This window comes from Capra hircus, chromosome 11 (genome assembly GCF_001704415.2).
Source record: "Capra hircus breed San Clemente chromosome 11, ASM170441v1, whole genome shotgun sequence".
NCBI lineage: Eukaryota > Metazoa > Chordata > Mammalia > Artiodactyla > Bovidae > Capra > Capra hircus.
In genome coordinates this window covers 98,541,455-98,820,727 of record NC_030818.1, presented here as the reverse complement: position 1 = coordinate 98,820,727, position 279,273 = coordinate 98,541,455, and the positions used below count along the sequence as shown (strand labels likewise).

The 279,273-nt window shown below is 49.9% G+C and overlaps 10 protein-coding genes and 1 long non-coding RNA gene across 47 annotated transcripts in view; 3 read left to right on the top strand and 8 right to left on the bottom strand.

Moving 5' to 3' along the window:
- TBC1D13 (TBC1 domain family member 13) lies at positions 358-16,202 on the bottom strand. 3 transcript variants are annotated; one of them, XM_018055918.1, is made up of 12 exons: positions 15,977-16,202; positions 14,905-14,978; positions 13,134-13,174; positions 12,474-12,535; positions 12,246-12,345; positions 11,290-11,372; positions 9,409-9,568; positions 6,229-6,436; positions 5,191-5,354; positions 3,940-4,037; positions 3,690-3,747; positions 358-2,833 (listed from the first exon to the last, which is right to left on the bottom strand). In XM_018055918.1, exons 1-12 carry the CDS (start codon positions 15,997-15,999, stop codon positions 2,768-2,770), a joined length of 1,137 nt encoding a protein of 378 aa, XP_017911407.1. In that variant the 5' UTR covers positions 16,000-16,202; the 3' UTR covers positions 358-2,767. The 3 variants fall into 3 exon arrangements, with proteins under 3 accessions (XP_017911407.1, XP_017911406.1, XP_017911408.1); XM_018055917.1 differs by having other exon boundaries at positions 3,940-4,100; positions 15,977-16,199; XM_018055919.1 differs by lacking the exon at positions 13,134-13,174 and having other exon boundaries at positions 3,940-4,100; positions 15,977-15,999.
- ZER1 (zyg-11 related cell cycle regulator) lies at positions 26,731-56,424 on the top strand. Of its 4 annotated transcripts, none has more exons than XM_018055916.1 (16): positions 26,731-26,979; positions 37,936-38,187; positions 39,473-39,623; positions 40,043-40,479; positions 40,734-40,910; positions 42,172-42,286; positions 42,432-42,578; positions 42,919-43,086; positions 46,374-46,589; positions 47,497-47,538; positions 47,693-47,812; positions 48,705-48,820; positions 49,451-49,639; positions 50,642-50,739; positions 52,875-52,977; positions 54,748-56,424. In XM_018055916.1, exons 2-16 carry the CDS (start codon positions 38,030-38,032, stop codon positions 54,803-54,805), a joined length of 2,295 nt encoding a protein of 764 aa, XP_017911405.1. In that variant the 5' UTR covers positions 26,731-26,979; positions 37,936-38,029; the 3' UTR covers positions 54,806-56,424. The 4 variants fall into 4 exon arrangements, with proteins under 4 accessions (XP_017911405.1, XP_017911403.1, XP_005687262.1 ...); XM_018055914.1 differs by having other exon boundaries at positions 26,732-26,979; positions 42,919-43,092; XM_005687205.3 differs by lacking the exon at positions 26,731-26,979 and adding an exon at positions 27,023-27,310 and having other exon boundaries at positions 42,919-43,092.
- On the bottom strand, positions 55,000-61,214 carry LOC106502663. The gene is made up of 2 exons (XR_001296309.2): positions 60,346-61,214; positions 55,000-57,079 (listed from the first exon to the last, which is right to left on the bottom strand). It is a non-coding gene; the product is annotated as an uncharacterized LOC106502663 (long non-coding RNA).
- ZDHHC12 (zinc finger DHHC-type containing 12) lies at positions 60,835-64,331 on the top strand. Of its 2 annotated transcripts, none has more exons than XM_005687209.3 (5): positions 60,835-60,977; positions 62,721-62,749; positions 63,104-63,181; positions 63,349-63,515; positions 63,675-64,331. In XM_005687209.3, the coding sequence occupies exons 1-5, from the start codon at positions 60,878-60,880 to the stop codon at positions 63,997-63,999; spliced, it is 699 nt and encodes a 232-aa protein (XP_005687266.1). In that variant the 5' UTR covers positions 60,835-60,877; the 3' UTR covers positions 64,000-64,331. The 2 variants fall into 2 exon arrangements, with proteins under 2 accessions (XP_005687266.1, XP_005687265.1); XM_005687208.3 differs by having other exon boundaries at positions 62,613-62,749; positions 63,675-64,330.
- On the bottom strand, positions 64,274-77,789 carry PKN3 (protein kinase N3). 6 transcript variants are annotated; one of them, XM_018055910.1, is made up of 22 exons: positions 77,391-77,789; positions 74,883-75,123; positions 74,533-74,678; positions 73,243-73,354; positions 73,042-73,169; positions 71,841-72,024; positions 70,027-70,173; positions 69,831-69,940; positions 69,576-69,719; positions 69,075-69,150; positions 68,830-68,998; positions 68,530-68,632; positions 68,354-68,421; positions 67,972-68,035; positions 67,750-67,841; positions 67,192-67,368; positions 66,094-66,156; positions 65,875-65,951; positions 65,303-65,445; positions 65,107-65,214; positions 64,892-64,972; positions 64,274-64,785 (listed from the first exon to the last, which is right to left on the bottom strand). In XM_018055910.1, exons 1-22 carry the CDS (start codon positions 77,412-77,414, stop codon positions 64,573-64,575), a joined length of 2,670 nt encoding a protein of 889 aa, XP_017911399.1. In that variant the 5' UTR covers positions 77,415-77,789; the 3' UTR covers positions 64,274-64,572. The 6 variants fall into 6 exon arrangements, with proteins under 6 accessions (XP_017911399.1, XP_017911401.1, XP_017911397.1 ...); XM_018055912.1 differs by lacking the exon at positions 77,391-77,789 and adding an exon at positions 77,048-77,240; XM_018055908.1 differs by lacking the exon at positions 77,391-77,789 and adding an exon at positions 76,610-76,696.
- Positions 81,117-88,447, bottom strand: SET (SET nuclear proto-oncogene). The gene is made up of 8 exons (XM_018055907.1): positions 87,960-88,447; positions 86,486-86,543; positions 85,706-85,848; positions 85,270-85,373; positions 85,056-85,169; positions 84,331-84,501; positions 84,089-84,235; positions 81,117-82,906 (listed from the first exon to the last, which is right to left on the bottom strand). The coding sequence occupies exons 1-8, from the start codon at positions 88,030-88,032 to the stop codon at positions 82,883-82,885; spliced, it is 834 nt and encodes a 277-aa protein (XP_017911396.1). The 5' UTR covers positions 88,033-88,447; the 3' UTR covers positions 81,117-82,882.
- On the top strand, positions 110,870-127,768 carry WDR34 (WD repeat domain 34). Of its 4 annotated transcripts, none has more exons than XM_018055906.1 (9): positions 110,870-111,107; positions 118,314-118,562; positions 124,383-124,492; positions 124,996-125,153; positions 125,652-125,761; positions 126,234-126,401; positions 126,655-126,837; positions 127,102-127,259; positions 127,461-127,768. In XM_018055906.1, exons 1-9 carry the CDS (start codon positions 110,910-110,912, stop codon positions 127,462-127,464), a joined length of 1,338 nt encoding a protein of 445 aa, XP_017911395.1. In that variant the 5' UTR covers positions 110,870-110,909; the 3' UTR covers positions 127,465-127,768. The 4 variants fall into 4 exon arrangements, with proteins under 4 accessions (XP_017911395.1, XP_017911392.1, XP_017911393.1 ...); XM_018055903.1 differs by having other exon boundaries at positions 110,875-111,107; positions 126,605-126,837; XM_018055904.1 differs by having other exon boundaries at positions 110,910-111,095; positions 126,605-126,837.
- On the bottom strand, positions 127,766-186,022 carry SPTAN1 (spectrin alpha, non-erythrocytic 1). Of its 10 annotated transcripts, none has more exons than XM_018055893.1 (58): positions 185,884-186,007; positions 175,083-175,322; positions 173,960-174,085; positions 170,111-170,251; positions 169,777-169,923; positions 168,327-168,460; positions 168,016-168,160; positions 167,779-167,933; positions 166,945-167,080; positions 165,477-165,578; positions 164,488-164,625; positions 163,883-163,993; positions 163,124-163,201; positions 162,860-163,015; positions 162,440-162,644; positions 161,750-161,931; positions 161,161-161,404; positions 160,846-160,968; positions 160,100-160,317; positions 159,276-159,368; positions 158,557-158,691; positions 157,339-157,487; positions 156,194-156,253; positions 154,887-155,085; positions 153,412-153,516; positions 152,960-152,983; positions 152,388-152,423; positions 150,291-150,338; positions 149,476-149,567; positions 148,995-149,139; positions 148,718-148,899; positions 148,086-148,185; positions 147,764-147,961; positions 147,514-147,660; positions 146,054-146,157; positions 145,786-145,948; positions 145,389-145,403; positions 143,654-143,785; positions 143,262-143,399; positions 142,204-142,308; positions 140,643-140,851; positions 139,470-139,590; positions 139,163-139,284; positions 138,687-138,819; positions 136,995-137,093; positions 135,250-135,409; positions 134,567-134,643; positions 133,775-133,984; positions 133,119-133,415; positions 132,490-132,602; positions 132,175-132,192; positions 131,021-131,083; positions 129,767-129,821; positions 129,165-129,361; positions 129,026-129,079; positions 128,795-128,941; positions 128,560-128,707; positions 127,766-128,243 (listed from the first exon to the last, which is right to left on the bottom strand). In XM_018055893.1, exons 2-58 carry the CDS (start codon positions 175,317-175,319, stop codon positions 128,118-128,120), a joined length of 7,497 nt encoding a protein of 2,498 aa, XP_017911382.1. In that variant the 5' UTR covers positions 175,320-175,322; positions 185,884-186,007; the 3' UTR covers positions 127,766-128,117. The 10 variants fall into 10 exon arrangements, with proteins under 10 accessions (XP_017911382.1, XP_017911383.1, XP_017911387.1 ...); XM_018055894.1 differs by having other exon boundaries at positions 185,773-186,003; XM_018055898.1 differs by lacking the exon at positions 131,021-131,083 and having other exon boundaries at positions 185,884-186,022.
- On the bottom strand, positions 194,934-222,125 carry GLE1 (GLE1, RNA export mediator). 2 transcript variants are annotated; one of them, XM_013967945.2, is made up of 16 exons: positions 221,918-222,125; positions 218,817-219,038; positions 212,408-212,518; positions 210,086-210,234; positions 209,777-209,837; positions 209,338-209,592; positions 206,262-206,493; positions 205,530-205,642; positions 205,293-205,362; positions 201,927-202,069; positions 201,635-201,825; positions 200,960-201,089; positions 200,072-200,176; positions 198,872-198,954; positions 197,830-197,893; positions 194,934-196,150 (listed from the first exon to the last, which is right to left on the bottom strand). In XM_013967945.2, the coding sequence occupies exons 1-16, from the start codon at positions 222,014-222,016 to the stop codon at positions 196,037-196,039; spliced, it is 2,142 nt and encodes a 713-aa protein (XP_013823399.1). In that variant the 5' UTR covers positions 222,017-222,125; the 3' UTR covers positions 194,934-196,036. The 2 variants fall into 2 exon arrangements, with proteins under 2 accessions (XP_013823399.1, XP_005687255.1); XM_005687198.3 differs by having other exon boundaries at positions 194,934-196,105.
- On the bottom strand, positions 224,122-253,943 carry ODF2 (outer dense fiber of sperm tails 2). 10 transcript variants are annotated; one of them, XM_018055881.1, is made up of 21 exons: positions 253,578-253,939; positions 250,751-250,841; positions 249,783-249,899; positions 249,446-249,571; positions 244,686-244,856; positions 243,641-243,801; positions 242,898-243,027; positions 242,208-242,339; positions 238,564-238,635; positions 237,456-237,527; positions 237,206-237,322; positions 236,398-236,583; positions 235,772-235,881; positions 233,970-234,105; positions 231,568-231,678; positions 231,306-231,410; positions 230,213-230,371; positions 228,773-228,873; positions 226,961-227,123; positions 226,412-226,537; positions 224,122-226,009 (listed from the first exon to the last, which is right to left on the bottom strand). In XM_018055881.1, exons 1-21 carry the CDS (start codon positions 253,739-253,741, stop codon positions 225,821-225,823), a joined length of 2,739 nt encoding a protein of 912 aa, XP_017911370.1. In that variant the 5' UTR covers positions 253,742-253,939; the 3' UTR covers positions 224,122-225,820. The 10 variants fall into 10 exon arrangements, with proteins under 10 accessions (XP_017911370.1, XP_017911371.1, XP_017911376.1 ...); XM_018055882.1 differs by having other exon boundaries at positions 249,503-249,571; positions 253,578-253,812; XM_018055887.1 differs by having other exon boundaries at positions 249,503-249,571; positions 249,783-249,936; positions 253,578-253,674.
- CERCAM (cerebral endothelial cell adhesion molecule) overlaps positions 271,204-279,273 on the bottom strand; it is a 12,546-nt gene continuing 4,476 nt past the window's right edge. For 3 of the 4 annotated variants that reach the window (XM_018055880.1, XM_018055878.1, XM_018055879.1), the window contains exons 6-13: positions 276,203-276,322; positions 275,817-275,893; positions 275,622-275,728; positions 274,413-274,545; positions 273,006-273,133; positions 272,620-272,823; positions 271,988-272,240; positions 271,204-271,721 (exon numbers count right to left, since the gene is read on the bottom strand). In XM_018055880.1, coding sequence (XP_017911369.1) covers positions 271,988-272,240; positions 272,620-272,823; positions 273,006-273,133; positions 274,413-274,545; positions 275,622-275,728; positions 275,817-275,893; positions 276,203-276,322 — 1,022 coding nt within the window. In that variant the 3' untranslated portion in view covers positions 271,204-271,721. The remainder of the gene's footprint in view (positions 271,722-271,987; positions 272,241-272,619; positions 272,824-273,005; positions 273,134-274,412; positions 274,546-275,621; positions 275,729-275,816; positions 275,894-276,202; positions 276,323-279,273) is intronic. The other variant, XR_001918866.1, reaches the window with a different exon arrangement.

Sequence of the window (279,273 nt, the reverse complement as noted above, 5' to 3'; positions counted from 1 at the left end):
ATCAAGAAAATGACTATCAATGTTATCAAGTATCTAATAAAAATTACATCTGCAAAGAAAACACCAACACGTTACAAGTGATTTTCTGCAGATAGTGGACTATAAATGACTTGTTGAAGTTCAACTTCTTTTTCAAAGAACTTACTATGAAATCACAATGTAATACCTCTGCCCCATTGCATACTCTCCTCCCATCAGCTGCAAACTGCAGGTGCTTAAGAGTTGAACAGGCTCTTTTGGACAAATTCCTAGCCTTTTCCTTTAATCACTCTAAGAACCTCCTGACTATCTGCCTTTTTTTTTTTTTTTCCCTGCTCTGAGGTCTCAATGGTTTCAGCCTATCACAGAACCAACACCTACTGCAAAGAACACATGATTTATTAAAGACAACTTGTCATCAACAGCATTGATTCAAAAGAACAAAACAGATGAAAAAACAAAAGCAGACTAACATTCTGACCCTTGGAGTGAGACCTGAATTCATTCAGCTCATTCTGTACATGTCCAAAGTCCTGGGGGAGCTTCCAAGTAGGAAGCCTGGGAGTCTCTGGCTCTTGGGGCCTCCCTGGAGAGTCTGGGGTGGGGTGAGGGGCGGCAGGGGGGGGATTGCCAAGGGCAGGTCCTCCCACTGGGGGAGCTCAGTCTAACCTGGGTATGGTCCCTGTGCTCTTTTGACCTTTCTCACAAGGCCAAGGAGAGGGCACTGGACCCAGGCCTGTCAATGAGGCGAATCAGATGCAGTGATTCAAGTAGTATGGTCCAGGAGGGAGGGCAGAGGGACAGGCAAGAGAGAATGCATCAGGGTCCTGGGCAGTGTCTGCTGGGTCCCAGGCTGTGGCCCAAGACTCAGGCTCTGAAGGGATCAAGCTGGGAGTGAACTACCAGCCAAAAAGTTCTGGGAAGAGGGTGACCAGCCTGCTGGCAAGCAGTGTGTTTCTGCCGCATGCCAGGGTCTTTACACACCAGGTCCCCTTACACCCAGCTCTATTACAGAGCTCAGAGCCCTCCCAGCCAGGATCTCCTGGAAAACCAGAAGGTCCCAGAGGCAGGTAGAAGAGGATGCTGGAGGACCTGAAAGGTCAGGAAGATCATATTTCCACTTTCCGAGCCCTACCCTTCCTCCCCAAAACAAGCAGTTGCCAATCTGCAATAAATAACCAGGAGTCTGAATAAATAGTAAAATCTCCCAAATATTGTTCTGGGAGAGGAGGAAAAAGGCAAGTGAAGCATCCACGGGACAGCCTGGCAGGAGCTGCCTGGGGGAAGCTGTTCCCGGCCCTCAGCCCCACGTTCTGGCTGTCAGACTCAGGGAGGCTTTGGGGGGTCCTGCTGGCCGGTCTCGGGAGATGAAGAGGACCTAATCACCCAGCCTTCCAGATGCAAACCCCCTGCCTCCTCACAAAAGGAGGGAGGCTCCCGGTCAGAACAGGCCCAGGGTGCAAGGAGCCAGCTCGTCTACTCCAGATGCCTCAGACCCCAGTCAGAGCACAACACCTGAGAAGGGCCAGCGCCGCCTTCAGCCCTCCTGAGCGGGGGAGACATGGCCCTCCAGGCCTGCACGGGACCCAAGCCTTTGAGCTCAGCCCCGCCTGCCCCCGAGAGGCTCCCCTTGCAGGGACTCGCCTGCCCTGGGCCGGCACCTGGAAGCCATGGGAACAACTACACCTCCAGAGCACCTGGATCCCAACCTTAATGCTTTTTTGCCTTTGGGAGAGGACCTTTGAGGAAACCTCTGGAAGACTCAGCTCTCCCTCTCCTCCCTCCCTGGGCAGGAGGGCGCTGGCTCTTCACGGGCCAACCGCTCTCAGCAGGTTGGGGTTTCCAAGAATTCCATGGTGAGGCACTGTGGGCTGGGAGCCCTGGGTGCCCAAGGCTGACCTTCAGGAGCTCTGCTGAGCCAGACTCTTCATTCTGTCTCCAGGGTTCTGAGCCAACGTTGAGGAGAGGGGAGGGGAGGGGCTGGGGATAAGGCAACCTAAGAAAAAAGGGCAAACGGACAGCAATGGAGAGAGCAGTGGACAGAGGAGAGCCATACACCCTCTGTGAAAGAGCCAGAGGGAGAGAAAGGGAGACGGAGGCAGAGAGGTGACAAGACAAAGAAACAGACTAGAGGAAGGTCACCTTCCTCCATACACATGGACACACACACACACACACACACACACACACACACACAGACTGGAGGAGAAGCTCACGCCAGGGGGAATAAGACATACACAGCAACCCACAAGTGCACACACACTCACACACACACACACACACACACACACACACTCAGTGGGAAAGGGACAGAAGGTGTGACCTGGGCCTGGCAGCCTCTTAGCTCCTTCACAGTGTCACCTTCCCCATGGAGAAGCCCAGGAAGCACCAACCACCAGAAAAAGCGGTTTCTGGCCCGTTTGCCGAGCACCTCCCCGACCAGAGCCCAGAAGATGGAGCAGGAGGGCAGGAAGGGAGGGGCAGAGCAGAGGCAGGGAGGGGCCCGCAGTCTGCCCCAGCCCCGGGAAACCACCTCGAGAGCCCCTGCCTTGCTCATGGCCTGGGCAGAAGGTCCAGGGCTGAAGGGTGGGGAGGAGCCCGGGCTCAGTGGTCAGGAAAGAGTGGGGCACAGCAGGCCCCTGACAGGAGGCCAGGGTGAGACCTAGAGCAGGCCGGTCCAGCATCGGCCCCTCTGGCTGGGACCCCACAGGCTTCTGCATGTCCCAGAAGCCAGGGCACCGGGGTCGGCAGGGGCTTCTCTTCCAAACGTGGGTCTTTTGCCGCCAGGCTACTGTGAGTCTTGGAGTTCCTTGGCTTTCTGAAGGACCTGGCAAACGTCTGTGATAGGGTAATCCTGTGTGGGGGAAAGGCCAACAGTAGTATGCCTCTGAAGTCAGCCTGCCCTGCACCACCACAGTGGACCTGGCACCCTGCTGGACCCTGGGCTAAAGGCTGGGGACTACAGGATACCAGACACCTGCCGTCTGTCCAAACCCTGCAGGGAGCTATTGCTGCACGCACTGCAGCACTGACTTAACCAACCCAACAGTCACTCCAAAGGTCTCAGCCCCTTCCCCAGGACCAAGACTACCTGCCTCACCACCCCCCACCTCCGGCCATCGAGCCCTGAGCTCCAAGCATGAGCCTGGACCAGGGCCGGACACTGTCCATGCGTTTGCTCACTGGGTCACCTCAACAGCCCCATGAAGGGTTTGCCTGTTTTACAGATCGAGTCAGTGAAGTTATTGAATACCAACCCCAGGCCAGGCGTTGGCAGAGTAATTAAGGCTCAGAGCGGTTGCCACTGGGCTTAGGTGACATGACTACCACAGGAGAACAAAGATGTGAGGCCAAAACTGACTCCTGAGCCCATGTTCTTAACCACTAAGGCCCCCATGTTTCTTCCCCAGGCCAACTGCCATTACCAATGGGCATTATTGCCACACACTGGGTAATAAGGCTGTGTCTCAGCTGTGAGTTACTTATGCAGAGTGCGTGGTTCAGAGAAGCCAAGTCCCTGGCCACACCACACTCAAGGTCAGTGGCAAAGCGGATTCAACCCAGATCTGCCTCGGGGATCTGGACTCTCAAGCCCTGCTACCATTTCCTGATCCTGAGGCAGCCTGTCACAGCGGCTGGCATGGGGTGGCCGCCGGCTAAGTGTCTGCCTCTTGGCTAAAGACCGAGCGCGTCCCCCTGAACTCCATTACCTGCAGGAGTCTCATGTTTACGGTAAAGTCCCCTTCCAGCAACTGCTCCCGAATCAGTCTAGGAAAAACAAGCAACAGAAAGCGCTGGGCCCCTCAACTACTCTGAGAGCAGGCCCATCGGGCCTCTTCCTGCTCCCGCCGCACCACCTGCAGCAAGTTTAGACTGATGCTCCCCTGAGAATCCCAGAGGCTCAGTCCAGCTTCTTGACTGCAGCCCCCCGGCCCAAAACCTTCCTACGGCCACACTCACATGAGCATGGCGCAGCAGACCAGGAGGAGGAAGTCAAAGCGGCTGCTGTCGGCGAAGAGGGAGTCCCAGATCCGGATGACATCAGGCAGCACGAACTCCTGGGACAGCAGCAGGGTCAGCCAGCGGAAGGCAAAGAACTGGGGCTTGATGTTCTGCTCTTGCTGGGGAGACAGAGGTGTGTGGTAGGTGCGAGAATGTGTGTTGGCTAGTGGCCACGGACCACCATGCAGCCCAGCAGGCGTGAATTCAGATTAAGCAGCAGGCTTAGTGTGAGCTCCAGGCACACCGAGGTGGGGATGGCACCAGAGAGCCTCACTCCGTGAAACGGGCAACTGCTGCTTACTGCCAGCCAACGCTACCAGATCATCTGATTTTTTTTTGAGGGAAGCCAAAAAACCCAGGCTTTTTTAGATAAGCATTTTAGATTTATAAATGATGGCTCAAATTCTTTTAATATACTACACAGATGGTCACTGTGGATTTATGGACAGAGAAACCATTATTGGGCACTTACTGTAAGCCTGGTCTTGTGCTTAATACGTTAAATATCTCACTTATTTACTCCATACAACAACTGCACAAGGCAATTATTCCCAATGGGGATGGGCCCTCTGGTTGGCCACAGTGGATACTACTGACTGAAAAGCCTGGTACAAAACAGCAAGCTATAATTCCACACTTGGTTAAAAAGATATGTTTAGGTACATTTTCTTGTTCACAAAACTGTTCCTGTTTATAAACAAATATTCTTTTTACTGAGGAGTTCCCTGAAATGAACATGAAATGTTACTCCCAATAATTTTTTTTGGGGGGGCCGCCTGGGTCTTAGGTGCAGGATGTGGGATCTAGTTCCTTGACCAGGGATTGAACCTGTGTCCCCTGCACTGGGAGCACAGTCTTAGCCACTGGACTACCAGGGAAATCCCTCCAATAATTTTCTAAATGAAGTTCACACTTCCTTTCTGGGAGGACTCCAACAGGCTGAACTCAAAGCATATGGTAAACTGTGTGCCAGGTAAACACCTAGCACTCAGAGCACCAACCCACCTCCTCTCATCCTCAGCCTGCCAGGCTCCAACCACCAGCTTCCCCACCTCCCCGCTGCACCTCAGCACCTGGGTCATGGCCCCCTGGCAGCAGCAGTCAGTTCTAATCCTCAGACTCAGGCCAGTCCCCACCCTGGGCTCAGGAGCCTGCTGTCCTCTCCCCCTTCCTATCTGCCCTACCCTGCGTGGCCCTGGGGGTCCTCACCAATTTCAGGTAGAGTTCCACGTCTTTATCCTTCAGGGTGGAGTACACCTTTTCCATCTTGTAGGTGATGCCACACTGTGAGTCGTCAAGGCTCTTGATGAAGTTGTCCCGGATCTCAGCCATGAGGTTGGTGAAGCAGAAAAAGGTATCTGCCTCAGCATGCTCTGGGAGAGACGGGCAGGGTCAGGGCAGCTGTGAGAGGACCAGCTGGCTTGCAACACACCCCACCTCTCAATTATGTGAGAGCTTACCCTCAGCTCTGAGCCTCCACCAAGTCAGCCCACCCTGGTCAGGCTGCGTCTCTCTGTACCTCCTCCGTCTGTGACCACTCTCCATATCCCACTCTCCAGCCCCAGACCAGACATAATTTTTTTATTTTTGGCCATGCCAAACAGCTTGCGGGATCTTAGCCAGAGCGCTCCACAGTGAAAGCAAGCAGTCCTAGCCACTGGACCAACAGGGAATCCCCACCTCTTTTTTCTCACAACTCTGACAACACTGTACACTGACTTTGCAGTTGATTACCTGTTCTGCTGCTGACATTTTAAAAATCATTATTTAAATCCATTCTTTCAACTTCCTTTCTATACAGGAAACAGAAATCTCCTCTACTCATCTCCTCTACCAGAAATTCAGTTACAAATATGAATAGATCAGTAACCGGGGGTGGGGGGGCAGTTTCCCTGGTGGTCCAGTGGCTAAGACTCCAGGCTCCCAATGCAGCGGGCCCAGGTCCAATTCCTGTTCGGGGAACTAGATCCACGCAACTAAGAGCTGTACAGCTGAATAAATATATATAAATATATATTTTGCAAGAGATCAGTAAACACCTAACATTCTAGAAAGTTCAAGCCAGGAAAGATCTCAGACATGATTCGGGCCAACCCCCTTATCCAACAGAGAGAATGGAGACCCCTGTTTTGGGGTGGGTGGAGTGGCACAAGAGCTTGATAGAGCCCATCAGTCCAGCGTCCCTTGGTCCGTTTCTCCAGGAGGCAGCAGCAACGAACGTGAGCGGCCGGGAGCCCACCTGTTTACCTCTCCACTCGCTGTTGGGGTCGGTGGCAAAGGTGTAGTAGAGGGGCCCCACGATCTCGTTCATGCCCTGCACGTAAGCAATGCCGGGGTTGAGCTTGGCATAGATGAACAGGATCCGCTCCACCACCTCCCAGTGGGCCTCACAGCCGTTGGGCAGCACCACGTACTCATTCATGGAGGGCGCTGAGTTCTTTTGTGGGGAGCTCATCTAGGGGACAAGGGCAGGGGCTCGGTAAGAAGGTGGGAGACATGACAGACAGCGAGCCGAAACTGACTTCCATCTCATGGGCAACCCAGGGACGTGTCCAACGCCACTGGGAAGGAGCAGATAAATCCACAATGGGCAACATTCCGCAAGCCAGAGGGACTGAAATCTAATAATTTAGTGATAAAAGTCAGAATGGTGCTTACCTCTGAGAAAAGGGGTACCGACTGGAGAAGGGCATGAAAGAACTTTCTGGATGATGGAAGTGTTCCATGTCCTGATCTGGCTGACAGTTAATGTAGGTTTATACATGAGAAAACGTTCATCTAATTGTATACCTAAGGTTTGTGCTTTTCTTGTATGTAAGTTATAGTTTAATTCAAAATATGTCAAAAAAATAGACAACAGGTAAAGATTCTTGAAGTCAAATGCTGTGGGGGGTTGGGGGAGTGGAGGCCTGCTCCAGCTGAAGTGACTAAAGAAACTCAACATTCCAGCGCAACGCATAAACCCTAACTTGGTGCTTTTAAGGATTCAAAATGACAAAAACATTCTTGGTACAGGGAATTCCCTGGCAGTCCACTGGACAAGACTCCTTACTTTCACTGCTGTGGGCTCAGGTTCAATTCCTGGTCAAGGAACTAAGATCCCACAAGCCATACAGGGTGGCCAAAAAAAAAAAGAAATTCTTGACACAACTAGAGGACACCCGAACCAGGACTGGATGTGAGCTGTTATTACGGATTATGGGTGACAGATGTGACAGTGGTGAGGAGGAGGATGTCCTGATTCTCAGGGGACGCCTGCTGAAGGACTGAGGGGTAAGGGGTCAGGACATCTGCAAATTTACTCTCTATGTAACACACACATAAACACGGCAAAAGGTTAACAACTGGTGAATTTAGGTGGAAAGTATGAGGGTGCATGCTGTACTCTTCTTTCAACTTTTCTGAATATTTCAAAATCTTCATAAGAAAAAGTTGGGAAATGAATGAAGAAATGATCTCGGTAAAAACTCACACAATAGAGCAGAAGACCCCAATGTCAGGATCCCTTGGGAGTTTTGTAGAAGTTCAAATGCCTGTGGTTACCTGTATGAAGGTCACAGGCACAGCCCCACAGGGTCAGAGTATAATGCTGTCCTGGAAGCCCAGGGTTTTGAGAACATTAAGCGTCCTTTTCCATTATATATACACATCTATACACATACACACGTGTGTACATGTGCACACACTAAGACGCATATATCACTAACATTTACCAAGAGGGTTTTATGGGCAAGACAAAGCCCTATAAGCCTTCCTGTTTAATGCCCAAAGCAGCCGAGAAGATTCTTTCCACATTAGTTTCAAGATGAGGAAACAGGTTCAGAAACGCTAGGCCACTCATCAGACGTCTCGCATTAAGTGGCGGCACTGGACTTGGACCCAGGCTGGCTCTAGAACCCGAGGCCCAGGCCTCAGAGAGTGCCCACTGCTTTCTAAGACTCTGCACAGCCACGACCTCAGTTCACCCTCTTGGAAATTTCAAAGCCAGACAGGGTGGAAATGATCATGCCCAGTATACAGAAGAAGAAACAAAGGCCCAGGAAGGCAAGTCTGGTGTTCCTTGCGCAGCGTCAGTCAGCTCTAACTCAAACCGCCCAGCCCCTGGACCTAGAGGCCTAGGGCCTGTGGTCTGGTTCTCCCACCAGGACTGGGTCCAAACCTAAACTCAATTCTCAGCCACCAATTACTGTAGTGAAAGGAATGACAGAAGCCAGGTCCTCATCTTTCCAGGAAGATGGAACATCAGCAGCCAAGCAGGACGACCACCAACTCAGGCAGCTACGGGGTCATTAAGCCAAGCGTTTGGCACCTCCTGAGGCACCTTGCTCTGTTGTGGGCAGGTGGAACCAGGGGATCAGCCAGAACTTCCCAGTCACTCCCGGGAGGAAAGATGGCTGGTCTCCAGGAAACAAAGCCCTGATTGGTCATTCCACTGAGTGGGGGCGGGGGGCGGGCAAGTGGAGCTGCTACAGTACCTGTCTCTAGCTTGCTGGGAGTTACAGAGGATTTTTCCACTGCTGGAGGACAGTGAAAAATTTTGAGGAATAAGTCAAAGCTCCAGGTATGAAAGCAGTAGGCGTTAAGGAATAAGACAATATACCTTTTGGAAATAAGCAGCTTCTCAGAATCACCTAAGCCTGCTCGAAGCCTGAGGTTCCAACACGCAGCATAACTTGGCCAGCACGAACCCTTCCTTTCTCTGAGGTCTCTCCCTTTCCACCCCAGGCCCCGCCCCTACCAACCACAGCACCAGAAGGCCTCTCCACCTCCATTCCCGCCTCTCCCATCAACATCCTCACAGTGTCCACAGCAATCTTTGGCAAAGACAGTATTATATCCTTGCTCCAGGAATGCTCCAGCGGTCCCCAGCCCTCAGGACAAAGGCCCGTGTGGCCTCACCATCACTCACTTCTCCAGCATCCTCTGGCCACCCTTCCCTTGCCCTTTCCCCTACCCAGCTCAGGTTGGACTCCTCCTTCCCTTGAACACACCCCGCTCCCTCCACACATGCCCTCCTCTCCCCCTGGAAGGCCCTTTCCTCTTCATCCTTTGAGCCTCAGGTTAAATGTCACTTCCTCAGCAAAGTCCTCCCTGATGCCCAGACCAGGTCAGGTCCCTGCCCATCACTGTATCCACGGCACTTCACCACACTTGCAGCTCCTTTCCTAAGTACTGTCTCCACCACAGACCAGAAGTGTGGCCCCTTCACTGCACAGCAGGGCACCCCCCACCCCCAGGCACTGTGACACCAGCCTCCGAATCTGATTTTCAGAAAGAGCCCAGAGGGGGATGGGGCAGGACCAAGGCTGCTCTGGGTAACGGTCAGGGAGGATGGTCAGGGGCCCAGTGGCCCGTGGCCACTATCCCAAGGAAGCAGGAAGGAAAAGGCTGTCACGGGGAGCCCGAGGCCCTCAGGTTGCCTCTTACATTTGTGACGCCGCTCCGGTTCCGAGCCACCGTCTGGGATTTCAGGGTCGTCTGCTCCACCCGCTTACGAAGGGTCTCGAATTCGTTCTGAGGATCCAGGATGAGGAGGCAGGGGTACTCAGTAGCCCTCTGGAAGAAGGATATGTCTGGACATAACCTCCTGCAAGGGGAAACAGGAGAGGACTGTTTCTCGGCCAGAGGGTTTGAGGTGCCTCCTCGGCCCTTTGCTGCCAGGTGTCCCAGCCTCTCCAAAGCCTTCTGTGTGAGTTTAAATTAGGAGCATTTTATTTCAAAAGCAATGTAGTCAGCATATGTGTGTACATACACAAATATCGTACGTATGCTTACAAACAGATACACACACACATATTTTTAAGTGTTCTTAGAATCTCACAGTCTAACTCTTCTCTTAAACCACGAACAGCTTTTCATGTCAAAAAGATAATATGTACAAGAGTATGAACTGTTTGTATTGTGGCTAAAGATGGTAACAGAGGTTTCATTAAGTTATAAATTGTACAATACCACACAGCTGGGGAGATTAACAATCAAGTGGGGAGACGGTCTCTAGAATGTGAAAGTTTTTAAAGTGTATGTATCGCAGCACGCACACAGACTTCTCAGCTGAAGCTCTCTGCAAACTCGCCCTCCAGGAACACTGAACAATGCGCTACAGTCACTACCAGGCTAAGAACCTGTCTGCCCAGATCTGGGTTCAAGACCCGGTTCCTTCTTAAAACAGGGCAATGAAACACCTCGTGGGTAGAGGCTCCCCAACACCAGCCTGAGAAGGAAGGAGGCAAGAGACCCACTGTCCCTCCTGGCTGAGCAACCTGGGCTGGGGTCCCACGGGGGCTGTCTGGTGGGGGGCGGGGGGGGCGGGCCTGGGCACAGTGAGCACAGGGGAGGAGCAGCCCTGGGTGGCGAAGGGCTGGTAACACAGCTGACAAGCAGCGGGGGCGGAGAGGGAGGTGGGCGGACAGATTCTAGAACCCAAGCTCTGACCACTGGGCCACTGCAGACAGGCCCTCAGCTCCTCACCCAGCCACGTGGCAGAGTCGCCTGCTGCTGTGCCCACCCCACAGGCCGGCACAGCCCGCTGCCCACACTTCCCCACCAAGAGGAACAGCGCGCGCACGGTATAGCTCACAATCGCTTTCTGACCCTGTCACTCCTCTGCTTAAACCCTTTGGGAGACTGCCCCATGTCCCTGGGATTGAGTCCAAGGTCTGACCCCGCCTGCCTCCGGTGGGGCCTCAGGCACACTGGCCTTCGCACCGCTCCTTGGATGGCCCAGCTCTGAAGGCGCTCAGGGCCTCCCCTGGGAGGCACCACAGCCCTCCCTTCCCCCAACCCCCCAGGCTCCTCAGAATCTCAGCTGCTTCCTCGGGCGAGACGTCCAGCTGCCCTGAAGCATCCTGAACTCTGCCTTCAGAGCAGTCACCACAAATGTGAGTGACACGGAGGACCCATTTTGTTGAACATCTCGTCTTCACATCTCCCCCCTCAGCTTCCAAGCTCCTCAAGGAGGGAGACCCTGTCTGTCTAGTCCATGCTCAACGCCCCAGCCTGGCACTGAGCCTTCACATAGGAGAGCCTCAGAATGTGCTGAAGGAAGGAGCAGATGAATCCACAGGTGCCTGAGCTACAAGGGACACCAAGGCAGGGAGAGAGGGGAGCTGGGCACTCAGGCCAGCACCTCGCACCCCTGCACCTTGCCAGGCTTGCTGTTCCTATGGCCTGGACTCAGCTACAGGGACGACTCCCCGGCAGTTCCTCAGACACCTCCCTGTGGGGCTGGGCTGGGCTGGGCAAGGGCAGAAGTGGCGGAAAACCCCCAGGAGCCCCAGGGCCGGCTCCCCACCCCAGCGCCCTGCTCACCGGACATCTTTGTCAATCTGCAGCAGCACCTCGTTGTCCCTGAAGTACGTGTTCCACCGGCTGTCAGGGTTGGGGTTCAGAGGCTGTGGGGGAAAATGAGCCACACTGTCCTCGGCCGGCTAGGACCCCAGAGGCAGACCCCAGTCTCAGGGGCCTGAGCAGTAGCCCCGAACCAGCATTCCCAGCAGAGACGCAGCTACGGCTGAGACGGCCTGCCAGACAGTCGAGCGGCAGCACAGGCCCTTCCGCGGCCTCCCAAACTTCCATCCTCATCCACGCCCCGCTGCCAAGCCCCGAGGTCAGCTCTGAGCACTTCCCTGCTGGGCAGGGACTCTGCCCTTCCCTGTCCACAGCTCCAGAACGCTGCACATAACAGGTGCTCACTAAATACTTGCTGAATAAATGAATACTGCATCGCTAGGTCTCTCTGAATCTAAGTCATCAATACTATGAGTTGCCAATTCCAATCTTTGGAGGATCAGGCTAGGTCCAATCCATCTCCATTTCCCGACTGTGAAGCACCAGGGAGGAGTTGGGTATTTGCAGATAGAACAAGGCTTCCTCTGGGCTGCAGAAACGCAGTTTACCCTCACCCCAGCCCTGCTCTGACTCCCTTCAACTACAGTATCACAGAAGCTTCCTGGAGGAAGGGGGCTGAGGAGCCAATGTGCGCAGGACTAGGCTCAGCGCTGCACACACAGCACTCCTGGATCTCAGTCATCGCTTGTGGTCCTGACTGGGCCTGGAGCCTGGGGAGACCATGGAGACTCAACAGCCTTTGGCAGCTGAGATGCCAAACGCAGAAACGAGGTGCTGGGGTCGGGGGTAGTGGGGGGCGGTAAAAGGAGTAGGATCAGCAGCACCTGGCCTCTGGGCTGAGGGACCTCGCCCACCCCAAAGCCCACACCTCTCCCCCCACTCTGTAGCCTCGGTCCTCACTGCAGCCCCCTACTCACATGGTCCTCAAAGGTCACATCCTCCCTGGACACACCCATGTTGGCCTTGGCGATGCCAGGCTGGATGATCATTTCCCTCAGGAACTGAGAATACAGCTCCCTGGAGGAGAGGAGGGGAGAGAGGGATGAGCCCGGAAGACTGCAGAAACAGGAAGTGGGTTGGACTCACACCACTTGCTCTGCCCAATACAAAGGCCCTCCCGCCATCCTCCTGTGTCAGGGTCTCACCTCTGCTTGGCCAGGATGGAGGTCCATGAGGCTCTCTCCAAGGGGAGGTAGTTCAAGAGAATCTGCACACACAGAGAGAAAAGCAAAGCTCTGGTGACTCCCCCAGCCCAACCCCGGAAGGAGATGGAGGCTGACAGGCCTCAAGGAAAACGCCTGATAAAGCCCAGAGAAGGCAGGACAGGCTAGGTAAAACCCAGGAACACAGGCACGGGCTGGGGGTAGCCTCCCCTCTTCTCCCCACTGGTTTCCTCGTCCTTTATCCTAAAGCAGCCCTTTCTACTGCGTTCCCTCCCACAGACTCTCCCAAATGATGATAAAACTTTGTGCTCAAAGGAGTTGGAAAGCAGGACACTGGGCTTCTGCTCCCACCTCAGCAAAAAGCTTTAAGCAAAGCATAGCCTTTTACTGTCCCAATCAGCATCGCTGAGCTGTCTGGACCAGGAAGCAGAGAGCTTTGCGGGCATTACACAGCATTCCATCCCCAGGGGGATCCCCGAGGGGATGCCAAGAGAAACAGAAAACCCAGAACCTCCCAGAAAAGCTTCCTGGGACAAGCAAGGAAAGGCAGAAAATAGAAAGAAGGGGCCAGGGGTGGGGACAGCCCATGCAGGAACCCAGGGACTCTCAGCAGAGCAGAAGCCCCACCCCCGGCACACCCACCTTCCAGCAGAGGCATCGCAGTCCGCCCTCACAGGGGATGCCTGTGGACACAGCAGGCAAAGGTCACGCCCCTGCAGAGTCCCAGAACCCCCCAGCCCTCCACCTCGGAGCTAGTCGGCAGGGAGTGGAGTGGCAAGAAGTACTTCTTCAAGAATCGTTCGCTGCCAGAAAGACTGCTAGACGATGCTAATCCTATGTCTACTCTCTCTCTGTGACCCCCGTCTGGAATGTTCTTTGGAGGATGACAGCTTCTGATCTTTGATATTTCTTCCTCAGAGCACCCTTGACCAACCACACCACCTCTTCCCAAATAAAGTCAGGGCCCTTGACATAAACAATAATGGCTCCATCACATCTCTTTCATGGCATCCCTCGCAAATGGGAATGTATAATTTGTATATTTATTTAACATCTGTAACCCCTAATACTGGGGAAAGCCCTAGAAAGATGCAGACCAAATCTCACTGTTTCACTACACAGCCCAGGGCAGGTATTCTGTAAGTATCTGTGGAATATAAACTAAGCTCTGAATGCTCAGTGTTTTGTGTTTTACAGACTTAAAATTTCACTTAATCCTAACTATAGCCCTAGTAAGTAACAAAGATCAGCATCATTGTCCCCATCTTACAGATAAAGAAACTTGTCTATAAAAACAGAGCAATCAAGGACTCCAACACAGGTCTGACTCTAGAACCCAGCTTGTAACCATTGCCATAGACTGCCTCCCCCGGGGCCTGACAGATGCTTTAGCTCAGCAAAGATCCCAGAAACCCCTCAAGATCTTCAGGGCCTAAATATCACTCCTGAATCGAAAGATGAGCTTCTCCTGAAATACTGTCAGGACGCTCGCTAAAGCAGCTGTTACTACAGTCTCCCTAGTACCGGGAACAGCAGCTAGAATCCTCACCTCAAAATCTGCATGGGGATGCAGGGGGCAACTCAAGCGTCCTTGCTGACAAAGTTACAAAGGCAGAGCAGTCACAAGAAGCTACCAGGACACCCTGGGGTATTTTTAAAGACATGCAAGAGTTTCTGTGCTGAAAAGTTACCCAGACTAGGGAGGGCAAAGTCAAAAACTGCTGGGGTTCAGCTCCTTAAAGTGAGTGACTCAAGGCTGGAATTTTACCATGAACCAAAGTTCACTGTTGCCTGAGTTGGCTTTGATCCTAAGCCACGGAGAGAACCAGGAACCACTCCGTAGCTAACCAAATTCTACAACACAGGAAGCCTGCTGAGGAATGAGAAAAGACCTTTCTTCTGTTCAAGAAGTCTCCCCTCTGCCCTCCAGTTACTCCCAGGAAGCAATCAGCATCGCTTATGGGCCAATGAGCACCAGGTCTGTGTGTGCATGTGTGCGCACTTAGACACTAAAGTCATGTCCAACTCTGCAACTCAATAGACTGCAGCCCGCCAGGCTCTTCTGTCCATGTGATTCTCCAGGCATGGATACTGGGTTGCTATTTCCTCCTCCAGGGCATCTTTCCAACCCACGGATCAAACTCGCGTCTCCTGCACTGCAGGCGAATTCTTTACCACTGAGCCACTAGGGAAGCCCAGTCTAAGGCCTACACGCATGGTAACCGAGGGCGCCACTGCTCTGAGATCCAAGCCGGGGGCATCCCTGGTTATTCAGCTCCACAAAATCTGAAGAAGTTCCCAAAAGGCAGGCCGGTCCCCAGAACTGGTCAGGTGTGGCCTTGGCTTGCTGCCCCTCCATCTTTGTCACAAGGCTGCTCCAGGAAAACCCTGAAAATGGAGAGTTGCCTCTTACCACTAAAACTGAGCTCCCGAAGCTTTTCCAAGGCAATCACGGGCTCCTTCAGGACATCCTGGAAATCTGCAATCCTAGAAGGAGGGAGACAGAGGCATGTGACCCACAAACCCCAAGATGACAGGCTTAGTGACCGCTCCTAAAGCCCACAGCTCCCTTACATCTCCAGTCTCCAACTTGTTCCTCCCTATCCCTCAGGACACAAAGATGCAAAACACAGGCAAAACCCTGACTAAAGGGCAGCTTTGAAGAACTACAGATCACTTTTTCCTCTTAAGTCCAGAAATCTATAGGATACTCTTGTCTGAAGGTTCTCAAATGAACACCATGAAATCAGACACATTCTAACACTTACTGAGCCGGCATTTACTGGCCACTTCCTGCTGGCCAGGTCCAAACCACACTGTCTCTATCTGAATTCCAAAAACCCTTAGAATCAGGAGTAATCTGATCTGTGGACAAGGACCTGTGTAATCTGCACCCAGCATCCCAAGCTCAAAAATAAAACCATTAGAAGACCTCTGGACCTGCGGGCAGGCAAGGACAAAAGGTTTAAAAACTGGAGGAAAACTGAAGAATGAGCAAAATTAGCCAACGCTGCAGGATTTGGCCCCGGGGATGGGGGTGGGGGGAACAGACTGGAGAATCTAGGTTTTCTAGCATTTCTAGTAAGAAAAGGGTACGTGGAAGGGGAAGATTTGGATAGAGGTTACTGGGGCCAAGGGTTATCAAGGGGGTAGAAAAAGGGTGAGGGGTGCATCGGGATCGGGCATCAAGGCCCTAGAAAAGGAAGACACCAGGGGGAAAGGATCCAGGGTGCGGGGGAGAGAGAGAGAAGCGGCAACACCGAGGGGCAGAAGAGATGTCCCCGTTCCGTGGTCCCCCTCAGGCCCACAGCAAAGAGGCTGGAAAGTGGGCGCCCAAAACCTTCAGCCCGCGGAGGGGTGGGGAGGGCGGCTGGGGGGGAAGTCCCGATTCCTAGCCACATTCGCTGCCACCCCCCACCCCCGCAGGTCAAAAGGGACAGCATGGCCAGCAGTGGCCTGGCTGGTCGGCCCTGGGGGCTCCTCACCGGCTCTTGTGCAGACTCGACATGGTGTTGACTTCCGGATCTCCCCCCCGCTGCCGCCGCCGCCTCCTCCTCCGCCTCCGCCGCCGCCGCCGCCGCCGCCCCTCAGGGACGCGGGGCTCTGGGCAAAGGCCTCCGACCGGAAACTCAGCCGCAGGCGCGCGCGTTCCGCACTGTCCCACCCCGCCCCGTTCACGTGCCGCTCCTGCTCCCTGCCACCATCAGACCGCCCGGCGGGGGGCGGGGCGAGAGGACGCCGGAAACGAGGCCCCGCCTCCGCCCCGCCCCCCCGCACCTCCCTCTACCTAGTGCGTCAAGTTTGAGGACGCGCAGGTGACCGGCGCAGACCGTGCGCACCGAGGCTTCTGTCTTGCCCTTGCCTGGAGGTTAGGAGGGGCAAGCTTGCGTACGCAAACCCGCCTTTCACCTGGTCCTCTTCCTTACGGGTTCCACACCTGCAGTGAGCTGCTAGGCTGTCGTTTTAAGAATGTCCTGGTGATGGTGTAGTCGAGAAGTCGCGTCCGACTCTTGTGATCCCATGGACCGTAGGTAGCCCACCCGGCCTCCTCTGTCTAGGATTTCCCAGGCAAGAGTACTGGTGTGGGTTGCCATCTCCTTCTCCATCGGGGATGTAGACCCCAACCGCCTCGCTAAACTATACAGGCCTCCCTGGCTGGTCTTTTCACTGCTGAGCCCCGGACGCCTATAGGAGTGATCACACTGAACAGATGGTTCAGTAAATACTGAACGGAAGAGCAGGACACAATTCAGTGATTCCTTGATTTTTGGATTTCATGAATATGATATTTACCATAATATCAGAACAGAAAAGGGAAAACAAAATTTCAGGATCCTTCCCAAGAAGAAACAGTTGGCAGCCATACATGTGTGTACTTATGCACTAATTGTCCTTATTTTTTAATGTCTCCACAGATCGGTGAAAACTTTGTCACTGGACTGTATAATCTTGAAATCTCCTCCAGCTCTCAGTTGGTGCCCACCAAGACTTCACTGCCCCATGGCCCAGGCACACAGACATCTGCTCCTTTACTCACTCATCACAGTTTCTGCTCCCACTGTGTGCTAGGTACTGTGCTAACGGGCTCCGCACAGAACAAAGGTTACATTCCTTTGCATGAAATATAAGAAGTGAATAAATGTTGACTTAATTGCTGGTGGCTCAGACGGTAAAAAAAGATCTGCCTGAGAGACCCAGGTTCAATCTCTAGGTTGGAAAGATCCCCTGGAGAAGGGAATGGTTACCAACTCCAGTATTCTTGCCTGGAGAATTCCACAGAGGAGCCTGGTGGGCTACAGTCCATGGGATCGAAAAGAATGGGACACAACTGAGCGACTAACATTTTCACTTTTTAAAAAATTACTTAGTTGCGTAACAAGAAAGAAATTTTTTTTTTTTCGCAGATAAAAAGAATACCAGACAGCTGTTTGAAAGTTTGATTAGGAAGACAGGGAAAAACACAAGCCATGTGTTAAGAAAAATAGACCATTGGCTATCATTTGGAAGAAAAAAAAAAAAGATCTATTCCTATCTAATATCTGACTGAAAAGTTAATTCTAAATGAATTGAAGCTCTATAAGGGCAAAAACCTATAGGATTGAAAGAAAAATATATAGAAAAAACATTTATAATCTTGGAGAAGGAAGACAGAAAGCCCAGAAGCTATGAAAGATAAGACAGATGTATAACTACATAAAATTTTTCAGTCTCTAACTTCCCTGGTGATCAGTGGTTGGGAATCTGCCAGCCAATGCAGGGGAGACGGGTTCAGTCCCTGGTCTGGAAGGATTCCATATTCTTCATGGCAACTAATCCCATGTGGGGCAACTACTGAAGCTCAAGTGTTTCAAGTCTGTTCTCTTCAGCAAGATAAGCCACCACAATGAGAAATCTGTGATTAGAGAGTAGCCCCCTTCTTGCTCCATGGGGTCACAAAGAGTTGACTTTCACTTTCACTTTCCCCTACTTGCTGCAACTAGAGAAAGTCCGTACACAGCAAGGAAGACCCAGCATAGCCAAATATAAAGGAATTAATGTCAGTCTCTTAATGAGTAAAAGACAAGCATCAATATGGAAAAATATGTGCAGCTTTTATGATAAAGGGTTAATCTTCATAACATAAACAGAGTTCTTAAATCAACAAGAAAAAGAAACACCCCAAAAGGGAAAAGCAATCATTCATTCAAGAAATGTACTCAGTGCCTCTGATGTGCCAGGTATATCCTAGGTATTGGGGATTTAGTAATGAATAAAAGACAAAATCCCTTCCTTCAAAGCACTGAGGTTTTAGTGAGGGGAGTTAGATGTTAAATAGGGTAAGTAAGTAAACTGAATGGTATGTCAGATGGTGATAAATTCCTACGGGGAAAATGAAGCAGGAGTAGGTTGTGGGATGGACACTGAGTTTGAGTAAGCTCCAGGAGTTGGTGATGGACAGAGAAACCTGGCGTGCTGCAGTCCATGGGGTCGCAAAGAGTCAGACACGCCTGAGCGACTGAACTGAACTGAGGTAGTGGGAGGGGGCTGCGATTTTACACAGAGGGATCAGGAAAACCGCTCTGAGGTGATGTCCAAGCAAACATCTGAAGGAGGCAAGGCAACAGAGCAGGCACTTCAAAGAAGAAAGAAAAATCCGATCCCTGAAATGACACTGACTTGGACTCACACTCGAACAACCATATCGCGCTTCTTGGACTCGAAAGAATCATCAGTATTTATTACACCCACCATCACCAGGGTGTGGAGAAACAGACCTCTCAAACAGCTTTCAAAAGACTTGATGTGGTACAGCTTTTTCGCAGTCGTTTGACACGCACTAATGCCATTTTTTAAACTTTTTATTATTGGGTGTGCTGGGTCTTCACTGCTGCACAGGGGCTTTCTCTAGTTTTGGAGAGCAGGGGCCCCTCTCCAGTTGCAGAGCGCAGGCTTCTTGTTGCAGCAGCTTCTCTTGTCACAGAGCACACTACCGCAGGTGGGCTGGGTCGTTGTGGCTCCGAGGCTCTAGAACACAGCCTTAGAAGTTGCGGCACACGGGCTTAGTTGCTCCACAGCATGTGGAATCGTCCTGGAGCAAAGATCAAACCAGTGTCCCTTGCACTGGAAGGCCGATTCTTCACCATTGGATCACCAGAGAAGCCCCAATTTTTTTTAACTTTTTATATTGAAGTATTGTAAATTTTCCCTCAGTGGTTTTTCTTTTTATTTTTCTTGGCCACACCACAAGGCTTGCAGAATTCCAGTTCCTTGAGCAGTGACGGAACCTGAGCCTCTTCACTGAAAGTGTGGGAGTCCTAACCCCTGGACCGCCAGGGAATTCATACAATTTTACCAGCTTCTGAATATGATCATCTGTAAATGACTCATATTTAAAGCATACACTTCTATGGGCTTAGACATATGTGAAACCACAATTAAAATAATACACCCATCACCCCCAATGGATTTCTCCTGCTCTTTTCTATCTCCTTCCTCCCCACCTCCATGCCCAGGCAACCACTGATCTGCTTGCTGTCACTATAGATTAGTTTGAGTTTTCTAGACTTAAGTTTTTTATCTGGCTCTTTTCACTCAGCATAATTACTTCAAGATTCGTGCATGTTGTAGCATGCATCAGCACTTTTCATTGCCATAGCTTCCATTACTAGATGAATCAACCATAGTTGACCCATTCATCTGGGCTGAACATTTGGGTTGTTTCCATTTTTTGTCTGTTACACTGAAAGCTGCTATGAACACTGATGTAAAAGTCTTTCTGTGTGCCTATACGTTCTCTTTCCTTAGACTGGAATGGCTGGGTGAATTTAAAATTTTTTTTGATCTGCTAAACCATTTTCCAAAATGGCTGTATCATTTTATAGCCACTCCAGAAGCATGTGACAGTTTCTCTTGTACCATCTCCTCACCACTGGTGGCTCAGATGGTAAACAATTTGCCTGCAATGCAGGAGACCTGGGTTCCATCCCTGGGTTGGCAAAATCCTCTGGAGGAGGGCATGGCAACCCATTCCAGTATTCTTGCCTGGAGAATCCCCATGGACAGAGGAGCCTGGTGGGCTACAGTCCCCAAGAGTCAGACACAACTAAGTGACTAAGCGTGCGTGCACACAAACACACACACACACCTCCTCACCAGCACTTAGTGTGGTCGGGTCTTTTTTATCTTAACACATTCTAGTAGGTACATAAAAAGTGAAGTGAAAGTGTTACTGACTCAGTCATATCCAACTCTTTTCTACCCCATAGACTGTAGACCAGCCCCAAACCCTCAGGCTCCTCTGTCCACGGAGTCCTCCAGGCAGGAATACTGGAGTGGGTAGCCATTCCCTTCTCCAAGGGATCTTCCCCACCCAAGGATGGAATCCAGGTGTCCCACATTGCAGGTAGATTCTTTACCATCTGAGGCAGCAGGGAAGCCCTGTGGTATCTTCCTGATGTTCTAATATGCACTTCAATAAGGATTAATCTTGTTGAACATCTTTTCATGTGTTTGCCATCCATGTATCTTCTTTGGGGAAGTTATCTGTTCAGATCTATTAAAATTTTCCCAATTTTTTCTACTGAATTGCTTGTTTCCTTGTTGAAATTGAGTTTGGGGAACTCTTTAAATATTCTGGATGAATGTATTTTATTTTTAATTGTGGCAAAATGAACGTAACATAAAATTTACCATCTTAATCATTTTTAAGTACAATTCAGTAGTATTAAGTACACTCAACATTGTTGTGGATCTAATCTCCAGAATTCTTTTCACCCTGAAAAACTGAAACTCCCACTAAACAACTCCCTATTCTTCCTCCCCCAGCCTCTAGCAACCTCCATTCTATTTTCTGTCTCTATGAATTTGACTACTCTAGGTACCTCACGTAAATGAGATAATAAGAGTATTTATCCTTTTTGTGACTGGCTTATTTTGCTTAGTATAATATCCAAAAGGCTCATCCATGTTTCAGCATGAGTCAGAATTTCCTTCCTTCTGAAGGCTGAATAATATTTCATGTTTTCTTGATCCACTCATCCATCAGTGGACACTTAGGTTACTTCTACTTCGGGGCTACTGAAAATAATGCTGCGGTGAACCTGGGTGCACAAATATTTCTTCAAGACCCTGTTTTCAATGCTTTAGGGTATATATCCGAAAGGTAAATTGCTGGGTCATATGGCACTCCTATTCTTAATTTTTTGAGAAACTACCATACTGTTTTCCATAATGTCGACACCCACTTACATTTTTACCAAAAGTGCACGTTTCAATTTCTCCACATCTTCACCAACACATTCTGTTCTATTTTTATGATCATAGTCATCTTAATGGGTACGACATGGTACGTCTTTTAATTTTTTCACTAAATTGTTTCCTATTTTTTGGTTGTGCTGGGAGACATTTGAGATCTGAGCTTCCCCACCAAAAATCAAATCCATGTGCCCTGTAAAAAGTGGTGTCTTAACCACTGAACCATCAGGGAAATCTCCATCTGTCTTTTTTAAATGTGTGATTCGTAGATATTTTCTTGTGGTTTGTGGCCTGCCTTTATAGGCTTTTTTTTTTTTTAAGAGCGTTAGTTCCTAATTTTGATAAAGTCTGAACAATCTGTGATGTCATATCCCTCAATCTTTTACCTACTCTGATATCACAAATATTTTTCTCCTACAGTTTATAGTTTTAGGTTCTATTGTTGGGGCCAGCGTGAAGCAAACAGGAAAGACTCCGACTTGAAGCCTGCCACCCATCTTAGAAACAAGCCGGGAACTGGGCCTGAACCCTGCCCAAGAGTGAGGAAACCGTTGCTAGTGAAAACCAGGTCTCCTGGAGACTCCCCTCCTTATGACGACAAAGGGAGATGGTAGTTGAGGTCAGGCTGCCCCTGTTAGATTAACCATGGAGACATCCCCCCCTTGATGTGTAATCATTGTTCCCCCGCTTTAACCTTAATTGTTTGTTCTCCTAGTGCTTACTTGTAAAGCTCAATCATCTACAACAAAAAGGTTGCTAACATGTAACCAGTCACATAGTCCAGGCTATAAAATTGTGCCTCTCAGAAACATCAGGGTCCTTGTTGGGAACTGATTCCCCTTGGACCCGCTGGCCTAATAAACTGTACTCCACTGTCCTGAGTGTCCTTGGAGGTCTGTTTTGTGACTCTGGATTCCACACTATATTTAGATCTGTGATTCATTTTAAAACGTTTGTGACCCACTTATAATTAATTTTTGTAAATAGTGTGCGGTATGTTATCAAAGTTCATTTATTTTCATATGAATATCTAATTGTCGAAGCACCGTTTGTTGAAAAGGTTATCCTTTTTCCAACTGAATCAAAATCAATCATGTACTTGCAGGACTTATTTCTGGACTTTCTGTTGCATTACACTGATCGCCTTGTCTACCCTTTTAGCCTCAAAACACTACTTAAGTATTTCTGTAAGCCTTAGAGCTCTACACTGTAGCCCTGTAATTCTGTAGCTCTATAAATTCTTAAAGTTAAGTAGTGTTAAGTACATCAACCCTGTTTCCTTTTTAAAGGTTATTCTGGTTTTTGACCTTGATAATTTGCATTGTATACGAACTTCAGAGTCTGATTGTCAATTTCTCAAAAACAAAATCTGCTGGGATTTTGGTTGGGACTTTTGAAACTACAGATCAATTTGGAAAGAAGTGATATCCTACTATTATTGAATCATCTGATCCATGAACATAATACATGGCTCAATTTATTTGGATTTCCCTGGTGGCTCATTTGTAAAGAATCTGTCTGCCAATACAGGAGACCGGGGTTCGATCCCTGGGTCAGGAAGATCCCTGGAGAAGGAAATGACAACCCATTCTAGTATTGCCTGGAGAATTCCATGGACAGGGGAGTCTGGTGGGCTACAGCCCATGGGGTTGCAAGAGTGGGACAGGCCTTAGTGACTAAACGACAGCCATTTATTTGGGTCTTTAGTTCCTCTTGGGATTTCTCTGATGGCTCAGACAGTAAAGCGTCTGCCTACAATGCGGGAGACCTGGGTTGGATCCCTGGGTTGGGAAGATCCCCTGGAGAAGGAAATAGCAACCCACTCCAGTACTCTTGCTTGGAAAATCCCATGGACAGAGTCTGGTAGGCTACAGTCCATGGGGTCGCAAAGAGTCGGACACGACTGAGCGACTTCACTTCGTTTCTCTCAGCCGTGTTTTGTAGTTTACAGTGTACAGGTCTTACACATAATTGAGGCCTTAAAAAGCATCACTACGAACAAAGCTAGTGGAGGTGATGGAATTCCAGTTGAGCTGTTTCAAATCCTGAAAGATGATGCTGTGAAAGTGCTTCACTTAATATGCAAGAAAATTTGGAAAACTCAGCAGTGGCCACAGGACTAGAAAAGGTCAGTTTTCATTCCAATCCCAAAGAAAGGCAATGCCAAAGAATGCTCAAACTATGGCACAATTGCACTCATCTCACTCTCTAGTAAAGTAATGCTTAAAATTCTCCAAGCCAGGCTTCAGCAATATGTGAACCGTGAACTTCCAGATGTTCAAGCTGGTTTTAGAAAAGGCAGAGGAACCAGAGATCAAATTGCCAACATCCGCTGCATCATCGAAAAAGCAAGAGAGTTCCAGAAAAACATCTATTTCTGCTTTATTGACTATGCCAAAGCCTTTGACTGTGTGGATCACAATAAACTGTGGAAAATTCTGAGAGTGATGGGCATACCAGACCACCTGACCTGCCTCTTGAGAAACCTGTATGCAGGTCAGGAAGCAACAGTTAGAACTGGACATGGAACAACAGACTGGCTCCAAATAGGAAAAGGAGTATGTCAAGGCTGTATATTGTCACCCTGCTTATTTAACTTCTGTGTAGAGTACATCATGAGAAACGCTGGGCTGGAAGAAGCACAAGCTGGAATCAAGACTGCTGGGAGAAATATCAATAACCTCAGATATGCAGATGATACCACCCTTATGGCAGAAAGTGAAGAGGAACTAAAAAGCCTCTTGATGAAAGTGAAAGAGGAGAGTGAAAAAGATGGCTTAAAGCTCAACATTCAGAAAACTAAAATAATGGCATCTGATCCCATCACTTCATGGCAAATAGATGGGGAAACAGTGGAAACAGTGTCAGACTTTATTTTTGGGGGCTTCAAAATCACTGCAGATGGTGATTGCAGTGATGAAATTAAAAGACGCTTACTCCTTGGAAGGAAAGTTATGACCAATCCAGCTGCTGCTGCTGCTGCTGCTGCTGCTGTTGCTAAGTCCTGTCAGTCGTGTCCGACTCTGTGCGACCCCATAGACAGCAGCCTACCGGGCTCCCCCGTCCCTGGGATTCTCCAGGCAAGAACACTGCAGTGGGTTGCCATTTCCTTCTCCAATGCATGAAAGTGAAAAGGGAAAGTGAAGTCGCTCAGTTGTGTCCAACTCTTAGTGACCTCATGGACTGCAGTCTACCAGGCTCCTCCGTCCACGGGATTTTCCAGACAAGAGTACTGGAGTGGGTTGTCATTGCCTTCTCTGGACCAACCTAGACAGCATATTAAAAAGCAGAGACATTACTTTGCCAACAAAGGTCTGTCTAGTGAAGGCTATGGTTTTTCCAGTGGTCATGTATGGATGTGAGAGTTGGACTATAAAGAAAGCTGAACGCTGAAGAATTGATGCTTTTGAATTGTGGTATTGGAGAAGACTCTTGAGAGTCCCCTGGACTGCAAGGAGATCCAACCAGTCCATCCTAAAGGAGATCAGTCCTGGGTGTTCATTGGAAGGACTGATGCTGAAGCTGAAACTCCAATATTTTGGCCACCTGATGGGAAGAGTTGACTCATTGGAAAAGACTGATGCTGGGAGGGATTGCGGGCAGGATGAGAAGGGGACGACAGAGGATGAAATGGCTGGATGGCATCACTGACTCGATGGACATGAGTCTGGATAAACTCCGGGAGTTGGTGATGGACAGGGAGGCCTGGCATGCTGCAATTAATTCATGGTGTCGCAAAGAGTCAGACATGAGTGAGTGACTGAACTGAACTGATTCCTGCAGGTGTGGTAAGTCGCCTTAGTCATGTCTGACTCTTGTGACCCTATGGACATAGCCCACCAGGCTCCTCTGCCCATGGGATTCTCCAGGCAAAAATACCGGGGTGTGTTGCCATACCTTAGTCGGCAAAGTAGTGTCCCTGCTTTTGAATATACTATCTAGGTTGGTCATAACTTTTCTTCCAAGGAGTAAGCGTCTTTCAATTTCATGGCTGCAGTCACCATCTGCAGTGATTTTGGAGCCCCCAAAAATAAAGTCTGACACTGTTTCCACTGTTTCCCCATCTATTTCCCATGAAGTGATGGGACCAGATGCCATGATCTTCGTTTTCTGAATGTTGAGCTTTAAGCCAACTTTTTCACTCTCCTCTTTCACTTTCATCAGAGGCTTTTTAGTTCCTCTTCACTTTCTGCCATAAGCGTGGTGTCATCTGCATATGTGAGGTTATTGATATTTCTCCCGGCAATCTTGATTCCAGCTTGTGTTTCTTCCAGTCCAGCGTTCCTCATGATGTACTCTGCATATGTTAAATAAACAGGGTGACAATATACAGCCTTGTCATCCACAAAATTAGTTATCAGAATTGCGAGGGGTATCATGTCAGAAAGGATTCCTCAAGAAAGTAGCATCTAAGCTGAGACAAGAAGGATAAGAGGTGTGTGTTGGATGTAGATGGGAGCAAGAAAAGTGATTAGTAGGGAACAAACGGCTCAGACGGTCAAGAATCCGCCTGCAATGCAGGAGACCTGGGTTGGATCCCTGGGTTGGGAAAATCCCCTGGAGAAGAGAATGGCAATCCACTCCAGTATTTTTGCCTGGAGAATCCCATGAACAGAGGAGCCTGGAGGGCTTCAGTCCATGAGGACGCAAAGAGTCGGACACGACTGAGCGACTAACACACACACACAGACACACACACGGGATAGAAGATCATTAAAAGAACCAAAAGTGCTTTAAACTGTCTGGATTGGAGAAATGAAAGGATGGGGGCGGAAATGGCAAGAAAGTGGAAAGAGTGGAGAGAGAGAGAGACGCGGGTGCCAATCATCCTTGTCTATGTTAAGGGTTATTAAGCAAGGAAGTGCCCTGATCAGATTTATTAGTTTTGGAAACATTCACTATGGAACTATGGAGAGCATGAGGGGAAGGAGCAGGGGGTTCCATCAAGAGGCTGTTGCAGAAATCCAGAAGCGAAACGATGGTGGACAGAGACTGGCCCTACTGGAGGAGGAGAGGGGCCGGTTTGAGAGATCCTTAGAGGATTTGACGACTTGGACAAGGAGCTGAGGAAAACGGCAGGGGCCAAAGCCGACTCCCCATTGCCCAAGGTGATAGCTGAGGCGCCTGGAGGGCTTAATTAACTAACTGGAGAAGTAGCACCGCGTTCGGGAAGAAGACGGTGAGTGCTTTTGGACGCGTGGGAGTGAGCTACCTGCGGAGAAGCTAGGGAGAGACGTCCAATAGGGCGCTGGATCGAGGGGCAGGCGCTGGAAGCGCCTCGTCGGTGCTGACGAGGAAGGTGGAGTCAGTCCGCCCTTAACCGTTCCCAGGCTCCGGGGAACCTCAGGTCAGAGCGCCGCCGGAAGCCGGTGTCACCGAGCCGGTTCCCCCCCCCCCAACCCCCATCAGCGCCCCACCCCGCGAGCGCCCGTGAGGAGCGCCCGGAGGACGAACTGGAGCACGGACCAACCACCGCTCTGCTCCTCTACTACCCACTTACCCGGCCGGTGTCCGGGAGATGAGGCGACACGGGGCCCCGGAACCTTCGGCCGCCGCCGCCCGCGTTCGCCGCGGGAACCGGTCCGGGGAACCCGTTCGCTGTTGCTAAGGGGCGGCCCCGGAAGTGACGCGCCTGGGGTTTGTTGACAGCGGAGGCGGCGGCGGCTGCAGGCTCCGAGCCGTAGGAGCCGGATCGGGGGTGGGGCCGGGCCCCGGAGTCAGCGCCCTCCGCCCCGCCCGCAGCCCTAAGGGCAAGGTAACGGCCACGGGGTCCCTCCCTCCCCGCGCCACGGCGCGACCCCCATCCCGCCCGGGGATCCGTTCCCTGGGATTCCCAAGCTCCGCCCCGCGGACCCCCGGTCTTCCCCAGACCCCGGCCCTAGCGTGGCGAGATCCCTTGCCTCCGCAGAAGCTCTGGCTCGGGATTCGCCCCGGGCCGCATCCTCTGCGCCTCCTCGCCGAGGAAAGCACACCCCGTTCGTTCCCGGGGCCAAGGGATGGATCTGCGTCCTACCCCTTTCTCCTCCTGCCTCCGGTGCCTCACCATCATCGCTGCAATCGTTTGCAAAGGTCCATCTGAGCCAGAGGTGTGGGAGAATTCCCTGGTCTACCCCTGCTGACAGGTCTGAGAAACGTGCCTTTAAAAACCTGAGCACCCTTCGTCCAGAAAGAAAATGACGCCCTGTCCATGGCCCCTACAAAATGGGGGATAGATGCAGGGATGGAAGAACCATCCTCTGCCCCTCCTACCTGTTAGATGAGCTTGAGTTTCTCCCAAAGCAGTGCTTGAAAACTCAGGGATGACACGAATGGGGTGGTGGGAATCCAACAGGGTGGGAAAGGGGTGGTGTAGTATTGTAAGCCTAAGGGCCAAGGGAGTCCGATAGGTAAGTTGAAAGTGAAACTGACTGCTGGCTTACAGCTCTGTGGGTGGAACTTGACTTGGCTGCGTTGGGGCCCAAGGTATCCAAGATAGCCAGTCTTTGTGCCAGTAAGCACAGTGTTTGATTTTTAAATTACAGAGGGAATGTCTGATGCCCCCGTGGAAAAATTTCCCCCCATGTGGTCTTCCTCAGAAACAGTGTTTCTCTTCAGGATTCAAGCTGGTTAGAATCAGTATTGAGGACAGCTTTGAAAAGGGTCATAGCAGGCTGTATTTGAGAGCAGGAGGTGGTTGTCAGTTGGTAAAGAAGTCTCTCTGTTCCAGTTCACTCGTTCATTCAGCAAATCAGAAAGTTATATAAGATGGAGAAAAATATATGTAGGGTGGAGAAAAATAGAGCAGGAAGGGCCATGGAAAGGGTCAGATACTGGGTTTGCCCTTTTTATAGAGGGTGATCCAGAGAAGGGCTCTAATAAGGTGATGTCTGAGCAGAAATATAAGGGAGGGAGGGAGCAAGTGCAAAGGTCCTGAGGTGGAAAATCTGATGGTTTTATGACATAGCAGGAGGACAGTAGGGCTGGAGCAGAGTGAAGGAGGGGAAGAGTGATTGACAAGAAAGTCAGAGAAGAGTATGGATGAGACATTGGTGGGGAGGGTGTCAGGGGCTGTTCATGTGATGGAGGGTCATAAGATATCTAATGGGACACCTTTCAGAACTGCACTAATTTGAAGTGTCTGGTGGTCAGAGAAAATACAGATTTGTTCTAGGTGACAAATGGCCGTTGTCTTCTGCCTGCCGTTTTAAGTACCCTTTCTCCGTCTTGCCAATGACCATTGATGGAATAAATTTTAAAAAGGATGGAAATAGAGCACTGTAGTTAAATCTGGTCATACCACTTGCTTGCTGGTTATGAGAACTGGACGGAGGACCTTTTCCCGCCTCTCTGTCCTCATCGATAGCATAGGATTGTTGGGCTAAATGAGAGGTCATGTCCTAAAGTGCTTGGTGCCCTGTTTGGTGCATGGTAAGTCCTCAGTAAGTCTTGCAGGTATGCTGATGGCAGTGGCGATGGTGAGGAAATGTTTGCCTGTGTCTGTCTCAAAGCCTTTCTTTTTAGCACCAGCTGATGATGTCACTAGCTCTTGGCTGCCTCTCTGAACTTGTAGAATTCTGGAGAACAGTAGGGGAGACAAAGCGGAAACTTGTTGTCACCCCTCAGTGGGAACAGTGGTTGCACATCACTGGCATAGTAGCTGGATCCTGGCTTTTCTGATGCCAGTGGGAGGTTATGGGGGCTCTTTTTTTTTTTTTTAAGGGCCCAGCAAGTCCCCATTTTTCCACATAATATAGGCCAAATGATGGTGTCGACATAGATATGACGTGGAGACGGGTCACAGGGAGCAGTGTATGTTGGCATGTGGTTGGGGTGTGTGTGGCTGATGGAGAGTGTTGATCCTAGATGTGCCCAGCAGAGGCTGAGATGTTTGCAGCCTGCCTGATAAGGTGTGGAACAGTAGTGGTTGCTCTCTCTCCTCAACCCCCAAGCCTGGAGTATGTCAACAAGCTTGGGTTCATAAGCTGAGCGGGCAGCTGGGCCAGAGGATTTGAAAATGAAAAGTCATAGCATGCTGACTCTGAGGGCTGGGGTGCTGGAGCCAGTTGCTGTGGGTAGAACCTTGGACCAGTCATCTAGGGAGCTGGGGTCAAGGCCAGCTCTGCAGCTGGTTCACTGCATGAACTTGAACAAGTTCTGTCCCCTGCCTGGGCCTCCATTTTTCCTGTGTCTATTCTAGCTCTATGCTGTTGGGAGAATGAAACAAGACACAGGTTTTAAAAGAATTCAGTGCACTCCAACGGGCTCCCCTTGTGGCTTGGGTGTTAAAGAATCCACCTGCAATGCGGGAGACCTGGGTTCAATCCCTGGGTTGGGAAGATCCCCTAGAGGAGGGAACGGCTACCCACTCCAGTCTTCTGGCCTGGAGAATCTCATGGACTGTGTAGTTCATGGGCTCACAAAGTATCAGACATGACTGAGCGACCTTCACGTGGTGCACTCTAATGTCCCCTGCAGAGGTAAGAACAGCTCTTGTCATTAGCACCACCACGATTCTGCAGGCTTCACTTTGGGGCAGAGGACTTCAGTACCTCAGCTGCTCTTGACTCTTGAAATGCAAGTTCAGAGACCCCTGTTGGAGCATTTACTTTGAGACCAATATCCTGTGACTGGTTCAATCACTGACGCTAATTTTTCCAGCTTCAGAAATGGGCATAACGATCTCTCCAAGCATTATTCTTGGGAAATCCCTCCATAATTATTGGTTACCACCTTCTGGCCATTATTTTATCACATCTCCTCAGCAAACCCATGTGGTAGGTGCTGTTGGCAACTCATGGACAGATAAGGACCCTGATGAATATTAAGGCTGGCGAACATTGCCTGGGAACCTCATGGAGCTGAGGCTCCTTTACCTGCAACCAACCAGTCATGTGGTTACTGTGTCATGGAGACCCCATGAGTTACACTGGGTCCTTTCTTCAGGAAGCTTTTAGTCCTGTGGTCAAAAAATAATACATCTGTAGGATAGTTACCAGTGATGCCTGATCATCTATGCTCAGTGCCCAAGGACAGTCCAGGTTGTAAGGAGGCGAAGGCTCATGCTACAGAAGGGGGAGCTGAGGCTTGCAGAAACGGTTCCTGCCCACAGCATAATGATGGAGAGAGCCGAGCTCCTCCTGGGGGACTTGGGCACATCATCACACATCTGTGAGCCATAGTTTCTTCATTTGGAAAACAAAATCGTAGGTCCTTGTAGGTTATTTGTGGCTTCAATGAACACATGCATGGAGAGCACAAAATTCTGGGTCTCGGAGTAGTGAATACACGTATGCACAACTGATATGTACACATGGACCTGGGTATATATACATAGTCTGTGGCCAGTTCACTGAGTCTCAGCTGCCTCATCTGTGAGTGGTTGATTATAACTCCTGCCTCGTGTGGTTGTTGGGAGAATTAAATGAGTTAACATACGCGGAGTACTTAGCAGGGTCCTCAGAATATGGTATTTAGTATGACTGATCGCCGTTTGATTGCAGCTGGTGCCCCCGTGTCCCCGAGGCCACTCTGCCTCTTTGTACACCAGTGAGGGGTGATGCGCTTTCCATTTCCACATCTTCCTAATGTCACCCATCCTGGAGATTAGTTTCTGGGATGCCCTCAGGTCCTCGCCTGTACCCCTGCCCCCAGCACCTGCCCTCACCCACTCCACAGCAGCCTCCCACACCCTCTGTCTGGCCTGTGATCTGCTCCCTCCTGGAAAGCTTCCAGCTTCTGTAAATAGGATATTTGTTTGGGTTTTCCCTGTAGCTCCTGGGTTAATATTTCACAGGGTGGGCACCGCTTAGAGCTTCTGGCTCCCGCAGCCTCTGTCGGCTGGGTGTCAGGACACTGACAGGGTCCCATGCACCCTCCTCTGGATCCCAGATTCCCTTCCCCTTCCATTGGATGGACAGGAGACTGGATGGCTTGGTGAGAAGCATGGGTTTGGTTTAGGTTTAGATTGCATCCCACTCTTGCTAGTTGTGTGACTTTAGACAAGCCTCAGTGTCTTCATAGGAATACAGAGTAACAATCTCTACCTCAGGGTGTTTTAATGTGGCAACTGGGGCAGAAGCAAACCTTTATTCTGTTATGTGCCAGGCACAGGCCAGGCCCGGAGGGTCCAGGAGGGTGGAAGCGGAGAGGATTCGTCTCCTGAATCCTTTCGGCCCAGCCGGGGCTGGGGGGGGGGTGGAGTCATTAGACAAATTATTATACAAGCGATGAATTAGCCACAAGCACAGGATCCTAGAGAATGTCGTTTGTTGGGTAAGTTAGAAACTATATTAAATAAAGCTGTACGGAGCTTAGACTGGAAGCAGCCGACTTGGAGGCGGCTGTTACTGTTCGCTCCCCACTGCCCCCCAACCCCAGGGTGTCAGCTCCTGTCAGATGCAGGCAAGAGATGGGATGGAGGAAGACACAGGGTTCTCCTTGCTGTGTGCTTGTTCTGTTATAATCAGAGTTCTCTCCATCTCCAGTTGTCAGAATCCCAAATGGCCAGGCGGGCCAGAATACAGAGCCCGAGGGGCTAGTCGTGGGGTGGGTAGAGATGCCCACCTCTGGCTGGAAAGGGTACAAGTAGGGGGCCCCCCAGGTGTCTCAGCCTCTGTGCCAAGATGGATGGCCCATTCTTCTTCCAGCTCATCCCCGCCCCCAGTAGCAGGGCTGGTGCTGCCAAAAGCTGGTTGCCAGATCCGTGCCATCTGGCCAGTTATCTTTTGAAGGCACTTGGTTCATCTTGGCGGCTGATAAACTGGTGTTTCTTCCAGCTGAGGAGCAAGGTTAGGGCCGAGCGGCTACCTGGGTGACTGGGCTTGTCTTGTGGTAAGGGCAGACCCCCTGCAGCTCAGAGTGGGGAGGGTTCTGCTCTGCCCCCTGGGTGCTGGCACTGTCCCGGGCACAGTGGGTGGGGAGCATCCGAGAGCATGCCTTGCCTCCCAGATTGCCCCACACCCTCTGCCCTTTCAGTCTGGGAGCATCTTATCCTTCTTCCTGGAATGCCTTTCCCTTCTCTCCCTGCCACCAGAGTGAACTATGACTCATCTTTTGGGTCGCTGTTGCTGAAATGTTACTTCCAAGGACGCCTGCCCTGACTCCCCAGCCCAGGGCAGGTCCCCTGGGGCTCGGGCACCCAGAGCCCCAGGTGCCACCCTCTCCTTCAGAGCATGGGGCCCAATGGCGTGTGTTTGTGTGCTTCCTAGGTGGGGGTGTCTGTCTCCCTCCAGAACCAATGTGCTCCGCGAGGACCAAGACCTGCCTGATTTCGCTCACCCTCAGGCCCACAGTGCTCCATAGACAGTAACCCTGGGCCAAGTACAGGGATAGGGCCAGAAGAGACAGCCTGGTTCCTGCCCTCATGCACCTGGCTGGCTGGCATGGAAGCTGGATCGTTAAACCAACATCAGTTCAAAATGTTAATTGTGGTAGGGCCCGTGGGGGCAGCCAGCGTGAGAACCCTGGGCAGGTCAGGGAAGGCTTCCCGGAGGAAGCAACACTAAGGCGTGAGGGTATGGAGACATCAGCTGAGTAAAGAGTTCAAAGGTAGCGTGGGCTGGAGCGGTTGGGAGATGCTTCCTGGAGGAGGGGCAGGAATGTGTTTTGGCGGTTGGGAACGGGGTTTAGGGGAGAAAGTGGATGACCGAAGGTCTGAAGGTGACCCTGTGCGTCTGGCCCATTGCCAGGAGGCCATTGAAGGGGGCCAATGTGGCTGGAGTAGGGAGTTGGAGGCAGCGAGCAGGCTGCAGAGCTAATTCCACTTCTGGAAGCCTTGAGTGACTACTTGAAGAGATTAACTCGGCAGTTTCCAGCAGGACGTGTGGCCCTGCCAGCGGTGTGCATGCTGGGCCCAGCTTCCCGGGCAAGAGGCTGCTGCCCTCTTGAAGATCTGAGAGTGAGCGCAAGCAAGGGAAGGCAGGGCCCAGGCTGTCTGTTTACTGTGCTTTTCCTCGAGGGTGTCACGGTACCGGTGGCACAGCTGGCACAGTGAGCCTGGGGGCAGGAGACCCAGGCCGGAGGAGCTGGGGCCTGGAGCTGGGGATGCAGATCCTGCACTAGGGACCAGGGCAGGTGAGGCAGGAGAAAGGGATGATGACGGTGATGGTGATGTGAAAGCTTTTAGTGAGCAGTTACTATGTGCTAGGTACCATGCTAAACCCTTTCTATATTGTTCCGTGTTATCTGTACATGGTGTTCTCTGTTATAGAGAAGAAACCGAGGCACAGAGAAGTGAAGACGCTTGCCCCAGTTCACCAGCCCTCAGTGGGGCTGAGACTGGAAGCTGGGTTGGCCTGGCTCCAGAGCTCTTAGAGCACAGTCCCCAGTGGTGCCAGAACTTAGAACTGGCCATTCCAAAGGGCACAGAGCTCTGTGGCCACCCACTCGGTTTCCCAAGCAGCCTAGAAGCCTCAGATGTGGGTGCAGAGGCTCCAAGAAGCCAGGGGTGCTGCCAGGGCCTCACCTCCTGCAGAGCTGTCCAAAAGACGAGGCTCCTGTCCCAGTTTGGACAGCCCCTCTCTCTGAGCCTGAGTCTCTCTTCTGTAAGGTTGGGTCATAACCACTTGGTGTTCACTGAGTTGTGTCACGCCTGAGATGAGGTGTTTTTCCCAACAGTCTTGTGAAGTGGGGATTGTTGTCCCCATTTTCCAGATGAGGAAACTGAGGACCAGCGAGGTTGGATAATTTACAAGTGAACTGTGGAACTGAATTGAAACGGCTCTGTCTAACCACAGAGCCTTCACTTGAAAAAAGTAGCAAAAAACTATTGAAGGGTACTATAGACCAGGACAGGCACACAGAGCCTGAGCAGACAGTCTGAATTTCCGCAAGTATACACACCTAGCCCAGCCCACCCAGAGACCCCTGTCACTTCCCGATTACTGCCTCCTGCAAAGGTAATCACTACCCTGACTTCTAACACCATAGATTCATTTTGCTTATTCCCCCGCTCCTACTTCTTTTTGATCTTTGTTTATTTGGCTGCTCTGAGTCTTAGTTGCGACACACAAAATCTTCCATGTTCCTTGCAGCATGTAGGATTTTTAGTTGCATCATATGGGATCTAGTTCCTTGCCCAGGGATTAAACCAGGGCCCCCTGCATTGGGATCTCAGAGTCCTAGGCATTGGACCACCAGGGAAGTTCCTTTCTCCCCTTTTCTGACGTAGGCTGTCATAGGAAAATGGTTTGCGACTAATTCCTGACTGTCCTTGGGTCTATAAGTGGTTGATTGTTTCTTGTCTTGTTCACTCCACTTGGAGTTGAAGGTTCAGTTTTCATTCTTTCTTAGCCACTTATGGTAGTTGAAGATGCATAGTCAGTTGGAATATCACTTATCCAGATCCCAAATCCCTTTTAAATGTGGACCTCTTTGGTGTCCAGGCCATTTTCTTTTTTGTTGAATTGCAATATACATTTTTAGAAGTGCACACGTCGTAATAGGCAGCTCTCTGAATATTGACAAAGTGCACATACCTGTACGCCCAGCACTCAGATAAGGGATAGAAGCCTCTCAGCAGCCAGTCAAACCCCCAAATAACCACAGTCCTGACTTTGGCTACCACAGATTAGATTTTCCTCCTTTAAAAAACTATTTTTTTTTTTCTTTTGGCCATGTCACATGGCATGCAGGACCTTAGTTCCCCAAATAGGGATGGAACCCGTGCCCCTGCAGTGGACGTGTGGGGTCCTAACCACCGGACCACCAGGGAGTTAATTCCCAGATTATCTTGTTTTTCAACATAAGGAAGTAAAACATAAGTGGATTCACTCAGCGAATGAGTATACACTCTTCTGCGTCTGGCTTCTTTCGCCCAGCATTGTGAGGCTCATCCAGGCCGCTGAGAGGTGGTGCGTTCTCATTGCTGTGCCGTGTTCCATTGGTGAGTCGACCGTAATCTTCATTCTCGTGTCTGGACGTTCAGCTTCTGTCCTGTTAGGAATAGTGCTGCTGTCGACATTCTGTCTATCTCTCCATGAACATGTCCATGCCTTGCTGGTGGGTGTATACCTGGGAGTGGAGCTGCTGAGCCCTGAACGTGTGTGCGTGTTCAGCTGTAACAGCGTCTCACAGTATTCTAGTTACACTCGCAGTTCACAGCAGTTCACACGCCCACCCGCAGCGTGGGTGGCCTCCTCTTGTTCCATAGCTTCACTCAGGCTCGGTGTTGCCTGTTTTGCTGTTTCCAATGGAGCTGCTCTGATGGCTGCAAAATGGCATCTCATTGTGGTTTTCCTATTCCTCATGTTTACTGTTTGTTTCCTTATCCTTTAGGAAATGCCCGTCCAAGTCCTTTGCCTGTTTTTTTAAATTGGATTCTGTGTCCTGATCTGCAGATGTTTCTATATATTCTGAATACAAGTCTTTTGTTGGATATATTATTGGAAACATCTTCTAGTTTGTGACTTGTCTTTTCTCTCTCTTAATGGTACCTTTGGATGAAAAGAGTCTTAATTTTGAGGCAGTTCAATTTGTCAGTTTCTCTTTATGGGTTTTTTGTGTGTGTGACCTATTTAAGAACCTACTCTAAAATCATAAAGATATACTTCTATGTTTTCTTCTAGAAGTCTACTTGTTTAACTATTCACATACAGGTCTGTGGTCCATCTCAAATTAATTTTTGTGTATGTATGAATGAAGGTTCTTCACTTCAGTGCATATCAGTTTATCATTTTTATCTTATGAGTCCTTTTAAGAAAACTTTACCAACCTCAAGATGATGAAGATTCTCGGAGACTTTGTTCCAATTTTTTTTTTAATTAAACTTTTTATGTTATTTTGGACTATAGTCAATTAACAATGTTGTGATAATTTCAGGTGGATAGCAAAGGGACTCAGCCGTACATATACATGTATCCATTGTCTCCCAAACTCCCCTCCCATCCAAGCTGCCACATAATATTGAGCAGAGTTCCCTGTGCTATGCAGTAGGTCCTTGGTTGATTATCCATCTTAAATATAACAGTGTGTACATGTCCATCCCAAACTCCCTAACTATGCCTCATTTTTATTTTATTTTATTTATTTTTTTGCCACACTACACAGCTTGTGGGATCTTAGTTCCCTGACCAGGGGTTGAACCTTGGGCCCTTAGCAGTGAAGGCATGGAGTCCTAACCACTGGACCTCCAGGGACGTCCCCACTTTTTTTTTTAATTGAGGTATAGTTAATGTATACTGTTGTATGTTCAGATGTATAACATACTCATTCACAGTTTTTAAAGGTTATACTCCATTTAGAGTTACTGTGAAATATTGGCCTACATTCCCTACGTTGGAACAATATATCCTTGTACACTATTTATTTTACACCTGATAGTTTGTGGCTGTTACACGCCTAACCCCATCTCATCCTTCCCCTTCCCTCTCGCCACTGGTAACCACTGGTGTGTTCTCTATGTCTGTGAGTCCGTTTCTCTTCTGTTATATTCACTAGTTCATTCTATTTTTTAAATTCCACATGTAAGTGATATCATATAGTTTTTGTGTTTCTCTGGCGCGACCTTGCTTTTTTAATCACAGTTTTATTGAGCGGTAATTCCCATACCGTCCACTTCATCCACTTAAAGTAAACCATTCAGTGGGTTTTGGGTCTATTCACAGAGTTGTGCAGCTGTCACCAGGGTCAATTCTAGAACATTTTTCTTCACCCCAAAGGAGAAATCCACAGCCCTTGGCAGTCACTCCCCGTTTCCCTGCACCACCCCCCAGCCTCAGGCAACCGCTGATCTACCCACAGTTTGGCCAAACGTTTCATGCAAATGAAATCATACAGTAGGTGGCCTTTGGGGATTGGTTTCTTTGACTTAGTGTGTCTTTTTCAAGGTGCAGGGTTGCGGCGTGCGTGCCTCACCTCATCCGTCACCACTGAGTGATTCCATGGCATGGTTATACCGTGTTTTTATCTATCCATTTGTCAGTTGATGGGCATTTGAGTTGTTTCCATTTTTGATGCTTCGGGATCGTACCACGCTGAACATTAATGTACAGCTTCTCTGTGGTCATGTATCTTCCTTTCCCCCCGGGAGGAGCCCTCATTCCGAATCGTATCCGGTGAGATGCGGTGATGCCCTGTCTGTTAAACCCTGGCACACAGTGAGTGTCCCCACCTCTAGACAGGGTGGGTGACACAGTAGCGGACACCCCAGTGTAGCAGGTAGCAAAAGCTGCTGTCAGCCCCACCCAAGCCCTGGGTCCCCAACACAGGCCTCGGCTCACAGACTTTGGGAAGTCATGGAGACGCTCCACCGAGGCCCCCTGCTCTTTGCACAGGTCAAATCACTCGTAGATGGTAGCGCATCAGAGTGGGGTGGGGCAGGGGGGCAGTGGAGGGAGGAGTCAGGAGTCCTGGGCCTGGCCCTGCTAAGCTGCTGAATTTGGGTTTTTGGTTTTAATTTTTGCTCATTTGTTTGGCTGCGTTGGGTCTTCACGTTAGCGTGCGGGCCTCTCTCTTGTTGTGACCTCTAGAGCATAGCCTCCGTAGTGTGGCATGTGGGCTCGGTTTGCTCCACAGCTTGTGGGATCTTCGTCCTCTGACCAGGGGTCAAACCCATGTCCCCTGCATTGGAGGACAAAGTCTCAGTCACTGAACCACCAGGGAAGTCCCTAAACTGCTCAATTGGTATGTGCCTTCCAGGCACCTTGGCTTTACTACTCAGAGAGCGGCCAGACCTAGGGCAGCTGGGGTCCTGGCCCTTGCCCGTGGCTCGCTTAACTTCTTTCCCCTTCCCCAGGCCACAGCTCTGCCAATGATCCTGTGAGTATCAGGGCATCACTGTTGCCCCTGGGGGCCCCTGTCCCAGTGTGGCCCACCTGCCGGCTCCCAGCATGGCGTCCGACACCCCCGAGTCCCTGATGGCCCTCTGCACCGACTTCTGCCTGCGCAACCTGGATGGCACCTTGGGCTACCTGCTGGACAAGGAGACCCTGCGGCTGCATCCAGACATCTTCCTGCCCAGCGAGATCTGTGACCGGCTCGTCAACGAGTAAGCAGGCGCAGGGCTGGGGCAGGGCCCAAGCCTCGGCATGGATGTGTGCAGAGAGGTTGGGAGTCCTGCGTGTGCCCCCTTGGGGGTGTGCACGCACGTGGCTATCCGTGGGTGCAGGAGAGCACTGGCCTGTCTGTATCCATTAAGTTGTCATTGCGCATGTTGGTATGTGTGTGGTAGGGTGTGCACGTAAAGGAATGTGTGTGCCCACACGTGGGTTGCTGGTGCACAGGGCAGGTCTGAGTGTGAAACTGCCAGTTTGCATTAAAAGGATGTAGAAACTTCTTATGTAAATGAAGGAGGTACTTGCTGTCCTCTGTGTGTGTGTGCACGTGTGTCCATGCATGTGTGTATGTGTATGTGCCTGTGCACACATGTCTCTGTGTGAACCTGAACTTGTATTACATGTTTACACACCAGTACCTGACTGCTTGACCGCTGAACAGGGATGAGATCATTCGGAAATGCTCTCTATGACTTCTCCAAGGGACTCCCCACTAGTAGAGACTCCTAGAAGAGTAATATCCATGCCTGACTTCTCGGGGTTTGGTCCAGGTTACCCAGAGGGAAATGGTTAGCCCAGAAGGTTGCCTGTAGAAGCGGGAACCTATGTGTGACCCAAGAGCCCAGCTCGTAAAAAGTGTTCTGAGTGTCTGATGTAGACTGGGCACTAGATTAGACACTGTGCAGACCAGAGTTGTGTCCATTTTACAGGTAAAGGCACTGAGGTCTGGGGAAGTTCAGTTACTTGTGTGAAGTTGCCCAGGTAGTGAACATCCAATCCAGGATTTAGATTCTAGAGTGACTCCACAGCTTTTCCCACCAGTCCAGGATTCTTGCCTCCACTGGTATCTCAGCAGAACTATTACTGAATGCTTGCCCTATACCCAGCTCAGAGCTCCAGACCACTCCTCTCAGTCTTGCTGTTGGGTGGGGTCCTGAGAGGGACTGATCAAGGAGTCAGAAGCTGGCTTAAAGAAGACAGGGAATGCAGATATGCATGTGTGTTACAGAAGTGTCTACAGTTTAGTGGGGAAGAGCTTGGGATTTGCCAGTGATAAGAGGCCCTTCATCACTAGTTAGTTTACTTTTGGACTCCTGGGTCCTGGGGCCACCCGTAAACTCACCGGTCAGGTGCTCAGGATCCAACCAGGTACTATGAGGAGGAGGAGATGGAGGTTGTTGCTGGGATGATCAGGGAAGTCTTGGCAGGGGAGGCTTGTGCTGGGCCTTGAAGGGAGGGCGAGGGGCCTTCCCTGAACCAGGCTTCCTTCCCTCCCAGATACGTGGAGCTGGTCAATGCCGCCTGCAACTTTGAACCGCATGAGAGCTTCTTCAGCCTCTTCTCCGACCCCCGCAGCACCCGCCTCACCCGCATCCACCTCCGCGAGGACCTGGTGCAAGACCAGGACCTGGAGGCCATTCGCAAGCAGGTGAGACCTGGTCGTTCAGGCCCCGGGCATGGCCATGGGAGGCCGCCCCGAGACAGGCAGTCAGGGAGTCGGAGCAGGAATCCCAAGGCCCTGCCAGCACCCTTCCTATTGTGCACGCATATGTCCTCACTAAGTCAGGTCTGACTCTTTGTGACCCCATGGACCGTAGCCCGCCAGACTTCTCTATCCATAGGATTCTCCAGGCAAGAAGACTGGAGTGGGTAGTTATGCCTTCCTCCAGGTGATTTCCCAACCCAGGGATCAAACCCTCATCTCCTGCAGCTCCTGCTCTGCAGGCATAGTACCACTGAGCCGCCAGGGAAGCCCCCTATTGTGCAGACTCCTCCCCAATCCCACCTGTGGCCCAGGGCCAGGGTAGGGGTAGGCGGAGGTGATGACGGGGCTATCTCCGCCACCAGGACCTGGTGGAGCTGTACCTGACCAACTGTGAGAAGCTGTCCGCCAAGAGCCTGCAGACTCTAAGGAGCTTCAGCCACACCCTGGTATCCCTGAGCCTCTTTGGCTGCGCGAACATCTTCTACGAGGAGGAGAACCCCGGGGGCTGCGAAGATGAGTGCCTTGTCAACCCCACCTGCCAGGTGCTGGTCAAGGACTTTACCTTCGAGGGCTTCAGCCGCCTGCGCTTCCTCAACCTGGGCCGCATGATCGACGGGGTCCCCGTGGAGTCCCTGCTGCGGCCCCTCAACTCGCTGGCTGCCTTGGACCTCTCAGGCATCCAGACGAGCGATGCAGCCTTCCTCACCCAGTGGAAAGACAGCCTGGTGTCCCTCGTGCTCTACAACATGGACCTGTCGGACGACCACATCCGTGTCATTGTGCAGCTGCACAAGCTGCGGTGAGCTCTGAGCTCGCGGGGTTGGCGCGGGTAGGTGGGGGTCGGCAGTCCCAGAAGGTTCCTGAGCCCCCAGCCAGGCAGCACATGGGGCTAGAAGAGACAGTCCCATGCTTTATGCCCCCTGTTCTGGCTGGATCAGGGCTGTTCAGGGCACCTGGGTCGGCTGTAGCAGGGGCCTTGGACTGAAGCAGCAGGAGCCTACAAGACAGCCCCAGTCTAGACCTGACCCATGACCCCCCTGCCCCAACCTCCAGACACCTGGACATCTCCCGAGACCGCCTCTCCAGCTACTACAAGTTCAAGCTGACTCGCAAGGTGCTGAGCCTCTTCGTGCAGAAGCTGGGGAACCTGATGTCCTTGGACATCTCCGGCCACATGATCCTGGAGAACTGCAGCATCTCCAGGACGGACGAGGAAGCAGGACAGACCAGGTGGGCCCCACCTGCCCTGCTCGCGAGTGGGTGGCATCCAACAAGCGTTGACCAGGCGCCCCTCTGCCACGCGCCGTGCTGATGAGGAAGAAACAAATCAGGCCCTCTCGCGAGGGTATGAGCTAGTGGGGACAGGCAGGTCATCACTGGGGCTGCGGTAGGGGCAACACGGGGCTCCGGAGTGGCCCCGAGGATCAGAAGGAAGGAGGAGGAGGCATGGCATCCAGGCTGTGCCGAAAGCTCAGTCTTGAGTTTGCCAAAGACATCTACCACAGCGCTCTAGCAGAGGGAACAGCATGTGCAGAGGCTGGAGGCACGAGCACGGGGAGTGACTGGGAGGCTGCAGCACTCAGACGGCCTGAGCCACGTGGCGGTGGTCACGGGAGGCCGCCGGCCCCACCACGGGTTAGGGGTTACCGCTGACAGGCTGGGCCCTGGGTTGGTCGGGTGAGAGAGCTGATTCAGAGCCCCCTCTAGCTGTCTTTGGTCTTTTTTTTTTTTTTAATTTTAATATTTATTTACTTATCTGGCTGTGTTGAGTCTTAGTTGTGGCATCTGGGCATATGGGATCTTAGTTCCCCAACCAGGCATCAAACCCATCTCCCCTACACTGCAAGGCAGATTCTTAACCACTGGATCACTAGGGAAGTCCCTGGTGTGTGTTTTTTTTTTAATTGTAGTATAACTGCTTTAAAATATTGGGTTAGTTTCTGCTATACAACAAAGTGAATTGCAATATGTATACATATGTCCCCCGTTACTGTCGTTGGTCTTAAGCCCTCCCCCCAGCCTGGACTGGAGTGGAGTTTGGAGTTTGGTTAATGGGCATAACATTCCTGGCTGTTGCGGGAGCCTAAAGGTGACATGCCCTCCCTGGAACGGCAAGCAGGATTGGCTGCAACAGTTAATCTCCCATCCCACATGTTCTCTACAATGTGACCTTGTCACCCTCCCATCAAGAGGTGGGGTCTATGTCTGTCTTCTGCCTTTTTTTTTGACCATACCACAAGACATGTGGGATCTTAGTTCCCCGACCAGGGATCAAACCTGTGCCCCCTGCAGTGGAAGCGCAGAATCTTAACCAGGAGACCACCAGGGAAGTCCTCTACTGCCTTTAAATAAAAAATAGACGCGGCTAGAGGGCCTAGCAGAGGGCCCCAAGGAAACGTGCTTCGCCACCCCCAGGGAGAGGCTCTCCTTGGGCTGGATCCAGGGCCGCCGCGGGCCCCACGCCGCTGATGCCAGCACCCTCTCCCCTCAGCACTGAGCCTTCCAAGAGCAGCATCATGCCTTTCCGGGCCCTGAAGAGGCCACTGCAGTTCCTTGGGCTCTTCGAGACCTCCCTGTGCCGCCTGACGCACATTCCGGCCTACAAAGTGAGAGGGGGGCCTGGGGAGGGGAGGACTGGGGCGCCCCAGGACAAGGGAGGGGGTGTCCGCCCTGGGGTTAGAGATGGAATTAGGGTCAGGCATCCTACCCCTTGGCCATTTCCGGGATGTTCTGAGCATGCTCCCTCTCCAGGTGAGTGGTGACAAAAACGAGGAGCAGGTGCTGAACGCCATCGAGGCCTACACGGAGCACCGGCCGGAGATCACCTCACGGGCCATCAACCTGCTTTTCGACATCGCACGCATCGAACGCTGCAACCAACTTCTGCGGGCCCTGAAGGTCAGCACCAACCCTGGAGGGCCCTCTGAGGGTCTCCAGTTCATTCTCCCCCATCCCCTCCTCAACCATCCCCGTCCTCCTTCCCAGGACACTGGCCATCCCACCCCTGAATCCCAACCCCGTCTCTCAGTGCCTCCCTTGGCCCAGCACTAACCCTGTCCCAGGACCATGGCCGACCCCAGTTTCTGCCTCCCAAACCCGACTCCTGCCCTCGGAGCAGGATCGGGCTGAGCCCTGCCCCAGAGGACCTGTCCAAGCCCCCGCACCCCGCCCCAGGCCTGTCCCTGCACACCTGCAGCAGGCCTGGCCAACCCCTGGCCCATGCTCTGTCTTGGTACAGCTGGTCATCACGGCCCTCAAGTGCCACAAGTATGACAAGAACATCCAGGTGACCGGCAGCGCCGCCCTTTTCTACCTGACCAATTCCGAGTACCGCTCAGAGCAGAGCGTCAAGCTGCGCCGGCAGGTCATCCAGGTGGTGCTGAATGGCATGGAATCCTACCAGGAGGTGACGGTGAGCCCCTGCCCGCTGCCCGCTCTGGCCCCTCTCCCTGTGTCCCAGCCTCGCCAGCAGGCTCGCCAATCCCCCGGGTGCCCTGCTTGCTCTCCGCCTTTCTCTCCTGGCTCTGTCCCGCCCCGCTGCCAACCCTCCCTTTCCTGGGGCATCACTCCCAGTCTCTGGGACCGGGCATTCAGGGCCCCCTGACCTGACCCCACCCGAGTCTGTCTCCCACCCTGCCCTCCCCCAGGGGCCCCGGGCCTTTGCTCCTGCTTGTTCCTTAGCCCTTCTTCCCAGTGATGCTCTGCTGGGGTGGGTGGTTTTTTTTTTTTTTTTTTTTTCCCAATAGCTGCTTTTGTTATAAAAGTAATCAAGTTTTTTACTGGAGAAAAATTACAATTATGGGTATAAAGGAGGGGAAAAAAAGCCATAATTTCGGCACACAGAGATAGCCACTGTTAACATCCTTCTGGCTTTTAGTCTATGCATAATTATTGAGTAAACAGGACCATCCTGTGTATCCTATAACATGGGTTTTCATTTCAACAGCATCTTGTGAATGTGAATATCTCCCATATCAACAAATGGTTTACAACAAAATTTGAAGAGTCATGTTTCTTTTCTGATGACAAAAAGTGAGCTCCCTAATGCTTAGAAAACAAATTTAAGTAACAGAAAATGTCTAAGACTAACTAAAAAGTGAAAGTGCCAATCCTAGCGCTCCTCCCCCGGGGCAGCTGGTTTTAACAGTTCAGCTTCCTAATTGTTGATGTCAGCACCGTGTGCAGCGCCTCCTCCAGGGAGAGGCTGCCCTGGTGCTGACTCTGCTGGGGACTAGAGGCCATGGCCAAACCCCATCCCCACGGAGTAGTCAGAGGGGCTCCCCCCAGTACGTGGGCTGCACTGACTGAGTCAGCCCCACGGTTGAACATTTTAGGTTGCTGTGAACGTTTTGCTATTTCTTCTTTTTTTTTTTTAATTCGAATGTGCCAGCTCTTAGTTGTGATTAAGCGGCATCTTATTTGCAGTTTGCGGGATTTAGTTTCCTGACCAGGGATTGAACCTGGGTCCCCTGCATTGGGAACTCAGAATCTTACCCACTGGACCACCAGGGAAACCCCCATGTTTTGCACTTTCAAATTAGACTTTGCTGAATACATGTAAGCCATGCTTGTTATGAGACTTGTTGGAAAGGAGAACTGCTGGAGCAGTGGGTCTGTGTATTTCTAAAGCATTTGGTATATATTCTTGCATCGTCCCCCAGAAAGCTCTGGTGGGGATGCAGCCTCTGCAGGAGTGAGGAGGCCCCCTTTCCCACTAATTCCCAACTCCAGACTTGAGAGCAACTTTTTCCTTTGTTGAGAAAGATTTTATCATCAGGTAAAAGGGTTGTCTTTTTTTTCCCCCCTTAGCCGTGCTGTGCAGCATGTGGAATCTCAGTTCCGCAAGCAGGGGCTGAACCTGTGTCCTCTGCATTGGAAGCACAGATTAACCACTGGATCACCGGGGAGGTCCCAGGGTGTCTTTATCTTTTTTTTTTTAAGAAAAAAGAATGCTAGTTGAAGACTTGCAAATTAATAAACTCATTCAAAGAAATAGAAATTAATAAAAACCACTTTTTGACTGGGGAGATTGATGATACCCGTTGACGAAGGCCCGGGGAAGAGCACATTCCCGCTTTCCACTGGTGAGGAAAGCCTCGGACAGCCTCTTCATGGGGCAGCTGGCAGAACCTGCCAGAACTGTAAGCACACTTACCTTTTGGCCTAGGTATTCCACAGTTAAAGAGATATGCATAAAGGGAATACATATATACATTCACCCTTTCTGATACATAGAAGTCAGAGGAAACCCACAGCGTTCAACAATAGGGGCCTGGCCCTGCAGAGCAGTGTGAGATCCACTCACATTGTGGGATATGATGGTCAATCTGTATGTCCTAACATGGATGACCCTGTGGGTGGACAAGTGAAGAAACGTTCTCGACCAATGTGGATAAAACCTCTTTCACCTTTCCTCTCCCCATATTTGTATTTCCATGGTAGAGAAATCTTGATGGTTGTGCACCAAACTTTTAATAGGGATTACTTCTGAAGAATAAAGTGAGGGACTTTTACTTTCTGCTCAGATAATGTTATTTGAATGTTTCACAGTGAGTAAGTATTGCTTCTATAATTTAAAATAATTTTTTCCCCAAATTACAAAATGTGTGTATATTATGGGGGGAAGGACAGAGTTAACAAGGGTTCGGCAGTGTTAGTTGCTCAGTCATGTCCGACTCTTTGCAACCCTGTGGACTATAGCCCACCAGGCTCCTCTGTCTATGGAATTCTCCAGGCAAGAATACTGGAGTGGGTCGCCATTCCCCTTCTCCAGGGGATCTTCCCGCCCCAGGGATCAAACCCAGGTTGGTAATATTCTCTAATCTACATAAGTAATGAGGTGTGGTGAACTTCCAGTATCTAATGAGAAAGGATGGTGGGAAGTTAAATTATGAGGAAAATGTGCCAAGAATACTATGAAAATAAAAATAAATAACCCACAGATAACACAAAAAGAAATCGAGGGGATGAAGCAACCGGAACCTTCCTGTGCTGCTGGTGGGAGTGTAAACTGGTACAGCCACTGTGAGAACATTCTGGAGTTACCTGGTAAAGCTGAAGACATGCACACCTTGTCGCCCAGAAGCTCCACCCCACCTGTGGGTCGCCCTGGAGGAGCCCACACACGTGGCTGCCATGAAGGAGCCAGACACCAAAGTCTACCCAGGTGTCCACCAGCAGTGTGTTGGATGAATCAATTGGAATTCTACACTGCAAATGAAAAAAAGAGACATGCATTTCACCTACTAACGACAACATGGTTGATCTCACAAAGCTGCAGTGGAACAAGAAGCTACAAGTCGCTAGAGAATCTTTCATACGGAAAGGCCGGGATAGGGCCATCTCGCAGGGAGGGCTTACGATCGGGAAGGGACACACGGGGGACTTCTGGCTGCCGGCAGTGTCCTTTTTCCTAACCGAGATGGTGGTTCCATGGTTGTTGAAAAGTTCATTTGCTTAATAATTATTTGCGAAACTATACCTTGGTATTTTACACCCCCTACTCTGTGTATTATAGTTCACTTTTTTTTTAATGTTAAAAAAAATAAACCGTCTCTTAGTCTCTCTCCTCTTCCAGAAAGCCTTCCTGGACTGCCACAGCTCTGGACGATCCCACACTTCTAGAGAGACTCTCGGGTCCAGTTTCCAGGGCCACCCCTGACTGTGCTCCGCTTGTCTCCTGGCCTCACCCAGGTCCAGCGGAACTGCTGCCTGACGCTCTGCAACTTCAGCATCCCGGAGGAGCTGGAGTTCCAGTACCGCCGTGTCAATGAGCTCCTGCTCAGCATCCTCAACCCCACGCGGCAGGACGAGTCGATCCAGCGCATCGCCGTGCACCTGTGCAACGCCCTGGTCTGCCAGGTGGACAATGACCACAAGGAGGCCGTGGGCAAGATGGGCTTTGTTGTGGTGCGTGCAGGGGGGCACTGCCCTTCCCTCCTCCCCTCCCTGTCTCTTCCAGAGCCCCTCTGCTGAAAGGGTGGATTTGGGATTCACATCCTAGCAGTGAACATTGTTTCTGACCTTAGATTTCCTCCACCTAGAACTCTGTCATTCTCTCCCAGCCTCTCCAGTGTCCCGGGAGGTCCCACTGTACTCCTGCCTGCTCAGACCAGGTGCCCCTGTTAAGTCTTCCCAGCTGGGATTAAAGAAGTATCTGAGGGACTAGCTGTTTAACGTCAGCCTCCTCCCTGGGTGTGAGCTCCATGGGGAAAGACACCATGCTACATCCTTCCATCATCCTGTCCCCAGCACTTCCTAGCACAGGGCCCAGCACACAATGGGGGAGATGATCAATATTTGCTGGAGAAGGGAAGGGGAGAATGAGGGAGGCACCTCCAGTCTCCTTCCAGTCATCGCTGGGGAGGCTGAAGTCCACAGGGTGGGAGGTGCCCAAAACTGGGCAGGTCAGGGTTGCGCCAGGTCTCCTAATGCTAAGTACCAGGTCTGTGGGTCGCACTTCTTTGAACAGCCTCCCAAATAGAGAGGCAGGATGTTTTTTTATTTTAATATTTGTGTATTCGGCTGTGTCGGTTCCTGGCTGTGGCAGGCTCAGTAGTTGTGGTGCTCAGGCTTAGTTGCCCCGCAGCATATGGGATCTTAGTTCCTTAACCAGGGATCAAACCCATGTCCCCTGCATTGGAAGGTGGATCCCCAGCCACCAGAGTAGCGCCTAGAGAGGCAGCTGTGTCAGGAGGTGCTGACAGGAATGGAGTAACTGACTCCTCTCCATCTTGGTTCTGGGAGGACACAGTAGCTCTTGAAGCCCTGGCCACCCCCACCCCGCCCCCCCTCAAGTTCTCTTCTCTGCCCACAGACCATGCTGAAGCTGATTCAGAAGAAGCTGCTGGACAAGATAGTAAGTCACATCTCTCTGGAGCCACCCGCCCCGTGCCCTCGGCTGAGAGGGGACGGGTTTGCCCTGGGGGTGTGCGCCTCTGTCCGGGGACCGCCCCGCTGGGTACCTGCGGGCCGTCCCGGCGCACCTGTGCTGAGCCCTCTCCCTGCTCCAGTGTGACCAGGTGATGGAGTTCTCCTGGAGCGCCCTGTGGAACATCACGGACGAGACGCCCGACAACTGCGAGATGTTCCTCAACTTCAACGGCATGAAGCTCTTCCTGGACTGCCTGAAGGTAGCGCCTCTCCAGCAGCAGCCGGACCCCCGCTTGGCCTCTCCTCTGTCCCCAGGTCACCCAGCTCCCCTCTCCCCGTGGTTCCCATGGAAGGGCAGCGGGGCCCGTTCAGACCCACCAGCCCAGGATGTGCTGTGGAGGTCTTCCCTGACCCGGATGGCCTGACTGGGCCTCTCTTAGAGCACCCCCCACCAAGGGCATCCCCAGGCGGCGCTGGTGGTAAAGGACCCGCCTGCCAGTGCAGGAAACAGAAGGAATGACAGAAGGAATGGGCTTGATCCCAAGTTGGGAAGACCTGCTGGAGGAGGAAATGGCAACCCATTCCAGCGTTGCCTGGAATTCCATGGACAGAGGAGCCTGGCGGGCTACAGTCCGTGGGGTTGCAGAGTCGGACATGACTGAAGTGACTTAACACACAACACACACTCCAAGGAAAAACCCAAACCGGTCTCTCAGCGTGGTCGCTCCAACTGCCTAGGTCTGACCGGAGTCCACTGGGGTGTCAGCTGGACAGAATTCTGTCCAGTAGGATGACCTCTTCATCCTAAAACTCATTCTTTATTTTCTTGCTTTAGTTTCCAAAAGGATTCCCTGAAGCTTAATGTTTCGAGTTTTTGTAAATAGAATCATGTTTGTCCCATTCATAATTTTATAGGTCACCTCTGCACACTCAGCCTTTGAGTTTGTGGCATGGAGCCCCACCATGTTAATTCCTTGTAGTGTATACGTAGCACTGTCCTAGGCATACTGAGAGGTAGGAGGGCAGCAAATTGCACCCTCTCTTTGTCCAGTAGAAGTGGCTGGACAGGTGCTCATAAAGCTTCCAGGTCACCAGCATCAGACACAAATCAGGTACTTGCTGCTCCAACCCGAATGGCTCTTCTCTTGCCAGGAGTTCCCGGAGAAGCAGGAGCTGCATCGGAATATGCTGGGACTCTTGGGGAATGTGGCAGAGGTGAAGGAGCTACGGCCCCAGCTAATGACTTCCCAGTTCATCAGTGTCTTCAGGTTGGTACTATGCTCCTTTCCCTTTTCTCCTTGGCTGCCAGGATGCTCAGAGCTCTAATCAGTGCTCAATTGTAGCAACTGCTATCAGTTTAGGTTTCTGTTAGGAATGTCACCTTCACTCTATGGTGCAGGTTCTTATCCTTTGAACCCTCCATAAATGGTCCCCTTGTAGCGATATCTTATCTTAAATGACCTCAGATTCCCTTTAGAAGTCATTTGGGGGAGGCTTCCTTAGGGTTCCAGTGGTTAGAACTCCACACTTCCAACGCAGGGGGTGTGGGTTTGATCCCTGGTTCAGGGAACTAAGATACTGCATGCCACACAGCGTGGCCAAAAAAAATTTTTTTTAATGAAAAAGAAGTCATGGGAAATTCCCTGTCGGTTGAGTGGTTAAGACTCAGCACTTTCACTGTCAAGGGCCCAGGTTCAAGCCCTGGACAGGAAACTAAGATCCCACAAGGTGAGCAGCACAGCCAAACAAACAAACAAAAAACTGGCATCTAGGTGTGGATAATAAGTGATAGAGAAATAAATAGTCTCTCCGGCATCTAATCTATTAGTTGAAGTCAGCAGCCTGTATCTGAAGTGGGCCTGGGGAATCAGGACTCCATTTTTCTCCATTCTTGGTAGCAACCTGCTGGAGAGCAAGGCAGATGGAATTGAGGTTTCCTACAACGCCTGCGGCGTCCTCTCCCACATCATGTTTGATGGGCCCAAGGCCTGGGGCATCTGTGAACCCCAGCGGGAGGAGGTGGAGGAGCGCATGTGGGCAGCCATCCAGAGCTGGGACATCAACTCACGGAGAAACATCAATTACAGGTGCGGGGGCTGTGGACACGGGGTCAGTGCTGGGACAGGCCGCTCCTTCCTGAGGAGGCCTGGTCGGCGCTACTTGCCCTTCTAGTTCTGAGTTGGGTCTTTCTAACTGAGCTGTGGTCCATGGAGAGCCCACATGTGGTCCATGAGGTGTGTGAGTAAAGGCGCATACCTCACCTCTTCAGCTTGGTGCCTTTTCCCTCACATCAGCACCTGTGTACGCTAAGCCTGCCATTCACAGATGCTCAGTCCATGTTCAGTTGTGAGAGAGGAAAAAAAAAGGAGAAAATACATAAACAATAGGAAACAAACAGAAACCATTCGTTCCTGAGAAGAGCATCCCCCTAACATTCTGGCGTCTCTCCTTCCAGCAGTTTTCTGTGCACAGATTTAACCACCTCCGTCCAGCTGGCATCAAGTCTTACTATCACATGATTGAATTTCCAGTCGCAGCTATGGGTCTCCTTCCCTGTTGTATAACTGAGTCACCTCTGTGTGCGCCTGGGCCATGGCATAGTGATTGACACTGAAGCTGAAAACCCAAATCGGGAGGAACAGGCTCATGCTCCAATTACCGTCCGTTCAGAGGAGAGAGGAAGTGGGATCACTGGCCCGGGGAGGGGGTTTGTGGGGGTCACACGTACATCTTGCAAGCTTTTGGACCATGACTCCAGATGGCACGTAGAAGGCCATGATGGGAAGTGCAGTCACAATCTCTTCTTCCCAGTGTCCTCCGCCCCTACGGCCCAGGTTGGGGCTCTCCTCCCTGCCGCCATCTCTGCAACACCTGATCCATGTTCCTCCTCCCTCATGCTCATGACCTCTCTCACAAGGGAGCTCTCTTTGTGGAGCCTGAAATGGGCTGAAGGACCATATGCCTGCCCCCCAGCGTGTCCCCTCCATCCTGCTGCCCTGCTTATTATAAGACCCTACAGCGAGGAGGAGCCCCCAGTGCACCCTGCCAATGCCCAGCATCAAAAGTGAACTTGATTTTTCTTCCTGCAGGTCATTTGAGCCAATTCTTCGCCTCCTTCCCCAGGGCATTTCACCTGTCAGCCAGCACTGGGCCACCTGGGCCCTCTACAACCTGGTGTCTGTCTACCGTGAGTACCCGCCAGCCCCTTGGCTCCCTCATCCACCATGATCCGGGGGGAGCGCTGTGAGAGCCGGTGTCAGTGTCTGCGCCCTCCCTCACCTCTTTCTGGCATCAGTGGGACACCCAGCAGCATGGCTCGCTCCTGCCTCATCGGCAGAAGCAGGCCTGGCAGACGAGCCGGCCCATCCAGAGACCCCACGCACGCCCCTTTCTCAGTATTTCCTGCTTCAGATGAGTGAATAGTCAGAAATCCTGTGCTGCGACTTCCCTGGTGGTCCTGTGGTTAAGACTCCATGCTTCCACTGCAGGGGGCATGGGTTCCATCCCTGGTCAGGAAACTGAGATCTTGCCTGCTGTACCACGCAACCAGAAAAATAGAAAATAAAAATCTCTATGCCTTCTGTAAGGCAGGATAAGACCAACCCAAACCAGAACGAACTCCTAAGGAAACAGACATCCTAGAGGCCAGGAGAGAACTTGAAAACAACTCTCACTTATTTTCTCCAAGAGAGTCCCGCCTCCCTGAGAAGAGCCTGGACCGAGTCCTCCGTGCAGTGCCTTTCGGGGAGAGGAGGAGGAGGGTGTAGCACTGAGAGACTCTGATGGCAGGCCAGGCTCGCCCCTAGTGCTCTGCTTTGCTAGCTATGTGATCTTGGGCAGGTAATTTAACCTCTCTGGGCCTTGATTTTTTCCTCTGTAAAATGGGGATAGTAATGCCTACTTCATAAGGTTGGTGGGAAAAGAGAACCAGTGGAAAGTGTTGAGCCCTAGTGCCTGGATACCGCTCAGTCCTGTTAACTGGCAGGCAGAGGGGATGAGAGTGTAGGCCCTCCGCAGAATTAGGTGGAAGTTGAAGGGGATGGACTTGAAACTTTGATGTGTCCAGACCAACTTGGTTTGTTCCTGCATATATGTGTATATGCACGGATAGCTTGCTTGGAGTGAACATTTTGGAGACCTTTTATATAAAGGTGTAAAGAGAAGGGTCGGCTTGCAAGGCATGGAACAAGGACTTTTTTTTAAGCAAAGGCAGATTCGTTGTTATTCTGAAGATTCCAAAAGCATTTATGACAGCAGCAGTCACATACCTTACCAGGTGACAGGCAGCTAGATGGATGCTCCTGGGAGAGACGAGCAAACAGCTTTCCGTTTTAATAAACATTTATAAACAAACCAGAGAAAAAAACAAAAAGAGGGCCGTCCCTGGGGGAAGGCTGCCTGCGCTGCTCTGAGCAGGCTTCTCAAGCTCTCTGGGCCTCATTTTCCCCATGTTTAAAATGGGCTAATAACAGTACTTAGCTCGTAGGATTGCTAGGGAATAAGACATGTAAAGTGCCGAGAAGAGCACGTGGCACATACCAGCTTAGCAAATCTTTTTATTATTCCTTGAGGTTAGTCTTACTAAAAAGTAGCACCTTACCTCAGAGAGGCAGCGTGGCGGCTGGGAAGAGCTCTGAGCCAGGACTCGCTCTGACAGGCCTCTCGAGTGACTTCGAGGGGGCTGCTTCATTTCTCTGCACCTCAGCTCTTTCACCATTAAATGGAGATGATAAAAAATAGCTCCAGTATACTATACTATACTGTACAGCTGCTAGAAGACCACTGAAATGCCCATGTTCTCTCTGGAGTGTCTATACAGCCCTGGATCCCGAGCCCTAGAATGTTCTTTGTGGGAGTGAACCATGAAGCCCAGCAGTGGGCAGGCCTGGTGGTTTCCTCCCGGTGGGTCCCAGAATCCCCCGGAGATATTTTGTTAAAAGTGCAGATAAATACATGTTCCTGGATCTGTTGAATCAAGACACCCCGGGGGGCGGTGCTTAGGAAGTCCTTGTTTTTACAAACACTTCTCAGAGAATAGAAGGGGCCGGAGTGGGTGACGTTTGGGGGGAGATGCCACCACGAAGCGAAGGGAAGAGCCTTTCCCAAGGGATTCACCCCTCGCTTCCTGCAGGTGGCCTCAGGAACTTGGCCTCGGGGCCGGGCCAACATGGCTCCAGCAGCCACGCCCTCACTCAGGCCCACGTCTTCATCCCCCGTCCTGGGAGGGCCGTTCTCAGAGCAGGGGAGGGTTTCGGGGCCACAGGCTGATAGAAGTCCCACCCTGATCACGTGCTGTCTGCCCTCACCCCCCCCCCCCCACAGCGGACAAGTACTGCCCTCTGCTGATCAAAGAAGGCGGGATGCCCCTCCTGAGGGACATGATCAAGATGGCGACCGCGCGGCAGGAGACCAAGGAAATGGCCCGGTGAGAGACTGGCAGTGTTTCTGCCTGGAGCCTGGACCTGGGAGAGCCAGGGACACACAGCCGGACCCTCTTGTGGGTGGGAATGGCTAACAATGCCAGGGGCAACTCAGAGCTGAGAGTGGAGGTGGACAGCATACTGATGTCCAGCTGGGGCCTCCCTGAGTGTCGTAATGGCCAGCGCGTGGCCAGAAACTAGATGATCAAGCTCTGAACAGAGCATCATTGCCCGCATTTGTAAGTTTTGTTTTCCTTTATTCCCAACAAATCCCATCTTCTCATCCCTGGGCATTAGCAAGTCAGGTCAGAATTTGTCCTTATTTTTGGCCAAAGACATTCCAATTAAAGAAAGGACAAGATTGGGCAGAATGCATGAGTTTCTGAACATGCAGGTCCTGGACACAGGCCTTCCGCTGCACTGTGGCTTTCACTTCCGGGTCTAAACTGTCATCTATGGAATCTCACACCCATCAGTGCACAAGAAAGACCCTTAGGGGCGCTGCGTTTCGCTATCATCAGTGACAACCGTGCTTCCTCCAGGATCCCTTCTAGAAGGGGATGTAGTTAAGTTTACCCCGGTTCTAAAGACAGTGTAGAATAGAAAGTGTCACAGTGGGGCGGAGTGAGGGGGGTGCGCTTGGAGTTCAGAGTCTCCCCAGAGGAGGACTCACTGGCTGTTTCTGCAGTTATATTTGGCAAAAGGCACTGCTTAAACATTTAATTGACAGATTTGTCTGAGTTTGAGAATGGTAGAATGAGTGGTTCTCCAACTTAACCTCCCCAGAGGATCACCTAAAAAGATTGTTAAAAATGTACAAGCCCTACCCTAGATTTTCTTTTCCAGTGAGCCTGGGCAGTGGGCCTGGGAATATGCATTGTCAACAGAGCTTCCAGGAGATTTGAGAAGCATTGGCTAAGACTGACCCGTAACCTACCCCAATCACTTTGAAATCTCTGTAGGACCTGAGCTGACCAGCCTGAGGGCAGGGTGCTTAGGAGAAGTCCATAAGTCCTGTCCCACCCCAGGCGTCCCTTAGCTCCTAGAAGGCAGTGTGGTGCCTCTTTGACACAAAGAGGCTGCAGTGAACATCACTCCCACCACCAACCCAGAGGCTTAGTGTGAGTGGGAAGGCTGTCCAGGGTTCAGGGTGACACCTGGCAGCAGTTCTCAAGGGCCAGATGGAGTTGGATAGAGACTGGAGGTCTGAGGACGAGGGGTGGTTCCCAGCACTGCACTGGGACCTGCCCCTGCAGGATGTGGAGCCCCTGTACTTGGGCAAAGCACAGCTACCCTCGCCCTGCCTAGCCCTGCCCAGATCCTGCTGGGTCAGGATCTCTGGGTGAACCTCACGTGCAACCAGTTTGGGGACCACCAGTAGACTCAGGGGAAGAAAAAGGCCTGGGTGGTCAGGGAAACAGTGAAGGACTATGTTGCTGAAAAAGAACAGAAGGTTCTGGGGGTCAGGCCTGAGCTGATTCAGGGAAGCTCCTAACCACAGATGCCCTGGTGCTGAGACGTAGGAAGGAGGCCTGGGGAGGTAGGAGGGGGAGGACAGGGGGCTGAAGGCATTCGTGGCCACAAGTACCATTTCCTGGGTACCCCAAACACGCCAGCCACTCTGCCAGCCACTTGGCACACATCATCTCATTCAGTGTCAGCAGGATGGTTAACATTTGCCAACAAATCCAGCAGCCTGATCAGCTGAAAGGAGCTGGCTGAGCCCACCCCAGTGCAAGCCCACCCTCCAATCCTCTTTCTCCCATTGTCTCCAGCAAGGTTATTGAGCACTGCAGTAACTTTAAAGAGGAGAACATGGACACGTCCAGATAAGGCCTCCGCCCCCAAGGCCCGCCACTGCTCTGGACCACAAGGTCGAGAGGAAGCGCGCTCAAGCCGCCCAGCTGGCAGATCCCTACGCCCCGGGGAGCCTCCCACTGGACGAAGGGACACAGGGGAACTTTTGCACAGCCGACGCTTTTCCTTAACATTAGTGAGATATATATATTATATATATATATATATTATTTTTTTTTGGTTAGGAAGTGTGAAGTTTTGTGTGTATGATTTCTGTACAAAAACAAAAGAAATAACCTCCTGAGTCCTTGCAGCTTCCCTGGCCATCCTCAAGCCCCTACTTTCAAAGCCTTCATCGCTGCCACACTCACTCCCACCCCTGCCAGACTAAACACCTCTAACATTGTGAGTGTCTGGCCGGTGCCCTGTAATCTCCGACCCTGGCCTCGCTTCCCATTCAGAGAGGCAGTGGGGCCCCCAAGAGCCCACTCCAGCCTCCTAATCCGCCCACTGAAGCCTGAGAACGCCATCTAGGTTCCTCAGTGCAGCTGATGGGGTTTGGGGATTAAAAACTAACCCCACTGGGTCTCCCCAATGCCTTGGTGCTCCTGGCTGTGGGCCTCTGGGGTAAGGAAGTGAGCCGTACCTGCCTCGGTCCAGGCAGTCCCAGCCCCAGAGGGCCTTCAAGGCACCCAGTGGCTCTGCTGCCCTCTGGCCAGGCCTGCCTGAGGCCACGCTGCTATGGAGGCTGCGTCCTAGTCTCCCACCAGGCCCCAGGTTGTGGAAGGCCCCAGCCCAGGGCTGGTCAGAACCCGGGCAGACACCACTGCCCCTTCCGCCAAACATACCCGGAACCTGCGCACCCCACCACCCGCCTCTCGCCCTGGAAGCCAATAGCTCCGGGGGCCAGGGGCTCGCTGTCTCCCCACCCCTCATCGGCCTGCAGCCCCCACGGTGCCCAGGCACCCCACCAGCAGAACTGAGCCTGCCTCACTGGCCCCTGCCTGCCCCGTGGCCCATAGGAGCCCACACCTTTTCTTTGGGCAGGGGGGCTCCCCACGCCAGCCTGGCGGCCACAGGCAGACACCTCCAAACCAGCATCCACCCCCTCCTGCCTTGCCCCAAGGCTTCCCCTTGGAAACCTCTGCGTTGGGTTTCAGAGAAGTGTGTGAGACACACAAATGTATCTCAAAAACACCTTGTGGTCCTCCCTTGACATCACTCCGAGTTGCTTCTCGGAGCACTGACAGCGGGGAGGAGGCCCCGTCTGGAACAAGGGGCCAGGGAGCAGAGCCAACTGCAGGTGGCCCTTAGGGGGTGGCTTTTCGTCCCTCCTTCCCTAGGCCTGTGCTTTCGATTCTCCTGGCGTTCTGCCTCCAGACAGAACAGGCAGGATGAGCAGCCCAGGGGAGAGAGAAGCACCCGGTCTTCTTCCCCTGGGGTCTTCCCCCCACACCCCAGCCCTGGGAAAGGCCAGCTGCCCTGTGGCCCCTCCGCTCAGCACACGGGCCCCATCTGCCCTCCCTTCCATGCTCACGTGGCCTGCGCCAGACCCCAGGCAGAGCTCACATCGCATCGCTTTACCAGCCGGGGCCCGGGTAAATGTCTGTACTTTGGGATGTCACAGAAATACATTTTTGTGCAAAGTGGAGAGAGCAGAGTGTCTTTTTTTTTTTTTTTTTTGTGGAAGGGATGGGGCCATGGGGAAGAGGCCTGGGCCGGCTTGGGCGGTGGGCCTGGAGTGCAAGAGCAGTGACGGGAGGGTGCATTGGGTCAGTTTGTGGGCCCAGCCCACGGGGACAGGTGGCAGTTTGGTCAGTTCAGTTGCTCAGTCATGTCCGACTCTGCGACCCCATGGACTGCAGCACGCCAGGCCTCCCTGTCCATCACCAACTCCCGGAGTTTACTCAAACTCATGTCCATTGAGTTGGTGATGGCCAAACAACCATCTCATCCTCTGTCATCCCCGTCTCCTCCTGCCTTCAATCTTTCCCAGCATCAGGGTCTTTTCAAATGAGTCAGTTCTTCGTATCAGGTGGCCAAAGTATTGGAGTTTCAGCTTCAGCATCAGTCCTCCCAATGAATATTCAGGACTGATTTCCTTTAGGATGGACTGGTTGGATCTCCTTGCAGTCCAAAGGGCTCTCAAGAGCTTCTCCCAACACCACAGTTCAAAACCATCCATTCTTCGACAGTGGCAGATGGGGCTGGAACACTTGCTTTTCCTCTGCAGTCTCTCCATACCCCGTGCCCAGACACTGAGGGTCCAGCTGGCCACAGACCAACAGGATCCCTGCCTCCAATGGCTGTCTGATGGTAGAGACAAATGTTAAATACAAGATGATGACGGTGTGTGAGGAGCGGGGAGAAGGGAACGCAGAGCAGGCCTCTCGGGCGGGCCAGCAGGACTACAGGCAAGGGACAGTGTCCCAGTGCGGGCAGGGGAGGCTTCTCACAAGGGGAGACCTTCAAGCTGAATCCAGCAAGAAGACAGGGCTGCCAGGCCTGGCTGTAGAGGGCCAGGAAAAGGGGGCTCCTAGACAGAGGGGCTCTGCCAGGAGAAGGGCCTTTCAGGGAGAACCGTGAAGCAGCCCCTGTGGCTGCAGCAGAGGGAAGGATCAGGGGCGCCAACGGAGGGAACGAAGGAGCCGGGGCCAAATCGTGAGGTGACTGGGCTTTGCCCAGCAGAGTCTGCGTTTACACCGGCTGTTTGTCCCAGAGTAACTCTCAGCAGTGCTCCCCATGCCCCCGAGGTAGTACTGAGGCCGCACCCAACGGTGGAGAGCTCTTCCCCAAGACTAGTCCAGGCGCTGGTCCCAGATCAGGTGGACCTGTTCCCACACGTGCCAGGTGGGTGTGTCCCCAGCGCCCAGTGAGAGATTCTCTGCTAGACCAGACTGGAGCCAGCTCCATTCCCTCTTCTCCACCAGGCCTCAACCTCGGCCTATGAAAACTACGAACTCTTCAGCTCCAGGAATTTCATCCACTCCCTCCTCTGACTTCACACCTAGTTTCTAACAGCCCTGGGTCACACCTGGAAGATGACCCTACCTGACACCCCCCCATTAAAGCGCCTGCCCAAGAAACCTCCAGGCTGCCAAAAGAATTTACCGTTTGGGGCTTCTCTTGTGATTCAGTGGTAAAGAATCCGCCTGCCAATGCAGGAGACACAGGATCGATCCCTGATCCAGGAAGATCCCACGTGCCGCAGAGCAACTAAGCCCGCACAACTATTGGGCCCACGTGCCACAATGACTGAAGTCCGTGCTCCAGAGCCTGTGCTCGGCAACAAGAGAAGCCACCACGATAAAAAGCCTGCACACCGCAACTAGAGAGAATAGCCTCTGCTTACCACAACTAGAGAAAAGTCCATGCAGCAACCAAGACCCAGCGTAGCCAAAAATTAAACAAAATTATATTAAAAAAAAGAATTTGTTGTTTAACAACTGGACAGCCTTTCTTAGAGCATTTACTAAAAACAGCTTAAAGTTGTGAATGCTTCCTCTGTCCCTCTGCGGTGTACCTGTACCTCCTATAACTCAGCAGCATCTTTCTCAAGGACCTGAAAGCCATCCCTTTAAAATGTAATCATCAGGAAGGATCAGGCCTCTGTCTCCCAGTCTCCGAGGGAGGACAGAAACCTAACTTCAGTTGCTGCCAGCTAGCAGACACAGTTGGCTTAATGAGCATTTACCCTGACCCACTCTTTGTAAGTCTTCACTTCCCTGAGTCTCATCAAGCCCCTGCCCTTCCCCATCTCTACTCCCTCATTCTCCCTTTAAAATACCCAATCACCTCTGTACAAATCAAAGTTACATTCAGTTCTTGTTGGATCCTCTTCCCTACCGCAATAGTATATTACTGAGTAAACTCTGTCCTTACAACTTTAACTAATGTCAAAACTTATTTTAATCTTTGACACCAGCATAGCAGCTGACTCGTGGAATCCTCAGGATTCTTTCTTTTTTAAAATGTATTTATTTTTGCTTGTGCTGGGTCTTCATGCTGTGTGTGTGCTTCCTCTTTCTCACTGCAGTTGCAACTCTTTGTTGCCACGCGTGGGCTGCGGAGCATGGCTCTGTGGCATGCAGGCTTCAGTAGTTGCAACGTGCGGGCTCAGTAGTTGTGGGTCTCGGGCTCTAGAGCACAGGCTTAGTAGTTATGTCTCACGGGCTCAGCTGCTTCAAGGCATGTGGGATCTTCTTGGACCAGGGATCAAACCAGTGTCCCCTGCATTGGCAGGCAGATTCTTTAGCACTGAGCCACCAGGGAAGTCTCATAATTAGTAGAAGTCCCCACTTGGCACACTAAGCCACGCAACCATTGCAGTAATTAAGACAGCTGCAAGTGACAGACACTCAAACACTTACCTAAGTTAGTCAAAGGTAGGAGGAATTTCATTCATTAATGCAACTGGGAATCTAGTGTTAAGATCAGCTTTAGTAACAGTTGGATCGAGGGGCTCAGACCATGTTTTTAAGACTGTCTCTCCAGACTTCCCTGGTGGTCAAGTGGCTAAGACTCTGCACTACCAGTGAAGGGGGCCTGAGCTCAATCCCATGCCAATGCAGGGAACACTGGGTTGAACCCCTGGTCTGAGAAGATCCCACATGGGGTCAGGGAACTAGACCCCACATGCCACAACCAAGAGTTCATATGCTGCAACTACAAATGCCTCATGTTGCAACTAAAGATCCTCCATGCCACAACTGAGACCCGGCACACCCAAATAAATAAATATCTTTAAAAAAAAAAAAAGACTGTTTCTCACTCCCTACTTCAGTGCTGGTTATCTCTACATCTCTTTATAGTTGGCCTCCTCTTCTGCCAGAGTCTCTCGCCACAGAGCATAAAACCGGCTGCCAATTGCCATTATATCCTATTTCTCATGCTTGAGATCCAAAAGAATGCCCCTTTCTCTCTCAGCATCTATAGAATACTCGCATGGAATGATTCTGATTGACCCTGCCAAGTCACATGCCCACCACTTAGGTCCAATCACTGGGAATAATGAGATGAGGACCATGTTTGCCTTCTAGTCACATGCCCACAGTCTCTCTCCCACCACCCTCTAAGTGAGGGACATAGTTCTTTCAGATCCACACAGAATGGAGTCAGTTCTCCAACAGAAAAGGGGATGCTGAGCTGACAAAAGCAACAAATGTCATGAGCGTATACTGCGGAGCCAGGAGGGCACTAATCTGATGGAGGGAGGTGGATGTTGGTATCAGTGGGAGGAAAAGAAGGAAAGGCAGGGCTGGATGGGAAAGGAATGTAAGCAGTGAATGACTAGGCTTTATGGTAGATTAGCCTGAAACCTTAGGTTGGGCAAGTCATTGGGTGTAGGTGCTGGTTTAGAGCTGAGGTGACAAGTCAGTCCTGTACTAGACACTATTTCCAATATTTAGTCCTCCAACCACCTGAGGAGGGGTACTATTACCATCTCCATAGACAGAGACAGAACTCCGCGTGGTTTTGTAACTTGCCCAAGGGCACACAGGTAGGAAGGGGCAGTGCTGGGATTTCCGGCTCTGACCCAGTCGGGCCCCTCATAGCCAGAATCTGCTACCACGTACCTCCACTCTGCTCTCATCCCGTCTGCAAAATCTGAAAATGAATAGACGGAGGTAAAGTTATCACCCCGGCGTCACTTTGGGCTAGTCCTGCCTCTCTTGAGGCTTCGAGCATCTCGTCTCCGAACCGAGCGCAATTCTGCCACCTGGAGTCACAACACTTGGATCTTCCTGGACGCATGCGTGAGGCTGTGGCCTGGGGGCGGGTGGTGGAACTCCAGCGGGACTGGATCGGGACTCGCAACGGGAGCTAGATTTTTGAAAGTTACCTGGATGCTCAGGTCTGGTGGGGTGGGGGATGGAGCTGGGGGAGTTACTGGCTGCGCGCGCGCCGGCCCCGCCCTCAGCTTCTTCAGGCACCTGTTGGCTCGAGGGCCTACTAAGCCGCAGCTGTCGCCCAATAGGCGGCCTCCCTGGCCCAATCCGGCCACGCCCACAACCCGTATCCGCCAATCCCCGGGTGGCCGCGAGCCCTGCTCCTCGGAGGGCCCGCCCCTCTGAGCGCTTCTTCCGGGTGGGGCCCGGGGCCGAGGCGATGGCGCCCTGGGCGCTCCTCACCCCTGGGGTCCTGGTGCGGACTGGGCATACTGTGCTGACCTGGGGGATCACGTTGGTACTCTTCCTGCATGATACTGGTGAGCCGGAACCCTCTCGACCCCGGACCCACCCGATCCCGCGTGATTCCTCAGATGTTTAGGTCTCACTGAGTCCCTTGGCGAACCCCCCGGACATCCTGGGATTTCCCCGACTCCTCCCGCGCCAGAGGCCCTCTCCCCACCTCTCATTCCAAGAGCCACCTGCTTTCCGCCTAATACCCAGTTGAGCCCTAATTAATCCCAGAAGCTTCCTGATCCCTGCCAGATACCCTTGTCTGTCCCAGGACCCACCCGGTGCCCACCTGATCCGACGACCAGCTCGAGCCCCCATCTTCCCTGATCCTGGGACCCGCACGACACTTTCCAGGAACTGACTCCCAAGATTCCGAGGATCAGCTAGATGAAGGGATGGCATCCCTCCCACCCCATCCCTGCGTGGCCCTAGCTGCCCCAAGTCCGGTCCCCCCACCTTCAGGCAAGAGGACACGGCATAGGGGAGCAGCCTGTCCCTCCTTTTCTCATCCCTGTGAGCGCTCATTCATTCCACCCATCCACTTCCATCCTTTCCCCTCTTTACCTGCCACAGGCTACCTCCAGCACAGGCTTTAGCCCTTCCTCACTACCACCACCACAAGCCCCACCCCTTCCTCCTCCCTGCAGCCTAACCTCCTGGACCAGGGGCATTCTCACTTTCTTCCCAAGACCTGAGTCTCCACTGGCTTCACCCCTTAGCCTAAAAACCTGCTCAGTCTCCCCATCGGAAAGAAATCCCCCACTGCAACCTCCTTTTCTTCTCCACTCCCTTTTACAGTCAAGGGGCACCTGAGTTGTCCACACTCTGGCTGGCTGGCTGTCTCTGCCTCTCCCTCCTCAGCCCTCCACCCCCTTCCCCCAAACCTTCAGTCACCTCCATGGGCTGGACCCTGGAGGTGGCCTGGGCTCCCCTACAGCATTCCAACCTGCCAGCCACACCCTTCTCTCTCTGTTTCTTGTGCATCTCTGACCTGGCCAGCCTCTTCCCTTCTCAGAGCCTTGTCCCCCATATCCAGCCAAGTCTGGTCCCATCACCCCTTACCTCCAATCTGGCCAACCCCCTGCCATTACCCTTGCCCAGACACACTCCTCTCTGTGTCCTGGATAGCCTCCCCTCTGATTCATCTTTACTTTAGCACTAAGAAGGCTTTCAGAAACATGCATGCTAAGTCGCTTCAGTCATGTCTGACTGTGCAACCCTATGGGCTGTAACCCACCAGGCTCCTCTGTCCATGGGATTCTCCAGGCAAGAATACTGGAGTGGATTGCCATTCCCTCCTCCAGGGGATCTTCCCCACCCAAGGATGGAACTTGAGTCTTTTATGTCTCCTGCATTGGCAGGAGGGTTCTTTATTGTTAGCGCCACCTGGGAAGCAGTTCAGAAATATATCTGACCCTGTAACCTTCCATGGTTCCCTACTGCCCTCCAGAGATAGTGTGGATTAATTGCTTTTTTTCTCTTCTCCCAAACCTGAACTTCTCCCTCCTACACCCTACGTAGTGGCCACACCCGACCATTCATCAAACCCCATTTCCAGGCCTTTGTTCAGCCAGGGACACATTTCCCACCTCCAGTTGCACCCTCCCCTGCCACGCCCCTTCCACAGTCCTGGCCTCACTCTCCCCCTCTGGCCTCTCCAGCACTTCGGCAGTGGGAAGAGCAGGGGGAGCTGCTCCTGCCCCTCACCTTCCTGCTGCTTGTGCTGGGCTCCCTGCTGCTTTACCTGACCGTATCACTCATGGACCCAGGCTACGTGAATGTCCTGCCTCAGCCCCAGGTAACTAGGAGGCCCAAAGCCCTCCTCCCTCCACAGGGAACTCAAGACTCCAGGGAGTCTCATGCTAGACTCAGCTGAGAGCTTTCCTAGGGAATCCCAGGGAATCATCTTGCCAGACCTAGGGCCCTTTCCTACAATGAGAAAATTGCCAAGGTCCAGAGGGGAAGTAACTGGCCAAAGTCACACAACCTTGCAGTCCAGGGCACCCTGCCCCACTCTACCACCTCGATGACGCATGGGATGGGCCCCCAAATGTGCACACCCAGAGCTAAGCTGGCCCCCAAGGGAGACAACCACAAATCTCATCTGCCTCCCACGGGACCCCCATCTCACCCTCTGTCCCCCGTTTTTCAGGAGGAGGCCAAGGAAGAGCAGACAGCCATGGTTCCTCAGGCCATCCCCCTTCGGCGCTGCAGATACTGCATGGTGCTGGTGGGTGATGCAGGGACCTCCATGGGAGGACTCGGGCAAGGCCGAGACTCCTCGGCCTCACCCCCCGCTCCAGGAAGCCCTCCCAGATGCCAGCCCTGACCTCCCGCTCTCATTACTGGGCCTAGAGGGGAGCCGGTGTTGAAGCCCAACTCCCTCTGTGCCCACAGCAACCCCTGCGGGCTCGGCACTGCCGTGAGTGCCGCCGCTGTGTCCGCCGCTACGACCACCACTGCCCCTGGATGGAGAACTGTGTGGGCGAGCGCAACCACCCTCTCTTCGTAGCCTACCTGGCGCTGCAACTGGCGGTGCTTCTGTGGGCCCTGTACCTGGCATGGTGGGTTTCCCTGGTGCCCTGGGTGTGGGGGAGGACCAGCACCCCCCAGGCTCCCTCTTCAGGGGCCTCGGACCCTCTCCCAAACTGCTGTCCCCTCGGGCGACCCCGTCCTTGTCAGAGAGACAGCTCTGGGTCCTTGTCGCTCTCCTTCCCTTGCAGGTCTGGCCTCCGCTTCTTCCAGCCCTGGGGGCTCTGGCTGCGTTCCAGCGGGCTCCTGTTCGCCACCTTCCTGCTGTTGTCGCTCTTCTCCCTGGTGGCCAGCCTGCTCCTGGCCTCGCACCTCTACCTGGTGGCCAGCAACACCACCACCTGGGAGTTCATCTCCTCCCACCGCATCGCCTACCTCCGCCAGCGCCCTGGCAACCCCTTCGACCGTGGCCTGACCCGCAACCTGGCCCACTTCTTCTGTGGATGGCCCTCGGGGTCCTGGGAGACCCTCTGGGCCGAGGACGAGGAGGAGGAAGGCAGTAGCCAAGCTGTTTAGGGTCGCTGGAAGCCGGGGCCACCATCTTGTGCCTGAAAACCAGAGAGGCTGAACCAAGAGGGGTCGACCCTCCAAGGGCCTGGGGCTCCTCACTCCTGCCCACTCCTTCCAGGGCTCAGAGTGGAGCCGAGGGACTGTACCCTGCCTCGGTGGGCAGCTCTGCCCTCCCCAGGCAGAAGAAAAGGAAGAGGACCCATGGCAGAGGCTCAGGCACAAATAGAGACCTGGGCTTCGGGAACCTCCATCCCACCCCCAAGCCAGGCTGCGTCCAGTGCACAGTTTTATAAATTTAATGAACCATAAAGCAAGTCAAGTATTAAAAAAAAAAAAAAACCATTCCTCACTGTGCCATGCTTTCTGGTCTAGGTCTCACAGCGGGCAGGGGAGAGGAGGTTGGGAGAAGGGGGCGGGCAGCACTCGCCTGGTGACTGAGCAGTGCCCACAACAGCAGCCCCATGTCCACCACCTCGAGCCCCAAGGGCCCATCAATCCCAGGGTGCCCAAGTGGGCGAAGCAGAGGCTCAAACCGTCTAGGGTGGGGGAGTGGGCAGGGGGTGGAGAGGCCGGGAGGCCTCAGGGCTCCAGGAATCTCTCAGACACGAAGTCGAAGTCCCGGAAGGCAGCCTGCTGGCGGGCGGTGAGGGGGCTGCGGGGGTCGGGTGGGGTCAGGGCAGGCGGCAGCCCCGTGAACTCCCCCTCGAAGTAGCGCAGGTCTGTGGGGCCGCAGAGGGTGGGCACAAAAGGGGGCTGGACGGCGCGGGCGAGCAGAGCCTGCCAGTCGGTGGTCTGGGGGCAAAGGCGTACCTCAGATGATGGAAACAGCAGCCCCCATGGGCCCTCGACCCCTCCCTCTGCACCAGGCACCGGGACCACCGTGGCCACAGCCGCTCACCCTGAAGAAAGGCTGGGTCTTGATTTCCTCAGCATCTCGCTCGCCCGCACCCAGGCGCTTCTCGGGGCACTTCTGGAGGAGCTAGGGGCGAGGACAGGGGTTCATTCAGGGCAGTCAGCCCCAGGCACTGCCCGCCTGCCCCCAGCATCTCGGGTAGGAAGCCCTGAGAGCCACGAGTAGCCCTCTGGCCCAGCCTGGGACCCTGCAGCAATTACCTTCTGAATAAGCTCGAGGCCTTGCACCGACAGAAAGCGGGGGTATGGGGCTTCCGCATTGACGATGCAGTCAAACACCTCCTCCTCGGTGTCCCCTGGAAACGGGCACTGCGGGGAGGGGGCTCAGCAGGGAGCACCGGCCCCCGACCTCCACCCGACCTGGGGACCCCAGCAGCTCTCCCCATCCAACACTCACCTCGCCCACCAGCATCTCATAGAGCAGCACGCCCAGCCCCCACCAGTCCACAGCCCGCGTGTAGGCCTCCTGAGTCAGCACCTCGGGGGCCAGGAACTCTGGGGTGCCACAGAAGGTGCTTGTCCGGTCCCCGAAGCCAATCCCTGCCAACCAACACCCACACTGATGCCAGCGTGCTGTGGCAGCCACAAGAACCTCTGATTGTAAGAATCAACTACCAACCCTTAGGACCCCATGCAAGGAACCTCATGCTGAGCCCAGCCCCAACATCTTTGGAGGTGGGAACAGTTTTTATGCCACCTGATAGATTAGTCTCAGCAAAGCCTGTGTGTCAGCCATGCAGAAAGCAGAACCCAGTGCCCTCTCCCAGCCTAGGCTCTCCCTCCGGCCGAGGGCAAGGGGGTCTTTCCAAGTTTTTAGGGCAGGGAAGGACAAGCCAATGCGTCTAGCTGGTCCCTGGAAGGAGAGCTGGGATGCACATTTCCTGGAAGATGCCACTTGCTCGCCACCCTGCTGGCCTCGGTGGAGCGAGCAAGGCGGAAGGACACAACTCTTAAATGGGAGGCACCCACCTTCCTTACAAAGCCCAAAGTCCGCAATCTTCAGGAAACCCTGGGCGTCCAGGAGAAGATTATCCAGCTTAAGGTCTCTGAGGGCAAGGCAGGGCAGACCCCGAAGGAGCTGAGAAGCGCTGAGGCCCAGGGAACAGCGGCCCCGCCTCATAGCAGCCCAGGAGGAGGGCAGCCCCTGACCCCCTGGCCTACTCCCCCAGAATCCCGGGGGCAAGTTACCTATAAATGATCTTCTGCTCATGTAAGAACTGCAGCCCCAGGACCACACAGGCCAGATAGAACCTGGAGGGTTGGTGCAGGGGGGAGTTCAGGCCCAGGACTGTTGGGGGCAGGGCAGGAAGGCACCAAGACGGCCATGGCCTGGAGACCCCTGATGTCCCTGCCAGAGTCAGATGTGGGCGAGAGGCTGGGAGGAGCCTCATGGGGCAGGGGTGGGGCTCCTCCTGATAACAGCCTACCCTTCCCAGGCCCTTAGCTTGTGCCAGGAGTGACACCAAGTGTCCATATGCCCATCCTGGCATCCTCCTGGCAGCCTCCGTTGGTGCCCTCATGCCTATTTTTTTTTATTTTTAAAAAATGTAATGTATATTTTTTTGACTGTGCTGGGTCTTCGTTGCTGTACATGGACTTCCTCTAGTTGCGGTGAGCAGGGGCTATTCTTCATTGTGGTGCATGGGTTTCTCATTGCAGTGAATTGGGGGTAATGATAACTGTTTCATAGGTTTAGCTACAGAGCATGGGCTCGAGGTGTGTGGGGTTCAGTAGTTGCAGCCCTTGGGCTCAGTAGTTACTCTGAGACATGTGAGATCTTCCTGGACCAGGAATCGAACCTGTGTCCCCTGCACTCGCAGGCGGGTTCTTAAGCAGTAGACCACCCAGGGAAGCCTCATCATGACTATTTTTTTAAAAGGATCTGAGACTCCTGGTAAACAACCCACCCTGGGTCACAGAGCTAGTGGTAGGGCTAACACGTGAATCTGGGCTCCAGAGTCCACACTCTGGTGGGCAAGACATAACAATGCCATCTGTCAGTCCCTTACTGCTCACCAGTCCCTAGGCTCTGCAATTTTAAATGTTATGTCCACCAATGCACCAAGCCTATGAAGCAGTTATCATTATCCCCAATTCACTGCCATATACACTAAGGTCTGAGGTCACAAAGGCTGAGAGGGTTTGATAACCAGGATGTGAACCCAGACCTCCCTGACTGCATGTGCTCTTTGGCTGATGAGCACCCTGGAGGAAGCAGGATGAAGGGGCCCCCAGGGACAGGGGGCCCAGGGAAGGCTGGCGGGAAGAGGTGAGAGGGGGACCCACCGGGCCTGGGGCTCAGGGAAGACATCCTCATGGATCTGCATCATGAGGTCACCGCCGGGTGCAAACTCGGTCACGAAGCAGGCATGGCTGGAGGTCTGGAAGCAGGCGAGGAGGGGAAGCAGGAACGGATGCCCTGTGCAGCCCACGGCCTCGAGGATTCGCTTCTCACAGTACAGGCTGCAAGAGGAGGGCGTGGGTTTTACAGGCAAAGAGGGAACCCAAAACGGAACTAAGACCTCCCCTGGCTGTGCCCTGTCACCCAAACAACTCCCCTGGGTCACTGGCTCTTAAAACTGCCAGGCAGGTAGACTGACGGTTCATATGTACCCGGGGCTGGCACAGGTCTCGAACTTGTACCCCCACCCCGTTCCCATTTCACAGATGAGGAACCTGAGGTGCACAGAGAGGAGACCTGCCCAAGGGCACACAGTTCACAACTGCAGTTGCTAATAAAAGAGCCCAGGCTTGGCTGGCCCCACAGGGTCACTTCTTCGAAGCCCCAGCAGCATTCAGCTGCCTTCTGGAGCCACCAGTGAGCCCCACAACCTCAACACACACCTCTCAATCTCGTCCCGGCTCAGCACCTCCTGCTTCTTCAGTGCTTTGATGGCATAGTACTGCCCCGTCCCCTTGAACTGGACCAAGAGGACCTGGGGACCAGAGAGAGGTTTGGGCTCCAGGAGGGCAGTACAGGAGTCTGCTTCCCCTGCCCACTGCCCCCCAGAGCCCAGAGCCCTCTAGCAAATGTTCTGGGGCCTGCCCACTCTCTTAGCCCCTTACCTTCCCAAAGTGGCCCCGGCCCAGCACGGCCAAGCAGCGGAAGTCCTGAAGCCGGGGGGGTTTCCTGCAAGAGAGAGGGTACAGGAAGCCCCCAGGACAACGAAGGGCTGGGCCTCCACCAGGAGTCGCTCCAAACCCCCTGTGTTCAATCCTGGGTGGTCCCCCTCTAGTGGGGAGCTGCAGAGCCCGGGGTGGGGCAGGGTTCCCGGGACTGCAGTTTCCTGGGGTCTGGCAGGCAGGCTGAGCTCAATAATGTGGGTTCAGCGAGTGAGAACCTGAGAGCAAGCCAAGGAGCCTGGGGTGAGATGTGAACATCTGACATGCAAATACCCAGATGAGTGGATAAAATGTCTCAAACACGGAGGTGAGCCCGCTGGGGTACCTGGTAGCCGGGGCTGGCAGAGGCGGCTCGCGTCGAATCCTGGGCTCCATGTGGGGGCGTTTGGTGCGCTGCGAGGGGAGAGGGTCTCAAGGCAGAGCAGGGCTTCCTTCCCTCGAGCCCTGCCACCCGACCTGGGCAGCACCCAGGGTGACCAACCCTGCCCTGCTGCCCCTCACCGGCATCTCTTCAGGGGTTGGCTCCTGGGCCAGGTAGAGGCGAGGGGGCTTGGGTGGGGGTTGGATCTCTTCTCGCAAGGGGGTCTTCTTGGGTGGGAAGTTACTGTGGGGTAGAAGCAGACATATACCGGGCACAGACAGCTGGAACAGTGGCGGGCAGGGAGGGCGGGGGTAGACACACAGCCCACGCGGGACAGAAAGACAGGTCAAAGGGTGAGCCATGGGGCAGGCACCATCTGCGTCTGGAGAGAGGTGACTCCGCAGAGAAGCAGGCAGCCTGGGGTGAGCAAGGCCCCTCACCTGGGCGAGTCGGGATCGGTGGCCCGCTGGGGTGTGGCTGGGGTCTGGGAGCATGTTTTCGGGGGGCTGATGGTGCTTGGGGAGCTGCAGGGCGGCAGCAGGCTCATGACCAAGCGCCCCCAGGCCGCCATGCTGAGGTTCATCTGGGAAGCCCTCAGGAAGTCCTGACCTGGGGCAAAAGCGGCCTCAGTCTCGAGGTCTCCGGAGGAGCCCAGCCCTGCTCCCTGCTCGCCAGCCTTCCATACCTCTGCGTTTTGAGAAAATGCGTTTCTGCCTCTGCAGTCGGGGCCTCCTCTCAATGACAGGGTCACAGAAGGTCACCTGTGGAGGCAGGGGGCAGGGGTGAAGACCAGTCCCCTCCCACCTGCCGACCTGTCCCGGGAACCTCCTCGGCCTCCAGGATCCCAGCCTAAGCCCGTTGTCAACAGATGCAAGAGCTACAGGGACTCAGAGAGAACGGATTCGGCATCCTCACTGGTACCGGGGGGAAACTGAGACCTGGAGAAAAAGGAGCTTGTCCAGGGTCATGCATGCGTTGGGGCAGTCAGGACAAGGAGAGGCCGTTCCTCTCCTGTGAAGTCCTCAGAGAGCGGCTGGGAATCTTTCATCCCTGGAGAGCTCCTCCTTCAGGGCCTCAATTTCCACTCCTAGCTGTAGGTTGGTTGGGGGGCACAGTCTCTAAGGCCTCTCTCTGCGCTAACAGAGCCAGGGGCCCGTGAGGTCAGAGGGCAGGGGCCGGGAGGCACCTGGGCGAAGAGCAGTCCCTGTGGTACCAGGCTGAGGGACAGCTGGTGACAGGCATTGTCCAGGAAGTCCTCCAGCCTCAGGAAGGCCACACCGCACAGCTGCCTCCAGTCCCGCCAGTGGACCCCAATCTCCAGCTCCCGGGCCTACACAGGGAGGCCAAATTGAGCCAGGGGGAGCCTGGCACCAGCTACTACCCATCCAGCTTTCCACCCCGCTGCCCACGATCACCCCAGTCCACACAAGGGCAGCCTTACCCGCTCCAGGGCGATGACAAAGGTCTGGTCCCAGGACTGCTTGGCCACAGGCCCCCAGCCCGTCTGGCCCACAACGCGATTGTCCACCTTCAGCACAGCCAGCACCTCACCTGCAAGGCCAGAGGTGAGGCTCAGGGCAGGCCAGCAGTGGTGGGGGGACCTTTGCGCTCCCCAGCTCCCCGGGGCCCCTACTCACTAGCCAGCTCGCCTCCACCACGCTGCTGCTTGGCTCTGCTCCGAAGCCAGCCTTGGGAGGGGCTCCCAGCCAGCGCGGCCGCGGGGGAACGTCCAGGCACCGCTATCAGCAGCTGCTCACAGCCCAGGAGGCGGACTTGCAGCGTCCCTGTCAGGGAGTGTGGTGAGGAGCCATTATCGGACACCATCCTCCAAGGGGTCACTGGGACCCCAGGAATGCTGCCTTCTCATGGAGGTAGCAAACCCAGAGCCTGCTCGCCTTAGGCCTCGGCAGCCACCTGGTGGCCACCCTGGGGGCCGACCAACTGGTCCTCCCCCTCCTGCCAGCCCTCTACACATGGGAAGAAGCAAGGACACAGAGGCAGAGAAGTCAGACTCAGACCTCAGTCCACATGCTGCCCAGGGCTCTGGACCTAGGGAGCACCATGCTAGGGACGAAAGCCCCAGAGGAGCAGGGTGCCTGGCCAGCCACCTCTTCCCAGGGCCTGCTTCCCCGTCCATACAGTGGGAAGGAGTGCCAACTCAGCCCCACTTCCTGCCGTGGGTACCACTGTGTTTTGCCAACCAAGTGGGTTCATTTTGAGGATCAGTAGAGATTTGTCCCTCCAAGGGTAGAGGAAGCAGTAGGACTTTAGCAGCTCTTGAAGCCATCATGCATGGGGCCAAAGAGCCCCATTTTGGGAGTCAGGGCCTGGAAGGTTATACTCCGATAGACTTTATAAAACGAGGCAGTGCTCAGGATGGGAAGGTCATCCCAGAAAGAATGACTGGAGGAATGTGGGTGTTTAGCTGGAAGACAGCTTATGAGGTGGCTTCAAGTACCTGAATTTTAGGCCTTTTAACAAGCCCTACAGATGGTTGGATAGCATCACCAATTCAACAGCCACGAACTTGGAGAAACTCCGGGAAATAGTGAGGGACAGGGAGGACTGGCGCGCTGCAGTCCATGCGGTTGCAAAGACTCAGACACGACTTGGCGAGGGAACAACAAACAAGACCTTGCCCTCACCTTTCCCAACTTGTTGACTTGGTCAACTCCCCTAAGCCCTTCAAGGACATGCCTCCCCCTCCAGGAAGCATTCCTTGGTTCCCTAAGGCCAGGTGAGGGGGCCCATGCAGTCCCTGTACTTTTCCCCTTCAGCTCTGCTCACAATGGGATGATTGTGTATCATCTATCTATCATCTATCTATTCTGTACCAGCTCTGTGCAGGCAGGGGCTGGGCCCTCTAGTTGGCACTGGGTCCCAGGTGGGAAGCTCAGGGCTTTCATAATGTCAGATCCACTTGGGATAAGGAAGAACTTTCTAATAGTGAAAACTGCCCAGAACTGGGTACGAAGGTCTCCAGGGCTATGAGCTCCCTAACACTGGCAAGTCCAGCCTAACACTCTCATGGTTCCTCATTGAAACACGCTGGGGAAGAATTTTGGAGAAGATTTTCAATCCCGGCTTCACCATCCCTTAGCTGTGTGACCTTGGGCGACTGACACGCCCTCTCCAGACCTCAGTTTATCACTCTGTCAAATGGAGGTGATAACATCACCTATTTCCTAGGGTTGGTGTGAAAACTCGAGCACTTCACATGCAACAACTCACTGAATTGTCACACCAGTCCTGTGAAGTAGGTGCTGTTATCATCCCCATTTGACAAAGTGATAAACTGAGGTCTGGAGAGGGGGTGTCAGTCGCCCAAGGTCAAACAGCTAAGGGATAGTGAAGCTGGGATTGGAAATCTTTTCCAAAATTCTTCCCCAGAGTTCCAGGCTCCTCCCTGGAAGGGAAGGAGAGCTCTGAAGTAGGATGGGCTCCCAGGTACCTGTCATGGCGGTGGGCTTCACGAGTGTCCCTGAAGCCTGTGGGTTCCCAGACGCAGCAGTCCTCAGCTCCCGGGCCACTCTGCCGCGCAGAGGGTGGGCAGGAGGCAGTCTCTCCAGCAGCTGCTCCAAGGCCAGCCGCAGGAGGTCCAGTTTCTGGCAGGACTCCTGGAGCTGGGCCTGAGCCTGCAGGAGGGAGACGGGCAGGGGATACAGGACCCTGGGGTAACGGCGGGGGCAGCGGCTCAGGCCACCCAGAGGCACCCTGGATGAGGTCTAGACTAGTGGTCCCCAATCTTTTTGACACCTGGGACTGGTTTTGTGGAAGACAATTTTTCCACGGACTGGAGGTGAGAGGGATGGTTTCAGGACAATTCAAGTGCATTACATTTTTGTGAAGCTGAAGCTCCAATACTTTGGCCACCTGATGCGAAGAGCCAAATCATTAGAAAAGACTCTGATGCTGGGAAAGATTGAGGGCAGGAGGAGAAGGGGACGACAGAGGACAAGATGGTTGGACGGCATCACTGACTTGATGGACATGAGTTTGAGCGAGCTCCGGGAGACGGTGAAGGATAGGGTAGCCTGACGTGCTGCAGTCCATGGGGTCGCCAAGAGTCGGACAGGACTGGGCAGCTAAACAACATTTTTGTGCACTTTACTTCTGATCTAATGCTGCCACTGAGCTGACAGGAGGTACTGGTCCGCGGCCTGGAAGTTGGAGACCCCTGATCTAGACAAGAATGTCTTCTGGGCTTCCCCGGCGGCTGAGTGGTAAAGAATCTGCCTGCCAGTGAAGGAGACATGGGTTTGATCTGTGGTCTGGGAAGATTCCACATGCCCTGGGGCAACTACGCCACGCACAATTATAGAGCCTGTGCTCCAGAGCCGGACAGCCACAACTACTGAGCCCTGAATCCCTGTGCCCTGCAGCCTGTGCGCTGCAACAAGAGAAGCCACCACGGTGAGAAGTCTACAAACCACAACTAGAGAGTAGCCCCTGCTCACCACTACAGAAGAGCCCAAGCAGCAACAAAGGCTCAGCAGAGCCAAAAAGAAAAAAGAAGGAAAATTATATACATATACATAAGGTGCCTCCTGTTTCCTCACGGCCATTGCTCATGGCCCGGCGAGCACTATCACGGCCACTACAGAGGGTGGTACCGGTCAGACACAAGCAATGGGAGGGGCCCACGGTCTGACCTCGGCCAGCACCTTGCGGTCCTGCGTTCGCCGGCTACCGAGCAGCTTCACCACATTCTTGGCACCCTCGGCCACAGCAGCCTCGATGCGTAGACGGTGCCGTAGCTCCTCTACCATCAGCTCAGGACCTGGGAGGAGGAGGGGTCAGCCTCAGGGCCCTGCCCTGCTCCGCCCTGCCCAGCCCCCTTGGTCTGGCCTCACCTGGCTCGGGTGACCCGCTGGCCTCCAGGCTACTGATCTTCATTCGCAGCAGGGCCACCTTCAGCTGGCTGTCCTGGAGCATCTGCTGGGCGGCCGCCAGCAGCTTCCTCTCCTATAGGGTTGCGACACATTCCCCATCAGGCCAGGACTAGGCCAGAGCCTTCCTGGTCAGACTGGGGACTGGACCAAGCCTCCTCCATCAGTCTGAGTTGAAGCTAAGCTTCCCTCAGTAGACCAGATAACTACAGCCAGTTCAGCTCGGTTCAGTCACTCAGTCCAGTCGCTCAGTCATGTCCAACTCTTTGTGACCCCACAGACTGCAACACTCCAGGCCTCCCTGTCCATCGCCAACTCCCGGAGTTTACACAAACTCCTGTCCATTGAATCGGTGATGCCATCCAACCATCTCATCCTCTGTTGTCCCCTTCTCCTCCCGCCGTCAATCTTTCCCAGCATCAGGGTCTTTTCCAATGAGTCAGTTCTTCACATCAGGTGGCCAAATTTTTTATTGGAGTTTCAGCTTCAGCATCAGTCCTTCCAATGAATATTCAGGCTTGGTTTCCTTTAAGATGGACTGGTTGGATCTCCTTGCAGTCCAAGGGACTCTCAAGAGTCTTCTCCAACACCACAGTTCAAAAGCATCAATTCTTCAGTGTTCAGCTTTCTTTATAGTCCAACTCTCTTATCCATACCTGACTACTGGAAAAACCATAGCCTTGACTAGACGGACCTTTGCTGGCAAAGTAAGGTCTCTGCTTTTTGATATTCTTTATATTTTATTTTTTTTAATTGTTTATTTATTATTATTTTGAGGGGCCCAGGCCACATGGCACGTGAACATCTTAGTTCCCTGACTAGGGATCAAACCCACCCCGTTTGCATTAGAAGCGCAGTCTTAACCAGGAAGCTTCCAAGCCTCCCTTTTTAGACCTACTCTGCAACAGAGCCTCCCCCATCGGACTAGACAAGGAAGGGCTCAGGTCAAGCCTCCGTTATGAGATCAGGGCGAGCTTCCACATCATGCTGGGAGTTGGGACAGGAGCTGGGACTTCCTACTAGACTTGGGGTTGGGCTGGGATTTCCCATCATCCTGGTGTTTTGCCTTCTTTGTTAGACAAGCGATTGGAGCCAAGATGAGATTTGGGGCCTGCCTCCCCCATCAGACTAAGGGTAGAGTGTCTCCCTTACAGGATCAATGGCTAGGCTGTATTTCCCTATCAGATTAGGGGCTGGATCACTACCTTCTGGAATAATCTGAGAACACAATCTCTTCCCCCCAGGGGGCCTTACCTTGGGAGTGCCGCTGGCGTAGGTGTGGGTCATGTTCTCAGCCCCCTGCTTGACCTTCAGCTCCACCTGCAGCTGCCTCTGTAGAGCTTCCAGGTGCCGGGCCCTTGCCTGCTCGGCCAGTGGCCGAGGTCCTGAGGCCGCAGGCTCTGTGTGCACAGAGTGTGGGGCACGTGAATGCCTCCCCTAGAGCCGACAGCCCCGCCTCCCTCAATGCCTCGCTCACTCCTCTCCAACCCTTTTGGGCGGGGTTCTCTCAGGAGAAGCTCTGAGAGTAGGTCAGGGCCAAGATCAAGGAGCTGGGTCAACCTGTCACTTCCCGTCCCGAGGGCCTCCTCACGCTCCTCACTCACCAGCCGGGCCCAGCCCAGGCCCGGGCAGCAGGATTCGGGCATGAAGCTCCCGCAGCTCCCCATGCAGCTGCTCCAGGCGGCGGTTGGAGGACCGCAGCAGCTGCTGCACGTGGCCCAGGTGGCGGCGGTCTGTGGCCACCCGCCGCAGGTTTTCCACACCCTCCTTGATCTTCAGTTCCTTCTGGATGGCCCGGCGGATCACCTCTTTCTCATCCTCCAGGGGCCGATGGCCTGCCCCAGGCTGTGGGAAGGCAGAGGGATCAGGCTTCTGGGACCCCACCTCCAAAGCCTCTGCTTATCACAGAAGGAGGGCGGGGAGAGAGGCAGGTGTGGATGGCACCCAGGACTGACTGACCCATAGGGTGCCTCTCTGACCTCAGAGCGGGTATCCCTAAGCCAGATGGATGCCCCAAGGCTATTTATCCAGCCTATGCCATCAGAGAGAAGAGGAAGAGGAAAAAAAAAAAACTGTTAACATTTATAGGGTGTTCTAAGACCTGTGCAGACATGAACCTGTCGAACCTGAGAGCAGCCCCATTTTACAGATGAGGAAACTGAGACACGGAGAGGTGACATAATTGCTCAAGGCCGCAACACAGCGACGGAGAGGCACTGTCTCTTGGGCCCCAGTCTTTCCCTGCCAGCCACACGTAATCAGGCTGCTCTCAAGCCTAGGATCCACACTAAGGTCTGACGGCCAGAAAAGAGACCCGGGGGACTTCCCTGGTAGTCCAGGTTAAGAATCCGCCTTCCAATGCAGGTGACTCAGGTTCGATCCCTGGTCACAGAACTGAGATCCCATATGCTGCAGGGCAAATAAGCCCGCACGCCATGACTAGAGAGCTCGCAACAAGAGAAAAACCTGTGTGCCACAACAAAGACCCAGAACAACCAACATTTTTAAAATAACTTTAAAAAAAGGGGGGGGGCTCAGCCCTGAGAAGGGACCCCTCGAGGTCAGACAGACAGGGCAGTCCATAGCCTGAGTAGAAGAAGCCAGGGCTGTTCCCTTGAGGGTCTGACCCCTCAGGTGGCAAAGCAGAGGCCCAGTGCGGCTGAGGAGGTCTCCAGGGGCCCACTCCCAGCACAGCTCAGCTCTTGGGAGGAGGTGGAAGGCTCTCTCACCACTTCACCCCAAGTGGGAGCAAGAAAAGGAAACCTCTTTCCCAGAGGCCATTTCAAACCAACCAGTGCCAAACCTGACTTCAGCCCAGAGTAACTCATGACACCCCCACCCCAAGGACTCCCTGAGATCTTCCACCTTACCTCTCCGCACTCCATCTCCCGCTCCCAGTGGAAGGGGTGGCCACCCCCGTCTCAAGGACCCCCACCCCAGGCCTCCTCTTGCCCGCTGGCCCGGCTGTCAGAGGGCAGGGGCGGGCCTCAGGAAATCCTTTGAGGGCCCTAGGCCAGAGGGCCAGAGCCAAAGGCCTGAGCAAACAAAGATCTCATGGAGCTGGGGGCCCGGCACCGGGGTCCTGAGTCACCCAGCTGCCGCTGCTGGGCGGAGATTAACAGGAAATCGGAAAATGTGTACAAGCCACGGCGGGAACAGGCCGAGGGACCTCCGGAGGAAGAGGGAGGGAGAGAGGGGGCAGACGCAGTCCTGAGTTGCCCAAGGAGTGGGAGCACTCAAGGAGTCTTCTGGAGAACACTTCACCCGTGAGCCGAGCGGAGCCCGCGGTCCTGCCGGCTCTGCGCTGGAATCCCGCCAAGTGCGCACACACCTCTCCTTTTCCGCTGGGCGTCTGGGGCCCGATCTTGTTGTACACAGACGTCCCCATCCCCGTTTACTGAGGGCTAGCACTTCTCCTCGCCACCTCCCCCCTAACCCCACTCCGCCGGCCCCAATAACGAGACACACAGCCTTAGTTCCAGGGCCCACGGGAACCTACTACTGGAACCCCGCCCCCTCGCCATTTGGGCTGCAAGCCTCCGTGCACCCGGAGGTTCCCGCCCGGGCCGCTGGATTATGCCCCTCCCCCGGGGGTCCCCCCAGCCCCGCCTGTGTGCTCCGGGAGGAACCCCACAAACTACGCGGGGTCGGCGTCCTCCGCCTGCTGATCTCATGCTTCTCTTCCCCTCTCCCCCAGAAGCGGTCCCCGTGTGCCTGCATCCGCCCCCTTTGAGGTCCCAGCGGGTGCTCATCGACCTTAGAGTCCTACCTGGAAGAACAGATTTTAAGGAAACTCTCGGGCCCACCCTTGGTGGCCCTGAATGCAGATTCAGATGTGCTCATGGGCTGGCCCGACGGAGGCTCTGAGTCACTGGGAGGTGATTTGGGGACATTTCCGGGGGGGCAGAAACCACTTACACCACCACCCCAAACCCCCCAGGGCTCAGATCTGCTCTGCGGAGGTGTAGGGGGCCCAGGGCAGGGGACTGGGAACGGACACGGGAAGGGGTCTAAGGGGCACGGCCGGAGCCGGGGCAGTTAACGGGCACCACCCCCGAATCTCCCCCACCCCGGCCCACGCCCGCAGCCCGTCCTTTCCGGGCGCCGTTCACCTGCCGCTGCGCCCCCTCCTCCATGGCGCCGCTCCCGCTGCTCGGCCCCTCCTCTCGACCACTCCGGTTCCGGAAGCCCTGGCCCCCACCGCCAGGGCTTTCCAACTTGAAACTTCCCGGGAAGTCGCGCCGGAGACGCGGGATCCGGCGCCCCCTCCCGAGCTCCGCTGGCCCTGGCGGGAGCCGGGAATCAGCGCCGCCCCTCGGCAGCGCGGGATCGAGCCCCACTGCAGACCCCGAGGCCCCGGATCCGACGTCCCCGCGGAATTTGGAACCCAGGGAGCCTCATCTGAGGCCGACGTTCCCGCTCCCGTGCGACACTGGGCCCCGCCCCGGGATACAAGGCCAGAAAGGTACATTTCCCGGGTCGGGGGTTCTCCAGTCGCCGCCGGGTCGCTGCAGCCAGAGGGGCAGGCCCAGGTGCGGACAGCGCCGCCTGCCGGCCTCGGGGCAAGGCCTGTGTGGCCGGTCCACTCTGGGCCGGGTCAGCCTCCTCTTCCTTGGAACCCCGCTACGACCTGGCTCCCTCCCGCCCGAAGAAATCTCTCCTCTCCCATGTCATTGGTGTAAAATGGGCTAATATACCTGTCGCCCCCTAATAAGTCTTGGCCCTGTCTGTAGACACTGTAAAAATGTATGTGTGGGAAAATAAAGCCTTACCCAAATGATACCAAATTAGGAATGAATCCAAAATCTCTCAGGACCTCCCCCCCACCCCCTCCATCATTTGACTAGACTGGAACTCTGGTTCAGCCAGTGCTGTTCATTCAGCCTTTGCTCCAAAGCACTCATCTAAACAGAATACATATTTAAACCTTGAGGAGAAAAAAAAAAAACAAACCATCTCAGGAAAATAGGCTGAGCTAGGTATTCGGGCAATGGCTTTCTAGGGGACCCTGGTTCTTTATTGCCCACTAGTCTAGGATTGTCTGGAGAAGGGAATGGCAACCCACTCCAGTATTCTTGCCTGGAAAAACCCCATGGACAGAGAAGCCTGACAGGCTACAGTCTGGAGGAGGTAGAGGCTTAATCACTAAGCCGGGCTACAGTCTATGGGGTCACAAAGAGGCAGACAGCCAGACTGCCAGACTGAGCAACACTAGGGTTGTAGCTCCAATACTTTGGCCACCTGACAGGAAGAGCTGACTCAATGGTAAAGACCCTGATGCTGGGAAAGATTGAAGGCAAAAGGAAAGGAGGGCAGCAGAGGATAAAATGGTTAGATAGCATTACTGACTCAATTTAAGCAAACTCCAGGAGATAGTGAAGGACAGGGAAGCGTGGAGTGCTACAGTCCACGGGGTCACAGGGAGTGGGACACGACTGAGGGACTGAGTAACACAGGGTTGTTCCACCAATCCCTGTCATCCTATGCTCACCAGCACCTTTTGCCATGACTTCACTGGAAGGAGCCTCCTCCACGGGGCCAGAAGTGAATAAGGGTCAAATATTGAAGGTGGCTTATTTGCTGACTTTGAAGAGGTACCCTCCAATGCTTTCATAGCAGAAACCATGTCAGTTCCTCTTTGACCAATTCCTTCAGTGAATGAAAAGTGAAATGTGGCATAATGTGGGCAATCCTGGGATAGTCCTGCAATGGGAAATCAATCAAATTACACCAACATATGCAAAGCCAACATGGTTCAGAAGGGGAAATGAAGACTTCATAATCAGAGACAAGTGACACTTTTACATATATACAAACCAGAATTGTTGAAGGCTAGACAAATATTTAACACCTAGTAAGCTAGAAAGCACATGGTACTCTTTCAGGTGGGGGTTTATTGAGGTGCCCTTAGCTGAATGTTGATGCTAACAAATAACAGAGGTTACGACAGCACCTGAATTATGTAGAACTCAATGATTTTTAAAGTTTGTGTTCAAGTGTTTCATTGCTTTGTGGCTACTAAGGGAAAAAAAGGTTCCAAAGTAGAATGCATCCACCTTTCCTCAAGAACCCCAGGCTGGACAAACCTACAGCCTTCAGCTGATGGCTAAGTATGAAAAGGTGCATCTTACGTAGATGTCTGATGGGTGATGGTGTTTCCTAAAATCGTTAATACTTAGGAAAACTGAAATTCACATTTTTAACATCCAGAGGACAGTGAACAGCCCAAACCAGCTCTGGCTAATGAACTATTAAAAGTTGTGTAACATCAACTTGAAAAGAACTGTCCCAGCAGGCTCCATGAGTGAACAGCTACCCCTCTCTGGATCTCTTTTTCCTTCTGGGTATGGCAGACATCACTCCATCTACATTTAGATTTGCCTCCCTTAGATTTGTATCTGAGTATGCAATGTCTCTAACTAACCAAGTTGGCACGCACCCTCCACTTCCTATTCTTCTCATCACAAAACTGTAGTTGCTTTCCCAAGATTCATTAAAAGTAGAACTGGTAAATCTCCATTAAATACAGCCATGCATATAAAAGGGAATAGACTTTTGCTATGGTGAGGGATAAGACTTTTCAAACTGAGCTGTTGTCCTTTAAACAACTGAAGTAATTTGTTATTTATTCACCTCCTCAAGAGTTTGTCTCAATCTTCAAGAAATCCTGAACCATCTTCATTTCCCCCCGGCCAAAGAATTCCATTCTTGCAATAACTACAAACGGTTTATAGCAAAATCTTAACAAAAAAGGCAGAAAAACCAAATGTTTATGAGCTCAAGTGAAACCATGAAACCAGATGTTATCAAACAGTAATGATAAAGATTACTAAATTAATTCACAAACACAATTATACATTCATCCAAAGCCTGCAAACAGCTAACAGTTGTGAAGCAGGCCAGATGTTAAAGCAAATTTGTCAGCCCAAGACATTTAGGTTAGGGTTACAAACTGCATTTCAGAGTCACTTGCTTGAAATCCTAAGTACCTGTTATGGCGGTCAGACCACCCTGACTGCAGAGAATCCTTGAAATTTTTAAATGTAAAACACATAAGCTACTGTCCTCTATGTCCCAATTCACGTAGTTACTCAGCTCTCCTCATAAGCAGAGTATGGCACAGCTTGGCAAGTAGATGCCCCAGAGAAACTACCACAACAGGCACTATTCCCTTTTTGTTTAGATGTCCTGGTACCGAAGGAGCTTTAAGCCACTCACCTGGTAGTTTTAGAAACATACCCAAGGGCCTGCCCAAAAACTCTTCTTGCAGTTGGGAACAATGCAGACTACTTTGTAGCCTTAGTTTTTCCAGTAAACTAAGTCTGCCCCTTCTGCCTTCTCACAGCCTAGTACTCCTTCATTGGGAATAAGGGAATCTAAAGGGTAGTCTCAGTATAATTGGGATGAAATTCCCTTTAAGGGGTCCTATCTTTTGAGCACATCCCCCAGAAACAGCACGAGCATACAAAAAACAAATGGTTGTCACTTTGTGAAACATAAATCAGTTACTACTTCATGAATATTGTTTCAAGTGACTATTTTCTTTTCTCTAGCAAAAAGCCCTTCAAATGTTGAGACCTCAAAATTGAAGACTGAATCCCCTCAGGAACTGACATTTCAAATAAGTTCATTTGTTCACAACTTCCAAACATACCTTTCCATGTAGTTGTATGGACCTATGCTATACCTACTGAACCACTTGAAGGGGCAGTTCTCCAAATTTCCCAGTCACAATGAACACAAATAAAAACAAAGCAGAAAAACTAGCTTATCATCTAAATCCAAAATTAAGTAGTAACATTTCTCTATGAAACAAGGAGAATGACCCCAGTCAAAAAAAATCTTTATGTTCCTTTATTGGAGCAAGATTCCTGACCGGTATACAGTGATGTATTTGCTACAGAAACCTGTGCAGAAATTACACGCTATCCATCTAGACAGGTTTTTGTTACACTTTGCCTACTGATGGAGTAGTTCCATTTATAAAGTTTTATACATCAAAAAGCTTTGAATTTGACCCGGCTGTCCATTAATTCATCTCTGAAAAAGCTAAGTGGCATTTAATTTTAGCTACTATATTTTACAGCATTAAAAAGCTTATGCATTAGGTAGCTTCTCAAAATGTGATTTATGCACAATGGCATTTAGCAGAGCAGTCCATCACCTCCTTCGGATTCAGACAGACAGGTCTCACTGGAGAGCTATATGCTAAAAAGCTGGTACTTTGAGATAAAAGTACTCCTAACCTGAGTTTCTTACCACCAACACGGACTTTTTACTCTGAAAGCCTGTCTTCTTGGCCACATCTTACAGTGCCAGTGAAGACATGCAAACAATTGCCCTGTGTTAACTCGGCAGAGGAGCACCAGATCTGTCTGATGGTGGTGGCAGGCACTATTAATATCTAAGTAAATAAAAGCCCGTATTTTGAAATGATGATTTGAGATACAAACCAAAGGTACAACACATTCAGAGTTTTCAGCAATCTGGTATCCCCAATGATGTGAAAAATTTCAGAAACTAATGGCAAATTGTACCCATGATGGGTTCCCAGCTATGGAGACATTAATACATTGATTCAAATCCCTTTACTCAATCAATATAGCCCTGAGGTCATCCTGCAAAGTGCGTTATCAAAAAATACGAAGATAGGGTGACAAAAAGTTTGACAATAACGTTACACAAGTCAAACTTGGAAAGTCATATTAAGTTTATCTGAGAGAAAAGCATCAAATCCTTTGTGTACACATTTAGTTTTATTGTAACAAAGCAACTTGTACACTTTTAACGTTTAAAACTGAGCATCATCTTTCCTTTCCAGTGAAACAAAAAGAAAAATTTAAAAATAAACAGGAACAAAATTACAATAGAGAATGTCAATTGCAAATAAGATCCTACAGGTTCTGCTGATTCTCCCATCGAGTGGCAGGGCTCAAGTCATCATTAGGAGAGAATTTTATTTTAAAAGTGTCATCTTAAACTGCAAGGATGTCCGTTAAACATCACAATTAAACATGCCAAAGGAGAAGCCATGTTGTCAAAATGCCCACTTAACCCACCCAAACATCTCAAACCCACCCTTTGCTGACCTTCTATAACCCCATTTTTTTAAGTTTTTTTTTTTTTTTAAACAAGAGAAAGTAGACAGATACATGTTGGTAAATGCTAACTGTCCATATTCACATAGAGACACAGTGTAATCTCTGAGCCCAATATACAGAGAAAGGAGGAAAAAAGCTAGAATTCTATGCACTACTACACAGGGGCCTAGCACCCTCCAGCTTCCAGCAGAGCTAAGGGAGCAGAAGGTTTTTCTTTTTTTCCCACAGAGCATGGTGGTGTTGATTCCATAGTTTTTGTTGAGACAGGAAGGGATAAAAATGAATTTGGAACAGAAAGGGGTAGAGATTCTTGTCCCACTGAATTCTGCTCAAGGTATTTCCCCCCCCCCAATAAGTTGTGAACCATGGTATAAAGGAGAAAAAAGACCTCAAAAACAGGGCGACTGAGCACAAGAGGAGGAAAAAAAAAAAAAAATAAAGACTGCAACTTGCTCCCAGGGACTGGAGAAAATTAAAAATGGTTGGAATCCATCAGTGTTCCATTAGTCATCTTCTCCTTCATCTTCCTGTAAGAAAAAAAAGCAGGCAGTTAGTTAATCTTTAGGATTAATTCTAAGGTCAGTCCCCAATATTCATATGGACCATGATGGACCCCACAGAACATAATGAAATGCCAGCAGAAATGAATTTTATGAACCCCCACAGTGGTCCCTTGGTATGCGTGAGGGATGGTTCAGAACCTCCTCCACAGACAAAAATCCTCAGGGATACTTCCCTGGTAGTTGGTTAAGACTCCATGCTTCCACTGCAAGAAGCAGAGGTTCAATCCCTAGTTGGGGAGCTCAGATCCCACATACAGCTCAGCACAGCCAATACAAATTTTCAAAACAAAACAGAACACAACCCTCTGAATGCTCAAGTCCCTTAAATAAAAAGAACATAGTACTTTCATGCAACCTACTCACATTCTCCCATTTACTTTAAATTATCCCAGATTAGTTATAACAGTACATTGTAAATAGTTGTGAATACAATGTAAATAGTTGCTAACACTCAGCAAATTCAAGTTCTGCTTTTGGGAACTTTTGAGAATTAAAAGAAAAGAGTCAGCTGTTGGTTCAATCTGAAGAACAGGAAGGGACAGATACAACTGATATGAAGGGCCAACTATACACCAGTCTGCAGCAACTACTTTTTCCCCCTCAGGCCACGTAGCTCACAGGATCTGTTTCTTGACCAGGGATCAAACCCGCACCCTAGCAGTGAGAGGGCTGAATCCTACCCACTGGCCCAGAGAATTCCCCAATCTGATTCTTGAAAGACCTGGTGATGTTTCAGATGTATTAACTTCCAGTACTAATCAAATCAGACATCTTTCAGACCAAGTAATCAAACCAAAACCTAATCTACCTCAATCTGACTCAAAGAATTTTATAACAGCTTGTCCAAAACATGCCTATTTTTGTTATTTGGGAGATTTGTCAGAATTTGGGCAGTTGCAATGTCCACAGTGCTTACACTGAGTACTGGCTAGGGAATGACATAACTGACTAGCCATAAAAACTAACCATAAAAGTAAAACTAATTAAATCAATGATATAATAAACTTATCAAAATTTCCTTAAATCCTGGACAAAACAGCCTATCCTTTCTACAAATCTTCCCACAACTAGTACAATATACGTAATCTCAAAAGTAACACGGTGAATTTTTTGATTATCTGTTTGGACTTAACCAAATCTTTTTACCTCTCCTTCCTCCCCCTCATCATCATCTTCATCTTCTTCACCTTCATCCTCATCCCCTTCTTCATCAATATCTTCCAATCCTTCTTCCTCTTCGTCATCGTCGTCATCCTCTTCTCCTTCCCCTTCCTCATCATCCATGTCAGGAACCTAGAGAAAAACCAAGACCGAAGGTTACCTTAAAAACTCACTTTCAAACAAATGGAACAAGTACAACCTTAAATAAAAGAACATTCTCAACTCACCAAGTAGTACTGTAATGGATTTGGCCAAATATCATCTTTGATGACCTCTCCTAACTCATCTGCACCTGCATCAGAATGATCAGTAAACCAGGTGAAGAAGCTTTCTGGTTCCTCATGCTGTCTCTTCCTGCTGGCTTTATTCTGTGTTTGACTTGATCGTTTCGTCAAATCCTAAATGAAGATGGAAGAAGTTATGATATATAGGCTCTCTACACCTCGTCTCTACATCTTAAATAAGGTTTTTAACCCAAAAGCAGAGCAAAATCTGGACATTCTATGATTCACACTATTATTCTTATCTGAAATTATAAAAAGTACAGTTAAAAAAGAGAAGAAACCTTAGGATTTTATGTCTGCAAAGAATGCTATCAAATTTGTATGCCACCTTTTCTTGAAAGTTACTGTCTAGATTTGGTTTTTTAATACATATAAAATTAGTTCTACTTCAACAACCAGTATCTCGAGACAGTATAATTTAAAATATTTATGTTTACTACTTAAATGCAGACAGAAATAGGTTTTCGGAAACAAAGCCACCAATGTAAAATTCAAAATGATTTAAGTCCATATCTACAAAAACTTGCTCCATAAACTATTGTATTTGGCTTTAACACAAATCTTTTTTAAGGATCTGTATTTAACACATCACCAAAACACCAAGAATTAGTTAAATGGTTCAACTAAATCAAACAATACAAAATATTAATGCACAAGTCCTCAAATACCTTTCCAGATTTCCATTTGATTTCAGTGGACTTTGAAGATGGATCACCACTCTCATTCAGATGAAATTCTTTGGAGAGAATTTTATTTTCGAAGTAAGGGTTTTCATCAAAATACTACAATAAACAATAAGAGAATCAGAAGTCAATACAAATAGCCCTTCTAAGCAAAGCTCAAGTTAATTTCCATAGTGACAAATGAGTTACAGATACTTACAAAATCTATTCTGTAACCTGATTTAATGTCTTCAAATTCTGTCACTTCAACTCTTGTCAAATAATGCAGCGCCTCTTCATCCTCCTCCCCAAGCAGTGCAGACACTAGACCCGCAAGGAGACCAAGTGATTATACAAACATACAACTCAGTGATCCCTTTTAAGACTTGACCAAATTTGGTTTCATAAATCCACTATTAACTGAATAACCAAATGGCTCAGAGTCAGAGCTACCATCATCTTTTATCAAGTAATTAAACACAACTGTACATTAGCATGTGCTCTCTTCTAAACAGAAGGCATTAACTGCAAGCCTCTCTCCTTGTTTGAACCTCTGGAGGTAACCAACATGCAGAATCAAGTCCTCAACCAAGATCCCTCCCCTTTACAACAAGTGGACATCCCATATCCTTCAATAATGCCCTGCTATCACATACCTTGTGGATGGTTAACAAATGTTGTTACCCAAAAATTTGGGATTTTGGCGATCAATTCTGACCTCTTCTGAAAAAATGGTTGGCGGAGTTTGTTATATTTCTGTTCTACTTTCAAAATCTCCTCACTGGCTTGTTCATTAAGTCTGAAGCAAATGAAGAGACACATTGACCAACGATGGTACTTAACAAATACAAAAACAGCTGAGATTAAAATTATTGACTCTTGGTTAGCCTTAGAACAATGCAAAGTACCTACTTGTAATAACCAAATCACCTAAATTTTTGCAGTCAGAGACTCAACTCAAAATTGAGATGGCAATCTAATCAGCTTTGCCAACAGGCACTCAATAACTGACAGTTCTTATTAAAGTGCCAAAACAGCATTTTGGTAACATTTTATACTTTATCTAACTCCATTACTAGGCTAACCTCAATTGTTTCTCTCAAGAAGAAAAAGCTGCCAATCACGTAACAAAGTTATTAGGCAAGTCAGAGCAACACTAACGCTGTAATACTACACTATCAGAAGTCCACACACTGCAACAATTCCTCACCCTATGAAAGGAATCCCAATCTTTATACAAGGTCAATGTACTTTCATTAGCAACTTTTTGGTGACCTACAAATATATCACAGAAAAAATAACACTGAATCCTAACATTTCCAAGTTATAGTCATCTCCACTTAGCCAGTAGATACAGATTTACTTGGCCATAGTTTCAATGATTACCAAAACATAATCAGGTCAGAAACTTCAAAGTAAACTGAGAAAAATTTTACCTGTCTATTTCATTTTGTACTTCATCAATATGTTCAATTGCTTCTTGCTGTTCTTTTTCTGCAAGAAAAAGGTGCATGAAGAAGACTCAATACTAAATTTGAAGATTAAATTTAACTAGTTTTCCTTCTTGATGTTAACAGTCTGTGACGTGAATTATATCAATAAAGCTCTTTAAAAAAAAACCTGCCTACTACTACAAGGCATGCTCTCCACGTGTTCATGCGTGCAGTTGACAAACTACTTTTCAATTAGAAGAGTGCTCACAAATCATGCTGTTAAGACTACGGAAGAGTAGCTAGAATACGGAAACCCACAACAATATCAAAAATTAGGACACCACCTATCTCCATGTTGGAAGCATCTTTTATAATATTGAAAATATTGCTCAACATCGACCACTGTTAAGACATCAGACATGCCTACAAGACGGGGAAGGCCTTAAAACTACCCCAACACTGTAAACACTCCAATTTACCTTCCAACCCAATTTTCAGGCGGGCTGATCTCAGAGGCAGCCCCACATGAACGAGCAAGCATGCAGTCAGAAACTGAGCCAAAGAACCGAGAGAAGCAAAGTAGGAGGTGGGGGGTGTGCTAAGGGAAAGGTGCCCTTTTGTCGGGTGAAGACCGCAAAACCTACAAAGCTAAGTGGGCGTGAAGGGGCCGGATCGCGCGGTTCATTTCCGGCAACCAGCACGGGTTGGTGTAGCCCCCCTGCCGAGAAAAGCCTTCACGGACAAGGCCAGGACGTTTTGCCAACGAGCCATTGTAAAGACCCTCCTCCGACACCCCAGGGCCGCCGCGCCGGGTTTCTCAGCGCGCTGCCGCCACGGGGTTGGCCACCCCACGTGGGGGACAGCCCGAGGCCGGCCAGAGCATCCTCCGAGCGGCCCCGGGTCCGCGATGCCGCCGGCCGCGTGCTTCCCCGCGCCCCTACCCCGCCCCAGCTCGAGGCCGAGGGCCGCGCCAGGGCCGGCCTCCGGGATGGGGGTGCGGGGGGCGCCGCCCGCGGGGCCGGGCGCGGAGGGGCCGGCCGGGTGGCGGGGGATAGCCGCGCGAAGGCCCGGGCGCGGGGCCGCGTCCGGCCGCACCATGTGGCGGCGGCGGCGGCGGCTGATGGGAGCGAGGCATCATGGCGGAGCACAATAAAGAGAGGCTTCTCGGGAGGGAGGGAGGGGGAGGAGAGCGAGGGAGGGGGGGGAGAGGAAGGGGGGGTCTCCTCCGCCCGCGCCGAGCAGGCCGCAGCGCCCCCGCCTCGCAGCGCCGTTCGCCGCCGCGGCGCCACCCGGCCCCGGGCCTCGCGCGCACAAAATAAAAAAAAAAAAAGGGCGCCGAGGCGCGCGCCGGCCCGTCCGCCCGGCTGGGCCCCCCCCACCCCCCGCCCCGCGCGCCCCGGGCCCCGCCGGCGGCCTGCGGCCGGGCGGACGGCGAAGATGGCGGCGCGGGCCGGCCCCCGCCTCGCCTGCTCCTCACCTGAGGTCTCGTCGGCCCCGTCGTGGTTGGAGTTGAGCTCCTTTTTACTGACTTTGGCCGCCGGCGCCGACATGGTGCTGCTCCGCGGTCGGGGGGGGAGCGGGGAGGGGGAAAGAAGGGAAGGCGAAGGGGGGGCGGGCAGCGGCTTCCCCTCACGCCACACGCGCGGGCGCTCGCTCGGTCCGGCCGCCTCCTCCCGGCGCTCTTTCGCTCGCTCGCTGTCCCTCCCCCTGGGCTCGCGCGCGCTGCCCTCGCGGCCTGACGACGAGGGAGGGGCTGTGGTGGGGGGCGGGCGGCGTGCCGGGCCCCGGCCCGGGCTCCTGCTTACGAAGGAGAGGCGGCGGCGGTGGCGGGCGGGCGGGCAGGCGGCTAGGCTCCCTCACTCACGCTCCGCGCTCCAGCTCGCTGCTCGATCTCCCCGAGCCGCCTCCTCCTCCACCTCCTCCTCCTCACGGCGAGGGGCGGGCGGCAGGGCGCAGGCGCGCCAGGCCTCGCGCGCACGCCCCGCCCCCGGCCGAAGAGGCTCGCGCCGCCTCGTCATTGGCTGAGGGCGCCGGGACCCAGAGGGGCGGAGCGGCGGCGAGGAGACACAGGGCTTGGCGAAGAGGCGGGAGGAAGGAACGCCGCGACGTACGGGGCCCGGCCCCCCTGCGCCGCGCTCCCCTCCCCCGCTTTCCCCTTCTCCAGCCCGACCCGGGACATTTGCGCGCTACGGGCGCGCGGCGGCCCGAGGGGCGGGGCCTCGCCAGGCTGCGCGCAGGCTCCCGGGCGGTTGCCGTCGCGTGGTGGCTGAAGCGTCTTTCCTCCTCCGCCGGGGGTACGCGGGGAGAGGAGTGTCCGCAGACGCCCCCACCAAAAAAGGGCAGGCCTCGGAGTACCCTTGCTTCAGAATATCTGGCCCAGAAATATATCAACCCCGGGTTCACTGGGGCGCCCCTTTTCCCGGGTGAAGCAAGGCGGCACCTCCATCCTAGTTACGAGACGGGGAAGCTGCCTTCAGACTCAGGCTTGCCATTGACAGAGCCTGAAGCTGCCCAGTCCACAGGGCACAGGGCCCTTTCCTTGTTCTTAGTCTCAGCTCTGCCTAGCAGGCTGTGTACACCTGAACAAGTCGTTTGCCCTCTATGAATAACCTATTTCTGCTAGGAAATTATAAACTTCACAGAAGACAAACAAAGTGGAAGTCCTCCGAAGGCATGGAGTGGCCACATTCATCTCTGGGTCCTTTTAGCCCAATTCAGTAGGCAATTCACAGAGCTTACGAGAAACCGGACAGCGCTAAGCGCAAATCCCAGCTAAATGCGCCCGCGTCTCATTGAGGCATAACAACTGGAAGATGGGGTCGAAAGTGTTGATTTTAAATTTAATTTCACTGTGTCAGAGAGGATCAATAAGGCCTGCTTTAGAGGTCAAGCCCTGAAACACGAAGGCCAAGGCACTTCTATTTCAACTATGTGCTTTCCAAGTAACATACATGAACTACTCAAGGCTTTACTCTGTCCAGCAGAGCCCCAAGACATGGACCGCAGAAGGCCTGAAATCTCTGGGTATTTGTAACCAAAACCAAGGGTTGGGTTATTTGCCTCCCAGGAGTCACATTTTACTATCAGCTCTTAAAGCTTGAGCAGTGTCTTTAATGTTCAAGCTCATCTATTGGTGGGTGACTGATAAATGTTAAATGGCGGACCATCCATGGGTAGAGAAAACAGATGTCTTCTTGGGACTTTCCCCAAAAACCCAGAAATTAGGAGAAATCTCTTTCCTCCAAACCCTATTATTCTGAATTAGCTCAATCCATACCTGTCCCAGCTGGACGCTTTTTAAGGGAAGAATTATTAACACCAATAAGAAGATGGGGAACTTTGACAGGCAGCTCCCAGAAGAGAAAAAAAACACACCAAAAAACTCTGATTGTAGCATTGGCTGACATCAGCAGTGTATAAATACTTTCACCAAGGCAAATTTCCTGCTACCACTTTGATGCCACTGAATAGAGCTGGAAAGAAATACCAGGCTCCAGTGCACTGCTGAAGCATGTAGCATGGACCAGAGACTGTAATAAGTATATGCATTTCCTTCTTTTTTAATCCTCACAAAATACAAGATAGGTATTAATATCCTCATTTCACGGGTGAACTCAGCTTTTTTGATACATGTGGCAGAACCAAGGCTAATGAACAAAACCCCTGCCCTAAGGACAGAGTTTTTGACACAAACTACAGTAAGAGGTGGGCTTTCCCAGGTGGCTCAGTGGTAAAGAATCCACCTGCCAAGCAGGAGACATGGGTTCAATCCCTGGGTCAGGAATATTCCCTGAAGAAGGAAATGGCAACCCACTCCAGTATTCTTGCCCGGGAAATGCAATGAACCGAGGAGCCTGGCAGGCTACAGTCTAAGGGGCTGCAAAGATTTGGACACAACTGAGCATGCATGTGTGCATGCGCACACGTGCACACACACAAACACACCTACAGACAAAACAATGCTTACCCTCACTGAGTGTGATGACTCTTTTAATCTATTTTATTTTCTTTAAATGCAGGTCACTATCAACTAAAATGATCTCATAACCCACAAGTGGGATGAAAAGATCTGAAAAACACCATGCTAAAGGCTACTGCTTCCATACATTAAGCCTGCTCTCACTGCTTGGTACCCGTGACCCAGAGCATCTCCTGAGTACCAGATCTACTGGTGTCTCTCCTGTGTGGGGAGTGGCTCCAGGGAGCCTTCCAAAGCTTTCTGATCGGCAATGGGCTTTCAAGGCTTCCATCTCAGCCCTTAGGACCATCCCGTTCTTCCTGACCTTTCCCACAGCACTCCTCAAGATGAATTCAAAGAGCACACACTAGGAAGTAGAAGAGAAAGAGAAAGCAAAAACGGGCAAGAGCTTCAGTAAACAAGGGAGTGGCATGGACGCACCGAGAGATAATTCACCCACTGTGAATTACTCTCCGTGGTCTCGGCCTCCACCATTAGGAGTTCTGCATTCTCTCCTTGGCCTCTCACCTCACCCTCAGAATTCTTCTCTCCTCTCCTTCCCAGCTTTCTTTGAAGGAGGAGAACCCCACAACTTAAAGATTGGAACAGAGCGATGTTGGCATGCCCTACAAGACAGCAGTGTCCCAGGAAGAACCACCATGGAGGGACTGTGGTTACACCTTGCTATCCCTTCTGGTCCTGTTAATTCTCCCAAGAAGCTAAACAGAAGGCGACCAGAAGGACTCATCCACATTTTGCTGCTCACAAGTGGGAAGGAATTTACTATCCGTCTCAAGAGCACTGATCATGAGCCAATTGCTGTTTTGTGTTTCACTTCCACTTCGGCCTCACAGCAAGCCTAACATAATGTTGAGTCCATTTTACAGAAGAGGAAAGAAGCACGGGTTATGTCGCTTGCCCAACAAGGTCACACACCTGGACACAGCCAGGCCGCAAACCCTGGCTGTCCAGCTTGACCACATTGGGGTATAATCAGCTGGGCAGGAGGTCTTTGCATCTCATTTTGAAGGGGATTAACAGACTCCTTAAATTTAAACTTGCCACATCACCCAGCAAACCTGCAGGAGTTCTGCAATGAGGACTCAATATCCAGTGCTCCTTCCACAAGCAAAGCTGGACCTCAATCAGGTCAGCAAATTAAGAAGATTCACTGGCTCCGAGTCCCTCCCCTCTGCACTGAGCCAGCCTGCTGTCACTTCCTGGGACAGTGCTTTCCTGCCTTCTAGGACCTATCCAAACCCACCCCCACTCCCCCCAACCCCGCCCCCAGAACGCTCCACCACACCCCTAACCTATCAGGGAGGCCTCCTCACCAGAACAATGCACTTTGTGCTCTACTCCAAGCTGTGTGTCTGCAAAACACAGCCCTCACCTCCAAGTTAAGGGTTAATGCGGGGGTGGGGCAGACCCTGAAACCAACAATTAGAATGTCAAGGCCAGACTGGGGTGACTCTGGGTGCTGCAGGGTCAGATAGGGGCTCCTGCTAGGGGCCACCTAGCAGCTGTGGCTCAAAGGTAACTTTTCAGTAGGAAACTGCAGAAGCAGAAGGAATGCACAGGTAGGGAGAGGGGAGTGACCCGAGCAGAGGACTGTGGGTTTTCCAGACCGCAAGGTGAGAGGAGCCCGAGGAGGTGAAAAGAGGGTAAAGGTGCTGAGAGAGCCTGAACCAGGAGAGGTCCTCAGAGACCAGGTGGGCAGAGCCCCGGAAGTCTTAGTCCATACCTCGAGGGCAATAGGAAGGCCTGGGAGTCACGTGATTGGCTTCGCAGTGGCTGGAAGGGAGGAGGAGGAAGCCAGAAGCAAGATGAGGAAGAGGTAGCAGTAATCCCGGCCAGAGTTTTGGGCTGGCGGCCACAGCAGGAAAAAGAGGTGGATGGATCTGATAACCGTGAAGGAGAGGAGAGGGGTCACCTACATTTCCACCAGCCTCAGGCGGGCTGCTGGTGCCTTTTAACTAAGAAACCAAAGGGAAGAGTTTGCGGGCTGGAACATAGGTGTGGGGTTAGTGCCAGGACTGCACTCACATGTGCTCCAGGCCTCCCACTTTTCACCCCTTCTGGTTCTTTCTAAACATAAACCTAACCCATGTGCCCCATGCTGAAAACCCTTCAGGGGAGTTTGCAGTCACAACTCAAAAGGTTTGAAGGGTGGGGGGAAATGACCTGAAACTCAATCCTTGCAAATCCCTTAAATCAGTAAAACGTGGCGCTGGGACATACCTTCCTTCGGCAAGTTTGAAGAAGCAGATGCCTCATCTGGCCTGGAGGCAGGAGTCGGCCTGGCTTTCTTCAGTTTCTTCGCTTGGGGTGGAAGGGAAGACTGGTGTTTGGGGGCCATGATGGGGAAAAAAGGCCAAGAATCCTCCCAGGAGAAGAGAGAGGAACTGCGAGCTCAGAGAACTGAAGCTGTCCCAGGTGACAGAGGTTTAAATATGCTGGGAATGTGCCTGGAGGGGATATTTACAAGACAGTAGGACACACCCCACTCCCCCGCCTCTACTGCCCACCCTCCAATCAAAATCAACTTCTTTTCCTTGCTCTTTACTCTGCAAGGGCTTTCTAGGCCCCGGGTGGGTGGGGAAGGTGTTTTCCTTGGGCAGGGAGCAATTCTCTTCTTTCTAGGACCCTCTTGGTCTCGACTTGAAACCCCGATGACACATCCCCCAGTCCTTTCTCAAATCTTCTCTGGAGGCAGCACTGCCCTCATTGAGAACTTGGACCTGTCCTCTTTTTTTCCTCTGGCCTCTGGAGGATTTCAACGTGCCCTCGCCTTACCTCAGCCTATAACATTCTTCCATCTCTCCACTCCCACCCCCATGTCTGGGTAACTACTTCCCAGGTAGTTAGATCTCAGCTTGGAGGAATAAATGAATGTTATAGGAATCCAGTCAAAAATTACAAAGGAAGAGCAAAAGCAGTTATCCTTGAGACAACTGGGCTCAGCCATCCATCCTTTCAGATACGATTGGAAGATTAAGAGTTTGAAGAACCTGTTGGGACTTCCCTGATGGTCCAGTGGCTAACACTCCATGCTCCCAAGGCAAGGGGGCCCCAGGTTCGATCCCTGGTCGGGGAACTAGCTCCCACAGGCCTCAAGTAAGGGTTGGCATGTCACAATTAATGATCCTAAGTGCCATAACTAAGACCCAGCACAGTCAAATCAATAGATTAACCGAGGGGGAGAGGGGGGCGTTAAAAGAACCTGTAGAAGGCATCTTGTCTGGGAATCCCCAAGCCCAATGCCTTTCAGAGCTTGTCAGGTAATAACTGAGTAAGGAAGCAACTGGAATTCACAGCAGTTGAAGAAAGATAGGTTGATAGAACCACTCTGGAAAACCATATGCAGCTCTACCCGTGCAGAGCGGTTGTACAGCTGGCTGCATGCCCAATAGAAGTGCAAACCTGTGTGCACCAATAGGAATGATAAATGTGGACAACAGCGAATGTACACAGCAGTGAGATTCATAACAGTCAAGGTCTGGAAAGGATACAGGTGTCTACCAACAGCCGAATAAATAGGTTGTGAGATAAGTACAATGGAATGTGTTAAAACTATGAAAGCAAATGAACTACAGCTACATCCATAATGAGACTGCAGCCTGCAGACAGAATGTTGAGTAAAGGCACGAGGCACAAAATAGGACAGGCTGTGAAAATAACGCAGAAAAATGGGCGAAATCGATCTATGCTGTTAGAAGTTTGAATGTGGTTACCTTCATCCTGGGGAGGGATATCATCTGAAGTAGGCATTTAGGGCCTTATAGAGTCCTTCCTGGAGATCCAGTTTCTGGATCCAGGGTTTGCTACACCAATGTGCTTGGTTTGTGAACCCCAAGCTGCCATATCTCTGATTCTTCTCAAGATCAGGCAGAGATACACATTTTTATATGACATCTCTATTCTTTTTGTTTTGTTTGTTCAATCTCTAAGTCATGTCTAGCTCTTCTTGACTCCGTGGACTGCAGCACACCAGGCTTCCCTGTCTTTCATTATCTCCTGGAGTTTAGTCAAACTCATGTCCCTTGAGTTGGTGATACCATCCAACCATCTTATCCTCTAATTAAACTGTTTTTTTAGTTAAGCTTTTTAAAACATATTTTGTGGCACTCCCTGGTGGTCCAGTGGCTAACACTCTGCCTTCCCAATGCAGGGGGCCCAGGTTCAATCCTTAGTCAGGGAGCTAGATCCTACTTGCTGCAACCAGGACTTGGCACAGCCAAATAAATAAGTATATATTAAAAAAAACCTTTGTGGACCAAATAAAGCCTGTTATCAGGCCACTTGCAGCCCACGAACCATGAGTTTCCAACCTCTGAGATAGTGCAATTTTTTTTCCTTTTTTTCACCAATTACCCTTTTAACAAATCAACATAAATCAACATAAATCAGTGATGTCAATACTGATAAAAAGCTGAGCTGTTTTCTGGTGGAAGACTGCACACCATCTCTTGCTCACCTTCTCTAACAGCTTCTGGGGAACTTTGGGCTTCTTCTAAGACATTTTGGAAGTCTCAAGTGTGTTGGTTTACAAGTGGGCAAACTGAGACCTGAGAGAAGGGATTTACTTAAGATCATGATGGTGGGAACCACTTCTGGGGTCACTTTCTCAGAGGGATGTAATTTCTAATCAGCCTAAGTGTCAGTGTCCACACCTGTAAAATGGGTGATAATAATACTAACGTCTTTGTTTTAGGATTTTCAATATAAGGACAGTCAGTTATTTTTTTCCCCTGTTTTTACCAACGAAATTGTCCTAAAAAAAACACAAAAACTGTGGAAAACAAAAACTCTCTTTTGATGAAACTGGGAGTCAGCTAACCCCCAAGCGACCGAATAGGCGGCTGGATGGTCAGAGCAGTGGAGAAGGAGCAGGATATGTGCAAGAAGAGAGGAGAGATGCTCTAGCTGCAGATTTCTGGAAGTATCAGCAAAGGACAGTTCTGAAAGTTGAGGAGCAAACCCTAAATCCCTTGCTTGTAGCAGCCAGAGGGTGTGTACTAACAGGATTCTGCACTGGCTCAGTTTTTAGAAACAAAGAAGAAAGGGATCAACTAGGAGTAGCAAAAGGAGCTTCTTGAGACCCATACGCTGCTGCTGCTGCTGCTAAGTCACTTCAGTTGTGTCCGACTCTGTGTGACCCCATAGATGGCAGCCTATCAGGCTCCGCCGTCCCTGGGATTCTCCAGGCAAGAACACTGCAGTGGGTTGCCATTGCCTTCTCTGTGAGACCCGTATAGATGCCAGCTATCTTGAGGTTCCTTTTTTCTTTTACCCCTCCAATCTGAGATCCAAAAGTTTAAAAACACCTTACCTGGAAGATGGCCCCTTAAATAGATACAGTCCCTTTGGAGGGCAATCCAACCATCAGAGTAACTATCAAAAGTGCAGATGTACATACCCTTGACCCAGAAATTCTCCTCCAAGGTATTTATCTTATAGGTAAATGAGGTTGCACCTGTGCCAGGCAATTCATTGGAACATCATAAAAGTGAGAGATTGGAAACAACCTGATAACTTCTTTTGGCTTCAGGAAACCAAAAGGGGTAACCCATATAGTGGAGTGAGCTGCAACTGTGGAACCAAATGGAGAATCAGAGCCAGGTGGTGAAGTGAAATAACAAAGTCCTACCAAGTAGGTAGAATGTTACCATTTGCATAAAAGGGAGGGTAGGAAAAAAATACACATTCACTTATTTGCCTGTATACCTGTAAGAGCTCTTAGAGGACTCCTGTGACCATGATAACTTGGTCATCCTTGGGGAGGGAACTGGGTGATAAGAAATGAAAGGACAGGGATGCAGGGAGATGTTTCACTCTTCACCCTGTTGTACATTTTGAACCTTCTGTATCTATGTTGTTTAGTCACTAAGTCGTGTCTGACTCTTTTGCCACCCCATAAACTATAGCCTGTCAGGCTCCTCTGTCCATGGGGTTTCCCAGGCAAGAATACTGGAGTGGGTTGCCGTTTCCTCCAGGAGAATCTTCCCAACCCAGGATGGAACCTGCATCTCATGAATTGGCAGGCGGATTTTTTACCACTGAGCCACCAGGGAAACCCCTCTGTATGTATCACATTAAGGCAAAACAAAAGATTACCTGAGCTCTGGTACTTGGAGGCACTTAAATCATCTAAGTACAGCACATACTTGATACTTGTCAGTTTAAATTCAAACACACAAGACCCCACCTTTCCTTTCCTCCACAGCTTCCAAAACTTGAACTTCCTGGATTCCCAGAGGTGTTACTAGGCAACGTATAACTCTGCTCCAGAACTGGCTGCAGAAAAGGTGTCAAGGCAAAGGCCTCCCTCCGCCCCACCCAAAAGTTGACAGGATCATGATGTTCCATAACCCTGAGGCTAGGCTGCCTCTGGGAACCAGAATTTTCCAAAACACCCCTAATACCCATAGCTGTATGAGAGGATTTCAATAGCATTATTCTTTTAAACCCTTCCTATCAACCTTTCTAGGACAGTATTATGTCCTTGCTTTTACAGATGGGAGAATCAAACCAAACGAAAAATTGATACTCAAAGAATCTTGTCCAAAAATCAAAGGAACAGGGTTAGAAGAGTCAGGATTCAAACAAGTATCTTTCTGGATTTCCTTGGTGTTTCAGTGGTTAAGACTCTGTGCTTGCAATGCAGGGTGTACAGGCTGGTCAGAAAACTAAGATCATGCCTTGTGGCATGGGAATAATAATAATAAACAAACAAATAAGTGTCTTGGGCTTCCCTGGTGGCTCAATGGTAAAGAATCCACCTGCCAATGGGGGAGATGAAGGTTTGATCCCTGGGTCAGGAAGATCCCCTGGAGAAGGAAACGGTAACCCATTCTAGTATTCTTGCCTGGGAAATCCCATAGACAGAGGAGCCTGGCAGGCTACAGTTCAGGGGGTCGAAAAGAGTTGGGCATGACTTAGCAAGTCAACAACAACATTGTTACACCATTGAAGGGTCTTGCCATCACTGTGAAAAAAAAGAAACAAAACAAAACAAAACACCAGTGTCTTTCTGATTCCTCTGCATCAATGCTGGCCTTAATATGATGCAAATGGGTTACCACCCAGAGCACGATTGCCAGGTGAGCCCAGAACACACCAAGCGTTGTCTATGAGATGGTAGATGGTCATTTCCTGCTAAATTTCCTGTCATACTACACAAAGGAGACACAGGGATTAAGGCAGTATTTTGTCTTAAATGAGTGCCAGGGCCTGAAGGTCATTTGATACCTCTTTCATTGCCTTCTCACTGTGCTCTGGCTCTTCGTACTTATTAAAAAGTTCATAGTAGGGAACTCCCTGGTGGCCCAATGGTTAGGACTCAGTGCTTTCACTCCCAGGGGCCAGGTGGGAGGCAGGGGTGGGGCTGGCTTTGATCCTGGCTCAGGGAACTATGGTGTGGCCAAAATACAAAAAGTTAACAATGGTATTTGTATTAAAACTTAGAAAATTAAGAGGCCTTCCCTGGTGGTCTGTGAGTCTGTTTTGTTAATAAGTTCATTTGTGTCGTATTTGATTTTATTTATATTTAATTAATTAATTGACCTCACTGCGTGACTTACAGGATCTTAGTTTCCCAACCAGGGAGTTTGTGCCACCCTCTCTGGGGCCCCCCAGCAGTGGAAGTGCTGAGTTCTAAGCACTGGGACCTCCAGGGAATTCCCTGTGTCATATTTTAGATTCCACATATAAGTGATTTCATGTGATATTTGTCTTTCTCTTTCTAACTCACTTCACTTTGGTATGGTAATTTCTAGGTCCATCCAGCTTGCTGCAAATGGCACTCTTTCACACTTTTTTTAAGTGGCTGGGTAGTATTTCATTGTATATACATACCACATCTTCTTTATCTTTTCATCTAATGATGGACATTTAGGTTGCTTCCATGCCTTGGCTATCATAAATAGTACTGCTGTGAACATAGGTGTACATATATCTTTTCGAATTACAATTTTAGTCAATGTATACTGACTTAGTCTTTTTATGAGAAAGCTCCAGTTAAGAGTGATGGCAAATATAAGAATGGATGGGACATAAGCCATCTCTCACTGAGTAACTGAGGTTCATAACGTTTAATTTTACCCAAATAACTGTTTACATATCACTTTTGTTTTCAACAGAACTGGTGCTACAATTCATAATGTCGACAAAAGAAATCCTGGGATTTACATATTTAAAAGAAATTTTGCTTACATGGTACCGTATTCATTCATTCAATCAGTCAGTATTTATTGAGTGTCTAATATATGCCAGGCAGCAATGATTATGAAAAGTTCTATGAACAAATACAGATAATAAGGTAAGGCCTTTCTAATGAGCTGGCATTTGGGGAAAGACCTCAAAGAAGTGAGTAGCAGCCTTTGTGACCTTCAGGGAAAGAGCATTCTAGACAAAGAAACGAAAAAGACTAAGGCAGGCACGTGTTCCAGGAGAAGCAAGGAGGTCGGGTCATTGAAATGGGGTACATGATGGCTGCTGAGCTCAGATAGTATTAGAGGCTCTGGTCTTGTAGGACTTGTGGGTAGTAATAGGGTCTCTGTTTTCTATATTGAGCATACAAAACTCACAGCTGATTAAGACATGCCTGTGTCCTGAATGAGATCTAGTTCATATCAAAAACTATAACAGATATGAACATAGTTCTATAGGACTAGAGAAAACAAAGCAAACAAATCTACTGGCAGAAATCAGAGAAGGTGAGACAGATGTAAGCCGGATCAGCAATAATTGAGTGGGTGGTATGGGATTTCTTTTCAGGATGATGAAATGTCTTAAAATTAGTTGTGTTGATTGCACAATTCTGTGAATATACTAAAAATCATTGAACCTTACATTTTAAACAACTGACATATGGTATGTGAAGGAAAGAAAGAAAAGTCGCTCAGTCGTGTCCGACTCTTTGTAACCCTATGGACTGTAACCTTCCAGGCTCCTCCGTCCATGGAATTTTCCAGGCAAGAGTACTGGAGTGGGTTGCCATTTCCTTCTCTAGGGAATCTTCCCGACCCAGGGATCGAACTGAGGTCTCCCACATTGCAGACAGACGCTTTACTGTCTGAGCCACCAGGGAAGCCTATGGTATGTGAAGTATATCTCAGTAAAATTGTTGGAGTTAAAGAAGAAGAGGAATGAGTTCCAAGCAGAATGGATGTACTTTCAGGTCTTCATTGCAGCGCAGAGGCTTTCTCTAGTTGTGAGTGGGGCTGCTCTCCAGCATCAGTGCACCAGCTTCTTTTTGGTGGCTTCTCTTGTTGTGGGGCATAAGCTTCAGTAGTAGCAGCTCGTCGGCTTTAGAGCATGGGCTCAGTAGTTGTGGCCCATGGGCTTTCTTGCCCCATGGCTTGTGGGATCATCCCAACCCAGGGATCAAACTCATATCCCTTGCATTGGCAGGAAGATTCTTAACCGCTGGAACACCAAGGAAGTCTGGATGTACATTTTAGATAGAGAGAAGCTTTGGTTTGGGGACAGTATTTGCAAGGAATCTTTTCTTTAAAAGATGAGAATTCCTTTGCCTGAGACTTTGAAAACTGCAAGGAATTTACAGCTCAGCCTTTTGAGGAATGGATATTATATGTGGTCGGGCACTAAGCTAGGCCTTATAGTTGCACAGATGAAAACGATATGGTTCCATCATTCAAATATCATAGACTAGGGACTTCCCCTGTGATCAAGTGGCTAAGACTCTGCGCTCCTAATGCAGGGGGCCCGGGTTTGATCCTTGCTCAGGAAGCTAGATCCCACATGTGGCAACTAAAGATTTCACTAAGACCTGGTGAAAGTAAAAGTGGCTCAGTCGTGTCCAACCCTTTGCGACCCCAAGGACTATGCAGTCCATGGAATTCTCCAGGCCAGAATACTGGAGTGGGTAGCAGTTCCCTCCTCCAGGGGATCTTCTCAATCCAGGGATTGAACGCAGGTCTCCCGCATTGCAGGCGGATTCTTTACTGGCTGAGCCACCAGGGAAGCCCAAGCATACTAGAGTGGGTACCCTATCCCTTCTCCAGTGGATCTTCCTGACCCAGGAATCAAACCAGGGTCTCCTGCATGCAACTAAGTAAAAAAATATTTTGAAAAAACAAAACTCAGAGACTAGTGGAGTGCATGTGTTCAAAAGGATTTGAGGGCACACTGTTTACTGAGCAATTTAAGTAGTCTACTCCGTTCTGAAATATTGCTTTTGACATGCATTAAACATATACTTAAGTCTGTTTCTGGACTTGCTGTTCAGTTAAATTGATACCTATCATTATCCCAGGGCTTCGCAGGTGGCACTAGTGGTAAAGAATCCACCTGCCAATGCAGGAGACATAAGAGACATGGACTTGATCCTTGTTTCGGAAAAATCCCCTGGAGCGGGGCATGGCAACCCACTCCAGCATTCTCGCCTGGAGAATCCCATGGACAGAGGAGCCTGGAAGGCTACAGTCCGTGGGGTCACAAAGAGTCTGACATGACTTAAGTGACTTAGCATGCATGCCTGCTGTGATTATCCCAGTATCAATTCCACATTCTGTGTTATTATTTTATTTTCTCTTTTTTTAATAGTTTCATTTAGGTGTAATTTATATGCCATATACTTCCCTCATTTTAAGCATACGATTCAATGATTGTTGGTAAATTCACAAAGCTGTGTAAACATTACCACAATCTGATTTTAGAACATTTCCATCACCCCCAAAAGAAACCTCATGCCATTCTCACCCCCAGCCCCAGGCAACCACTTTGTGTCTCTATAAATTTGCCTTTTCTGGGCATTTCATATAAATAAATATGTCTGGCTTTACTTTATTTCTTAATATGTGGTGAAACTGGCTTCTTTCATTTTGCTTCAATTTTCGGAAAATTTGAGGGCATTCTCATGGGTTTATTCTTTTAAATGAACTGGAACAAAAGTCGTGTTCACAACCCATTTTATAAATCAAAAAAAGATCAACCTTTTAAATCCTAATTTAATCATTTATTTTGTCTCTGAATAACTCTGGACTCTCAAAATCAAATCCGTCTTCAAGGGACAGAGGATATTTTTATTTTTGAGGGCCATCAAACTAAAAAGATTGTTCCAGAAGAAACTAAACTCTAGCCCCAGAATAAAGGCATACCTGATAACCTGACAAGATAACTGATTGAAGGGCACTTCATGTATTGAGTTCTGGTTTGCTTTCTAAAAACAAAACAAATCTATATACTGGGCTGCATGGCAAATCATTCTTTATTTCTAAACCGCAGCTGTTTGTTTGTAACCTGTATAATGCAGACTATAACATTCGGAATGGTGACTATCCACTTGCTTTACTCCCAGTCTCCCTCTGTCAGGTCACACCAGCCCCCAAACACAAAAAGCATGCTCAGAACCAGGTACTTTAATTACAGCTACCTTTAGGCCTTCAGATGCCCTGAAGCCTCACAGTAACCAGATGTGGCGCATATTTTAATCATCCCACGTTCTGTGTATGCAGTGAAGTGAAATGAAAGTCACTCAATCGAGTCCAACTCTTTCCGACCCCATGGACTGTACAGTCCATGGAATTCTCCAGACCATAATACTGGAGTGGGTAGCCTTTCCCTTCTCCAGGGGATCTTCCCAAACCCAGGCATCGAACCCAGGTCTCCCACATTGCAGGCAGATTCTTTACCAGTTGAGCCACTAGGGAAGCCCAACAATACTGAGGTTGGTAGCCTATCCCTTCTCCAGCAGATCTTCCTGTCCTAATAATCAAACCAGGGTCTCCCTCATTGCAGGCAGATTTTTTTTTATCAACTGAGCTATCAGGGAAGCCCCTTATGTGTATGCAAGGTGGGCACATACACTGATGACCTACCTTCCATGGCTGAGCACTGGTCTGGCACAGGTAAACTGAGGCCAAGGAGACAGTGGTCTCAGCGTGCAACAGAGTCGGCAGACATTGCGAAGGGTGGAGACGGCAGTGGCACCCCACTCCAATACTCTTGCCTGGAAAATCCCATGGACAGAGGAGACTGGTGGGCTGCAGTCCATAGGGTCGCTAAGAATCGGACACGACTGAGCAACTTCACTTTCACTTTTCATTTTCATACATTGGAGAAGAAAATGGCAACCCACTCCAGTGTTCTTGCCAGGAGAATCCCAGGGATGGTGGGAGCCTGGTGGGCTGCCGTCTACGGGGTCGCACAGAGTCGGACACGACTGAAGCGACGCAGCAGCAGCAGCAGCAGCAGCAGCAGCAGCAGCAAAGGAGGAAACAAACAGTGACTGTAATACCAAATTAAGAATGCTGCCAAGAAAGCAGTCAAACAAGATTGCAACGGAGAATAACAAGGAAAGACTCCTCCAATTAAGTCTTCAGGGAAGACTGGTCTAAGAAGAACCATCTTCAATCTCAGATTTAAAAAATTAAAAGAATTCCTTGGCAGTCCAGTGGTTAGGATTGGGTGTGGAGTTCAGTCTTTGGTTGGGGAGCTAAGATCCTGAAAGCCATGCAGTTTGGCCAAATTGAAAAAAAAAAAGAGCCAGCACTTTGCAGAGCTAGGAAACAAAAACATTTGCAGAGCATCAGAGAAGGTCAGGAAGCACACAAAATCACACAGCAACTGTACAATAAGCCAAGGTTTTAAACCCCAATGCCAGATGCCAAACTCTCCTCCATGACATTCTAATAATCATCATTAACTGGGCTAGCATAGGGGTTCCCACACAGCAGGTCCAAAGAGAAAGCAATGCCTTGTTTGGTCCTAAGGGGACGGATGGCTGCTCCAGGATGCGGCTGAACCTACAGCAATGCTTGTGAGTACCAGAAGGAGGATTTATCCTCCTGGGCCCCCAGCTGGGGAAGGGGCGGGAATTTTACCCTATTGTCCTTCCCTTCCTTCCAGCTCTCCAACTCCAGCTCTGACAAAGCTGTTTTAATGAGTTTATTAAGGCTCCTTTGTCTCAGTCCACCTTTGAGCCAGGCCTTTCCCGGTGGGGGTGGGATGGAGCCAGGGCTGGGAGGAAGCAAAGGCCAAGGGGCAGAAGGAGGGGCGGCCTGGGGGATTGAATTGACTTCTCAAATGTCACCTCCTCCTAAAGGCCTTCCCTGTCTGCCTTGGGTAAAATTCAGTTCAGTTCAGTAGCTCAGTGGTGTCTGACTCTTTGCAACCCCATGGACTACAGCAAACCAGGCTTCCCTGTCCATCAACAACTCCCAGAGCTTGCTCAAACTCATGTCCATCAAGTCGGTGATGTCATCCAACCATTTCATCTTCTGTTGTCCCCTTCTCCTCCTGCCCTCAATCTTTCCCAGCATCAGGGTCTTTTCCAGTGAGTCAGTCCTTTGCATCAGGTGGCCAAAGGATTGGCACTTCAGCGTAAGCATCAGTCCTTGATGAATATTCAAGACTGATTTCCTTCAGGATGGACTGGTTTAATCCCCTTGCAGTCCGAGGGATGCACCCTTACCCTTCTCTGTTTCCCTCTCTTGCTTTTTTCCTTCTGGTCCTTGGCTTATGGTAGTCATGCAGTTAATATTTGTTGGATAAACTGGTTATTTGTGCTCTTCCATGTGAGAGGCCTGGGGTTGGGCCTTTTATCACCACTTCCTTCCCACCCCACTCTCCATCACCCCAGTGGTATGACCTTAGGCTTCTTCCAAGCTTTCTGCCCTGTAATCACTTCTTAGAGTGCAAATTCCAAGAGAGCTGGAATTGGTGGTGTTGGCCACTCTGGAGCACAGTGTCTGACTCAGGGGGTGTAGGATAATCATTTGATGAATGAATGAGTGGAGAAAGTAATGAAGCCCTTACCTGGGCTGGTAAAGGCCTCCCAGGACTAAGCTGGGAAGCCTGCCATGTAACTTTGAGGTAATGTCTACTGCCTAGAACTGCACCGGATTTTCCTATTCCAAGCTATTCTTTCTCTGGTACCGCTTTTACTCTAAATAGTTCTAGAATTCTTCTTGAATAAGTGACTCTTAAGTTTCAGAGCACAAAAGAATGACCTGGGAAATCCCAGAGCCCAGCTTAGAGATAAAGAATTAGTAGGGCTGTCCTGGTCTAAGGGAATCTAGTTGTTCACAATCCATTCTGCAGCCAAAGATCTTATTAAAATATATAAATCCAATTAAGTCACTCCCTTGATAAAAATCCATCACTGGTTTCCTGGTGATCTAGTGAGAAAGTCCAAACCTCATGTCCCTTGAGCATCCTCATGACCTGGCTCCTGTCCACCTGCAGCATCAAGCCCTGGAGACTTATGTACCGAGTTCTTCCTTCCGCTTGGAAGACTCCCTCCCTCTTTCTCCACCCCCCCCCACCCCCCGCCTCCCTCTTTCTACTCCTATTTTCACCTTCAAGTTGTCGTTGCCACACTGACTTCTTTTTCTTCAGACCTTGGCCTAGAAGCCCTCTCCTCCCAAAGGTTCTTTCTGATCCCAAACTGCAGAGGCCCTCTGCTGGTCACACGTCCCTGGCCATCACCCCGAGTGGATGCAAGGTTTTATTATATGATCGTCTCTCTCGTGCTGTAAGCTTGTAGAGGGCAGAAACCATCGCAGACCTCAGAACTAGCATGGTGCCTAGCACATAATTGGTGTCACCTTGGGGACAGATGGCGCTTATTTAGATGACCAGTTGTGTTATGTGTGTGTGTGTGTGTGTGTGTGTGTGTACACCGAGAACCTACACTGTAACACAGGACTGATCTCTCCCGTCTTTTAAGGCCCAGTCTCCCTCTGTGTGGTCTCTTTGATCCCTTACGGCTTGGTGGGTGATACTAATGGTAATAACTGAAGAGTACTGATAAATACTGATAGCATACTAGGCGCTGCTTTGTGTGCTTCCTTTCCAAGTGTTAACTCATCCAGTCCTATTTCAACCCAATGGGATAGGCCAGGCATCTCAATTTTATATAAGAAAATTGAGGCATGGGGTGGTTTAAAGAAAGGAGCATAGGCCTGCCTAAAGAAAGGATCAGGCAGTTCTGGGGTTTAGTCCAACCTCCACTTCACCAGCTATGCACGACCGTGGGTAAGTCACAAAGGTCTCTGAGCCTTCATTCTTCCCTGTATCTGTGAAATGTGGATTGTAACAATACCTGGTCTATGAGGACGTTGTGAGAATTCATGCAAAGTGCTTGCAGTGCATGTTGAGAAGTCCATACTCCAGGAGGTGTTATTATTATATAATTAGTTGTTTCATCCTTGGAGCACGGTATCAGTTCAGTTCAGTTCAGTCGCTCAGTCGTGTCTGACTCTTTGCAACCCCATGAATCGCAGCACGCCAGGCCTCCCTGTCCATCACCAACTCCTGGAGTTCACTCAGACTCATGTCCATCGAGTCAGTGATGCCATCCAGCCATCTCATCCTCTGTCATCCTCTTCTCCTCTAGACACTCAAAATTTGAGTTGTGAAACGAAAAAGAACTGAAAGTTCCTAGAATAATTGCCACCAGGGTTTTAAAGTGGGGATGGTTTCTTTTTTGAGTTTTTTCCTCCTTGAATGTATTTAAATATTCTCTGAACACACAAGGACTTCCCTGGTGGCTCAGACAGTAAAGCATCTGCTACAATGCGGGTGACCTGGGGTTCAATCCCTGCGTTGGGAAGATCCCCTGGAGAAGGAAATGGCAATCCGCTCCAGTATTCTTGCCTGGAAAATCCCATGGATGGAGGAGCATGGTAGGCTACAGTCCACAGGGTTGCAAAGAGTCAGACACGACTGAGCGACTTCACTTTCTGGACACACCGTTACTGAACATTTTTTTGACACCAAGAAGTAGAGGTAGGAAGCAGGAGGCTTCCTTAACAACCGGGTAGGCAGGGTGAAGCCTAGTGGAGATTTAGAAGGGTCTCTGGCCTCAGGCTTCCCAGATGGCGCTAGTGGTCAAGAATCTGCCTGCCAATGCAGGATACAGTAAGAGACGTGGGGTTCAATTCGTGGGTGGGGAAGATCCCATGGAGGAGGGCGTGGCAACCCACTTTCTTTTCAAGAATACTTTCTTGCCTGGAGAATCCCATGGGCAGAGGAGCCTAGCGGGCTACAGTCCATAGGGTCTCAAAGAATCGGACTCGACTGAAGCGACTGTGTTCAGGAATTCCCTGGCGGTCCAGTGGGTAGGACACCATGTTTCCACTGCTGATCCCTGTTTGGGGAACAAAGATCCCAAAAGCTGCATGGTTCTGTCCGAAAAAAAAACAGCGGGAGGCTCTGTCCTATGTATAAGGCTGGAAACTGTTCTTACTGATGGTTAGACATTCATTCAGTTCCATTTCACTGTGTGTTCCAGGCACTGTGCTGGGCTCTGGGGACAGCTATGGTCCCTGTGATGGGGGAGCTGACCTACTGGGGCAAAGCCATGCATTACTACCTTATTACTAAATTACAGTTTTGAGGAGCGCTCCAGAGTGGAGAAGCTCAGTCCCCTGAGAGTCAGCAATGGCTTGGCATCTGGTCCTGAGCTAAACAGGAGAGCAGGGAGGAGTGCTCCAGGTAAAGGGAAGGGACAGGGAGGCGGAGGTCGGTGGAGGAGTTTGAATGGCTGTCAGGGTAACAGGGAGTGTGGCCAGAGAGCCTGTGGCTTCAGGATGGGGGAATGGGAGCCGAGAAATAATGCAGGTATCCCTACTGCCCCCCAGCTCCTTCTTCTCCCTTCCTCCTCCAGTGAGTCCTGGTCTTCATTTGAGTACCCTCATTTCTAGCACATAAGCCTGCTCAAGACTCTCTCATCTTGGAAATGTTCCCCCAACTTGACACAGGAGGGAAGGGGGCAGGGCACAACTTTTGAAAGAATGACATCACCCCAGGACAAAACATAAACCGATTAGAATCAAATGGGTCCAAGATGGCAGACCTAGATCCTCAGTGAGCAAGCGAAATGACACACCCAGAGGTGCCATGACAGTTTCAAGGCACTGTCACAAGACCAAAAAGTGGGCGGTAGCCCAATTCCTGGAAATCTCCACCCCTTCCCCCAAATATGTTGGAATATTCCTCCCACTCATTAGCCTATGAAATTACGAGGCCCATAAACATTAACCATGCCACATTTCGGGGCCTCTGTACTCAGCCTCTGCGGAGGCCCATACTCTTATCTGCTCAGCGTGTTTCTCTGTGAATAGATCCACTTCTTACCTATCACTCTTTCTCTCATTGAATTCTTTCTGAGATGAGACATCAAGAACCTGAGCTTCACTAGGTCCCGAAACCAGGTCTGTGATCTCAGTTGGAAGACTATGAGATTTGGGCTTAGTTTGAGTTTCAGCACATGGGTTCAAGTCCCAGTCTGAGGTAAACGGTTTCAAACTGTCCTGCTCATTCAAGGTATAATTCTTTCACAAGCACAGCTAAGCGTTTGTCTGTTCATTCATTCTCTCTTTTCTTTTCACAAATAAACCACATAAAACTTTAACCCTACAAAGAGAGAAAAACTTTAATTACCCAGAGGCAACTGTTATCAACATTTGAATCTATAGCTCTGAGGTTTTTTTAGAAACATATTGTTATAAAACCAGGATGCCTGCTAAGTCACTTCAGTCGGGTCAAACTCTGTGTGACCCTACGACCCACCACAATCCTCTGTCCATGGGATTCTCCAGGCAAGAATACTGGAGCAGGTTGCCATTTCCTTCTCCAGGGGATCTTCCCAACCCAGGGATCAAACCTGTTTCTTTTATGTTTAATACATTGGCTGGCTGTTCTTTACCACTTCCACCACCTGGAAACAATGTATATAAATTGCATTTTCAGTCAGTTCAGTTCAGTCACTCAGTCTTGTCCAACTCTTTGCCACCCCATGAACTGCAGCACGCCAGGCCTCCCTGTCTATCACCAGCTCCCGGAGTTCACTCAAACTCTCATCCATCGAGTTGGTGATGCCATCCAGCCATCTCATCCTCTGTCGTCCCCTTCTCCTCCTGCCCCCAATCCCTCCCAGCATCAGAGTCTTTTCCAATGAGTCAACTCTTCGCATGAGGTGGCCAAAGTACTGGAGTTTCAGCTTCAGCATCGTTCCCTCCAAAGAAATCCCAGGGCTGATCTCCTTCAGAATGGACTGGTTGGATCTCCTTGCAGTCCAAGGGACTCTCAAGAGTCTTCTCCAACACCACACTTCAAAAGCATCAATTCTTCGGCGCTCAGCTTTCTTCACAGTCCAACTCTCACATCCATACATGACCACAGGAAAAACCATAGCCTTGACTACACGGACATTTGTTGGCAAAGCAATGTCTCTGCTTTTTAATATGGTATCTAGGTTAGTCATAACTTTCCTTCCAAGGAGTAAGCGTCTTTTAATTTCATGGCTGCAATTACCATCTGCAGTGATTTTGGAGCCCCCCAAAATAAAGTCTGACACTGTTTCCACTGTTTCCCCATCTATTTCCCATGAAGTGATGGGACCAGATGCCATGATCTTCGTTTTCTGAATGTTGAGCTTTAAGCCATCTTTTTCACTCTCCTCTTTCACTTTCAAGAGGCTTAAAAAAAAAAAAAAAAGAGGCTTTTTAGTTCCTCCTCACTTTCTGCCATTTTATAAGAACCTTATTATGTTGCAAACATTTTGCCACATTTAAACAGCAGTAACAATCTTAATGGCCACCTGAGACCCTGTTCCACCTAGCACACTTAACTAAAGCTTCACTGTCCATTCTTTCTCAATATTTAGTGAATACCTGTTGTGTGCCATGACTTTGCCTGGAAATTTAGGCTGGCTGCAGGATCTTGCTATAATTCTACTGTGAATGAATAATTGCTGAATATCCTTGGCTTTCAATATCCGTGTGAATCTGTAATTGTTAATTCAAGAAAAATTACCAGAAGTAGGATTTCTAGATTAAAGAGGAGGCACACTTAAAGGTCAAATTATCCTCCAATTAGGTTTTACCAGTTTACACTCACAACTACTTCCTATGTTGAACTTCCCAATAATGTCCATTACCTTCTCTACTTTCTCCATTCCTAAACCCTCTGCAAGCTGGTTCTTGTTCCCACTACTCTACTTAAGTTGTTTGGGGGTGTTTAATACCTTGGGCCACCCTTCTTCTTAAAAATATTTTATTTATTCGACTGCACCGAGTCTTAGCTGTGGCATGTGGGATCTTATAGTTGTGGCATGTGGAACCTAGTTCCCTGACCAGGGATCAAACCCTGGTTCCCTGTAATGAGGGCACAGAGTCTTAGCCACTGGACCATCAGGGAAGTCCCACCCTCCTCTTCTTGAAATAGTCTCCTTCCTTACTGTGATAAAGCAGATTCTACTAGCTTCAACTTGATTATATCTATTTTTATAGCTGGGAAACCAAAGTGCAGAGAGGTGTCAAGTCTGAAAACAGGACATAGCAGTGTGTAGTCTTCATATTCAAGCCTCCTGACCCTAACAGCCTTGAGTTTCTTTTTGAACATGAGTTTTGCATCTTTGGTGATGCTTGCAAACTTTTCTAGTGTTAACAGGGCCTTACAAGGAGAATTTTGTCTGGTTCTACTTTCTTTCTAGGAAGAAATTTCTATTGCATTTTGTCTTTCCAGTGTCGCTAATCTAATCGGGCCTCACGGCCTTGACTTAAACTGAGTCCTAATGAGCATCAGTAGTGAGGCGGTGCAGAGGAGCCTCTGGGCGCGTTTCCTTAACTCTGAGAGTTCAGGGACAGGAAGAAAGCAGCCCAGAGGACCTGGCCAGAGGATTCTTGCCAAGAAGCTCAGAACTGGGTCTTGGGGCCAAGCAAGGGTCTGTAGGGTCTTAGACAAATGTGATATGGCCTTTATGGGTGAGCTGGGGAAATTATTTTTTTGGACAATCAGCACCCTCAAGCGACATATAACATTTGATTTTTCATAAAGTTATTTTAAGATTTATTAAATCAACATATACGGTAGACACTCAATAATTGGTAGTTGGTCCAGTCTTTAACTTCGGTTTAAATTGCATTTTTTTCTACGTTCGATTTCATTTGGGCCTTCTCAAGCACACTCTGGATCCATATATGGATATTTAAAATCGCCATTCTATTGAGGCAGAAATCGAGGCTCAGAGACCGAGCACTTGGGTTCGAGGTGGCCGCCAACTGGGGCTCTCCTGGAGCGCTCGGCTGCTCCGCCAGCTCGGCACTCCCGGGCCCCATAACTCTAAAGCCCGCTGCGGCCGCTGGCTCCCGCCCTCTCTTTTGCGCCGGGCCGCTCGGCGCCATCTTTGAACTTGGCACGGGTGCCTGGCTTCCGTACTTCCCTCCCCACCCAGAGTTGCCGCGAAAGCCCCAGGCGTGCTCCCTCTGCGGCTGGAGAATCCCAAAACTGGCAGTGATTGTCGCATCAAGGGAAAAGAATAATTTATCTCTTCTTCTCGGGTGTTGGAGCGTGCGCTCTGACAAACTGAAAAATGGCGCCGATAGCCTCACCGCCCCAGCCTTCCGCTCTGGAGGCGCGGGGGCGAAGGTCGCGGCGGACTGCGTCTGCGCGAGGTGGGGAGGTTGGGGGTGGGGTGGCGCCGGCGGAGCCGTCTCCATGGCAACCAGCGCGCAACCTGGGCAGCTCGGCCTGGCGGGAAGCGCGGGAGCTGAGGCGCTGGCGACAAGCGGGACTGCGAGTACCGAGGGCCCCGAGCGGCCCGGGCCGCTTCAGGACGAGACCCTGGGCGTGGCGTCCGTGCCCTCGCAGTGGAGGGGCGTCCAGGGCATCCGCGGGGAGACGGTGAGGGCGCGGGTGCGCCTCTGGGTGACGCGGGCGGGAGGGCGAGGGACGTCGCGGCAGCTGGGCCAGGTTATTTTTATATTTTAACCCACAGAAACGAACCCTTGGGGGTACTCACGTCTCAATTTCCCTGGTCTTTGAGTAGCAACCAAAAGAGTTTTTAAAGACTCCAGGTTTTGGAGGATTTTGTGTGAACTGCAGTTTTTAGGCATTTCAAACCTAACTTTTACTTAAAAAAAAAAAAAAGACCAAACTGCATCTTAAGGTCGAGATACACACGTTTTCTAGTACGTCGTCTAATCCAAAGCACGCAAACGAGGTTGTCTGAAACGAGGGCAGGGCTTCTGGGTGCCAGGGCTCCTGAGGGCTCTGTGTGTATGGACTTTGAGCACTGCTGTGCCCCTGGCGATTCCTCAGTCATCAGTGGGTGAGCTCCCTCCTGGAGCTTATATGGGGCGCTTGTCTGCAGGGGACAGAAGTAAAACACTGCAGGTAAGAAATAAATATACAGTGTGTTAGAGGTGAATAGTGCCATGGCTGAAAGAAAAAGGGTGAGGGATTAGAAAGATTGGGTTGCAGAGTGAAAGGGTTGTTTGCAGGGTGGTGGCACCCTCATAGAGAGGGTGATGTTCCAGCAGATTTGGAGCAGTGAGAGTTAGTCAAGGTTATTTGAGGTGGAACGGCCAGGGGAGCGCAAAGGTCCCGTGGTCCAAGCAAAGCTGGTCTGTGTGAGGAGGCAGGTGGGGCTGGAAAGGAATGAGAAGGCACGGATGGTCACAGGTGAGGCCGGAGAGGGTAAGGAGAGGCAGATCAAGTTTAGGGCTTGCAGATCATTTTAGGGATGTTAGCTTTCCCTCAGTGAAAATGAGCATTGGAAGGGGGCTGCATTTTTCCCACAGAGGAAACAGGCTTTTGCTTTCCACACAGATGAGAGATCCTGCAGAAGACGATTTCCTCACCAACACCAGTACCGGTGAGATTTCCATGAAGTCACCCTCTCTCCTTTTTTAAAATTTTATGTTTGGCTGTACCACACAGCATGTGGGATCACAACCTGAGCCCCCTACAGTAGAAGCTCAGAGTCTTAAAAACACGGGAACACTAGGGAATCCTCAAAGTCCTAACTCTTGATTAACTCTTGAGGATGAAATGGTTGGATGGCATCACTGACTCGATGGACATGAGTTTGAGCAAGCTCAGAGAGTTGGTGATGGACAGGGAAGCCTGGCATGCTGCAGTCCATGGGGTCGCGAAGAGTTGGACCCGACTGAGCGACTGAACTGAACTTGAGGACAAGTTTCTTGCCTCAGGCCAGCAGTCTGCAGGTCTCAAGCCAAATTTGATCTGGCTTCAGAGCACTTCCCACTTCACCATACTGGATAGAAAAGATTCTATTTAAAAAGCAAAGGCAGGACTTCCCCAGTGCCCTAGTGGTTAAGACTCCTTGCTTCCAATGCAGGGGGCACAGTTTAATCCCTGGTCAGGGAAGTTCCACATGCTGTGTGGTATGGCAAAAAAAAAAAAAAAGCAAAGGCAGGGGATATTTTAGTTATTTCTGTTCATCTTTATTGAAGGTTAATGTGTAATTCACATTCACTGGCTTTTAAAAATACTTGAAATAGCTCTTACTTGCTGAAGATTCAGATTTTAAAAGAGTTCAGATTGGGAACCACTGACTCAGTCAAACTTTTTACTTTTTTTAAAAATTAAAACAAAGAATGAGATTGAGGCATATTTTCTTGTACCTATAATTTGAACCAATAGGGCTCCAAGAACTGATTCTAATACTTGAGGTATAAAAGCTTTCATCTTAGGGGGTTCATTTGAATCAGTCTCTGCTGTTTTATTGAAGTGTGTATGTGAAAGTCACTCAGTTGTGTCTGACTCTTTGTGACCCCATGGACTATACAGTCCATGGAATTCCCCAGGCCAGAATACTGGAGTGGCTAGCCTTTCCCTTCTCCAGGGGATCTTCCCAACCCAGGGGTTGAACCCAGGTCTACCACATTGCGGGCGGATTCTTCACCGGCTGAGCCACAAGGGAAGCCCAAGAATACTGGAGTGGGTAGCCTGTCCCTTCTCCAGAGGATCTTCCTGACCCAGGGATTGAACCGGGGTCTCCTGCATTGCTAGTGGATTCTTTACCAACTGAGCTATCAGGGAAGTTTTATTGAAGGGGATTCTTAATTAATTTAAGTCCTAAGAGTATTGGGAGTTCCCTGGTGGTCCAGTGGTTAAGGCTCTGCCTTTCCACTGCAGAGGATGCAGACTTGATCCCTGGTCAGGGAACTAAGATTCTGCAACCTGCCTGGCGTGGCCAAAATAAAGATTCTAAGACTGTTGAAGGGGTCCAAAGAAAGAGTTAATTTTCCAGATTAACTTGTTTCTCTTTATAAAAGTTTCTGTGTCCAAAATTTATTTGATTAATTATTTATTTTAAATATTTATTAGTTTGGATGTGCCGGGTCTTAGTTGTGGCACGCCAGATGTTGTTCAGTCGCGACGTGCGAACTCTAGCTGTGGCATGTGGAATCTAGTTCCCCGACCAGGGACTGAACCTGAGCACCCTGCACTGGGAGCTCGGAGGGGAGGACCACCAGGGAAGTCTTGGTATCCAAAATTTAGGAAAACATCTGGATAAGGAAAAACTGGAAATAAAAACCACCCCATAGTCTCATTTTCCGGCAGTTTGGTTTATACCTGCTCCCTCTCTGTTTTGTCTGTGTTCCTCCATTTTTTTTTTTTTACAAAAATGAAATCACATTGCATAATATTTTGTAGACCCACTTTTTCACTCACTACTATAACTTCATTTTATTTTAACCGGTCCCTTTTGATGGGCTGTTTCCAATTTTCCCTTATCAGAACCCTGTGATGAGTGTTTTAGCTAAATTAAATAAAAAATTTATATGTGTTTTAATTTAAGGTTATTTGCTTTACAGAATTTTGTTGTTTCCTGTCAGATATCTCTAACAATCAGCCATAGGTACATCCATGTCCCCTCCCTCCTGAACCTCCCTCCCCATCCTACCCTTCTAGATTGTTACAGAGGCCCTTAGCTAAATTTTTATATGCAGCTTCTTAATTTTTTTTTTTGCAAGTTCTATTGGAAAAGCCAAACGTTGTTCTTTGCTTGGCTCATGTAGTGATGCAGTATTGGAGTGCAGTTTTATGTTCCAGTGATGGATTTTTGGTGTCGTTGAAGTAGTAGTGATCTTTGGCTTGATCTAACTTTTCTTGCTTTATCTCGATTTATTCACAGAGGGACAGGGTCCTTGACTTTGGGTTCAGACCTGGCTTTGAGTGCATGGGGACTCTTTGGGGTCTTGGCCTTGGGCCAGTCAAGTGATCTGCAAAGTGAGTCTTGTTAGAATACTTAATGTGGGATTAAATGAGACTGCTAATAAGAAAACAGTTTGAGACTGACCCCCAGTACTGTTCAGGTTTGGGGGGGCTCACGTCTAAGTGTTTGAGATGAAGGGCTCCTAATCGCTTTAATCCTGGTCTCTGCTTTTTCAAACGAGGCTGACGCTGAAATGCCCTGGAGAGTCTTGAAAAATATGAATATCTGGTCCCTACTTCCAGGGATTCTGGTTTAATTGGTATGTGGTGTGACCTGGGAATCTGGTTTTATAAAAGCTCCTCAGGTTATTGTCATATGTGGCAAAACTTGAGAACCATTAATATAATCCACCCTTCTTTCCAACAGTGTTACCTTTCTGAAGCCTATTTGAGTCCTCAGAATGTAGAGTGGGGGGCTTCTCTGGTGGTCCAGTGATTAAGACTCTGTTCTTCCAATGCAGGGAGCACAGGGTCAATCTGTGGTCAGGGAACTAAGGTCCCAGATGCCACAGGGTGACAAAAAAAAGGATATAGGGTGCATTCTTTTCTTGTGGTAAGATACATACACATTTTACCATATTAAAGTGTACATTGCGGTGATGTTAAATACCTTCACGACGTGCAGCCATCACTACCATTTAGTTCTAAAGCTTTTTATCAGCAGATGCATTCGTTTTGGGCATTCAGGTCTGTCCCTGGACTGTGAGCTCCCAGAGGGCAGGGAGTGGGTCTTGTGTACTTTTGCATCTCCCAGAGGCCTCCGGGAAATACTGGATGGAACCCTTTTCTGGTGTCCTGTCCTCCACAGCCTGATTCTGCCGAATTTCTCCCCTCCAGCTTTGAGTTAACCTTGCCCACCTGTCCGCTCCTCCCTCTCCCTGGACCCGGGGCTGCTTCCTCGCCTTCGTGGGTTCTGTAGCAGATGACACCCCCTGCTGGAGGTGTTTGTTTTTAACCTGAGGTTTGGCCTCTCGCAGGTTTTCAGGAATTGGATTTGTGGTTCTCAACCATTTGGAGTTTGCTAATAGTTTTGATACTAAACTTTTTTTTTTTTTTCAAGACACACGTGAAGACAACACCAGAGTAGCTGGCAATAATTAGAAGTCAAAGGTGTTGCGGCATAACAGGGCCTCCCAGCTTCGGTGAAAATGTTGATCATTGCTGTCTTCGTTGCTTGACTCTCCGCTCCAGGTCATCCTTTGAGTAACTGTTTGCTACCCTGCTATACGGCCTTCCCTCATAGCTCAATTGGTAAAGAATCTGCCTGCAGTGCAGGAGACCTGGGTTCAATTCCTGGGTTGGGAAGATTCCCTGGAGACGGAAGTGGCAACCCACTCCAGTATTCTGGCTTGGCGAATCCCATGGACAGAGGAGCCTGGCATGGGGTCGCAAGAATTGGACACAACTTAGCAACTAAACCACCACCACCCTGATATACTCGAGGCAAGGCCAAGTAAAAGGAGGTCATAGCCTGAAGTACTTTGATACTGGTTCTGGATTCAGTTGCCCCCACACTCTTGGAGGCCTCATGTGAGTGAGACAGGAGACAACGGAATGGCCATGTTGCATCATAAAACCCACTCAACTCGTTTTTTTTTTTTTGCTGTGCTGCGAGGCTTGCAGGACCTTAGTTCCCTGACCAGGAATGGAACCTGGGCCCCAGCAGTGATAGTGCCAAGTCCTAACCACCAGACCGCCAGGGAATTCCCGTCAGTTTTGTTTATTTATTAAACTTTGGCTGTGCTGGGTCTTGGCTGCTGCTCGCGGGCTACTCGAGTTGAGGCGAACAGGGGCCACTCTCTCGCTGTGGAGCACAGCCTTCTCGTGGTGGCTTCTCCTGTGGAGCGTGGGTTCTAGGCTCGCGGGCTTCAGTCGTTGCGCGGCTAGCGTTCAGTTGTTGTGGCGGCTTAATTGCCTGAGGCAGGTGGAATCTTCCCCGGGCAGGGACCGAAGCGGTGTTCCCTGCATGGTGGATTCTTAACCACTAGACCACCAGGGAATTCCCAGCAACATTGTATCCAAGATATTCCCATGGTACAGTCTCTGCTAGTTAACATCAGAATGTCTCAAAGGCGTCACATTTTGTTGGTGTGCTGATAAAGAGGTGCTTAGTTAGGTCAGGAACCATCTCAGCTCCCATCACGCCCGAGTATCATCAGGTGTGTGTACAGGACTCAGAAAGGGAAGGACGTGGAAGGGCTGGGAAGGGGGACTTTGGGGAGCCGTGCTCACACTGGCAGCATTTCTCAGCCCCTGGCGAGGAGCCCTGTCTCACCCTGTCCTCCCTAGCTGCCCTCCTGTGGGCCAGCTCCCTTCCTTTGGGGTCTCTTAACACTCGCCTGGTGCTCGAGCCCAAACAGGAGAGAATGGGGGTCCGGGCCCTGTCGCTGTCCTGTAGGTGCAGGTGCCTGGCAAGCAGCCACGTGAGGAGAGCCTCTCGTGGGTGACAGGAATCTCAGTCATATAGGAGCCCTCGTTTGGTAAACGTCAGCCGTGTCCTCCAGAAAAGGAGGAGGCTGCGTCTCATTCCCTGATGTGATGTCTGTCCCTCTGCCCAGCTAAACGGGGGACAAGGAACTGGAAACGGGTGGCAGCATGGAGAGAAATGGCAGCTGCGGAGCAGGCTGCCTCCCAAGCAGCTCCCCACAGACATGCATGCGTCCTTTGATCACAGGACACCTTGGAAGGTGCCCCGGTGGAGAGGGCTGCGGCCAAGGGAGGGAGAGAGGGGTGTCCTGCTGCCCCAGGTGAGACCCGGTCCTCAGATCAAGGCCGGGGTGGAGGGGGCTACGTGAGTGCTGTCTGCACCTTGAGGGCAGAGGTGATGGACTCTGGGCCCTGGGGTGTGGCCACAGGAAGCATATAGATGGGATCTGAGTACCCGCCCTGTGGCATCACCTGGGGGCTTTTTTAGCAAAGACCCCATCCTAGACCAGTGAACCAGAAGCTCTGTTGATGGGGAGGGGGCAGCAGGTTGTCCCTTACCCAGCCTCCTGGTGGTTCTACGACCTTGTTCAGGGAGACCACCCGTCTAGCGTGGTTGCTGAGGTCCTTTTCCACTCTGGAGTCAGGTGCAGCTCAGGTGTGTTGGGAGGGTGAAATGAGGGGCTGTGTGCTCCATATTAGCTGGTGGTGGTCACTGCCCAGGGGAGTGAGGGGGCTCAGCCTTCAGCCACACAGTGTCCCGGACCTCTGTCTGTTCTCTGTGTGCCTCTGTATGTCCTCAATTTAGAACACGTCTCTTCAACCTCTATTTTAACAGGTATTAAAAGGGGTGTGTCTCACAACTGATGTGTACACTTAATACAGTTTCCTCCTGAAAAGCTATTACTAAATAATTGGTATGTTTTATAATCGATAGTCAAGGAGATCTGTTAACAGAAGGTGTATATATATATTTAATTTCTTTTTATCTGGCTGTGCTGGGTCTTTGTGGCATGTTAACTCTTCGCTGAGGCATGTGGGACCTAGTTCCCTGACCAGGGATTGAACCCGGGGCCGCCTGCCTTGGAAGTGCGGAGTCTTAGCCACTGGATCACCAGGAAGTCCCCAGGAGGTGTATTTTTAATAAGAAAGTGACTGTCTTCTACTCATGACCTTGAAGTTTTCCCACTGCCTGTTGACACCATGTGAGTGGGTTTCTCTGGCTGGAAAGGGTTACTCCCTGTGGGTCATCTCCACCCACACCACACCAATTGGGTTCCTCCCCAGGAAGATGGGCTAGTTACTAGAGGAAGGGGACGGTCGTCAGGCAGACTGAGTGAGCAGTGTTCCTTTTGCTCAAGGATAAACAGCAGCTGTGGGCGGGTGAGTGCCTGGGCAGGTGGTGCTGTGAGGAGAGCTGGCTGGTGACTGCGTTTCAATCTCCTTCTCCAGAAAAGTTGCCAGACGGCCAGCATTACCACCGCTGAAGCGTCCGTGCAGGCCCGGAAGCATGTGGATGCTGAGGTGCAGACCGAGATCCCCGAGCCGGTCAGCCTGCCGTCTGTGCCTCGGTACAATGGCCCCCGGCTTGCGGCCTTTCTCCGAAAAGTGGAGGCCATGGTTACCCGAGAGCTGAACAAGAATTGGCAGAGCCATGCGTTTGACGGCTTCGAGGTGAACTGGGCCGAGCAGCAGCAGACGGTAGGGATGGGCTGGTACGGGCCTGGGATGCCTTGGGTTGTGGCTTTAGCTCATCTTAAGTCCTTCTTTTGTGCCACCCAATAACAGCATGCATGCCAAGTTGCTTCAGTCGTGTCTGAGTCTTTGCGAACCTGTAGATGGTCTCGCCAGGCTCCTCTGTCCATGGGATTCTCCAGGCAAGAGTACTGGAGTCGGTGGCCATGCCCTCCTCCAGGGGAATCTTCCCCACCCAGGGATCGAACCCGTGTCTCCTGCGCTGGCAGGCAGGTTCTTCACCAGTAATGCCACCTGGGAAGCCCCGGCCTGCCAAGCAATAAGAACACCAATAGCAATCATAACAGCAGTCACCAAGCTCTTACTTTTTGCCAGGTATTAAGCTAAGAAGTCACTGGGCCTTCCCTGCTACCCTTGGTGGTGCCTTGTTATTTCCATTCACTGCTAGTGGGCAGTAGAGGCAGGGTTTGAGGCTGGACAGTCTGACTCTGGGTCTTATTTCCTGGATGACTCAGCTCTGTTTCCCCAGGCACACTCTGTGCCAACTCATTGGTCCTTCTGGACAGCTAGTTCTTTGCTGCTCCCCATCTTATATTTATTTTTTGTCCATGCTGAACAACCTGTAGAATCTTAGTTCCCTGACCAAGAGTCTAACTCGGGGCCCTTGGCAGCAAAAGCGCAGGACTGCCGGGGAGTTCCTTCGATCTCCATTTTATAGATGAGATTCAGAGAGGCTAAGGGACTTGTCTGCAGTCACACAGCTGTAACTGGCTGAGCTGGAGTTTGAGTCCCAGTCTCCCTGGTTTCACTTTGGCGCTCTAGTGACTTCTGCATTGCCAAGCCTTTTCTGGTCTCGAGGCAGAGCTCAGAGCAGTCACCCTGTAATGTCCAGTTGATCAGGAAACCTCTGAATGAAGGCGGGCCCTTGACCTCTGCTCCACCCTGCTGGTGCCTGGGGACGGGCTGCTGACTGAGCAGTGAAGGCTTTTCTTAGGCATTGTTTTCTTCCTCGAGAAATGGAGATGAGTAGTTCTGTATTCAGAGGTCATAGCCCTTCTCTCCCGCCCTTCCTCTTCCGTCTGTTTTTGGATATACAGCTGTCCTGTTCCCACCAAATCGTTGATAGGTTTGGGAGAGTGTATTTGTTTGAGAGAAATCCTCAAAAGCCCTCTGAAAAACATTTGCCAAGGCCACAAGTAAGTGTGGACTTGTTATTTTTAAGTGGAGTGCAAGAAGAAGGTCATGAACGTTAAAATCTGGGCTCAGCTGCCCCTTTTTACAGTTGCATTCAAAGAGGGTGAGCTGTTGGTTTTTTGTTTGTTTGATTTTTTTTTGCTATGTGTCTGAGTCTTAGTCGCAGCATGTGGGATCTAGTTCCCTGACCAGGGATCAAACCCAGACCCCCTGCATTGGGAGCACGGAGGCTTAGCCCCTGGACCACCAGGGAAGTCCCAAGCGCTTGTTCTTCATTGTTAAGGCTTTTCCACCTTTCTGTGCGTTTGGTCCACCTGTATATTACTTTCTCCCCCTTTAGAAAATACATACGGTGCGATGATCCTCTTCACAGGGCAGCAAAGGAGACGCAGACATAAAGGACAGACTTTTGGACGCGGGGGCGTGGGGGGGATGATTTGAGAGAGTAACATTGAAACGTTCGCGTTACCATATGTAAAATAGACAGCCAGTGGGAACCCAGAGGTGCTCTGTGACAACCTAGAGGGGTGAGATGGGGAGGGAGGTTCAAGAGGGAGAGGACAGGGACTTTCCCGGTGGTCCAGTGGCTAAGACTCCGTGCTCCCAACGCAGGGGGCCAGGTTCCATCCCTGATCAGGGAACTAGATCCCACATACCACAGCTAAGATCTGGTGCAGCTAAATAAATAAAAATAAATGAAAAATAAAAGAGAAGGGGTACGTATATAGGCCTATGCCTGATTCATATTGATACATGGCAGAAACAGTCACAATTTTGTAGTTACCCTCCGATTGAATCTGCAAAGCAGGAAAAATAAATACTCGTTTCTGATTACAAAGCACTACACATTCATTTTAACAAACAGTCGCTGCAAAAATACGGAACATGTACTGCGAGTGGGAGCAGTGGTTCGCAGGCCTTTCCCATTCGACCCTGACACACAGCGCGCTGCTGCTACTGTTGCCATCAAGAGCATCTTAGACGCAGGTGGAGAACGCTGTCCAGTCTGTTTGCGACCTTTCGCGCTCAGCAGAGCTTTCCCTGCCAGTTCCTGTAGAGGAGGGGCCCCAGACACCCCAGAACCTGCGTGACGTGCCACTGAGCGGACAGGCAGCCTTCTTGGGGTCCCCGTTGGTGGACATCTCAGCACAGCATCGCTTCTAGAAGCATGTCTTCCGGAAGCAGTGAGCAGGTGGGTTAGGCAGCACCCCCGGGTGGCCGTGGGGCGTTTGGGCCTCTCGCGGCCCTGAAGTTGCTTTCCTTTTTGAGTGTGGGGCAGAGGAGTAGTCTTTGCCGGTTTGCTGCTGTGTGGCAGAGCTGAAGCGAGGCTGCCTCTCCCACTTTGGTTTTCCTTTGCATGAATTTCTTGATTATTTCTCCCCAGTGGAGTCACTGCATTGGCTGAGGCATCAGGCTGCTCTGTCTCTGCTCCAGCTGTCAGGGAGTTGGCCTTGACATTTCCCTGCTGTCCATGGCTGTCGTAGCCCCAGAAAGGCTGATCTGCTGCTCTCAGTCAAGCACTGCACCTTCACAATCGCAAAATCAGTGACGACTTGGCCGAACACTTCGGAATTAGAGATGGGGAGGAGGCCACCTAGGGGAGTGCACCCAGGAGGGCACCCCCTGGAACCTTTGGCCTCTTTGCCTTGTCCTGCCCTGGCCCTTGTTTGCACGTGTGGCTGACAGCGGGGAGGCACTGTGACCAGTCTGGGGTCTTTTCTCTTCAGAAGCAAAGCCTGTTCTGTGTTGTCAGGTTGCTACATAGACTTCACCTGTGTCCTTTTAATTTATTTATTACCATTTTTATTTTATTCATTTATTTGGCCGTGTGGTATAGCTTGTGGGCTCTCAGTTCCCCACCCAGGAATTGAACCTGGGCCCCCAGCAGTGGAAGCGTGGGGTCCTAAACACTGGAGCACCAAGGAATTCCCTATTATAATTTTTTTTAAGTGAAGTATACAGTTAGGTATTTCCATGGTGGTTCACTGGTTAAGACTCTGTGTTTCCACTGCAGGGGATGTGGGTTGGATTCCAGGTAGGGGAGCTAAGATCCCATATGCCATTTGGTGTGGCCAAAAAAAAAAAAATTGAAGTATAGTTAATATTATATAGCCTCAGATGTACAGTGAAGTGATTCAGGGGTGGGTGGGTGGGTGGGTGGGTGGGTGGGTGGGTGTGGGAGTGTGTGTGTGTGTGTGTGTGTGTGTTTAGTGAAAGTGTTGCTTAGTCATATCCGACTCGTGATTCAAGTGTGTGTGTGTGTGTGTGTGTGTGTGTTTAGTGAAAGTGTTGCTTAGTCATATCCGACTCGTGATTCAAGTGTGTGTGTGTGTGTGTGTGTGTGTGTGTGTAGTGAAAGTGTTAGTTGGTTAGTCATATCCGACTCTTTGTGACCCCATGGAGTGTAGCCTGCCAGGCTCCTCTGTCCATGGATTCTCCAGGCAAGAATATTGGATGGGTAGCCATTCCCTTTAAAAATTAAAAGGGATCAAACCGGGGTCTCCTGCCTTGTAGGCAGATTCTTTACCATATGAGACAACAGGGAAGCCCGTGTACATATATATGCTCAGTTTTATACATATATCCAGTTATCTATATATGTATAATATGTGTATAAATGTACATTTTTCCTGTTTTGAGATCCCTTTTCATTATAGACTCTTGTCCTTTTTAAACTGCTGCGCGATGCTTCACCATAGACTTTCATGGAGTCAGGTTTGCTGAGGTAGGTTTTCCACACAGGTAAATTCACGGTGTGCTGTGTTGGGTCTTGGCAGACACCCACCAGTGAAGGGACGGAGCAGCCCATCTTTCTGTCCCTCTGCCTTCTCATCTTTAGATTTTAAAGTGTACTAATCGTTGCAGTTACAAATGCTGTTTTGATACATAATGCTTATAGTTTGTTTTTTAGTACAAACTTTCATTTTTCATAAAACGTGCATAAACACAGGCACAGATCACAAGTGTTCGGGCCCATAATTTTCACACAGTGCAAACATTCATGGAACCAGAACCCCGAGAGTTTTTCTCATGCCCCCTCTGCCTCCTGGCCCCACCGCATGGCTTTGTTTTAGAATGACAGATTTGCCGAGGACTCCGCTGGTGGTGCAGGGGTGAAGACACCTTGCTTCCACTGCAGGGGGCACAGGTTCAACCCCCAGTTGGGAAACTAAGATCCGAGGGGCACAACTGAAAAAAGGAAAAAAACCCAACAAATTTACTGAGATATAGTTTACAACCCATATAATTCACCCATATAAATCATTTAAAGTGTGAAGTGGGTTTTAATATATTTCCAGTAGGGGCTTCCCTGGTGGCTCAGACGGTAGAGTTCGCCTGCAGTGTGGGAGGCCTGGGCTCGATCCCTGGAGTGGGAGTATCTCCTGGAGGAGGGCATGGCAAGCCACTCCAGTATGCTTGCCTGGAGATCCCCTGTGGACAGAGGAGCCTGGAGGACTACCACCCATGAGGCCACAAAGAGTCGGACACAACTGAGCGACAGAGCGCACGGCACAGAGGTATGTAAGCTTTGCCACAATCCATTTAAGAATATTTTCATCACTTCCCCCCCAAAAATTCATATCCACTAGCAGCCACTCCCCATTTCCCCCACAGCTCCTGGCAGCTGCTCACCCCCTTTCTGTCTTCAGATTTGTCTTTCTGGACATCTCACGTAATGGACTCATAACAGCTGAGTATGTAACTGTGTCTGCCTAGCAGAGTGTTATCGAGGGTCCTTGTGTTGCAGCGTCTTTTGGGACGTCATTCCTTTCTGCGGCTGAACCGTTCGCCGTGGTAGGGATATACTGCGCTTGTCCGTCAGTCGCTGGACGTTCTGGCTGTCGTGAGCGCTGCTGTGGCCGCTTGTGTTCAAGTGCGCATATTGGCGTGTTCGTTTCCAGTCCTCTTGGGCATGTCCCTCGGAGTGGCATTGCTGGTAACAACATTTTGCAGAACCGCTGGGCTGTTTGCCACGGTGTCTGGACATTCTGCATTCTCACCAGAGGCCCACAGTGCAGCTTCTGACAGAGTTCGGACTTTTTTTACCATTGGATGGTTTCTCTATTTGGGGTTATGAGGTCGAGACGGGTGAGACTTTTCGCAGGAGTTTCGGCCTGTGGTGCAGATTAGCCCCTGGAAAGTGTACCAGACCCTCACTGTGGCCGGCACTGCTGGCCTTCTCGTTAGCTGCTGCTGGCAGCTGTGGGCTGAGCCACAGGGCGCCCGAGCTTTTAAAAAAGTGTGTGTTGAGATACACCTAACATGAAACGTGCTCCTGTGATCGTTTTTCACCTGTGTAGTCATGTGGCACCCAGGATACTCTCACTGTCGGGCAGCCATCACCCCTGTGCCACTCCAGAAGCCAAGGCTTTGGAGATTTTGTGTGGAATAGACGTGAGTACAGGGTCCAGCTCTGACCTGGAGCCTGGTGTCCATCTCAATTCCCAAGGCTCTTCCTTCTGGAAGCACCCTGTTGGGGGGAGTGATGGGGTGAAGGCTCCACACTGTCCCCGGGCTGGGCAGTGGCCTGGAATCCTGACTGGAATCGGGAGCCCCACACCTGTGTCTGCCTTTCACTCCCCTGCTGGGTGGCTTTGGGATTCGGAGTTGGGGATGGCCTGTCTCTTGCAGGTGACTTGCCTACATACCCTGAGCTACCCCCCAGCCCAAGGACAGGGTCTCCACGTGACTGGTGTCTCCTGGAACTCCACTGGCTCTGTGGTGGCCTGCGCCTATGGCCGGTGAGTGGCAACAGGGGTGTGCGGGAGTGATAGGACGCCCTGAGACCCTCGTCTGAATCCGTCTCGTCTGCGCAGAGAGGGGTGGGTCCAGAGCTGGCCTTTGTGGGAATCTTCCTTCTCAAGGCTGCCCGAGCCTTGGGTTGGCAGGAAAAGACAGGGAAGGTTCTCCCAGTGCCCAGCTATCAGCAGTGGGCTGTGAGCCCTGCGCCTGCCTCGTCTCTCCCAGGCTGTGTCAGACATGCCCAGCTTCCTCCCCCGCCACGTATGGCCCTGTCCCTGGTTCCTGGAGACCCTTCTCCGGGGAGAGTCATGACCTTGGGGTGCCATATAGGTGCCTCTGCCACTTGGGTGCCCAGCACAGTGTCTGTGTGTGATGGGGACAGAGACTCATCTGTGTCGGGGGGTGAGGTGGGTCGGGCAGTAGGAGCAAGGTGGGCTGGGGTGGCGCAGGTTGGGATGGAGTCCAGGCCTCGGGCTGAGCTCGTGCGGGTGTGTCTCTGCAGGCTGGATGATGGGGACTGGAGCACGCTGAGGTCCTTCGTGTGCGCCTGGAACTTGGACCGGCGAGGCCTGAGCCCCCAGCAGCCGTCGGCGGTGGTGGAGGTGCCCAGCGCTGCCATGTGCCTGGCCTTCCACCCCACGCGGCCATCCCACGTGGCAGGTGAGCCCCCCAGCCTGTGTCTCTGCTCCGCATCCTGTAGCGGGTGGCCGAGGCCCTGCATTTGGCCCTCAGCCCCTGGTCACAGCCAGAAGCAGGGACCACAGGGGGTCCTGAGCCCTGGGCTTGGGTGGGGTAACTGGGCGTGGAGGAGGAGGAGGAGGCAGGTCCTTAGCTGAGTCTTGGGTGGTGCGGGCCACGTGGAGGTGTACAGCCTGGTCAGGATGTGAGGCTAGGCGAAGCAGGCAGTCTCAGGGCGCTGACCATAGTGATGTGCGCGCTGGGAAAGGGGGCAGGTGAAGCTGGAGGAGCGGCGGGTGTGGGCAGGGGAGAGCAGCCTGGTGGTGGGGGAGCTTCCCGGGGTGGGCACCGCTGGATAGAGCAGGGGGCCTGGGGACCAGGACTCTTTTTGAGGAAGCAGTGGACGAGATGGGGCGGGTGTCCGTCCCCAAAGTGAGGCTGTTGGCTATGGGCGGCTCCCCATGCCCGCTTGGCCTCCAGGTGGACTGTACAGTGGCGAGGTGCTGGTGTGGGACATGAGCCGCCCCGAGGACCCACTGCTCTGGCGCACGGGCCTGACGGACGACACGCACACGGACCCCGTGTACCAGGTCAGGGCAGAGGCCCGCCGGGCGGGGTGGGAGGTAATCACCTCCAGAGCCAGGCCTTGCCGTCCGGGCATCTGCTCTGCAGCATGGAGCAGGGGAAGGGGTCCCCACTGGCCACCACCCAGGAGGAAGGTCACCAGGGAGTCCGCGCTTGGCCAGCTGCCTCTGGCATTCTCCAAGTGTCTGGGTCCAGAGTCACATTTGCCCTCAGAGGGAGCCCCCTGGGCCTGGCCCTGCTGGCCACCTCCATGGAGCCTCTGCCGTCCTGGTTTTCTGCTGGGACTTGGGGGTACCTGGGAACCCTTTGGGTCTACCCCCTGGTGGGTCAGGTGGCTCCCAAGCCTCTGCAAGAAGTCTCCCTTTTTCTTTCCCTCCTGGAAGAGAAGGGGAAGGTCGTGTGGAGGCTGACAGCTGGCCTTGCCGGGAGGTGGGGCAGGTGTCCTTTTGTGACCTGGCTCCTCTCCCGGTTGCCCAGGTGGTCTGGCTCCCGGAGCCCCGGCACAGCCACCGCTTCCAGGTGCTGAGTGTGGCCGCTGACGGGAAGGTGCTGCTCTGGCAGGGGGTCGGGGCTGGCCGGCTGCAGCTGAGCGCGGGCTTCGCCCTGGCCGTACAGCAGCTCCCCAGGAACACGAAGCTGAAGAAGGTATAAGGGGTGAGGCTGCCACCCCGGACATAGGCCCACAAGGCAGCACTGGGCCTTGGGACCCCCCGAGCCAGTGCGCCTTGGGGGCGGGTGGGCAGGTGGGAGTCCCCGAGGGCCACAGCAGTCACGCACGTGCCCCAGGCTCCTTGGGGCCACCGAGCAGACTCCCCCCAGCTCTGCCCTGCTGCTGTTTTCCTCCGCAGCCTTCCCGTGGGGAGACTGAGGTGGGCGCCACGGCGGTGTCTTTCTCCAGCTTCGACCCCAGCCTTTTCGTGCTGGGCACAGAAGGCGGCTTCCCGCTCAAGTGCTCCCTGATGGCAGAGGATGCTGCTGTCACGCGGATGCCCAGCTCTGTGCCCCTGCGGGCCCCGGCGCAGTTCACCTTCGCCCCCCACGGTGGCCCAGTCTACTCTGTGAGCTGCTCCCCCTTCCACAGGTAGGGAGGGCCCACAGGGCCTCTGGCACAGGGAGGTCGGGGGAGTCCCACCAGGACCCACACAGAACTGCCTAAGAGCCTGCAGTCTGCCCTGGGCGCGGGTCTTCCCCACTGAGCTCCGGTACCCAGAGCTCCTGTGGTTGGCTCCAGGGAATCGGCTCCTTACTTTCCGGAGCCCAGTAGCCCATGAGGAGTCCAACAGAAAGGCCCCAGCCACACCTGGACCCCAGCGCTCACCCGCTGCCTGCCCTGTGTCCCATCTAGGAATCTCTTCCTGAGTGCAGGGACGGATGGCCACGTCCACCTGTACTCCATGCTGCAGGCCCAGCCCCTGACCTCTTTGCAGCTCTCCCACAAGTACCTGTTTGCTGTGCGCTGGTCCCCGGTGCGCCCCCTGGTGTTTGCGGCTGCTTCTGGGGAAGGTAAGGCACAGCCCCGGGCTTTGCTCCACTGAAGGGACATGAGCCCAGCGTGTCCCTGCAACTGTGGGCTGGGGAGGCTGTGGGCAAGGTCACGTGGGACGGAGAGCTGAACTGAGTCACAGCCTTCTGATGTCTTCGGGAACCGAAGAGGCTCAGAGGCTGCGGCTCTGGGCCTGTCTCACCCCACGCCTCTCCTTGAAGGTGATGTGCAGCTGTTTGATCTGCAGAAAAGCTCCCAGAAGCCCGCGGTTTCAGTCAGGCAAACCGAGGACGAAAGCCCTGTCTACTGTCTTGAATTCAACTGCCAGCAGACTCAACTCCTGGCTGCTGGTGATGCCAAGGGCACGGTAAAGGTGTGGCAGCTGAGCAGTGAGTTCACTGAACAGGGAGCCCGGGAGACAGAGCACCTGGACCAGCTGGCCTCGGAGGTGGCCAGTTGAGGTCAGGGAGGCTACCTCTGGGCTGTGTGTTTTTGATGGAAGCTGAATGAAGACGACATGACAAGCTTTTGGGGGAGTCAAGTCATTTATTTGTCTTTTACATGAAAACAAAATTGAAGGAGGGCGAACAAGAGGGGAACTAGCCGGCTGCTCAGATTTTTCTGTAGTCGGAATGGGGCAGCCGGCCTTGAGACAGGAATTGGGTCCCTGCAGCAACGTGGCAATGGCGACTGGACCTAAAGCCGGTTACTGAAGCACCGTTTTCTACTAAATCTTAAACCAAGCTAAGCAAGTTAAGGTTACGCTGGAAAGCAACACTGTCTGGAGTATTTTTCTTAAGAGCACAGAGAGGAGTTGACATGCAGCAAGGCGACGGTAGGGCAAGCAGCGTGGGCCAGGCTAACCTAGGAGCAGAGGATCAGTTCACGAAGAGCGAGCGGGTGAACTCAACGTAGTCGAAAGCAGTGGGGAGTTCGCGGCCCTTGCCGTCCACGTAGGGCTTCATGTGGGAGACGCAGTAGTCGGCTTGTTCCCGAGTCAGGTTCTGGAGGGAAAGGTGCACATCAGCCGAGCCCTGACCAACCACAGCTGTGCTATGGGGGGCAGTGGGCAGTGGGCCCGACTTCAGAAACATCCGTGTCCAAGCTTCTGGATCTCTGCTGTTAAGGGCCTTTGGCCTGGGCTGAGTTTCACTTGAAAACGGGGTAAAAGGGTCTGCACACAGCAGCTGAGGCTCAAGACTGGGGGCTGCGACTCTAGACTCAGCTCTGCCCCCAAGCTCGGGGCCAGCCTTGCCTGGGCTTTTGCCTTTCAAAGGACACACCCACCCCCCCCCCGGCCCCAGAAGCAGAGCCCCAGACCTGGTACAGCTCCTCCTTGGTCACATAAGGCTTCCCTTCGGAGCTCAGGGCCCGGAAGGCGCTCTCAATCTCCTCGCTGGACTTGACATTCTCGGTCTCACGGCTGATCATAAAGGCCATGTACTCTTGCAGGGAGACGTGGCCGTCCCTGGGGTGGGGGGCAAGGTGTAGTGAGTAGGGAGGGCACAGCAGGAGCCTCGGGCAGAGCCGCTTATGCTCCTTCCCTGACGGTCACCTGTTAGGATCCACAGTATCCAAGATGGCCTCGAACTCAGGGTCGGGCTCCCCTTCCTCCACCATGGGCAGGTCATAGCCCAGGGAGCGCAGACAGGATTTGAACTCCTGGTGATTCAGCCGGCCGGACTTGTCCTTGTCGAAGTGTCTGTGACAGAAAGCCAACGCCTCAGCCCAGAGGCCCTGCTACTGAGCCCACCTTCCCCAGCAGGGAGGGCGCGGGGATACTCACTTGAACATCATGCTGAATTCTTTGAGGGCCTCCTCGGTCACTCCTGTCGTGTTCCTGGAAGGAGGGACAGGGTCAGGGACGGGTCCTCCGGCCCAGGCGGCTGGCGCATGTGCCCCCGCCCCGCCCCCGCCCCGGGCACCTGGCCTGGATCTGCTGTTCCAGGTTGTGCTGCATCCGCATGCCCAGCTGGTCGAGCTGGTCCCACTGCTGGGCCAGGCCCACGGTGCTGTGCTCCGTGTACTTGTTGTCCAGGATCAGCGCTTCCTCCATGGCCGCCCCCAGGTCTTCAATCTTCTTGAGCTGACTTCTCATGGCTCGAATCTCCTGGTGTTTGCGCTGCAGGGCGAAGGGCAAAGACACATGGGTCAGAGGTTCTTACCTCGGTCCCTGGGCTCAAACGCCTCCTTAACAGCCCTCCTCAGTCTCAGCACCCCAACCTGAGACCTGTAGGGCTGCCTGCAAGGGACTGGATGAAGCTAAAACCCTACAGCCTCAACAAAGGAAGAGGCTTCAGTGTGAGAGGCACTGATCAGCGGGTTGACCTGCCAGGGCAACAGGATATAGAAGACCCAACAAGCCTCTTCCTGTCCAAGCGGGGCTCCAGGCAGCAGCCTCTAAAGTGACGGCGGTCCTGGGCTGCTTTAAGGCAAGGGAGAAGGGGGGGCCTCCAAGCAGCCCACCTCATCCCTGACCTGCAGCCAAGGAGGCCTGCTGGCAGAAGTGGGCAGAACGGGCACTTACTTTGGTAGCTTCAAGCTGCGATTCGAGGGTCCCAGATTCTTCCACCATGCAGGACCTAAACACAGACACGCAGTGAGGCAAGAGGCCTGATCGCAAGCGTGAAGTTAACTTTCCTCAGATTAAAGGACCTGCAGTCTCGAATTTCTTTTACTGAGGGAACAACACCTATCTGCTATTGGCTATCTTTTCTCAGCAGCCCTGGTAGCCAGGGAGGGCAGGTACCGCTACTCCAGTTTCAGAGCTTGGAGGCTGCGGCCCGAGCTGGCATTCACCCACAGGTGAGGTGGGCTGAGCCCCACCTGGCCTGCTCTCTGCTCCCTAGCCGGGACGCTTTTGCACGCGGCTGGCTCCTCAGGCCCAGCCAGGCCCTCGAAGGGCACCTGAGGAGCCGACTAAGCTCCCCCGGGACAGGGGGGCTGCGGCCACAGGGGAGGAGGGCACCTGCACCGCCCCGCCACCTGACAGGAGGCTTGAGGGTGGAGGGGAGGCCAGCGAGCTGACAGCCACCCAGGGGTCCCCGGGGCCTCCTCAGCTCCCCAAGGAGAGCACCCACGCTCCACGGGAAGTGACAGCAACGGGGATGCGGGGATGTGGTCAGAGGGCCCCTCGACATGCAAACTGGGATGCCGAGATCATGGCCAGATTGGTTTTGAAAATTGTTCTCATTCTGCCCAAAGGAGGAGTGGCTGTGACTAAACCCCAGGTTCAGGTTCTGTCATCTAGAGAAACAGCGCCAGAGGCTCCTTCCAAAGCCAAGTTTTGAAGAGCGAGGGGCCTCTGGGGAGCCTCTTCCTGACATAACAGTCATAACAGTGTGAGGTCACAGAGGCCACCAGTGAACAGACAAACGAGGTTATGTGCAGGGACGAGTCACACTGTGCACGTGTCCTTCATGGGGTCGCGCCCGGCCTCCCCTGTACCCACATTTGCCCCCACCTACCCTTTTAACACCCAGCGAGCCAGCGTTAGCTCTGGAATTGCCCCAAGTTCAAAGTGCTCTAGCAAGGCAAGGCACCAGGCTTCCTCCTACCCCAGCAGGTCAGACTCCCAGGCACGCCACGTCCCCCCAGGAAAAGCAACCCCCCCTGGGACCTGGGGGCAGGAGGGTGGGCGCTGGTGCAGTGGGAGGATAGACCCCTCCTGCCCACGCGGCCGCAGGCGGTGGGTTAGTCAGAAAGCAGAGCCGCCTGGGCGAGTCAAGAGTGCATTGGTAAAACCACAGTGAGGTAAGAAGAGAAATAAGAGGAGAAAAACCTTCCAGACAGATCATCCCCAACTTCATACTGATAGACACGAATGACCCGACGATACGCTATGCTATTCAAAGAAAAGAAACCAAATGAATACACCAGAGGAAGGGAGGCGAGAGCATACCGAGACAGACACACCACAAGGCCCAAGCTGGCAGTGCACAGGCAGGGCCACCTCGTGCCCCGGCAGGGACCTGAGCTGATGGTCGGCCTGGGAGGGCAGGCGGCCTTGCAGGGGGGCAGGTCATGAGGGGACCGAGCAAGACGGGACAGGGCTGGGAGGAGCCACACGGTAAGGGGAGCAGGGCACCTCATGGACACAAAGACCAAGACCAGCAGACACAGCCACGGGCACTGGGCGGGGAGAGCGGACACCAGGGCGGCACAAGAGCTCCAGCTGAACCTGGGGTCCCTAAATTCCCTCCTGCTCTGCCTCCACTGGTGCTCATCAGGGGGCACCTTCTCCTGCTGCCTCCTCCAACACCTGATGGACCTGCCTGCTGGGCCTCTGGAACGCTAGTCTAAGCCACTGTGGTCCTGGGAGACAATGCAAACGTGCCTGATCCGGGCAGAGGCCCCGGCCTGGAGACGAGGCCCCCCGGGACTGGGCAGGACGGCCCTACGCCTCTCAGGGCTCCTCCCAAGCCCTCTCCCCCATCACTCAGAAACCCTGGGCCCTTGCACTTTCTATGAAGGCGAACGACAGCCTCAGCCCCCAGGAGTCAGTGCACAGGGGACTCAGCATGCCAGCCCAAGCCCCCTCAACACTGTTGTCCTGTCTCACGCCCCTGACCTCTGCAGGACTCAATACGGTCCCATCAGACATGGTGCAAAAAGGCAGAAAGTCCAGCGTAATCCTCACAGCTGAACGAGCAGGGGGACTCTCAGCTCTGGCCTCTGGCCTAGTCTCTCCCTCAGGGAACCTTTGGAACCTGAACAGGAACGTGGGAGTGGTTCCCCTTCCTGGACCACAGGCCATCGGGGCAGGGGGTGGGTGCCAGGAGAGGGGCAGGCGGGGGAACGTGCAGCCCGCCCGGGACGGGAAGGCCCATCCCGCGATCCTCTGCAAGCCAGGCCACGATGGGACGGAGGGCAGAGAACAAGCACATGAGACACCACCACACCACGAGCCCGCAGAAATAGGAAGTCAATATTAACCCATCGAGGAGATACGTTCTGTGGAGGCAGGATCCAAGCAGCCACAAGACAGGGCGGTGTCCGGACAGCAGCGATCGCGAGGGGCAGAGACAGACACGAGAGAGAGAGACAAAACCGAGATCGTCAGTACCACGCCGACTTGACTCTGCACCTCCGTCACCGTGCGGGGCAGCTGCGCTCAGTCCCACCCAATCCAGGACCAGCGACTCGTCTCGGGAACAGTTTCCTGGAGAACACTCCTCAGTCTGCCCACCCCTCCGGCCCCAGGGCTGGGCACTTGGACCGCTGGACGCGCTCCCAGCAGTGGGGCCGCACCTGGTCTCCTGGATCCACTGGTGGAAGGCGTTGGCATGCTGGGCGAACTCCTGGCGCAGCTTGTCATTCTCCTCCTGCCGCCGCTGCTCCTTCTGCAGCTCCAGCTCCCTTTCCTAAGGACCAAGGAGGCAAGCAGAGGATGAGATGGTTGGACGGCATCATCAATCTAATGGGCAGGAATTTGAGCAAACTCCAGGAGACAATGAAGCACAGGGAGGCGGGGCGTGCTGCAGGCCATGGGGTCGCAAAGAGTCGGACACGACTGAGCGACTGAACAACAAGGAGGCAGAGGCGTGTCACCATGCCCCTTCACAGACAGGCCCAGGCTCTGCTATTGCCAGCCTTAGCATCTGATACAAACAGAAAGTAGTTTTCTGAAAGTGGACACAAGATCCACGCCCTTGGGGGGCCAGGTAGGACAAGCTATTAACCTCAGCCCAAAGACAGCACAGAAGGCGTCTGCGAGGCATTCAGAGCTCACATCCCCCAAGACACCACAGACTTGGGGTGGGGCGGGGGGACCCACACACCGTGACTTGTGATAAAGGAAATCGCCCACCATCCCGACTCCTCACTCCTCATGGAGGAAGGGCTTCCTGCCGGGGCCTGGCCCTCCTGTGGGGAAGCACCTTGATGATCTTCTGAAGGTTCCTCCAGGTCTCCTCCAGGGCCTCCATGGTGAACCAGGTGTAGGGGTTGGAGGCCACGCGGAAGCTCTTGATCTGGCGGTCCAGCTCAGCCAGCTGGTTGAAGTCGGCCTGGGCTGAGCTCAGCGAGGAGCGGAAGGCGTCGTGGGCCTCTCTCAAGGCCTTGATCTCTTCCAGGGAGTTGCAGCGCACTGGGTCTGTTAAGTCCTCCTCTGCATTTTCAAACCAGCTGTTGAAGGCTGAAGCCTTTTTGGCAAAGGTCAGGAAGAGATCCTCCACCTGAAGGCAGAGGTGACTGAGTGAGCACAGCTGCAGGTGCTGTGTGGGGCTGTAGGGACCATCCTTGGTGGGCGAATGGGCGGGCAGCGGTGTGGGGCCCAGGAAGGCAGGGCTTGTTCCCAGGGCATCGGGCTTGCTCGCTTGCCGCTCTGCCTCCCTTCTCCCACTGCTGAGGGGCCTCCATCTTTCTCCTGTGTTCCCCTTTCTGGGATGTGCAAGCTCAGTGTCCCAGGTGCTTCCAGAGCAGCAGCCTCATGAAGACAAGGGCCCCACCTGGCTGGTTTATGTTGATCCCACGCCCCCCGAGCAGAGCTGGGTTTGCCGTCCACGTGTGCAGAGCTGGCCGGGGCCGCGCTTACCTTGCGGAAGTGACTCTGTGCCTCCAGCAGCTTCTTCTTCCGGGTGGCCGAATTGGCCAGGAGCTGGCTCCATCTCTTCATGAGGGCAGCGTGGCGGGCCTCGATGGCCTTGGACTGAACGTGCTTGGCGGCCAGCAGCTGATCTTTGAGGGCAGTGATGTTGGCGATGCCCTCCTGCTGGAAGGCCTGCAGGCCAGCATCGAAGGTTTCCTGGAAGGAGGGGCGAGAAGGCAGGCACCGCGTTGGGGCGAGAGATGACCGCCCTCTGTCCAGCGCCCCGGCTAGGATGGCAGCCTCAAGTCCCCACCTTCCCCTGACACTGGGTCAAACCTGGCCACTTTTCTGCATCTCCTCAAACCACAAGTCCTGTGGCAGCTCCTCCTCATCCCCACTTTTAGCCTGGGGCTGATGCACAAGGGCGGACTCGCCCTACTACCTCTGCCAAGAATGCCCACCTGGCTCTCTCTTGACCACTTTCAATTCACCTTCCGTGATCTAGCTTAGATGTTGTCTCCTCTGGGGAGATGCTCCCATCAACCCTTGCCTGCTAGAAACTGAGGCAGATACCACTTGGGTGAGGCCCACACCCTGCGGTGCTCAGCCCTGTTAGCACCCAACAGGCTGCAGCTCAGAGGCCTCGTCTGAGAGGGTCCTGAGGACCAGGCCTGTCTCTCACCAATCATCCCCTGGGCCTAACATAATACAGTAAAAAAAACATGCTGATCGTCATTCACCCACCAGGGAATACTATGTGAGTAAAATCCAATCATCAGTCAAATAGCTGTGACTGACCTGTTTGGTGAGGAGAGTTTGGACAGAAGACAGATCTCGACCATAATCATCTGTCTTCAAGCTGTTCTCCTTTTCACCTGGAAAACCAAGCAAGAGTAATCAACTACCCTATCTCAATTTAAGAAATAAATTAACAACAACAAACCAAAAGACAAGAACACCCAGGCACCTACTGTCTTGCTTACATTTAAATTCCAGTACCACTGACAGCAGTCTCTGAACACACCTGAGCTGGCTCCTTCCTGCATCCAGGCCCCTCTCCTCTACGTCCCTGATGAAGAGGTCCCTCCTCCAGCCTGTGCTGGGTGTGGTTCAGTTGCTACTTATGAGACAGCAATTACGAGGGTCACGTGGGTCCTGAGATCAGTGTAGGTGCCCTTGCCGGGAGGCTGCACCGCACATACTCTGGGTCCGTGTAGCTCAGGGGCCTGATGCAGGCTGGTCCTGCTGGTATGGCCCTTGCGCTCGGACACCCAGGACCTTGGCTTGGCTGACCCCCACGCTGGAAGGGGCGTCGCTGAGGCCCGGCACTCTGCCTCAGGACCCTGTCTCTGCCGTTACTAGTGGTCTGCCCAGTGGAGAGGGTCTCTGGTATGCCCACATCCCGCCAGTTTCTTCTCCACAGAAGAAAACCATCTGCCCAGGAGGGGATGAGACTCCGGTGGCACCGAGGCCATGCTTACCAATCCAGGACTCCACCACATCGGCCTTCCAGTTGAACTGGAGGAAGGCCGAGTTCTCGTCGAGCTTTGCCTTCCTCTGGGAGGCAGCCTTCTCCAAGTCTGACACTTTCCCGTTCAAGCCCTTCATCTTGGAAGAGATGTTCTCCTCATGGTGATTGTTCTAGGACAAGGAGAAGGCAGCCGCCGTCAGTCTTGCCTCCGCCGTGGTTACCTGACCTGCACCTCCCGCTGCCCGGCGGGCTCGCAGTTGCTGAGATGGGCCGCGCCCCCTCTGCCCCCCGCCCCAAGGATGCGCAGAGGCTTTCTGAGAACAACAGAGTAAGAGTCTCACAGAGATGAGCACTAGCAATGCCACTCCTGCAAATAGTAATGTGGAATGTGATAAAATGTTTGGTCACAATGAGGTACTCACTCATATTATTTTTGATAGCAAAAAAAACCGAGAAAAAGCCAAAACAATTATGACTTACTGGCTACTATGTGTATCCCATAAAAACAATGTCTCAGAACAATATTTTCACACTGCGGATATTAAAAAGTATTAAGCTCCAATCACTTTGATTCAGTCTTGGTTAGAACTGTATGTGAAAACACAAACTGTTAAGTCAGCATAAGATTTTAAAAGAGCAAATGAAGACTGTTGTTGGGAACAGTGCACCAGGCTCTTTGCCAGGAGATCAAAGAACAGTGGAAAGCGCCGTCTCACAGGCTTACAGGACAGAACGCTGCGCGGGCGCATGAGTGTGGCGAGTCCTGCATGCGCCTCGTCTTTGTGGACACTGGTCTGTATCTGAGATTAGCCTCTATCAGGTTATTTGCCCATGAGGGCAAGAAAGAAGTAAAGCTCCTCAGCAAACATGGATTTTAACTGCACTGTTACCACCTGTGGAGCAAACACCAGGAGCAAACCTCTAATCTGATCGCCAGGGCAAATTCTGTGATGAGGAATCTTAATCACTCATTACATGTTTGAGACAGGAAATCAGAGTTGGTAGAAATCATCTGTCTTGTGGAGCTCATGACAGACTGAGGGCACTGCATTTAGCCTGGATTTCAACCTGGGAGTGACCTCACTTCACTGCTGCTGAGAAAGTACCAAGACGTGTCTCGCTTATTTTTTGCTTTCACCCTAAAGGGTGTTTGAATGCAATGAACTTTGAGTTTTAACAGATGTGTTTGTCTAATGTCCTGGAGAGCAGCTGGGTTTTACCCTCAATGTACACCAATTCAACAGGTGCCATTTAACTTTGTGGGTGGCTCTGCACAAGGAGAGCGCCTGGGGGTGGGGGGTCCAACCCGGAGGTGTCAGCTGGGTCCATCTCTGGTGGGGACTTTAGGGGTGACGACCTGTGTTCTGCCACCTCTATAAAGAGCTGAATCCCTGGAGAAGAAACTAGAAGAGCAGCCCCATGGCAACACCAGTGTCCCAGAAGGACCAGCAGGGCTACTGTTTTGCCTAATTAAGGCAGAAAAATTCAAGTGCTGCAGAGTCAGCTTTACTTGCTGACTTTAGAAGAGGAGGGGATTTCCTTGGTGGTCCAGTGGCTAAGACCAGGGGGCCCCCTGGTCAGGGGACTACATCCCATATGCTGCAACTAAGAGCCTGCACGCCGCCACTGAGACCCAGCAAAGCCAAATAAACAGATATTAGCAGAAAAAGAAAGAGGGACATCCAGTTAAATCACAGAATACAGGGATGGAGGCGCTATTGGGAAAAGAGGCTCATACCCATGGGCCAGGCTCACCTTCTTAACCAGGTCTTGTCCGTTAGTGCAGACGTCATTTACCCGGTCCTTGTGGACAGTGAAGTCCGTCTCGAAGGCTTCGTGTTTCTTCAGCAAGCCCTGCAGTGGAAGCAGCCAAGCCAACTCCTGAGAGCCTGGCATAGGTGGTGGGCAGGACTACAGATGAGCAGGACGGGGGGTGCCCTCACAGGGACCCCAGTCAGCTGGGGCAAAGACGATAATGGATGCAGAATAAACTGGAAATCATAAAGTGTTAAGCGTGACTAGAGGTTGGGGAGCCAGGGAAGGCCTTTCTGAAGAGGGGAAGCTCTTGCCAGTCAACCACCACAGGCCTTCTGTTCCCTGGAGACCACAGAATGGACACGGTGGAACCTTCAGATAAGCACCAACTGAACAGGGATGCCTGCCCTAAGATTTAACTCAAGCATGTCTCCTGGGGGCCTTCAAAGTCTCGTCTTTCCCTCCACACAGCTGAAGCATTGGAGACAGTGCCCCTTGTGTTGGCTTTCAGGGAACTCAGCAACGCAGAGGACAGGAGACCACTGCCTGCCTCTACTGTCTACCTGCATCCCCCGACCACCTGGGAGGACTCCCTGGCAGGAGCGTGGCTCAGGGGCCGTTCCAACAATCGGGAATGCACACTCTGCTTCCACAACTGGGGGCACGGATGGAGAACACTCAACTACAAAGTGCCACTCCTCCTATGAAGAGGGAAGCCGGGCTGCTCTGTACCACAGGCCAGGCCTTAAAGCCCCTGCAGCCTGGCCTTGGCCTCCGTTAACACCGCCCACAGAAGGTGATCTAACTTTGTTGGACAGTGAGGCCACTGAGACATCCCAGTCAGAGCCACGTGAATGACGTCACCATGGACTTAGCCCAGCGGCCCCCTGCGTCAGTGCAGCTGTGTGAGAGCAGCTGAGAAAATGCCCATCAATTCACAGATTCATGGGAAAGAACTGTTCTCTTTAGTGTTGTTCCACGGCAATAGCTAACCAGTGTCCTGAGGAGGTGTGTTATGGGTTGAAACGTGTGCTCAAGATACCAAGTCCTAACCGAGCACCTAGGAATGTGACAACAAGGTCTCTGCAGATGCAACCGAGTTAAGACGCGAGTGTCCGGGTGGCCCTAATCCAGTACGACTGATGTCCCACATGTGTAAGAAGGGGAGAATCCGAACATGGACACACCCAGAGAGAACGCCATGGAAAACGCAGAGGGAAGACCAGCTCCTGGGAGAGCAGGACAGAGGCGGGGCTGCACTGCTACAAGCCGAGCTCCCGGAGCTGGAGGAGGGAACAAAGCGGGACAGCAAGGCCCTGCTGACACCTTGATCCCGGACCTCTGCTCCCCAAACCAAGACAAAACAAGCTCCTGTAGTTTTTAAAGCCACCTAGCTTGTGGTAACTGTTAAGGCAATCACAGCATGCTGAAGAGGTCCTGGAAACCTGTGGTGGTGATACCACTGATACTGCTGAGCTGACAACAGGGTTCCAAGAACCCCATGAATCGAGGCAGACAGAGTCACCCCAATTCTGTCTACACAAAGGCACGCGTCTCTGACATGGGCTCCTGAGGACTGAAAGTCGCCAAGGAGACCTTGCCTGACAGCCCTGAATGCTCTCCCGGTAAAAGCACGGCCACTGAGCAAGCTGGCGAAAAGGGTGGTCAGCGGGCAGCAGCCCTGGTCTCTACCTGGATGGCAGCAAGAGTGTCTCCGTAATCCTCACTGGCCACCAGGGTCATCTTCTCATTGATCCAGGCTTCCTCCTCTTCCACGTTGGCTACAAACTGCTGATATTCCAAAGATTCTTCTAGCCGCTGGCCCCTAATCGCAGGGAATAGTTAAAAGAAAAAAAAAAATCAGCTATAAGCTCCTCTAACTTGGATGCTTAAAAACATGAGTGCTGAGTGTGGGTTGTAAATTGTTCATTCAAGCCCTTCTCCTCTTAACATGAAACAGCCAGTGCTGATGAAACAGGAAGCTCTAGAACCTCATGTGGGGTCCAGCTTGGGACTACACGTAATGGGACCAGCTTAGCCTGGGGCTGTCAGAGATGCTTCTGAAGCAAGGTGACTGTGGCACGTGCACCCACAGGAAGAGGTCCCAAAGGGCTGGAGGGCCCAGAGCCCTAAGCAAGCCCCACCCACTGTGCCCCCAACCCACTCACCGGGCAGCTGCCAGCTGCTTCAGCTCCTTCCAGTGCTCCACGAACTGCGCCAGGCGCTGCTGAATCTCCTCCTTCCCGATGGTGTTGTCATCAGACAGCTTCTTTCCAGTGTCCAGGACACCCTGACAGGCAAGAGCAATTAGACTCAACAGTGATCGGGCCTGCGTCTACATGCTTCCAGGAAAGGGTCTCAAAATCCGATTCAGACTTTCCCCACCACTCTCTGGAACGAGGGGCCGTAAACACTGCAGAGACCTCAGTGAGACGAGCTTGTCCAGGCCCGTTCAGCCAGGAGGCGGCCCCTCACCTGAATGGCCGGCTCGTGGGCAGCCAGCTCTGCCTCCAGCCGTTTGTGCTTCTTCCTCAGGTTCTGGACGCCCGTCAGGTCGCGGCCGTAGTCCTCTGAGCTCACCAGCAGCTTCTTCTCCCTGGACAACACAGGCAGGCAGTCAGCCTCTGTGTCAACTGGAGCTGCATGGTCACAGAGCTGTGACGTTCACAGACCCCACAATCTCCTTCCTGCACCTACCCACCCCTTCAGGAGTGTCTGCGCCACTCTTCTGGGGAACAAAGCCTCCACTTCCCAAGGCACAGAGACCACGCACGTCTCAAGGAGCACCCACTGCGCGCAGCTCTGCAAGGGCTGCAGGAGAACAGGAGGAGCCACCGCAGACGCCCCATCGATCCCGCCTTATCAAACATACGCCTGTGAAGATGCTACTAGAAACAGCTTTTTTTAAACAACTCTTTTTTAAAATTTTGGCCTCATTGTGTGGCACATGGGATCTTCGATCCCGGACCAGTGATGGAAACTGTACCCCCTGAAGTGGAAGCACCAAATCTTAACTGCTGGACCATCAGGGAAGTCCCATAAATAGCTTTTTAAGGAAGTGAGGAATTGAGAGGATACTGGCAAAAAGAGAATCGGGTGGCAGAGGATGAGATGGTTGGAAGCCATCACCGACTCAATGGACATGAGTTTGAGCAAACTCCAGGAGCTGGTGAAGGACAGGGAAGCCCAGCATGCTGCAGTCCGTGAGGTCACAGACTCGGACATGACAAAGCGACTGACAATCAACAATCACAATCTGTCCTTAAAAATGGTCTGTTTACATGCTGTATCATCCGAAAAAAGTACACGAGAATTCTGGGGGCGGGATGATAAAAACAAACCACAGCAAGTTTCCCTTCCCCCAAGCAGCAGTCTTCCCCAGGTGGACCTCACTAATGTTACCAGTCACCTCAGGGCGGGGTCTAGACAAGCCCTGGGCGCCATCACACACACTACCATATGGAGTCTGTGCTGGTCACCATCACCAGACACAGGAGGAGAAGCAGAGACATCCCACCACAGGTGTGTACCAAGGCTGGGCAGAGCTGGGCCCAGAATCTGACCCATGTCCACCTCGCCACCAGGATCCAGGAGAGAATGAACCCCAGGGTTCCTAAGGCTCTGGAGACGTCGAGGGGGAGCACGTACTTGATCCAGGACTCCTCATCGTCCATGTCCCGGAAGAACTGGTGCAGGCGGTGGGACTCATTCAGCCTAGCTCGCCGGGAGGCAGCCATGCTCTTGATCTTCTGGAAACGGCCGTTGATGGTGTCCCGCTTATCCTTCACCTGGGAGGTGTCGAAGGCGCTGCTGGTCATCAGGCTGTCCGCCTGGCTGTTGAGGTCCTTCAGGCGGTCCTGGGGCCAGGGACACAGCAGAGGGTCAGAAATCTGGGTCTCCTGCGAGCAGCTGCTTGTGAATCAGAACTTCTTCACTGAGGGGCTGGTTTAGGGGTGTGGACCCCTGGGGCTCTAAGAGATCTAAACTATTTTCATAACAATACAAAAACACTGCCTTTTTCTTCTCTTTTACTGTGTGAACATTTGCACTGATGGTGCAAAACCCACAGTGGGGGTGCCATTGCTCAAGTTAGTGGCAAACTATGAGCAGAAACCTGATTCTTCACTGCCTCCACTTTTCAGCAGAAATCGCTCTTTCACTTGAGCACACCCTTAAAAAAGAAGCCAAGTTGTTAATTTTATTATACATCCATCTTTGAGTGTCATTTTCATATACCATATGATAAAACGGGGAACCCACACAAAGTACTTCTGTGGGTGCTGAAGTCCATGACTGTCCAAAGGAGAAGCACGTTCCGAGCTGAACTGGCCACTTCTTTCACAGACCATCATTTTCACTCGGAAGAACAGCCAATAAACTATGGTCATTCTTAACTTTGGGAGTGACAAATACTTTATCGCAGATGAATTAACTGAACCTGTTACTTTAAAGAAAACTGAGTTTGTTGCTAATGATAAAATTCAAACTTTCATGAGAAAATTAGAATTCTGGACAATTGGCATCCACTTCCAGGAGCCTGACAACTTTCAGATACCTGAAGACCTTTTTCCCCTTGAGACTGACTCTAAAGGACCTGGTGCATTTGGGGAAGGACAGCAATGTTCATCCCTGAGTCTCAGAGCCATTTTATACTCTAAACTACTACTGACAACCCATAGGGGAGTTTATATAGATTTTACATGTCAACATTTGTCATTAAAAATTAAACGAACTGTTACATTAAAAAAAATGTTTAAGTCAAAAAAATCTCAGCATGTTACCCACTGTATGTTCTCATTTACATGACATTCTCTAATGATGATCTACAGAGATGGCGAACAGATCAGCGGTTGCCAGGAGCTAGGGACAGGGTAGGGATACAACTAGAAAGGTTATAGGAAAGCTCCTTTGCGCTCACAGAACAAGGCTGTATCTTGAATTTGGTGGTAGTGACACAGATCCACACACTTAATACAACTGCGTGGAACTATGTGCATATACACACAGAAACAAAACTGAATGCGTACAAAAACTGTGAAATCCAAATAAGGTCTATGGATTGTAGCAAAATAAGATAGCTGAGAAAAATGTATTAACCTGGTTAAAATAAACCCATCACAGGTTAATATAAGTAACATTTCTTAGGCATAATTTCTCACTTTTGCATGTATAATGGCCCAGACCCTTGCCTGGGCGCCACTCTGCTCACCTCGTGGGCAGAGATATCTGCCTCCAGCAGCTGATGTTTTTTTAGCAAGTTGTTCACAGAAGCCAGGTCTTTGCCATAATCCTCAGAGGCCAGCAGGGCTTCCACCTGGGAGTGAAAGGGGAGATTACTGTTGCCTGCAAACGTCCGTCCACACGCTGCTGCTCTGGCATGGTGTGACCAGCCCCACTGCCCACGCCTTGCCTGTCTGTCAGGCACAGACTCAAGGGCCCGTGAGCGTGAACACTCCAGCTGCCTTCACTGCGGCACGGTGGTGGAGCACACAGCAGCCCCACTCTCCTGGGGAGCCTCCCCTGGGCAGAAAGCACCGGTGTGCCCAACGGCACAAGAACGGCACGGGAGTGCTCTAACCATGGCCGCGCTCCGTAATGGCCTGAGGCAGTTATTCAAACGTTCACCAAGAGCTTTTCATGACTTGAAATAACACTGCCAGTACAGACCAGTGATAAATTACTCATGGGCTCAAATACACATGGAGCCACAGCTAAACAAAAACTCATGGAAATAAGTGTGGACCAGGTGTATATAGAACAGTGGTCTCAAACATTTTCTCTTTAGACTTTCTATAATCTCTACACTGTCTACAGAGACTGTATGACTAACTCCAGCTTCCTGGCCCTTTACTGTCCTATTTCCAGCTGGGCGTAGGCTTGGGGGAGCGGCCTGCACACAGACCCGACCACCTCCTCCTATTCGCATTCTTTGTGGGGACAAGTGATCCACATCCCACACAGATAAGCTCTCTCTTCGCTACATTCCCTTCCTCTGCTTAGAAACCCGCCGGAGCACACAGCTCACACCTGACGAGGAGGTTTCCTGTTAAAGGGGATGTCGGGGAGAGGCCTGCCTGTTCATGGAACCCCCTGGGGGGAAGGGAGCCCCAGCGTCACCTCAGAAGCCCCCTGGGGGGAAGGGCGCCACAGCGTCACCTCAGAAGCCCCCTGGGGGGAAGGGCGCCACAGCGTCACCTCAGAAACCCCTGGTGGAAGAGCGCCCAGTATCACCTCAGAAGCCCCTGGTGGAAGAGCGCCCAGTATCACCTCAGAGAGCCAGAAGTCGAAGTCCTTGATGCCAGTGTTGAAGTTCTGCTGCTTGTTGGCTTCTTTCAGCTTCTGGCTCTTCTCAGCCGACTTCTGCACCAGGAACTGCCACTGGTCAGCTAAGGCGGCCAGCCGGGCCTAGGCCAGAGAAGCAAGTCGTCAGAGACAGGCGGCCCCACAGCCAGCGCCCTCCTGGGAAGCCCTCCTCAGCGAGGTTGATGAAGAGGCTGACAGGCGCCGCTCTTGCTAGCACCCGTCAGCAGCACAGACAGAAACCTGGATATTTTCCTAAGATTGCGTTTCAGAGTCACCATCAAGTGGACTTTAATGCCGACAGTAAAGCCCAGCACCTCTTCTTTCCGGGCCAGGAGGAGGGGAGCTGGGCACCGTACCTTGACGGCATCCTCGCTGCCGGCACAGGCCCCGCGGTCAATGAGGGAGTTGCCCACGTCGATGACCCCGCGGATCCGGTCCGCATTGGCGTGCAGTTCTGCCTCGAAGGCCTGGTGCTTCTGATGCTTGCTCTGAAAACATCAAAAACACCCCCCCACCACCTTTCAAAACCAGGTCCTGCAAGGTAGTGTCTTCAGGAATAAGGGGTTCTCAGGAAGGAGCGGTAGCGAACTTGGAGAACTAGGGGCAGGCAGCAACACTTTTCTAGAAGGCAGTCACAGAATCTGTGAGAAACACTTCTGGAGTCAGTCTGGTGGGAGTTCAGAGAGGAAAGGCACCAGCTCAGGAGCAGGTGAGCTGACTCAACTCCTGAATCGGAGTGAAATTCTACAAGGAGACGCTTTCCAACACTTTTGCAGGAAGCGGCAATGGCCAATTGCAGTTCTCAATCTACCTGTGCATCAATTTCTATGCACGGCTTCCTCCTTAGGGGACAGAAGCACTAAGAAATAACACAGCTGGCCTCTCATCACCTAGGGCGGCAGTCCCCATGACACCAGGCATGCGAGGGTGAGCCTGCCCCGCCATCCACAGAGAACCCTGAAGCCGCTGCAGAATTGGGCTTTCCTGGCTTCTCCTCCAGCAGTGGTCATCATTCAAAACTCCTGGATTTGTCAAAATCCAGGCTTAACTGTAGGTAAGAACTTCATTTTGCTAGAAGAGAGGGCTGGGAGGACGATCGGCATCTGAGGGCAAGGGCCTGATGGGGAACTTAAAGCCCCACCGAGATATAAGCTGCAGGGGTGCCACAGGGGACAACTGAAAGGACACAGCTGTGGGGCAGCTCTGGGCGAGGAACGCGGGGTCTTGGGCGAGGACGGTATCCAGGGAAAAAAATAAAAGGAAAAAGCAGTTCAACTGGGGAAGGATTCTGCATCACATGTTTCATTTCAGGGGCAGCAACTGTCAAAAGATGGAGGCACGTGGCTGGTGAAATGCAGTGTCAACATAGAGTCCTGGCCACATACTCTAACGCTCGAGCCCAACTACAGAACAGAAAAAGGTCTCGGACGCCCACATACCCCGGCAAGAGTCCAGGTCCCCTCTTTTCCTGATCGCTCTTTGGCTCAATTCTCATCCATTTAAGCCACTTCTCAGCTACATTTTGACTATGAAGTCTTTCGCTGCCCCTTTGGTGATGTTCACTTTGATCTTAACCTCTCACCCCAGGCTTCTCGTAGATTTGGAAGCGTTATCACCTGCTACTCTGTGGACCTCTCGCTGTCCCTCTCCAGTGACCAGCACTTCTGGACAAAAGGTCACATGGGCAACGAAACTCTCCCAGCTGGCCCTGCCCCCACCCACCGAGAGCCCTGAGTCCACAGCAAGAAGAGCCCAAAGTTACACAGAGAAAAGTAATTTCGTTTAAAAACAGTGCATCTTTGGAAAGAAAGCAGTTCACTGCTGCCCCCCAAATCAAACACTGTACAGAACCTGCCTAAGTGATGAGCCGGGAGTAAGGAGGGAGGAGAAAGGGAAGGGCTCAGGCTAATTACAACAGAGAAAGCAACATCCCGCAGGGACACTTGGATGGAGTGTGATGGATGATTAGAAACGAAAAGCACAGATGAGGAAGACACCAGCAGACTGTGACCATGATTATGAGAATCTATACACAAGAGCAGACACTGGAGCTCATTTAACTAAAACTCTTTAAGAAAACATAAAACTTACCAGCAGCTTGGAAAGCTACAAAAACAGATTAAAATAACAAGAGTTCAGTACACTGATGTGAATATGCAGTATCACCTATTCAACAGAAACTGTCATACTTCTCCTGGGAAGGTCAGCATTTGGAAACAGCGGTTTTAACGGGGCCTTTCCTACAGGCTCTAACACAGCCACAGCTTCAGCAGCATCAAATGACGGGAACAGCTTCTTAACTGGCTCTCATCATTTAGGGGAGGTCTTCCCACCAGTTCACTTACTAAAACACTTTTTCTTGGCATCATTGTGAGTAGGAGGAGGTACCTAGAGATAACTCTCCCTTCTAAAGATGCCTTATTTTTAGCAAGAGCTACTCAGGAGCACAAGCTACTTCAGAGACACACACCTCACGGGTTCAGCTCACCTGGATGTTGGTGGGGTCTTTATATGACTCATCACTTGCAGTCTGTAATTTTTCACTGATCCAAGCTTCAATCTCGTCTACATCCCGGCTGAACTGCTGGAGGGTCTGCGATTCTCCCAGCTTTGACCTCTTCTCAATCATCTGAGCTTTTAGACGGCGCCACCTGGGAAGGTGGAACCGAGAGCAAAGGTGAGCACCCCACGGAGGTAGTCAGGCCGGGGCTCTAGCACAAGTGCAGCTGAACCAGTCAGCTGCACCGACCACCCACCTGTCCAGAACCTCATTGCGCCGGCTGGAGATGTCGCCTTTGGCGTAGTGACCGCCAGCAATGAGCTGGTCAGCAAAGGACTGCAGGGCAGCAATCTTCTCCTCCTGTCGGCAAAGAGAATCGTGAGGTCAGGGCGGGCAAGACGACCGCAGGTCCGAGAAGAGAACGGTTATTTTGGGTGACTAGCTGGTGACGGGATCCGAATACACCGACACTTTAGAAGCAGGAGTGTAAAAAGCCAGAGGAAAGCTTGATTTCAATCATTATTGGAGTAGAGTTTAACTCAAGAAGGTGCCAGGTCACACTGGGGTGGGGCCGGGGTTTGAACACCAGCAGACCACAAATGAAACGGCTTCATCACATATGAAACGTAGTCCACTGGAGAAGGGAAATTGGGCTTCACAGGGAATTAATTCGCGGGCGGTCCCATGGTTAAGACTCTATGTTTCCATGCAGAGGGCACAGGTTCAAGCCCTGGCAGGGGAACTAAGATCCTACATGACTCAAGGAGTGGCCAAAAAAATTTAGGCATCACAGAAAAAGATCATCAGATTTTCAACAAAGCGGTTTATAAGCCAAAGACTTCTGCAACTTTCTGGTTCATGTTCATATATGCACTTACCTATCCACAAGTTTGTTTTTCTTCCCTTTCACTATAAAAAATTTCCCCTGTGGCATCTGTTATCAAAATCTTTAAAATGCCAGAATTTATCAAGTTTAAAAAAACGATTTACGTATGTCACTTTTTCTAGACTGCACAGGTTTGCACTGTGTAGTCAACACCAAGTACTTTATTCTTGTATTTCTTTTGGCTGTGCTGGGTCTTTGTTGCTGCATGTGGGTTTTCTCTAGTTGTGTGTGGGATTCTCATTGCAGTCACTTCTCTTGTTGCGGAGCACAAGACTCTAGGCGCTCGGGCTTCAGCAGCTGTGGCACACAGGCCATAGGCTCAGTAACTGCAACTCGTGGGCTTAGCTGCTCCACGGTGTGAAGAATCTTCCAGACCAGGGAGTGAACCCACGTCCTCTGCATTCACAGGCAGATTCCTATCCGCTGCGCCACCAGGGAATTCCCACCACCAAGTATTCTAATTTGAGAAAGTTGCCAAAGCTCTCCAGCTGAGTTAAGCAAGCAGAAACTATCTTTCGTTCTAATCACTGAGAGCAGGCAGAGAGAATATGCCAACAGAAAGAGAAGATAGCAATCTGGGAAAACCCAGATTCTGGATCTACGGTACAAAGGCCTTCTTGCTCATGTCTAGTCCCTCAGTTGTGTCTGACTCTTTACGACCCCATGGACTGTAGCCCACCAGACCCCTCTGTCCGTGGGATTTTCCAGACAAGAATATTGCAGTGGGTTGCCACTTCCTCCTCTGGAGGATTTTCCCGACCCAGAGGTCAAACCAGTCTCCTGCACAGCAGGTGGATTCTTTACTGTTGAGCCACTGGGGAAGCCCCTACCTGGACATTAATTGCTTTGTCAAAGTCCTCGTGTTTTTTGATCAGAGCCTCCACGCTGTCTAGCGAGTCCCCTTTGTCTTCTGTGTTCAGGAAGGCCTCCCGGGCAGCCATCCAGTTCTCGGCCTGCTCGCAATCCCGATGGAACAGCTAAAGAAGGGAAGAGGGAGGTGAGGAGACAAGGAGCCTCTGGCACAAAACACCTGGTCTGAAACCCTGTGGCAAACAGGAAGCTACCATCCAGCACAGGTACCTGCAATTCAAGGCACTGATCCAGCATCATCCTGCGCTGGACCCAGGCCTTCTCGAGGTCTGCGCGCTCCTGGTCTAGAACATCGAGCTTCTCCTTGATCTCGGGGCTGGCGTAGTGCCCATGAGCCAACAGCTGCTGCCCAAACTGCTCGAATGCCTGGAAAGTGCCAGCTCTGGCATCAATTTCTGTCCGGTGTTCCTGCCAAGAGGAGGGGAGGGATTAGGTAACTGGCAGGAGGAGCTGCCCACTCTCATGTCAACCACTAAAGTCCTCCTGGCCTGGCAGGGTCACCATGTATGCGGTGCTCAGCAGGCCGACCCACCTGGTGTCGCTCCAGCAGGGCCTCAGCTCCGGTGACATCCTTGGCTAGCTCGTCTGAGGACACCAGACCTCGGATTCCATTGATCCAAGACATGAGGTCCCTGGAAACCAGAGCCACAGAGGAATGGCTATTACATTCCCTGGCAAGCGGGCCTTCTGCCCAGGAAAAGAGAGGACTCCCTAAGTCTTGTCTCAGAAAGTTATTTGGGATTAATCTATTGATTGGGGCTAGAGCTCTGAGTAAATTATTTTGAAGCCTCTTGTCTTACTGAATTAATAACTTTAAAAAAATCAAGAAGTCCTCAGAGAAAGAACAAACAAGTATACAAGATCTTTTACTCTACAGAACAACAGGAGATAACATAGACAAGTAGCTGTGGTAAAGTCTCCTACAGCTTCAAATACAAATGCCTTTCTTTAGGATGAAACCTTTTTTCTTTCCTGGCCACATTGTGCAGCTTCCAGGATTTCAGTTCCCTGACCAGGAACTGAACCTGGGCCCTCATCAGTGAAAGCACCAGGTTCTAACCACTGGACCACCAAGTAATTCCCAAGATCAAACCTGAGATGTGTTCAGCCTATGCATGCATTTCATCCAGCTAGAAAGGCCCCTGGCCCGAGCTTGCTTCTCACCGGAAGTCGCTGAGGAAGCGCTGCAGGTCGTGGGAGTCGCCCAGCTTGGCCTTGCGCTGGTCGGCACGCTTGCCCAGGCTGCTCCATGCCTGGTTCAGCTCAGTGCACTTCTCCTGCAGGTCCTCTGCCGACTCGGGGTGGGACTGGATCAGGCGCTCAGCTGTCTCCCCAAGCGAGTTCACCTGGGGAAGAAAGAGGTGAGAGATGGAGAAGGGGGATGTGTGGCCTCCAGCAGAATAGAGGAAAGCCAGCTCTGCGTCTGTCCCCCGCCTCTCACCTTGTCGCCAAGGGCCGCGAGGTCCCTCTCGAAGCCCTCGTGCTTGCGCTGCAGGGCCTGGACGCTGGCCAGGTCGTGGCCATAGTTGTCTGTGTTTAGAGCCTGGTTCTTCTCCTCGATCCACTCTTTGGTTTCGTCAGCATCTCTGTAGGTAATATTCACAGTCACGTTCATATTCACATTCTGTTTACATTCATGAGTGCCGAGGATGGCTGCCTTGACCCCGGTGTGCTTCACTGGCACGTGTCAGCGGCCCACCAACTGCACTCTAAATGGCACGGAACACACATCCACCCGCTCAGCAGTACTGACTGAGCACCCATCAAGTGCCAGAACACCAGCACGGACAAGATCCAGCTGAGGTGAACCTGATCATCGCCGGCTCCTTCTCCTGCCAGCCCGGGCTGCCCCTCACCTGTGGAGCCTGCCCCCCATCCCCCATTGCCACAGGACCACTCCTGCTGGCGGAGCCACCCCTCACCTGTGGAACCGCTGCACTTCGTGGGCGCTGCCCAGGAGTTGGCTCCGCTCCTCAGCCAGCTGCTGCAGGGACCGCCAGCGCTCGTTGAGCTCCTGCCGGAGGACAGGAGGCATCAGCTCACGCCCAACTCCAGGAAAAGGGCAGAACCAGAGCCCTGGTGGCTTCACGAGAAAGGAAAGCCTGGGGCACCGAGGACTTCCTGGTTCTGACTTTCCCAGTTTAATCAGTGAGCACACCGTGATAGCCAAAGTCCAGAAAGTCAGATCTGGCCACAGCTCGCCAGACCTCACGGTGCAAACACTCCGCCAGCACCCGGCTTGGAATGGCAGTGGAAGCGGCAGGAGAGAGGAGGAGGCTGATCTGTCCTCATCTCAGTGCCTAGCCTGGTGCCGCCTCACAGCATCAGCTTCGGAACAACTGCTGAGTGGACAGAGTCCCACGTCTGCCGCCCCAGACTGATCTTGGTGGCACCACCGGCGGGGAAGCAGCCTGAGCACAGTGTGGCTGTAGGACCCTGTCCTCAGAGGACAAACCAGCCTGGGGCCCAAGGAGTCAGGCAAGGCCTTCACTGCCTTCCAGATAACACGCTCCCCACAGCGCCCAGCCCTCCAGGAGGCACCGGCAGAACTGGGTGAGCTGATCATGGCTCCTGCCGCACACGGAGAGTTAACAGTGACCAGGACACCCTTGGAGCCAGGAGAGTGACAACTGCTACAGCTCACACAACTCACGAGGACAAGAGCCTTGCTGAAGACGGGAGCAGGACATGAGGAAGGAGACCAGGGAGGACCAGGGAAGCCGCCCTGGTGTCTTACCTTGATGGAATTAAAGGTGGCCACGGTGTGAACCATCAGGCGAGCAGACTATGTGGGGAGGGAAGCAGAAGAGCAAACTAATCACGTGTCTGCTGATTACAAGAGAAATCTGAGATGCAAGTGCCATTAATTAGGGCCCAATTGTCCACCAAATGATTGTAAAAGAATACTGTCAAATTTCTGATCAGAGCAGCAAGAAAGTACCAACAAGGAGAAAGTCAGGCAGAAATGCAAGTGCACAATCACATCCAACTCAATGATTAATTTTACATGAAGAGTGAAAGAACAGTGGAAACCACAATTAAAACATTTGACTAGACAGAAAAAAGAGGCTCAAAGACTACTGACTTTTTCTTGTTCCTACTCTAGGAGAAGAGTCCAGAAAACACACTCAGTGGAAGAAATGCTGCCAGCTGAGGCTATTTAAACACTCAAGTGCACCAATAATTTCACTTCTACTTATGGTTACTGGATCGTTACTCCTTCTAACAGTGGAACCTTACTGGATGAGAAAGAAAAGACACTGATGAATTAGCTTCCTCTCATCAATGTCACTTTTAAAAATTGTGCCCCTTGGGCTCTCAGAGCTGACCTGGTTGAATCAGAAAGAAACCCTACTTGGCAGGCTTGTGAGGCCTGTAATCCTCAAGTACATAACAAAAAGGAGGAGCCGAGTGTGTATGTAGGGAAGTCAGGCTCCTCCAATGTTCCATGGACACACCCAGACGATGTTTTCAACCCGTGTGGGTGTGTACAGGGGTCAGAAAGCAGACACCCATTGTTTCCCATTCTTTTCAGAATCAGGAAGTACTGGTGTTTATTAAGTCATCTGACATGTGTTTCTGAAAAAATATCTGTTACCAGAAAAGCTCTGGCAAACTCTGCCAGATGTCAAATAGCTAAGGATGCTGCCCATTCATGACACCAATGACTAAATTTTGTTATGTAAGGAAATTGAGACAGAGAAAAAAGGAGAAAGCGGAATAAAAGGAAACATGCATCTTTCCAAGCAATTTGCAGTCTATTTAATAAGCAGAGTGAGAGCCTGGAGAGATAAGGAGGCCAAAGAAACAAATCCCTTTCAACCTAGGTCCCCAAGACAAGCCAGGTGACAGGGCTGGGAAGTACCAAACGAGGGACTGGGGTGAGGGCCTGTTTTTAGGTTTTCATGCTTTCTTTATATTTTAGAAAGGTATGACTTCATGAAGAAACCTGCTTTTTCCAGCTTGTCTATAACTTAAGGGACATATTCCTGAAGAGCTGAGTCAGGAGGAAAGATGCTCCAACTGGCATTGAGCAGCTAGGTCCATAATCATGGCTATAGGCACTACACATGAGAAGGCTCCCTGGTCCTGCTGGTCAGAGTTACGTCCACCTTGGCTAAGCACCATGCCAGTCTCTGTGGAACAATGTCTACTGCAGCTTGTAAACATCTCTCCTCAGGACACAGACTTTCCATCAAGCCTTTCTTAGGCACCAGGAGAAAACGGTCAGCAGATGTTGAGAAGAAAGTCTTCTCCCCTTTTCATCTTCATGTCATTTCCTTTTGGGCGGCAGTCCTACTGGTGGGACCATGCCTCACTACACAGTGTGACCTCTGCAAACTGCAGTCATCCCCATATCCTTGGTTCTTAAGGGGGAAGGGTCCCAGGATCCCCCAAGGTTACTAAAATTCATGGATGCTCAAGTCCCTCAGAGCTGGCGCCCTGTTTGCTCAGGTCCCGAATCCTTGGATTCAACCAACCATGGATCGAATGGCGGCATTTTCAATTGCTGGCTGGTTGAATCCAAACACAGATGGCCAACTGTACACTTCGGCAGAGACAACGTGTGACAAGCTTGACCCCTACCTGAACTTGTGCTGAGCATCTGCAGGAAGACATGCTGCTTCTGTGTCATTAAGCATCACATTTCAAGACATGGCCGATTCAAAGAACATCAACACCAGGGTCAGAAAGACACCAGGCCACACAAGGCCAGAAATGACCGCAGTCAGACAAGCCTAACTACTCAGAAACATGCACACTAGAAAAGGACATGAAACATTTCCGGTCCTGGAAAACCTCTGGAATTAACAATTTGCAAAGAAACTCTTACCTTCCACGGGGAGGCTGTCTTGGAATCAGATTCATCCTATTCAAAGAAAAAGGGAGGAATTTAGGCAGCCGAGAAACTGAGCACAAAACAAAGCTGCATCAGCTTATCAGCTTTTCCTCTGAATGATGGGAAGTTCAGAGAAATCAGAACAGTGTTCCCCACTGCGAGTCAGAACTTATCACTGGCTGGCAGCAAATTGCAGGGCTGACTGAGGGAAATGAAGCAAACAGGAGTGAAAAAGTCTCTCTTTTTTCAAAATGCAGTAGGAGAGAGGGAGAGAATGAGGAAATTTAATACAATTTCCAGCTTCTCTTTATATCATTCTCAGGATTCTTTGAAAAGGGATAAATAAGTAACTGCTGGCGGAAAAGTTCTAAGAAACCAGAGAAAAACCTTTTGGTTTTTGGAGAAAGACAAACAGAAATCAACTTATTTCTTTTGCACAGGCTTTTACACACAAAACGCATCTCTAGAGGTTCAAGAACAGAAATCTTTATGGGACTCTTGACTGTATACTCTTCCCAAGAGTTAATCCTCAAGTTCAAGTTATAGACGGGGCACCTGACACTTACCCTGGGCATCGCGCCATACACCTCCTACAAGCAGAGAAGGAAACAATCACGTTATTAGAGGAAACATCAGTAACACCTACCACTGTCAAGTCAAACTGGAGGCGCGGGAGAGTTTAGAGACAGGCAATGTGACTGGCCAGAGGAACTATTAAAGTCTACAGGATGACCAAGTGTTTCTACACAGAACCTTTTATTTATTTAAGGAACTGCATGAACTTATTACCAGTTAAGGCCTAAAGAAAGATTCAATAACTACCAAGATATGTAAGGGGCCTAAGAAGGAGACCCGTTTTTCCCTCCCGTCGAAGGTAAACGAGACAGTGCAGGCCACACGGAGAGCCTGCACCCTGGCCACACAGTGCCCCGTGGGGCATGTGAGCTGGGCTACAGCACAGGCCAAGGGGGAGCCAAGCTGCTCCCGAGCAGGCTCCACACAGCAGCCAGACCCCCACCTGCTGCTGCACGGCCTGCACCTCCTCCGCCATCAGGCCTTCCGACTCCAGGTCTTCAGCCACCTTGTTAATGTCCTTCAGCCGTGACTCATTGGCCTTGAGATCCTTCAAAGAACAAAGACAATGTAACCAGAACTCACAACAGCAATCCAAAGGAGGACACAGATACTCATGAACTCCATAAATTTCTATCTGACAGGTATCCCATAAGTAGTTTTTCTACTCCTTGACAGTGACCTAAATCAGAAAATCCTGCTTGCTGCTACTGAAGAAGTAAGAAAACCACATGGCATTAGAAATAGCCTGTCTCTTACTTACTAAACGAACTGTAGTTAATGAAAAACTATTCTGGTTGGAGATTTTTTTAAAACCTTCATCGGGGAGAAGACACATATTAAAAATGTGATGAAATGTTAAAGCTTGCCACTACAGGAGAGAGGCACCCCCCACCCAACTGAACTGGTCATAACAATATGTATATGCTTCTTGGCCACACTATGAAGGCATCTGGAACGCTGCTGATCAGGGATCAAACCCCTACCCCCTGCACTGGAAGCACAGTCTTAACCACTGGCCAGACAGGGAAGTCTCACAAGAGTATTTTTAAACTGGAGGAATGGATACACAAGATGCGGTGTATATATACACACCATGGAGCATTAGCCAATAAACGCTAGAAGATCACTGATCCATCGATAATGACTAGACTTTCAAAACCCTCTGTGAAGCCCTCAGTCACAAAGTAACATAATATGTGCTTCCATTTATATGAAATGTCCAGGACACATACATGCAGAGACAAAAAGCAGCCTGGTGTTTGCCAGGTGTTGGTGTGGAGGCGGGCAGGGGGTAAGGAGAGGCTGCTTCATGGGTCTGTGCTCTCCTTGCGAAGTGATCATGTTTTGGAAATAGAAGTGATGGTAACAGAACACTGGGAACAAACCAAATGCTGCTGAACTACATCCTTTATCACAGTTAACTGTCTGTTACGTGGAAGTCGCTCAGTCACCTCTGCCTCTCTGCGACTCCACGGACTGTAGCCCACCAGGCTCCGCTACCCATGGATTCTCCAAGAAAGAATACTGGAGTGGGTGGTCATTCCCTTCTCCAGGGGATCTTCCCAACACAGGGACTGAACCTGGGTCTCCTGTGTTGCAGGCACACTCTTTACCAACTGAGCCACTAGAGAAGCCCAATGTTATGTGAACTTAACCCTAATTAGGAAAACTACTTTTACACATTTTTGTATGACAGATTAGGAAAGTTCTTAAAACAACATGTAGAGAAAACTGCACGTATTGATGTCTTCTCAGAACTAAACGGTGCAAGAAAAGTTATGATTAAACTTGTTTAAAAATGGCTACAGAGACAGAGGAATATAACCTCTGTAATTTTCATTCCAGAAATCCACAGTCAAATGTCAAGAGATCCAAATCTTTGAACGATCTTCCGCTCAGCTGCAAGACCTCCCGTACCTTCTGGAAGTCGTCAAACTTCTTCTGCAGCACTTCGACCTGCTCCAAGTCCGCGCCGACCTCCTCGCTTGTCAGGGCCGCTTCTTTCTCGTTGATCCACTGCTGCAGCTCGTTCGCTTCACGGAACAGCATGAACTTCTTACAGCTCTTCTCCAACATGCCTTTACGCTTCTCTCCCAGTTCCAGCAGAGAATGGTACCTGAAGTAATTCAAGAGGGTGACAAGAGGGAGGGAGGGGAGGCGGGTCAACTTCCTATGGAGGCAGACCACCCGTGTCTTCGAGAGGTGGTCCAAGGCTGTGTTGATAAGGACGATGCCGTGGTGGCAGAGTATCAGACAGCAGGTGGAGACACAGGCCCCGAGGACCCACGGACAGCCTCCGGGACAAGCCCACACTGCACTGTTCACAATGGGGTGGCGGGGATGGCCTGGCACACTCACCCCGGGGCCGCGTGTGCACTGACACCAGCACAACCACAAATGACCAAAACCAAGCGTTTAGCACAACACAGGCTCCATGCGACTACAGCTGCCAGATGAGAGATGGATTTGCTGGGCGTGGTGTATACAGAGGGCCTGTTCTCCTGTCGTATGATTCTGCCAGCAGCGCCCAGGTGGTGGGGGAAGGTACACTGAGCTTTACAACAGCCTCATTCCGAATGTTAGTATCTCTGGAACAGTAGGGAATTCCTACTGTTTCTAATGTTAACATACTTATTTCTCAGGAAGTTTTGGCCACTTTGGAAGGAGAAGTCACGTAAAGCACATTTCGTTAGCTGAGGGTTTCTTATGAAGACTCCAACAACACTCGAACTCTTGGGAACCAAAATACAAAAGGCTGAACTCCTGGCATCCTTGCAGATGTGAAAATAGCAAACTTAATACAACTGAGTTGAAAGTTAAAAAGATCTAGAATAGAACCTAAGTCTCCAAAAGGGAAATAAAACAGGAGCGCATTACCGAGAGTCAGAGACTTCAAGAGGCAGCTGGCTTGCTGCCGACAGAGGAGCATTAGGGCACCGGCCGCCGCCTGGCCCGCTGACAGTGGCTAGTCCAGGAAGAAACCGACAGCAGGCGCACCAAGCAGGCTCTGAACGCACAGCTGCACAGAAGCACCGACGAGAGAAGCGGCCACAGCTGACACGGCTTCACCCAAACCCCTTCCCTCGTGAGCCAAAGCTGCTGCCAGAGACGGGCCCTCCTGCCACCTCGCCTTCCTCGACCAGCGAGCGCCTTCAAGAGAAGCAGGGAAGGGAGGATGGACAGGGGCGGCGGGTGGTGCTCGGCAGGGCTTCCGGCCTACTCACAGTTCTTCCACCTGTTTCATACGCAGAGACACGCTGCCGGCCTCCTTAGTTACGCGCGTCCTGCACGGGGGGGCACAGCAAAAGCACGCACGGATTAGTGGGTTAATCCACGGGGTGGGAGGCAGTGGCTCCGATGGGGGCCAGGACGGTGGACGCTTCAAGGGGAAATGACGGAGTCATTCGAGAGCTCTTGGAAGCAGGCTAGGCCGGGAATGAAGTCACAGTAAGGAAAGAGCAGGAAAATCAAATCCAATGACACGAGAGTTAGTTCACCTTTGTTTTCCTGTCTGCCATGCTTAAGGCAGTAAACATTCCTCGGCTAGACACACTGGTCGCTTCACAAAGCCAGGCCAGGGGTATAGTGACCGCCCTGAGGAAGAGGTTTTCCTGAGGGCTGACACGCAACTGGAGTCAGGTATCTGGTCCACTTTTTTGCTCTCATATTTACGATCTAGGCCAAAACCTCTCATTCTTAGCAATAACAGAAAGCATCGCTAAGTGTATATAAACTGACCTCTGCAGGGATCAACAGGGTCAAAAAAGTTCTACCGTTCCAGCCTCTCATCAGAGTGTACTTCCTGGCTGTCTGCCAGGTGTCCAGAGCTTTAGATCTCATTAGTAGTGCAAGATGTGCCCTAAAAAGAGGGACACAGGTCCTTAAGGGAGCTTAGCCATAGGAAAGGGTGCAGAGCTGTTTCCTAAAAAATACACTCCACTCTCAGAGCATAAAACCATGGTAGAGAAACACACTCTATGCAGCCTTTTGCAGAGGACAGAACTCAAGAGGTGTGGAACAGCTAAAAACCCCATTTCAGAGAGCACCTCCTGAACTGGAGAACAAAGATCCAGATGGTGACAATTAGCAAACGTTGTTTAGGAAAAGCAACTGGCAAATGCAAGGAAAAGAACAAATGAAAGGAAAAAAAAAGGGGCGGGGCGGGGATCATAGGTTCCTGGGGTCGGAGCTGTGTGGGTAAGCTATGCCGTGGAGACGGTGCGGGAGAGTACACCTTAGAGCGCAGATGGGCACCGGGAGAGCGCTCGCCCTGGAGCCTCAGCTCAGGGCGGCCTCCGCTTCAGCCCCTCAGGACGACGCACGGCGCAGACCTCCGCTGGCCCTCTGCTGCCACCCGCAAGGCCCTTACTGGTTGTCAATCTGCTCCTGCCGCAGCGCGATGCTGCCCTGCTCTTCCAGGAGGTTCTCCCGGGAGGCCGACTGCGCTGGGTCCAGCTTCTTCACGTAGGCGGCCGGCACGAAGCCCTGCCGGTCGTTCACTTCCACTTTCCACCAGTCCTGCAGGGAAAAGAGACTATCTCCATGGCAAACTCCTCCCCTGACGGAGGGAGAACCCAAGGAGGCCCGTGTACACACGCACGCACACATGAAGAAGAGCTCTAGTCACGGCATGAGGATCCCATGACGGTGCCAAAGTCACCTGGTGTGAAGATGGGAATTTTGATCCCCTCGTGACCTGCCGCGTATAGGGAGGGTCATGAGTGAGGCAGCCATGACTTTACTGGAGCAGGAAGGCCACCTTCTCTTTGCACAGATGCTCCAGGACTGTGCTAACACAGCAGCCTCGAGCCATACTTCAGGAAATTAAATAAAACCTCAGATGCTCTGGGACCTCTGAAGCCCCTCATGGTCACCTGTGACTAGTGGCTTCTGTGGGGCCAACACAGACGCATAGTCTGCCATCACCGTGGCTTCTACTGGCGAGGCTGCTCTGGAGTGAACCAGAGTCAGACCAGGCAGTTAGCTTAGGTTTAGAGTCAGCAGAACGACACTGGCCAGTGTTTCCTCAAAGTCCCACGACCAGGTGAGCTGAGTGGCTGGGAAGAGGAGGTGCCTAACACTTCTCCAGCCTACACTAAGACAGGGGGCAGGATCCTGGGGGGCTCGTCAGATGATGGCCTCATTCCAAGGCCACAGCCAATCAGAATGCGTTAAGAAAGACTGATGAACCAGGCAGCACTGAACTTGGAGAAGATGAGGAGGCGGAGCCTACAGGGTGACGCTGAAGCCTGTCTTCAACCCTCTGCTGCGGCCCTACAGTCTAGAACCAACAGGTGCCAGTGACAGAGAAGCAGACTTCAGCTCAAGAGAGAAAAAAATTCCACTTGGAAGTGGTCCATGATGAAAAGCTCTCCTTGAGAGTAAGAGTCACTACCCTAGCTCTCAGGTATTTATGGAGACAGACGGGTCATCTCAATCACAGGCAAAACAGGAAACCCACGTGACATGGGAGACTGACCTGGAAACTCTAGTAACTTCAAGTTTTAAACCAGCCACATCCTGGAAAGACAAGCTCCCAAGACACCTAATATGTGGAAACCAACCCCCGGTCATCCTCTGTGCTTGCCTTGTTGGTGCTGTTGAGTAAGGTGAGAATGTCTCCTTTCTTCATGGTGACCTCTCGGGGACTCTTCTCCTGATAGTCATAGAGCGCCAAGACCAGCTCCTTCCCAGTCTCGTCATCCATGGGGGCCACTTGTTGCTAAAAATCCAAAGGAAGGGCAAACACAGTTATGGGATGTCTCCAGAGTGCCGTCTCAGCCACTGCAGATCCCAGCCTCAGCAGGAGACCCACATCCATCAAACATACACTGGTGACAGTTCTCCTCTGAAGCCACCAACAAGATCTGACTCAGGAAGCTCAGCTGTCTGGGACCTTTAAGGCCACAGGAAAGTCACCCACGGGGGCTTTCCTGGTGGGCCAGTGGTTAAGAATCTGCCTGCCAATGCAGGAGACACAGGTTTGATCTCTGGTCCAGGAAGATCCCACATGCCTTGGAAAAACTAAGCCTGTGCACTCAACTGTTGAGCCTGGGCACCCCAACTACTGAGCCCACACGCCCTAGAGCCTGTGCACCACAACGAAAAGTAGCCCCCGCTTTCTGCAACTACAGAAAGCCCATGAAGCAATGAAGAACCAACACAGCTAAAAATACATTAATAAAAGAACGTCACCCAAGATCATGCCACCTGCTGTCAGCATCTGGGTCTTTTGGCCTCCCTGCTCCCTGGCCCCGACCCAACCCCTGGGATCTTGCAACTGCTGACACGAAAAGCCTCACTTACCCGGCATGACTGGGCCTGCTCTCGCAGGGCCTGGATGCTGCTGCCATAGGCGCTGAGATCCGACATCAATGCCTCGTGCTTCTTTAGCAGAGCCTGAAATCCAAGTCACACACAAAGTGACCCTGAGCAAGGAGCCAGAGCAGCCCCTCTGCCTCCCCAGCATGCCGTCTGCCTCTGAAATCTGTTTAGCTACCTGGTGACTTGATGACTCTCTCTCCCTTTATTTGATAAACACTTAGCATGGAGAAAATATCATGTTTTCTATTATCTTTTCATCCATAATTATGCAACCCTTGAAACAGACGAGGAGTCATAAAGAACACTGTCACATGTACAGTCATCCACCACCCATCCTGAGAATTCAACACTCCTGCTAAGTGGCAGCTGGGCACATGCCACCCTCCTCCAAGAACCCCCTTCCCACCACCCTCCGTGCTTCCTACTTCTCCAAATCCTATCAGGTCGGGTTAATACTCAGCTCAGGACGGTTTATGTGAAGACAGGCAAGAAAAGGCAGGCACGTGGCTACACCTAGATCTTTATGAATAAAATTTAAGAATTCCATTCAAAAAAGATGACTAACAAAAAATTGTGCTTATGTACACACAGGTATACAGAAAAAATGAAGTAAGATCGGAGACATGGTCACGGCTAACAGTGAAAGGCCAAGGCTGCCTTCTCTCTTTTGTGAGCATAAGAGAATTACCAGAGAAAAGTGGAAAGAGATGCTGAAACACCTTAAAAGCCATGAGACTGCACTCTGCACACGTGGTCATCCTCCTAACCAGCCCCAGCCCGAGCCCGGTACCCCCGGTATGCATCACCTCGGCAGAGTCCTCATCTTTGCCATAGTCGGTGCTGCCCACGATGGGCTCCTTCTCCCGCATCCAGGACTCGGCCTCGTTGGCATCGGCGAAGTACTGCTGGGCCTGCAGCGAGTCCTCCAGGTCCTGCCGCCGCTGGGAGGCCTTGGACTTCAGCAACTCCCACTTCTGGTTCAGTTCATGGAGCTTGGCCTTCACGTCCTCGGCAGCAAAATGGCCTGTAGGGCGGGCAGGGGAGGGAGGACAATGAGAAACATGGGGACAAACAAGGTCCTCTGAGCGCTCACAGCCTCTGTGACACTATGTCCAGGGAGCCAGGTCCCTTCATGTTCCTAGTTTTATATGAGGCCCAGGTTCCAACCCTTTAACAGATCTCCTCAGACCACGATGTCTGTCTAGACTCTAAGCGGACAACCTTAGTTGGCATTAGTGATGTCATCATAAACAATAAAACCCACAGCCCCCTCTGACCTTCTGTCATGGAGACTCGTTGCTGGGCACTGTCTCAGGCTCCTCAGTATCTGACCTCATTCACTTAGTCTTCTCAACTGTGGGAGAAGTTGAGAAGCTGGCGGGGGGTGGGGGCGGGTGAGCTCAGGCTCAGAAAGGTTATGGACTAGTCAGGGTCATAGTCAGAAGACTGTAGGGGGGGCAGTCTTCAACCCCTAGCCCAGCCTGACCTGCGACCATGCACTCGGCAGGTGCCACGACAAACGAGAACAAAGCCACCTCCTGATGACACTCACCCTCCTCTACCATGGCGTTCCCCTTCTGTGTGACTGCTTTGATGCGGGGCTCGTGGCCAGCAATTTCTGCTTGTAGCGCTTGGTGTTTCTTTAGCAGGTTCTGGACTCCAATTAAATCTTTGCCTGAAAGAGAAACCACTCCCAAGTCAAGAGAAAAGTCAACTCCATCACTCTCAGCTGTCCCCACAGTTTCACTTAAAAACCCAGTTCAACTGAAACCTGACTTTGCTCATTCGGACACAGGTCCCCCTCCTGGACCCGTGTAAGGGTAGGCCCTTTCCTAACTGGACTTCCGTCTGACAGAGGCAGGCTGACCTCTGTTGGTGGAGGCGGCAATAGGTTCTTTCTCCCGAATCCACGTCTCCTCATCCTCAACGTCACGGAAGAGCTGCTGCAGCCGCAGGGAATCGGCCAGCTTCTGCTTCCGGGCAACCATGGGCTCCTTGAGTGCCTCGTAGCGAGCTACCAGGGCCTCCTGCTTCTTCTTGATGTTTTCAGCATCAAAGTGGCCCGCATCCTGGAACTGGCGGGCTTGGATAGTGATGCCATCGATGCGATCCTGGAGACGGGAAAGACAGAGTGTTGAGAGCCTGGCCCGAGGCCGGCTGAGTGCATTCTGGACATCTCTCGGCTGACATTCTTGCCTCAGGCGTGGTTTGCTCTCACACCAAGAAAATGCACATCGTTGTTTCCCCACACTCTGGAGTGCGCTTCCAGCCGCCCTTTCCCCATTCTGGGCTCCCAGGAAGCTCCAAGGGCAAGCAGACCAACCTGAACAGAAGCCAAGTGGTGCAGCCACGATTCTCTAGGGCTTCATCCCCCACCCCCGAACCGGTTGGCCTTGGCTGACCAGCCTCTCTCACTCCCGTGCCCACAGCCCCACATCCGCGTCCAGGGCCTGTACCTGGTGAGCGGCCACGTCAGCCTCCAGCAGGGCATGCTTTTTCTGGAGGTTCTGGACGTTGGTGAGGTCTTTGCCGTAGTCATCCGAGGCCAGATGACCTTCCACTTCGTACAGCCACAGCTCGATGTCCTCAACGTTGCGGTTAAACTGCTGCTGCTGGTTAGCCTCACGGAGCTTTATGCCTGGTCAAGGAGGCAAGGTTGAGTCTGTGAGTATCATCCTTCTGCCAGTGCTGCCAGTACACAGCAGCACCTCTCGTAAGGATCACAACAGGGCAGGGTTTCAGTGACGCCTTCACGTCTATCACAATGTGAAGGAAAACTGCAAGCTCGGCTCTGCCTTCCAGATGCGGAGCTGGAATGAGCCCCATGGGTTAAGTGCTGATGAATGGTTAGGTGCCCTCGGCTCACAGCTGACCTCTTCTAGTGACGAGGCCCCAGGCAACCAGGGCTACTGACCAAATCAGCCCCTCCTCTCTCAGGCTCCCCAACCAGCCAGTAAACAGTCACATCCGCCAACCCTGCACATCATTAGGCACCCACACAGCTGACTCCCTCAGGAAGTGAGCCCCAGTGCCCAGTCACCTGGTACAGCTCACCTAGGTAGCCCAAGTACCTAAACCAGGGAACCAGGGATGAGCATTTAACTCTCTAAACCTCCTACCACAACCCCGTGCATGCCTCCCCTCACCTTTCAGCTCCGTGGCCTCCAGCAGCTTCTTCCACAGACTGATGACTTCATTCATCCGAGTCGCCACCTCATCCTTGGCATAGTGGTCAACGTCGATCAGCTTCTGCCCAGCTTTCTCCAAGGCATCGATGCGGCTCTGGTTTGCTGAGAGCTCGGCCTCAAAGGCCTGGTGCTTCTGCACTTTCCCTTGTAGGTTGGATGGGTCCTGCCAAGAAAGAGGTTCTCTCTCGAACCACTGGACAACAAGTTACGCTGCACTGCACTCACACATATTTTCACAGGGGACATATGAAACCGTCAGCTTACATTCAGTAGTGTGTTTTTGAAATTTCCAATTTCCTTCTTTAACTACATTTATTTGTAAGTGTGGTGTCTGGCTTACAGACCAATGGCTACATGACACTGCCGACAGGATCTTACTTTATAAGCTTCATCTGTGGCTGTTTTCATCTTCTCGTTGACCCAACTCTTGAGCTCATCAGAGTCACGGAAAAACTGCTGCAAGTGGAAGGAATCTGCAAGCTGGGCACGGCGGTACATGGCTCTCTCATGGAGGGCGTTGCGGCGGCTCAGCAGCTGGAAGGCAAGGGCCCCTGTGAGTCTCCACTCTCACCCCTAACTGACCTGCCTTGGGAGGGACACCCATGGATGGAAAGGCGGCTAGTGAGGAAGTTGAGCACTCACTGCGTCTCGCCGGGTGGCCACATCTTCCATCGCGTAGTGGTTGTTCTGAATCAGCTTGGTGGCAAACTCATCTAAGGCCTAGGAGGAAGAAGAGGGCTCATCACAGCTCGGCCCCTAGAGGGGAGTGCAGAACACAGCACAAAATGCTCTAGACCCCGTCAAGGACTTCACTCTGAGGTTTGCTACGACAACTTTCATCCCTTAACTTCTGAGTTTTTACTTGACGTCCTCAGTCGGATGGCTCAGTGTAATGCTAGCTTCACTCAGGACTGCAGACACTGGCTGCAGTTAATGTCAGGGCAGGATCTGACCGGGTCAGACACACATTAACAGCGTTTCAATTCCTAATTCTTTTTTTCAGCCAAACTACACAGCATGCAGGATCTTAGTTCCCTGACAGGAATCGAATCCATACCACCTGAGTGGAAGCTGAGCGCTGTAACCACTGTAACTCCTCAATTCCTACTTCCAAGATCAGTGCTCAATGGGGAAAAAAACCTCTTACCTTAGTTTTTTTTTTTTAACCTTAGTTTTTAACTACTTTAACAGGGAGGAAATCTCAACTTGGAGGTTTACATCAAGAGAACAATTTCATTCTAGAAGCTGTGCTGTGTCTCCAGCAAGGTGGTTGATCACCCTCGTGAGGGTGTAAGCACCCGGAAACTTCTCTGACTCTGCTCAGAAGCCTCTCAGAACAAGAAGAGACCTCCACTGACGCTAAGAATCATGTGACGGCACGGACGCCGGAAGGTGTCTTACTGTGATCTTCTCCTCCTGGGCGCTGAGGGACTTCTCAAAGTCTTCGTGCTTCTTGAGAAGCGCTTCCACACTATCCAAGGAATCGCCCAGGTCTTCGTTCAACAGGAACGCCTTACAGGAGGAAACACAGTGTTGACATAATGTCCAACGCCCTTCACCTCGCAGGGCTGGAAAGTAAAGACTGCTGAGGCCAAAATACAGAAAGGAGGGCAAGAAAGACTACGGCCAAGAAACTCTCAGGTCTCCCCTGGCAGCCAGAGGTCCTTCCAGATTCGCTTAAAAAAATCCAACAAGAGCATGAAACTCTCGTTCTACCCTCTATTGAACTTCGCTCCAATAGCTTTCATCGCCTCTAGTAGATTTAGATTACGCAAAATGCAAAGTTCTACGGGAAAAGAAAATCTAACAAAAAACTTTACACCATCACAGTCCTCTGAAAAACCAGATCCTTTCTCGAGGGCCCTTCAGTTTCAGCAACAGGAATGGTGCTGGCAGGGCCCATGGAAGCCGGCAACTCTTCCCTCCGTGTGACGCAGAACTGAACCCGCACAGAACGGGCCAGCTGAACAGCACGGCACAGGTGGCCAGCTCCCCACGCCACTCACCTCCTGCTTGCTCATCCAGTTGTCCACCTGCTCCGTGTCGCGGTAGAAGAGCTGCAGGTCCATGCACTGCTCATATTGCTGCCGTCGCAGCTCCCAGAGCTCCAGTAGCGCAGCCCGCTCCTCGGACAGGACGGTCAGCTAGGGCGGTGGTTGAGAGGAGGAGAGGGGAGGGGACGTCAGATACGGAGGCTCCCGGCATTTCTAATCCTCTGCTAACCTTCAGGCCTTGGTTCTGACTTGCACAAGAAGGATAGCATTCACTCACGTGTCAGCCAAGTCACACACACACAAATCAGAGATCCTGAGGGTTTGCATGGTCATGTTAAACCTAAGAGTTGGCCCTGTTTGAATGAACCTAGAATTATTAATAATTTATTGCCATATAATCACATATAATGTTAGGTAGACATGACAAGTAAACCTCTGGTGGAAGAAAAAGGGCAAGTATGTAAAAGTGAGGCAGCATAGGAGGAGCAGGGACTCTTAGATGAGAGATATCAACTGAGTGGGTTCTCCTCAGAACACACTCATTAGATCCATCAATGCCTAAGACTTAATTTGAAGGCTGTAAAGTTAACGACAATAAAGTGTGTCTTTAAAATGTCTCTTCCTGGTCTATATAGTATTAAAAACATAAAAATCATTATCTAATGTGACTCAGGCACCTTTACAAAGATACTTTGAAACTTTGGAATTATATACACATATACATAATTTAGTAAGAATGTTTGCTCTCAGCTCCAGCTACTAATCTGCAAAGTCCCCATTCAGTAGGAAATGTGCTGCATGTGGCCCACATCCTGGAGCTTTCTCTACTCAATCGCCGTGCATTTCCTTCTTAAATCTCTGCAAGTGTTTGCTGCTTCCTAACTTCCAGGCGGAATCTCCTGCGTTTTCTCTGACACTATGATGAACGCAACATCTGGCTATTTAAGGACGGATAACAGCTTCCAGAGACTTTTATTAAAAGACCCTTTCTCCTCTCATACCTTCTCCCTCACTTCATCTGAGGCATAGTGACCAGCTGCAAGCAGGGCCTGTCCAGACTCATCTGCAGATTTAAAGCTATCTTCATGAGCATCAATTTCACCCTAATGGGAGAAAAAAAAGGACAATTTATCTCCAGCACTTTGTAACAAAGAGTAAATTGTTGAATTTCGTATAACCATTTAAATCAGGAATATCACAACTAGAAAGAGGAACAAAGCAAAGATATGCCAGGTTTGCTAGTATCAGCCCAGGGAACCAAACCGGAGAGCATCGCTTACTAAGAAGTCCGCTTCCTACTGGCTTTTCATGCCATTTGTCAAACCACCAAGTGTCCACGTATCTACAGGGCCCGAGCTCTCCATCATCTGTTCCACTGGTCTATTTCAGGTCTCTGTGCCAGATAAACTTATGATTTTATAATACCTGGTAGGAAGAGTCCCTCCCCTGTTCTTCATAATTGTCTCAGCTGGTTTTAATTGTTTTTCTTCCAAATTAAATTACTTTCACATTTATTTATTTATGTGGCTCTACCAGTTCTTGGTTGTGGTATGTGTACTCTTAGCTGTGGCATGTAGGATCTAGTTCCCTGACCAAGGACTGAATACGGGCCCCCTGCATTGGGAGTGCAAAATCTTAGCCACTGGACCACCAGGGAAATCCCTTCCAATTTTATTTTAAAATCAGCATGTTTCATATCAGAAACAAAGGCCTCTGGGCTTCTGCCTGGAATTGCATTGAATGTATACATCTTGGGGAGAATTTGCACCTTTACAAGCAATCATTCCATCCATGCCCAACCCTTTATTCTGTTTCTCCCCTTTCCTCAAAACTGTACAGCTTTCTCCACAGATGTCTTAAACAACTTTTGTTAGTTTCCCAAGTACTTTATATTTTCTCACGTGACAAATTAGTATTTTTAAAAATTACGCTTTTAACTGTTGCTAGTCCACAGGGGGCTGTATGACTTTTGTATATTGATTTTTTATTTCTAGCACCTCAGAAGATTTATAGCAATGATTTTTTAAACCTTAACAGTGTTTTCCAGAATTACTTAGCCACAGAAAACCCTTTTCTTAAGGTATAAAGCCTGTTAAGATCTCATAAAACTAATTTCCCATGGACATACTTTGGAGAAAGAGTTTAGATTTACCCAAATCAACCATGAAGTTTAGCTTATAAAGATTTTCCAAGATGGCACAGGATACATATGCAAAGCAGCAGCATCTCCGCCCTATTAGAACCTGGCCCTTCGCTTTTATGAATCACCGTTAAATGAGTTTCATATCAAGAGAGTAACCATCTATTAGAAGCAGAAAAAGCAAGACTCCAAAGGCAAAACCAGCCCCATCCCCATGGTGAGAGCCACCTGTGAGCAAGGTTTCAGCCACTCCAGGCTGGAAGTGGCAGAGCTACAGCCACGCACTATTAGCTCACAGCTTTACTTCTGGAAGATCCTGGAAACCCTACCTTGTGCTCCTGATGCCTATCCAGCAGGGCTTCGGCCCCGGCCACATCATTGGCAAGTTCATCTGCATTGATGAGGGCTTTCATCTCAGTGACCCAGCTGGTGAGGTCTCGGAAGTCAGCAAGGAAGCGCTGAAGCCTGGGAAACCAAAAGTCCATAAGCAGAGGTCTCTAGGGGAGGCCCTTGGTGGAAGATGTCGCCCCAGACCTCCAAATTCTATGTCCTCAAGAGTCTAACGAGCCATACAAACTCTAGCCTTGGGAAAGGGAGGACTCTTCCAACCTAGACTAGCGAGACAACTGAAATCAATCCTTCAAAATTTAGGCTCTGTCCATCACTATAATTCCTTGAGCTTGTCTCTTATGTTCAACTTCCTTGTCATTCCCAAATTCAACTCCTAGTCACTAGCAAGAAATATTATTTCCCTTTCAATTCCTGATTTACTCAATTTTAACAGAATATTTTACATGATGCTCAGATTGCTAAATACTTATTGCTAACAGGTATTTCCATTTATATTGCTTCTAACAAAGTGATATAGGCTGGAAAAAAGACATTTATAAAGTTATCAATACTGTGCGTGTATATACAAACACTACAAAGTTGTCAAGTCTCTAAATATAATATAGAAATACATTAATATACAACAAGGAAATATATAACAAATACAATAAGAAAAAGTCTTCTGCATCTTCTTACTAGAGGAAAGCTATGAAGCTATACCAACGCTGTAACACGTTCTCCTTGCTACCGAGAACTAACCATCAATTCTGACCTCAACTCTAAAACAAAAGCTTCACGGTCCAGGCTGTGCAGCCCTGGAGGAGCACTTCTACCTGTAGGAATCGTTGAGACGTGCATGTCTCTCCGCGGCCAGGGTGCGGATCTGCTCCCAGTTGGTGATCAGCTCCTCTCGCTTCACTTGGATCTGGGTGGCACTCAGAGGGTGGGACTGCTGCAGGCGGTCAGCCTCGGCACACAGGGCTTTGACCTGGAGAGACACGCTCATCAGGGCTGCTCTCCCGACCCTGGCGAGTAACTTACTCACAGAATCAGCTGCCTTTCAAACCCACCTTGTCCTCCAAGGCAGCAAGATCTCTCTCCAAACCCTCGTGTTTCCGCAGTAGAGCCTGGACACTGGCCAGGTCCCGGCCAAAGTCATCAGAGGCCATTAACTGTTCCTTCTCCTTAATCCAGCTAATGGTCTCGTCCACATCCCTACAACACAGAGGCACCCGTTTGTCTGTAGCTACATCATCCATCCAGGACCGGGATGCCACACAGGGCCGAGACCCAGTCAGCCCCACATGTTCTTCAACTCCCCGTAGGCTTCACCACACCCGGCCGGGAGATCCCATTCCCGCAAGCCCCCTCGGCTTGGTACCTGTTAAAGCGTTGGACCTCAGCTGCCCCGAACAGCTTCCCCTGCCGCTGGAGGGCCAGGCCCTTCAGCCGCTGCCAGGCCGCATTCACCTCGTCCTGCTTTGTCTTGATCAGCTCCTCCTCAGGGTGCTGCTCCTGGGTCAGGAAGGGCAGACACGACACTCAGACCCGCACCTGTGGCCCCGTCACTGCTCACCTGGCCTTGGCTCCCTGACAACATCTGCCTCAGCAAAGCTGACTGTTCTGAAGAATCGCTGGCTTTTTGTGTGGAATGGAGGGAAGCTCCTTCCACAGGAGCTTCATTTCTTGTTCTATAAAAAGGAGACAGCCCTTGTCTGGGCCCAGAAGCCATGTGGTGCTTCTCCAGAGCAGTTCTGGACATCTGTAACATCCCGTGCACTGACACCCTGCAGTGGCAACTGTGTGGGCGCCTCATGAACGACTGCTCGCCTGTCTGCTCCAAGTTCAGGGTATCCGGCGTCATGAGGCTACCGAGAAGCACGCCTGCCCAGAGACATGGCTTTCAGATCTGTTCCTGACTTCACACTGGAGACACTCCTTTCAAAGTCTCCTTGCTCACTAACCACCTTTTGTCTTGTTTAAATAACAAGTCAAGTGATAAGGCAAAGCACTCCTGGGCGGTGGGACCCGCTGTGGGATCTGGGGTTTGGCTTGCCTGCTCTCCTTGGCACGACCTGGTGATGGCACAGGATCCTGAGGATCCCATGATCCTGTCATGTGGAAGGCAAGGTTATGTCTTAGGAATGTTGGTTCTCCTTTCATCACTGAGCCAAGAGGAAACAAATGCCAGTCCTGAAGGATCTACAGGTTTAAAGTTTGCACCCCCACCCCCCCCAAATCAAGTGTTCCCTAAAGCAAAAACTCCTGTGGTCACTGTACTGAACATCTCCGGAGCCCTGCAGGGCGGGCAATGATAAAGCAGCAGCGACAGGCAGTCCCACTCCCCTCTGGCTGCAGAGCTCCCAGGGGAGAGCCTTGTTTCATTACAGGGCTCCCCCCTCACAGGAGTCCAGAGAAGCCCCGACTCAAGAAGAGCACTGAGGTGGCAGTGGACTCCTGCCAACCCTCTGCAACTTTCGCCACCACACCCTAGTCTGAGAAACCCTGACGCCCAACTTCAACAGTCCATAAAAGTTTCACCAAGCCCTACCTGAAAATGGGCGGAGGAAGAGATCAAATGAACTCTGCCCTTCCTGCCCACAGTCACAAGTTGAAAAGTGTTTTCTAATGTAGGAGGGAGCAATACTGCTGCCTTACTGAGATCTAAACAGGACTCAGACATGCTTTATCAAAACCTGCTCACCCAGAAATCAGGCACCTAATCAAGATTTTCCTTCTGGAAAAATTAATGAAGTTGTATCACACTAATGTTAACGTAAAGGCAGTTACCATAACGCTGCTATGAGAACACACAGCACTTCCCCATTTACCTGAATGAGCTTGGCAGCAAACTGGTTCACTTCATTGACTCTCTCTTCGTGGGCAGCCATGTCTGTCTGAAACTCTTCGAATTTCTTCTGTAACACCTCCACGTGCTCCAGGTCCTGGCCCAGCTCCTCAGATGTCACAATGGCTTCCTGTTTGGGGACCACAGCAGAGCCACAGTCACCAAGACACAGTCGGGCACAGTGGCTCCCAAAACCCATCACAAAATGGACGCCGGAGGGGCCGCAGCCACTTCAGGGGACGTGCAGTTAGTTTACTGTGTGCTCTCTCCTAGTTAGGAGGTCAGGGTCACGGCATCTCCCTCCTGCTCTAACATACCTTGTCATTGATCCAGTCCATCACGTCCTCACACTCCCGCAGGTACTGCACCAGCTTCTGGGCCTGCAGCAGCTTGATGCCTTTCTCCCGCATCTTCTCCAGAAGCAATTCCCACTGGCGGTGCAGCTCCATCAGACGAGTCTGGAGGTTAAAGAGCCCAACAACCCCCACATGAGAGCCACGTCTGGAGGACCTGGCTCCTCCACGGGGCTCCAAACAGCTAGACACCTCCCAGAGCTCTGAACCAGTCTTTTTCAAGATAATGCCTACACTGAAGGGAAATGGTAAATTGAAATAAGAAGATGTAAACACGTACACTTCACAGTGTTTTGGTAGGTCTTAAAGTTGACCTACCAAACAACTGACCTTTTGTAAGTATATGTATTCTAGTTTACTCCAAAGAACTTACTATTATCTTATAATTACCAATTATTATTGATATATTATTGGTAAGTCTTTAGGTAATCTTTTTAGTTCTTATTAATTGTTAAGCTATGAAGGTGGGATTTCTAGGTCAGAAGATTTGGGAGGGAAAGATGAGGCGTCATCGAGGAACAGCAGCAGGAATCACTGAAGGGTGTGTCCTGAATTCACAGAGGTAAAATGGAAAGAACAAGAGATCCTGGAGGCATCATACATGTAAAGAAATAATTACAAGGCATAAGTGAAGAGGAAAACCTTAGTACAAAGGAAAAAAGATGGCATCCTGAAACATAGTCAACATTCAAAGAGGATTCATGGCCTAAGTTGTTTTGGTGCTTCTATGAGAAGCTATAGCATGTAGTACACAGTTCATCCCAAGAAAGGCTGACAGCAAGCTACACCCAGGTGGCAGCCACAGGTCCAAACAGTCCCTTCCCAGCATCTTGGGTTCTCATAGCACAGCCCTAGTAAGGACTCGTCGGGAACTGGGGCAATTATCATCAGTTCATGCTTAGGTGATGTGTTCTGGCATTCTAACCCAATTTCAGGGTGTTGATTATGCCTACCCAAGATACTGGGAGTTTCTGGGTCACACAGACAGAAACGAATGACACACACACACACCCTCCACCAGGAGAGAAGCCTGGGGTCCACCCATCGTCGAGACGCCACTCCCCAAAAACTGAAAGAGTGAAAGCCGCAGGCGAGTCAGCGTGGGTGGATTCTCTTAGAAATGAGTTCGGGTGGTTCATTTGAAAGGAGAAAACAGTGGGAGGAAAATAAATGCTCGCACAATTCAACTTCCACCACGACAGTCACTTTCATCACCGATGGTTAAACCGGAGTCCACCAATGCGAAGGAAGTGACGGGCATTCCCAGACAAGCAGGGGAAAGGCAACCAACAGCAAGTCCATATCCACCTACTCGGATGTGGGAGCCAACGTGCGTGGCGGTCACTATGGGGCGCCATGCCGTCCGGTATGGTGTGAAAGTCTAAACCGGTGACAGACAGGTTATCCAGGACAGAGTCCTTCACACACCACACACCACCCACCTTCCTCTGTGTTAACACTGACTGCCCAAACTAGACTGCTGAGTTAGCGGGCCAGACCAATTACCAAGTGGGATGACCCTGGGATCTGGGAGCATGAACATCAGGATTCTATGAGAACCTTTTACTCAGGGGAAAAACGAAATTTCTTCATTAACTTTTGGCCTCACTGCATGGCATGTGGGATCTTAGTTCCCCAACCAGGAACTGAACCTGTGCCCTCAGTAGTGGAAGCGTGGAGTCTTAATCACTGGACCACCCAGGAAACACTCACTTCACTCAAAATGGGGTCACAGAAGGCTCCAAAAATCCTTCTCTACAAGTCAGCTGTCAGTCCCTCACATCTCTCGCTGCCACACCCTCCAGGGAGAACCGGGGCCAGGCCTGTTTCAGGACTGAGCAGCTTCCCCACTGCCATGCGTCTCATCGTTTCAACGCAACAGGTCTGTCAGAGGCCAGTTTCAGAAGCTTACTGGCACGTGAGTGCGTGAGCGGGCAGGGCGGCAGGTGCACTGGGGAAACATGCGGACAGCTGGCGGGGTGGAGCAGAATTCCTGGCTGACTCAGGTGGGTTTCTCAACAGAGGCCTGAGCAAGCAGGAGCAGCTCTGAGGGGCAGTCAGGAGTGAAACATGGGCTGGGAAAACAAAGAGAGTAATTGTGACTGGAGAAAGGAGTAGATTGAAACACTGGCTCTGTCACCTACTGGCTGTGGGAATCTGGGCAAGTCACTCAAACTTCGAAGCCTCTGTTCCTACCCTTCTAGGCTACGGTTCCCTCGCAAGCTTCCCATGAAGATTAGAGAGAACGGATAGAAAAGTCCTGGTGACGTGTTTGCATCTAAATGGCTGCTCACGGCTTCTCAACAAAGAGTAGCTAGTGCTTTCTAATGCTGCTTTAGTAAGATGTCTTAAGAGAGAAGAGGGGACTGAAGGGAGCTCTGGGTCTCCTGCCCCCGGACTGATTACTGAAGCCAAACACGTGATCTGTAACTCATGTTCCCTGTCTGTAACCTGGTTAAACTAGCCCAGAGCAGCCCCATTCACTCTGGCTGATTTAATTTACGGTAAGACTATACACAGAGTGGGGATATAGGCAGATATATCTCTAGTATTTTTGGCTGTGCCATGTGGCATGCAGGACCTTAGTTCCCCAACCAAGGATTGAACCTGTGGCCCCCTGAAGTGGAAGAGCAGTCTTGACCACTGGACCACTAGGGAAGTCCTGTCTTTGCATTTAATTGCAGAGACATGTATCACACTGCCCAAATGGACTGAATGTAGTAATTAAATGATTGATCATATGGCATTTAGAATTTACTTTTACTTCCCATTTACAATCATTCCTAGTTAACAGTTTATTATTAACAATATAAGGCTAACTGCAAGTCTTCAATACGAGACTGCAGAGTATATGAGCGCAAGAGACACAACAAGTATTTACTGCTAAAAACCACTAGACGAGATCCTAAGGAAATGACGTCCCTGTGGATGTTCCACTGTGGATCTCACTCAGGGAACTGCGGAGGAAGGAACATTTCTAGCTGGGGCTGAAGAATGTAGCTTCCATCTCAGTCTTTGGCACTGCCTCGACACATCAAGGACTGAAAAGGCTGGTCCCTCAATGGAAAGAAACTTTGGATAATAAAGAACAAAACACGTAGATAAGAAAGAAATCAAAGACAGAAGAGAGCATCCAGTCACGAGAAACGAAGTCTGCATACCTCGCCCTAAAGAGCCTTGTCTTCCCTTAATACCTTGGCACTGGAAAGGTCAAAACAAACAGAGAAAAACCAATCATGGCCCCAAACCCAAAGAATGGCACCCAAACAAGTCAGACAGAGAGTCTGAGGACACCTGCTTCATAGTCAGTTACATAGCCAGGGTGACCGACCAACAAGTAGCACACCGTGAGGTCGCTCCTCACAGCCGGACCTTTAACAGGCTTGCTGACCAGCCCTCAGTAAACCCTCCTGGGGCAAGGCAGCAAGATCCAGAGAGCGAGCTTCCTGACACAGAACCTGGTGGTGTCTGTGACTGGTCCTACTCATCTTTGTGTCCTAATCCCTAAATTCACCAATATGCTCTTCTATCCAGTCATCACTCTTCTTCACAGTCTAATTGCATCCTTGTTTGCTCTATAAGGAGAACATTAACTTCCTCACCGAGTACGTGAATACTTGTTTACAGGCACACTGAGTCTCTGTATTACAAAGGCAGGCTACAGGGAGCTCCATTAGGGTACTTCACAAATTCCTTTAACAAACTAGGAAAATCTATCTCCTCAGGAACCCAAACACACGGGTAAGCATTAACCCACACCCATCCACCAGCCAGAGAGAGGCAGGCCATCACGCCAGCAGGGCCCCAACTCACCCGGATGGTTTCGGACGCGAAGTGCCCTTCTGAGATCATCAGATTACCAGTCTCATCAAGCTTCACGATGGCACCCGAGTTGGCCTGCACCTCGGCTTCGAAGGCTTGATGCTTCTGCAGCTTGCCCTGCCGGTGGATCGTGAAGTGAGCCATACCTGCCCTTCAGCACACCCTTCTGCTCCCCAGCCCCCACACCCCCGATTGTCCCCCCACTCCTGCATCCCACTTCCTCTCACGACGGACCCTCACTCAGCATCCCACCCATCCCCCTGCCACCTCAATGACTCAAAAGCTCCGCCTGCATCTACACCTGCCCCCTGAAGCCTGGCACTGAGGACCGCAACTTGGCAGACAGCAAGATGCTACAGAATATCCTCATTTGCTTCTCTATCAGGAAACTAGCCTTTACGACATCCAATCCCTCTCAGAAGTACAGAACCATACTGAGAGCTTTTTCTTGGCATGTAGTGTTTATCCTTGACTAACCCACTCACATTCATTCATTACATGACACTTTTTTTTTTAGCTTGTTTTAGAAGCCATACTCTTTGACTGACTTGATTCACTACATTCCATTTCTCAGTACCTCTGTTTAATCACATGCAGAGCTGGGCAGGGCCTGCCTCTTCACCAGTGTTCATCATTTTCTCTTCTCAGATGACTCTGGCATAATAAAAGAACCACGGGCACAACCACTGCGCCACTTACTAAAAAGGAGTCTCTCACCAAAATCAACGAGAAGAAAGGCTTTGTCTTTTTTTAAAAAACAGCTTTATAAATTTTCACCAGCAACAACACTGTGAGTTAGCATACCTGTCTCAAAAACACATACTCCAAGAGATCAACCCAGATCTTTCCTAAAAAAACTGAAGGATCACCAATGGTTGCCAAGCAGTGGACTGAGAACCATCAGCTTAAAGCATCCCCACAAGAGAAATTAGAACCTGCAGGATCCCACATTCATGCTCACTGATACAATCACTAAGGGCTTTCCAGAATCGTGAGTCAGTCCTTCCTGATGTCTGGCCTACATTCTCCCTGCCACTCAGTCTCTCAAGGTCATAACTCAGTACCTTTGTACAAATTCTGAGTAATGACATTTGAGCTCCCATCTCAGACGCACCTGCAGGTTGGTTGGGTCTTTGTAATTCTCATCCGAGGCAATCTGAAGCTTCTCCTGAATCCATTTCTCCAGCTCCTCAGCATCTCTTTGGAAAAACTGGAATCGGTAGGAGTCTTCAAGCTTCTGGCGCCTCAGGGTCGAGAGCTCCTTGAAGCGGTGGTATCTGTCCAGGACCTGCTGCCGCCTCTCCTGGATGTCCTCGGCTGTCTCCAGCACTTTGACCCCGCTTGGGTCCATTTTCTGAAAAGGTAGCAAGCCCTGAGGTAAGTGCAAGACACCAAAATAGACTGAATGGAGATTTAATGGAATTAGCCTCTTGGAAGGAAATAAAGAATTCTGAGGGCCTGAGCAGATAATGAACTGCAGGCCGTCATGTCTCAGGATTTAATGGTGAAGCCCAGACCCCATGCTTCGTAAAGAACAGCTGCCCAGGTGGCGCCTCAGAGGACACCTCACCAGCACTGCAAAGAGACCAGGTGAGAGATGTGAAGGAGAGAACTATGATCTGTGCTGTCAGTTCTACAGAGCTTCGAGAATTCAAAGGGAACACCAACTTCGGAGCTCAAAGAATTACTGAGAAATTCACTCAACAGTCCTTTCATCTGGCCTGTGCATTTCATGGTGTAGAGACTAGAGAACATTTACTATTAACTCAGCTTTTCCATCTTTCTCCATCTCAGCCTGTTACTCAGTGAAGAAAAGGGAAATGATTATAAAGTAACAGTCTTTTTTCGGTGTTAAAAAATAACACAATAAGTCCCCTTAAAAAAATTAAGTAACTGAGTCTTTAAGATTACAAAGCAAGAGAATTTACCTAAAGTAGTGGATTTCTCAGTTACCGCAAAAAAATCAATCCTACAAGTCTTCCTAGGGGTGCCAAGAGCCTGGGCAACGAATGGGCTTTACTTCCTCTGAGTGCACACAATTAAAAATCACAGTACATATTAAAAACAACAAGAAAGGTAAGATGAAAAATTTGTCCTACCTGACTCTTACCTTCTCCAGTTAACCACAAACTCAGGCCAAGTGAGTAGGTGGTACTTTCCCACAGCACTCAATCCACCTCAACTTTAAACTCGGATTTCCAGACAGTTTCACCAAACTTTAATGTCAAAAAGAAAACCTGACCTATTTGTGGCAGAAAACAGTAACTGCTCATCTCAGGAATAAGCCATTTTATCCTCTAACCAAGGAAGGACGCCCAGTAGGAAACAGGTGGAGACTAACAACAACGAGCAACGCCTGTCAGTAACACGTGACCTCGCCTGAGCGGCCTTCCGCCTTGAGCCCAATTTCCCAGGATGACGAAAAACGCCAGGTGATAGTGAGATGGTCCCAAACACTTCTAACTTTACATTCTACAGAGAAGAGTCTGTGACTTGGGTGTTAAAACAAACAAAAACAGACCAGTTAAGCCTTATAGTCTCTCCAGTTGTTTTTACATAATTTACACAAGGCAGAAAAATTGTGCTGCCTGAGAAACATTTGAGAGCTCTTCCCGTGATCCTGTTCGCCTCGCACAGCCAACAGGAAAGGATTAGTGGGTCAAGGATTAGGCATCGAGGCCCCTCTGTGCTTCCACTCCCTGCCCCCACCAGCTGGGCGCTAAACAGCACTGCTGAGCTCTGGGCAGTTTCCAGCTCTTAAGAGATTAAAGCAGCTTCGAGCGGTTTCGAGAAAAGCACAGGCATGCACCCAGCCAGCTCTGAGGACTGTCTTTTTGTGAGGAGACCTGTCTTCTGAGGGAAGAGAATACGACGGCACTTCAGCCCTATCACTCACCATTCCTTCCAAGTTCCTCTCCACAGAGCAGCCAGTTATTTTTGTTGTTATTTTCCTACCACAAAGTCCAATTTATTTATTTGACTGTGAAGAGAAACAGTTTCTTTGTCATGTCATTTCCACATTTTGAAACCTTTCCTGGCTCCGTCTCAGAGAGGAAAGAACCCATCTTAAACTTAGCTGGACCTTCCAACCTGGCCCAACACACCTGACTGGTAGGTCTCACTCACGGCCCCCGCCCTCCGTCTTGGCACAGAGAAATACCCTCCTCCCAAACACATTATCCTCTCTAAAGACTCCAGGCTGGTTGCTCAGGCTTCCTTTGCCAGAATGTTCTGTCTTTCCTCTGTCCAGATAACTCCCTTCAGGTCGGTACGAGCTGAAATGAGCAACTGCAGGATCTCGCCTCCTTACGAAGCTTCACTTGCTTCTTCCCTCCCTCCTCCTCGGACTTAATCACACGTCTCTGTAGATCTACACGGCACTTGCACATACTTCCCACGGTGTAATTAAGACTGAGCTACGCAATATGTGTTGTGTCCTGATTCCTAGTAGACAGAGGTCATGAACAAATGTTTGCTGAGTGCTCCCGGAGCAGCAGCCCCGAGTTCACTGGTGAAGGTAAAGAGAGAGCTCAGTAGTCCACCTGGGTTTCATTTTCCACATTGTCCAAGTTTTAACAGCTAGATTCTGTGACTGCTAGAACGTGCTGACTGAAGCTACACCACGGGTGTCAACCTAATGACCAGACCTGAATTACTGAGTTTGGGCGGCCCACACCCAGGATGGCTGCACTCTTCACCTTGGCAGGATGGGACCTTAGGAAATCTGGTTCAAGAAGGCACAGTTTTGAGCATCCGGTTGCTGGTGGGAGGGGCTGGGGAAAGGGAGAGTTAAGGAGTTTCGGATGGACATGTACACTGTGCTATACTTAAAATGGATAACCAACAAGGACTTGCTGTATGGTAAGGGAACTCTGCTCAACGTAATGTGGCAGCTTGGATGGGAGAGGGGTTTGGGGGAGAATGGACACGTGTATGGCTGAGTCCCTTCACTGTTCACCTGAAACTATTACTACATTTGTTAACTGGCTATACCCCAATACAAAATAAAGTTTAATTAAAAAAAATTTTTTAAAGGCACAGTTCTGTATTATGAATAGATGGCCCATGTCTGAAACAGTAGTTTCTATTCTGAAAACAGGCTTCAAGAGTCCTTCATACCAAAAACTGAGGGTGGTCTGGGCAAACTAAACATCTGTTCAGAACAGGGTGGTTCTCGCTCACGCTGCAGCCCTAGATCAGCAGCTTCTTTGGGAGAAGGCTGACTTCCGACAAGGATCTTGATAAGAATCACTACCCTGTCCGCCACATTTACTAGAACGTAAACACTTCACTCATTCACCTGTGTTTTCTGCTCCAGGCAGATCTCGCATCAGACTCCCTCATCAACCCTGGGCGGGTCCACTTCCCTGACCAGAAAATGGAAGTGAAGTCGCTCAGTCGTGTCCGACTCTTTGCGACCCCATGGACTGTAGCCTACCAGGCTCCTCCGTCCGTGGGATTCTCCAGGCAAGAGTACTGGAGTGGGTTGCCATTTCCTTCTCCAGGAGATCTTCCCAACCCAGGGATTGAACCCAGGTCTCCCGCATTGCGGGCAGATGCTTTACCACCTGAGCCATCAGGGAAGACGCCCTGACCAGAAAGCTCCCTTTCAAATGTTCTCTCCTCCCCATTCCCAACCTGATCAGTTAATACCATGAATGGTATTAACCCCTCCAAGCCTGAGGCAGGTGCCTCATCCTCTCTGCAGTCCTGAAGCAGACGCCCTCACTCCCTCTCCCCCGCCCTTAGAGCATCACCACGTCCCATTCTGCCATGTGGTTACTGTTTTCCCCTTGTGTTTTGGTTAAGTTCTCTAGGGAATTCCCTGGTGGCTCAGATGGTAAAGAATACGCCTGCAGTGCTGGAGACCTGGGTTCGATCCCTGGGTTGGGAAGATCCCCTGGAGGAGGGCATGGCAACCCACTATAGCATTCTTGCCTGGAGAATCCCCATGGACAGAGGAGACTAGCGGGCTGCAGCCCACGGGTTCACAAAGAGTTGGACATGACTGAGCGACTAACCACAAGAACTGGGGATCCTAAGGAACTATTTTAAAAAAGACCTTATCTTCCTCTCTGACCACAGAACTTGGCACCTATTTAGAAAGTCAATTACACGCTGAACTTGGAAATAAAGAGGCAGCTGTCACTTCACTATTAAGTGATCAGGAGAAAGAAGGTCATCTAATAAGCAAGTGGTGGAGCTAGGGTGACCCGGGATGCTCTGGTTCCCAGAACAGCATGCTAGAAACAGGGATTCTAACGTGATCGGAGCTGATCACGTTTTACTACTGCTTATCTTGTCCATCCCCACCTGAGGGGAGGAAAAAGGAAGGAGGATATATGAATTATTTTATAAAAAGATCAAAATTACTTTTTTTGAGATTGAGCCTTCCTTTAAAAGTTTTTTTTTTTTTTAATGTGGACCAGTTTTAATGTCTTTACTGAATTTGTTACAAAATTGCTTGTTTTATGCTTTTTTTTTGGCCACGAGGTACCTGGGATCCTAGCTCCCTGACCTGCACCCCCTGTACTAGAAGGTGAAATCTTAACCACTGGACTACTAGCAAAGTCTCAAGGCTGAGTCTTCTTGAAGTTAGTAAACAATTAGGGTTAAGAATAATTTATATACTTGCTCTGTTCTCATGTCTCCGGAAACAGTTAAGACGGAGAAACAGCGGGAAACTGTGCGTCTACTTTGCTCGGTTATAACTTTCCAAGGCGTGTACAGTCAGCTATACCCGCGACAACAGCTCGCTCCACTGCGGTGCCTTTCTGCAAGACGTCCCAGTCTCTGGAGTTTGTTCTGCCGCCCCTTATCAGAGGGTTCACTGCACTTCCTTTAGCTGTCGTGGAAATCTCTGATCACATTTGGAAGCAGCTCTTATGATGAATAAAAGAATGCCCATCATAATGCTGCAAAGGGTCCCCCTGAGCAAGCCCCTCTGCGGGGGTTCCACCTGCCCATCTGACCCTACCAATCCAGGGAGACAGTCCAGCGAGGCCCTGCTGAAATTAACCAACCTAAAAGGCCCTCTTTGTCACCCCAGTGAAGTAGAACAAGTCAATTCTATACCAAGTGCTCTGGGCAGGCAATAATGGACTTTTCTTTCCTGCAGTAGATCAGCTGACGTCAGGAGGCAGGAGCTCTGCCAAGTCTCCAGGCAGCCGGGCATCTGTAAGCCAGCCGCGCTCGGCCTCTGCTGTAATCACACCAGACCCCAAAGACAGGCTCGCGGCGGCTCCTGCTACCCCTTCGCCTGACAGGGAGCTGTCCCTATACAAGTTCCAGTTTCTCTGGCTCCTAAGAGGGCCATTTCCACAGACTATACTCAACACCAGGACAAATTTCGTATCGACAACAAACTATTGCCACTCCAAGGCACTAGGGCCTCTGGCCCAAAACTCTGAGAGTTGGTGGAATTTTCCACCAGGGTGCTGCACACACTGCAAGGACTCCACCCCCAGCCAGAAATTCGCAGCTGATAAGATGACTCCACAGAGAAAGCTCTGAGCTGTTCCCAGCCTTAACGGGATTAACACCTTTTGAGAGCTAGAAAGGAAGACTTTGGGAAATGTGCCATTAAAACACACACACACAAGCCAATCTCCAACCATACAGACCTATCTACAGACTCCACTAACTGCCTAAAAACCGCAAAGGAGCCAAATTCCAGGACAGTGATCAACTGCTTATCTCAAAGCACCAGAAGGACTCTGATTTTGTCAATCAGGTCTATGTTTGTGGAGAATGAAGGAGGGGAAGTGAATGGCTGGATGTATTCTCTGTGTAAGGACAGCTTCCCATTTAAGGTAACTGAAGGAAAAAGGCTCAGATTTTGGCAACTAATTATTAGAGAAGACTGGCTATTTTTAAATGCTGCAATGCAGCAAGACTGTTAGCTGCATCATTCAGCAAGTAATGTGAATTGAGCACAGGGGATAACACAGGAATTACAACTATGTCCTCTATTGTAATAAATAAAAAGGACTTGTCAGCATTCGTACAACATTGCTAGATCTCTGGGAAGAAAGTGGGTGTCTAAAGATGTGAATCTTGGCTAGAAAGTTCTAGTTCAATTCAAGCCATGCATGAGAAGGATTCCTCATAACCAACACCAACTTAATACACATTATCAACTGGAAATGATTCCTACGAAAGAAGCTGGCCATTAATTCCTACCTTTGTCTTCCTGATGATCACCCACAGACAGCTATTTGAGGCACTCTTTGGTACCTAGGGAATTCTGTAAAGCCTTACCCTAATCCACAGAGGCTACAAAACCACGATGTGAAGGGAGGGGTCTGTCCCTGGAGAGTGGGAAGAAGGAATGGGAGGGAAGGATACTGTTAAGCAACGGAGAAGACTGCAGAGACTCTCAAACCAAAGGTCAAACGCTCTGAACCCTGCACATCGGGCACCTGCAGTGAAAGAGCAGCTTAGGACACCTTCACGCGGATTTCACAGAGTGGAAGAATCCAGTCAGGAGAGTTTCTCTATGGAACCTCAGAAGAGAATACAATTGTGTCCAAGGCCAGAGGAGTCACTATTTGGAAACAGGGCGGGGACTGCGGACATCTTAGCGAACTGAACATCTTAGCCAGCTGAGCTTGCCGTGAGGGCAAGGGCGTTTGAGCACTGCAGAATGAATTCAGACCCCGGGCAGGGCACCAGATACACTGTTGTTTTTTGTGTGTGTGAAGGCAAAGGGGTTTTCGGGACTAACAGGATGAGATCATTTGGCTCTACAGAAAAATTCATAAACATCACCCAGAGCAGAAGGTCAGAGGAAGCACCCATCGGTTTGTGTTTGTTGCTTAGTCAGACCCCAAAGGTGCAGAAACAACAATGCCCTTTCTCCCTGGCTTAGAAAGCCAGCACATTTCCAGAGCAGGAGAACGGCATCCATGGACGTGGAAGGGCTCCCCCAGAACAAAGCACCAAAAATTAATTAGGGCCAGCACCCATAAAATTTGATGTTAATTGATTCTCAGATTAAGTGAACTGACTCAAAACCAGCTCAGCTACAGATTTTAGTGGTAGGCCTGAGGGTAAGCAGAGAGATAACTAGTACATAACTTAAGAATTTCAACCATGGGAAAGCCAGAAATATTTTTGCTTAAACCACATTCCAATCAGGATTGTAGATCTGCACGTCAGCCTTCAGCTTGGTTAATTCATTTTAACTTGTTAGAAGGATTCTGCAGAGGTGAGCAAGGATTAAGCTTAAAGCAGCAAAAGATTCTTTCATACTGCACTGCATCAAAATCCAGGAACATGGTTGAGAAAACTTACTCCTGAATGCCTCAAACACTACCTCGCTGCTACTTACCTTTTATAACCTGTAAAATTCAGATGAGAGGTATTTAAGTGCAAAATACTGTTACTGAGATTCAAAACAGGAAAAAGGTATCATGTGCCCATTTTTATAAACCTTGCTTAATTATCCAGTCTGATTTATAAAAGGGCTTGCCTTGGATTTATCACCCATAGTCACAGGAAATTTGCACAGTTTAGAGTTCTGCTTATGGGATATCAAGACACTAATTTTAAGCATTTTTCCTTTGGAAAAAGGTCCAATTTAGCAAACACTCAAGTACTGTATGTGTATAAAAACATATATAGTGAGTTTTTTAAACACGATAATGCAAGCTCCATTTCACTGTAAGAATTGTGGCAAAAAAAAAAAAAAAGTCAGTGGAAACAGGGAACAAACCCAAGTTTACAATATTTGCCAAACTGAAAAACACTATTTTTACATGTTTTCAGATTATACTTTCTAAATATCTAAGGTAATGTGTTTAGTCCCTTGGTTCTTAAAAACCAAGTAACCGTAATTAAAATTAAAAAAAAAATTAGCAAACACTACATGCAAACACCAGTAGGGTGGTAAGAAATTAATATATTCATGCCTTAATAAGAGGAAGGTAAAAAAACAAAAAGCTTTGCAAATTTGAGAATAAATCTACTAAGACTTTTGTTTAAGTAACACCAGAGGAAAAAAATAAAAGCCCATACCCTATGCAATGTGCTTAACAGAAAGGTCATGCAGGCAGGGATTTTCCTCCCCCCTCTCTTAGGATCATTCAACCTTTGCGACATATGGTCTTCACTGCAAGCCAGGCCAAACCATAAAAGTAACACATCTCCTGCATGCTGCTCAAATACCTGGACTCTGCGTTTACGAAACGATGACAGCATGATGGAAGAATGTGGTGTCTAAAGAGGGAGCAGGGAGAGCAAGATAACAAGCTTCTAAGGGCAAACTGAACACAGTGATTTCAAAACGAAGAACACAGATCCTGAAAGATACATGAATACAGGTACAAATCAAATTTCAGATATTCTCCCAGTGCCCTTTTCATTCTACAGAGCTTCTAAATCCCACTAGGGACTTAAAACGTGAGAAAGAACCAAGGTTCCCTGGTATTAGCAGAGGTGCTGCCTTGGCCAAGTCATACCCTCTTCTGGGTCTCAGTCTCCCCCCTTTTCAAATAGTCCTGAATACTACTGAATATCCTTTTTAACACTAGACATGCCCTCCTGCCCAACCCACATCCCGATAAATGAGCTGGGATTGCCAGTACTAGGTGATTTCTGTATTCCTTTCCATTCAGTCACAAATCAGTGTAACTTTGTGAAATCATCAGAAATGAGAAAGAACTCAAGCTACAGAGATCTAACCTGGGCCTAGTTTACTGGGACACCTCCTTCACAGAACACTATTTCCTGTTCAAAGCCCCTTTGAAAGGAACATGCAAAAGAGGTGCAAGTGGAAGGGAGGTACAAGGGCAGCTGTTCGGGTCCACTGGCCCCAAGTGCTCACTCTGCACGCCTCCCCCGCATTCCTGGAGTCAGCATTTGCCATCAGGACGCTGCATTCTGCTACCTACTCTGACCACAGCTGATGGACCGCAGCAGACCCGGCGCATGACTAGCAGAGTCCTCGCATAGCCCACGGAGGATAGATTACAAGGCCAGCCTCACGCCCACTGTCCTTAGCGCAGGTTCAGCAATGCCAGGACTGTGGACTATTCCTGACACCCACTTCTCAGCACCTGCAGTCGGCAGCCCCCACAAAGGGAAGAAGGCAGGTAAAGGAAGAACAGAGGAAATTCTAGCCCAGGGAACCAAAAGATATACTTAAAAACCAGCCCTCCCCATCTAAACTTGCTCATCAGATTGCTTGACAAGCTCATATTCGGAGCCTGTGACGTATCAGGTTTCTCTAATTATTAGATTACTATAAACACCCTGCCAAACACCAAAACCATATCAGAGAATGTTGCCCAGCTGATGGTTCACTGCAGGCATGCCTCACATCTGCCCAGTAGAGAGCAAACCCACCGGCTCTCCAGCTAGGTCCCTGGATAACAGCTAACACACTTTGAAGGTCCCTGGGAGTAATATTGGCCCAGTTACTAAAAAAGGCTTATAGCTAATTTCCTGCAGAGGTCTTTCCTGCAGCACATTTCCAAAACTTGGACTTCAACCTGACCTTTCAAAAAGCTGACATTAGCTGCAAACAAAAGGGAAAATACATGACTAGTCTGATGAGCTGGAACCTTGGCTCCATGGTTTCATACAGCTGAGTGTTCCCACTGCTGTTCTTCAGATTTTCTGTTTCCTGGCTGCAGACACCCCCACCCTTCCATCTTTGATACATTCTGTTTTAGCTAAGTCCAATTGCTATGACGACGCCATTTCTCAACACATTATGAAAATATTTCATATGCTCTCTCTTCTCTTCTTCCATGACAGCCATCATTGTAAGTTCTTCTAAAATAACATGAGGAAGACAGAACAAAGAGCCTACGTAGTTTAGGATCTATTATATAAAAGAGATTTGACAAGGTGTTGCACCATCTCAACCCAGCTTTCTGAGCCATTTAAGCTTTTAATTTAAAACACATTCAACCCTTAACTTTAACAAGCCCTTTGTTTAAAATACATTCTATCCCAGTACATCAAAGAGACTTTTCAAAGCAATTTTCTTTGGGAAGCGTCTAAACCAAATTCGCAGGGACGTCTTTCAAACAAAAGGCTGCTCTGTCATTCAACACTGGCAAGGCTGCAGAATTTTATACAAATAATATTATGTCCTCGACTCAAAAGACTTGGTCTGTCGGCACGAGGCGGGGGGGGGGGGGGCCGGGGGGGGAGAACTCTTAAAGCTTTTAAGTTATTTGATTTGGGTCTCATACAAAGTCAAGCGCCGCATTTTCCTACTATCCTCATGCAAATTCCAGTTGGGGAAGGAAGATATGTTTATTACAGGAAAGAAACGGAGATGGCCAGTCCTGGACCCTTCGGCGTCCACAGAAGGCCAAAGAACCGCCACAGAGGATGAAATTAAGGTCAAAGAGCCCTTTACTCCCAGCTTTTCCTCCTTCCAGGGCTGGGTCGGCATTGCTGGCGGAGAGCTGGGAAAAGGAGCTGCTGAGGTCGCTCCCAACCAAGGGAAGGGACTGGGGGCGGTGGGGGTGGGGGGAGCGTTCTGACGGGAGGAAGATGGGAGAAACGAAACGATCGGGGCCACAGCCCCCGCCCCACCTGCGACTACCGGATGGGGCCGGGCGGGGCCGCAGTCAGGCTTGCGGGGCGGGGGTGGGGTGGGGTAGGGTGCGGGGGGGAGGGACTCGGCGGCCTCGCCGCCCCCTCCTCCCAGTCAATGACATTCCAGCGGCCGGCGCCCAGACTCGGCCCCCAGGCTCCTTCGCAGCCCACGCGCCGCCAGCCGGTCGCCGCCAGCTCGCTCGGCTCCCCGCCCCACACTTGAGAGCTGCGAGGCCCGCCAGGCTCACCTGTCCGCGGGCCGCCCCGCCCCGCCTCAAGGGCTGTCCGGCTCCCCGCTCAGGGGTTGGCCGCCCTCGGGCCCCGCTCCCGCCCCGAGTTCGCCCGCTCCCCTCTCTCACCGGCTCCTGGGGGTGAGGGCAGTGGGTGCGTCGGGCCGGGGGCGGGGGTGCTGAGGGAACTGACGGGGCTCGGCGGCCTCCGCTCCTCGCCGTTCCCTTCCGCAGCGGGTAGTGGCGGCGACGCGCGCGCCCCGCCCCTTTTATAGGCGGCCGCGCGCGTTCCGGCGGCGGGCGGGCGCGAGCGCGGGGGAAGCGCCCCAGCACGGCGCGAGAGGCGGGGGGCGGGCAGCGCCGGCGGAGCAAATGGGGCGGAGCTCCGGCCTGCTCGCCGCCCGATCACCCGGCGGAAAGGGCCGAGCGCACCCGGACGGAGCCGAAGCGGCGATGCAGGGCGGCGGGAGGATGGGCAAGGAGCGCGCGCGCCACGGGTGGGGGTTGATGGTGCAGTGGAGGTCGCTGCCTCCGCCCGGGATGGTGGAGATGCTCCAGCCGCACCGCCCTCCCCGCAGCTAGGATCCTCCAGACCTGCCCCTCCCCGCCCTGCAGAAAATCTTCTGCACCCACACCCCTCCGCCCCTGGGAGCCCTTCCAGGACTGCAGTGAAGGGCGGGGCAGGGCCATTGCTGCAGTCGGCCTGGGGATGCTGCGCGCCCCAGCCGGAAAAACACCCAGTCCCAAAGGGTGAGATCACTCGTGTGCTTCTCTTCTTCCTGTGCCCTTTCCCTAGGAGAAGGCTTGTGCCCGGGACTCCAGTCAGCTTTCTCTCTGGTGAGGTTGGGGCAACGATGCAGTTTACGTCCGTCATTCTGAGATTTGAAGAGTTAACGACTTTTTGTATGCTTACATCAAGAGCTTTCTGACAGTTCGCCAGTAGAATAGGATGCATTAGTTCCATTTACAAAGACGTTAAGACTCTTCTTGCCACAGCTGACTTTCCTTCATGTGCCAGGCACTATGCTGACTATTTCAAGTGTGTTACCTTTTTAAAAAATGTTTTTGCAATAATTTTATGATTCAAATATTATTTCCTCATTTTACAAAAGAGCAGTCTGATATGGAAGCTGGGTCTCTTGCCCTGGGTCAGGCAGCTAGCAAGAGGAAAAGCAAGGATTTGAATCTGGGCAGTCAGAACCTTCTTAAACAGTGTGCTTTGCCATAGGAAAGGGAGGCATTGTGATGGTGGATGCTAGGATGCCGAAAAGAGAAAGAGAGGATTTCTGGAATTTCTGTTTCTTACAGTCTTAGCAGTTTAAGGGCCTGGCTCTGTAGCTAGAAGCCCTCGATTAGGAAGCCCTTTCCCCACCCCCATTCCTGGCGACAGCTGGGCCTCAGCCATAGCGAGTAACACCCAGATCATTCCTGTGCAGTCAGGCAGACCAGGAGCTCTGCAACTCAGGAAGGCCTCCGCCTGCTGGTTACCAAGCACCGTCCCCTTTAAATAAATATAAAGGCAGTAGGCATTGCAGCAGGACTTGGGCCCGGGGCCCAACCCTGACCTTCTTGGTCCCCAGTAGTTTTGGCTTCTTCCCTGTAACTGGGATTTGCAATCAAGTTTCTAAGCTGCTCTGGCTTGAGCCCTGATCATGAAGAAAAACTCCCTTATTCCCTCACTTCCCCAGAGTGCAGAGAAAAGAAAAGGAGTGGCCACACCTCAAAAGTGGCTTTACAGAATCTGGAGGAAAAACGTAGGAGGATGAGAGGCATTTCCTGCAATCCTCCATGCAGAGAAAACAGGCCCGGGTAACTCCTCCCTGGGGTGTGCATTTCTGGGAACAGCTGATGGCGTCCAAGGCCTTTCCTCCAGTGGGTCGCAGCAAAATGTTTAATTGAGTATTCAGGTCTGGACAAAATGGCTAACACAATCATGGCTCTCCAAAATTCCCAAGACCTCCTGCTCCAGCAAAGAACCAGTCTCAAGGCCATGGACAGAAGCTGTTAAAAAAAAAAAAAAAAAAAAAAACAACGAAGGATTTTTCTTTTAAATCATTCTGGCTTCTTAGTGATGGGGGGTTTGGCTGCATTTACCAGATGCAAAACAGATTTGAGACCTTCAGAGAGAGCTTGATACAGAAACGAAAATCTTTCTCGTTGATCCTTTGTCTGATCTGAGCCATGGCCAAAACCCAGTCTCTCCAGCCTTCTGCAGTGCCCACCCACTCATCTGCCCTGGTCGGCATCTGGCACTAGCTCTGGAAACAAGAAGTTGAAAAAGCTGGGGTTCTATTGTCTGCCTCCCTCACCTCCCACCAGTTTCCCCACATGCCTAACACTCTGCTAGGTGTGGGGAGGGAGATGATAAAGCAGATACTGGCCCTCTTTGTTTTCTGAGAGACGCTCATTCAGAACAAAACTAAAAGAACAGCAGAGCAGCTCTGTAACCAATCCAGTCTGTAACCAATCCAGTCATGTCCATCCCAGCCTCTTGAAAAGTCAGTGAGAGGAGAGTGGGGGATGACCGAATCCAAACTCCTTTTTCTTTCTTTTCTGTTTTCTTTTTGTTTTTACTGCACTGCACAACTTGTGGGATCTCAGTTCCACGACCAGGGACCAGGGATTGACCCCGGGCCACAGTGGTGAAAGCCCAGAATCCTAACCAGTTTGCCATGGGGGCACTCCTCCAAGCTCCTTTTTCTATTCTAGCAGTTTTAGGAAGGTGTGATATGTGCCCTTTTGATGCTTTTGAACTGTAGTGTTGGAGAAGACTCTTGAGAGTCCCTTGGACTGCAAGGAGATCCAACCAGTCCATCCTAAAGGGAATCAGTCCTGAACATTCACTGGAAGGACTGACGCTGAAGCTGAAACTCCAGTCCTTTGGCCACCTCATTTGAAGAACTGACTCATTTGAAAAGACCCTGATGCTGGGAAAGATTGAAGGTGGGAGGAGAATGGGACGACAGAGGACGAGATGGTTGGATGGCATCACTGACTCGATGGACATGAGTTTGAGCAAGCTCTGGGAGTTGGTGATGGACAGGGAAGCCTGGAAGATGGGGTCGCAGAGTTGGACATGACTGAGCGACTGAACTGAACTGATATGTGCCCTTAGGCATTTATGTAGTCTCAAAACCTTTTCATGTCATTCAAGAGGTCAACTATTGGGAAACATACTAACTGTAATGATGTTTTAAGATAATTTCATTTTAGGGGCTTCCCTGGTGGCTCAGTGGTAGAGAATCCACCTGCCAATGCAGGAGACAGGTTCCATACCCTGATCATATCTCATATGCCATGGAGCAACTAAGCCAGTGGGCCACAACTTTTAAGCCTGTGTGCTAGAGCCCAGGAGCCACAACTAATGAGCTCATGTGCTGCAACTACTGAAGTCTGTGTGCCCTAGAGCCTGTGCTCCACATAAAGAGAAGTCACTGCAAAGGGAAGCCCACACACCGCAACTAGACAGTAGTCCCTGTTCGCCACAACTAGAGAAAAGCCCTCGCAGCAACAAAAACCCAGCATTTAATTGTGGCTCCCAGGCTCTAGCACAGGGGCCTTCTCTGGTAGCTCAGCTGGTAAAGAATTTGCCTACAATGCAGGAGTTCAGTTCAGTCACTCAGTCATGTCCAACTCTTTGCGACCCCGTGGACTGCAGCACACCAGGCCTCCCTGTCCATCACCAACTCCCAGAGCCTACTCAAACTCGTGTCCATCACGTCGGTGATGCCATCCAACCATCTCATCCTCTGTCGTCCCCTTCTCTTCCCACCTTCAATCTTTCCCAGCATCAGGGTCTTTTCCAGTGAGTTGGTTTTATGCATCAGGTGGCCAAAGGATTGGAGTTTCAGCTTCAGCGTCAGTCTTTCCAATGAATATTCGGGACTGATTTCCTTTAAGATGGACTGGTTGGATCTCCTTGCAGTCCAAGGGACTCTCAAGAGTCTTCTCCAACACCACAGTTCCAAAGCATCAATTCTTCAGCGGTTAGCTTTCTTTATAGTCCAACTCTCACATCCATACATGACTAGTGGAAAAACCATAGCCTTGACTAGACGGACCTTTGTTGGCAAAGTTATGTCTCTGTTTTTTTAATATGCTGTCTAGGCTGGTCATAGCTGTTCTTCCAAGGAGCAAGCGTCTTTTAATTTCATGGCTGCAGTCACCATCTGCAGTGATTTTGGAGCCCCCCAAAATAAAGTCTTTCACTGTTTCCATTGTTTCCCCATCTATTTGCCATGAAGTGATGGGACTGGATGCCATGATCTTCGTTTTCTGAATGTTGAGCTTTAAGCCAACTTTTTCACTCTCCTCTTTCACTTTCATCAAGAGACTCTTTAGTTCTTTGTTTCTGCCATAAAGGTGGTGTCATGTGTGTATCTGAGGTTATACGCAATGCAATGCAGGAGACCTCAGTTCAATTCCTGGGTCGGGAAGATCCTTTGGAGAAGGGATAGGCTACCTACTCCAGTATTCTTGGGCTTCCCTGCTGGCTCAGTTGGTAAAGAATCTGCAGTGCGGGTTCTGGGTTCAGTCCCTGGGTTGGGACAACCCCCTGGAGAAGGGGACGACTACCCACTCACAGAGTCAGACACAACTGAGTGACTTTCACTTTCACTTTGACCCAGGCTCTAGAGCACAGGCCCAATAGCTGGGGTGCACAGTGGGGTGCACTTGGTTGCTCCGCAGCAGGTGGGATCTTCCTGGATCAGGGATAGAGCCCTTGTCTCCTGCATTGGCAGGTGGATTCTATACCACTGAGCCACCAGGGAAGCCTGTAATGACAGACATTTTCACTTACTTTGGCCATGGCAAGTTACCTGCCCATGCTCCCTGGGGAATCTTTTCCTCTCTTTTTCTCTCTTTAACACACACACGGGAAAGTTAACAGGCAAGCACTACTCCTTTTCCCCCCAAGAAGAGGGCTGAGTGGAAAGTCACACTGGCAAGTGGACTGTATTCTTCCCAGATGAGATTCTGCAGTGTCAGAGCTGGCAAGGAATAGCACAGCTCTTCAAAACAGTGACTGGAGGGAAGAACCTTGAAGACATTCTGCTAAGTGGAAGAAACCAGACACAAAAGGACAAATACTGTATGATTCCACTTACAGAAGAACTCTGGAACAGTCAAATTCATAGAGACAGAGCAGGGGTCGCCACAGCTGCAGGCAGGGGAGAATGGGGAGCAAGGGGTGGAGTGGCTTTTGCAAGATGAGAAAGTTCTGGAGATGGATGGTGTTGATGGTTAACATAACAGTCTGAGTGTGCCTGATACCACAGAATTGTACACTTGAAAATGGTTTACACCAAAAAAAAAAAGGTTTACACTGTAAATTTCATGTTAAATTTTGAACTGTTAATTTTACGTTATTCTATGATGACTTCCTCTTTAATCAGGGGCCAGATTAGAGAAGAGGACTGATAGCTGCTGGGAGCATGGACTTGACAGGTTGGTTTGCTTAACAGGATGGTAGGAGATAGCAGGGAGGTGAGCCCCTCCCTCCCTGGCACATATTCCTGATCCAGTTTGCTTATTTCTCATATGTACTCTCATGGGATTTTTTTTTTTTCCACTTTTTGGCCATACTGCAAGTCATGTGGGATTTAGTTTCCTCACCAGGGATCAAACCTGTGCCCTCTGCATTGGAAATGCAGTCTTAACCACTGGGCCACCAAGGGAAGTCCCTCACGGAAACTTTTAAAGTCCCATGAGTGTCTCTCTCCTTCCTCTTCATCCTTAACACACAGAATTCATTTCATAAACTATATGAAACCTCAGAAATTCTAGTAGCTTCGCACTGCCTACAGAATCACCCAGACTATTTTAATATTCTGGAGCCTCCACAGACATGTGCCAATGTACCTTTCCACAGCATAATTTCCTAATGTTCTTCTCCAGACCTGATGTTAGCTGCTTCTGAAACAAGTTATTTATTCTTCCAGTGTCACGCTTTTGCTCATAATTTCCCCCTTAAATTAGAATGTCCTTCTTTCCTGACACCCAGATTTCAAAGATAAACCTAGGAATTGTAATAGTACAATGAACTTCCATCTGCCTATAACCCAGCTTCAACCAACATCAACATCCTACCATTCTCATTTCATCTAGTACACCTAGTTTACCTTCAACACAGTTAGCTGCCGAACTTCATTGACTTCCGAACTCTTTTTTAGGATCCTCCAGAAAAACTTCCTGGGAAAAGCTGCCCTAAATGAAATGGAGCTATCTTCAATGCTATGTTACTTTTAGCTCAAACCAGCAAGCACTACAAGTACATAAATTATTCTCCATTGGACTAAAACTCTACACACCATGTCACCTATTTCAGTTTAAGAGGGAAGCATTTGCAAAATCTGGTGTAGACTCAACTTTCCATCGGTGGTATAGGTTGATGACTTCGCCGTCACCTTTGGAGTCACCATCCTGTTTTCAGGGTTGAATTTGTCACCTCATCAGAATTGTAGGCCTGATTTTTTGTTGTTGTTGTTAAGGAGGGGAGAGGATTATCTTTAACATTTTTCTCTTTTTGGCTGTGCTGGGTTTTCGCTGCTGTGCATGGGCTTTCTCTGGTTGTGGAGTAGGGGCTACTCTCTGGTTGAGGCACACGGGGTCCTCACTGTGGTGGCTTCTTTTGCTGTAGAGCATAGGCTCCAGGACCCACAGGCTTCAGCGGCTGTGGCAGGTGCTCTCAGCAGTTATGGCTGTTGGACTTTAACGTGCTCGGTTGCTCAGTCATCTCTGACTCTTTACAACCCCATGGACTGTAGCCCGCCCAGTTCCTCTCTCTATGGAATTTTCCAGGCAAGAATACTGGAGCAGGTTGCCATTTCCCCCAAGGGATCTTCCCTATCCAGGGATCGAATCCACTTCCTGCATTGGCAGGCAGATTCTTTACCACCAGGGAAACCCTGAGGATTATCTTTTAATTTTGAAATAACTTCAACTTTGTAGAAAAGTTACAATAATAGAAAGAAATCCCATACACCTTTCACCCAGATTTATCAATGTGTTAACATTCGATCACACTTGCTCTATTATTCTTACACATATTTGTAGATATATATTTCCCACCTGAATTAACTTGAGAATAAATTGAGGACATCATGTCTGCTTACCCACAGGTACATTAACAACAAGTACTTTCATTATTATAACCACAATACAATGAACAAAGTCTGGAAATTAACATTGACATAATACTTTTTTTTTTTTTTTCCTGCACTATGAGGCATGCAGGATCTTAGTTCCCCGACCAGGGATTGAACTTGCAACCACTGCAGGGGAAGCACAGAGTCTTAACCACTGAACTGCCAGCTAGGTCTCAACATAATACTATTATCTAACATATAGACTATTATCTAACATATAGACTCTATTCAGGTTTTGCCAATTGTCCCCATGTCCTGTACAAGACAAACACACACATCTTTTTCTGAACCAGGTTCCAATCCAGGATCATGTATTATACTCAGTGTAAACATCCTGAAGAAGAAAAAGGAAGACATTTCTTGAATACATCATCTGAGCCTGATGTTTTTTAAAACAATGGAGCCTGGTTGTAAACTAGATAACGAATTCTTCTATAAGGGGTGCTTCTGGGAGACCATGGCTCTCATCTGCTTTCTGCAAGTCCACAGGAAACTGAATGGAAGCACAGGGATTCATTCGGTGGCACAGAGAAAAGAGAAATGAACGCCCAGGCCTGATAAGGCCCCTGTGTGAAGCTCTGTGGCTCTTTTGCTTTTCCTGGCAGAGGTAGAAGAGATCCAAATCTAATCATGTCACTGCTGGACAAGTGGGAGAAAGCCCACAGTGCTGGGTGGGCAGTCTCCAGAACAGCTCCATTCTTCTAACCAAGGCCTGTTCTGGATTTCTCTGCCATTGGAATTTTCAGTTCACCATCAGATTTACTTTAAAATGATGTAGGACAATGATAAGACAAAAATACGGGCACTCAGCCTAAGAAATGAGGTCAAAGGAAGCAAGCAGGCAAGTGAGTACTTGAATTTAAAAACAGAATGTAGTCCTGGGTGTTCTAACTCAAAGGAATCTGATGTGACTACCCACCAGAAGCTGCTGCTATCGAGCCCAGCAATCTTTACCTCTGGAGGCAACACTATCAGTGAGCATCAAAAACCTGGCCTCCCTGATGCTCTCCTTTCTTGGTTTACCATCAAGAACCCAACAGGAATACCACGCATCAAATGACACTTGCAAGGCTGTTAAACATGTCTAGAGAAAGAAGATTCAAGTACTGTAAGAGGCATTTTCTATGGAGTGGTACAAATTTAAAGTGGAAAAGAACTTAAGAGATCATTTTGTCCAGTGACCTTTCATAATTTAATTTTTGGCAGAGCAAAACTTTGCTGTGTATAATCTTCCAAAGAACTCCAATACATATAGCACATAAAGCAAAAATGCTGTGGTAGAGAGAACCCGAGTTCCATGTGGGCCCATTAGTTCCACTAAAGACTGCAAATGTGAGTTGCTTAACTCCAATAAGAGGCACTGCTTACCTCCTGGTATCGATTTTCATTGTTATTAATAGGACAGTTTTCCAGCAGATGGCAGTAGAATCTTGAAGGAAAGTCTTAAAAATTTGCACAAAGCCTCCATATGCTCAGTCCTATTCCCTCAACACCCTGAAGTCAGTGGCTCCTAAGTTGTTCTGTCATTATGCACAGAAACTGCCAGCTGTCAAGCACAGGTAGAGAGGAAGTGCAAGGGGCCATGAGATCCATATGCCCTGACACACAGGGAGGCTCTGCCCTAAGGCACTGCTATGAAGCACAATTTGAAAACTACTCATCTGGTGACTGGTCCTAATTCTTGTGCTTCGCAGGTAGGGATACTGAGGTTCAGAGAGGGTGAATGACCTACTCAAGGTCACGGACATAACAGTGAACTGAGTCCAAGTCTCCCGACTCCTAGTATTCAGTCCATTGTGTCCACATCAAAAAGTACTTCCCCATCTGCTGGATAAAACAGGGTGTTATTGGCATGTAATTCCAAAAACAAAAAAAAGCAGTTTTCCCAAGGTGAAGGTCAAGAAGACCAAAAAAAAAAGGGAAAAACATACTCCTCTATACCCAGACTCAGATACCACCGTGCCCCTAATGATGTACACAGCTCCAGGTACACAAAGTGATCATACAGAACCAACTATATACAGCAACAGGCATTTTTTAAAAAACAAGCTTTATTATTTATATTTTGGCACCATAGTCAGTAATTCACAGAATGGGTCGCTTCAAGCTGTTTAAGATTACCAGGGAAACCCCTCACAAACACACCCCCACATACAACATTTAGAACAGAGGAATAGATTCATGGCCGCCGCCTCTGCACAATGAAGGAGTCTTTTCATAGAGCAAATCTCCACTCTTGTCTGAACAGCCAGACTCCGGATTTTTGTAGTGGCTTTAGTCAGGCAAATCTGTCGTCATCCATTGCTCAGAACATGTAAAGAATTATAAGGCCCTGATTCATTGCTTACAGATGCTCAGCTCAAGTACAATGCTGCAAGCCCCATCTCAACCCATCTTACTTCAAACTGAGAAACAAAGTTTGGTTCGTGCATCCCGAGTCATCCAGGAACCAAATTCCAAAGTGAGAGGATAAATAGTTCTTTATGGTTCAGTATAATATGTGTTAACAGTCCTAATCCCAGACATTAAGCCCTCTCTGATGCAATCTGGGACTTAGTCCGTGTCTATATCAGGCATTTCTTCTGAATTTATAAATACTTCACAAGCTGACTAAGGCAAAACCACCATAACCCAGGCCTGCATGTGAAGATTTGGGCCTCAACTATTAAGTGCTGCTTTACAAGGGACCTCAAGTCTTTGCTCATTCCAGAAACTCTGAAAAGGGGCAGCATGCAGGAAGGGGTTGGGTGTAGGGGAGTGAAAGCAGTGGGTCACTTCAGCTCAGAGTGAAACAGTCAAGGTATTAACCTAATTTCTGAAAGACTTAAGAGACAAAGGAAATAAAGGGTAAGATCAAGTATTAAACTTTTATTCTCATAATTTTTTTTTCTTATTTTCCATAAAAATGAGAAAGGCTAATTTTGTTTACTCTGTCGTGCAGACCTCTTTAAGGAGTCCCCAGATCTATTAAGGCACCTATTAGATTTGTGGCCTATGGAAATCTCCTCTCGTCGTCACAAGGTACAAATACACAAAACACATACTGACATGACTTCTCGCAGGTACAGCTGTCTTCAGCTGCTTTATTATTGCCCCTCTGCGGCACAATGGTGACGGTGGATGCTGGAGCGACATCAGGAACGCCAGAAGGAGGAAGTCAGGAAGCCCTTGGGGACAGGAATCTCCCTGCGCTGCAGACATTTCTGGACGGGCAAAGATAAAGAAGACCAGACGACTCTCTGACGACACTGCTTCCAACACCGGACAGAATGTGGTGCGTAATACATAGTGGAAGATCAGCCATAAAAAAGAACAAAATCATGCCATTTACAGCAACATGAACGGATCTAGAGAGTGTCATACTGACGGAAGTCCGACAAAGACAAATATCATACATTACTTACATGTGGAATCTAATAAAATGGTGCAAATGAACTGATTACAAAACGGAAATTAGAGTCACAGATGAAGAAAACAAACTGTGGTTACCAAGGGGGAAAGGGGAGAGGGATAAACTGGGAGACTGGGACTGACTTATACACACTACTATATATGAAATAGGTAATAAGAACCTTCTGTATAGCACGTGGAACTCTACTCAATACTGTGTAATGACCTATATGGGAAAAGAATCTAAAAAAGAGCGGATATATGTATATGTGCCGACTAAGGTCCGTCTAGTCAAGGCTATGGTTTTTCCAGTGGTCATGTATGGATGTGAGAGTTGGACTGTGAAGAAGGCTGAGGGCCGAGGAATTGAATCTTTTGAACTGCGGTGTTGGAGCAGACTCTTGAGAGTCCCTTGGACTGCAAGGAGATCCAACCAGTCCATTCTGAAGGAGATCAGCCCTGGGATTTCTTTGGAAGGAATGATGCTAAAGCTGAAACTCCAGTACTCTGGCCACCTCATGCGAAGAGTTGACTCATTGGAAAAGACTTTGATGCTGGGAGGGATTGGGGGCAGGAGAAGGGGACAACCAAGGATGAGATGGCTGGATGGCATCACTGACTCGACGGACGCGAGTCTGAGTGAACTCCGGGAGTTGGTGATGGACAGGGAGGCCTGGCGTGCTGTGATTCATGGGGTCGCAGAGTCGGACACAACTGAGCGACTGAACTGAACTGATACCTGATTCACTCTGCTATGCAGAACCAACACAACATTGTATGTAAATTAACTACACTCCAATAAAACTTAGTTTAAAAGGTAAAGGCTGTGGTAAGACCTCTCCTGCATCAGCTGCAGTGGAGGGTAAAGGTCAGGCTGCCCTTGCATCTGTCCCACCCTCGTCTCCACACACTGGCCTCGCCGTTCACTACTGCTGTTTCTCCAACCGAGCTACTGAAGACTGGACATCATCAGGCTGTCTTGGTAGATGTACCACAGGGTTCTCAATGATTTGTCAGAATTCACCTCTTAAACTTTTTTGGCACAGGGAAAAAGGAAAGGAGTCTAACTCTAAGAACAGTCTGTTCTCATGAAGAAAAGTGACCAGTTCCCTAGACCTGAGACTGAGAAAAGAACCTTGGCCAAAACGCAAAAAAAAGTTATCAGTGAGCTAAGATTCATTAAGTATATTTTACATATATTTTATTCTGCACAGGCAGTAAGGACAATGACACACAGAAAAATAATGAAATGGCAGCCCTTAAGGTGAAGAGGGAATGACAAAAAGTAAGGGGGGGGTGGTTTCCTGGTGGCCTAGTGGTTAGGACTCTGTGCTGTCATTGCTGAGGGTCTGGGTTCAACCCCTGGTCGGGGAATGAAGATCCTACAAAACACACAGCATGGCCAAAAAAACGTAGAGTTCAGAAAAATCAAGAGTAAGAGACTGCAATCAGTCTGGAGGGGAGGTCCAAGACTTGTCAGACACAGACACTGGAGGCCAGCAACAGTTTGGGATATGCTGGTCTAAGGGCACCTTACCTCCAAGAACTGCTTGAGGCGTATGAAGGAACCCATCTGCCCTGAGCTTGTGATGGCTTCAATCCTATAGGGAGAGAAAGAAGACAGTACCTATGGTTCACACACATCTTTTGGAGAAGGGTTAGGGACCTGCTCATCTGGAGGAAGTGGCAGAACGAATGATTCCCAGAGATGTCTTCTAGACTTAGAATGCTGTCACTCTGCTAAATGGTCTCAGCACTTTATTTCAGACAAAGGGGTAAAGGAGAAGAGAACACTGTTGCGTCTCAAGGTCTCTATCATCAGGTGAGATGGGTGTTGCCAATGCCTTTCTCCCTTCAGTGAGTTGAGAGGCATGAGAAAGGGCCTTGAAGTTGAATCCCCCAAAAGAGTCAAGCAAACTGGCTGATCAATCAGTTTCACCAACTGATTTACAGAGAGGGTTTGACTCCTTGGCTTCCTTCATGACTGAATGTTGTCACCATCCCAGATTATCTGGGGGAGTTTGGAAAACAAGAGAGTTTCAAATGGGATCTGAATCCAAGATGTTCCTGATTTTTTAAAATTTAGTCAATAATATTTAAGAGAGACTTAGTAGAGTTCAAAAGTGTTTATTCAAATAACAGAGAGGAGAAGGATGGGAGCTGAAGATGTCTCACTCAACACAAGTGCTTCTGAGTGAGTCAGAAACAGTATATGAACTTCCCTGGTGGTACAATGGATGAGTCTGCCTGCCAATGCAGGGGACAGGGGTTTGATCCCTGATCTGGAAAGATTCCACATGCTGCGGAGCAGCTAAGCTCATGCCCTTGGAGCCCGTGCTCCACAACAAGAGAAGCCATCTCCGCAAGAAACCCGCACACCACAATAAAGGAGAGACCCTGCTCAGAACAAATAGAGAAGGCCTGAGCACAGCAACAAAGACTCAGCGCAGCCAAAACAAATAAATAAAATAAAATAAAATTTTTAAAAAAGAAACAGCATGTGACAGCAGCCACGGGCATCTGATTTCATGGGTTTTTACCTACCAAATTCTCTGGTGTCTACTCAACAAGTCTAATACCTGGGGAAGTAGTCCTCTTTGATGAGAAGTATCATCTTCCAGAACTGGACCTGGTACTGCTTCATGAGGGCATTCCCACACACCTAGAGGGGAAGGTGTGCACCATCAGAGCAGGGAATGAAAATGCACACTCAGTCATAAAGGATAATCAGCCCTTTGCCTCTCATTCCTATCAAGAATTTCAGCCACAATGCCATTCAGCCAGCTAAGCAAGGGAATTAAAATCCAACTTTTTTCTGAAGCATTCTCACGTATGGTAATACCTCCATTTAACCAGACTGCCAGGTAGCCAGGTGTTTCAGAGGTCATGACTCAAACTTAACTTACTGTTGATTTTAAAGGAATTAGCATTACTTCGCAACCTTGGTAATCAAGGTAGAAGGAATACCACGTGTTTTCAATGACTCAGGATCAATGTTCATTTACTGTGACTGCAGGAGCTGTCAGGTGAGTAGAAACTGTTGACATTATGGGCCAAGTGGTCTCAGATTTGTTACGGCATGTGCTCCAAGCATTTATTCTTTAAGAACTGTCCCCTTTTCAAAGAAACCCTTATTCTTACCCTAGAATGGGGGCCCCTTATAGGCAGACAGGACTGTATACAGCCTTCTAAATGAGACAGGTACCTGACCCAAGCTGGTTAATCTTATTTCCTCTCCTGTCTATTAGCAATCCCACTGATGGGACACTAGTCCCACTCCACTGTGTGAGCACACTGAGGCTGAGGGATACAGCCCAGGAGCATCTTCTCCACTGTGTGCCGAGCAGCAGAGAAAGGTGGCCTGCAGAGCAAGTGGGGGGCAACCTGCGGGAGGAGAGAACATGAGAAGACCATGCGGTCCCAGAGAGGGGCTGCCTTGGTCCCCGGCGACATTCCAGTTCCTGGTTCCAGGCCCTGGTGGGGTTCAACTGTGCATGCTACCCCCCATTCTCCAAGTGAGTCCCTTCCATATCCCCAAAGCAAATTCCTTTCCATCTGTACTGGGATGTACAGTTTTCTGTTCTTTATAATGACAAAACATCCACACAGAGAAAGGAAAGTATACTGGGAAGAAAAACCCAAAGCTAGCTTTCTCTTGGGGCTTGGGAAAAAATTTGTAACACTGGCTCCTAGTGTTCACCATTAGTCTCTATCTGTCTATTTGTCATGTCATACAGCGGCCCACTGGCGATCTCTTGTGTGATAATTGTACTACGTACCTCTAAGAAGTCAAAGAGGAGAGTAGCTGTCACATCTGACAGGGGCTCCATGTTTAAGATTTGTGCCAACCAGCGCCAACCATGATTTAAGCCATGAGGGTGAGTCTGGGAGCAGAGAGGCTTGGTCAGGATTTAATTTCATTTTATTAAGAGTTCTAAATTGCCAACGTTATCACCCAGCCATTACCAAGGGGACATGAACCCCCTGATCACCTAACCTAAGCACGTACCACAGGGCAGAAACAACAGAGGCCAAACAAATTCTGTTTTAAAATATTGCAACACATTGGGACCCACATATTCTCCATTGGATTCCTTCAACACACAGCTGTCAGCCTCAGTTTCAGGAATCCTACTCTTATAAACATTGCCATTTTATTAATTATTCCTGGTACCTTTAGCACAGCACCTGGGACATAGCAGGTGGACAGTAACAAGTCCTAGATTCAGTCAGCTTATATTCCTTTCTCTTTGGGTTTCCAAGTCCACTAACTTCTCCATCTCTCTAATCTCCATTCCTTGCAAAATGAACTAGGCAGGCAGGTCAAAGCCCTGGCCCTCTGCTGTGGCTCTGACATTGACAAGTGTGTACCATTACAACTTGCTAAGCCTCCGTCTGTCCCTCTGTGAAGTAAGCTACGTAACCTTCGTATGTAATTGGGTCTCTAAGGCATCAATTAGTCTCTGAACAAATGATTCTGATGATCCAAAAGTTTCCTAATAATCAATACCCACTTCTCTAAAGAATACCTACGAAGCAGCGTTATTCTTTAACTTATCATATGATAGGACTGTTCCTCTCAAAGGTCGGTATTTCCTTCAGGTAAGATATACTAACATGGACGCTGGTCCGACCACTCATTATCCATAGTAACCCCTCTCTGCTACCTCTTGTCGGTTTCCATATGGCCACCGGAGCTGGATGATGGCGGCATAGAGACGGATCATCCCAGACATGCGCTTTAGAAAGTTGTCCTGCTGCTCTACTTTGGAATCCTTCACTTGGTAGCCAAGCATCCTATGTGGTAAGAAAAAATTCAGTGTGATAGAGTCAAAGTGAGGGTGACCAATCCATTACTATTTATGGCAGAAGTAACAACATACCATTACATTTAGCATTATTACTAATACATTATTACACATGACTACATCGGTAGATGTAATTCTGCTTACAAAACACTCACATCCATTATCAAATCTGCAACATAAAAACCTTGAGAGGTTAAGTTCCTAGAAGGTAATGAATATTACAACCCCCATTTACAAACAATGAAAAACAATCTTTAAAGAGATGAACAAACTCCCCAGTTTTGAAAATCTATTAATAGTCACAACAAGGGTAAAATTCTAAGATCCCTGGATTCTAAATCCGGAATTCTTTCCGCTGTACTATATTGATTATTGATACTTAAATCCACAAATTCTAAAAGCCACCCAGTTTGCATGAAAGACACTGTATTCTCTGACAGAATGTTCAAGGTACATAAGAGATGCTCTGAGGAGGGGAAATGAATCTCAGTTCTCTCTCTCTTCCTGGGGACAGTAAGGAGAACAACACTTCACCTCTGATAGTCTTCCAAAGCCATTCCCTCTTTGAATGCTGGATAGAAAGGAACAGAGTAAGGACACTTCTTATGCAGGTGAGCCAGGATGAGGGCCCCTACTCTGGGGTGGAGCTCCCAGATCCCAGATGCCACGACCGCGATGGGGAATGCTGCTTCGTGATGGGAGGCCACTTCCTCCTCCCCTTGTTTCTGGGAGCACAGAGGGGGAGAATTTAAGTTAATTTCAAGAAAGCCTTAAAGGCTAGGCACCAGCCTCTTCTTCCCATACCTTTGGCAACAAGGTTTCTCACCACAAATTTCTCTGCCAGTTTGTACTGGACAAAGTCCAGGGCCTGTGGGTTAAGTGTGACAGACACGGAGCGCCCACCAGACTGGACAGCTTTTCCAGAAAGTAGGCTGTGGATCTTGTCAAAGATCTCCTTTAGCTTCGAGCCTGGGACGACAGAGATAGAGTCAGTGATACGATATGACTGCAGTCAATCTATTTTTTTCATCACTGCAATAACAAAGCCTCTGTATAAACCCAGCCCTACAGAAGTTCAGAGCCTAAAGCCAAAATACAGATGCAGAAAAATATATGACAATCAAATACAGGTTGTGGAGGATGCGAAAATACATAGGGTGTGGTATTATTTTGAAGGAATTTATCATTGGTAGAATGAACTAATTCTGAAACCGACACATCAGAGAGATCAATAGTATAAAAATAGGTGCTGAATTGTTCCAGATGCTACGGGTGTGGCTGATGTCCCTAAAGGAGTCACTTGTAACTCCAGGAAAACCTTCTAAAGAATCTCCAATTCACAGGGGCTTTCCCTCCTTCTCTTGGACCTACCTTCCTCCATAGAAGCTATTATTACATTCATATTATAGATCCTATGTGCCCCACCTTCTACACTGGCTAGTTAGATCAGGACGAGTTGAGCTGAGCTGATCAGCCAGTTGACTGAGTCAGTTCCCTGAAGTGGCCAGTTCTGTGACACACACATATGTAAGCAGTGGTGCTGTCATGTGGACCAAAGAACAGCCGTCTACAAAAGGAGAATGAAGTGGGCAGAGGGAAGCCCAAGAGAAGAGAGAAAAGGGTCCTGACATTTCTGGCTCCTCAGATCCAGCCCCACTGCTGCCGTAGAAAACTGATTTATCCTTAGGACAACCCCCTCACTCTACCTATTCCTCCTTCCTTTCCTTTTTTTTGGCTTAAGCAGATATGAATTAGTTTCTATTATTTACAATCAATGTTTGAATGAATACAGCATCTCCAATTTACCTGCCAAGTTCCTAATACCCTGCACCAAGTTCATAATCATTTAAAGAAATGTTTAAAAATCTCAGAAATATCCTCCCCAGACCACTGATTCAGTTTCATTGAAAAAACAGGGAAGAGGGGTCGCACGTTTCTTAGGAATTAAGAGAAAAAGGAAGAAATCAAGAGTTAAATAATGAGATGTCAGAGAAATTTCAAGGCCAACAATCCCCTGAAAACAGAAGCAGAGACTCTAACCTGAGATATTAAAATATGTATGTTTCCATCAAATTTACTCAGCTCACATTCCTGCTAACCTATAACCCTACTATTTCTTTACTGATGGTTTCAGAGGACCCCACTGGCCAAATCCCCATCCAGCCCCTCTCCCTGTGCCCCTCCAATTAGGAAAATCAGATCCCAGCCCGGTGCCTGACATGGCCTCCCACATTCCGTATGCCACAATGGCACCATATCTGTCTTTAAATTCTGCTCCCCATTTAACTACTCGTGGACATGCACCTCTGAAGAGGCAGGAATTAGGTCACCTCTTTCTCAGTCACTCCACACTTACTGAGCACTAACTCTGCAGAATGTCTGTGTCTGACAGGGCTGTAAGCTCTCACAGAGCTTATGATACTGATGGAAACAAAGGGACACAGTTGTGAAATAGGTAGGAAAATCAAGAACAGCAAAACCAGAGCCTAATTAGATACAGACAATGAACCAGAGGAAGCAGTCATGGGGATGACTCCGGGGTTCAGTTAAGGTGACTGCGTAGATAAGGTGCTACTACTGGTTACTTAGAGCAAACCGGAAAAAAGGTGGGCGAGAGGAGGACGATGAGAGGCCAGCTGGGAACACTAAACCTGAGGAAGCTGAGAGATACCTAGGCAGAGCTGCCCTGCAGGTAGCTGGAGCAGGGTAACCTGAAGCTCAGAGGAAAGGAATGACCCAGAGACTGAGCTGGGTGTCATGTGTGCAGAGGTGAAGTTTGAAGCCAGGGGGGTCTTAGAATGAGAACTGCAGGGTGAAAGCACATCCCCAGGACACACCTACCACCCAGGTGGGGGCAGGAGACTGAGGAGCCCACAAAAGAGAAAGATAGGGAGGAGGAGAAGCTGGAAATTAATGTTACCTCAGAAGCCACAAGACTAGAAGTGATAGAGAAGGGAACAGTCAACAGGGCCAAAGGGTAACATGAAGATTAGAAAAGACTGAGAAAACACAAAATCAAAAGAAACAGGTTTTAGAATGTGAGTGACAAGCATGTTTAAGGGGAAAGGAGCGTGTAAAGAAAGTCATTTTGTAGAAAACAGAAGAGCTCTCTCTTGACGGAGATAGAAGGGGATGATAACAAGGCTCCTGAGGCTCATTCAGGGCCAAGGCGGAAGGGGAAGTGTGGGCTGGAAGGGTACTGCATTCTTTGAAACAGGATGGTTTCAAAGCAGGTAAATACAGCTGTGTATTACTGCAATGGGTGGGTTGGGGGGTTGAGGGGGGATCCTGAGGATCTTACACCTGATGTCTCAGTTTTCCAGACGAAGGAGGCAGCAGGGGTGCCTGTGGTCAACTGAGGGGTAAAGACCGAGGACGAACCTGAGCAGAGCAGAGAAAGTGTGGGACGACTGTCTGGTCAACCTTGCCCCTCAATGCCATGGCTATAAAGGAAATGGCACTTTCAATTCTAGAAAGTGATACATATTTACTTATTTAGACCTTGCTTTGTTCCAGAAGGAATTTCAGGCAGCAAAGTGATATGTAAGTTCAGTCACAGAACCTCTCAAAGGCAAGAAGTACAACTTTCCACGCTTTCTAGGTAACAAGTTAATCAAGGGAACCTGGATGGAGGTTAAGTCAGAGCAGCTTCTCAGCTGCACAAGCTCCCCAGCCACGTGGAGGCTTCTACATCTGAGCTCTGTGAAAATGAACCTCTGTTTCTAAAGAAGAAGAAGAGGGGTCTTTCCCTCGTGTGGTTCTTCCTCTCTAAATTTTAGTCTCTCGAGAGACTGAGTAGGCATTCTCAGCATTCTCATGTATTAACAAGCAGGTTTTGAGTCTGGAAAAGCTAACGTTGTAGGACATAAGCGAAGAATGCGGGTCACATCCTAGGCTCCCTAAGGGGTGCTTTCCCCAGTAACTTCCAATCGTAGCTAAGAGTCTTCCTAAATAATTTACTACTAATACATAACTTATTTAAAAAGAAAAGAGTCAAACAAACACATAATGATTACCTTCTACATGCAGAGAGTAAACTAGCCAAGGCACATAGCTTATACACCTGATCCAACAGTCAACATTTGCTCAGACGTAATCTATTTATAGGAACCTTACAGACAAGTGGATTTGGAATCTCAATAAACACTGGTACAATGAGGTGAAAGGCCATGTTCTTAACTCTCTGACCAACCTGCAATGGTAGAGATCTGGCTCACTGGAATGGTGGCAGCCTTCTGGAGGTCCATCTTGATCTTTTTGGCCTGCCAGAGGAAAGCAGTGAGAAGGCCAACAGTGTTTCGAAGAGCTGAGTAGATGCCATTAGGATTAGGGATGTGATGTGACAGGCAAGCTACATTTCTTGGGGCCATGAGGCTGTGGGGGGGGGCACCATCAGGCCCAGAGAATGCCCAACTCCTGTCCCTCCTACCTGACTGTCTCTGCTGCTGCTCAGGCCCTCAAAGGCCAGCACACACCGACTGGAGGCCTCCTGCAGCTGCTGGTACCACTGCATCGTACTGTCTTGCACCTTCACCTGGAGGTCTGAGGAATCAAAGAGACTTCCATAAAAGGAGAATTTACTGAACACTTAATATGAGCCAGGTACTGTTCTAACCAACTTAAGTAAAATTTATTGAATATTTAATATGAGTCAGGTACTGTTCTAATTACTTTATGTATGTATTAACTGCTTTCACTGTCATAATAATCCTATAAGGTACATTCTATCATCTTCATTTTACAGATAAGGAAACAGGCATGGAAAGGTTAGGTAATTCGGCAAAGATACAATGCCAGGAAGTAGAAAAACTAGATTCCCACGGATCTGACTCCAAAAGCAGCATTCTCAACCATTATGCTATATCAATTCCCTCATGTTTAAACATATATTCTGTACACACTTAGCAGCAATATGTGGAATAATATATCTACTAGGATTATGGAGAATTTCAAGTCCTCATGGCAAGTGTTGGAATCTGAAACCAGGCTCCACATCAATCAAAACTGAATGGAAATCATTAAAAGAACCGAATCTTACATTATGTAAAAGTTCTGATAAATTATCCTGTAGCTTAATACAGTATTCAAAACATGTTCTCGCTTCTTTTCACATTCTGAATTACACATCACATTAAAGGACAGTTTCCACACCAAGACCCACCTTCGTTCGGCTTCGCCCCTGGGCCCTGGTTGGGAATGGGGGACTCTTTGTGGGCCTCTGGCCTCTGCTGCATCTGTGACTCTTGCTGCTTTATCCGGGCCTCCTCTTCATCCCGCCTCCTCTTCTCCTCACAGGCCCTGCCGATCTCCTGACGCAAGTTCGAGAGGAGGTCGCGCATTTCCTGCAGCGCTCCCTCAGCCACAGCTTGGTCCTCTACGGTGGGAAAGCCATTCTGTCACAGTGACAGAAGCAGAGCTCAGTGGTTATTTCCTGAGCACCTGAGGTGCTGAATCATACATCACACAAGTCCATGTATTTCTAAACTGGAATTGTGCCAAGGGAGTACCCACAGTCAACATGTTGATACCTACTGCTTTCCTGTTCTCTTAAAGGTAATACGGATTTACCATCACATCCACAGTGCCAAAGGGTAGATCTTTCAATGCTCTCACCAACACTGGGAACCAGCCTGTGTTTTCTAATACCTTTTCCCACTAATAAGTGATATGGCTTTGTGAAGAAACACCCAGTTTTAGATCTGGAGAAGAAAATGTTCAAGTGAGGTAGAAAACAGCTTGCTTGCTTTCTGCTGCAACAACTACTACTGGGGCCATGTGCAAGGGACAGAGAAGCCAATGTGGTGTTCCCATTACACAGCTGAACAGCAAACTACAACAGACGACATGTTATACATCAAGTATATAAAGTTCATATGTTCTTAATGATAGTAAAAAACCAAACCAAAACAAAACCGCAAGTCACTGCAGGAAAATGCTAGGAAAGCAACGCTATACTCTGAAGACTGACCAAAGGAAAGACTCAAATATTTATCCTTCCTTCCCTACATAGACTGTACTTAAGATAGTTTATGGGGAAATTTTCTTTGTAGTACAATTCTAGCTAAAAAGTATGGAAAAATGATAGAAAAACTTAAAATTTACCACCTCTAATGAAATAACAAATATGAGTAACGATCAGCAATGGCTACTAAATCATTAGCTAAAGACTCATTGAAATCTTTAAATTGGAAAACAACACTGACAGTTTCTGAGACCACCAGTTGACCTTAACATCACAGATGGAAAGACCATCAGTACTCTATGCCTCCTAATGTGATTCATTAATAAATACACACCCCCAACTATGAAGTACTGCTGTGGGGGAAAAAAATCTAATGTGATCCGATCAAGCCTCTAGACTATGCTGTCCAGGAAGGCAGCACACATAGCCACACATGGCTCTTTACATTTAAATTAATTAAAAACTTTCTAAAAATTAAAATACATTTCTTCAGTCACACCAGTCACATTGCAAGTGCTCAATGGCTACGTGTAGTTACTACATGGCACAGATATGAATGTTTCCATCATCACAGAGAATTGTTAGCTCTGCCCTAGAGAAAGTTACAAATTCACAGAAATATAGAGAATAAAAGAACATATAAAAATACACCAAAGGGTTAGGGTTAGCAACTGCACTGAAATTTTCAGAATGTAGAAAATTCTGTTCACAACAACCAGATTCTTCAACAATGGCAAAAAAAAAAAAAAAAAAAGAGAGAGAGAGAGAGAGAAGGGAGGGGGAGTCTTGAGATTAAAAGACTTAATTAAGTAACAGACACAGCACACCAAAAAGTTGAATTGAGTATGGATGCTAATTTTCCAATCAGTTATAAAAAACATTATTGAGATAACTGGAGAGATTTGAACACTCACTAGATATTTGTCCATATTGAAGAAATTATTAGTCTTTTAGGTATGCTATTAGTATTTTGGTTATGTTAATATAGAGTTTTAGCTTTCAGAGATACACACTAAAGAACTTTCCAGGTGAAGCAGTATGTCTGAGATTTGCTGTAAACCGTCTGAGGGAAGGGATGCAGGTGGCACCATAGACAAAATGAGACTGCCACGTATGGATTCTTGAGGAAGCTGGGGAATGGGTGCCCAATGTACATTATGCTCTTCTCTCCACTTCTGTGTAGGTTTGATATTTTTCAAAAAGGAGGATAAACAAAAACCAAAGAGAGATTTGAAAGATAACAATAAACTTCTGCCTTAAATGTGATGAATGCTTAAAGTTCTTTCTTTCTACAGCCACACCATGCACCCTGTGGGATCTTAGTTCCCCACCAAGGGACTGAACCTGGGCCCTTGGCAGTGAAAGCACTGAGTCCCAACCACTGGACCACTAGGGAATTTCCAGTGCTTAAAGTTCTTAATATTTAGAATTCATACAAGTTGATTGTTTTAAAACACAAACTCTCATAGAGATATGAACTAAGGACAAAGAACATACAATTCATAAAAGTGTGAACTGGTACAACTTTGGGATGTTAACAGTTCAACAATAAGTGTTTCAATAAATTTGGTATGGTTATGTTGGAAGTTATGCAATTTCATCTGTTCAAATATTTGGGCTTCCATGATAGTTCAGTTGGTAAAAATCTACCTGCAATGCAGTAGACCCTGGTTCAATTCCTGGGTCAGGAAGATCCACTGGAGAAGGGATAGTTTATCTATATTTACGGAATACCTATTACATGTCAATAGCTGTAGTTTTTAACACTGCCTTACAAACACCAAAATATCTGTCATGATTATAGTAATTATGCTTTCAAAATATCATGTTAACTGAAAAAAGCAATATACACTTCTGTAAGGTTTTAATTTTTATCATAAACATGGCAGGTGTCCAGTATATATTAATGAACTAAAGTGTACTGCAATTAGGCAAAACAAATATTTTTTTAACCTAAGGTAAGAAACTATTTATAGAAGCCCAATTAGGGTGGGGAATCTCACTCACTCACTCACACACACACAAACACCCTCTCTGTCAGAGAAGAAATAAATGCACACACACACACACTCTGTCAGAGGAGGAATAAATGCACACGCATGCATGCACACACACACATACTCTGTCAAAAAATAAATGCTAACTGTGGTTATCTCCAGGTAAGAGGATGACAAGTGATAACAAGCAGGTAATATTTTTAAATCACAAAACCATTTTGCTTTTAAAGCTCTTCATTTCAAAGACAGGAGAGAGTGTGTTCCTGAAGCCCCCTCACCTCAGAACTGGATCGGATGATCCCTGAGACAAGACTGCACAGCTGGTTGCCTCGGGTCCGGAAGGCAGACAGGTCGACCTGGAGCAGGTCCCTGTGCTGATCCGAGGCGTCCAGCTGCTGGCTGAGGTGCAGCACCTCCTCCTGCAGGGCGTAGAGGCCGCGAAGGCGGGCCTGGCCTTCTTCCTTCCGGAGCCGCTCCTGCTCCTCTTGCTTCAGGCGCTGCTGCTCTGCTTCCCGCAGCTTCAGGTTGAGGATCTACAGAAAGGACTGTCAAGTTAAGGGGCTCCTGGGACTTCTCCTTCTACATTCCTCTAGTCCCACACAGACTGCCTGTTCTCACAGATGGGCCCCAAGTCAGCCACAGAGCGGCGTGACAGGGGCTGGGTCCTCTATGACTGCCAGACAGTGAACACCCACACGGACTCTCCTGGGCACTGACCTTCGCTCTGTGACGATGCTCAGCTTTCAGCTTCTCTTGCTGCCCCAGGGCTTCTCTGGAGCTGAACGAAAAATGGAGGGAGGAACAGTCAGGGATGCTTCCTAAAATTGTTCTGCCTCTCCTAAAAGCTTCCTCTCTTTGATTTGCATTGGTCATTGTTCCAAGGTTGAACCTTTTTCTAGGTTATAAGCTTCTCTGGCTATTTTATTTTGGCATGTAAGGACTCAGATTCTTCCCTCTGGGTTTTATGTTGGGAAAGAGCTCTGGTTGACCATGCTGACATTCCCCTTGTAATTCAGGGAGACTCACCTCTTCTCCATTACTTCCCGTAAGTCCTGGAATTCCTTATGATGTTTCAGTTCCTTTCGTTCATCAAACCGCTTCAGCTGTTCAGATGCCATCTCAGAAAGGGCCCGCACCTTCTTCTCCTGCTCCTCCTGCCACTGCCTCAGGCCCTCCTGCAAAGGGTCAGTACCTGCTCTCTGGAGCGCCATTATATCCTACTCATCTACCCCTGTGAGATGCCCTCCCATCAGGCTTTAACCCCATCAAAGATACTCCAGGGCATGGAATCATCTTCCTACTTCTCAAAATCTTTGCTTGAGTCACCTGTCTCCTTTGGGTCAATCTTTTAATTCAGCTGTTGTGGAAAGCTTTCCAATTTGCTCCATACTCTTCCTGTCACTCCAGCATAAGCTAAGAATGGATGGGATTTTACCAATATATTATCAAATAGCCCTGCACTTTTAACTTTCCATCCTGCGCATTCTTTTTTTTTTGCCACGCCCTGTGGCTTGTGGGATCTTAGCTCTCCCACCGGGGATCAAACCTGGGTTCTCGGCAGTGAAGGCAGGGTGTCCTGACAACCAGACTGCCAGGGAATTTCCATCCTGTGTATTCTGATGAGGGCTACAGGGTCATCTAAAGAAATTCATATTCTAATTCTATAACTATGCTATTCCTATCTCACTCCTTTCCATAAGTTATTATCTCTGCCTAGATTCTTTCCCTCTTTCTTCACTTAGGAACATCCCTTTCTTATATACCTAAAGGTACCAGGTATTTCATTTATTATTCACAAGAGTAAGGCAATTAGACATTTTAACTATCAAAATTTAAAGTGTACATATCCTCTGACACTTGTTCCATTTTATGAACTTGTCCTGAGGAAATACTTGCCTATGTGTACAATGATATATGCATAAGGATGTTCATTATAGCCCTGTTGATAATGGCAATGAATTTGAAACAATTTAGATCAACAGGGAAATAAGTATAATAGGTCATACTAGAGAATACTCCGTAGTCTTTAAAGAGAATGACACACTATATAATATATATATATATATGCATGGAAATACATCAAAACATACTGTTAATAGATATCAAGCTATGCTATTCGGAAACTTATTTTGCAGCATGAGGGAGATTATCGGCAGTGAAAAACTTTCTACTTAGGTCTGGAAGACAGCAAGTCCATGGACAAGTGATGACTGACACAGCAGAGCTGAGAAAACCTGAACACACACAAACACTCTGTCTCTCTCTAACCATTTCTCACCATCTCCACTGCTACATCCTTGAATCTAAGCAATCATCATCCTTTTTCATCCAGTGTCAAAGTGACGGCTTCGGTAAGTGTTGCTCTCTCTTACTCAGACTAGAAGAGCCTTCTAACTATATTTCACTCATTTCTCTTGCTTACTTCTGCCTCTCCCTCCAGCAAATAAACTCTATGGATTGTGTCTCCTTTGTTTATTGTTTTATCTAGACCTACATTCTAAAGGAGATCAGTCCTGGGTGTTCATTGGAAGGACTGATGCTGAAGCTGAAACTCCAATACTTTGGCTACTTCATGCGAAGAGTTGACTCACTGGAAAAGACCCTGATGCTGGGAGGGATTGGGGGCAGGAGGAGAAGGGGACGACAGAGGATGAGACGGCTGGATGGCATCACCGACTTGATGGACATGAGTCTGAGTAAACTCCGGGAATTGGTGATGGACAGGGAGGCCTGGGGTCGCAAGAGTCAGACACGACTGAGTGACTGAACTGAATTGAGAACAAAAGTGCTCAATAAATATTTGGTGATTCCATGAATAAACAGATGAGGGTAGGTGCTAGAATTTCACTTTATAAACTCACCTATCAGTAAAAATTTTTACAAAAGCATGCATTGTTTTTCTAATAAAAAAAGTAGTCACCTGAAAGTATCACAACATTGTTAATCGGCTATACCCTAGTACAAAATAGAAATTTAGAAAAATAAACATTAAAATAGTGTTATCCTTTTTTCAAGAAGCTGTTAAGGTCCATCTCCTCAGTATAACCTTATCTGACAATGCAGATCATCTTCAAATTCTGGAAAAGTAAATGGAAGCCAGGAAAGTCTCAGTAATCTTCCTACAGTCACAGGTAAAATAGAAGAGCTAGGACCTGAAACCAGTTTTGACTTCAGAGAGTTTACTCGTGACTGTTACATTATAACTATCTCCCTAACTGAAATGAAGCCACTAGTAGGTGGGATACAATGATCAGCATATGGTGGACATTCTTAGTCCCTGAGCAATTGCGTTTGAATGTGGCTCCCTAGGGTTAATGTCAAGCCTGTCTTACTTCATGGGTTACTTACTGCTCCTTTCATTCTGTGCACCAGCTCATACATTCGGATGCAGCCTTCCACTTTCATCCCCCGGGGGGACTGAAGTACCATAGGTTCTGTATGTGGAGACTCATGTTTGTCCTGTATAGACAGAAGATGGAAAAATTAAGCTTTCAAGATGGTCAAGTTGGTATTACTCTGTCTAAACAAAAGCCACATCCCTGCTTACAATCAGCAACCAATAACAACAAAACATTTAGGTTAGAACCAAGGTGCTTTTTGTGATATTGACCTTATTCTAATTGTTCTCCTTAGCAAATTAAGTGGGTGTTTTTGCTTTGGACAGGTTTTTTTTTTTGTTATTTTTTTGCTTGCTTCTTTATTTTGATATGCCCAGTGTATTTCCCCCCTTTTTTCCTTTTCTAATAAGTGTCCATTTTTGCTGGGGTGGGTTGGACAGAGAAACCCCAGCCCACATTGCCAGTTCATCCATGCCCCCTAGCCTCAAGGGTCAGTAGGCATGAGATCAGCCCAGCAATCAGAATACCCTATCCCTCTGTACCCAGTGTCTACTTTAGGAATGAGGCTTATGACTTAAGCCAGAGTCTACCTCCAAACTTTTCTTTTATATATACATAATTTCATTTATTTATTTTTAGTTGATTGATGACTGCTTTACAAACTTCTGAACTTTTCCGATGGAGCTATTTTGGACGGCTTTCTCTTCTTCTGGGGATGCTAACCTAAGAAGGTATCTGTCTAGGGCTGACATCCTGCCACACAGTCTATCTGAAAGATGAAATCAAGAAGTTACACAGAACTGAGAGAAGAGAAGCAAAGCCCCGTGTTTGATTTACTGGATCAAGTCAGAAATAACATCAAAGAGAGACAAGCAGAAAATAGATCCTCCAGATCTAACTGATTCCACATTCCTAGACTTCTTGGTTATATGAGCTATTAAATTTCTCTCCTGACCCCCTTGTTTCGTTTAAGCTAGTTTAAACTAGGTTTTCTGTTACTTAAATATCAGAAATTCCTAATGATACAATTTGTTATTTAAAGCCATCCAAAACTTTACTTAAACCTTCAGAATTATGGAATTTTATACCTGGAGAATTTTATACCCTCAACAATTTAGTCCAGCACCAGACTTACAGATGAAGAAACTGAGGGAAGGAGGGAAGAAACTGTAGGGAAAGAGGCATCTTCCCTCAGATGCCTGTCTGAAGGTATGCCGCAATACTGGCATGATCAGAACTAGAAACTGCTGCCTCTGAGAAGCGGCTCACAGAAACTTTTTTTCATCTCGAAATAATTATAATCCAAAGAAAGTTGCAAAAAATGTACAGGGAGGCTCATGCACTCTATATTTACCCAGTTTCCTCAAATAGTAACATCTTTCATAAATACAGCAAAATATCAAAAACAGTAAACTGATGGTACAAGTCACATAACTTGTTCAGATTTCACCAGTTCTGATTTGGGTATATGTAGTTTTATGCCATTTTGTCTTATGTATAACCATGATTATAAAGGGCAGAACTGTTCACCACAGGGATCCACGGTGCCACACCTTTACATCTCTTACCTGTTCTCCAACTCTATAATGACAGTATTTCAACAACCTTAAATAAACGGAACCACATGGCACAAAATCTTTTTTCTTTTGGCTGCTCCATGTAGGATCTTAATTCTCCAACCAGGGATCAAACCTGCATCCCCTGCACTGGAAGCCTTCATCCTAGTTTTAATTTGCATTTCCTTTAATGGCTAATGACTGAACATATTTTCGCGTACTTATTTTGTCACCTGTATATTGCCTCAGGTGAAAATGTCTGTTCATATCCTTTGGTCATTTTCTAAGTTTCTGTTTAACCTTTGAGAGTTTTAAAAATATACTCTAGATATATAGACCTTTGTCAGACATGTGATTTGCAACTATTTTCTTCCAGTCACGAGTTTATTATTTTTCTACTGAGAATTTTGTTTTAAATATTTACTTATTTATTTGGCTGTGCAGAGTCTTGCAGCATGTGGGATCTAGTTCCCTGACCAGGGATCAAACCCAGCCCCTCTGAACTGTGAGGAGTTTTAGTCACTGGACAATCAGGAAAGTCCCAAGGTGTTTTATTTGATGAGGTCCAATGTATTAATTTTTCCTTTTATGGATTTAGTTTTTAGTGTCAAATCTAAAAACCCTTCAACTGGCCCTAGGTTCTGATTATGTTTTTTCCTCCTAAAGTCTCATAGTTTTACATTTTGCGTTAATTTTTATATAAGTTATGAGGTTTAGGTTGAAGTTCATTTTTGCACCTATGATGTTCAATTGCTAGATTTAAAGCCTAGTATTTTAAAGATGAGGTACAAAATATAAACTAAAAAGTAAACTTTTTTTTTTTTTTTAAATTTTAAAATCTTTAATTCTTACATGCGTTCCCAAACATGAACTTCTTATGCATGGAATCATGCAGTCTTTCATAATATGAATAACCATCTCTGTCTTGTATTACTTTTTAGGATTATTATTTACTGTACAATAAACTGTTACTTATTGCAAATAACTCTCACAAAGACATTTCCCCAAAGAAGTTATACAAATGGCTAATAAGAACATGAAAATATGCACCACATCGCTAATCATTAGGGAAATGCAAATCAAAACCATAAGGAGATATACTTCTTCCCCACTAGGATGGATACTATGGGGGGAAAAAAAACCAACAGTAAATAACAAATATTAGCAAAGGTATGGTGAAATTGAAACCCTTGTGCACTGCTAGTAGCAATAAAATGGTACAGCTCCTGTGGAAAACAATACGATGGGTCCTCAAAACTTTAAACACAGAATTACCACATGATCCATCAATTCCACTTCTGGGTACATACCCCAAAGAAGTGAAAACAGCTACTCAAACTAATAGATGTACATGCATGTTCATAGAGGTACTAATCACCAACAGCCAAAAGGTGGAAGCAATCCAAATGTTCAGTAACAGATGAATACAGCGGAATATTATTTAGCCTTAAAAGGAAGGAAATTCTAACACATGCTACAACATGGATGAACCCCTGAAGACAGTATGCTAAGTGAAATAAACCAGTCACAAAATGACATATATGATTCCACTTATATGAAGTATGTAGAATTGTCAAATTCATGATGGTTTTTAGAGACTGGGGATGGGAGGAAATCAGGAGTTACTGATTAATGAGTATTCTTAGTTTGGGATGATGAAAAAGTTCTGGAGATAGAAGTGGTGATGGTTATACAACACTATGAATGTGCTTAATGTCACTGAATTGTGACATTCAGCTCAGTTCAGTTCAGTCGCTCAGTCGTGTCCAACTCTCTGCGACCCCATGAATTGTAGCACACCAGGCCTCCCTGTCCATGACCAACTCCTGGAGTTCACTCAGACTCACGTCCATCGAGTCAGTAATGCCATCCAGCCATCTCATCCTCTGTCGTCCCCTTCTCCTCCTGCCCCCAATCCCTCCCAGCATCAGAGTCTTTTCCAATGAGTCAACTCTTCGCATGAGGTGGCCAAAGTACTGGAGCTTCAGCTTTAGCATCATTCCTTCCAAAGAAATCCCAGGGTTGATCTCCTTCAGAACGGACTGGTTGGATCTCCTTGCAGTCCAAGGGACTCTCAAGAGTCTTCTCCAACACCACAGTTCAAAAGCATCAATTCTTCGGCGCTCAGCCTTCCTCACAGTCCAACTCTCACAGCCATACATGACCACAGGAAAAACCATAGCCTTGACTAGACGGACCTTAGTAGGCAAAGTAATGTCTCTGCTTTTGAATATGCTATCTAGGTTGGTCACACCTTTTCTTCCAAGGAGTAAGCGTCTTTTAATTTCATGGCTGCAGTCACCATCTGCAGTGATTTTGGAGCCCCCAAAAATAAAGTCTGACACTGTTTCCACTGTTTCCCCATCTATTTCCCATGAAGTGATGGGACCAGATGCCATGATCTTCGTTTTCTGAATGTTGAGCTTTAAGCCAACTTTTTCACTCTCCTCTTTCACTTTCATCAAGAGGCTTTTTAGCTCCTCTTCACTTTCTGCCATAAGGGTGGTGTCATCTGCATATCTGAGGTTATTGATATTTCTCCCGGCAAGCTTGATTCCAGCTTGTGTTTCTTCCAGTCCAGCGTTTCTCATGATGTACTCTGCATATAAGTTAAATAAGCAGGGTGACAATATACAGCCTTGATGTACTCCTTTTCCTATTTGGAACCAGTCTGCTGTTCCATGTCCAGTTCTAACTGTTGCTTCCTGACCTGCATACAGATTTCTCAAGAGGCAGGTCAGGTGGTCTGGTATTGCCATCTCTTTCAGAATTTTCCACAGTTTATTGTGATCCACACAGTCAAAGGCTTTGGCATAGTCAATAAAGCAGAAATAGATGTTTTTCTGGAACTCTCTTCCTTTTTCCATGATCCAGCGGATGTTCGCAATTTGATCTCTGGTTCCTCTGCCTTTTCTAAAACCAGCTTGAACATCAGAAGTTCACGGTTCACGTACTGCTGAAGCCTGGCTTGGAGAATTTTGAGCATTACTTTACTAGCATGTGAGATGAGTGCAACTGTGTGGTAGTTTGAGCATTCTTTGTTGAAAATGGTTAAATGGTAAATTTTATGTCATGAATATTTTGCTAATTAAAAAAAAACGTTTGCACCCTTTTATCTTTGATGCTTGTTATTAGGGCATTTATTTTAAGACAGCTAGAAGATATACTTCAAGATAAAGAGAAAGATCTCTGCAGAAAATTTTTCAGAAGAGTATCTTTAAAAGCAATGAAATGGAAAAACATACATTCTAAATAAAAGGAATAGTTCAATAAATTACAGGATATTACATATCCTGTAAGTAGATATTTACAAAGGTGGAAATAACATAAACAAATAATTCAAATAGCTTGCAAACAAAGTAGAGTCAGGAAGGAAAATTAGAACACGAAAGTACACATACAATTTAATTATGCAAAGGTATAAGGATGCAGGCTTATGAGACTGGAAAGGAGTACCCGCTGACTGAAATGATGAGATCATAGGGAGATTTAACTTCTTCCTTTTGATGCAATGTTTTCAGTAACCAAAAATTTTCAGTGAGTATGAACAAAAAGAACTTTTGTCTTTTGGAACCCAAACATGAAAAATATAATCTCTACCTTTCTAAAGAGCTGCCTAGTCTTATTCTGCTGACACAAAAACCTTGCAAAAGCAAAATAATGCTATAATGCATTATTTTAGTTTAGAAGGCTTTTCTTCTTTATATTCTTAGGCCAAATACTACTTCCTATATCTTACTTTGATCCAGAAAGGATTCAATGCTGCGTATAAAGAACATAAATATAATAACAAGCACAAATTAAGTCAGAAAACATATTAAACAGAATGAGGCAGATATATAGAGACAGAGACAGGAAATGAATCATCTGTAAGATATATTGTCAAGTGGAAAAACATAAACCAATGAAAACAAACAGGATACACAATAGTTTATTCTAGCAACTTTGTTTAAAAAGAAAGAAAAAAAAAACAGAAATTAAGAAAAAGAAGTACACACGGGAACCTCTCTGACCACCCAGTGGTTAAGACTCTGCGCTCCCAATCTAGGGGGCAAGTGTTTGATCCGTGGTCAGAAAACTAAGATTCCACATGCCACAGTGTGGTCAAACAGATTAATTAAAAAAAAAAAAACAATTACCAAAAAGAAAATACATATGTTCTTACATATCTGTACTTATTCAAACTAATTCTGGAAACAGGAAGAAAGAGAAGAGCAAAGCACAGCACAGCATCAATAGCAATTTGTTTTTAAGTGGGAGAACTATCTTATCCTCTGTTGCCCCCTCCTCCTCTTGCCCTCAATGGAGATGACAGAAGATGAGACGGTTAGATGGCAAACTCAATGGACATGAGTTTGACCAAACTCCAGGAGATAGTGAAGGACAGGGAAGCCTGGCGTGCTACAGTTCATGGGACTGCCGAGTCGGACACAACTCAGCGACTGGACAGCAATAACAACAAGTAAGAGAAACAAAGGCAGGAACAAAATCAAACCAAAAAGGTACAGACTCATTTGGAACCAATGATAAGGTTAAGAGCAAGTATAAAATTTACTCAGTCTTCCAGCAGACAACAACAAAAAGGGAGACCTTAAGAGTTAAACAAATGTAATGCTTATGAGAAAAAACAATCTAACTGCTCAAGAAATTAACCACTATTCTTGGTACTAAGAGAAGAATTTCTCTCTCTGGTCTTCATAAAAAGATGTGGTAAACACTGTTCCTACAAATAGCTACATGAAGAAGCAGCAATCATTACTTTCTCAGAGTAAAGTTATTGTAGTATGACAATGATATTATAAGTAGACACTTCAACTTTGCAGCCACCATTGTCTTCTGTCCTAAGCTGAGTAAAAACCTTACCTTGGTTCCATTTGATATTGCTGAGGAGACTGGTGAGAAGGCAGGGTTTCTGAGAGGAGATCTGGGAACAGATGAAGGCTGGTTGAGGGCTGAAGTAGACACAGAGGATGCTGATGTCTCAGAGGGAGGTGCGTTCTTTTGTATGTGGGGCAGGACATGATCTACTACCCATCCGGAATAAGAAGACAGCTTGGGAAGAGACATACATTCTTGTAAAACATCCTAGAAGACAAGAAAAAGGTTAAGTCCAACTTGCATGTTAACTGATCTAAGCAATCAAAAAATAATTTTGTCCTTATAATCCACTATATGTTTTACTGAAAACTTAAGGAGTCCTAATAAGCATTAATATATACATACATACGAAGACCCAAAGTAGCTGTATTAACAATCAGAGATGAAAAGAAAGTACAGTAGTTTCGTGATAATGATCTTGACTACTATCTTTTTAGAGTATCAGACTAAACAATCCTAACTGTAGAAAAAGGAACAGTTCACAAAGATGGTCGTTAAAGTAGACCTGAAAGCAATCTAAAACGTTGGAATGAAAAAGAACACATGAGGAATTTTGAAGTAAACTATGGCATACACACACGAGTTTGAGTGAACTCCAGGAGTTAGTGATCGACAGGGAGGCCTGGCATGCTGCGATTCTTGGGGTCGAAAAGAGTCGGACGTGACTGAACTGAACTGATGGCATACACACTCAGTGAATATTAGTCATTTAAAAGTGCTGACTGTGAATTCTCTGTAAGATTTAATTTTTTCCAGTTTTACTGAAAAACAGACATACGTCACTATAAAAGTTAAGGTGTAAATATGATGGTTTGATTTACATAGATTATAAAATTATTAAATAGATTCAGCTAACATCCATCTTATCACATGAGTGCACGCGTGCCAAGTCGGTTCAGTCGTGTGCAACTCTTTGTGACCCTACGGACTGTAGCCTGGTAGGCTCCTCTGTCCATGGGATTCTCCATGCAAGAATACTGGAGTGGGCTGCTGTGTTCTCCTCTAGGAGATCTTCCCGACCCAGAGACCGAACCCACATCTCTTACACCTGCACTGGCAGGTGGGTTCTTTACCACTAGTGCCACCTGGAAAGCCCATCTTCTCATACAGGTAAAATCAAAAGAAAGAAAAAAGGACTCTCAACATGTACTCTCTTCACTTTCTTATATATGGTATAGCTGTGTTAGCTACAGTCATCAAATTGTATCTTACATCCCTAGTACCTTTCTTTTTGGATGCCATTTCAAAAGGTGTTTTTTTGTTTACTTTACGTTTCTGATGTTTCATTGTTAGTGTAAAGAAATGCAACAGATTTGTGAGTGTTCATCTTGTATCCTGCTCCCCTGCTAAATTCATTTATCAGTTCAAGCAGTTCTTGGGTGGAGTCTTTAGGGTTTTTTACATACAGTATCATGGCAGCTGTATATAGTGACAATTTTACCTCTTCCCTTCCAATTTGGATACCTTTTTATTTTTTCTTGTCTAACTGCTGTAGCCAAGACTTACAATACTATATTGGACAGAAGTGGTGAGAATGGGCATCGCTGTCTCGTTCCAGATTTTAGTAGGAAGTTTTTCAGCTTTTTACAACTATCGAGTATTGTGCTGGCATGCGAGTACGTCATAAGTAGCTTTTATTATGTTAAGATATGTTCCTTCTACACACACTTTGGTAAGAATAGATTTTTGTCATGAATGGATGTTGAATTTGAGTCAACAACTTCCTCCTCATTCTTTACACCAAAATAAATTCCAGAAGCAATGCTTCAAATGTAAAAATAAAACCACACACACAAAAAACACCATAAAACAGAAAAAAATTTTAACTGACAAACTAGAAAAAAATATGCAATATATAACTCAAATAAAGTAATATTATTATCCCTAATACTTAAAGAACTTACAAACTACTGGCAAAACCCCAACAAGAAAATGAGCAAAATGAGCCTAAGAGATATATACAGGCAATTCAAAAATAAAGATATAAAATTGTCTCTTAACACCATTTGGGCCCATCACAGAAAAGGTTGATTAAGGGAGAAGTCGCCAATAAATGCTAAGAGTGGAGGTTTGACAAAATACTAACTAGGTACAAAGGGAAAATGATGAATTTTAAGTGGAAATATCTGGCAGATACCATTCTGATCAACTGATAAGTGTAAGCATCACAAGTGCTGGGATGGACTGAAGCATTTATGTGCTACGGATTTAAGTTACTGAGAATACCTCATCATTTCTGCGTTATTTGTGCCAAGAATGCATAACCTGAGTAGACATCGAACAGATTCATGATAGAACTCATCCTACAGAATGTAAGGTATATATAGTCTTTAAAAGTGTCAAAGACAAGAGAAATGCTTTAGAAGTGCCATATATTTCCGTTTGAAGAGACTTCATATCTGTAGCTAGATTACGAGCAACTCGGGAAAAGGCTATGCCTTAAATATCGCGACATTCCCCACCTGCGCGGTCTATTACAGGGTTTAGCACATTAGATGCAGCGACCACGCCCCCATTGTTTCCAGGTGTGCCCGATGTCATCTAAAAATTTGGTCAGGGTAAGAGGAGAAGGGCGCGCGCCAGAGGAAGAGACGGTTGGATGGCATCACTGACTCAATGCACATGAGTCTGAGCAAGCTCCGGGAGATAGTGAAGGACAGGGAAGCCTGGGGTGCTGTCGTCGCCGAGTCAGGCATGAGTGAGCGACTGAACCACCACCACCAACCGTATACCGCTCAATCCGCATCTCCCAACACAAGAGACGCGCAGTGATAAACTGACCCTGAGAGGCCAGGGCTGCTTTGACAACCAGAGCGGAGGCACCTAACTTCGGAAGCGGGGAGCAATGAAGCCTTCAGAGAAGAGCATTTCTGAAGGGGAGCGCCTGAGAGGCTAGAATAGTGGTGAGAGACAGAGCAGAAACTCTAGGACATGGCGACGCACACACAGGAACCAAGAAGCGGACGCGTGTTGTAACAAAGAACGCAGGGGCTCCTCGGAGGAGGGCTTGACAAAGGTTAAGGAAGGGCAGAGGCCCCTGACGAGCGGCGGGTGGGACCGCCGCCCGCTTAGGGGCCACTGCTCACCTCACCCCGCAGCAGCCAATCGCGGTCGTAGCAGAGGCGACCTTTGTCGGAACTGCGCAGAGCCTGCAGAGTTTCCCAGCAGCGACCCTCAGAAGGCATGGCTTGCCCAGCTAGATCTTTAGACGAGCCGCTTGTGACAAAACAAGTCCTCGAATCAGCCGCCCGGAAACAGGCCCTAGCTTCCGCTTCCGGGGCGCACAGGTAGGAGCACAGCTCAACCCCGCCCCCAACGGCTACGTGGCCACGCCTCTTGCATCAAGCCCGCCTACCCATGCGCCTGCGTACAGGACGTGGCCTGTGGCTCCTGCCTCCTGCCAGGGCTTTAGACCTGGGGGCTTCCGCTGGGTGCGCCTTATAGGTTACAGAAAAGTGAATAGGTTTGATGAGGTTGTCAAGTTGGAATCCTACAGTACCAGTGAGACTCTAAGATGAGGCAGCTCCTGTGGAAGGCAGTCTGGCAGGTTCAGGGGTTGACTGTGCCCTTCCGCTGCCAGGGAGGCTTAGGTTCCATCCCAAGTCAGGGCATTAAGCTTCTGCATGCCATCCAACCATCTCATCCTCTCTTGCCCCGTTCTCCTCCTGCCCTCAATGTTTCCCAGCAACAGGGTCCTTTCCAATGAGTTGGCTCTTCACACCAGGTGGCCAAAATATTGGAGCTTCAGTTTCAGCCATCAGTCTTTCCAAGGAATATTCAGGGTTGATTTCCTTTAGGACTAACTGGGTTGATCTCCTTGCAGTCCAAGGGACTCTCAAGAGTCTTCTCCAACACCACAGTTCAAAAGCATCAACTCATCAGCGCTCAGCTTTCTTTATAGTCCAACTCTCACATCCATACATGACTACTGGAAAAACCATAGTTTTGATTAGATGGACCTTTGTCAGCAAAGTGATGTCTCTGCTTTTTAATACACTGTCTAGGTTGGTCATAGCTTTTCTTCCAATGAGCAAGCATTTTTTAATTTCATGGCTGCAGTCACAGTCCTCAGTGATTATGGAGCCCAAGAAAATAAAACCTGTCACTGTTTGAACATTTTCCCCATCTATTTGCCATCAACTGATAGGACTGGATGCCGTGATCTTAGTTTTTTCAATGTTGAATTCTAAGACAGCTTTTTTACTCTCCTCTTACACCTTCATCGAGACTCTTTAGTTCCTCTTCAATTTCTGCCATGAGGGTGGTGTCATCTGCATATCTGAGATTGTTGATATTTCTCCTGGCTATCTTGATTCCAGCTTGTGAACTATCCAGCCTGGCATTTAGCATGATATACTCTGTGTAGAAGTTAAATAAGCAGAGTGACAATATACAGCCTAGATGTACCTCTTTCCCAATTTTGAACGAGTCTGTTGTTCCATGTCCAGTTCTGTTACATCTTGCTGTGCATACAGGCTTCTCAGGAGAAGTTCCATTTGGGTGTGATGAAAATGTTGGAGAATTAGACAAAGATGGGGGTCACACAACTTTGAATATATTAAAAACTACTGAATTATACACTTTATTTTTTTTTCTACTTAATATGTATTTTATAATAATTTTGTATTGATGTCATGACTGGTATTAATCAATATATGAGAACAAATCGTGTTACATCTCAATTTTTTTTACGAGCACAAAGTCAAAAATATATTTACAAGCTTTCTGAAAGCATATACATTGCCGCTAAACAAGATGATAACATGTTAAATAGTATTTTGAAGTAATTATTTCAGACATCTCAGTATGGAAATGGGAGCATTTTCTTTTATTCTTAACCATGTTTTTATTCTGAGTTAGATCCCAGCAGGTGGAACTGATTGCTCTCTTCCAATGATCTGGGCTCAAAAGACAAATACAGCTGCCGATGTCTTCACTGTATTCACTGATAACGAGACCTTTGCTGGAAGTGTCCATCATGCTGTCGCTCTTCCAGGGTTGTTATAACAATTGCTACTCTTTAGTTGCTAAGTCATGGCCGACTCTTTTGTGATTCCTTGGACTGTCGTCCTCCAGACTCCTCTGTCCGTGGGATTTCCAGGCAAGAATACTGGAGTGGGTTGCCATTTTCTTCTCCTGAATTATACACTTTAAAAGAATGAATTAAATCTATCTCAATACATGAAAAGCTCATCATTGCCTGAGGCCAGCTTTAACTAGGACACTAACTTTTGACCCTTTTGCCCATTTCATGGGGTCTCAGTTTGAGGCAGAAAGGAAAACTCTCGAGTTTGAAGCAATATAAACATTTTTCATTTTCACAAAATCTCTTTTTTGTAATACAATATTTTACAAAGAAAAACCAAACATTTTAAGGAGAATCCCAGCCACGAAACCAAAGAGAGTTCCCACAGCATCATTGCAGATAGCAGAATCCTACACTGAAGGGGTTATTATTAGCTTGATGATAATAATGATGAGTTATACAGAAATGTATGCACATTGGTGTAAGTTTGTCAACTGTCTTTTCTTAGGAAGATCTTTCATACATTGTATGAAAGTTCAAGTCTATGTTAAAGATGTGAAAATAGGCTTGGTTTTGTGGCAATGGTAGCTGGTAGTAGTAATTTCAGGGACCTTCCATGGCAAAATTAAAAGCTAAGATAAAATTTAAGAACAAAACTAACAAAAACAAATCATTGAAAGCTGTAAACTACAAATGTCTCTAAAACTGGGGGGGGGGGGTGCGGTTCTGGGAGTGCAATCCAGATGTCTGTGTGGTACCACTGCTTTTGGGGACACGGGAATTCTCCAGAAGTTCGGACCTGGGTTAGAGTGGCTGAGAGGGAACCAGACTGGATCACCCAGAGGACAATACCATCTAGAATGAAAAGGTTAGGATTCACCACAGAACACCAAGTGTGTTCTCTTCACTCTGAAGAATACGTTGTTCTTTTAAATAGAGGAACATGTGAGGAGGACAAAAATAGCCCATCATCTTTCAGAAAGCAATTAACATGTAAAAAATAGCAAGACAGACACAGCCCATCTTCCTCCTAACAGCTAAAGCCGTCTGCCCTCACACACTGAGCAGCACCTTGCCATGTATCTCCTCCGGCCCTTTCACAGGATCGCAAAGCGAAAGCACGCGGAGGAGAAAGCGCCGACCCAGTCAAAATCAAAGAGCCTAATGTTCCATGCGCCATGTCCTGAAAAAACGTTTACTGGCTCTTGTGCAGTGTCTTATTGAATCTTTTTTAGAAGAGGGATCGTGTGGGTAAAGGAGACCATCCCATGGAACCTTAAATATTGATTATAAAAGCTTTTTGTAAAACACACACATTTCAAGAATAAATGCATTCCACAGACACAAACCTAGCCAATAAAAAAATCAGTGAGACTGGGCTTGTACTTTTACAAGGCGAACTTGTAAAACACAAACCCTCGAGTGTCTGTAGGGAAGTGCATGAGGGCAAGTGGCCTTGAGGAAACTTGGCCACAAGTGGGAGGGGAGCACCTTGGAGAGGACACCGTACCCATGCAATGAGGAAAGCAGCACGAGAACGCGAGGTGCAGCGAGGCCCTCTGCCTAGCAGCTCCTGCTGGCTGGGGTCAGGGAAAACCCGAGAGAGTCATAAAAAAGAAGAGGGCTGGAAAATGTCTGGAGGGAAAGTCCAGGCCAAATATTCTCCTGAGAAACCAATGAGCCAATCACAGTGAGTTAAAACCTGACCCTAACAGTAGTAGCTTTAAGGCCTGTTGGGGTAATTAGAACTTTCCATCAGGTGATGCTATCGGAGAGGAGAGAACTAACTGGGTTCTGCTCCATCCCCTGCTGCTCGAGGCACTTTTCTGGAGTTAGAGGCTAAGACAAGATCCTGAACATACGTCATCTCAGGAAGAGAGGAAAACCAACAGGCTTTCCAGGTATGGCTTGGCGACACCTCCATTGCCACGGCATCCATCTGAGCTCCTAGCCCAGCAGTGGCTTAGGTGGGAGGAGACCGGGAGCGGATGGGAGAGCTAGTCAGGTAGGGGGCGTAGGGGCCGTCTCCAAACACGTTGGCGTAGGACGACTTGAGGAACTGCACGTAGTTCTGCATGCTGCGGTTGGTGCTCTCCGACTGCTCCAGGCGGTCTTTCAGGTCCTGTAGGCGGCTCTGGTAGCGGCGATCAGCCTGAGAGAAGGAACGGGCAGGGGGCCACGTGTGTGGAACGCCCAGAACAGACCAACCCCAGAGGCCAGGGCATGAGGGCTGCTAATGGGTCGCTTTCTTTCTGAAAATATTCTTAACCTGGATTGTGGTGATAACTGCACAACTCAGAATGTACTCAAAACCACTGAATTGTACAATCTGAATGAGAGAGTTTTACGGTAAATGCCGTCTTAACAAAGCTGGTAATAAACAAGGGGAGGGGCCTGGAATATCCTGAAGGGATGGGAAAGTGATGAGAAGAAATAAAACCATGTCATATTCATAAAAAGAACAGAACACAGTGCCCTGTGGGCCCCAGGAGGCTCAACCTCAACCCATGCCCTTCTTGTCTGCTACCACCACCCCACCCCCAGACAGACTCACATCATCCCGGCTCCGCCGCAGCTGGCTGAGCTCGGTCTTGGTCCTGCTCAGCTGGGTCTCAAGGTCCAGGATTTTGTTCTGGGCTGCTCGCTCCTTGGAGGCTGCATGCTCCTTGGTTTGTTCCACCTGCCCAGAAAGCACAGAGGTGGGGCTGGCTTACCCGACACGGGGACACCTGGTAAAGAAGAGGCTGGGCTGCTCCCACTGACCGGTCTCACTGTGGAGAATTCTCTGGAGCCTCAGGGCGGGAGCTAGCTACGGAGACAACTTCTGCAAGCCTGCTTCACCTGCCCTTTGCCAACGCTCCATGAGTTACCACCTCAGATGTGGAACACCTGTCTGAGGCCTACTCTGGCAGCAATGACAGAAACAGCTGTTGAGTCCAGTGCCAAGTCCTTTACAATCACTGCTCATTTGATCTTCATGATGAATCCATGGGGGCAGGTACTACTACGATTTGCCCACTTTTCAGATGCGGAGATAGGCTCAGAGAAGTTAAGCAATGTGCCCAAAGACACAGAGCTGCTTAACAACACATGTGAGACTGACCTGCCTCCTGGTGTCTTCAATGGCGCTCTCCAACTGCCTCGCCAGGGTCCCACATTCCCGTGTTTTCTCCTCCAGTCGCAGCTGGGACTGATGGATTGCCTCCTCCCTCTTGGCAATCACCTGTAGGAACTCGATATTCTGGGCACTGGTCGCCTCCAGTTTCCTAGGTGAAAGCATTCAGTCAGAGTCTGCTGGTACCACCACATGTCCTGTTCCACACGGCCGGGGGCTGCCAGCCACACTGGACCGGGGTTCACATCACACCAAGAATCTCCAGGGAATAACAGGAATAAATCAAAGAAATCTTGCTGATCATCATGATAGCAAGGAGCTGTATGGAGAGTGGGAGAAGCGAGCACAGACTGACAGTGGGCTGTGCCACGTACATATATCATCACATGTAATACGGCAGCTTGCAGCTCAGGAATGTGGGTTCCATTCTGATCTCCACTTTACAAATAAAGCAACTGCGCCAGAGAGGTGAAGTCATTGGCTCAAGGTCACCACAGCTGGTACGTCTGTCACCAAAACCCACACCCCACCCCCAACTTCTTCATTGCTGCCACCCTCAGCAAAGGGACTTCAGCTGGACCACTCAACATCATTTGTGACCCAGCCATGGGGCAGCAGTGACCATCTCATGTGCATACATGGTCCCCGCTGCACTTCCAGAACACCTTCCAACCTCAGGAGTTCTGTAAGTCCTGCAACTTTCCAGCTGCATCTTTGAGGCCAGCAGAGTAAAGGTGGAACCCAGGGGAGACCACTTGCTTAAAGTCCCTGCTGGCAGGCTGTGTGAGCCACCTGGGCCAACTGCAGCCTCCTGGGATTCCCCAAGTCTTTCATCACTGAAACGAGGGCTCCAGCCCTCATGTTATGGACACTAAAAGCTCTGGAGGAAGACAGTCTAAGTCACAACTTTGCAAGTCACCACCTATGTGCTCTTGGGCAAGTCACCTAACCTCTCCCCAAGCTCAGTTTCCTTGTATTTAAAATGGGGATAATACCAACTCATATATACTATCCTATACAGTGTGATTTTGTACACCAGGTAACATGCTAAGCCCTTTGAGGATTATCTCATGGAAGATACACAACAACTCCAAGAACTGGACTTCTCCCTACCTTGGTCCCTTTCTCAAGATGAGTAAACAGGGTGATGAGGTTCAAAAGGATGAAATGATTTGCTCAGGATCACAGTGCAGGTAAAGTGGCCAAGTTGTGATCAACGGCCAGAGATTCTGATTCCAAAACGTGAACTCTTTTCCTGACTGCCTCCAATAGTCCATAAGTAACAGGGAATAGATCAGAAAGGTCTTGGGAAGGGTGACCAGGAATAAAGAGAAGAATGCGGGGGAGTGTCTCCCACCTCAGCACCTGGCCCTGCTGGTTTGCTTGGATGAAGCATGCCTTTCTGACAGGTGGTGCCTATGGGTGGTCTCATCCTTTTTTTAATTTTTCTTTTTACTTTTTGGCCACACTATGCAGCATGCAGGATCTTAGTTCCCTGAGCAGGGATCAAACCCAGGTTCCCTGCAGTGGAAGCGCGGAGTCTTAACCACTAGACCACCACTGGGTGGTCTGATCTCGATCACAGTGTCATGGAGCATACCCCCTGGCCAGAGACCACCTTCCTCTCTCCCACAATGCTTACCACTGCAGTGCAAACAGCTTTTCCTCTGAGGTCTGCCTAGTACCTTCCAGGGCCTCGAGTCCCTCAAACATTTCTGCACACTGAGCCCAAAGCAGCTAAGTGGCTAAAAAGTCTCAGGTCCTAGGAAGAGGACAGAGATCGGACCAAGTGCCTCTAACCTCTCCAGTTCATCCACCTTCAGACTCAGCTGTTTATTTTCCTTCTGGGAAGCCTGATGTTTCTCTCTCGCCATCTCCAGCTTGTCCCCCTGGTGTTCGATCTAAAATGACAGGAACATAGACTGGTTTACGAAAGAACCTCCAGGTATAGCCCTCCCTTATCCCTGTGACCTGTCATCCACACCCAGGAGAGAGGCACGCTGCCCTCAGCTGGCATCCAAGTCTCAACGCACAACCTGGAGGAGAGAGGAGAGTGGGGACAGGTTAGGCCCGACCCCTGAGACCGAAGGCTCTCCCACGCTGAGAGAAGCCAGCTTCGATCCTGAATAGCCACGGTGACACATTCTAGTTCAGGAGAGGCCAGTCAGTAGGATCTGGGCAGACATAAGAAGGCAGAAGCAGACAGCAGGCCTAACTGGTCCATGCAACCCACTACCGAGCTTTACCAAGGACGTTGGTGGGACTGCTGATGTCATTCTCCTTAACTGGGGACCAGTGCAAGCAAGGCCACAGGAAATCTATCAAGTCCTTCAGACTGGCAGGTTTGAGAAGTCATCCAGAAGACTCAGACATTCAGGCCTGAAAGGCCCTAAGAATACTCAGGTTCAAGAGTAGGCAGGTGATTTAAAGTACTGAGAACATGGGCTTGGAAACCAGACAGAGCCGGCTGGCTTTCAGTCCCTGTTGACAAGCATTATTAATTCAGGAGAGTGTGACCTGTGACCTCAGGAAATGACTTCTCCCCCTCTCTGCCCTCGGCTGCTTTTTGTGAAACAGGGAAAATAAGACCATTCGCAAAGTTCCTGGGAGAATTAAATGAGAGAATGCTGGAACACAGAGCACGTGCTCAAAAAATGGCAGCTACTTCCACTGTTACTGCAAGGACGCAGGTGTAGAGAGGGGCAGGGTCTCACCCAAGGTCACAGTGCAGATGAGAAGCGTACCATTTCTTAGACCTTGCCGGCTTGGTTCCAGGCACCCAAAGGCAGATTGCCTCTGGGAGAAAAGCAGTCCTCTGTCAGGACAGAAGCTCAGGCAAGGGGTCTATTCAGACTAGGGAAAGGCAGCTAAAGCAAGAGAAAGATGGAGACAAAGAAAACCTATGGCTTGGTGTCCGCTGGTGGCATGAGGCTTGAGGACAGCAGCAGAGCATTGAAGGGCAGAGGCCGGCGGAGACTTGGAGCACTCGGGGAGCGGCGAGAGCAGGAGGGCCCGGCAGCTCCTATAACTACAATCACTTTGTGCAAACACAAGGCATTTGGCACACCAGACTTTTATTTCACAGCACTGATGATAGCTCACTCCTTTCAGAAAGCGGCAGCCAAGAAAAAGGAAGTGGTCCTCCCTTGGGGGGGGGCGGCGCGGCATACGTGCAGCTCATCTTGGTAAGCGGGCCCCTGCTCGGGCCAGTTCGTGGGACCCTTTCTGCCAGTCCCTTACCCGGCTGCGCAGGTCTGATATGATGGCTGTGAGGTCAATATTCTTCCGCTCATAGCCCTGCAGCTGGTCCTGGCACTCAGCCAGCTTAGCCTCTGTGATCTTTAGAATATCGGGCAGCTGCTGCAGGTCAGCCAGCTGGGACTGGAACTGCCTCCGCGCCTGGAGTGGGAGAGAGGAGCCCACGGTTGGGAAGGGCCTGGTGGCTGCAGCAGCCAGACAGAATCCTTAGGAGGGTGGGAAGGCCGCCCTCAGGCCCCCGGAAAGGGTCCTACAAGGCCCACGGGCAGAAGTGCAGCCTCCCGGTAGGCCACTAAAAACATCTTAGCTGTTCTCTGGGGGGACGCATTTGGCCACTTGGTGACTGCAGCTCTTTCACTCATTGAAGAATAATGGCAACCATGTAACAAACTCCAGGGCCCAGGCGTTTCTCCCTGAATTCATACAACTTACACAGGTGCTGCTGGCCCCACCTAAGGACTCTGAGGATCAAAGGATCATTTGCCCAAGGTCACTCAGTTAGGAACTGGCAGAGCCAGGATTCAAGTCTAGTGTAACCCCAAAGCTCCTAGGAAGGCAGTCACGATGCTCTGGGTCACAGGGAAAGCTATCACCTATCTGGTCTTCACCCATCCTTGTATTAAGGAGGAGCCTGAGGACTGCAGAGGAGCGGTGATGTGTCCAAGGATAAGCAGCCAGGTACTGGCTGAGCCTGGACTCAGTCTGTCTCCAAGGTCACTATTAAGATGATCCCTTTGCTTCCAGACAGCCAAGCTGTCTCTAGAAGAATAATGCTCTTTTGAGGGGAAGGGGACAGGAGGCAATTTTTTCGTTGGCACAAAATAAAAACTTCACACAGAATGCATGCAACAGGCACACCTAAGGCTTGACAGATCTATGGATCTGAATCCACCTGAATGTTCCAAGCAGGGGAAACTTTTTAAGGAAAACCAGGATGAGAAAGAGGAATAACGAGGAAGCAGGAGAGAGAAAGAAGAGATGAGAAGCACATCAGAGAGCATCAAGGACAGAGAGGAGGGACAGACTGCAGGCCTGGGACTGGGGAGGGGAAGAAGGCGAGCACGGGGAGCAATACCGCTTCAATCTCTTTGTTCATCTCATCTTTAAGGATCTTGTTCTCTTTGTCACAGCGTTCCAGCTGGGCAGCCACTTCATCAGCCTCCAGTCTGGTCTTCATCACCTGGGGACCAACAGAGCATTGGGCTATCTTGGGTAGAGCCAAGTTTTGGTAAAAAAAAAGAACAAACACCTTTTGTGGGGGAGGCCTCGGGGTGAGCCTCCCTCCATAGCAGGAGGTGCTGCTGCCCTGGCAGGGCTGATGGCACCGGACAGCCTACCTGACTCTTATAGTTGTCAATCATTCCCTCGTAGTTCTTAACCGATGCCTTCAGCTGCTGGACCTCGATGTGCGCCTGGTTGAGCTTGTCCTCCATCGGGGCGAAGCTAGCCTAGAAGGGAACAAGGTTAAGGTTAATCGGCTCGTGGGTAACCAGCAGGAAAGGTCCCGGAGCAGGTGGCCAAACCAAGCCCTGGCTCCTACTCAGAGGGGCTGGCAAAGGGAAGCCCCACCTACTCGCCCCTGCCAGCAGGTTTCCTCAGAGAGGCACCAGGGCGGGGCTCCCGATATGACCAACTCAAGTGAAGACAGATGAAAATAAGAGATTCCCATGTTTTTCTGTTCTTATCACAAAAGCAATGCATTATTGGGAGTTCCTTGGCAGTCCCATGGTTGGGATTCAGCACGTTCACTCCTGGGAGCCAGGATTTGATCCATTTTTAGGAAACTAAGATCCCAAATGCCTCGTGGCATGACCAAAACAAGGAAAAAAATGAGAAAAAAGGCAACACAGTATCATTAAAGAAAATGGAGATAAAACCCAGAAAAACAAATCATGATTCCTTAGTATATGGCTATATATTGATGGCTGTGTAGATATTTTATTTTTTCCAATAAGCATGGGATTCTATTATATCCAGTGCTTTGCAACAAACTTGTTAATTAACAAGTATGTTGAGAACTACTTCTCTCATCAATAAATGTTCTATAACCCAATGCTCACCTTAGCAGATGGGACAAAATAGTCATGGTATCTCAATAAAATAATAAGCACCCATTTAAAAGAAAGAAAGCAAAAGAAAAAAGAGATATCCATGAAACGTGGTTGAGTGGGAAAATCAAGCTGCAGAATAACAGATGGAAGAATGAGTGTGCATATGTTTGAATATGCAGGTTAATATCACGGTAGAAAAACTGGAATAAATGTACATATACAGTTGAGAGACCTTCGGTTCTGCTATCACATTTCTGTGATGTTTTCAACTTTCATATAAGCATATTTCACCTTTGTAATTATGATTACCTCTGTAATTCATGTCTAGGAAAATATACTCCTACAAACATTTTGAAGAGCTACACTGTATTTCACCACACAGACATACTGTCCCTTCAAATAATACCCCAGTTAACTGTTAGACATGGGGTTGTCTGTCATTTATCCAACAATTGCACTGCAACAAATGGCACACGAGGGCTCTCCCACCTTTCTAAAATGAAAAAGATGTACAGTACCAAGTGTTGCTGAGGAGACACGGAGCAGATTCCTCGCACCCCCCTGGTAAGAGCGGAAACCTGTGCAACTGCTCCACTGTTTGCTGACACGTGCCAAAGGTCAGTGTACCACCTACTGACCGAGCATTTCTACACCAAGGTACAGGAAGCCGTACCGCCCGGACAACCGTCGCAGCAGAATGGATAAACGTGTCATGGTATAATTCCTACAATGCCACAATGCGCAGGACAGAGGGAGATGGACCACCACACGCGACGCGGATAACTTCCACAGACAGAACACCGAGGAAAAGCCACAAGGGCCAGGCTCAGAGTTCAAAACCAGGCCAACTCATCTGCAGTGACAGAAGTCAGGAAAACCGTTCCGTTAGCAGAGGGTGTTTGTAACTAGGTGAGGTCACCGGGGTGGCTGGCTTTAAGGTTCCATCAGGGTGACTGGTGGACAAAGTAGGTCTGTTTTGTGTACCTTTCTGCATAGTACTTCCTTAAATCTATCTATCTTAACAAAAATCAGTGAAAAAAAAAAAAGACACTATTGCCCAGATCAGTTAAAAAGCAAGATCAAACCTGGCTCTGCAATGTCAAACTCTGTTCGCTGCCTCTCACCACTGGGTTGCTGGAGGGAGCTGAGCGAATGGTTAAAAGCTAGTTACAGCCCCAGAGTCAGACTGAAGTTCAAATCTGAACTCCCAATACTTCCAAGGGCAGAATCTTGGCAAGAAACTAAAACTCGCTCTAAGCGGTCTCCTTACTCTACAAAGTGGAGTAATTATCACATTATTGGGAGGTTACAGTGAGAGTGAATGCATGTGGATGGTCCAGCAGTGTGCCAGGAGCATCAGTGTTAACTTCAAGGTCAGATCTACCTCACAGGCATGGGCTGAATGTCATGTGGGACACTTCACCCGCCTCATCCCCGACACAGGACCGCACTTCCTCCCCTAAGGAAACTGCAGCAACAGCATGGCAGACATCCTGTTCGGGTCCTGCAACTCTGCAAGGTTTGGTCAGGACTTGAATCGGGTCTCCCCGACTCCAGAGGAAGCTTTCTTAGCCCACTGCTGCCTCCAGGCTCTTGGGAGGCCCTGGCAGTCATTTCTGGGCCCAACCAGGAGTGCCCAGCCGTCTGCTCTCTACCCGAATGTCCCAGGCCCAGCCCTCACGACCCACCTTTAGCCTCTCGTTCTCTAGCTTGAATGCGGAATACTCGGCGGTCTGCCGGTGCAGTCTCTCCACCAGGCTGTCCCGATCTTCCCGCATCTTCTCCTCCAAGGTCTGTTGTTGGTTTACGAGATCTGTCACCCGGCTGGAAGGTCACAAAGCGAAAGCAGACACAGTCAACCCCAGGGGCTACGAGCAGCCTGCGTCTGTGTGTGGAGTGGGGCCTGGGATTCCTTCCTAGGTCACCCATGTCCCTCTCCTTGGCACCCGGGCTGCTCCCAGTCTCCACTGCGAAGAGCAGCTGCCCCCGCATTGGTGCCCGTGGTGTTCCTAGGTAGCCTGCTTTCATATAACAGCCTTTAAGGTCTACCTCCCTTCCCTCCCGCCTCCCAGAAGCCTTCTCTGTTCTAATCGTCCCCCAAGGCTAAGACACTGTCTGAAGACGAGGGCCACGGATGCGGTCCCTTCCCAGCTCCCCACAGCAGTTCCTGATCTCTTAGCCCATCAGGAACTGAAGTCAGGACAGAACTTCCAGGCTCAGAGGTCAGGGGTACCCCCAGGCATCCATCTCCCTCACACACACATCACACTGGGGTTCCGTCTCCCCTAGGTGAGGGCAGGTGCCACAGAGCAGTAAAAAGGCACACGGGTCCCCCCCTCCCCTTGCCCTAGTCCCCCTTCCCCCACCCTCAGGCCCTCAGCAGGGGCTCTAATCCAAGAACAGAGACTGAGGCCTCGGAGGAGCCTAAGGGCTCTTGACTAGAGACCCACCACCGCACCTTTGCACAGCATGTGCTCTGAGCATTGAGAAATTATAGTTTGCCATTCAGCAAATGTTTTGCAAGTACTAACGAGGCCCAGGCAAATGCATTCTATTGCTTCACCAGCAAATGCCCGCTCAACTTGAAAAACCCAGTTCAGACATCCCACCTCAGGACATGTCTTCCATGATCCCTTTCATCTGTACCTCAGATCCTTCTGCCTTAACTATCCATTTTCTCCCACTAGAGGGAAAATCCCAAAGGTAGGGCCCTGCATAAGGCCCGGCATTTAGCAAGTTTCCCAGGATATGTTTGCCAAATTGAGTTGAAAACAACCAAAGGTATTCCTCAGGCAAAACATTCCTGACCTAGAGACCAACTTAGCTCCCCTGTGACCCCTTAGCCCAGGGAGTCCAGGTCTCTGTAGCCCTGTCTCCTCCTGCAGTACAGGGTTAACGCCCTGGGGAAGGCAATGCATTTGTTTCTTAACTGCTGTAACCGTAAAGGCCAATACACAGCCTGGTACATAGTAGCTGCTCAATAAACAAATGAATGGACACATGAATTCGGCTGAGCCGGAGAATGGTCACTGTTGATAGTCACCAGTCACGAGGAAGGTGCATCAGTCACCTTCAACTTGAGGCCACTTTTGCCCCCTACTCCCAGGCCGAAGCTCTGACCTACTGACTGGCAGACAAAGAGAAGCTGAGAGAAGACAGGGCAAAGGCAGAAACCAGCTGCGCTGCCCCCCAAGAACTGGAAGGGGGACACCACTGTGGCTGGGCCTGTTTCCCTGCTGTGCAGGTTAGGGCCCCGCTCTGGCCCAGGTTTGAGCAGAGAAGGCCCCTCCATAGCGCCCAGCAGGGAGTAGGACCCTGGGGCAGAGCTGGAACCAGGGCCTACCTCCGGGCCAGTCCAGTGCAGGCCTGGACCAGAGGGGACAGACGGCACCCGTGTAGCTCACGCGAGCTGCCTCGGGATGCCTGGCACCAGGCATTGGTTCACCCCCTCCTCCAATCGGCCCCATGCCCTCTCCTCACACAGACATACTCGTTCAGGACAATAATTTCCAGCTCAAGGTCTCCTTTGTCTTTTACAACTTGGTTATAGCGGCTCCTCCATGACTCCAGAGTGGATAAAGCTTCAGCGACATAAAGATCCTGGGAATAGGGGACAGTAGACAGGGTCCATCGGTCAGGTGTCAGTACTGAGGCCAAGGGAGCCAAGGGTCGTCCCAGGCCATACCCCTCACCCTGATAACGTAAACCCCACTCCTGCAATTCCTTTCTAGAAGCACTGAGACTAAAGCAGGAGCCAGATGCTACTTTTCCGTTTCCAGCATCACACGCACCCTGACTGCAAATCCGTAACCATCGTTCCCACCCGTGATACTGATGCGGTTAGAACGTCCCACAACCCTCCACTTGTCTCCAGCCAGCCACCCTCCCCCATCACCACCCTTTTAGCTGTTTACTCCCTGACTGCCTCTTCCTCCAGCCAGCCACCCGTCCTCCCAGCTCATTCACCCTCTCCACTGCCATCTGTTTCTCCATTTGCCCGCTCAGCCACCTTTCTTGAGCTTTTCACCTCCACCTGCCCATCCGCTCCTCATCTATCCACCGCCCCACCCCTCCGTCCCTTCCTCGTTGGCCTGCCCTCCTCAGGGAGGCCGCTACCTTGTCAGCAAGTTGCACGTGCAGCTGCTCAGCATACTCCTCGCTCTTCTCGGCTCTCTCTTTTTGGGCTCGGATGGCTTTCTTCAAGGACTCTTTGTCTCGTTCTCCCTTCTGCTTCAGTTCCTTCAGCTGCTCCATGATGGCCTCCACTTCCGCCTTGTGCTGGTTCCCGCTGCGCTCCAGGTTCTGGGAGACAGGGACAACGGTGGAGGACAGGAAGAGGAGAGAGATGAGAAGTCCGGGGGAGGGTGAGGCGGGGCGGGGGTGCAGCGAAAAGGAGGAATGAGGGAGAGAGAAATCAGGTCAACTGTGTGGGAGGCAATGCAGCCCAGAGATGTGAGGGCCCTGCCCAGCTCCCCACAGCACCTCTCCCATTACGGAACCCACTGGGTCTTAGTGTTAAGACAGAACTCTTCTGGCATCCTTCCTTGAACTCCCAGTACAGTAGTCAGAGATAGTCCTCAGTTACTCAGCAGAGGTGTGACCTTAGAGGGTCCCTGGCTCAAAGATGTCAGCACCCCACCCCCACCCCACCCCATGGGTAGTTAGGAGAACTGGAGGCTTAAGAGATTAAGTGACTGGCTCAGGAGCATGGCACCCAACTGGTCCCTGCTGGGAAGAATACCCAAACCCCTGCTCTTGCCCCTGGCCCAGAGAATTCCTTGCCACTTGCTCAAAGTGCTTTGGCAGCAGTGCCCCCTAAACCTTTGGGAGCAAATCCCAAACGTGAGCGCCTTGGCCAGGCCAAGGCCCCTGGACTGCCAGGCCCCGCCCTCTCCCTTTCTCAGCGGCAGGGCCAAGCAGGTACCTTGATCTGCATACATAGGCGACTGTTCTCCGCCTCTTTGCACCGAAGCTGTGCTTGCAAATGCCCCCGCATGGTCTCCATGGACTTGGAAAGCTCAGATGCTGTCTTTGCTTGAGCCTTTGGAGAGACGGAGAAAGTGACAGAGCCAGGATTTGAACCCAGCTCTGCGATTCTAGAGCGCACTCTACCCACGACCTGGGAGAATGCACTCTCCCACCCCATACGGAGGAGCGACCGTCGGGGATGGTACCTTCTCACATTGTATTTCCTGGAGGAGCTCTTCCACCTCCTTGTCTTTGTCTTGCAGCAGTAATAGCAGGCGCTGGGGAGAACAGACTGTCGTGAGCTCCCTGGGAAGGGAGAAGAGGCTCGGCCCAGGGAGGACAAAACTCCTGTGTGCCTGGCCACTGGGCTCAAGTCCCAAAGACACTGGCCCCTGTCACAGAGATCTGAGCAGGAAGCACCTAACATCTGTATCACAATTTTTTTATAACAATTTAAAATAATGTTAACTGTGGGAAACACTGACACACACAAAAAACACTAAGGAATGCCCACAATCTCCCATCCAGAGATAACCACTGTTAACACAGATTAAAAAGCCAAATACGTATTTTGCTGTATAACCATGTTTACCATAGTGTGATTAACCTTAGTATTTCAATTTACTGATGTATCATAATTTGACAAGGCTCTCGAGCTGGGAATGCATGTTTAGGCATTATCACCATGACTGCTGAATCCTAGTGATGTTCAGCCAGGCACCAAGGCCAAACCTTGGGAATCATGGTCTCTATTTCTTTCTCTCTCTCAGAACCTCACAGCAGAGATTAATATATCTAATGCTCCAGAAAGTCTTAAAGTTAAACAGCTTGTTCAATGAGCCATTCAGGCTGGTCAGTAATTTCCCACATTTATTTGGCTATATATCACTCCCCTCCTCTTTTGTTACTTATATCCACTAACACTTGAGGAACTCAAGGTTCCATGGAACAGACTTTGGAACGTGCTGCCTTGGCAGAGATTCCTTGGGAGAACTGGAATTTGGGGGTCAACAAGTCTACACCATGGTACAAATGAGGAAATGCAGAGAACAAATGGATGGCTTACAAATCCATCACCATCATCACCATCCCTCAGGCTGGCGTCCAACTTGGTGATTCAAGCTCTCAAGTGAGCAGCTAGACAAGCCCGGTGGAGCAGGAGGGATGGAAATATCTGCTTCATATTTTTTACAGATTTGAAACTAAGACCCCCCCAAAAAAATCAGAGCAAGGCTCCAGCCCTTCTGCAGCCGCTCAGCACCTCTATCCTGCCGCCTATACCCGCTCTGGCAAGTAGGGGACGCTGTGTCTTACCGCTTTCTCAGAGTCCGCCTCCGCCAGCCGTTTCAATAGTGTCCCTTGTTGCTCCATCAGTCTTTCGGAATCCTTTAAGGGAAGGCAGGAAAAGCCAACTCGTTAACCAATAAACTTGAGATGTCTACTTCCTCTACATCCTATTCCTTTCCTGAAAATTATATTTCTCATGAGGGAAGTAATGAATTATATACTCATCATAAAATACTTAATGAACCCCTCATCCCCACCTCCAAACCCAGCCCTACAGTGGCGAGTTTGGTGACTGTCCTGCCCATCCTTTCTCTCTGCACTTACACAGAGCTACATCTAGAGAACTATCTTTTGGGAGGTGAGGGGTGGGAAGGGATTAATGTGTAATTTTACCAAAATGATACCTACCATACTGTAATTCTGTCTACAACTGGATTTTTAAAAAACGTCTTTATTGAGATATAAATTCAGATATAGGTCATCCATTTAAAATGTACAATTCAATAGTTTTTGGTATATTTGGTAAAATGTAACAAACTTTGCCACCATTTTTAAGTGTAAAATTCAGTGGAGTATGGTACATTTACAATGCTGTGTAACCATCACTATCATCCGAAAGAGAAAAGTCAAAGTATTAGTCGATCAGTCGTGGCCGACTCTTCGCAACCCTATGGACTGTAGCCTGCCATGCTCCTCTGTCCACGGAATTCTACAGGCAAGAATACTGGAGTGGGCATGCCCTCCTCCAGGGGATCTTCCCAACCCAGATCACCTACACTGCAGGAGGATTCTTTACTGTCTGAGCCACCAGGGAAGACCCACTACTCTCTAGTTTCAGAGTTTTTTCATCACCTAAAAGGAAACCCGCACCTGTCAAGCAGTCAGTCTCCATTTTCTCTTCCTCCCTGCCCCCAGCAACCCCCAATCTGTCCTTTTTGTGTGTAGGGGTGGGGTGGGGTGGCATGCCACATGACCTGCAGGATCTTAGTTCCCCGACCAGGGACTGAACCCGGACCCCAGCAGTGAAAGTGCCAAGTCCTAACCACTAGAGCACCAGGGAATTCCCCAACCCCTACTCTCCTGTCTCTAAAATGCAGTGGTATTTCTAACCTCTCCGCATAACTTTTGGGCAATAAGGTGGCTCTTGGGTTTTGCAACTATAAATACCAGGTTTTGCAACTGTAAATACTGCAGCAATAAACATGTTAAGCATATACCACGGTGTCTCCCCAGGACTGACACAAAGAGTAAGAATGGCTGGGCCAGAAGGTTTTGTGATTTGTGACAGCTGAATGCCCTGCAAAATGCCTGCAATGACTCACACGGCTTCAAGCAGGATGTGAGCGCACCGGGCAGTAGCCAGCCTCTACCTCTTGCCAGTCTTGCCAGCATGAACCCTTCTGTTAATTTGCACTTCCCTAACTACTAAATAACTCTCATGCTTATTTAGCCACTTAGGCTTCCCCTTCCCCAGACTGCCTGCTTACACCCTTGCCCACTTTCGCACTGGGCTGTGTCTTTGTGAACCGTCTCTATTCTTCCTCCTGGGCACCTGAACAAAGTACCCCTAGCAGAAGGCTCACTCCTCTTTCTGTTTCAGTCCCTCAGTTCATCTTGACAGGCCAAAAGAAAAGGGCTCCCTGGTCCCGAAATGTCCCGGGGACCCAGGAACTGAAAGAAGACAGCACTGTGGTTTCTCCAGCAACAAGAGGCAAAGAACACAGGACAAAAGCCTGGACCGGGAATCACTGCAGAATAGCCATGACGCCCTCTGAGCCTCCAGGAGACTCTACACAGACTAACACGCAACCACAGCAAATCCCCCACCCTATGGAACAAGGCACTGTCACCACGCCCATTTCATAGACCAAGAGACTGAGGCTGGGAGAAGTGAAGTCAGCTGCCTGAGATCACACAGTAAGAAACGGCAGAGCTGGGCCCAAAGCCAAAGGACTCCAGAGCTGGAACACTGCCCCCACTGCTCTGAGCACTCCCCAGGAAGCACTGAGATGGGGGTGCAGTCCCGAGGGCCACACAGGCAGGAGGAGGTGAGCGCTGAGATAGAACTAGGGACACCTGCTATGGTGGGAGTTTAAATTAGCTGACCCTTCACCTCCAACTGGAGAATCTGGGCTTCCAGGCTGGTATAATAGAAGTAAGAAGGCAAAAAGGGAAAAAAAACTGGTAGGAAGAGGTTTTCTGAAAGCCCCTCCAGTCCCAGGACAAGCAGTAGCATCATCCACCATTTATCAAGCACCCACTGCGTACTGGTAGTACATACAATCCTCATCCAGGCAACATCTCTAAATCTCTTACCACCCCATGGATGCTATTCCCATTTTATAGGTGGGAAAACTGAGGCCCAGAGAGGTTAAAAATCACCCCCCATGAACACTGAACTAGAAATGGGACAGAAATATTTTAAGAGGATAATTTAGCTGTAACTAGTAAAAGTCATAGAAATATATTCTGGAAACTCTCAAGTTTCCTGGACATCAGAATAGACCAGACGAATGTGCAAAACAACACTGCTTGTGAGCGCAAACAACTAAAAATTGTCTTCATCAATGGAAGGGTGAGCAAATAAGTTGTGGTACTGTCATAAAACGGAATAAAGCAGGGAAAATAAACCTTAGGTTTCAAGGATAAAAATGGATAGATCTCAGAAAAACATTGACTGAAAAAAGCAAACTCAGAAGAATACATATGGAACAACCTTATTTATGTCAAGTTTGAGAACATGCTAAACTATACCATACGTTGCTTGAGGATGCATACCCAAGAGAAAAACTATCGGATAAAGCAGATGAAGTTCCCCTCTGATGGGAAGGAGACGAGGTTATTGACAAAGGAGACCAAGAGGGATTCAGCTGTGTGGACAAGGTTTTGTTTGGATAGCAGGTACACTATCATTTTAAACGTTAAGTTTTAAAATAAAAACAAAGGACATTGACACTGCTTCTTAAAAAAAGATGGTAAAATAAGAAAAATAGGGAATTTCCTGGCAGTCCAGTGGTTAGGACTCTGAGCTTCCACGGCAGGGGGTATGGGTTCAATCCCTGGTCAGGGGTCTAGGATCCTACAAACTGCATGAGGCAGCCAAAAAAAAAAAAAAAAAAAACCCTAAACAAGCAAACAAAATCTAAGAAAAATACCATCTCATCAGGACTGGCATTTTGAGATTCCCAGGTACCCCTTTGGGTTGAACCAAATGGGAAGAGAGCTGTTTATACTGTTAGTCTTTTCAGAATCATTTGCTAACATAAAATATATTTCAGAGACCTTTTTTTTTTTAAAGAAAACAAAGTGATATCATACAATGTATCTGCCAGCCATTAAGCCTCCTACTTTCCTAAAACTCAGGTCTCCTCCCCTGCCTGCTTTGCCACACGAACCCTGGGATGGGCTAAAACCCATCCCTGACTCCCCACTCCCTGTTGCCCTTCTGACTTCCAAGGTCCTTCTTGTACTGCCTGGCCCACTTCAAAAAGGAAGCCAGCCTGTCTACCAGATGCCCGGCGTTTCATGTGATTGATTTCAGCCAATCTTCCTATGACCCCTCAGGTCAGGCATGCACTGAGAATATTTTCTTTTTAAAGACAGGAGCCTGCAGGGCTGGAAGGGCCCAGGTTCTGTATGGGAGCCTGGGTGGGGCAGGGGCCACCGCTCACCTCTTTGCAGTGTTGTTCCCTCAGCAGGTCTCGGAGAGTGCGGTTGGTCTCTTCAAATGTGCTCAGCTTCTGCAGGAGAAGTTCCTTCTGCCTCGTTAGGGTGTTGATGTCCGAGCAGGTCATCTGTTTCTCCTGGAAGACAGGAGGCAGTCTTGCCAGGCACAGGGGGAGAATGGAAGAGCTGGCACAGGGAGTTTCCATGGGGAACTTAGGAGTCCCTGGTGCCAGGAAGCCTGGGCAAGAAGAGTTGGGCAAAGGCAGCTGCAGGAGGAAGACCTGAAGGGATGGGCTGGAGCTAAGCCTGCCGACAGTGCCAGGTGGAGAAAGGGGCTGGAGAGCTCAGTGTGGGCGAGCGCAGTTAGGGCAGGCTTCCTGGAAGAGGTGCACTTCCTGGATGATACACTTGGTGCCTGATACTTGCAGGAATCAGACGGATGCCTGGATTTACTGTGATCCCAGGAGACCCATGATGACATCTCCTCGGAGGCCCTGGCTACCAAAGGTCATCTTCGAGGGTCAGGCCCCAAAAGTGAGAAGAGGGGAGGGGGTGCTGAGGAGTTAAGAGTGCCCTGCCCTGGCCTGAAGATGTCATAAAGTCAGCATGATGACTGCGTAAAGATCCCGCCACAGTCTGCAGGTGGCCCCTCTCTGGGCCCAGCCCTGGGCTGGGCGGCTCTGGCGGCCGCTTACCGATTTCAGTTTCCCGATGGTGTCCTTCAGGGCCATGACTTGTTTGGCAGCAGCAGCCCCGTCCATTTCGGCCTCCACCAGCTTGGACATGAGGCACTCCTTCTCCTGCTGGAGGTGTTTTTTCTGCAGCCTGGGGCCAGAAAGAACAGGACCCTGTGAGCCGCCCCCCCAGGGCCCTGCCCACCTGAAGCTCTGAGGCTCGCCTCACAATGCCCTGCGAGCCTCATCTCCTGGTCAGGGCACAGGAGTGGGGGAGGGGGGCAAGGATAGCCCTTCAGGCCTGCTCGGCCTTCTGGAAGGAAATGCGGTCACCAGAGCGGGGCCTCCATACCAGGTGACGTGCTGCCACCTGCTTGTCTCTCAGAAACCAGTGTCACCGCAGACCCCGGCTACTGCCGAGGCCACCTAGCCACCATCTCCAGATCCACTTCTGAGCTCTCCCCTCTACTCTCCCTGCGTTTGGTCACACCGCTCCCTCGCTTCCAACACCCTTCAGTGGCTCCCAAGCACCCTCAATGCAAATGCCTCCAAGTGGGCACCGAGAGCCCTTGCCAACCTCTGTGGCACCCCTGCCCTTGGCGCACCCTGTTCCCCTCGCTCTGGCCCGCATTTTTCACTTCTCAGTCACAGACTCCTCCCTCCTGTTTTTCTCCAGAAAGGTCTCCCCTATCCCCTCCCCCACCGCACTCTGCAGGCAGTCAGGAGCGCCCGGCGTGCGGGCAGGCGCCGGGGCGCCGGCTCACATGGTGTAGTCCTTCTCCTCCTTGATGCGCTCGATGTTGTGCCGCAGCACCGTGTTCTCGTGCTCCGTCTCGGCCAGCTCTTGGGCCACCTCCTCCAGCTCCTCCTTCCGCTCCTCCAGGAACCTTTTGGCCATCTGGCGCTCTCCCTTCTGCATCTTGACCTGTGTGGGGGCACGCAGCCAGGGGCCACTGAGGGGAGGCGGCCCCTCCCCACATCTCGAGGCCTGTCGCTCGGGACCAAGGCAGGGCACCTCGGACTGAGCGCGCAAGTGTCATGGCTGGAGGTGGGGGTGGGGGTCCTCTGGGCGCAGCTCAGTCAGGCGCCCATTGACCCTGAGCGGTCACTGTTCCTCTCATCTCCTCGCTGAGGAAATGGAGGGGACGGCGCCTGGGTGACTTTCTGCTTGGGGAAGGAGCCAGGATACAAACGGTGGTTCAGCTGGCACACCACCGGAGGAGGTGTCACTAACCGGCCCCCACCCCGCAGGCAGGGAGGAAGGCAGGCCTGTTGCCAGGCAACCACCAGCCCCAGGTTCTCTGGGGAGGGCCCGTGGGCCCTGGGTGTAGGGGGCTACTAAGGACATGGCCCCCACAAGCAGCCACAGCCTGGAGTCCACTGCCACATCCCCCCCAAAGACACAGCCCAGCAACTGAGGACAAACTTCCTTTGCCTCTCTAGGGCATTGCTTTGGTTTTTTTTAAACCTCTGCATAAAAACAGAAGAGGCCCTAGTGTTCAGAGGCCCTAGTGTTCCAGTCATTTCATCTCCAAAACAGGGACAATAATACCATCAACTTCATTTACTGTTGCAAAAAAAAAAATCAAACCAGGCCATCCATACAGAGCTCCCAGCAAGGTCAGGGCCAGGCCCGGGCTGAATGCTCGATGGAGAGGAATCCCAGGTTGCCCTGACTACCTCCACAAGGGCCTCTGAAACCCTGGGAGGCCTGCAGAGGCAGCTGGAAGGGGGTGTCCACCAGGACCCCACCTGACGGTCTCCCGTGGCCTCGGGACACTAGGCAGTCCAGACCCCTACCTCCCTCACCTCAGACTTGAGACAACCAACCGCGTTCATTAAACTGTCAATCTTCTTATCATAACGGTTCATTTTACAGTGACCGGAGTCGTCATCTTCTGTAGAGAGGTCACTTAACCGCATCACGGAGACCAGCTTTTCTGAAGACGGTGGCGTGATCTCCAGGCAGTGAGGTGGATTCTGATGTACAGGAGGGAGAAATACATGCGTTCACAAGGCAGAACTGCAGCCACTGGTCCCACCAGCCCGACTGCCCGCCGGGCAGGAAGAGTTAAAACCGCTAAAGGGCAACCACAGGGACCCCAGAGGAAAGGACACACCAACCTTCTTGGTGGAACGTTATCTCATTACCTACCCTCGCTTAAATGATGTTTCTGAAGCTCTTCTAATATAGAAATAAAAAGCCTGCGTTACAGTGTCAAGTTTAAAATGAAGGACATAACAAATCGGCAAAAATGGTGATTCCCAAAGCTGGCAAGAGTTTGGGGCAGGAGATACTCTCAAACACCTTGGGTAGACATGAAATACGGCAAGTTTTTTAAATGAATATGAATACATGATAGTGGATAATTGCAAAGACACACAAAACTTTTCTAATAGGTATTTTAAGGACAAGTGGAGATTTGAATTTTGACCCAACACTATATGATTAATAAATGAAGTTAGTTGGGAAAAAAAAAATAGAAGTGAAGTTTTTAGGATTAATCATTGCTATTTTGGCATGGAGAAAATGGTTTTAGAAAAGCATACAGACTAATTTAGGGTTAAAACAGTGTGTCTGGAAAATATTTACTTAAATATATCAACAGAAAAAAATATTTTTAAAAAATGCGTGTGCCCCTTGGAGAAGTTTATGTAAAGCTGAGTAAGACCTTTGAGACTTCAAAAAGAAATTCTAATTTAGGGGCCAGCATTTCCATGGGGTTTTGATACATTGAACTTTTTGACTCTCTCATTCTATACATTTATTCCAGTGCATTAAGTAATTGTTATTTCTCATTATTTGCAGTTTTTTGCTTCTCTTAAGCTAAGGTGGTTAAACTTCTGTGCCAATTTCTAGGGCAAGACGATGGCTATCAGGAATAAAAGGATGTGTTTTACAAGCGTGTAGCTGGTATGTCAGACAAGTAAAACACATAGGGTGCAATTTTAAAATGTATGTGTTCTTTATCCCAATACACTGTATTTTGAGGGATTTATCAAGAATAACTAAGAATGTAAATCAATATTTAAATTCAAGGATATAGATATTTAAATTAGGATATAGATAAATGTACAAGAAGATAGTACAAGTTAAAAACTTAACAGTACACAGATGTACACACAATGGAATAAGGCCTTAAAAAATAATGTACAATGTAAATATAGTCAAAATATGAGGAAAAAAAGGTTGTTCAATAAAATATAATCCCACTGCTACAGAAATCAGAAGAATGAGTATATTCACAAGAAAAGATCCGGAAAGCTGGCACCTAAAGTTACCGGGGTCTTCTCGGGGTGGTGGAATTACAGGTCTTATTTACTTTCTTCCCTGGGCTGATTTTGATTTTCTGATTTTTTGACAATGACTGTGCATTGCTTTTATATGAAAAAAAAGTTATTCTTAATCTATAAAAGGAGGACAATAGGAAAATATATAGATGGTACGATTATAATTTAAAAAAAGGAAAAACTCCGCATCAGAAAAAGTGATGATAAATGCACCAAAATAGTAACAGCTTCACTGGTTTCGTTCAGGGGTGGGAGCGAGAACAGGACCAGAAAGGACCTTCTGGGGAAGCTGGTGATGCGGTTTCTGGAGGTGACAGTCACACAGTTTGTAAAAAGCCATCAAGCAGCACGCTTCTGATTCGTGTGCTCAAACTACAGGTGACTGTCTCTTTTATGGTATTTTCAATTTTCCATCATAAAAACAGATGACTGGCTTAATAGTAGAGGGGGAAAAAAAACTCAGACGTGCTTTCTCCCAAAGTTATCTTAGCTACCAGAAGAGGTTTTAAAAATCAAACAATAAAAAAAAAAATCAAACAAGGATCCCCACATCACACAGCAGCTACTGGAGTCCATGTCCAGCTCCACCACAAACTTTCTCCTCCTAAGGTCTTTTCTCTCTTGTCGATAATGGAAAGGGTGGGCTGAGGCCTGCTGGGAACCTGGAAGGCCACTGAAAAGTGGAGAGGAGCTAGTCCGAGAGGACGGCATGAGAGACAGCGACTGCTCAAGGGACAGTCAGGCACGTCTCTGGGCCCCTCCACTTCCAGGAATCTGGGGGCCCAGGCCTGGAAGGGGCACTGAGCTTTCCAGAGGGGACCACAGCTCCTAGCAACCCACGTCAACAGGAAGTCCATTTCCACAGCGGCATGACTTTTGATATTTGTATTTCAAAAAACTACCTAAGTCTCTTCACTAAAAATTTAATAAGTGTTTTAAACTATAAAATACATTATGCGATAAACACATTTGCGGCTGCTGCTGCTGTTAAGTCACTTCAGTCGTGTCTGACTCTGTGCGACCCCATAGACGGCAGCCCACCAGGCTCCCCGGTCCCTGGGATTCTCCAGGCAAGAACACTGGAGTGGGTTGCCATTTCCTTCTCCAATGCATGAAAGTGAAAAGTGAAAGTGAAGTCGCTCAGTTGTGTCCGACTCTTAGCAACCCCATGGACTGCAGCCCACCAGACTCCCCTGTCCCTGGGATTTAGGCAGCCGCAAAAAGATAAAGCAGTAAAGCCTCCCACTCCCAGAGGTAATCACTGCTTACTACTTCTAGTACTGCCTCCCAGAAAATGTTTGTACATACAAACATATTCATACACACGTGGACACACAGATGTCCTTTTCTGCACAAACAGGGCCACACTCTCCACGCTGTGCCGCTTGGTGCTTGGAGAGACATCCACCTTGATCTAGCAGTGGTTGTGTGGCATTCCATTGCGCGGATGCACCTTAATTTTAACCAATACCCTCCTAACAAACAGTTAGATGGCGTCTAATTTTTCCCTAATACAAACAACGCCTCAGCAAACATCCTGTTACACACAGATTCCTGTGCTCTTCTGTGACTTTTTGAGCATCAATTCCCAAGTGCAGAACTACAGAATCCATGTTTAGATAAATGCTGCCAAACCATTCACTCAAAAACTATCTAGAAAGATTTGGTGATACCCCCATATGCTTGTCAACAGAAGATATTCTGAATCTTTTCAACTTCTTTCCACTCAACAAAAATGATAGCTTGCTATTTTTTTGAAAATGTAGTTGGCTCTAATTTACATTTCACTGATTGTTAGTGAGGTACACATGGTAGAAAATCTTAGAAATCATTTTAATTCCAATCTTCCTTGGAGAGAGATGTCAGAACACTTTTCAGGTACTCCTGAGAATACCAAACTCCCTTTGTCTCTTAGGGATTAAATGAGTCAGGGAGTCAAGAGCATGAAGTATGAAGTAAACTTCAAAGTAATTATGATTATGTCTAATTTTAAAAGTAATAAGCTCTCAGAAAAAGAATAAATCTTGCAAAATAGAGCAGGCATCATTCTCTTAAGTTACAGTCATCCCTCGGTAACCACAAGGACTGGTTCCAAGACCATCATGGATACTGAAATCTGAGGGTGCTCAAGTCCCTTATGTAAAATGGTGTAGGATTTGCATGTAACCTAGACGCATCCTCCTGTACACTTTAAATTCTCTGTAGATTACTTATAATACTTGATACAATGGAAATGCTATGTAAATAGTTGCTGGCACACAGTAAATTCAAGTTTTGCTTTTTGGAACTTTCTGGATTTTTTTAATCTCTGGAAGGTTGAATCCACAGACACAGAACCAGCAGATATGGTTGGCTGACTGTAGTCTCAAGGCCTTTACTTGTCTCAATCATGAGACTTCAGTCTAAAACACAGCCACAGGCCTTGTCTTATGGTTGGGTTTCTTCAGTGCAATTGACCAGAATGTAAGCATAGAGGGCAGAGCTGCCAGTTTGCAGCTGAAACCCCAGTGCACAGCAGTGTCTCAAGAAATGCATGAATTACTGCACAGAAGGATGGACGGACAAGCAAAACGTGTTGAGGCATGGCCAAAAAGAGACAACAATAATTCTCCTGGTACCTTGGCAACTAATACTGAAGGCACTTATTCCTCAGGAGATTGTTCCAATGTATGTTTTTTTTAAGTTTCTGGCCACTCCACGCGGCATGTGGGATCTTAGTTCCCTGACCAGGGATAGAACCTGTGCCCTGTGCATTGGGAGGGCTGAGTCTTAACCACTGCACCACCAGGCAAGTCCCTATTCCAGTGGTTTCGATACTATCTACAGAGTTAAGTGCATGGTCTCTTATGCGGGCGACCACAAAAGAGAAGATGCCTTCCTGGATGCGTACATTCTGGCATACATTTGTCAAGTCTGCTTCAGACACTAGCACAGTATTAGCTCCTCACACACAAATCAGAGAGGCTCCGGGTACCACCTCTAGAATGAAACACCCTGAGCCCTACACCTCCAGCTCTGCCACTCCCTCTGTGACACTTCACCTCTCTGAGCCTTGGGTTCTCATCTGCACCTTTTGGAGAACGGATGCAGCTACCACATCACGGTGTTGGAAGGACTCAAGAAGATTCTCGTACTTTCAGGGTTTAGCAAGGCACTCAGTAAGCGGGACCCACTGGGACGTCTCTGAGAGCTACAGCCAACCCTGAACCATACCAAGCATGAGGCCTGCTAGAACCTGACCAGTCCGAGAAGAAAAGCCTGAACAAGAATGAGCCTACCTCCCAATTGCATCCCACATGCCGGGCGGATGATTTTCCAGGGGGCATCCAAGGTACCTTGGTTTTCACCCGGACACTCCGCCGCACATTCACGGTGTCCCCTTTCATTCCGCGCTTATGAGATTTCTGTGGAAAGGGACAAACCCAGGGTCACTTCCCTACACAGCTGGCCGTGGCGTCACTCTGCAAGTGGCGTCCGCTTCCAACTCTGCAGGGGAGCCTCTTCTGACCAAGGCTACTGCTGCCTTTTCTGGGTGACTGTCCTGCCTACCTTCCAACCAGGCGACTGACCTCTGAAAGTGAGCGCGTTGGCCTCACCCCCCTGGCATGCTCCTACCTGGCTGTTGGTCGCTGATGTTTTGGAGAGTTTTTTTATGTGGACGTGGACAGGGGTGTTCTCATCCACGTGAACATGTAAGGGGGGAGTTGAAGAGCGGTCCTTCATGGTTCGCTTCTGGCAGGCGGGGGAGGACAACACAAAAAAGGTTGATCTGCGGATGAGTAAACTGGGCATAAAAAACGAGCTCACAGCCTCTGGGGGCCACTGAAAGCCTAGCCACCAAGCGAGCAGGACAGCGACCAGCACTACTGGCATGCGGGCGGGAAACAAGGCGGGTGTGCCGTTCAGCAGGCTCATGCAGAGATGCCAACTGAAGACCCCTGGGGAGACCCAAGGCTGCCCAAGCACAGGGGCTGAGCAACCCGTGAGTTCTACACAAGAGCCCCAAACCCAAGGCCCCGGGGTCCTCAGAGCTCCATCTCTTTGCAAGCCTGCTGGAATGCACGGCTCCTCCTGAGACGCAGTCCAGCACAGCTGGAAAGCGGGTGAGGCCGCCACGCTGGATTCTGAACGGGGCATGCGGATTAGCACAGGAAATACACAGAAGGGTTAGGGTGCAAGGCACGACAAGCAGCAGGCAGGTAAAAGACGATCAAGACAGAAAGCTGGAAGAAATGCCGAGATGAGAAGGTTGTACAGATTCTAAAGACAACATAAACAGGGCCAAACACAGACCCCCTCGCCCACCAGCAGCTCCTATCAGTCCCCGTTTTTTTACATTTTTTTCCTTCTTTCTTTTTGGAAAATTTGTTTTATGATTTTTGAAATTTGTCCGGAAAGATTAGGTTAAGACAACCTCCTCACACCCGGCAGCCTTACCACAGGCAAAACCAAATCCATCCATGAGCAGTCTATGTATGAAGGCACTTAACAGAGCACCTGGCCAACAGGGTGCCAGCAGAAGCGTGCGTTTTTCTCTGGCAAGGCCGCAGGTGGAGGGGCTGCTCCGAGCGCAGGTCACCTACCGTCACGGTAACACTGGGCGCGCCACAAGGTGTCCTCAAGACCTTTTTCTGCGTGAGACTCGTTACTCCGTTCTTTCCACACGATGGAAACCTGTACCCAGGCACAAGAACCAGATTATAAGCAGAAAACTAGGGCTCTTTTATTTCTTAGCTCTCCCAAAGTTATATACTACATATGGTGGCTAACGAGCTCACGGCTAGGAGAGCCAGTCTGGAATTACTTGGCTCCCTTGACACGAGCACCAAACACTCATGGTGTGCCCGGCAGGAGGATGGAGACATGGGGCAGTGAGCATTCGCAGCACTGGCTTTTTAGCCTGCCATTGCGTCACACGTATTGTGACCTTTTACTGAAAGGCCCAGCTGTCATCCTTTCAGGAGACAAAAAGCAGACAGCATGTGGCCAACAGTCAACATAGTAGCCTGGATGAGGATGAGAGTGCCCAGAATACTGCCTGGAACAGTGCTCAGTGAACGACTGACCTGAAACAACAGAGCCATAGGCTCCAGAATAGGCTCTGTGACTCAGTCTCATAAAATTAACCATCAGATATTCAACTAAGAGGATGGAAAATGATTATTACCTAAAATATTTCACTTGCTACCCTTTAAGCACCTAAGAGGTAGGGTGGTTATTATTTTTAAAAATTTGTAATACCACATCTTACTTATACATAAATGGTCCCCTCACCAAATATGCAAATAAAGCAAATATTTAATCTCCAAATTTTGGCAGCAGTACATCCAAGAACTCCAAGAAAGGAAGGGACTTGCGATCCATCCCACCGCCTAAAAGACAGACCCCCAAAATATGACCTTGTCCTCATCCTCCATTATTTTGGGGAAAAAAACATACAACATAAAAATGCAATGAAAAATTCTCAAGCACTTTAGCACACACTTTGTTGTATGTATGTCACACCTTGGTTAAAAAAAAAAAACAACAAATAGAGTCCTACTAATCATCTAGCAAAGGAATTACCAAACCTGGATAGAGAGGTGTTTCTCCTCAGATCATTTGTGAACACTTAAAAGTCAATAGATGTGGGAAAGCTCTCTTTCTCAGTAGGCTTTCCATCAGGGTACCTGGATTCCATCAACATATGGCTAACTGCAGCATCCACTTCTTACATGGTTATTTACTCACACCTAGCCTCCTTTCAAAAAAGATCTGAGCCTAGTATTCCAGTGACAACAATGGTGATCCTATTTGCTACCAGGAACTGGGGCACCTGAGGAAAGAGGGCCAGAGGGAGGCAGAGAGGGTATCATGTGAGTGCATTTTTTTCTCCTTCCTCCTAAAAATTAGTTTTAAATGTTTTGGCCCAGGCCTTCAGTACACAGAAACAGGGAAGCTGAGAAAAGAATCCTTCAGCCAGCCCGGCCTGGGAGCCCCTGCCCACGTTTCCCCTGCCCTGTTGGCAGAGGTGCCCCCCACAACGGCAGTACCTGGGGGAGCCGCCTGAGGATGAGGCAGACATGGTTAGGCATCAAAGCCGCAAAGGTGGGCAAATGGGTCAGCAGGCTCTGGCTCAGGGGGACCCAGAGGGGCTTGTCAATGAGAATCTCAGGGGCCCGGCATCAAACGTCCTCTCAGGGGAGGAGGGTGGAAGCTTTAGGGGTGGCTGTTGGATGAAAACTTGGGAGACGCTCCTCTACTGTCCAAGTCGCACAGCAACTGTCCTGCCAAAGTTGGGGGGTGGGGTGGGGTGGGGTGGGGGCGGGGAGGAAGATAGGAGAGAGGCTGAGCGACCCGGTGGGCAAGGGCGATGAGAGCTCTGCTCCCCAGGGAGGGACAATAGGGGGCGGAACTTCGAGGGAAAAGGACCACCACACCCAGGCCCCCCAGCGAGAGGGAAGGTGGGCTGGTGGTCACCAGCGGCGGGGGTGGTGGAAACCTGAAAGGCCGGCTAGCGTTGCGAGGAAGTTGGGAGAAAACCGCTAGGCCCCAAGTGGGCCCCAGAGGGCCGGAACCGGCGCTGGGAGCTGGAGGGATATTAGGGGCGGAGCCAGGGCAACAGTCTCCTAGGAGAAGGGGCGTTCCCGACAGAATAGACACCCGAGGAGGCCAATAGCATTTGGAGGAGGGAGGAGCGGAGGCTGCCGGGGCGGGGCAAAGTGGGCAGCGAGTGGGCAACTCCCCGACGGCGGAGGGAAAAAATGCTCCAGGGGCGCAGCAGCGGCGGCCGCTGGGCTTTTAGTATCCGAGTTAAGAGCGGGTTCGACGCCGCGTTGTGGCAGGGAGCCGGGGGCAGGATTCCCCAGGAGGGAGGGCCCCTGGACCAGGGAGGCCCTTCCAAGCCAGGGAGGCAAGCCTCGGGAGGCGGTCCCCGAGGACAGCGCTTGCCTACGAGGAGCCCGGCCCAAATAACCGCCGGGCCGAGGCGCTCCAGGGAGGGCGAGGCGGACGGGGGTGGGGGTGGGGGGCCCACGGGCCGGGGCAAAAGAGGGTGAGGGCCCAGTCTCCGTCGGCGGAGAGAGGAAGGACGACCACCCACCAGCGGGCTAGAGGGACCCCGTTTCTGCCCATAGAGAGGAGGGCGAAGCCCTGCCGGAGGGCAGCAGAGGAAGAGGTGGCAGAGCGCCCTGCCGGTGTGGCCAGGTGAGGAGAGGCCCGCCCGTTAGCGGGAGAAGGCCCGCGCCGGTGGGCGGGGCGGCGGGGGGTTGGCTCGTCCAGATTCTGACCGGAGCGGGACAAGCGTGCAGGCGGGGGGCGGCCTGGGTGGGTGGGTCGAGGGGTGTGGGCAGCAGGACCCAGCGATCCCCACGGAGGGCGCCCCTCCCCAACCCGGAGCGGCCTGGGTCCCGCCTCCCGGCGGCCTCTCACCAGGAGCGACACGGCTGCGCCCAGAAACGCCGCCTTATGAAGTCGTTGAAGTCGGAGGCCAGGGCTGTGCCATGGAGACGCCGCGGCGGATGCAGTCCGGCCCCGGCGGCGACTCCTCCCCGCTTCCGCCTCCTTTTCCGACACCCGGTCGGCAGCTCGCCCATTGGCCAGTTCAAACCCCCCCGGGAGCCTCTCGGGTTTAGCCATTTAGGCCCAGCCCCCGGCGTCACAGAGATGCCTCTCCAGCAGCAGCCGCAGCAGAAGCCCCGCCCTCTTCCGGGCGCCGCGCCGCGTCGCCATGGAGACGCGCGACGCCACCGACGGGCCCGGCCCAGGCTTGTCTAGCCGTTCAAGGCCGAGCTTAACCCCCCCCAACCCCCGCCACCGCCATTTTCACCCTGTCGTCCTCGGTTTCTCTCACTCAGGGTAGCAACCAAATTCCAGCCCGATCTCTCTAGTTCGTATTGGGCCACTGGGCTCAGAGTGAATCTGTGAAGTCGCTCAGTCCTGTCCGACTCTTTGCGACCCCCGTGGACTGTAGCCTACCAGGCTCCTCCATCCATGCAATTTTCCAGGCAAGAAGACTGGAGTGGGTTGCCATTTCCTTCTCCAGGGGATCTTCCCGACCCAGGGATCGAACTCAGGTCTTCTCGCATTACAGGCAGACGCTTTACCGTCTGGGCTCAGAGAGGGGTCACCAAATATGTTCGTGTGTCCGCAGCTGCTGCGCACTGCTTCTGGAAATACAGCCCTGTCTCTTCCCCTCCGTTGGTGCAGAGATGGACCCCCACTTCTGCACACCACCCAGACTCTCTCGCCATGCTGCACTGTCTGTCTTCGTCCAGGCTGAAGGAAGGGGCTGCGCGTTCCCCTAGATCCTCACCGCCCTCCTGCACACTATACGCCCGCTGCGTGTACAGACCTATTCCGCTGAAGTTCTCGCTGAGTCGCCATCTTCTCAACTATGCTTCACTGTCAGCCAATCGGGGTGGGGGGGGGGGGAGTGGTGTCACGTGGCTCATGGAACCACCCTGGATTCTGGAAGACTTGGACATCCTCAGGGCCAGCCTGGTGTCAGTTCCTTAACATCCTCATCTTCGTGACCTTGTGCGCACCTCAGGCCCAAGATCTACACACCGGTCCACCCTAAATCTCAAGTTCCAGCTCCCCTCCCCCTCCAAACAAAACTACTTCTGCCGTACCCCCCCCCCCAACCCTCCGTGTCTAATGCATAGTCATTCCTCGGTGTTAGGGAGCCATCCACTCCCTTGATCCATTCATTTTCTCCCTGTTAAGTGATGGAGCCCCAATCACTACTTAATCCTACCACTTGAGTGAGTCTCCCCAAAGATCAAACGCACAAATCATTTCCTTCACCCTCTGCTGAGCCTTTATCACTGTCCAGCAAGTGTTTACCACACTGGCTTTTCCAAATCTTTGCCTCTTCCCCATCCCATACACCAACTCTCCTTTTTCACAGAGGGGGGAAAAAAAAATCCACTGGAATTTCCTCCATCTTCTCTTCACCTTCCCTCACCTTTAACTTCCACCACCTTATCCCCCCACTTGAAAGGAGGTGATGTCATTCTGAGCAGCCCAAGATAATCTCCTTGTTTACAGGCCTAGGTCAAACATCTCAGTGGAATGTCTCTTGCAACCCCCAGCACAAGAGCTGTTGATCGATTCTCAGTGCTCCCACATTCAATGAACGAACATTAAGTCCCTAATTGTGTGCTAAGCCCAGTGTAAGGAGCACTAAACTAACATGTCCCACTTGGCCTTTAAGGAGCGCACAGCCAACCACTTTAGCATGACCAGATGGGATGCTTTCTCCCCAACCACTGGAGGATTTTGCCTATCCGTTTGTCCCCTCCCTACCGTCTGAGGAGGGTTTTTCTCAGTTGGTGCAGTTCTTTGGGGCCTTTGTGATAGAGAAGGGTGGAGAAGTCACCCCCTTAATACACACACACGTGCACACACACTCGCTAAGAGGTGACAGGAAAGATGAGGAAAATCTCACAAGAAGCGGAACAGAGAGATATTAGTGGGGTGCTGAAGACGGGAACAGGGACACCTGCAGTGTGTGAAGGACGTATGGTTGGGAAGAAAAGAGGGGCTCTATAACTGTGGTCTGGATGTCTGGCCCTTCTGTGGTATTTGCAAAATGCAGGAACAGAATTCGAATGATTCTGATATTTTTTAGCTGCACCATGCAGCTTGCAGACTCTTAGTTCCCCAGCCAGCGATCGAACCCACTGCCCCCTGCAGTGGAAGCAAGGAGTCCTAACCACTAGGACCACCAGGAAATTCCCCGATGTCACTTTGGATCTGGATCTGTCTTTTATGCACTTTCAGTTCAGTTCAGTTGCTCAGTCATGTCCAACTCTTTGCGACCCCATGAATCGCAGGACACCAAGCATCCCTGTCCATCACCATCTCCCGGAGCTCACCCAGACTCACATCCATCGAGTCCGTGATGCCATCCAGCCATCTCATCCTCTGTCCTCCCCTTTTCCTCCTGCCCCCAATCCCTCCCAGCATCAGAGTCTTTTCCAATGAGTCAACTCTTTGCATGAGGTGGCCAAAGTATTGGAGTTTCAGCCTCAGCATCAGTCCTTCCAATGAACACCCAGGACTGGTCTCCTTTAGGATGGACTGGTTGGATCTCCTTGCAGTCCAAGGGACTCACAAGAGACTTCTCCAACACCATAGTTCAAAAGCATCAATTCTTCAGCGCTCAGCTTTCTTCACAGTCCAACTCTCACATCCATACATGACCACTGGAAAAACCATAGCCTTGACTGGACAGACCTTTGTTGGCAAAGTAATATCTCTGCTTTTCAATATGCTATCTAGGTTGGCCATAACTTTCCTTCCAAGGAGTAAGCATCTTTTAATTTCATGGCTGCAATCACCATCTGCAGTGATTTTGGAACCCCCAAAAAACAATGTCTGACACTGTTTCCACTGTTTCCCCATCTATTTGCCATGAAGTGATGGGACCAGATGCCATGATCTTAGTTTTCTGAATGCTGAGCTTTAAGCCAACTTTTTCACTCTCCTCTTTCACTTTCATCAAGAGGCTTTTTAGTTCCTCTTCACTTTCTGCCATAAGGGTGGTGTCATCTGCACTTTATCTTAGCCAAAAGGACAAGACGTGATGGAACATATTTTCTGAATTCAAGCCACTCAGAGCCTGGTCAGCACCAGCCACTTTGTTATTTTTTTTAAGGGAACAACCCAACACTGATGAGGATGTTGGGAAACAAGCAGTCGCATACATCACTGGTACGTTTAAAAATTGATGTAACCTTTTGATAGGATGATTGAGCATTGTACACCAAAAACCTAAAACCCAACATCCTCTTTGAGCCAGAATTTACACACTTGAGAATATATTTTAATGGAATAATCATTCCAAGATGTCTGGCTCTAGATTAGTGATCACATCATCATGATTATCTGGGTCGTGAAGATCTTTTTTGTACAGTTCTTCCGTGTATTCTTGCCACCTCTTCTTAATATCTTCTGCTTCTGTTAGGTCCATACCATTTCTGTCCTTTATTGAGCCCATCTTTGCATGTAATACTCCCTTGGTATCTCTAATTTTCTTGAAGAGATCTCTAGTCTTTCCTATTCTGTTGTTTTCCTCTATTTCTTTGCACTGATCGCTGAAGAAGGCTTTCTTATCTCTTCTTGCTATTCTTTGGAACTCTGCATTCAGATGCTTGTATCTTTCCTTTTCTCCTTTGCTTTTCGCCTCTCTTCTTTTCACAGCTATTTGTAAGGCCTCCCCAGACAGCCATTTTGCTTTTTTGCATTTCTTTCCATGGGGATGGTCTTGATCCCTGTCTCCTGTACAGTGTCACGAACCTCAGTCCATAGTTCATCAGGCACTCTATCTATCAGATCTAGGCCCTTAAATCTATTTCTCACTTCCACTGTATAATCATAAGGGATTTGATTTAGGTCATACCTGAATGGTCTAGCGGTTTTCCCTACTTTCTTCAATTTGAGTCTGAATTTGGTAATAAGGAGTTCATGATCTGAGCCACAGTCAGCTCCTGGTCTTGTTTTTGTTGACTATATAGAGCTTCTCCATCTTTGGCTGCAAAAAATGTAATCAATCTGATTTTGGTGTTGACCGTCTGGTGATGTCCATGTGTAGAGTCTTCTCTTGTGTTGTTGGAAGAGGGTGTTTGCTATGACCAGTGCATTTTCTGGGCAAAACTCTATTATTCTTTGCCCTGCTTCATTCCGCATTCCAAGGCCAAATTTGCCTGTTACTCCAGGTGTTTCTTGACTTCCTACTTTTGCATTCCAGTCCCCTATAATGAAAAGGACATCTTTTTTGGGTGTTAGTTCTAAAAGGTCTTGTAGGTCTTCATAAAACCGTTCAACTTCAGTTTCTTCAGCGTTACTGGTTGGGGCATAGACTTGGATTACTGTGATATTGAATGGTTTGCCTTGGAGACGAACAGAGATCATTCTGTCGTTTTTGAGATTGCATCCAAGTACTGCATTTTGGACTCTCGTTGACCATGATGGCTACTCCATTTCTTCTGAGGGATCCCTGCCTGTTACATTACATATATTTAAGGAAAGATGACTGAGCCATTAAAAGTAAGACAGATCAATTGTTCTAAAGCGTCTGCCTGGAATGCAGGAGACCCGGGTTCGATCCCTGGCTCGGGAAGATCCCTTGGAGAAGGAAATGGCAACCCACTCCAGTACTCTTGCCTAGAGAATCCCATGGAGGGAGGAGCCTTGTAGGCTACAGTTCATGGGGTGGCAAAGAATCGGACATGAATGAGAGACTTTACTTTCACTTTCATAAAGATCTCCAAACATACAGCTGAGAAAAATAAAAGGCAAGCTGCAACGCTTTAAGTCAACCATGATGCCATTTCTGTAGGAAAATAACCTGTGTATGTTGATACATGGAGAAGGCAATGGCAACCCACTCCAGTACTCTTGCCTGGAATATCCCATGGACGGAGGAGCCTGGTAGGCTGCAGTCCCTGGGGTCGCTAAAAGTTGGACACGACTGAACAACTTCACATTTGCTTTTCACATTCATGCATTGGAGAAGGAAATGTCAACCCACTCCAGTGTTCTTGCCTGGAGAATCCCAGGGACGGGGGAGCCTGGTGGGCTGCCATCTATGGGGTCACACAGAGTCGGACATGAGTGAAGTGACTTAGCAGCAGCAGCAGCATGTTGATACATACATGTAAAAAAAAAATCTGGAGGACTACACACTGAACTCTCAGGACTGATTATTTCTGGAAGGCAGAGTTAGAGATTTTCACTTGTAAGATGTAAATTTCTATCATGTGTAAGTATTTTTGCAAAGGGTTATGTTTCTAGTCAGAAACATAACAGATCAAAAACTTGTTAGAGAAAAATAATCATAATCTATTGGTTGAAAAAATATATTGTAGGAAGAGTAAGTTCAATATAAGACCATGTACATATTTGGGAGGCTGAAGAGAGATGTAGATATATATTCATAGAGAAAAAAACTGCAAGTTTGAGATAGAGGATACATGGATGTTTCTTGTATTATTCTTATATATTCTTTAAAAAATTATGAACGAAAGGGGGTATGTAAATTGTATTAGTTTGCTAGGGCTGCTGTGAAAAGTACCATGCTCTAGGTGAATAAAACAACAGAAACTAAACAGAGCCAAACAATAGTTCCAAAGGCCAGAAGTCTGAGATCAAGGTGTTGACAAGGGACTTCCTTGGTGGTGCAGTGGATAAGAATCCGCCTGCCAAAGCAGGGGTCATGGGTTCGATCCCTAGTCTGGGAAGATTTCCTGTGCTGCAGAGCAACTAAGCCCACGTACCACAACTACTGAGCCCACGTGCTGCAACTACTAAAGCCCGTGCAACGAGAGGCTATGCTCAGCAGTAAGCAAAGACACTGCAACGAGAAGCCAGCGAACGCTTGGGAGAGGAGCCGCTGCTCACCGAAGCTGGAGAAAGCCTGCGAGCAGCGGCGAAAACCCAGCACAGCCAAAAATAAATAAGAAAAGAGAAGAGAAAATTAACCAAAAAAAAAGAGTGTTGGCAAGACCACACTCCCTCTGAAGGCACTTGGGAAGGATCTAGTCCAGGGCTCACCCCCTAGGCTTAGGTAGTTCCTAGGCAGCAGAGTCCAGCCTACAAATGGCCCTCTGCATGTGCGCGCCTGTCTGCGTCTCAATTTCCCCATTTTATAAGGCTAGTAGCTGTAGTGGATTAGGGACCCATCCTTTTCCAGTATGACTTCATCCTCACTAGTTCCATCTACAACTCGATTTCCAAATAAAGGAGCATCCTGAGGTACTGGGGGCTAGGACTTCAACATATTAACTTTTCACAGACACAGTCCAACCCAAACGTAATACATATGTTCCATATAAAGATATACAATAAAAATCAAGACTTCCCTGGTGGTCCAGCAGTTAAGACTCCCAGCTTCCACCACAGGGGCCCAGGTTTGACCCCTGGTCAGGGAATTAGAATTCCCACATTCTGTGCAGTATGGCAAAAAAAAAAAAAAAAAGATGCATAATAAAATAAACACTAATGGAGCCACAACTCAGCTTAAGTAATAAAAGGTTTTAAAAAATGTTTTTTCTTTTAACCCAGAAGGTACTATCTCAAAATGTTAATACTGACAATTTTAGTTTCCTCATTCTGTTCCTCTAAATTTTAACAATGAACATGAGCTTTTCTGGCTCATTAGGAATAATCTCAGATGAAGGAGGAGCTGTCAGCCCCAGCACTGGCCCCAGCCCTGCATGAGGCTCCCTGAAGGGTCCTCAGGCTCTGCAGTAGGCTCTCCATTTGCCCAAGGGCCTAATTACCAGCTCTTTCCATTCTGGAACACCTCCTCCAGGGCCCTGATGCAACCACCAAAAACACTGCTGAGGAGAGAAGGAATCTGTGCTCCTAACGGGGTCTGGCTTTTTCTTTCAGGTTAATTTGAGAGATTTTAAGTCCTGAATAGATCAGAGCAGGCAGAGAAATTTCTCTCAGGCAGCAATCTTGTTTTAACAAGTTCTCCAGGTAATTCGGATGCACTGTAGAGTTTGAGAACCACTTGCTTGACCATCGGGGAGGGACCTTGGAAGGCAAATCCGGTCATCCTCTTCATTTTAATAAAGAGAAACAGGCATTTCAAAGAGAGGAGAAGGAGCGGGCTTGAAGGCCACAGATAATTGTTCAGTTGCTAAGTCGTGTCCGACACTTTGCGACCCAGTGGACTGCAGCACGCCAGGCTTCCCTGTCCCTTACCTTCTCCCGGACCTGAGTTTGAATTTGCTCAAATTCACGTCCATTGGGTCGGTGAGACCATCCAATCATAAGTAGTAGAGGTCAAACTGGAATTTACCTGTTTCCAGAGACACCTCCCCACCCCCTGGCCCCATCCGACTTTTTCCTCTGACTCAGGCAGGCCACCCACATCCATCCTGATTCTCTGACATTGTCTGGAGTGTTACCGCGTGCCAGGCGCCATACTCACCTGCATTAGCTCAATGAATCCTCCAGATATCTGGTGAGGCTGGCTTGAGTGTAACCCCATTTTACAGAGCAAAAAAACAAACCTAGAGAAAAGTCAGGACACTTGCCCTTGGTCCACAGAGTTGGAAAGGGCTGGCTGAGACAACTCAAACCAGGTTTCTCAGCCCCCAGTGCCTATGCTGTGGCTAGCAGGTTTGCAGGAAGGGGTCTTCTCCAACATCCTTTAATTTTTTTATTTTGGCCACCCCATGGTTTACAGGATCCCAGTTCCCCCATCAGGGATTGAACCAGGGCCCTCAGCAGTGAAAGCACCCTAATCACTGCACCACCAGGGAAGTCCCTCTTCTCCAGCATCTGCAATTTGGCTAAGAAACCGGAAGGGAGACAAAATGTTCCCTGAGCAGGCAAAACAGTTGGCAAACAGCCAATGCCCCAAAGCTCCTGCCCTTTATGCCTAACAAAGCCCCTTGTCTCTTGGTTTACATGCAGTTGTACTGACCTGGGGTGGTGGTGGGAGGTAATGGGTAGGGTTGGCAGATAGGATTAGAAATTGTCCACCAGGAAGGAGGAGGAGACCTGGTTCTTGCCCCCTGCCCCCATCCCCTCTCTCACTTTCTCACACTTGCCAAGCATCCCCCAAACAGTGAGTGTGCCTTGGGGCAAGGTGTCCCAGCCTTTTTTCATGGCTGAGCACACACAGAAAACCAAAATATTCACACAGCATCTGAGCAGTCTAGTGGGTATTGGGGGATGTTTGAAAGTCTTAGTGAAAATTTCAAAATTCATTCTTTATAATATGTATTAGGCTTAGAAACCACTATAAAGCATTAGGGAAGATTTTAAAACTCAGTTTTGTATAAAACTTTCAAATAAAACTGGGTAAAAGAAGACAGACACAAAAGGCCAGGCACTGCATGATTCCATCCGGGTGATAGTTTGGAAAAGGCAAAAATCACAGGGAGAGCTAATAGATCAGTGGTTTTCAGGGACTGGGGTGGAAGAATGGAACTGATGGCAGAGAGGCACAGGGGAGGTTTGGGGGACACATATATATATTCCATATCTTCTGTGTAGTAGTGGTGACATGACTGTTTACATTTGTGAAATATTATCCAAGGACAGAGACAAATACTGTATGATATCACTTATATGTGGAATATAAAAAAAAATACAAGTTCAGTTTAGTCGCTCAGTTGGGTCCTACTCTGCAACCCCATGGACTACAGCACGCTAGGCCTCCCTGTCCATCACCAACTCCTGGAGTTTATTCAAACTCATGTCCATTGAGTCAGTGGTGCCATCCAACCATCTCCTCCTCTGTCGTCCCCTTCTCTTCCCGCCTTCAATCTTTCCCAGCATCAGGGTCTTTTCAAACGAGTCAGCTCTTCGTATCAGGTGTCCAAAGTATTGGTGTTTCAGCTTCAGCATCAGTCCTTCCAATGAAAATCAGGACTGATTTCCTTTAGGATGGACTGGTTGGATCTCCGTGCAATCCAAGAGACTCTCAAGAGTCTTCTCCAACACCACAGTTCAAAAACATCAATTCTTCTGCATTCAGCTTTCTTTATAGTCTAACTCTCACATCCATACCCGACTATTGGAAAAACCATAGCCTTGATTAGATGGACCTTTGTTGGCAAAGTAATGTCTCTGCTTTTTAATATGCTCTCTAGGTTGGTCATAACTTTCCTTCCAAGGAGTAAGCGTCTTTTAATTTCATGGCTGCAGTCACCATCTGCAGTGATTTTGGAACCCCCAAAAATAAAGTCAGCCACTGTTTCCACTGTTTCCCCATCTATTTGCCATAAAGTGATGGGACCAGATGCCATGATCTTAGTTTTCTGAATGTTGAGCTTCAAGCCAACTTTTTCACTCTCCTCTTTCACTTTCATCAAGGGGCTCTTTAGTTCTTCTCTACTTTCTGGCATAAGGGTGGTGTCATCTGCATATCTGAGGTTATTGATATTTCTCCCAGCAATCTTGATTCCAGCTTGTGCTTCCTCCAGCCCAGCGTTTCTCATGATGTACTCTGCATATATGTTAAATAAGCAGGATGACAATATACAGCCTTGACATACTCCTTTTCCTATTTGGAACCAGTCTGTTGTTCCATGTCCACTTCTAACTGTTGCTTCCTGACCTGAATACAGATTTCTCAAGAGGCAGGTCAGGTGGTCTGGTATTCCCATCTTTGTCAGATTTTTCCACAGCTTACTGTAATCCAAACAGTCAAAGGCTTTGGCATAGTCAATAGAGCGGAAATAGATGTTTTTCTGGAAATCTCTTACTTTTTCGATGATCCAGCCGATGTTGGCAATTTGATCTCTGGTTCCTCTGCCATTTCTAAATCCAGCTTGAATGTCTGAAAGTTCATGGTTGTTGAAGCCTGGCTTGGAGAATTTTGAGTGTTACTTTACTAGCATGTGAGATGAGTGCAATTGTGCAGTAGTTTGAGCATTCCTTGGCATTGCCTTTCTTAGGGATTGGAATGAAAACTAACCTTTTCCAGTCCTTTGGCCAATGCTGAGTTTTCCAAATTTGCTGGCATATTGAGTGCAGCACTTTCATAGCATCATCTTTTAGGATTTGAAATAGTTCAACTGAAGTTCCATCACCCCCACTAGCTTTGTTCGTAGTGATGCTTCCTAAGGCCCACTTGACTTCACATTCCAGGATGTCTGGCTCTAGGTGAGTGAGCACACCATCGTGATTATCTGGATCATAAGGATCTTTTTTGTACAGTTCTCCTGTGTATTCTTGCCACCTCTTCTTAATATCTTCTGCTTCTGTTAGGTCCATACCATTTCTGTCCTTTATTGTGCCCATCTTTGCATGAAGTGTTCCCTTGGTATCTCTAATTTTCTTGGAGAGATCTCTAGTCTTTCCCATTCTATTGTTTTCCCCTATTTCTTTGCCCTGATCACTGAGGAAGGCTTTCTTATCTCTCCTTGCTATTCTTTGGTGCTCTGCATTCAAATGGGTATATCTTTCCTTTTCTCCTTTGCTTTTCACTTCTCTTCTTTTCACAGCTATTTGTAAGGCCCCCTCAGACAGCCATTTTGCTTTTTGGCATTTCTTTTTCTTGGGGATGGTCTTGATCCCTGTCTCCTGTACACAAACCTCCATCCATAGTTATCAGGCACTCTATCAGATCTAGTCCCTTAAATCTATTTCTTACATCCACTGTATAATCATAAGGGATTTGATTTAGTGGTTTTCCCTACTTTCTACAATTTAAGTCTGAATTTGGCAATAAGGAGTTCATGATCTGAGCCACAGTCAGCTTCCAGTCTTGTTTTCGACTGTATAGAGCTTCTCCATCTTTGGCTGCAAAGAATATAATACAATCTGATTTCGGTGTTGACCATCTGGTGCTGTCCATGTGTAGAGTCTTCTCTTGTGTTGTTGGAAGAAGGTGTTTGCTATGACCAGTGCATTCTCTTGGCAAAACTCTCTTAGCCTTTGCCCTGCTTCATCCTGTACACCACGGCCAAATTTGCCTGTTACTCCAGGTGTTTCTTGACTTTCTACTTTTGCATTCCAGTCCTATAATGAAAAGGACATCTTTTTTGCATGTTAGTTCTAAAATGTCTTGTAGGTCTTCATAGAACCGTTCAACTTCAGCTTCTTCAGCGTTACTGGTTGGGGCATAGACTTGGATTACTGTGATATTGAATGGTTTGCCTTGGAAACGAACAGAGATCATTCTGTCATTTTTGAGATTGTATCCAAGTACTGCATTTTGGACTCTTTTTTTGACTATGATGGCTACTCCATTTCTTCTAAGGGATTCTTGCCCGCGGTAGTAGATATAATGGTCATCTGAGTCAAATTCACCCATTCCAGTCCATTTTAGTTTGCTGATTCCTAAAATGTTGACATTCACTCTTGCCATCTTCTATTTGACCACTTCCAATTTGCCTTGATTCATGGACCTAACATTCCAGGTTCCTAGGCAATATTGCTCTTTACAGCATCGGGCCTTGCTTCCATCAGCAGTCACATCCACAACTGGGTGTTGTTTTTGCTTTTTCTTCATTCTTTCTGGAGTTATTTTTCCACTAATCTCCAGTAGCGAATTGGGCACCTACTGACCTGGGGGGGGGGTTCATCTTTTAGTGTCTTATCATATTGCCTTTTCATACAGTTCATGGGGTTCTCAAGGCAAGAATACCGAAGTGGTTTGCCATTCTCTTTTCCAGTGGACCACATTTTGTCAGAACTCTCCACCATGACCAGCCCATCTTGGGTGGCTCTACATGGCATGGGTCATAATTAGACAAGGCTGTGGTCCATGTAATTAGATTGGTTAGTTTTCTCTGATTGTGGTTTCTAGTGAATAAAACAAGAAACAGACTCACAGACATAGAGAACAAACTAGAGGTTACTAATAGGGAGAAGGAAGGGGAAGGGGCAATACAGGGATGAGGGAGGGGAAAAGTGAAAGTGTTAATCACTCAGTCATGTCCGACTCTTTGCAATGCCATGGCATGTAGCCCACCAGGCTCCTCTGTCCATGGAATTCTCCAGGCAAGAATACTGGAGTGGGTAGCCATTTCCTTCTCCAGGGGATCTTCTTGACCCAGGGATCAAACCTGGGTGTCCTGGATTGCAGGCATATTCTTCACAATCTGAGGCAGCAGGGAAGCCCCAAACTGTTCGTCACTCAGTTGTGTCCAACTTTTTGTGATTCCATGGACTGAAGCTCACCAGGCTCTTCTTGTCCACACAAAAGGGTTATGGAATTATATGAAATCGTGTGTGTGAAACTCTCCTTGTTTTAGCCACATTGGGCAACATGTGGGATATTAGACCCAGTACATCCAAAAATAAATCAAGTTAAACAAAAAAATAAAAGAAGGGCTTCCCTTGTGGCTCAGTGGTAAAAAATCCACCTGCCAATGCAGGAGACATGGGTTCCATCCCTGATACGAGAGGATCAGAGCAACTAAACCCGTGCGCCACAACTACGGAGCGTGTGCTCTAGAGCCCAGGAGCCACAAGCACAGAAGCCCGAGCACCCTAGAGCCCATGAGAAACCTGTGCGCCACGACTAGAGAGTAGCCCCCCACTCAGCGCGACTACAGAAACGCCCTCACAGCGGGAAGACCCCCGCCCAGCCAAAGCCAAAGAAATTTTTAAAGCTTTTTAAAAATTATTTATTTTAATTGGAGGCTAATTACTTTACAATATGGTGGTGGTTTTTGCCATACATTGAGATGAATCAGCCATAGGCGTACATGTGTCCCCCATCCTGAGCCCCCCCTCCCCCCTCCCTCCCCATCCCATCCCTCAGGGCTGTCCCAGTGCACCAGCTTTGAGTGCCCTGTTTCATGCATCGAACTTGGACTACTGATCTATTTCACATATGGAAATATGCATGTTTCAGTGCTATTCTCTCAAATCATCCCACCCTAGCCTTCTCCCACAGAGTCCAAAAGTCTGTTCTTTACATCTGTGTCTCTTTTGCTGTCTCGCATATAGGGTCATTGTTACCATCTTTCTAAATTCCTATTTTTTTTAAGTTTTTTTAAAAAATTGGTACAGATGATCCCCAGACCAGCTTCAATCCAGCTCTGCCCCCCCTCACTCTATAGTTTTCTCCATTTCAGCTGATGGCAGTACCAGTCTTCCAATAATTTGGTTCCAAAACTATGACATCATGCTCAATCTGTCTCTTTCTTTTGTGGTTGTTTAGATTTTATTTCCTAATCATAAACTTGACTCTGGGATCCAGCCAGACTTGGAGGAGGGAAAGGCAAATAATGAAACTCAAGGAACTGCAGCAAAAGCCCAAAGATCATGGGCTGTCACCAGCAGACACAGGTGCTCAATGCTCTCCTGAGTCACGGAAGGCAAGGGCTGATGCTCAAGATAAAACACAAGCCAGGTGTACTCAAGTTGTGCAGAGACAGCAATGGTGAACTTGGTGCTGTCTTGCCATTCCTGGAACCAGAACCCTCCACGCCTGCCACACCATTTCATGCTCCCTTTTGCACTTGCCAAAGACCACACACTTACCATCCAGACATGTGGTCTTGGCAGTGCCGATGAGACACTGGGAACCAGCTGGGTTAGGTCCAGCGTTTGCCCCAGACACGATGCCAGTACCCGTGTGCTTCAGGGTGAAAGTCTCATCGAATTTCTCCTGTAGTTGGACCCCACCGTTGCCATGATCGGAGAGGGCAATGGCACCCCACTCCAGTACTCTTGCCTGGAAAATCCCATGGACGGAGGAGTCTGGTAGGCTCCATGAGGTCGCGAAGAGTCGGACACGACTGAGCGTCTTCACTTTTCACTTTTCATGTTCATGCATTGGAGAAGGAAATGGCAACCCACTCCAGTGTTCTTGCCTGGAGAATCCCAGGGACGGGGGAGCCTGGTGGGCTGCCGTCTATGGGGGTCGCACAGAGTCGGACACGACTGAAGCGACTTAGCAGCAGCAGCAGCAGTGCCATGAGAGTCTGGAAAGTCACCACCATGACACACAAATCTGGAATTCTGTGAAAGCAGGACCCTCGTAACCAAACCCTCTCTCCCCAGTACTCTGAGCACACAAGATTTTTTTTCTTTTTGCTGTCTTTGAAACTCTGCCTGCAAACAGCTTGGAAGAGATGCAGCCCGAGGGTTCGCTGACGATGTGGAAGAACCACAGTGGGGTTGACCCTGACTAGACATGGCAGTAGGGGGGGTCCCCACTGTGGTCCACAGGTATCTCTGCTGGAGGTGCCTCTCACCACCCCCTGTAAACACCCTGGTCTGAGGCACCATCATGTCTCCCCTGGATTGTTACGATGGCCTCCTAACCCATCTCCTATTTCTACCCTGGACCCAACTACAATTCATTAGTGGAGCCAGGGTATTCACATTAAAATAAAAATTAGATTGTATCATTCTCTGCCTCAGCCTGGAGGAGATGGCAACCGGCTCCAGTATCCCTGCCTGGGAAATCCCATGGATAGAGGAGCCTGGAGGGCTACAGGCCGTGGGGCCGCAGACTCGGACACAGCTCAGTGACTACACACATGCACTGCCTCAAGCCCTCCCAGCGCTCGCTCCTTTAGTGTTAGTCGCTCAGCCGGGTCCGACCCTTTGCAATCCCATGGACTGTAGCCTGCCAGGCATCTCTGTTCATGGATTTTCAACCCCTTCACTTTAGTTCAGTCGCTCAGTCGTGTCCGACTCTGTGACCCCATGAACCGCAGCACGCCAGGCCTCCCTGTCCATCACCAACTCCCGGAGTCCACCCAAATCCATGTCCATTGAGTCGGTGATGCCATCCAACCATCTCATCCTCTGTCGTCCCCTTCTCCTCCTGCCCTCAATCTTTCCCAACATCAGGGTCTTTTCAAACAAGTCAGCTCTTCGCATCAGGTGGCCAAAATATTGGAATTTCAGGTTCAACATCAGTCCTTCCAATGAACAGCCAGGACTGATTTCCTTTAGGATGGACTGGTTGGATCTCCTTGTAGTCCAAGGGATTCTCAAGAGTCTTCTCCACAGCTCAAAAGCATCAATTCTTTGGCGCTCAGCTTTCTTTATAGTCTAACTCTCACATCCATACATGACCACTGGAAAAACCATAGCCTTTATTAGACGGACCTTTGTTGGCAAAGTTATGTCTCTGCTTTTTAATATGCTCTCTAGGTTGGTCATAACTTTCCTTCCAAGGAGTAAGCGTCTTTTAATTTCATGGCTGCAGTCACCATCTGCAGTGATTTTGGAACCCCCAAAATAAAGTCAGCCACTGTTTCCACTGTTTCCCCATCTATTTGCCATGAAGTGATGGGACCAGATGCCATGATCTTCGTTTTCTGAATGTTGAGCTTCAAGCCAACTTTTTCACTCTCCTCTTTCACTTTCATCAAGAGGCTCTTTAGTTCTTCTTCACTTTCTGGCATAAGGGTGGTGTCATCTGCATATCTGAGGTGACTGATATTTCTCCGGGCAATCTTGATTCCAGCTTGTGCTTCCTCCAGCCCAGCGTTTCTCATGATGTCCTCTGCATAGAAGTTACCTCACAATAAAAGCCAAAATGACCACCAAGCACATTCCTGCTCTGGCCCCCAACCTTGGTTCCGTCACGTCCAGGCCTTGGCTCCTCCTTGCTCATTCTGCTCCAGCTACACTGACCCCTTCAGTGTCTTTTAAACCTGCCAGTCCCTCTCCTGGCCTCAGTGAAAGTGAAGTGTTACTCGCTCAGTCATGTCCGACTGTTTGCGACCCCATGGACTGTAGCCCACCAGGCTCCTCTGTCCGTGGACTTCTCCAGGCCAGAATACTGGAGTGGGTAGCTGCTCCTTTCTCCAGGGAATCTTCCCAACCCAGGAATCTAACCCAGGTCTCCTGCATTGCAGGCAGATTCTTTACCATGTGAGCCACCTGGGAAGCCCACTCCTGCCTCAGGACCTTTGCAGATGCTCCCCCTTGGCCTAGAATGATCTTCCTCCCTATATCCCCATAGCTTGTCCCCTTTCTTCAAGTCTTTGTTCTTCACGTCTCGATAGTACTTGATATTTCCTAATTTTGTTCTGTAGAACTCACCACCCTCCAATATTTACTTCTCTGTCTGTCCCGCTCACTAGAATGTCAACTCTACAAGGTCAGTGATTTTGAGGGGGACTTTGTATTCACGACTGTATCCCTAGAACCTAAACGTGACCCACAGAGGGTCCTCCATAAATGTTCACTTTAGGGAATTCCCCAGTGGTCCAGTGATTAGGATGCTGAGCTTTCACTGCTGAGGGCTTGGGTTCAGTTCCTGGTTGGGGAACTAAGACCCCACAAGCCGGGCAGCCAAAAAAAAAAAAGTTCATGTTAATGAATGAAAGGGATGCCTAAAGCCTGGAAAGGAGAAGCAACTTAGTCAAGGTCATAGCCATCCAGAATCAATGGCTTTTGGTCTTGGAATGAACAAAGCATCGATTCCACAGCTCTGGCCCTAAGTCCTTCAGAGAGCCATGCCAGTCTCTGGGGCTAAAACCAGGCCAGCGGGCTCTCATCCCTGGGACTGACAGGGAAAGCCCAGCCCCCAGGGGATGCCTGACTGACCCTGCCAGGAGGGCTTACACAAACCAAGCCAAGGCGGAGTATGGGGGCACGGGCTCCTCCAAAGAAGGAAACCTGAAGACTGCCGCACCGGATGGAGGTCCGCACTCGTGGAGGCCATGGCCAAGGCAAGAAGCCACTCCCTACCCCTCCGGCTGTCTGCGTGCAGGCACTGGAGACCCTACAGTCTCCACTGCCGAGCCCTACAGGGGTGGGCAGGGAGGAAGGCCGGCAGTTTCCAAGCAGGAGAGCACAAGTTGAAGCTGCTGTGGGTAACCCAGAGGACAATGGGCTGATTCCAGATGCCCCAGGCTCCCTTCCACGGGTTTCCCAGGTGGCGCTAGTGGTCAAGAAGCTACCTGCCAACGCAGGAGACACAGGAGACCCAGGTTCGATTCCAGGGCAGGGAAGATCCCCTGGAGAAGGGCACGGCACCCCACTCCAGTATTCTTGCCTGGAGACTCCCATGGACAGAGGAGCTTGGCGAGCTATACAAAGCCACAGGGTCGCAAAGTGTCTGACAGGACTGAAGTTACTTAGCACACACGCATGGTATGCACCCTTCCCATTGTTGGCACCAAACCAGCAGAGGGCGCCCTGGCACCACAAGGTCCAGGTTCCGCTACCTGCCGCCCTCTGGTGGCCACACTGGTCAGGGCGGGAAGGGAGCCCCGGATCTCCCCTGCCACTTCCAGGAGAGGGGTTCCAACTAAACAGGGGAATGTCCAAAGGCAGGGAGCGGGGCCCTGGCGGCCCTGGGTCTGGCCTGGGCCCACCCTGGCCAGCAAGGCGAGGCCAGCGATGACCACGCCAGCCCCAGTGGGTATGTACTTGCTGTGGGCTGGGCTCCAGCTCCAGCTCCTTCTTACCCACCCAGCCCAAGAGGTACTTCTGTTCACACCGCCCCTTTACCAATGAGCAGGCTAAGGAGGTGAAATCAAATCCCCTGATTCCTCTCCGAGGCCGCCCTCTCCTCTCTGTCTCTCCACCTGCTCATCCACAGATAGGGAACGCCTCCCCCATCCCAGCCCTTTTAGGACATGCAAAGAGGCTCAGCCAGGAGTTAAAAAGTATAAAGTGCAACACCAGCCAGCTTTTATTGAGGGCCTACTGTGTGCTAGGTCCTCCTCCCATCTCCCTGCACTTCCCACTGGCCAGGCAAGAGGGTGGCATGTGAGACCCAGCTGATAAGCTGGGTAGGGAGCTGATGGCGAGGTAGAAGGGGGCAGAGGGGCCACTGCAGCTGGGTCCTTAGTGGTGGGCACGCCTCCTGGGTCTGCCCAGCTTGACGCTGAAGGCTGGGGGTTGGGGCTTCCCTTCCTCCCTCCACCCGAGGCCCTTAATCAGACTGGCAAGGAAGAGGGCCTATGAGCCCTGCCCTTACGCTACGTGGCCTTGGGGGAAGGGGACCCATCTCAGTGGTTTCTCCTGATGGAAGACAGGTCCAGAGGGCAGACAGGCCACGCCCAAGGGAACAGCCAGGTCTCTACTGGGTCTGTGGTTCCTAGGGGTGGCTCTTGCTGTGCCCCCTGGACAGCTGTGGTCTGCTCCCGGGCACACCTCTGGAGTCACTGTCTAGCCCTGGGGGGACAGGAGAGGTGAGAGAAGTAGAAAAAATTTAGAGTTGGATACAGAGAGACAGACAGAGACGCAGACGCAGAGATAGAGACAGAGAGATGGAGATGGGCTTAGAGAGAGAGACAGCAGGTAGAGAGAGAAAGGCAGACACAAAGACACAAACAGAGGCAAGGCCACGGAAAGAAAGAGGAGAGGAGAATGCCGAGCAGGGGAATTGAGACCCAGAGTCAGCCATCAATGCGGAGAGAAGACCGAAGCCCCGCCCTCACCTAGAGCTCATCCCGGGGGTGGGGATGGAGGCTGTGCCCACTGCTGCCCGCCAGATCCAGGCGGGGGCCGCGCAGGGTCTTGTAGGAGCCGGTCCAGCTGATGAGGCGGCCACTGTCATCGTCCCAGGGCGAGGATGTCTCGGTGTCGCTGAGCCACCCGGCGTCCCCTGCATAGTGGGTTGGGGCCGCGAGCAGGGGCCTGGCTGAGAAGGCCTGCAGGTCCCGCGGCCAGAAGTGTGCCTTGTACTGCTCACTGGGAGGGGGGAGGGGGGCTCAGGGGGGCTGAGGTGAACCATCCCACCCCAGACCCATGCCAGCCTGGAGCCGGGCAACTCACCCCCGAAGCACCTGACCGCCCTCCCCATCTAATCCTGAGGTGGCATTTCTCTTATCCCCATTTTCCAGATGGGGAAACTGAGGTGCAGAATAGGAAAATCGCTTGCCTGGAAACCACAGGACATCACAGGATTCACATAGAGGTGGGGCTGATGCCAAGTCTAAGCTGGGCTCTTCCTTGGTGACCGGAAGTGGCTCAGCCCTGCCAGCCTCAGTCTCCCCAGCTGCCCAGTGAGGGGACTTACTACCTGCTGAGGTGGGCCCTGAGGATGGGCTGACCCTGCCCTGCGGCTCACTTGGGGTGCTGGTCAAACATGATGGGCAGGAACTCATCCACAGGCAGCATTCGGCGCAGCGGCTGGGAGGCCAGCAGCTTGCGGGCGCCCGCCAGGCTCAGGACATACGCCAGTGTCCAGTAGGAGTAGCCGGCCACCACCAGGTGCGGCAGCCCCTCCACGACTGCCTCCTCCTCGGGGTTCACCTGCTTCCGGCCGAGGTAGCTGCAGGTGACACCGGGAGTCCCAGGAGTCACTGTTGATGTCCCAGGGACCCAAGTCCCCAACTCCCTTTACAGAGCCAAGCCCGGGGTGGGGGCGGGGGCTGGCCAGGGCTCCCTGCAGGAGAAGGCAGACCCCGGGAGGCCCACCCCTCTCCCTGGCCCCTGGGGGCCCGGCCTGCCTACATCAAGTCCCAAGGAAGTTTCTCCGCCTCCACCTCTTCCATCAGCTGCTCCAGTCGCCCCTTGAAATTGCTCTCAAAGCGTACGTCGTCCTCAAATACCACGACCTGGGCCAGGCCCCTGGTGACAACCTGAGCCACAAGGTGGGGGTGGGAGGGTGGCTCTTTAGACCATCTGTTGTCCCCTCCCACCTGGCTGACACTGACAGACACTCCTGGCTTCGGTTACAGGCTAAGTGCTCAGCCCTGGCTATGTTGCTCAGCTGCTCCAAAGCCTGCTGGGGCTTCCCACGGCCTGGGGATTGAAACTCCAGCACCTGGCTCTCGTATTCAAGGGCCTCCAGGCTCCCAGTCTTGCCCTCCAAGCAGATCAGGAGAGAAATCAGAACCCTTGCTGCAGTCCTGAGCACATCCTTATCTCAGGGGCCACAGGGCTCGTCTCCAGGGACCCTCGGGAGGCAGGAGGGAGACGGAGACACTGGGAAGTGACCCCACGATAGTCCACGGACACCCAGCCCGGACATGGCCGAGCTGGGATCTGAGCCTGCATCTGCTGCGTTACAGAGCCGGGCTCCTCACTTCCGCCTTCTGAGCCTCACTTCCGCCTCCTCAAGGAAGTGAGGCTGGGCTGGGGTTGGGGAGAGACCCTAGCCCCCCAACACCCTGAGAAAAAAATGCTTTCTGTAACTTTTGGAGGTATGAGAAGAGCATGAAATCGGCTCAATAAATGACCGTTCGATCCTTTCAGAGGCAGCATTCAGTTCAGAAAAATAGAAATAGCAGCTCACATGCAACGTATTTCGGCAACAGTAGAAAATGAAAACAAGGAGGGTGTCTGCGCTTCACTTCCTGGAGGGGGCACCCCTTGGAGGGCCCGTCTCTGGTCCTTTTGGGCCAAGTCCAAGCAGTGACCTCTCCCGACCACTCACACCCCAGCCTCGGGCCGAGGCTGCCTGGCCAAGGGGTCTGGGCCTGCTCCGCCTTCCTCTGCTGAGAAGGCTCCTCTTCCTGCCTGTCTACAGTGAGGCCCACGCCGACCCCACCGGAGGCCAGGAGGCCAGGCCTGTCCACACCCTCGAGGCGGTACCTCCCCGGACCAGGGTAAACAGTTCTTTCTCCATTTGTGCGCCCTGCTCTGGTCCCTCTGCCCCAGGAGGGCGCAGCTGCGTTCTTCATGTTCACCTCTGTGTTCCTGGAGCAGAGGCCATCCCAGCACACAGCCGGCACTCAGTGCATACCACGGGCTCAACATGGTAAGGGTCGCGCCCACAGAAAGCTGACAGCTGCTGCCTGGGTCTTCATGAGTGTGCTCCGTCACCCACCAGTCACATGAGTGCTGGCACGGAGCTGTGAGTGGGAGGGGGTACCCTGCTTTCCCCAAGGGTGTGGGCCGAGGGGGCAGGGTCCTCACCTCCTCCCAGATGGAGTAGTGGCTGAGGAAGCAGCCCACCTCCCCCTTGGTCAGCGTGCGGCCCGAGTAGGGGTCCTGGTAGCCGGGGAGCAGCTCCACGCCAAGGGTCCTCATGACACTGCTGTTGAGCATCCTGAGGGAGACGGTGTCATGGGGTCAGGGGTGCCCGCCAGAGACCCACCCAGGGCCGCCTGCACCGGGCAAGTTGGGGACCGTCACACTGGAGTCTGGTTTGAAGGAGGTGGCGGCGGTGGTGGCTTAGTTGCTAAGTTATGTCCCACTCTTGGCGACCCCCTGGACTGCAGCTTGCCAGGCTTTTCTGTCCATGGGATTTCCCAGGCAAGAATATGGAGTGGGTTGCCACTTCCTTCTCCAAGGGATCTTCCCGACCCAGGGATCGAACCCAAGTCTCCTGTATTGCAAGCAGTCTCCTGTATTGCAGGCGGATTCTTTATTGCTGAACTACCAGGGATTCCCTGTTGGGAGGGAGGAGGCCTGATTACTGCCTCATGTGGTCTGAAGTCATCATGACTGGACCAGGGGGCTGGAGCTGCCTCGGGCGGGGTGGGTCATCCTGAGGGGAGCCAGGCAGTCTGAGGAGGAGACACCCCGGATGAAGGGCAGACGCTTCTCAGGCAGGGGCCCAAGCAAAGGCTGGACATCCTGCAGTCCAGCGGACTGGAGTGCATGCAGCCAGCAGCAGTGAACATGGAGGGCCGTGAGCGGCCTGCTCCCGCACCCCACCCATCAGGGATCTAGGTTCAGGAGGGCAAGGAAGAACCCTGATAATCAGAATGAAGACCCCATTAACCTTTGGGATACTTACTATGTGTCAGGCCCTGGAGAAATCTTCACTAAACCCTTATAAACCCCTAAGAGGAAGGCAGCTCCTCGCTGTTTCCGCAGCAGGGCTGAGAGATGGGAGGACTTGCCGGAGGCCACACAGCTGGTGACCAGGCCCAGGAGCTCCAGACCCCGGGCCTTAACCACTGCACCCTCCTCCCTTGGGTGGGCTGAGGAAGGGCCCCTGTCCGGTTATGTCTGCCCTGGGCTCCCTGAGACACAATGACTCAGGCTCTCTTTGAATACTCCTTGGAACAGGAAACTCTTTAAACCCATCGTCTGCTTTCCCACCCCCAGGGAGCCCCGACGGGCCACCCTGGGCCCCCTGCGCTGCACAGGGCCCTGTTCCTGTCCCGGAAGCCTCACCGGCCATCCACGGCGTCCACCACCCGCCCAGAGACCTCCATCTCCCAGAGCGAAGTCAGCATGCGCTCTCGGCGGTCGGGCCGGCGGGCCAGGCTGATGACAAACACCTGGAGGAGGCAAGGGGCAGAGGGGAGGCTGCAGGGGGAGGGGAGAGCCCGCCTCCTGACCCCGGTCCTACAGGCTGGGAGGACTCACCTCATCAAACCCCATCTTGCTGGGCCTCTTTGGGGGCCGGGACACATGAGCCGAGGCCCACATGGGAGGCCCATCCACTGCGGAGGAAAGCCCACTGTCATGAGCCCCAATGGCTCAAGTCAGTGGCACCCTGGAGTCCCAGGCCCCCCTCATTTCCGCCCCCTTGGCAGGATGCCCAGCAGATCACAGACTCCACTTGCCTCGGAGGGGCAGACTGAAGCTCAGCAGGGAAAGTGACTTGCCCGGAGTCAGGGAATGATTTGAAGGGGAAGTTGTGACTCCAGCCCTGCCCCCTGCCCAGCCAGGTCCGGGGCCAAGGAGAAGGGGCCCATGGGAAGGGGCAGGGAGTGATGGGGTGGAGGGACAACACCGGCTGGCAGCCTCACCCAGCGCCTCGAGGATCAGGTGGATGAAGTTGACTCTCTCGTCCTCCAGCCCCTGGTGGGATTTCACAGGCACGTTCAGGTACCCATAACGCTGCTCGTTGCACACGTGGACTGAGACCCCTGTGGAGAGAGGCTGAGTGAGTGCTGGCCTGCAGGGCAGGGCTCTTGGAACCCAGATGGCAGGTGTGAGCCCCAGTACTACCAGTACCCACCACAGGAGTCCTCTCTGGGACCCCGCATCCCCATCTGCGGGGTTGGAGGGAGATAGGGCTTGGCTCAAACAACATCTCAGGGACCTTTCTGCCAAGATGGTATATGTTCATCCAACAGATGTCTCCAGGGCACCAGCTGGGGGCAGGGGTGATGGTAGTGAGCAAGACAGACCTTCCCTGCCCTCAGAGGATTAAAGTGAGGAAGAAGCAGGCAAACTCACACCTGGCTATGGACACCTGATGCCATGGAGCCTTGCTCCACCCTCTAAATCTCACCCACCTCTGCCCATCCCGCTCACCCAATCCAGCACCATCACCTCTGGCCCAGGTCCCTACACTTAACCCCTCCCTCTCTCAGGCCCCTGCCACACTGTCCTCCACCTGCCAACCAGAGTGGCCTTTTTTTTTTTTAATTCCTTCGGTGTTTGTAATCTTTATTATAATCATTTATTTAGCCTTTGTCTTCTACAGACCATGAATCCTCCAGGGCAGGTCAGTCGGTCAGTCAGTCCGTCCAGTTCAGTCGCTCAGTCGTGTCCAACTCTTTGCGACCCTGTGGACCGCAGCACACCAGGCCTCCCTGTCCATCCCGGAGCTTGCTCATTAAACACGGTGTCTATTGAGAAGTCAACTCCAGGCCCAGCACTGAGTATACAGCCCGGCAGAGTGCAGGGGGTGGAAGCACGAATGCTGGAGACAAAACCCCCGTTCACAGGACTTCCTTGGTTGTCCAGTGGTTGGGAATCCATCCTCTGGTGCAGGGGATGCAGGTTTGATCCCTGGCTGGGGAACTAGATCCCAAATGACATGGGGCAACTAAGCCCATACACCACAACAAAAGATCCTGCAAGCCAAAACTAAGACCCAATGCAGCCAAAAAATAAATAAACATATGATGCTAAAAAAATTGCATATCTGCATATAAATAAAAAACTTTACAAAATAACTCACTAAACTCCTTTGAACCACTGACCAGTAAACAGCAGGTGATACTCAAGTAGAGGTAAACAAATAAAGTTGCTCAGTCGTGTCCGACTCTCTGCCACCCCAAGAACTATACGGTCCATGGAATTCTCGAGTGAGTAGGCCGGAATACTGGAGTGAGTAGCCTTTCCCTTCTCCAGGGGTTCTTCCCAATCCAGGGCTCAAACCCAGGCCTCCCACATTGCAGGCAGATTCTTTACCAGCTGAGCCACAAGTAGAGGTAGGAATGAAAAAATAAGAAAATAGGGAGTTCCCTGGTGGCCTAGTGGTGAGGGTTCTGTGTTTTCACTGTTGTGGCCTGGGTTCAGTCCTTGGTTGAGGAAGTGAGATCTCAAGAGCCGCCCAGTGTGGCAAGAAAAAAAAAAAAGAAAATATCTGTGCTTCTCATTTTTCATCCATGTATTTGTCTCACCTTCATTCACGTCTTGCACTTGATAAGATCTTTTTCCTTCCCGCGCGTTTGCACTGTAGACGTCACCTCATGGAGCACAAAAGAATGATGACGACCCCCTTCTCCCTGGCCACTCCTCACACAACGCTTGCCCAGGTGCAACATTTCCTGATTGAATCGTCACTTCTAATTCACCTTGACCATGAGCAAAGTTCTCCACCCACTGGACAGCCTTCACGTTCTCGCCACCCATGAGTGTGCACCATGAACGACACTCTCTGCCGCCTTCTCAAGGTTCTTATGCCAACAACAGCATCTCTGTCTTGCTCTCAACTTCAGTTCTTCCCAGGACTGCGGTTTATCCGATCCAAGCCCAAATATCCAAACATCTCTTTTCTTTTTTTTTTTTGGCCATGCTGCATGGCTTGCAGGATCTTAATTCCCTGACAAGAGCCTGAACCTGTGCCCTCGACAGCGAAAGCATAGAGTCCTAACCACTGGACCACCAGGGAATTCCCCAAACCCAAACACTTCCTTGTAGCTTTCATCTTAAAAATAACTACCCACAGCAGAATGATTTTTTTTTCAGTGTTCAAGTCCAATTGGATGATTCTCTGATGGCTGCCTGACACCCACAGGCTAACAGCCAGATGCTTGCCCATCAAGTCCCCACAAGCTGGCCCCTGCTCATCGTTCCCACCTCAGCCTGCACTATGCCCCCTCTTTGTGTTCTAGCTGCCTGCCTTTTTATGTCCCCGGCCACCACAGGGCCTTTGCATCTGCTGGTCCCATTGCTTGAAATGCTCTGTCTTGCTCTGTTTGCCTTGTTAATGCCTGCCCATACTTTAGATCTCAGTGCCAATGATTACATCCTCCAGGAAGCCTTCCCTGGAGACCAGGTCAATGCTAGTCTAAGCTCCCAAAACACCTATAATCAAGAAGCTCTTCTTCCTGTCATTGTGATTGACACTGATTTGTGTGATCCTTTGGCTGACTGGACTGGAGGATCCAGGAAGTCAAGGACCACCTGATTTTACTCACCACTGTCTCCCTGCAGCCTGGCACCTGGTGCATGCGTGTTAAGTCACTTCAGTCGTGTCTGACTCTTTACACCCCTATGGACTTTAGCCTGCCAGGCTCTTCTGTCCATGGGATTCTTCAGGCAAGAATATTGGAATGGGTTGCCAAGCCCTCCTCCAGGGGATCTTCCCAACTCAGGGATTGAATCTGTGTCTCTTACGTCTCCTGCATTGGCAGGCAGGCTCTTTACCACTAGTGCCACCTGGGAAGCCCTTGGCACTGGTAGGTGTCCCATAAATATTTGCCTAATGAAGGAATACATGCAAGCGCCATGGTGGGCACAGCCAGAAGGACATCTAACCTATTGGGGCAGTGGGCCCAAAAAAGCCTATGACCCGAAGGACAATTAGGAATTAGCAAGATAACCTGTGGAGCGGGGAAGGGCATGCAGCGCAGAGGGAACA

What these genes read in the sequence shown, in the direction of transcription:
- TBC1D13 (XM_018055917.1), bottom strand. Translation starts at nt 15,999, where the DNA reads ATGTCGAGTCTGCACAAGAGCCG. An exon ending in ATGTGACCTTTGAGGACCAT is followed by an intron (nt 11,373 to 12,245) that starts GTGAGTAGGGGG and finishes TTTCCCCCACAG; the next exon opens with CCTCTGAACCCCAACCCTGA. An exon ending in GTCTGCTGCGCCATGCTCAT is followed by an intron (nt 3,748 to 3,939) that starts GTGAGTGTGGCC and finishes TGTTTTTCCTAG; the next exon opens with ACTGATTCGGGAGCAGTTGC.
- ZER1 (XM_018055914.1), top strand. Translation starts at nt 38,030, where the DNA reads ATGGCGTCCGACACCCCCGAGTCCCTGATGGCCCTCTGCACCGACTTC. An exon ending in TGGAGGCCATTCGCAAGCAG is followed by an intron (nt 39,624 to 40,042) that starts GTGAGACCTGGT and finishes CTCCGCCACCAG; the next exon opens with GACCTGGTGGAGCTGTACCT. An exon ending in CGGAGAAACATCAATTACAG is followed by an intron (nt 49,640 to 50,641) that starts GTGCGGGGGCTG and finishes TTCTTCCTGCAG; the next exon opens with GTCATTTGAGCCAATTCTTC.
- ZDHHC12 (XM_005687208.3), top strand. Translation starts at nt 60,878, where the DNA reads ATGGCGCCCTGGGCGCTCCTCACCCCTGGGGTCCTGGTGCGGACTGGG. An exon ending in ATGTCCTGCCTCAGCCCCAG is followed by an intron (nt 62,750 to 63,103) that starts GTAACTAGGAGG and finishes CCCGTTTTTCAG; the next exon opens with GAGGAGGCCAAGGAAGAGCA. An exon ending in GCAGATACTGCATGGTGCTG is followed by an intron (nt 63,182 to 63,348) that starts GTGGGTGATGCA and finishes CTGTGCCCACAG; the next exon opens with CAACCCCTGCGGGCTCGGCA.
- PKN3 (XM_018055908.1), bottom strand. Translation starts at nt 76,666, where the DNA reads ATGGGGACGTCTGTGTACAACAAGATCGGGCCCCAGACGCCCAGCGGA. An exon ending in CAGCGGGTCACCCGAGCCAG is followed by an intron (nt 73,170 to 73,242) that starts GTGAGGCCAGAC and finishes TCCTCCTCCCAG; the next exon opens with GTCCTGAGCTGATGGTAGAG. An exon ending in CAACCCCTGAAGAGATGCCG is followed by an intron (nt 68,422 to 68,529) that starts GTGAGGGGCAGC and finishes CTCCCCTCGCAG; the next exon opens with CGCACCAAACGCCCCCACAT.
- SET (XM_018055907.1), bottom strand. Translation starts at nt 88,032, where the DNA reads ATGTCGGCGCCGGCGGCCAAAGTCAGTAAAAAGGAGCTCAACTCCAAC. An exon ending in CGGGGCCGACGAGACCTCAG is followed by an intron (nt 86,544 to 87,959) that starts GTGAGGAGCAGG and finishes TTTTTCTTGCAG; the next exon opens with AAAAAGAACAGCAAGAAGCA. An exon ending in ATTTGTTAACCATCCACAAG is followed by an intron (nt 85,374 to 85,705) that starts GTATGTGATAGC and finishes TTGCGGGTCTAG; the next exon opens with TGTCTGCACTGCTTGGGGAG.
- WDR34 (XM_018055903.1), top strand. Translation starts at nt 110,910, where the DNA reads ATGGCAACCAGCGCGCAACCTGGGCAGCTCGGCCTGGCGGGAAGCGCG. An exon ending in GGGAGACGGTGAGGGCGCGG is followed by an intron (nt 111,108 to 118,313) that starts GTGCGCCTCTGG and finishes CTCCTTCTCCAG; the next exon opens with AAAAGTTGCCAGACGGCCAG. An exon ending in GGGCCGAGCAGCAGCAGACG is followed by an intron (nt 118,563 to 124,382) that starts GTAGGGATGGGC and finishes TGTCTCTTGCAG; the next exon opens with GTGACTTGCCTACATACCCT.
- SPTAN1 (XM_018055893.1), bottom strand. Translation starts at nt 175,319, where the DNA reads ATGGACCCAAGCGGGGTCAAAGTGCTGGAGACAGCCGAGGACATCCAG. An exon ending in AAGATGAGGACTCTGCCGAG is followed by an intron (nt 159,369 to 160,099) that starts GTGATGCATACC and finishes CTTGGATTTCAG; the next exon opens with GCTCTGCTAAAGAAGCACGA. An exon ending in CGCAGCTTGAAGCTACCAAA is followed by an intron (nt 129,362 to 129,766) that starts GTAAGTGCCCGT and finishes TTCGCCCTGCAG; the next exon opens with CGCAAACACCAGGAGATTCG.
- GLE1 (XM_013967945.2), bottom strand. Translation starts at nt 222,016, where the DNA reads ATGCCTTCTGAGGGTCGCTGCTGGGAAACTCTGCAGGCTCTGCGCAGT. An exon ending in CGGGAAGTAATGGAGAAGAG is followed by an intron (nt 209,838 to 210,085) that starts GTGAGTCTCCCT and finishes TTTTTCGTTCAG; the next exon opens with CTCCAGAGAAGCCCTGGGGC. An exon ending in CCAGATCTCTACCATTGCAG is followed by an intron (nt 202,070 to 205,292) that starts GTTGGTCAGAGA and finishes CTGTCGTCCCAG; the next exon opens with GCTCGAAGCTAAAGGAGATC.
- ODF2 (XM_018055881.1), bottom strand. Translation starts at nt 253,741, where the DNA reads ATGGGCGAGCTGCCGACCGGGTGTCGGAAAAGGAGGCGGAAGCGGGGA. An exon ending in AGGAAATACAATGTGAGAAG is followed by an intron (nt 237,323 to 237,455) that starts GTACCATCCCCG and finishes GTCTCTCCAAAG; the next exon opens with GCTCAAGCAAAGACAGCATC. An exon ending in TATCAGACCTGCGCAGCCGG is followed by an intron (nt 228,874 to 230,212) that starts GTAAGGGACTGG and finishes CTGTCATTTTAG; the next exon opens with ATCGAACACCAGGGGGACAA.